General features: G+C 31.4%; 12 protein-coding genes, 1 long non-coding RNA gene and 3 other non-coding genes across 21 annotated transcripts; 13 read left to right on the top strand and 3 right to left on the bottom strand.

Annotated features, from left to right (window-relative positions):
* The first annotated feature begins 5,219 nt into the window (after nt 1–5,219).
* On the top strand, nt 5,220–10,410 carry LOC114756597 (probable disease resistance protein At4g27220). Its single transcript, XM_028945545.1, has 4 exons — nt 5,220–6,987; nt 7,345–8,330; nt 9,773–9,973; nt 10,402–10,410. Exons 1-4 carry the CDS (start codon nt 5,220–5,222, stop codon nt 10,408–10,410), a joined length of 2,964 nt encoding a protein of 987 aa, XP_028801378.1.
* Nucleotides 10,411–42,792: 32,382 nt separating this feature from the next.
* LOC114756598 (disease resistance protein At4g27190-like) lies at nt 42,793–45,220 on the top strand. Its single transcript, XM_028945546.1, has 2 exons — nt 42,793–45,069; nt 45,197–45,220. Exons 1-2 carry the CDS (start codon nt 42,793–42,795, stop codon nt 45,218–45,220), a joined length of 2,301 nt encoding a protein of 766 aa, XP_028801379.1.
* Nucleotides 45,221–53,105: 7,885 nt separating this feature from the next.
* LOC114756614 (uncharacterized) lies at nt 53,106–55,296 on the top strand. Of its 2 annotated transcripts, none has more exons than XM_028945560.1 (4): nt 53,106–53,293; nt 53,471–53,553; nt 54,857–54,970; nt 55,069–55,296. In XM_028945560.1, exons 1-4 carry the CDS (start codon nt 53,230–53,232, stop codon nt 55,207–55,209), a joined length of 402 nt encoding a protein of 133 aa, XP_028801393.1. In that variant the 5' UTR covers nt 53,106–53,229; the 3' UTR covers nt 55,210–55,296. The 2 variants fall into 2 exon arrangements, with proteins under 2 accessions (XP_028801393.1, XP_028801392.1); XM_028945559.1 differs by having other exon boundaries at nt 53,106–53,390; nt 55,069–55,292.
* Nucleotides 55,297–55,427: 131 nt separating this feature from the next.
* On the top strand, nt 55,428–57,909 carry LOC114756611 (uncharacterized). Of its 2 annotated transcripts, XM_028945554.1 has the most exons (7): nt 55,428–55,591; nt 55,680–55,739; nt 55,830–55,961; nt 56,493–56,645; nt 56,756–56,842; nt 56,957–57,035; nt 57,127–57,909. In XM_028945554.1, exons 1-7 carry the CDS (start codon nt 55,553–55,555, stop codon nt 57,630–57,632), a joined length of 1,056 nt encoding a protein of 351 aa, XP_028801387.1. In that variant the 5' UTR covers nt 55,428–55,552; the 3' UTR covers nt 57,633–57,909. The 2 variants fall into 2 exon arrangements, with proteins under 2 accessions (XP_028801387.1, XP_028801388.1); XM_028945555.1 differs by lacking the exon at nt 56,756–56,842.
* A 20,224-nt stretch (nt 57,910–78,133) lies between these two features.
* LOC114756615 (uncharacterized) lies at nt 78,134–81,695 on the top strand. The gene is made up of 3 exons (XR_003741483.1): nt 78,134–78,350; nt 80,002–80,051; nt 81,631–81,695. It is a non-coding gene; the product is annotated as an uncharacterized LOC114756615 (long non-coding RNA).
* Nucleotides 81,696–82,339: 644 nt separating this feature from the next.
* Nucleotides 82,340–89,058, top strand: LOC114756608 (probable disease resistance protein At4g27220). The gene is made up of 2 exons (XM_028945552.1): nt 82,340–82,361; nt 86,424–89,058. Exon 2 carries the CDS (start codon nt 86,424–86,426, stop codon nt 88,512–88,514), a length of 2,091 nt encoding a protein of 696 aa, XP_028801385.1. The 5' UTR covers nt 82,340–82,361; the 3' UTR covers nt 88,515–89,058.
* Nucleotides 89,059–96,435: 7,377 nt separating this feature from the next.
* Nucleotides 96,436–179,964, top strand: LOC114756600 (uncharacterized). Its single transcript, XM_028945547.1, has 11 exons — nt 96,436–96,653; nt 96,734–96,816; nt 177,218–177,331; nt 177,428–177,544; nt 177,629–177,700; nt 178,039–178,098; nt 178,189–178,320; nt 178,824–178,976; nt 179,087–179,173; nt 179,289–179,367; nt 179,459–179,964. Exons 1-11 carry the CDS (start codon nt 96,509–96,511, stop codon nt 179,962–179,964), a joined length of 1,548 nt encoding a protein of 515 aa, XP_028801380.1. The 5' UTR covers nt 96,436–96,508.
* Nucleotides 122,470–123,542, top strand: LOC114756612 (uncharacterized). Its single transcript, XM_028945557.1, has 3 exons — nt 122,470–122,555; nt 122,838–122,936; nt 123,011–123,542. Exons 2-3 carry the CDS (start codon nt 122,888–122,890, stop codon nt 123,505–123,507), a joined length of 546 nt encoding a protein of 181 aa, XP_028801390.1. The 5' UTR covers nt 122,470–122,555; nt 122,838–122,887; the 3' UTR covers nt 123,508–123,542.
* A 3,777-nt stretch (nt 179,965–183,741) lies between the features above and the next one.
* LOC114756610 (zinc finger CCCH domain-containing protein 4) lies at nt 183,742–188,130 on the top strand. Its single transcript, XM_028945553.1, has 4 exons — nt 183,742–184,006; nt 184,666–184,935; nt 186,137–186,360; nt 187,230–188,130. The coding sequence occupies exons 1-4, from the start codon at nt 183,902–183,904 to the stop codon at nt 188,113–188,115; spliced, it is 1,485 nt and encodes a 494-aa protein (XP_028801386.1). The 5' UTR covers nt 183,742–183,901; the 3' UTR covers nt 188,116–188,130.
* A 1,210-nt stretch (nt 188,131–189,340) lies between these two features.
* Nucleotides 189,341–192,079, top strand: LOC114756578 (60S ribosomal protein L30-like). The gene is made up of 4 exons (XM_028945524.1): nt 189,341–189,440; nt 190,296–190,397; nt 191,606–191,677; nt 192,042–192,079. Exons 1-4 carry the CDS (start codon nt 189,377–189,379, stop codon nt 192,077–192,079), a joined length of 276 nt encoding a protein of 91 aa, XP_028801357.1. The 5' UTR covers nt 189,341–189,376.
* Nucleotides 192,080–193,685: 1,606 nt separating this feature from the next.
* Nucleotides 193,686–205,428, top strand: LOC114756579 (superoxide dismutase [Fe] 3, chloroplastic-like). Of its 4 annotated transcripts, XM_028945526.1 has the most exons (10): nt 193,686–193,697; nt 194,129–194,189; nt 199,455–199,564; nt 200,278–200,358; nt 201,120–201,311; nt 203,035–203,206; nt 203,978–204,051; nt 204,129–204,155; nt 204,271–204,294; nt 204,976–205,428. In XM_028945526.1, exons 3-10 carry the CDS (start codon nt 199,469–199,471, stop codon nt 205,099–205,101), a joined length of 792 nt encoding a protein of 263 aa, XP_028801359.1. In that variant the 5' UTR covers nt 193,686–193,697; nt 194,129–194,189; nt 199,455–199,468; the 3' UTR covers nt 205,102–205,428. The 4 variants fall into 4 exon arrangements, with proteins under 4 accessions (XP_028801359.1, XP_028801358.1, XP_028801362.1 ...); XM_028945525.1 differs by lacking the exon at nt 193,686–193,697 and having other exon boundaries at nt 193,974–194,189; XM_028945529.1 differs by lacking the exons at nt 193,686–193,697; nt 194,129–194,189 and adding an exon at nt 198,757–198,826.
* LOC114756601 (pentatricopeptide repeat-containing protein At4g39530-like) lies at nt 196,345–198,759 on the top strand. Its single transcript, XM_028945548.1, has one exon. It carries the CDS (start codon nt 196,345–196,347, stop codon nt 198,757–198,759), a length of 2,415 nt encoding a protein of 804 aa, XP_028801381.1.
* Nucleotides 205,429–229,865: 24,437 nt separating the features above from the next.
* Nucleotides 229,866–232,936, top strand: LOC114756602 (uncharacterized). The gene is made up of 3 exons (XM_028945550.1): nt 229,866–230,130; nt 231,067–231,394; nt 232,140–232,936. The coding sequence occupies exons 1-3, from the start codon at nt 229,983–229,985 to the stop codon at nt 232,348–232,350; spliced, it is 687 nt and encodes a 228-aa protein (XP_028801383.1). The 5' UTR covers nt 229,866–229,982; the 3' UTR covers nt 232,351–232,936.
* A 6,022-nt stretch (nt 232,937–238,958) lies between these two features.
* LOC114756622 (small nucleolar RNA snoR27) lies at nt 238,959–239,047 on the bottom strand. The gene has a single exon (XR_003741487.1). It is a non-coding gene; the product is annotated as a small nucleolar RNA snoR27 (small nucleolar RNA).
* Nucleotides 239,048–239,229: 182 nt separating this feature from the next.
* LOC114756621 (small nucleolar RNA snoR26) lies at nt 239,230–239,320 on the bottom strand. The gene has a single exon (XR_003741486.1). It is a non-coding gene; the product is annotated as a small nucleolar RNA snoR26 (small nucleolar RNA).
* An 83-nt stretch (nt 239,321–239,403) lies between these two features.
* Nucleotides 239,404–239,555, bottom strand: LOC114756623 (small nucleolar RNA snoR145). Its single transcript, XR_003741488.1, has one exon. It is a non-coding gene; the product is annotated as a small nucleolar RNA snoR145 (small nucleolar RNA).
* Between the last annotated feature and the right edge of the window lie 12,471 nt (nt 239,556–252,026).

A 252,026-nucleotide genomic window follows, 5' to 3' on the forward strand; every position in this document is an offset into this window, starting at 1 on the left:
ATTGTAGCCAGCAATAACTCTTCATCATCAAAGTCACACAACTGGAAATTTCACAGTGTTTTGTGCTGTTTTCTTGGAAAGTACGAAGTACGATAAGTTGATCCATCCTCTAATTTTTAGTTTTGTATCATTTGACTTTAATTTCATTGAAATTAATATATTGGGGGTTCTTCTATTCTGACAGTTTTGCACTAGTAAATTGGCATTAAATATGATAATTTTTGGAAAAATCTAAATAAAATCCATCTGAAATACTTAAATTCAAATTAAAGCTTATATTTTTTTAACAAATTCTTAATCAGGCCATAAGGCCTACTTTAGGATTTTTTTAATCTTGTTAAATGACTAAAATGTTCTTCTTTTATTAAAAATAAAATTAATTATTTTATGATATAATTTAAAATGTTTAATTAAAATATTTTTAAAGATTTTAGTTATATAGACACATTTTAAACATGAAAAAATTATTTATGTGTTTTTTGGTTTTAAAAAATAATTATAAGAGATGAGAGAACGAACACTTGGGAGGGGTAAAATAATCAAGTTTTTTTTTAATTAAAGAGTACATTATAGTCATTTAATAACATTCATAAATCCCTAGAGGCCTTATGACCTAATTAGGAGTTTGTGAAAAGTGTAAACCTAAAGTTGGATTTAGGTATTTCAGTTGGATTTGATTAGAATTCTCCCATAATTTTATGGATTAATAATCTTTGATTCTTTACTTTTATTCTCAATTTGGTTTTAGTTTCTTAAATTTCAAGTCATAGGTTTTGGTTCTTCAAGAAGCAAAATAGTCATAGTTTTTATTGAATTACAAGGATGAATATTTTAAATCAAAAGAAATTTAAGAACTAAAGACTATGATTTAAAATTTGAAAGACCAAATATTATATTAATAGTAATTTTATTTATGATATCTAAACAAAATAGACTGTATGACACACATTTTAAATTTAAATATTATAATTATTTAAATATCATCACTAATAGTCTTCTTCTTCTTCTTCTTTTTTTCCAGTTCCCTTTTTGATTTGGTTGATCGCTTTTACTGCTTTTGGAAGTTTTTCTGTGGAAGGGATCAGTCAAAGAAGTGGTACGCATGTTTTTTGAAATTCACTTTTCTTTTCCTCATTATATGCCCTTTATTATTTTCCATGTATTTCATATTTAAGGGTTATTTAAGATATAAATTCAATAATTATATGTTTGGCGTTGTTAAACTAATCTTAATTAATATTACATATAAAAATTCGTAACAAATAAATTTGTATACATGAAAATTATACATGAAAATGATCCATTTTTATAGTATATATTGGCGTTTTCCTCTAAATAATTTAGTTGAAAGAAAAAGAAAATCATATGCTAATAATGTTTGTGTGTGTGATAAAGCCTTTTCCAATCACTTACTGCGGAAAGTAGTTAGCCAAAAATATAAACATGACATAAAGCAAAAAGAATATGAGGCTTTACAAGAATTATCCTACTTTAGTTTCTTAACTTATATTTTATACACAGCTTACTCAAAATTAGTGTCCTAAAATTTCATATTTTTACACACGCATCTCACCACCAAGCTATCACGAAATTTATGAATGGAGCTTGCTAGAGAAACTCTTAATTATTTGAATATTTATAGTAACATTTAGGGACTGTTTCATTTCCTGTTTTCAGAACAGTAATTTTTTTCTTTCTGAAAAGCAATTAAAAAAAATGTTTGAAAATGTGTGTTTGTTTATGTGCTTTGAAAAATAAGAAAAATATTAAAAATTGTTCAGGAGAAAAAAAAAATATGTTAGATGTCTTCTTATCTTCTTGTTCTGTAAAATTAGAAAATAAGTGGAGAAACATTATGGGCATGCTTGTTTTATTGTTTTGGAAACAATTTTTTATTTTTAAAAATAAAAAAACTTGTCTGTTTGTTAATTTTTAACTAGGTGTTCTGCAAAACAAAAAATAAAAATATATTTCAGAAAACAAAAAACTCAACAATTTTTACATTTTTTTTTTGAATTTTTTGTATCATGTAGTTGTTTTTTTTTTTAAACTAACCTTTTTACTTCTCTAGTCGTTTTTCAAGTTGATTTTAAATACAATTATCCTGAAAAAAAAAATTTTATTTTCAAATGCAAATTTTTGGAACAATTACCCAAACATGTTTTTTTAGTTTTATAAAACTTATTTTAAAAAATTTATAAAATTACTCTAAAAACGTAAAAATAAAATAGAAACAAACAAAGCCCATGTTTTTAATTAAGGACAATTATGCAAGTATAAAAATATTCTTTCATCTTTTATTTCACTGTTTTATACTCTCCCGGTCTTTAAAATAGGACTTAATTATTGAGTTAATTTTGATTCTAGATATAAGATTTATTTATCATATTTATCAGTTTTTTCTAAATTATTCTTATTAATACTCATTCAAGCATAATCAATTAAAAGAGGAAATGATGATGTTAAGAAAGATGATTATGATATTTTAAGAAAAACATATCATATTTCTTATAATTAATTAACTTATTTAACTTCTTTAATCTAATTAAATTAATTAAATAGGTCTTATATTAAGAACCAGAAAAGTATATGTTTTTCAAATTAATTATTCAAACAGATTTTTTTCCAAAGTTGTTTTGAAAGACTACTCTTCAAACTTGGTTTAAATAACATAAAAAAAAAAAAGAATCAGAAAGCTCTTAAGCACTCAATTAAGCCCACAAGAATTCCAGTATGTTATTTATTTCTCAATTCATTTCTTAATCTTTTTATACTCGAGAATTTGAACATTAACGAGGCCCCTTCCTAATTTTGCAAATTATGCTCAGCATTATACACTAACCTCCTTCACATTTTGTCTTAATTACATAGATCTCTTGTTTATTTTGAATACATACACTTACATCTAAATTATTAATATGCTAGTTTACCCTTCATCATAATGCTAATTTTCTACTTTTGCTGAAAATGTTTTGAAGAATTGATGGGTTTTCTTTCTCTTTTCCCTTTTTCTTTTCCTTTTGAAAATAGTTATTTGTTTGATATCTTTATCATATTGGACATAAACTTAAGTACTTTAGTAAATGCAGACATATAAAAGACTTGATGGAATATTTGGTTAATTCTTTTGATAAATATATACTCGACCAATTATATTTATAAATTTAAATAATTTGTCTAATTTCTCCATCTTATGGCATTTATATTATATAACGGACAAAATGCGTTTCAATTTTATCCAATTTTTTTAGACATCCTAATATTTTTCATAATTAATTTTAGTTAATTCTCCTTTAACTAACCAAAATTTTATAAATTAAATAAAATTCCTTTTTTGGACAACTTCCTTTATTTTCACCACAATTGCAACAAATATTGTCCAGGACATTTACTCCATTTGCCATGAATTTCTAAGAATTTTATGAATTTTTGGGCATATTTTTTAAAATGCTTATCCTCACGGACCCAGAACTTTTTAAAATTATGCTTTTGCCTCAATTAGAAATGAGACTGTGAACGATTCATACTAATTACCTGAAATCCATAATTTCTAGCCACACCTTTGGGCCAAATAATTTTTAGGATAATTAGACCTCCAGCCTCGCCCATCAGCAGATTTATTAGGCTTGGGAGCTGGGATTGATTTGTTTTAATTTTTGGAATTATGGTAGGAAATTTTGGACAATTTCCTAACGTGTACGTAATTAAATTTCATCATCAATTCCCAACCAATAAGTAACTCTTCCAAAATCTATTCTCCTCATAAAATAATTTCTGCAGTTTTGTCGTCTCAAAATTTAATCCCAAATTATTTATCCTTTTAATTTTTTCGAAATTACAATTTTAAAGCTAACAAATTATTTCAAAATAAAATATTCCATTTCCTTGGGTAAAATTCTCTTAGTAAATTTTATTAATTCTCACAATAATTATTTCGGACTTTTATGTAATTTTAGTTTATTATATAATTTGCGTAAATATTACCGAATCAGCCAAAAATAGCCCTTTTATTCCCACAAATTCCTTTTTGAGGTATTCTCTTTATTTGTGCCTCTCTAAAGCTTCCATTTTTGTTTTAAACCTCTTTACTATTTTTCTTGAGTTTATGATATTTTGTGAATTTCAGGAAAACTTTTCATGATTACTTTTTTTTTCGGCTGAAAACTTTTTAAAACTATACTTTTATCCCAACTTGACATTTCTATATGTTTCTCTATAATGTATTTGAAATAAATTAAAACCCAAAAACAGGTTAAAGATGGTATGGTAACTTTTATGACGTTTGGTAATAATTTTTTTAAATAATGTTAGAATTTGAATATGTAGGCAAAAGTACGTACGATTCTTAATTTTATGTCATTTCATTTAAGTCATGTGAGTCTACGCTCTACAAAATTTCTTATTTGATCAAGATTTTCCTCATTGTTCGCAATCTTAATTTAAAACAGTATATTTGTAAATTTTAAAGTCAATTAATTAACCAATTAAAAAATTTTGACCATAAAAAGTTTACTTATATGTAAAATGAATCTTTTTCATACACTGTGATAATTCATTTTAATATTTTGAGAAATATTCCAAAATTAAAATAAAATTAATAAGGGTTAATATAATTTTGAGTCCTTTAAATTTTTTATTATTTTAATTTTAGTCCTTCTAGTTTCAACTTTTAGTCGTTTAAATGTGAGTTGCATGGGAACAATTTTACCAAAAGAGATATAATCATAATCTATAGGTTGACATTAAAAATATAAAATCACAATTTGTAGATTGACATTAAAAATAAAAAACATATGTTTTTAAAAATTATATAGTCAGTTCGCTAACCCATTAGGAGAACACTAACCTGCTAGGTTTAACTCGCGGGTCTGCTTGTATCCTGAACTCTTTTAATTAGGAGGCATTTATTAAATATTGATATTGGAAATTAAGTTGGTCCAAAAAGATAGTATACATACAATTTAAATATAATACAATTTTATTTTATGACATTTTTGTGTTTGCAATACTGTAATTCGTTTATTACTTATCTATTTATATATTTAATTATTAATTAAAATTTGGATCCCAGAACACTAACAAAAGAGAATGCAAATGGTTGGGCATTGACTACACCAGAGATTTCGTTACATATTTGTAAAACATTATGTATCATCATAGCTTTTCACATTTTTAATTACTACTTTTGGAATCCTAATTTAATGTCCTGTCCATTTTAGATGGCATGCCCTGGGGAAGGTATTTTAACAGATCTTGCCAAGAGATTGGTAGATAAAACCATAAAGGAAGTTAATTACTGTCGTCATTTCGAGACTCATAATCACGAGTTTGATGAGGACAATCAACTTTTGCGTAGAAGATTAGAGAAAGTTCGAAAGGATATTGACGATGCCAACATTAATGAGCATGAGGTTGAAGGTGAATTTCAAGATTGGATAAAGAAAGCTGATAAACTAATTCAAATGAATGCTGAAGTTAGGCAAACAAGGTTTGATAGCTATTCTTTTCTTAGGAAATATCGACAAGGCAAGATATTGGCACGGAGGGCGCAAGTCATTAAAAGTCACATCCAAAATTATAAAAACTTTGAAGGAGTAGCTCGTCCAGGTAAACTTCCAGGTATGAAGTACCATGCTTCAAAAGACTTCATTGATTTTGAGAGCAGGAAGACAAAATTCAAGGAACTTTTGGATGCATTAGAAGATGGAAATCATTACATGATTGGATTGCAAGGGATGGCGGGAACGGGTAAAACCACATTGGCAACACAAGTGGGAAAGCAAGTTGAAGAATCCAAAGCATTTGAGAAAGTCATCTTTGTTGTTGTGTCCAGTTCTCCAAATGTCAACAAGATTCGAGGCGATATTGCAAGGCAATTAGGTTTGGATTTAGATCAAAGAATTGAAGCAGATCACTCAAAACATTTGTGGTCTAGAACTTCTGATAATGAAAAAAAGTTACTCATAATATTTGATGATGTGTGGGAGAAGCTGGATCTAACTGAACTTGGGATTCCATCTGGACCTGATCACAAGAATTGCTATGTTTTGATAACCACTCGTCATTCAAAAGTTTATCAGCAAATGATATGCCAAAAAGTAGTTCACCTACACACATTGGGTGACGAGGATGCAGTGCGTCTCTTTCTGTATCATGCTAGAAGTTGTGATGCTGATCATCCTTCAAGGAATGATTTAGAGGGCCTTGCACGAGCTTTTGTGAAGGAGTGTGGAGGATTACCAATTGCAATCGTGGCACTAGCTAGCACATTAAAAAATTGGCCTGTTGCTGAATGGACTGTGGCTTTGACAACTTTACGAGATAATAAGCCAATTGTTGATGTCGATGAAGAATTGGTGAATGTTTATAATTGCTTGAAATTAAGCTATGATAAATTAAATAATGAGAAGGCCCAAAAGCTTCTTTTATTGTGTTCTATATTCCCAGAAGATTATGAATTTCCCATAAATCTCATTATTAGAATTGGTATGGGGTCAGGAATTTTTGGGGAAGTTAACCAATATTGTGCAGCACGAAGCAAACCACTTGCAGTGAAAAATGAACTTATAGCTTCTTCTTTGCTACTGAAGGTTGAGAATAAAGAATGTGTAAAGATGCACGACTTGGTTCGTGAAGTAGCTCAATGGATAGCCAAGGATGATATTCAAGTGATTATGAATTCAAGAACAGCTTTTGAAGCAAGTAAGCGATTTGTGTTTTGGAGTATTGATGATTTTCCTGATCAATTTGATGGTACGAAGGTTGAGATTTTACTTCTTTGGATAAGTGAAAATGCTTTGAAAAAAGATGCAAATGCATTCTTTGCAAGGATGTCAAACCTCAAAATTCTGTTTTTGCTCGGTCAATATGACAGAAGAGTTCCCACTTCGTCATTTTCGCAATCACTTGCTTCATTAAAGAATATTCAAACTCTTATCTTGGATGGTTGCGAAATAGGAAACATTTCGGCTTTGAAGAATTTACAAGGTCATGTGACACTTGAGATGGAAAATTGTCTAATTATTGAATTATCCCAAGACATCATGGAACTAAAGATGTTGAGATTGTTGGGGTTTAAGAAGTGTGGAATTCAAAAGAACAATCCCCTTCAAGTTATTGAAAGATGTTCACAATTGGAAGAATTGCATTTTGTTGAGAATTACAATATTAAAGATTGGAAGCCAGAGGATGAAAAAGAAATTGAAGATGAAAATGCTCCCCATATATCTCCTTCTGCATTGCAAATGTTTTCAATTGCTTGCGATGGTTTTAAATGTTTTGCTGATGATGATAATGGCCTATTAAAATGCTTCAATTCGGAACATCTGAAAAATTTAATATCAGAAGCCATGTTTAAGTACCTTGTGCGAAGAGCAGAAGTTCTTGAGCTAGGGAACTTAGGACAAACAGGGTGGAAAAGTCTTATCCCTGACATTATTCCTGTGGAAGAGAGAGGCAAGGATAATTTAATCAAGCTTTACTTGTATGATTGGGCTGACATTGAGTGCCTTATTCATAGTAATAAGTGTCACTATTCTAATTTGTCATTCTTCTTCAACTTAGTTGAGTTACATCTGTGTAAAGTGGATGTGAAAGAATTATGTTGCGGTGCTATGCCTTCTAGGTTTCTTGAGAAGTTACAGATTTTAAGGTTAGAGGGTTGTAGGAAACTACAAAATATACTCTCAGATGAAAATCTCAAGCTACCTCATCTGAAGGTATTGAAATTGGAAGATTGTCCAATGTTCCAACCATCAATTTTCAAACCCTTTGTTGCTCGAAGTCTTGGGCAATTGGAAGAATTAATAGTTGAAGGTTTCACAGAGCTAAAAAATTTAATTGCAGACGAGAGTTTAGAAGAAGAAATGAGGATTGTTGATTATCAAAAACGTCATGGCTTATTGTTTCCCGCATTAGAGTCTCTTCAAATTGAAAGATGTGGCAAATTAGAAGTGGTATCATCATTTCTTCAAGCTGGAGACCTTCCCAAGTTGAAAGATTTAGGCATATATGATTGTGCGGAGCTAAAATACTTATTTGGTGAATATAACGATAATGTGGGCCAAGCTGGGCAACAGGAAATCATGCTCCCTTTACTAACACAAGTGAGACTTCAGAGAGTACCAAGTTTCATTAACATATTTAAAAAATGTAAGACATGTGTGCTAAGGCCGCCTCATATTTTGAAAGAAGATTCAAAGGAGAGACATAAGAACTCTAAGACAAGTGCTTTCTCATGGACTCATGGGTGTTGTTTTCTGGCTGCAACAAAAGACAGTAATATTGGAGTTTCTAATGCCCCCCTACTAGAAGACTGCACAATCTCACAGGTATGCTACTTTGGCCTTGCTCTTTTTATTCAACATTTATGTTTATTTTTTTAATGGAAAATGGTGATATTTGATTTATTAAACTTTCATTTTATTAGTATATGGTACATGGATGGTTTATAGATATTTTTCTCTTTTCAAGACATGTAGATCTAATCATGGAGGGGAGATATGGTAAGAAAAGCTGTAGAGAAACGGTGAGAAAAGAAATGATAGGTCGTGTTTGTTTTTATCTGTAGTTTCGTTTCTTTTAATATATTATAGTCATAAAATAGGTGCTATTTATAGTCGTTTTTATTTATTCATATTTTTTTATGTTATTATAATTTTATGTATGGGTTTCTTAGTATTAAGTTTGTATAAGGTGTACCTTTACAGTTATTTAATTAATGTTTTCTTTATCAAAAAAAATTAATTAATATTGTCCCTGTACATGAGATAAAGCTCAAAACGATTAAAAAAAGAACTCCTCTATGCATTATTAATTGAAAAAATAATTTTATATTTGTGTAATTAGTCAATTTTCCTACAATTTTAATATTGAAAAATAAAATAAGTCTTTATCAAAATTAATAAAACAGTTATATTATTTTCTTAAGTGCACTAACAAGTTAAGGAATATATATATACTATTAGAACACAAACACGTATGGCTTTCGTCTTGGGTTGGAATTACACAGAATTGATTTTTTTTTATTTCAGCAACAATTAAAGAGAAAAATAAATAGTCACACGAACACACAAATAGTGATAACAGGTATATCATTAACACGAGTATGAATCTTAGTTAATTCAATGCTTTATTATTTTTTTATTTTTTTTCATTTCCAATTATTTGACTAGTAGGATGGGGACGGATGTTACCAGTTGAATGCCTTATAAATCACATCTTAAAATACCCACAGTCATATGATACAAGATGCTTGACAAATTTCTCTGTACTTCATGTATTTTCCGATACATAAATTCTTGTTTGGTTCATCTATGTTTATAATGGGATTGTTATTGAGATATATGATTATATAATAGAAAGTAATCAGTTATATAATTAAGTTGAATCTAAGAGAAGTGATTGGTTGTAGGAATCATGTGCATTAAGTGAAAGGATTGAAACATTTCATTCAGCTGAATGTCTTATGAGACAACCATTGAGCCTACAAAGTATAAGGGAGATGACACTTAAGGGGTTTTCAAAATTAAAATCACTATTCAGTGTATCCATTGCCACCACCATCATGTTGGAGAATCTGTATATTGAGGACTGTGGAGAACTGAAGCACATTATAACGAATAAAGCAGAGGATGATGATGCCTCTCTCAACTGTACCTCTATCTTCCCAAAACTAGAGAGTCTCAATGTTTGGAATTGCAATAAATTGGAATTTATATTTCCATCCACTCTTTCCGGAGGTCTTCAAAAATTAAAATATATGCATATTCAGAAAGCTTATGAGCTGAAATATATTTTTGGAAAATACAATGATGGAGATTGTCAATCAAATGAGAATGAAAACAATGAGCCTCAGATTCATCTTCCAGCACTGGAAACACTATTCCTCGAAGGCGTACCAAATATGATGAGCATTGGTATCAAGAAACATCAGCTCGAACGCCCATCTCTACAGATTATAGAAGAGCCAAAGGTACGTAACTATTTTTAATTCATTATTTAATAGCGTCTCAATCTTGCTCTGTTTTTTTTTTTGGTAAGAAAACATATTTTTTTTCTATTTATTCTATTTTAAAATTTCAACTTTAAACTTTCATATATAACTATTATGGGTCTTGTGGTTTTCAATTTATGTGAAAATGCAATTCATCAATATTTTTATATATCTTGTATAAGGATTATTTTATACTCTTAGAAGACAAACACATATGACTTCCGTCTTAGTTGTACATAGTAATTATATTCATTTTCAATTAGTTTTTTTTAATTATTTTAACTGGTACCTAACAAGAATCGAACTAAAACAATTTGATCTTTAAAATGCTCATATTCCTAAGTATATTCATGATTTTGGAATATTTGTATTTGTTTAACGTCTCCTTTTATACCCCAAAATTACAGATAAACTGAAGTAGCGAATGGATTCCCTCCTCTACAATCTTCTTTCAAATTTGCCACCATTATATTAAAATTAACGTTTTATGCAAATATTATTATAATCTTACTTTAAAAATACGTAAAGAAATTTAAACTATTAAACTTGATTGGAATAGTTCATAAGTGTAGTTAAAAAAGTGAGAAAAATAATGCTTTATAATAATAGTTTACAATTAAAAAAATGATAAGATTAAATTGTAACAGTTTTAACTTATTTATATATTAAATCACACCTTAAAATGCCCAGTGTTACAATACCTGATGCTTGACGCATTTATTTTGTATTTCATGTACGTTATGGTCCATTTCATATAGGTTGTTTTATAATGGGACTGTTATTGAGGTATCTGATTATATGATAGAAAGTAATTAGTTATATAATTAAGTTGAATATAAGAGAAGTATATTTGCTGTAGGAATCATGTGCGTCAGGTGAAAAGATTGAAACATTTCATTCAACTGAGTGTTTTATGAGACAACTATTGAGCCTACAAAATATAAGGGAAATGAGGCTTTGGGGATGTTCAAAATTAAAGTCACTATTCAATGTATCCGTTGCCACAACCATCATGTTGGAGAAGCTATCTGTTGAGGAGTGTGGAGAACTCAAGCACATTATAACAAATGAAGCAGAGGATGATGATGTCCATCTCAACTGCACCTTCATCTTTCCAAAGCTACAGATTCTCAATGTTCGGAATTGCAATAAATTGAAATTTATATTTCCATCCACTCTTTCTGGAGGTCTTCAAAAATTATTTTATATATATATTTGGAAAGCTCATGAGCTGAAATATATATTTGGAAAATACGATGATAGAGATTGTCAATCAAATGAGAATGAGAATGATGAGCCTCACATTCATCTTCCAGCATTGGAAATACTATTCCTCTTAGAAGTACCAAATATGATCAGCATTGGTATCAAGAAACATCAACCAGAATGCCCATCTTTGCAGATTGTGGAAGCACCAAAGGTACGTAACCATTTTAATTCATTATTTAATAGGGTCTCAATTTTTCTCTGTTTTCTTGCATGAAAACATTTTTGTCCATTTATTCTCTTTTAAAATTTTAAATTTTAAACTTCTATATATAATTATCATGGGTTATGCGGATTTCATTTATGTCAACATGGGGATTATATATTCTCTCAGAAGACGAACACGTAGGCCTTTGTCTTGGGTTGGGGAACATATAAGTATATGGTAATACTATTCATTTTCAGTTAGTTTTCTGTTGAATTATTTTGGCTAACAATTTGATATTCACAATGCTAACGCTCCTAATTATTTTTTCTTTTTCTATTATTTGCCCAGTAGTATGGGCATGGATGTTAGTAGTTTAATACCTTATAAATCACATCTTAAAATGTCCACAGTCTTAGAATACATGATGCTTGACACATTTGATACATTAATTCTTTTTTGGATCATCTATGTTTATAATGGGTGTTATTGAGGTAACTGATTATATGATAGAAAGTAATTAGTTATATAATTAAGTTGAAACTAAGAGAAGTGATTGGTTGTAGGAATCATGTGCATCAAGTGAAAGGATTGAAACATTTCATTCAGCTAAGTGTCTTATGAGACAACCATTGAGCCTACAAAATATAATGCAAATGACACTTAGGGGATGTTCAAAATTAAAGTCACTATTCAGTGTATCTATTGCCACAAACATCACATTGAAGAAGCTGAATGTTGATGAGTGTGAAGAATTGAAGCACATTATAACAAATGAGGCAGATAATGATGATGATGTCCATCTCAACTGCACCTCCATCTTCCCAAAACTACAGAGCCTCACTGTTCAGAATTGCAATAAATTGGAATTTATATTTCCATCCACTCTTTCCGGAGGTCTTCAAAACTTAAAATCTATAGATATTTGGGAAGCTCATGAGCTGAAATATCTTTTTGGAAAATACGATGATGAAGTTTGTCAATCAAGTGAGAATGAAAATAATGAGCCTCATCTTCATCTTCCGGCATTGGAATCACTAGACCTCCGTTATGTACCAAGTATGATCGGCATTGGTATCAAGAAACATCAACTAGAGTGCCCATCTCTACAGATTGTGGAAGCACCAAAGGTTTGTAACTACTTTTAACTCATTATTTAATAGCGTCTCAATCTTACTCTTTTTTTTTTTAATGAAAACGTAAATTGTTTCTATTTATTCTCTTTTAAAATTTCAACTTTAAACTTTTATATATAATTATTATGGGTCATGCGGCTTTCAGTTTATGTCAAAATGCAGTTTATCAATATTTGTATATATCTTGTATAAGGATTATTTATACTCTCAGACGATAAACACGTATGACTTCCGGTTTGGTTGTATATAGTAATGATATTCATTTTCAATTAGTCTTTTTTAATTATTTTACCTGGTACCTGGCATGAATCGAACTAAAACAATTTGATCTTTAAAATGCTCATATTCCTAATTTAATATTCATTATTTTGAAATATTTGTATTTGTTTGATATCTACTTTTATGCCCTAAAGTTATGTATGGATTGCCTCCTCTACTCTTCTTTCAACTTTGTCACCATTATAATAAAATTGACATTTTATAAAAATACTATTATAATTTTACTTAAAAAGTACCTAAAGAAATTTAAACTACTAAATTTGATTTGAATAGTTCATAACTGTAGTAAAAAAATGAGAAAAATATGCTTTATAATCATAGTTTACAATTAAAAAATGATAAGATTAAATTTTAACAATTTTAACTTATTTATATATTTTTATATAAAATTGTAATAATATTTTTATAAAATGTTAAATCTATACCAATTCCTCAATTTTATATTCACGTAATTACTCGATTTTCCTACAACGCTAATATTGATTAATAAGATAAGCCTTTATCAAAATTAATAAAGCAGTTGTATTTTTTTTAAAGTACACTTGATTAAATATTATATACACTATCATATATTATATTGTGGGGTTGCAAGCACTCTATCTGTTTTGAAAGGCCAAAAAGAAATTCTGTTAGCTTAAAATTTGATGTCTATTTTGTACCTCAGAGTTTTCGATAAAATGGAGTAATATGGTAATTATTGCACTAAATTTAATGTCAACTTCATCTTTTTATTTCAGTTTAAATCAAAATGCAGTTTATTAATATTTTTATCTTGTATAAAGACTATATGTAATAAATTATATATTGTTAACAAAATATTTAAACATTCTCAAAATATGAAGACTTTCATATAATTTTCTTATGGAGGCATGTAGAATTAATTATGTTGAAGTGATTCGGCTTTGCTTCTATACAGATTTTAAATTTGAATTTGAAATATTTCCCAAAAATAATAGTGTGTTTGCGTTTTGTGGGTAAATGTGTATGTATTTCATAAGCACGAAGGATAGAAATAGAGAACATTATTTTAAATTGAAGGATCAAAATAGATAAAATTATTTTAAATTTTAAATTTTCTTTTTGTGAAAACATGTTGTAGGAAATTAAGAAGCACATGGAAGATGTGAGAAGTGAGGGAGGAAAGGAATCTGAAATACAAGAGATTGTTAACGTCGAAACACCACCACTCACTCCAAGTGTGGGCTTCCAACATGTTCTGAACTTTCACTATCTGAAACAAATAACAATTTGGGGAAACCAAAAGTTGACAACTTTGTTTTCTATCTCTACATTCAAAAACCTACCAGAGTTGTCTGAATTACTTATATTAGATTGTGAGGAATTAGTTAATGTGGTTGAAGATGATTCTAATAATCATCATCACGATATAAACTATAGCTCCTTTTTCCCAAAACTGGAGGATCTATTTATCAACAATTGCAACAAGCTGGAGTCTATATTTCCTCTCTCTCTTTTTGGTACTCTTCAAAAATTAAAATGTTTAAGCATAGGGAGAGCTGCTGAGTTGAAATATATTTTTGGAAAATATGATGATGGAGATCATTTATCAAATGAGAATGAAAGTGATGAGCTTCCTATTCATCTCCCTGCTTTGGAAACACTATCACTTAGAGATGTACCAAAGTTAATCGACAATATTGGTGTGAAAAAATATCACCTTAGCTTTCCGCCTCTACAAAGCATTAATTTCACTACAAAAAAACAGACTTTAGGCGACGACTTTCGGCGGCGACAAAAAAAGTCGCCGCTGAAGGTCCACTTTCGGCGGCGACACCAAAAAGTCGCCGCTGAAAGTGGACCTTCAGCGGCGACGAAAATGTCGCCGCTGAAAGTGGACCTTCAGCGGCGACTTTTTTTTGTCGCCGCCGAAAGTGGACTTTCAGCGGCGACTTTTTTTGTCGCCGCTGAAAGTTCGCCATTAAAACCAAGACTTTCAGCGGCGACAAAAGTGTCGCCGCTGAAAGTGGACCTTTAACGGCTACTTTTTTGTCGCCGCCGAAAGTGGACCTTCAGCGGCGACCCTTTTTGTCGCCGCTGAAAGTTCGCCATTGAAACCAAGACTTTCAGCGGCGACAAAAGTGTCGCCGCCGAAAGTGGACCTTTAGCGGCGACTTTTTTTGTCGCCGCCGAAAGTGGACTTTCAGTGGCGACTTTTTTTGTCGCCGCTGAAAGTATAATATAATAATATATATTTTATTTTACAATATTAATAAACAAATTCAATCTGGCTCAGCGGCAAGAAGGTTGGACACGAAAGGAGGCGGTCACGAGTTCGATCTTGGAAGAAGACACATTTAAGGTGGAAATATTTAGACGATGACGTGGCGATGAGGAGTGATGTGGCAATGACGTGGAGGTGGCTAGTGATGATGTGGCGGTCGGCGGTGATGACGTGGCCGCCAACGGCGATGACGTGGAGGTCGACGGTGCTGACGTGGCGGCCGGAGACGATGACGTGACACCGGCGGTGATGACGTGGCATTGGTAAAGGCAATTCTTCTTAGGCATTACTTTCAGCGGCGACAAAAAAGTCGCCGCAGAAAACACTTTCGGCGACGACATGTGTCGCTGCTGAAAAGTCTTTCAGCGGCGACAAGAGTGTCGCCGCCGAAAGTGTTTTCTACGGCGACTTTTTTGTCGCCGCTGAAAGTATCTTTTAGCGGCGACCTTTTTAGTCGCCACTAAAAGTTTTCAGCCACGGCTGCTACGGCAACGACTTTTCAACGGCAACTTGTCGCCGCAAAAAACTTTCGGCGGCGACTTTTGTCGCCGCTGAAAGTTAATTTTTTTTGTAGTGTTTGTGGGGTCTTCAAGAGTTCAATGGAAGATCTTTTCTGGATTTGGTGGCTTATTTACAAGGAATACAATTGAATGTGAAAGTTCCAAAGGTAACACATTTGACTTCTTGTTCTATGATCTGCATATTGCTCTGTTTATTTGGACTGCTTAGCATTTAAACTTGAACATCAAGAACATATTTTCATGCTTGAAAAATTTTCATGTCAAGACATGAAATAACTAAATTTTCACACATAGAAATTTATAATTTGGTTTTCATTTATTAAAATTTGCTTTTCCTCAATATATATGTGTGCACGTTCGCCTTTAATCAAAATCATACAAAAGATGCTAACTAAAAAAAGCAATGACCTTAAAAATTTAAAAATTTCTGCTAAATAGTTTAAACGAAAGCTGCACCATATATAAGTTTGTCTATAGGAGAAATTAAATACAGATTAATTAGCTTCTTATGCATATATACGTTTTATGATTTGAAGTCGATATAATTAGGCATAATCGATGTTTATGTGTCTTTAACTTGTAAGCATTATAGGCATCAATAGATAAAGTTTCTCTTCATATAACTCAATGCATATTGAGACACCTATACATTAATAATAGTATTGGGATTTTTCACAATTTGTGAATGTGGAAATTTGTATTTGTGCTGAAATTTTGAATTGATTTATTTTTATTAGGACCTGATGAAAATTATAAAGAATATGCAGAAGCTGACAACTCTTGAGGTAATAGACTCCAAAATAAAAGAGGTTCTTAATTTGGAGGGCGCGGAAATTGAAGGTCGAGTCATGACATTAAGTTTAAAAAGAATGTTGTTGAAAAATCTAAGTGAGTTGAGGCATATATGCAGGGGTCCCAAATATATTTTGAGCTTCCCAAACCTTTCCAGACTAGACATCATAGCATGTAAAATGCTAAGAGCAATTTTCTGTGACTCAATAGTGAAAAACCTCACACAATTATCCTATTTAAGTATCAAAGATTGTGATGAATTAGTTGACGTCATTGAAGAGAGTGATGCAGATCATTTGTATCAACTTTTTTTCCCAAAGTTAGAGAAAATTTACATCAAGTGTTGTAAAAGCTTGAAATGCCTCTTCTCTATCTCAACATGTTGGGTGTTCCCAAAGTTGGAGGTCTTGGAAATAGAAGAAGCCTTTGAGCTGGAGCAAGTGTTCATATACGAACAAGATGATATGCAGAAGATGGCAAAAATGGAAGAAGTATTTCCAAAGCTATCTAATGTAACACTTGAAAAACTCCCAAGGCTTATTTCTATTTGTGAGGGGATTGATTTTAAGGATCTGCAATATTGTAAAGTGGAAGATTGCCCAAAATATCAAGGTACAAATCCAGAAAAAGTCTTTTAATAATTGCTAGCTATTTTTATGAATATTAATGAGATTGAAAATCCTATTGCAGAAACCAGTCAAATCCACAAAGAGCCTAAAAATGGAAATTCAAAAAATCAAGCAACAACAAGAAGTGTTTTGCCTGAATTTGCAGAGGTATATATATCAGACTAATCATCAAAAGAACAAAAAAGTTTTTTTTTGGTATTTTCTTTTACTAGTCAATTTAACCTGTCCATAAATTTGATTACTACAACCAACTTACTTATTAATGATGGCGTTGGTTAGAGCTCAGAGGAAGCAATGAAGACAAGTGTTGAAGAAGTCGCGTCATTAATGGTACATCACCATCTCTTCCTACATTCACAAGAGCATAGTTTCTCCACACCAATATAAAACGCATAGCATGTTTAGGACGTCTTCTAGTCCAATGGAACAAATGTAAACCATATATAGAGTCTCAAGTTTAGTTTGATTATTTTATAAATTAATATATTTTTAGGAAAGGAATTGAATATTGAACCAAAAAAAATATCCATGAACTAATGAAGTTCCCCTAGGTGAAATACTAGGTTATATCTTTTGCTGTAATTCAGAATTATAAAGAAACAGAGAAGGAAGTTGGCAGAGTAGTTCCTGATCCTACTTCAAAGATAAGTTTAATAAATTGATGAAGTTGCTTTACTAAACAGATCTCATCGTTTGGTGTTATTCAGGTATCAGAAACAAGGGAAAAAGTTAGAGGAATGGCCTCAGAGTCATCAGTGACAACAACTTCATCTAGTTCAAGTTCAAAGGTGATCGAAATTCGAAATGACATCTCCAAGCTCTTCATCTATTATATTCACTTGAAAAAAGTTGCCATTTGCGTTCAGACCAATTCTTTTGTGCATATTACCAATATGGTAACGTTTTTATCTAATTTTGTTCAACAAAATTTGTCCTCTGATGTTTACTCAAAGTTCATAAACAGAGAAAAAGGCTGTTAGAAGTAGTGATATGCGGAGATGCAGGGCAAAAACCAGATAACAGAACTCTGTTATATATTATTGACAAGAACTTGGGTTATTGTGGATGAAGGGAGAAAATAACAGTCATTTTAGCAGCACATAATAATTTGAAACTTATAGCCTAGGAATCGTATGTATATTAAGCTCAGTGGAAAAAAGAACAAGGGTTTTAAATGAAATATTTAATTAATGCGCTGCTATATTATCTGATGAAGCTAAAGTAATAACTTCATCAACTCATTAAGAAGTTTAAAGTTAATTATTGAAGATGTGAAAAAAAATATATCACAAATATCTAATATATGTTGTTGAGTTGAAAGATCAGACTTATGTGCACATTATATATATATATATTTATAAAAGCAAAACTATTACAAGGATAAAATGTATCTTTTCTCTGTTGTAGATTACAGAAGAGACGTTACTTAAAATTCAAGTTAAAAATCCTAGGCTAGCTTCAGCGAAACAAGCATAAGGAAATTTAGCAGCTGAATCACAATCGAGAGGGACATCTTTACATGTCGGTTTATATATAGATTATTTAAGTAATTTTAACATGATAGGAATAGGAACTTGCAAGATGGTTTTCTGCTAATTATTTAATATTTTAAATAGGAACTGGAGGATGAACACCAAACAAGTGAATCAACTACGCAGCTCCACCAAGAGGGCCTTGCACAAACAATAACCACTAAAACTTCTCATAAAACCAATGTACCATTTGATGATAACGTAGGTTATAGCACAGAGGACTAAGTTATTTTCAAGTTTGATCATTGCAATATATGATAACATAGTTCTTTATTCATTTCTTGATTTGGGATTTGACGACATCAAAATCAAGAAGCAAAACAAGCATGGCACAACAGATTCTTTCATATCTTTTGGTATTTTTGCAGTGGCTTACTTCCTCAATTGTTTCACAAGTTGGCGGCTCGCAGTGTGGTCCATCTACATTGGTTAGTTCAGTAAGTTCATCATTTTAAACTCATAGCATGTTTTCATTTGTGGAGGAACACAATTGGAAGAGAAATTGCTTGTGTTTTCTAGGTTGCTAGCATGAAGGAAACACATGAGCAAGGCTCTCAAGAGGATGATGCAACAAAGGAAGTCACAATAGCAGTTCAATCAACTGATTCAGATTCAAGGAAGGAAACCGAAGTATCACCGATTACTGAACAAGTAAATACATTATAGTTACTAGAAAAAAATGCATTATCCTTATTCATATACCTATACCATATGAATTATGAAGTTGCTAGATGCTTTTTTCCTTTTAGTTTTTTGCCTAGTTATAGTTATGGGAATAATGTTAAAACAAACTTTATCTTGTGATGTTATTCAGAGCTCAGAAGAAACAAAGAAAGAAGGCATTAGAATATCAATGGCTCCAATTTTGACAAATTTAGAGTTGATCAGATTGACATTTCCAATCACTGTTTATTACTGATATAAAATGATTTTTAAGTGTGGTGATCAATACCTTTTTAATGTATGAAAAGGTTATAAATGTTAAGACTCACTTGTTTTCCTTTTTAATGATTAATCAACATCCAATGACTAACCAACGAGCTTTTGGACTCCTACACTTGTACATTTTTGAAGCGTCTATCACAACATTGCAAAAGCTGAGGGTAGTACTCCTACATTTGTATAACACGTGAAACTGAAACTTATTTCCTCTCACTTTTAGATTGCTGAAAGCATCAAAGATACCACTCAACAAAGTGTTGAAAAGAATTATGCAAAAGATGATGCCATGACCGTAGTTGGATCGACTAATTCAGATTCAAGGAAACGATCTACAGGACCAATTGATAATCGCTCTGGAAAAGATTCTGCACTAGTAAGTTTGTTACCTTCTTCTAATTATAGAAATTGAAGTTTTCTGTATGATGATTTTACTCTTACTCTGCATAAGTTAGTTTGCATGTTCACATGTCGACGTCTGTTAGAGTGCATAAGTCATTTTGTTGTATGCAGACTGTTACAAAAACAGGAGATCGCACAAGTATTCAAGAGGAATCTGAATCAGAGAAGCCTATAAAAGCGATCGCTTCCCAAGTCATTACTTCTCTTCATCACGGTAAGCTGAATCAGATTACACTTTTTTTTTTTTTGCTTATTCTTTTGAGCCCTTTGCTAGCTTTTTTGGCTGTGACAGAATCACAAATTGCTGATGATACTGGCACTTCATCTTATAAATTGGGATTTTGTGAAATTTTCCAACTTGCGGAGCTAAAAGATGGTGAAGCGGCTTTACTTGCTCAAGCACTCGAACGATATCCTCAACTATTGCTACCTCAGGAACATCGCTCACAACGCATGATAGCCTGGTCCTACCGAGTGCTGGTAGATATTTTGCTGGTGCTGGCTACCAAGACTCCTTGTAGCATCACAAGTTCAGAAAAGTCAACCTTGGAGGCTAGCTTATGTGATGCAACCTTGCTTGGGTTCGACAAAGAGTGGGTTGATTCGGTTCGGTCTAGAGTTTTTGGTGTTGACATGTGTGATGTGTTGGCAGCAGAAGAGGAAATTCAGGTGAAGGAGGCCGAGCTGGAGACGTGTGACATTGCCTTGGAACAAGCTCGAAAGCAAAGAGTAGAAGCCAGAGAGCGACTTGCAGTGATTGATTCTCAACTATCGGGTCTATTGGAAGAGCACAAGAAGTTGACTACTGGGATAACAGAGTTTAGGGAAATAATAAGTGCCAAGGATAGACCCTTTGGCATTTAAGTGTGTTTGATTTGTACTTTTTGTTATTTCGTTTCTGTGTCTAAGAACACTAGACTTCTGGGCAGACCATAATGCATATGATACAGACTAAGACGTGCCTATGTTCAAACCAATAACAGCAGGACAGCGTTTGAAGTCTCTGATGTATGCATAATTAAATTTGGCCTTTATATAAGCTGGATGATCCATATCTATTGTTGGTAATTATTTTAACTCAGAAAAGCTACCATATTTATAAGACAAGAACTGACATACCTATCTAATATTTATTATTCAAGCATCGCGCAAATTGAGCTGATATCGATTTTTCTTTTTAACTACAACTGTCCTTCGGTAGTTTGAAGAAAAAAAGAAAACTAAAAAGACAAGGAGTGCAAGTGAAATAAGATAAAATAAATCCTTTGCTCTTAATATCCTGTCTCCCTCAAACTCTCATATTCGAGTTAACTCCTTCCCTGTTGTACTGCTAAGTTTAGCCTCTGGTAAACCCGGAATCCATTTATCCTGCCAGACCCTTACTGAAGAATCCACACCCACTTTCCAACATATATTTTTCAACAAGAACTTTCTACACTGCAAGATACTGCTCCAACACCAAGAGGCCCTCCTACCCTTCTTAGCTTCCAAAAATTCTTGTTTTAGGAAAATAAATTCCTTTCAAAATCCTGTACCAAAGGTCATCAGGATTTAAAAGCAATGTCCAAGCCGTTTTAGCAAGGAGAGCATTGTTGAGATCTTGTAAATCTCTGAAGCCTAGTCCTCCTTCCTTCTTTGAAACTGTAAGATAGTCCCATCTTTTCCAATGAATTTTACCTCTCTCTTCTTTATTATTTCCCCACCAAAAATCTGTAATCAACATGTCCAGATCTTTGCAAACTTTCTTAGGAAATGAAGAACAATTCATTGGATATACTGGAATTGCATTTACTACAGCCTTAATCAAAACTTCACGTCCAGCAAAAGTAAGTAATTTTTGCTTCCATCCCTGTACCTTCAGCCCCACCTACGCAGCAGCTTTCGAACGTTCACGAACCATGGGCAGATCCAAATATTTTCCAGGTTGATCAGTATCCCTAATTTGCAAAATATGTGAGACCTCTTCCTTTTTTTTCTGATGTTGCATTCTCAGAGAAGAATAAACAAGATTTATACAGGTTCAACTCTTGCCGAGAAGCTTCACAATAAACCTGCAGAATCCTCCTCAACACTTTACAATTATTCTTCTCAGCATTAATAAAAAATAGAGCGCATCATACGCAAACAAACAATGCGATAAAACGGGACGCCCTTGTGCAAGTCTAATACCCTTCAATTCTCTGTTCTCCACATGGTACTGAATCATCTGTGACATACATCAGCCACAATAACAGAGATGAGGGGAAAGTGGATCACCTTGCCTTATGCCCCTACCCGGAATGAAATTTGAAACAGTCCTTCCTCCTATCATCAATTCAAATTCAGCTGAAGAAACATACTCCATTTTCCACTGCACCCCTGATACAAAATAACCCATTCTAAGTAGCACGTGTCTCGAAAAATTCCCCTCTACACGATCATAGGCTTTACTCATGTCAGCCTTAAGAGCTACCTCCACTCTATTTCCACTCTTTCGGCCTTTTAAGTAATGAAAAGCCCCATGTACAACTTTAATATCATCGTGAACCATTCTGTCCGAGATGAAGCCCCTTTGCTGGCGTGTAATACATTTCATAATCAACTCTCTCATTCTGTTCATCAAAATCTTTGAAATGATCTTATATATCATATTACACAACCCTATTGGTCTAAAATGATTCACATTTTCAGGCTTATCAATCTTAGGGACGAAAGCAATACTGGTTTTATTTATGCCCCCTTAAACCGCAGCCTTTCTCAAAGAACTCATATATCAGATTATAACCATCATTCTTAGTAACAGACCAAGATGATTTGTAAAACAAACCTGAAAATCCGTCAGGGCCAGGAGCTTTTGTAGCACCAAGCTGAAATACTGTATTTCGAATCTCTTCCTCATTAACTGGGGCTGTAAGCATTTGATTATCATCATCAGATATCACCCTTTTCACATCCTGCACTGCACTGTCCATATTGTGAGGCTCTGAAGCCGTGAATAGATCTGCATAGAACTTTGAGAATTCAGCATCTATATCTTCTGATTTCTCAAGCCAGTCCTCACTACTAGACTTCAATCTCAATAACTTATTCCTATTTCTTCTCTGAATAGTGGTATTGTGAAAAAACTTTCTATCTCCAAAGTTAATCCAATTTACACGTGCCCTTTGCAACCAATACATCTCCTCTCTATCCCATAACTCCTCAATCCTCATGATGATCTCTTCAATTTCACCTTTCTTTTCTACAGGTAGCCGCCCCTCTCTGCATATACCCAGTTTCTGCAGTAATACATCTATGGCTTTCTTACTGTTTGGAAACTCAGGTTTTACTCACTTCATTAATTCCTTTCTGCAAGCGTCTAACCTTCTCTTTACCTTCTGCACCCCCAGCCGCTCCAGATTATGCACAGCATTCCATCCCCGTCTCACTAACTCCTCATAATCTTCATGTTTCGTCCTCATGGCTTCAAATTTAAACCCTTTTTTGGCTTTAAAGTCACTGTAGCCAAAAAGGTTCAATATGAAATACCACAGCTCTATTAAACATTTCTCTAAGCTCAACATTTGACACACACCTATCCAGTCTTTCTTTAACATGATCTTCTCCCATCCTACCATTATTCCATGTGAATCTTGCACCTTTAAATTCCAGATCAATCAAGTTACAATCTGACAACAACTTTTGAAAATTTAAAACTTTTCGAGCTTACCTTGGCTAATCCCCTTCCTTTTCTGCTATAGACGTCAAGTCATTGAATAAATACAATGCGTATCAATTTTTCATTCATATTCTCTGTTAGTCTATTCTATCATTTCAATTCTATCTTTATATATGTAAGATCAAAATCCTTGAAATCTCCCTATACTGTAGATGATCGTTTCTCAAGAACAGATGTAAACTACAATTAATTAATAAAGTGGTAAGATTAGTTAATGAGTGACTATAAGTCATTTAAATTATTGGTCTTTAGAGGTAAGCATAATTTTTCTCTATTTGTGGAATGTGTATAGGATCAAAATTTAAACAGCAAAGAAGATCAAGTGCTCATCAAAACCAAAAAAAAAAACAAGAAGAAGAAGAAGCTCTGCTCTGTTTCTTGTTTTTTGATTAGTTGGCAATATATTAAAACTCTCACTGCTCAATTTAATAGTAATAATTATAAAAAACCATACAAGCAAATTTTGTCATTTATGCAAATTTATTTATGAATTTTTTTAAATTAAATTCGATTGAAATACCAAAATGTAAATACAATACGCATTTAACAAACGTTTAACTAAGCCGAGAGGTCTATTTGTGAATTTCTAAATGTTGTTAAAAAACGAAATACTCTTTACTGTTAAAAATTAAAATTGAGATCAGAGTAGGTGTAGACCTAATTTTAATTTTACTTATTTTAGTTGGCTTTAATTGAGCATACATAAACTTGTCATACGTCAATAATGGCAAGATAGACCAGAGGGTCACTAATCTGGCTGAACCTAATTTATCATATATATGTTATATCTATCTATCTCTGTGTGTCAGATTTTTATGAGATTAAATTTCCAATCTTGACAATAAAAAATCCTAATAACCAGAAAAACAATACAGATCTTAATTAAGTAGCATAAGATTTTTAAAAAATTTACAAAATTAAGTTGATATAATTTTTATTTATTCAGTAAAGTCCTATTTTTTAAAAACTTGAAGGAAAAGAAAGATGAGAAATAATATAACAAAACGTAGTCGTATAAATGTGAATTTAATTCTGCCTTGCGTCATCTGGAGCGCCAACAGAAATGTGGTAGCAGAAGGGGTCAAGTGCAGATAAGGGGAGAAAACGAAAAATAATAGGTGAAATAACCAAAACCGAAATTACGTTTATACTTACCTACCTCCAACGTTTCTTTTCAAGTATAGAAAGGCATACTCATCTTTGAAAAATATCCAGAACTTCTTAACTAGGCATTTTGGTCTGATTAGTAATTTGTTAAAAGTATAAATGAAAATTTAAATTTTAATATTTTAACTAGATTTAACCGAGATTTTTCTTTTATTTTTATTATCCTTTGGCTTTATATAATATATAAATAAAAATATAATTTAAATTAACTTTATTAATATACTTCAAAACTTTATTTTATGTTAAGTTAATTAGTTATTACTCCTCCCGGTCCTAAATATTGGATTTAATCGGGAAGTTGATATTGATCATATATGTAAAACCTATTTTATATATTTATTAATTTTTTTCAATAATTTTCTTAACAATAATCAAGTTGAAGAGGGAGTAAGGGAATTAAGAAAGATACTTAGGGTATTTTTTTAAACAAATATCATATTAATTAATTTAAATAATATCCTTAATAATATACTTAAATTAGCTAATTAGGTCTTATATTAAATACCAAAATAATACTTATTCTACTTCCTTGATATAAATATGAAGAAGAGACGAGAGAGAGCATATTATTATTTTTTCCCAGGCATAGGTATTTTTTATATAAGATAATTATGTTTAAATCACTATCAGGTACTTAATATGGCTGGACACCTCTCCTAACATAAATTTGAACCATGACACACAATGTTGTGAAAAACTATTCCTTTTATTGGACTTAAACCTCGTTGATCAAAAGGAAGTGTGATATTAATACTAATGTGAGACTGCGTCGCGGGCATGAAATTCCTTCGCGAAAAAAAAAATAAAAATTTATGACCACAAAATTTGCGACAGGTCAATCACAAGAGCATAAATCCACCGTAAAATCCACCTGAAATTTCAGACTTAGCTAACAACTGAAATTTAAATGTAGTAACGATAGAACTGGCTAGATGACTGGCTAGATGAGAGAAGTTTCCATTTCATTTCTTTCAAACTAGTATATTTGGTCAATTTTTCAACAATAATACATAAAATAAAAACCAAAACTGTAATGCAAGTACTTACGGAATTTATCTTAAACAACTCAAGGACACGCATACAAAATTTTATTAATGAGAAGGCCGGATAAATCTTTATGCTCAGAAAGTATCAGTACTTTGTAATTTGGACACACAAAATATCGGTACTTTGATTTAGGTCCTTTTCAGCAATAAAATTTTTTATAAGGGATTTTTTCCCCAAGTTACCCAAATTCATATATATCAAATTAAAATCGTTAATTATTCTTTTTTTGGACTGAAAATAGCTAATTATTAAGCTTTGCCACTTTTCATTACAAAAGGGTTTCTTCAATTTGATTGAAATTTAAATGATCAATTAAAGGATTATCTCCCCAAGGCTAAGATATTATAAACATATTACCGTGTGGTTAATGTAGACTGCTTTTCTGACAATTTGGGTGCGGAACAAAGATACCTTAACAACAAAACATTTAAGAACTTAAGGAAAACTTTTCTATTGAGCCAACACATTTGAAGATTGATAAATAAAGAAGCATATTCCATCAGCAAAAAACAAAAAAAAGTAGAGAGGAAGACAGATAGAAAAGCGGAGAACGCAATATTTTAGTAGTCTACATCTTAAATTTAATTTCATTCAAATTTTATTATATTTGTTTTCTTTTTTATAACACGTTTACATCATAATCTTATTTATGGTGCTTGACTATATTTTCTATGCATCAAAATTTGTTTATCAATTTCAATAATTTACCACTCAATATTTTCATATATTATATATGTGAGGGTCTTGATTCCGGAAGGATGGATAGAATATGTCCTTCTGCGTAAAGTTAATCAAAAAAATTATCATAATCAATAATATTGACTGAGATAGCAGAGATGCTGTTGTATGATTAAAATAGAATAATAATATGAAGAAGACTTGCAAAGTTGACTTGGTGACCGGATAGCTAAGAAGGCTCTTGAAATCTCATATGCTTTCAATAACTCTTCCAACATTGAAGTCTCATAAGTTAAAATTTCGCAGTGCTCTATTTTCCTGGTAATTAAGTGCGTTACTTTATTGATTCATCCTTTCGAAGCTTTATCTCATTTTGTTAAACTCTTTGTTATGATCTCCAATAATTTTTCTTCTCAAAGCCACTTGCTAAGGAGACTACTCGATCTCTTGTCCAAGAAATCGTCAAGAAATTTACTGCAAAACACAGGTAAGCTCATCACTTTCCCTTTATATTTCTCATTTACTTTTTCGTTCATCACTGGGTTTAGTTATATTGCAATTATGTGTCTCTCTTCTATTTCATTACTTAAACTTGAAAGGGAAACATTAATTCTGCTTTTTTCGATGATTGTGACTGTTTTGACTAGCTAGACAATGCTCTACTAGATAAACAATCTCTTCATGACTAGCTAAATAATATTCATTTGATAAAGCTACAATAATAAGTTAATAACTTCACCAACCCATTCGAAAATTTAAAGTTGGGGAAGATTTTTGGGAAGCATTAGAAATAACAGTGTTTTTTTAAATGAATCAAATTTATTATACGCACTTCAACAAAAGAGCAAAATAATTCATAAATAAATTGTATATCTTTTGATACTGTAGAGTAAGGAGAAAACGATAAAGGAAACTAAAGCCGAGGATCCTAATTCAGCACTAGAGAAACAGCCACTCAAAAGTTCAATAGCTAAACCACAGTTGAGAAGGACATCTCTACGTATAAATTTATTGATTATTTGACTATTTTCAGTATGATAGCAAGTTCATTTTAAACTTATAGTTTGTTAAGTTATTTGAAACAGATAAATTTTACCTTTCTTAAAATATTCTCATTAATTATGTATATTAGTTAGAACCACCTTTTGATGGATTATTACAACGATTATCTTGAGAAAAATGAATAAATATAAGAGAAAAAATAGATTGATACCTTATATTTAAAATCAAATTAAATATCAAACTAACTTTTATATTAAGAATCATATATAGTAGTTATTCAAGCTTGATTAAAAAGATTCGAAACAGAGTACGTGGACATAGAAGAAGAACATGCAAGCTTGGTAATAAAATCGAAGGAAGATTAAACAAATTAAAGCGAGGGAAATTATGGGAATAATTTGTCCCTCCTTGTGAAATGTGGATAGGATCGACATCTGGTGTTTTCTTGTTTAATAGAACTCAGCTGGAAAGTCCTTCTTTTTCCCTATATTTAATTAAATCACATATATACGCTTTAAAGAGATATTCAATGATGGGATCTGATGCTGATAATGATCTTCGGTGACATACAGACGTACAAATGGAGTAACTATTTCGAGAAAATATTTAACAAGTGGCTTTCACGCTCGTAGGATCAGCTTAGTTTTTAACTTTACATAATATTTTATTTTAGTCTCTTAGTTTTAGAAGGTATCTTTTCAATCCTTTAGCATTAATACTGTCCAACATTAAAATTTTAAATGTTAACAAAATATTTATGTATTAATTTTAATTTTTAAAAATAATAATAATTGACACATAAAATCATAATATGAGAGACTAACCTTGACACGACTAAAGAGGTAAAAATATGTTCTATAAAATTAAACAATCTCAGTAAAATATTAATAAAAGGGGTGTTGCGGAGGTCCCATAAGCACTTTTTTTTTTTTTTGAGTAGGATGGTATCGCTTCTCAGGGTATCCCAGCACAATGGCCAAACTAATCCCAGGTGCACTCGCAGGTATCGAGCCCATGACATGGTAGGGAAGGCACCTTGCGTTCCCGTTTGAGACCAGTCAGACCCGACCCTTGCAGGCAGGTCCCATAAGCACTTTAAAAAGCACTTTTACACAAACAGAGATAAACAGGATATTTGGATGGAATTAAAATCATGGTTTTAGAAATGATTTTATGGCATATGAAATAAATATGTAGAGAAGTTTATCCCGATTTGTGAAAAGGTATACTTGAAATTTTCTCTTACATACTTATCTTGAATTTCCTAAAATCACTTCTAAAATCAAAACTTGATTTTTATCCAAACACTCCTAAAGTTAGAAGAGCAAAGATGCACTTTTGTCCTTCTTTTTTTTTTTGTTAGAGCACTTTTGCCTATTACTTAATTACTATTATTAATTAACAATGATTATTTTTTAGTAAAAATTTTAGAAATTTTTTTTAAAATTATCATTTCCTAATTCAAGCACCAAAAAGTTGAAAATGACAAAGAAGAACGTGATGCTTGATCTGATATTTTATAACTGTAGTTAAATAACTAAAATATCTTGTATCAGATTTGGAAATAAAAAAGTATCAAACTTGTTATTAACAATATATTTTTTATTATTGGATGTGCAACACTTATTATTACCAGTTCACAACTTGTTAATAAATAATTTGTCATTATTAGTATATTTCTTATTATTTGTTATTTAATACTTGTTATTACCAGTTCACAATTTGTTAGTAAATTTTTGGGTAAATACAAACTTTGATTCTTCAAGTTTACTCTCATTTTGATTTTAATCTCCTAAGTTTTAAACAACAGATTTTGGTCTTTCAAGTTTCTTTTTATTTAAAATATTAATTTCTATAATCTAATAAAAACTTGGACCATTTTATCTTTTGAGAGACTAAAAATTATAGTTTGAAACTTGAAGGACTAAAACTAAAATTGAGAGACTAAACTAAAATTAAGACAAACTTGAAGAACTAAGAATTATATTACTCCTAAACTTTTTAATATAAGCACATTTTAATTATTTAACTATATTTAAAAAAATCAGATCAGGTACTACTGTCGCCCTTAAAATGCCTGATTGGCAATGCCACGTTTTCCAGGAATATTTATTAAAATGGAGTATCTGCTAATGCGTTGCAGCTGCAGGAGGGTGCGTGCGGATTGTGGATCAATGTGAGTGCTCTTCTTTTGGTGGTCCCCACCAAGTGACACGCTTGTGGAATAAATGGTATCCTACACGAGAGAGAGTATATTATTTTTTTCAAGGCACACGTATTTTTCTATTTAAGATAATTCTGTTTAAGTTACTCTCAGGAACTAAATATAGTTAGGCATTTTTACTAACATAAATTTGTACCATGACTCACAATGTTGCGGAAAACTATTCCTTTTATTACACTTGAACCTCGTTGATTAAAACGGAGTATGACATTCACACCTAAAGTCAGACTTGCAGTTGTAGGAATGAAATTCCTTCGCAAAAAAATAAAGTTATGACCATTTAATTTGCGATAGGTGTCACAATAGCATATAGAGCTGGATAGAAGAGAGAAATTTTCATTTCATTTCTTTCAAACTAGTGCATTTGATCAATTTTTTAAAATAATATATAAAATAAAGAACAAAACTATAATGCAAGTACTTACAGAATTCATCTTAAACAACTCAAGCACACGCACACAAAATTTTATTAATGAGAAGGCCTGATAAATTTTTGTGCACAGAAAGTATCAGTACTTTGTAATTTTTATACACAAAATAACGGTACTTTGATTTAGGTCCTTTTCAGCAACAAAATTTTTAATAGGGGACTTTTTCCCAATTTACCCAAATTCATATATATCAAATTAAAATCGTTAATTATTCTTTTTTTGGACTGAAAATCGCTAATTATTCAGCTTTACCACTTTTCATTACAAAAGGGTTTCTTCAATTTGATTGAAATTTAAATAATCAATTAAAGGACGATCTCCCAAGGCTAAGATATTATAACATATGTTGCGTGGCTAATGTAGAATGCTTTTTTGACAGTTTGGGTGCGGAAAAAAGATACTTTAACAACAAGAATACTTTAAGAACTTAAGGAAAAATTTTCTATTGGGACAACACACATGAAGATTGAGAAATAAAGAAGCATATTCCATCAGAAAAAGAAATAAAGAGGAAGACAGGTAGAAAAGCGGAGAAGGCAATATTTTATTAGTTTATAGCTATATTTTTCATCATTTAGATTTAATTTCATTCAAAGTTTGTTGTATTTGTTTTCTTTTTTATAACAGGTTTTTTTTTCATAATCTAATTTATGATACTTGACTCTATTTACTATGTATCAAAATCTGTTTATAAATTTCAATAATTGACCATTCAATATTTTCATATTATATATATATATATATATATATATATGAGGGTCTTGACTCTTGATTCCGGAAGGATAGATTGTAGTTGTGAAAAAAAAAGAATAATCATAATCGACAACATTGACTGAGATGGCAAACATGTTGTATGATTACTGGAGAACATAGCCTTTTTAATCCTTTGGGTGGGAAAAAAGATACTTTAAGACTAAAGTAAGGCATAAAGAAACCATTCCTATTGGGCCGACACATTTGAAGATTGAGAAAGAGAGAGGCGTCGGAAAGGCAAATATGATGGATGATAAATAATTTAAAATAGAATAATAATTTGAGGAAGACTTGCAAAATTGACTTGGTGACTGGACATCTAAGAAGACCCTTGAAATCTCATATGCTTATGCTTTCAATAACTCTTGCATAACTGAAGTCTCTTGAGTTAAAATTTCGCAGTGCTTTGTGTGTTATCTCAGTGCTCTATTTTTCCGGTGATTAAGTACGTTACGTTATTGATTTATTCTTTTAAAGTTTTATCTCATTTTGTTGAAGTCTTTGTTGTGATCTCTAATAAATTTTCTTCTCAAAACGATCTGATTTGGACAGAAAGCTAAGGAGACTACTCGATCTCTTGTTGAAGGCATTGTCAAGCAATTTACAGTCTGCAAAACACAGGTAAGTTCATCGCTTTCCCTTTATATCTCTCTTGTTTACTTTTCGTTTCTCACTGGGTTTAATTATATTACAAGTTTGTGTCTCTCTTCTACTTCATTACTTAGACTTGAAAGGGAAACATTAATTTCGCTTTTTTAGATAATGCTCTGCTACATAAGCAATCTCTTCGTGACTAGCTAAATAATTTTCAATTGATGTTGACAATAATATTCATTTGATAAAGCTATAATAACTTCAGCAACCCATTCCAAAATTTAAAGTTGGGGAAGATTTTTGGGGAAGCATTAGAAACAATAGTGAGCTTCAGGCTAAACAAACGAAACAACAGCGTGCTTTTGAAATGAATCAAATTTACTATATGCTCTTCAATAAAAAAAAAATTTCAATTTGGTCTTTTGATTCTGGAGTAATATTTCAGAATGTTTTGAGGATTGTCTGTTATAAATTCTCAACTGCGGTCCTTAAATGAAACTTTCTTTTAAATTTTTCAGTCAAACACAATCAAGTGTCATTACTTTAAAATTTATCATTAAATTATAAATTACAATTAAACAAATACCCTCGAGACGATTGGAAAATTCCACATAATAAATTTAAAAAAACTCGATGTAAGTACTCTTTTTTAATTGTTATACTCTATTTTCTTTTTATAAGTTAGACTTTGAACATATCTAAAAAATTACTATAAATTTTGATTCCTTACATTTTTATTTTGAATTTAGTGTCTCAAATTTTTTATTTAAAATATTAATTTTTATAATTTAATAAGTATTTAATTATTTATTTTTTGATTAGTTCAAATCTATTATTTAAAATTTGATAGAATAAAACGTTTATTTAGTGAAAAATTCCACATCAAAGTACAAAAATAGGGCGGTGGACTACGGGCTGTAATTGCCTGCAGATATAAATAAAAGTCATGCTCAGGGCCTCAGGCCCGTGACCCTCTGTACGGAAAACGCGTCTGTTTGTTCTGCTTTGTCCGTCTGATACTCTGATGTGACTAAATTGACGCGCATTAATCAGGAGCTAATATCTGATAACATGACTATAACTAAGCACAGTTTAGAATTTAAAGAGAATTATAATAAGGTTTTAAGTAAAAAAAATTAAAAAACAAATTTCAAAAGTTATCCTTCTTATTACAAGATTTATCGTTACAGACAGTTAAAATTGTTATTAAGATTTTTTAATAATTATTTTTTGTAAAACTTGATTATAATTTTCTGTAAAATTTATTGTGCTATATGCTGACGTTTAATGTTTAAAAAAAATTGCTCTTAATAAAAAATAAATTATGCATAACAAAAAAAATCAAGTAATAATTTCAACATAGCTGGTAATTAAATTTCACACGACCAACAAAAGTGACATAGAATCCAATACACAGGCCAGTGTATTTTTGTTTGTCTTCATTTGATGCTCGTTACAATAACGTGTGCCGGATAAAATGTCCTTTTAGGAAAAAAATTATCTAATTCTAATGCCAATCTAAAAATAACTTTTGGGTTTAAATTGATTTTTGGACTTTTAAATTGACTTTTGAGACTACAGAAGCCAATACAGTGCCTGTTAGTAAGGCGTTTGAGGAGTAACAAGTCACTTATAATATGATAAGCTAATATGTAATTACGAGCTTTTTGTCACAATTTTTTAGTTAATCTGATTTATAGGTCATAAACTATTTTTTTAAACAGGATTATAAAAGTATCTAAAACTTATTTATAACTTATAAAAAAGTAATATTTTTAAATTAAAAGACATTTTTGTTTTTATGTCTATGTTATTCTCATGTTTCTCTCTATGCATTTCTTGTACATTCAAATCAATTTTTAGTTATTCATTTTTGATATTATCTCAAAGAAAATAATTTTTAACAGTTTTTATAATATTCTTAAATTTTAATATTATTTTTTATTTCATGTTGGTTCAAAATTTTTCACATTAGTATAATTTCTAATTCAAATATATTTTATTTATTAAATATAATTTATATTATAATAATTTAAAATTATTATATTTTGTAATTTATATTTTTAATTATATTTTAGAAAAGGACATTTAGCTGTATGTGTTCAGTGAGGCAAGATAGGGTTTGAAAGGGTAAGGGTGATGTTCAAGCCTTAATAACAACCTTACCTAATGCAACACTAATTAATTTAACCAATTAAATTTCAAACTCAATATCCTAATAAACATATATCAACGTAACTCTTCAAAAGAGATCGCATAAAATCACAACAATGGTAGTAGAAGTCATCAGAATGCGAAGCTGGCAATGAGATAATTTCACTATTTGATGGGAAAGAAGAGATATGTGACAGGCTATATTGACGGCCAAGCTTAGGCCTGTGCCCTACATGACAGGACCTTACACACATTATTAGAGAGAGGAGAAGCACGAAACCATGCTTAATTAAACTATAAAGAGAAGGAAATTACATAAATCATCAATTAATTATAATAAATATGAGAGTGACAGGAACGCAATTTCGCCCAATATTTTTATATAACACTAAATTATAGGATAAAATTTTTTATTTTATTTCCTAACTTTGAAAAATTTTACTTAGGTCCTATATGAAAAAACAAAAAGAAATACATATGAGGGTCTAATCCAGGAAAAATAGAAAGAAAGGAGAAAGATGCTTTAATAGTAAAATATTTGAAAAGACATAAAAAAACATCCCTATTGGACCAACAAAAGGGATATAGAATTTGCTTTTACCACTCACAAATCGGTGGGAAATAATTTAAAATAGAATAACAATATGAGGACGACCGGTAAAATTGACTTGGAGGCCGGATACCTGAAAAGACTCTTAAAATCTCGTATGCTTGGGCCTTCAGTAACTCTTCCATCACTGAAGTCTCATAAGTTACAACTTCGCAGTGCTCTATGTGCTATCTCAGTGTTCTATTTTTCTGGTAATTAAGTGTGTTACGTTATTGATTCATCCTCTTAAAGTTTTATCTCATTTTGTTAACTCTTGTTACTATCTCCAGTAAGTTTTCTTCTCAAAGCGATCTTACTCTCCTGTGGAAGGCATAGTTGAGTAATTTGCAGTCTGCAGAACACAGGTAAGTTCATCACTTTCTCTTCATATCTCTTATTTACTTTTCATTCCTCGCTGGGTTTAACTCTATTACAAGTTTGTGTCTCTCTTCTACTTAAGACTTGAAAGGGAAATATTAATTCCTCTTCTTTTCTTTTAGATGATTGTGAGCGTTTTTCTCTTCATGAGTAGCTAAATAATTTTGAATTGATACCGACAATAATATTCATTTGATAAACCTACAATAACTACTTCACCATCCCATTCGAAAATTTAAAGTTAGGGAAGATGTTTGGGGAAGCATTAGAGTGTTTTTGAAATGAATCAAATTTATTATATGCACTTCAATAAAAGAGAAAATAATTCATAAATAAATTGTATATCTTTTGATGTTGTAGAGTAAGGAGGAAACAGTAGAAGAAATTGAAGCCGAGATCCTACTTCCGCACTACAGAAAGACGCACTCAAAGGTTCATAGGTAATCCCCATTTGAGAAGGACCTCTCTACATATAAATTTATTAATTGTTTGACTATTTTCAATATGACAGCAAGTTAATTTTAAATTTATAGTTTGTTAGGTTAGTTATTTATAATGAATAAGTGTTATTTTTTTTAAAATATTTTAATTAATCATGTGTATCAGCTAAAATAATGATTTGAGAGAACTTTTAATATGTATAATTACTACAAGGACTATTTTGAATAAAATGGATAAACATCATAGACAAACTAGATTTAGGTCTTATATTTAAGACAAAATTAAATGTCAAACTAGTTCTTATATTAAGGATAAGTTATTTTTTGGGGAAAATTTTAGAAAAAGAACCTTAAAATTATCACTTCCTAATTCAAACACCAAAAAGTTGAAAATAATAGAGAAGAAAATCGTACTTGATCTGGTATTTTGTAAATATAATTAGATGACTATAATCTCTTCGTATCAGATTTGGGAAAAAATCAAACTTGTCATTAGCAATATATTTTGTGTCATGGGATATGTAACACAGTTCATAACTTATTAATGAATAATTTATCATTGCTAATATATTTTCTATTATTTGTTGTTTAATATTTATTATTACTAGTTGACAATTTGTTGTCAAACTTTTTAGTATAAGTATATTTTAGTTATTTAACTATATTTACAAAATCAATCAACTATAATTTTGAAAACTTGTAATACCTGATTCGTTTAAAATGGGTCGGGTATGACATTATGAAATCTGAATATATTTAATTAATGAGATTTGAATAATATTTTGATTAGAATTTGGGTATATTGAATTAAATTAAGAATATCATTATCAAATGGAACTTCAATTGGAGGTTCAAATGAAGAAACTAATAATTAATTTTGAATTTGAATAATATCTTGATTGAGATTTGAATATATTAAATTAAATAGAAAGTATCATAATAAATAGTATTGGGGCCCGAATAGATAAATAAATAAATAAATTTAAATTTTCATATATTTTTTCTTAAATTCTGCGTATCTAATTCAAATTTCATTTAAATAAATAAAAAAAATCATACTCTTGTAAGAAGTGAACACTGATTAGAATTTTAATATAATTAAATATTCTAGTTCGTGCGATGCACGGGAAGAAATTTCTAGTTACTTCTAAAATAGTGTTTGGTTTTCATTTAAATACTTCTAAAGTTAGAAGTGCAATGATACACGTTTGCCTTCTTTTTATTCACCGGAGCACTTTTGCCTGTTACTAATAAAAAATGCTTATTTTTTCGGAAAAATTCAGAAAAAGAACTTTAAAATTTTCACTTCCTAATTCAAACACCAAAAGTTGAAAATAATAAAGAAAAAAATAGTATTTGATCTGATATTTTGTAAATATGGTTAAATAACTAAAATCCCTTTGTACAAGATTTGGAAGAAAAAAAATCAAATTTTGTCATTGACAATATATTTTTTGTTATGAAATATTTAACATTTATTATTGTCAGTTCATAACTTATTTATAAATAATTTATCATTGTCAATATATTTCTTATTATTTATTGTTCAACATTTATTATTATCAGTTTACAACTTATTACCGAACATTTTACTATAAAAATATGGGAAAATCCCAAAAAAAAACCTTGGAATATGGGAAATCCTAGATCGGGTCCTTAAATTTCGAAAATGACAGACCCAATCTGTCATTTGTGAAATTAAGGCGAATTGATAATTTTGCTCTCATTTGCATTTATTCACTACAATGATTTAAAGAATCACTATAAGGGTTTAGTTGTTACCTAGATTCGTGTAGCGAATAACTACTCACTTTTTCATAGTCAGGTGTCTTGCTATTAACTACAACTAATGTTGTAATCACTAGAACAACGTAAACATTACCTAGATTTGTGTAGAGTACTCATTTTGCATAGTCAGATATCTTATTATTGTCAAGTACCTTATTATTAACTACAACTAATCTTGTAATCACTAGAACAGTGTAAGCGTTACCTAAATTTGTTTAGAGAATAACTACTTATTTTGTTTAGTCAGGGGCAAAATTGTCAATTCGCTTTAATTTCACAAATGACAGATTGGGTCAATGACCCATTCTGTTATTTTCGAAATTTAAGGATCCAATTTGAGATTTTGTATATTCCAAGGGCTTTTTCTAGGATTTTTCCTAAAAATATTTTAGTTATTTAACTATATTTATAAAATTTGAGATCACACACCACTTCTTTTCTTAATATCTTGAAGCGTAAGGTGCGTGGTGTGTAGCAGTAGTGTCATATTTTTGAGGTTTTTTATTTGCCATTTTTTCTATTTTTTATAATTAAAAATGTACAATTTCACATGTGAAAGAATATTTATTAAAATATCTACTAATGTGCCCCAGCTGTGGAGGGCGCGTGTGGAATATGGTTCAATATAAGTGCTCCTCTTTTGGTGGTTCCCACCACGTGACATACTCGTCAAATAAACGATATCCTGCTCGTGATGATTATTGTAGCCAGCAATAACTCTTCATCATCAAAGTCACACAACTGGAAATTTCACAGTGCTCTGTGTTGTTTTTTTGGAAAGTACGATAAGTTGATCCATCCTCTAATTTTTAGTTTTGCATCATTTGATTTTAATTTCGTTGAAATTAATATATTGGGGGTTCTTCTATTCTGACAGTTTTGCACCAGTAAATTGGCATTAAATATGATAATTTATGGAAAAATCTAAATAAAATCCATCTGAAATACTTAAATTCAAATTAAAGCTTATATTTTTTTTAACAAATTCTTAATCAGGTCATAAGGCCTAATTTAGGATTTTTTTTAATCTTGTTAAATGACTAAAATGTTCTTCTTTTATTAAAAAGAAAATTAATTATTTTATAATATAATTTAAAATGTTTAATTAAAATAGTTTTAAAGATTTTAGTTATATATACACATTTTAAACATGATAAAATTATTTGTGTTTTTTGGTTTTAAAAAATAATTACAAGAGATGAGGTAACGAACACTTGGGACGGGGTAAAATAATCAAGTTTTTTTTTTAAAATTAAAGAGCGCATTATAGTCATTTAATAACATTCATAAATCCCTAGAGGCCTTATGACCTAATTAGAAATTTGTGAAACGTGCAAATCTAAAGTTGGATTTAGATATTTCAGTTGGATTTGATTAGAATTCTCCCATAATTTTATGGATTAATAATCTTTGATTCTTTATTTTTACTCTCAATTTGGTTTTAGTTTCTTAAATTTCAAACTATAGGTTTTGGTTTTTCAAAAAACAAAATAGTCGTAGTTTTTATTAAATTACAAGGACGAATATTTTAAATCAAAAGAAATTTAAGAACTAAAGACTATGATTTAAAACTTGAAAGACCAAATATTATATTAATAGTAATTTTATTTATGATATCTAAACAAAATAGACTGCATGACACACATTATAAATTTAAATATTATAATTATTTAAATATCATCACTAATATTCTTCTTTTTCTTTTTTTTTTTTCCAGTTCCCTTTTTGATTTGGCTGATTGTTTTTACTGCTCCTGGAAGTTTTCCTGTGTAAGGGATCAATCAAAGAAGTGGTACGCATGTTTCTTGAAATTCACTTTTCTTTTCCTCGTTATATACTTTGTTATTTTCCATCTATTTCATATTTAAGGGTTATTTAAGATATAAATTCAATAATTATATGTTTGGCGTTGTTAAACTAAACTTAGTTAATATTACATACAAAAATTCATAACAAATAAATTTGTATACACGAGAATGATCAATTTTTAGAATATATATTGGCGTTTTCCTCTAAATAATTTAATTGAAAGAAAAAAATTCATATGCTAATAATGTTTGTGTGTGTGATAAAGCCTTTTCCTTCCAATCACTTGCTGCGGAAAGTAGTTAGCCAAAAATATAAACATGACATAAAGGAAAAATAATATAAGGCTTTACAAGAATTATCCTACTTTAGTTTCTTAACTTATATTTTATACACAGCTTACTCAAAATTAACATTTAGGGACTGTTTCATTTGTTGTTTTCAGAACAGTTTTTTTCTCCTGAAAAGCAATAAAAAAATTGTTTGAAAATGTGTGTTTGTTTATGTGCTTTGAAAAATAAGAAAAATATTAAAAATTGTTGAGGAGAAAAAAACATATGTTAGATGTCTTCTTATCTTCTTGTTCTGTAAAATTAGAAAATAAGTGGAGAAACATTATGGGCATGTTTGTTTTATTGTTTTGGAAACAATTTTTTATTTTTAAAAATAAAAAACTTGTCTGTTTGTTAATTTTTAAGTAGGTGTTCTGCAAAACAAAAAATAAAAATATATTTCAGAAAACAAAAAACTCAACAATTTTTACTTTTTTTTTTTTGAATTTTCTGTATCATGTAGTTGTTGTTTTTTAAGCTAACCTTTTTAGACACTCTCCCATTCCCTCTCTTACGCTTATCTGCATTGTTTCTCAATCATCTATCTTTTTTGGTCTATCGTCAATGCACTTTCCGCTCTGCCCCTCACTTCTCTAGTCGTTTTTCAAGTTGATTTTAAATACAATTATCCTGAAAAAAAAAATTATTTTCAAATGCAAATTTTTGGAACAATTACCCAAACATGTTTTTTTAGTTTTATAAAACTTATTTTAAAAAATTTATAAAATTACTCTAAAAACGTAAAAATAAAATAGAAACAAACAAAGCCCATGTTTTTAATTAAGGACAATTATGCAAGTATAAAAATATTCTTTCATCTTTTATTTCACTGTTTTATACTCTCCCGATCCTTAAAATATGACTTAATTATTGAGTTAATTTTGATCCTAGATATAAGATCTATTTATCATATTTATCAGTTTTTTCTAATTATTCTTATTAATACTCCCTCAAGTATAATCAATTAAAAGAGGAAATGATGATATTAAGAAAGATGATTATGGTATTTTAAGAAAAACATGTCATATTTCTTATAATTAATTCACTTATTTAACTTCTTTAATTTAATTAAATTAATTAAATAGGTCTTATATTAAGAACCAGAGAAGTATATGTTTTTCAAATTAATTATTCAAACAGATTTTTTCCAAAGTTGTTTTGAAAGACTACTCTACAAACTTGGTTTAAATAACATAAAAAAAAAAGAATCAGAACGCTCTTAAGCACTCAATTAAGCCCACAAGAATTCCAGTATGTTATTTATTTCTCAATTCATTTCTTAATCTTTTTATACTCGAGAATTTGAACATTAACGAGGCCCCTTCCTAATTTTGCAAATTATGCTCAGCATTATACACTAACCTCCTTCGCATTTTGTCTTAATTACATAGATCTCTCGTTTATTTTGAATACATACACTTACATCTAAATTATTAATATGCTAGTTTACCCTTCATCATAATGCTAATTTTCTACTTTTGTTTTGAAGAATTGACGGGTTTTCCTTTTCTTTTCCTTTTGAAAATAGTTATTTGTTTGATATCTTTATCATATTGGACATAAACTTAAGTACTTTAGTAAATGCAGACATATAAAAGACTTGATGGAATATTTGGTTAATTCTTTTGATAAATATATACTCGACCAATTATATTTATAAATATTTATAAATTTAAATAATTTGTCTAATTTCTCCATCTTATGGCATTTATATTATATAACGGACAAAATGCGTTTCAATTTTATCCAATTTTTTTAGGCATCCTAATATTTTTCATAATTAATTTTAGTTAATTATCCTTTAACTAACCAAAATTTTATAAATTAAATAAAATTCCTTTTTTGGACAATTTCCTTTATTTTCACCACAATTGCAACAAATATTGTCCAGGACATTTATTCCATTTGCCATGAATTTCTAAGAATTTTCTGAATTTTTAGGCATATTTTTTAAAATGCTTATCCTCACGGACCCAGAACTTTTTAAAATTATGCTTTTGCCTCAATTAGAAATGAGACTATTAACTATTCATAATAATTACCTGAAATCCATAATTTCTAACCACACCTTTGGGCCAAATAATTTTTAGGATAATTAGACCTCCAGCCTCGCCCATCAGCAGATTTATAAGGCTTGGGAGCTGGGATTGATTTGTTTTAATTTTTGGAATTATGGTAGGAAATTTTGGACAATTTCCTAACATGTACGTAATTAAATTTCATCATTAATTCCCATCCAATAGGTAACTCTTCCAAAATCTATTCTCCTCATAAAATAATTTCTGCAGTTTTGTCATCTCAAAATTTAATCCCAAATTATTTATCCTTTATTTTTTTGAAATTACAATTTTAAAGCTAAAAAATTATTTCAAAATAAAATATTCCATTTCCTTGGGTAAAATTCTCTTAGTAAATTTTATTAATTCTCACAATAATTATTTCGGACTTTTATGTAATTTTAGTTTATTATATAATTTGCCTAAATATTACCGAATCAGCCAAAAATAGCCCCTTTATTCCCACAAATTCCTTTTTGAGGTATTCTCTTTATTTATGCCTCTCTAAAGCCTCCATTTTTTTTAAACCTCTTTACTATTTTTCTTGAGTTTATGATATTTTGTGAATTTCAGGAAAACTTTTCATGATTACTTTTTTTTTCGGCTGAAAACTTTTTAAAACTATACTTTTATCCCAACTTGACATTTCTATATGTTTCTCTATAATGTATTTGAAATAAATTAAAACCCAAAAAAAATTTCTTATTTGGTCAAGATTTTCCTCATTCTTCGCAATCTTAATTTAAAACAGTATATTTGTAAATTTTATAGTCAATTAATTAACCAATTAAAAAATTTTGACCATAAAAAGTTTACTTATATGTATTTTTTTTTTTGGCCTGAAAAAAAGTTTACTTATATGTAAAATGAAGCTTTTTCATACATTGTGATAATTCATTTTAATATTTTGAGAAATATTCCAAAATTAAAATAAAATTAATAAGGGTTAATATAATTTTGAGTCCTAAATTTGTTATTATTTTAATTTTAGTCCTTCTAGTTTCAACTTTTAGCCGTTTAAATGTGAGTTGCATGGGAACAAATTTACCAAAAGAGATATAATCATAATCTATAGGTTGACATTAAAAATATAAAATCACAATTTGTAGATTGACATTAAAAATAAAAAACATATGTTTTTAAAAATTATATAGTCAGCCCACTAACCCATCAGGAGAACACTAACCTGCCAGGTTTGACCCGCGGGTCTGCTTGTATCCTGAACTCTTTTAATTAGGAGGCATTTATTAAATATTGATACTGGAAATTAAGTTGGTCCAAAAAGATAGTATGCATACAATTTAAATATAATACAATTTTATTTTATGACATTTTTGTGTTTGCAATACTGTAATTCGTTTATTACTTATCTATTTATATAGCTAATTATTAATTAAAATTTGGATCCCAGAACACTAACAAAAGAGAATGCAAATGGTTAGGCATTGACTACACCAGAGATTTCATTACATATTTGTAAAACATTATATATCACCATAGCTTTTCACATTTTTAATTACTATTTTTGGAATCCTAATTTAATGTCTTGTCCATTTTAGATGGCATGCCCTGGGGAAGGTATTTTAACAGATCTTGCCAAGAGATTGGTAGATAAAACCATAAAAGAAGTTAGTTACTTTCGTCATTTCGAGACTCATGATCAGGAGTTTGTTGAGGACAATCAACTTTTGTGTAGAAGATTAGAGAAAGTTCGAAAGGATATTGACGGCGCCAACATTAATGAGCATGAAGTTGAAGGTGAAGTTCAAGATTGGATAATGAAAGCTGATAATCTAATTCAAATGAATGCTGAAATCAGGCAGAGAACGTCTGATAGCTGGTGTTTTCTTAGGAAACATCGACAAGGTAAGAGACTGGCACAGAGGGCGCAAGTCATTAAAGGTCACCTCCAAAAATATAAAAACTTTGAAAGAGAAGCTCGTCCAGGTAAACTTCCAGGTATGAAGTACCATGCTTCAAAAGACTTCATTGATTTTGAGAGCAGGAAAACAAAATTCAAGGAACTTGTGGAAGCTTTAAAAGATGGAAATCATTACATGATTGGATTGCAAGGGATGGGGGGAACGGGTAAAACCACATTGGCAACACAAGTGGGAAAGCAAGTTGAAGAATCCAAAGCATTTGAGAAAGTCATCTTTGTTGTTGTGTCTAATCCTCCAGATGTCAACAAGATTCGAGGCGACATTGCAAGGCAATTAGTTTTGGATTTAGATAAAAGAGTTGAAGCAGATCACTCAAAGCTTTTGTGGTCTGAAATTTACGATTACAAAAAAAAATTACTTATAATATTAGATGATGTGTGGGAGAAGTTAGACCTCACTGAAATTGGGATTCCATCTGGATCTGATCACAAGAATTGCTATGTTTTGATAACTACCCGCCATTCAAAAGTTTGTGAAGCAATGAGATGCCACCAAACAGTTCGCCTACACACGTTGGCTGATGAGGATGCATTGACACTTTTTCTATCTCATGCTAGAAGTAATGATTCTGAGGGTCTTGCGCACGAGTTTGTGAAGGAGTGTGGAGGATTGCCAGTTGCAATTGTAGCATTAGCTGGAGCATTAAGAAATTGGCCCGCAGGTGAATGGAATGTGGCTTTGACAACCTTACGAAATTCTAAGCAATTTGTTGATATTGATGAAGATTTGGTGACAATTTATAGATGCTTGAAATTAAGCTATGATCATTTAAATGATGAGAAGGCTCAAAGGCTATTTTTGTTGTGTTCTATTTTTCCAGAAGACTATGAAATTCCTATAAACCTTATAATTAGACTTGGTATAGGGTTAGGAATTTTTGGGGAAGCTGATGAATATTGTGCATCAAGAAGTCGAGCACTTGCAGTGAAAAATAAACTCATAGCTTCTTCGTTGCTATTGAATGTTGAGGGAAAAGAATGTGTAAAAATGCATGACTTGGTTCGTGAAGTAGCCCAGTGGACAGCAAAAGAAGATATTCAGGTGATTACAGATTCAATAATGACTTTAAAAGCCAACAAGCGATTTGTGTTTTGGAGTGCTGATGATTTTCCTGATCAACTTGATGGTACAAAACTTGAAATTGTACTTCTTTGGATAAGTGGAAATGCTCCAGTGAAAGAGCCAAATGCATTCTTTGCAAGAATGTCAAGGCTCAAAATTCTGTATTTACTTGCTGGATATGGTAGAAAATTTCCCACTCCTCCATCTTTGTCTCGGTCAATTCTTTCCACTCCATCACTGTCACCATCACTTCTTTCGTTAAAGAATATTCACACTATTATCTTGGATGGTTGGGAATTAGGTGACATCTCTATTTTGAAAAATCTTCAAAGTCTTGTGACGCTAGAATTGAAAAATTGTTTAATTATTGAATTGCCCAAAGATATCAAGGAGCTACAGAAGTTGAGATGGTTGGGATTAAGGAAGTGTGAAATTCAAAAGAACAATCCTTTTCAAGTGATTGAAAGATGCTCACAATTGGAAGAATTGTATTTTGTCAGGAATTACAATGTCAAAGACTGGGAACCAGAGGATGACAATGAAATTGCTCCTGATATATCTTCTTCTGCATTGCAAGTTTTTTTTATTGCTTGTGATGGTTTGAAAAGTTTGACTCATGATGATAATGGCCTACCAAAATGCTTCAATTCAGAACATATGAAACATTTAATATCAGAAGCCATGTTCAAGTACCTTGTGGGAAGAGCAGAAGTTCTTGAGTTGGGAAATTTAGGACAAACAAGATGGAAAAGTCTTGTCCCTGACATTATTCTTGTGGAAGATGAAGGCATGGATAATTTAATCAAGCTTTACTTGTATGAATGGGTTGACATAGAGTGCCTTATTGATAGTAGTAAGTGTCACTGTTGTAACATGACAGTCTTCTCGAACTTGATTGAGTTGCATCTGTATAGTGTGGATGTGAAAGAATTATGTGGGGGTGCTATGCCTTCAGGCTTTCTTGAGAAGTTACAGATTTTAAAGTTAGAGGGTTGTAGGAAACTGCAAAACATATTCTTAGATGAGACTCTCAAACTACCTCATTTGAAGGTATTGAAATTGAAAGATTGCCCAATGTTCCAACTATCAATTTTCAAACCCTCTATTGCTCAAAGTCTTGGGCGATTGGAAAAATTAGTAGTTGAACATTTTGCAGAATTGAAAAGTTTAATTGCAGATAAGAGGTCGGAAGAAGAAATGAGGGTTGTTGATGATCAAAAAAGTGATGGCTTATTGTTTCCGGCATTAGAGTCTCTTGAAATTAAAAAATGTGGCAAATTAGAAAAGGTATCTTCATTGCTTCTAGCTGGAGACCTTCCCAATTTGACAGATTTATATATAAATGATTGCGCAGAGCTACAATACATATTCAGTGAATATAGAGGTCAAGTTGTGCAACAGGAAATCAAAATGCTCCCTTCGCTAGCAGAAGTGAAACTGTTTGGAGTACCAAGTTTCATTAACATATTTCAAAAATGCAAGAGATATGTGCTAAGGCCACCACCTCAAGTTTCGAAAGAAGATTCAGAGGAGAGACCTAAGAACTTTAAGATGAGTTCATTCTCGTGGGCTCATAGGTGTTGTTTTTTGGGCCCAACTACAGATACTAATATTGGAGTTTCCAATGGCACGCTTCTAAAAGAGCCCACAATCTCACAGGTATGCTACTTTAGTCTTGCTCTTTTTGTCCAAAGGTGTTATTCTATTAATTAAACTTCCATTTTAGCATATCGTATATGAACGGTTTATATTCTCTCTTTTTTTCCCTTTTATTCACATATATTTTCATGTTTTTGTGTTATCATAATTTTATGTATGGTTTCCTTAGTGTTTAGTTTTGATAAAGTGCACCTTTACAGTAATATAAGTTAACTCATTTACTCTTGTTCCAGGTGATAACAACAATATATTTAGAAATAACAAGTTCTGATTGTAAAATAACATGTTTGGAATAAAAATTTAACAATATGTTTTTTTTATAACAACAAATTTTGTTGCAGGTGATAACCACAATACATTTGAAAATAACAAGTTCTGATTATAAAATAACAAGTTTGGGATTAAAATTTAACAACACATTTTTTTTTATAACAACACGCTCTGTTTCAGGTGATAACAACAATACATTTGGAAATAACAAGTTCTTATTATAAAATAACAAGTTCTGATTATAAAATAACTAGTTTGGAATTAAAATTTAACAGCACCCTTTTTTTTATATAACAACACATTTTATTCCAAGTGATAACAACAATACATTTGAAAATAACAAGTTCTGGTTATAAAATAAGAAATCTGGAATTAAAATTTAACAACACGCTTTTTTATAACAATTAATTATTTTATACTTTTAAAAAATAAATTATTTATAACTTATAAAAGTATTTTTAATCTATTTAATTTGCCAAAAAAATAATTTTTATCTCCAATTTATAATCAGAACTTGAAGTGTAATTTATTATAGATTAAAAATACTTTTTTATTGTTCAAATTTATAAATAAAATTTAGGGAAAATGACAACACACTTTTTTAATTTTTTTTAAAAATTTTTTAATCTATATATCTATACAACTCATTATAAATCAAACTACTTCTTATAAATTATAAATAGTACAATTTATTGTAGATTAAAAATACTTTTTGATTGCTTAAATTTATAAATGAAATTTATCTCTAATTTATAATTAATATTCTTTAAATATAAAAACTATTTTTAATATTTAAAGAATGAAATAATAAATTATACTATATTATTTAAATACTTAATAATAAATTTTAATATTTAAAGAATGAAATAATATAAAAATTTATACTATGATTTATAGATTAAAAATACTTAATTATAAATGCTTTATAATTTATAAGGAGTAGTTTGATTTATAATGAGTTGTATAGATATATAGATTAAAAAGTATTTTTTAGAAAAAATAAATATATTAAAAATATTTTTATAAGTTATAAATAATTTATTTTCCAAAATCATAATATAAATAATTTTCTAAAAAAACGTGTTGTTAAATTTTAATTCCAGACTTGTTATTTTATAATCAGAACTTGTTATTTCCAAATGTATTGTTGTTATCACCTGAAACAGAGTGTGTTGTTATTAAAAAAACGTGTTGTTAAATTTTAATCCCAGACTTGTTATTTTATAATCAGAACTTGTTATTTTCAAATGTATTGTTGTTATCACCTGCAACAAAATTTGTTGTTATAAAAAAAACATATTGTTAAATTTTCATTCCAGACGTGTTATTTTACAATCAGAACTTGTTATTTTTAAATGTATTGTTGTTATCACCTGAAACAGAATTTGTTGTTATTAAAAAAACGTGTTATTAAATTTTAATCCCAGATTTGTTATTTTATAATCAGAACTTGTTATTTTCAAATGTATTGTGTTATCACCTGCAACAAAATTTGTTGTTATAAAAAAAACATCCCCAACGTCACTTCCCCCCAATTAAAAAAAAAAAAAAACAGTTTCAAAAGAAAAACAAAGGAAGGCCGTCGGCAATAGCCAGAATCCGGCTGCTGGCATCGGAGCTCCGGCGGCTGGCAGCCGGGGTGGCGGAGCTCCAGCGGCCGGATTCCGGCGAGGCAGTGGTGTTCTTTTTTAAAAAAAAAAATTACAGAGGGGTATTTTGGTAATTTGGCCATGATTTCATAATTGCAAATTGGGACCGGGTCCTTATGAGCAATTTCTCAAATTCAGGGTCCCTGATTGCCATTTTATATATTAGGGGGTCTTTATTTGCAATTTCTCCTTTAATTAATATTTAACATTAATTTTTCTTAAAAAAGTAGTCTATATTTAACTCCTTGGATGTTGTGGGGCTACCTGCGTCCTTTCTAAATGGCGGAAAAGAAATTCCGCTTGTTTAAATCAGTTTTCTTTTGACATTTAAAATGCTCATAGTCTCAACTTAATATTCATTATTTTGGACTATTTATATTTGTTTGATGCATATTGGTATACCAATATTTCATATTCTCGATTTAAAATTTGAGATTTATTTTTGTATCTCAGAAATTTCAATAAACTGACGTGATATTTTAATTGCACTAAATTTAATGTCAATTTGTCTAACATTAATCTTTTTATTGCAGTAAAAATAAAGACAAAGGTAAAATACTCACACGCACGCACGAATAGTGATAATAGGTAGCATATGATTAACATGAGCAGGAATTTTGGTTAATTCAATGTTTTATTATTTTTTTATTTTTTTATTTTTTTATTTTTCTATTATTTGACTAGTATCAGGGGCATGGAAGTTATTAGTTGAATACCTTATAAATCACATTTTATTTTTTAAGGCATGTCGATCTAATCACTATTGCCAATTGATTGGCTTTATTGAAAGTAAGTGAATCTCATCAGAGAAACAGTGAGAGGAAAAAAAATGATAAGTCATGTTTGTTTTTACTTGTTGTTTCTTTTCTTTTAATTTATATGCGAGTCTAGGCCATATTTATAGTCTTTTTTTCTTTATACATATTTTTAATTTTTTATGTTATTATAATTTTATGCATCGGTTCATCAGTATTAAGTTTTGATAAAAACAGTCATTTAAATAATATTTTCTTTATAAAAATTTAATTAATATTTAATATTAATTTTTCTCAAAAAAATGAGTCTATATTTAAGTACAGATTTTGACCGAATAAATGATTTTTTTGAGGTTTGTGTACATGACAGAAAGCTCTTGGAAAGAAAATAAAATTATTTCTAGTGACGTAAATTTAAGAATCTTGAAAGAATACAAATCAAATATAGAATCTGATGCCACAAGCGAGTGAAAAAAAAAGAAGGAATTCTTCTATGCATTAAATTGAAAAAAGTCATTTTATATTGTGTAATTATTCAATTTTTCTACAACTGTAATATTTATCAATAAAATAAGTCTTCATCATAATTGCTAAAGCAGTTATATTAATTATTTTCTTAAGTGCACTAAATTAAGGAATATATATACTATCAAAACACAAACACGTACGGCTTTCGTCTTGGGTTGGAACTACACACACTCGATTTTTTCATTTCAGTATAAATTAAAGAGAAAAATAAAAATTCACAGGCGCACATGAAAAGTGATAACAGGCATATCATTAACATGAGTAGGGATCTTGGTTAATTCAACGCTTTTTTTTAATTTTTTTATTTTCTATTATTTGACTAGTAGTGTGGGCACGATGTTACCGGTTGAATGCATTGTAAATCACAGTCTTATGATACATGATGCTTGACGAACTTCTTTATATTTCACGTATTTTTTGATACATTAATTCTTTTTCGGTTCATCTCAGTTTATAATGGGATTGTTATTGAGATATATGATCATATGATAGAAAGCAATTAGTTATATAACTAGGTTGGCTCTAAGAGAAGTGATTGGTTGTAGGAATCACATGTATTGAGTGAAAGGGTTGAAACATTTGATTCAGCTGAATGTCTTATAAGACAACCATTGAGCCTACAAAATATAAGACAGATGACGCTTGATGGATGTTCAAAATTAAAGTCACTATTCAGTGTATCCATTGCCACAACCATCATGTTGGAGTAGCTGGAGATCAGGTATTGTGAAGAATTGAAGCACATTATAACAAATAAGGCAGAGGAGGATAATGTCCATCTCAACTGCACCTCCATCTTCCCAAAACTACAGAGACTTGATGTTCAGAATTGCAATAAATTGGAATTTATATTTCCATCCACTCTTTCCGGAGGTCTTCAACAATTAAAATCTATATTTATTTGGAGAGCTGATGAGCTGAAATATGTTTTTGGAAAATATGATGATGAAGAGTGTCTATCAAATGAGCATGAAAATAATGAGCCTCACATTCATCTTCCAGCATTGGAATCATTATCCCTCGGTGTTGTACCAAATATGATCAGCATTTGCATCAAAAAACATCAACCAGAGTGCCCATCTCTGCACATTGTGGAAGCACCAAAGGTACATAACTATTTTTAATTCATTATTTAATAGCGTCTCAATCTTGCTCTGTTTTTTTTTTTTTTGGTATAGAATTATATTTTATCTGTTTATTCTCTTTTAAAAGTTTAACTTTAAACTTTTATGTATAACTATTATGGGTCAGGTGGCTTTCAGTTTATGTCAAAATGCAATTTATCAATATTTTTATGTATCTTGTATAAGGATTATTTTATACTCGTAGAAGACAAACACGTATGACTTCCATCTTGGTTGTCTATAGTAATTCTGTTCATTTTCAATTAGTTTTTTTTAAAATTATTTTAGCTGGTACCTAACAGGAATTGAACTAAAACAATTTGATCATTACAATGCTCATACTCCTAATTTAATATTCATTATTTTGGAATATTTGTATTTGTTTGATGTCTCTTTTTATGCCTCAAAGTTACAGATAAACTGAGGCAGGGGAACCTCCTCTGCTCTTCTTTCAACTTTGTCATCATTATATAAAAACTAACGTCTTCTAAAATATTATTATAATCTTACTTAAAAAATACCTAAAGAAATTTAAACTATTAAATTTGATTTGAATAGTTCATAACTGTAGCGAAAAAAGTGAGAAAAATTATGCTTTATAACTATAATTTACAAATTACAACTGAAAAATGATAAGATTAAATTTTGACAGTCTTAACTTATTTATATATTTGTATACAAAATTGTAATAATATTTTTATAAAATGTTTTAGATAAAGTGAAGTAATATATTAATTATTACACTAAATTTAATGTCAACTTCTCTAACTCTGATCTTTTTATTTCAGTTTAAATCAAAGTGCAGTTTATCAATATTTTTATTTTGTATAAAGATTATATGTAATAAACTACATATTGCTAAGAAAATAGTTAAACATTCTCAAAACAATGAAGATTTTCATATAATTTTCCTATAGAGACATGTACAATTAATTATGTCAAAGTGATTCGGCTTTACTTCTATAAAGATTTCAAATTTGAATTTAAAATATTTCCCAAAAATAATATAATGCGTTTGTGTTTTGTAGGTGAAAGTGTATGTATTTCATAAGCACGTGGATCAAAATAGAGAACATTATTTTAAATTTTGAATTGCTTTTTTGTGAAAACGTGTTATAGGAAATTAAGAAGCACATGGAAGATGTGAGAAGTGAGGGAGCAAAGGAATCTGAAATACAAGAGATTGTTAACGTCGAATCACCAGTACTCACTCCAAGTGTGGGCTTCCAACATGTTCTCAACTTCCACCATCTAAAAGAAATAACAATCTTTAGAAATCAGAAGTTGAAGATTTTGTTCTCTGTCTCTGCTTGCAGAAAACTATCACAGTTGTCTCAATTATATGTACGAAATTGTGAGGAATTAGTTAATGTGGTTGAAGATGATTCTAATAATCATCATCATGACATGAACTATAGCTCCATTTTCCCAAAACTAGAGGATCTAAGTATTGGTGATTGCAACAAGCTGGAGTTTATATTTCCTCTGTCTCTTTTTGGTACTCTTCAAAAATTGAAATCTTTGAGGATCAAGAGAGTTGCTGAGTTGAAATACATTTTTGGGAAATGTGATGATGGAGATCATTTATCAAATGAGAATGAAAGCGATGAGCTTAATATTCATCTCCCTGCTTTGGAAAAACTATCACTTAGAGATGTACCAAAGTTAATCAACATTATTGGGGCAAAAAAATATCACCTCAGCTTTTCGTCACTACAAAGATTTAAATTGGGGGGTCTTCAAGAGTTCAACGGAAGATCTTTTTCAGATTTGGTGGCTTATTTACGAGGAATACAATTGAATGTGAAAGCTCCAAAGGTAACACATTTGACTTCTTGTTCTATGATGTGCATATTGCTTTGTTTATTTGGATTGCTTAGTATTTAAACTTGAACATATTTTCATGCTTAAAAAATTTTCATGTCAAGACATGAAACAACTAAATTTTCATGCATAAAAATTTATAATTTACTTTTCACTTATAAAAATTTTCTTTTCATCAATATATATGTGCGCGCACACACCTTTAATCAAAATCTTACAGAAGATGTTAACTTAAAAAACAATGAACTTAAAAATTTAAATATTTCTGCTAAATAGTATGAAGCAAAGCTGCTCCATATATATTACTTTGTTTATTTTACCTTTTCTTCTTGGAAATTTTCTTCTCATCACAGCAGAATCGTTTAGCATTTAAACTAGAACATCAATAACACATTTTTCATGCATAAAAACTTTTCATGTCAAGACATGAAATTAATGAATTTTTTTTTGGCCGAAAAAATTACTGAATTTTGATTCATAGAAATTAACAATTTAGTTTTCATTTATAAAAAAAATTGCTTTTTTTCATCAGACTTTTACAAAAGATGTTAACTGAAAAAAGCAATGACCTTAAAAATTTAAAAATTTTTGGTAAATAGTTTGAAAGAAACCTGCACCATATATAAGTTTATCTATAGAAGAAATTAACTACGGATTAATTAGCTTCTCATGTATATGTACATTTTATGATTTCAAGTCGATATAATTAGGTATAATCAATATGTATGTGTCTTTAACTTGTAAGCATTCCAGGCATCAATAAATAAAGTTTCTCTTTATATAACTCAATGCATATTGAGACATCTATACATTAATAACAGTATTGGGATTTTTCACAATTTGTTAATGTGGTAATTTGAATTCATGCTGAAATTTTGAATTGATTTATTTTTATTAGGACATGATGAAAATTATCAAGGATATGCAGAAGCTGACAAATCTTGGGGTAAGAGACTCCAAAATAGAAGAGGTTCTTAATTTGGAAGGAGTGGAAATTGAAGGTCCAACCATGATGCTAAGTTTAGAAGAGATGTGGCTAGAAAATCTCAGTGAGTTGAGGCATATATGCAGGGGTCCCAAATATATTTTGAGCCTCCCCAATCTTTGGAGACTAGACATCACAGCATGTAAAAAGCTAACAGCAATATTCTGTGTCTCAATAGTGAAAAACCTCCCACAATTATCCTATTTAAGTATAAAAGAATGTGACGAATTAGTTGATATCATTGAAGAGTGCGATAGGGATCATTTGCATCAACTTTGTTTCCCAGAGTTAGAGGGAATTAACATCAAGTGTTGTAATAGCTTGAAATTCCTCTTCTCTATCTCAACATGTGGGCTGTTTCCAAAGTTGAAGGTTTTGAAAATAGAAGAAGCCTCAGAGCTTGAGCAAATATTTATATGCAAACAAGCCAATATGCAGAAGATGGCAAAAATGGGAGAAGTATTTCCAAAACTGTCAAAGGTAACACTTGGAAAACTCCCAAAGCTTATTCCTATTTGTGAGGGGATTGATTTTAAGGATCTGCAATGTGAAGTGAAAGATTGCCCAAAATATCAAGGTATAAATCCAGGAAAAGTATTTTGATAATTGCTAGCTACTTTTATGAATATTAATATGATATTAAAAATTCTATTGCAGAAACTAATCAAATTCAAGAAGAGCCTAAAAGTGGGGATTCAGAAAATCAAGCAACAGCAAGTGTTTGGCAAGAATTTGCAGAGGTATATATATCAAACTAATCACCAGAAGAACAAAAAAAAATCATTACTTTTTTGGGTATTTTCTTTTAGTAGCGAATTTAACCTGTTCATAATTTTGATTGCTACAATTAATGCAAAGGTTTTTGGGAAAACATTAGAAATATCATAGTATTTTTTTTAGGATTCCTATTTATTATTTGCACATAAAAGAAAGAAGAGAAACTAATGCATAAATAAATATGCTTGAACATTACTCCCTCTGTTCTTTATTATAAATTTCAAATAACTAATTCACGAATAACAAACAATTAGTTAAAAACAATAAATAGGTTAGAAATAGATTTTTGTTTTCTTGTAATTAATAAATGAAAAAATGGATGAAAGAAATGTGTGGAGACATGTGATAGGAAAAAAATAATTAAGGACAACGCTAAGAAAAAACACATTAAATGTTTAGACAAACCCAAATTAAAGCTTACAAAAATAAACTATACCTCTTCTCAAATTTGAAACTTATAAATAGGACTAAAGGGTACATTAACTTAAAAGAAGTTGTCATTTGCGTTAAGATCAATTCTTTTGTGAATATCACCAGTGGCAACATTTTTATCTAATTTTGTGGAACAAAATTTGAAAGAAATGATAGTAAACTTAGTTTATGTTAGCTTATATAATTCCCAAACAAATGATAACAAATAATAGTAATGAAAGAAGCTCCCTCCTATGTGTGATATCAATGAAAGAAATTTGTATTTGTTTGCTACTGTTTTCAAATTTGTTTATATAATTTCTGTCATCTACGATACTGGTTTTTATCTAATTTCTTGAACAAAATTTGTCCTTTGATATTTACTCAAAGCTCAGAAACAGAGAAAAAGGCTGTTGGAATGCATCCAACTTCAGAGTAGTGGTATGTGGAGACGTAAAGCAAAAAACCACATAACTGAACTCTTATATATTATTGACAAGAACATGGATTCTTGTGGATCGAGGGGGAAAAAAAGAACAGTGATTTTAGTAGCACATATTAATTGGAAACTTATAGCTTAGGAATCATATGTATATTGAGCTTAGTAGAAAAAAGAACAGGAGTTTTAATTAACAGGCAGCAATATCTGATGAAGTTAAGATAATAACTTCATCAACTCATTTAAAAATATAAAGTTAATTATTGAGGATGTGAAAACAAAAATCATAAATATCTATTATATGTTGTTGAGTTGAAAGATCAGATTTACATGCACAATATATATATATATATATATATATATATTTATATAAAAGAAAAACTAATCTAAGGATATCTTTTTTTTTTCTGTTGTAGATCACAGAGGAAACATCACTTGAAATTCAAGTTAAAGACCCTACTCTACCTTTAGAGAAAAAAGCATCAGGAACTTTAGCAACAAAATCACAACTGAGAGGGACGTCTTTACATGTAAGTTTATATATATAGATTATTTAGGTGATTTCAACATGATAGGAATAGAAATGTGTCAAAATAGTTCTCTTCTAATTATTTAATATTTTAACTAGGAGTTGGAGGATGAACACAAAACAAGTGAATCAGCTATGCAGCTCCAACAAGAGGATCTTGCAGAAACAAAAACCATTAAAGCTTCTCAGAAAACCAATGTACCATTTGATGATAATGTAGGTTATAACATAGAGGACTAAGTTCTTTCAAAGTTCGATCATTACAATATTTGATACTTATTTCTATTTTGTGGTATTCAGAGTATTGATATCATATCAAAAGAAAAAGCTGAAGGTGGTCCCAACTTAGAGGATGTAGTGCCAGCAACTATGGTAGCTGATTTAGCACCAAGAAACTCATCAGAAACATTAATCATTCCTCACCAAAAAGAGTTCCCATTGGTTATTGATTGGTGTTTTATGACATTTTTTAAATAAAGAATTAGGAATGCATTCTAAATTAATGGCTTAAACATGTGCCTTTTTCCTTATTCATTGCTTGATTTAGGATTTGAAGCCATCACAATCAAGAAGTGAAATAAGCATGAAATGCCGAGAGGAGTTAGCAGATAGGATGATTATTGTATAGTTGAATCTTCACAAAATATTAAAGGATCTAAGGATTATAATTAAACAACATGATACTCACATATCTTCTGGTACTTTTGTAGGGTGTTACTTCCTCAGTTGTTTCACAAGTCGGACACTTGCAATTTGGTCCATCTAAATTGGCAAGTTTACCAAGTTCATTTCAAATTCATAGCATGCTTTCATTTATGGAGGAGCACAATTGAAAAGAGAAATTCCTTTGTGTTTTGTAGGTTGCCAGCACGGAAGAAACACATGAGCAAGGCTCTCAAAAGGATGATGCTGCAGAGGAAGTTCCAATAATAGTTCAATCAACTGATTCAGATTCAAGGAAGCAAACTAGAGTATCACCCATTTCTGCACAAGTAAATGCATTATAATTACCAGAAAAAAAGCATTATCCTTACTATTATATAAGATATCATGTGAATTATGAAGTTGCTAGATGCATTGTTTTCCTTTTTACTTTTGCCTAGTTATAATTATGGGAAATCTTATCTTGTGATGTTATCCAGAGATCCAAAGAAAGAGAGAAAGAAGCTGTTAAAAAACATGCTTCGCAGCTATCAATGGCTTCAATGCTGACAAATTTAGACGCAATTCGATTGACATTTCCAATGTCTATTTATTATCAATATAAATGATTTTAAGTGTGTTGATCAGGAACTTTTTAAAGTGTAAAAAGGTTATAAAAGTTAAGACCAACTTGCATTTCTTTTTAACAATTAATCAACATCTAATGACTAAACAAGAAACTTTTGGATTCTTGATTCTTGAACACTGAAAAATAGAACTACAAGATACAAAGTGTCTCTCACAACTTAGCAAAACCTAAGGGTAGTACTCTAGCACCTATAGGACATAGGTAAGTACAACTTATTTCTTCTCACTTTTAGATTACTCAGAGCATCAAAGATACAACAGAACGAGGTCTTGAAAAGAATTATGTAGAAGATGATGTCGTGACAGCAGTTGGATCAACTAATTCAGATTCAGGGAAGCAGTCTACAGGACCAATTGATGACCTCTCTGGAAAACATTCTGCACTAGTAATGTTACCGTTTTCTAATCATGGAAATCGAAGTACTCTGTATGATTTTTTCCCCTTATTCTGCACGAGTTAGTTTAGATGCTCACATGTTATCTTGATGTCTGTTAGAGTGCTAAGGAAAAAGAAAAAGGAATTGATGAAAAAGCTTCTGCTACAGACACATCACCAATGGCAGCTCCATTCATAAGAGCCCTTGTATGTGTTTTAAGCTATCTCTATCAGTACAGTCATAAACAACTACTCATTTTAAAAGAGAACCAATTAGATACTGCTGCATGTTTTTTCCCCTTTTAATTTCGTTCGATGCAGACTGTTAAAGAAGCAGGAGATCACTCAAATGTTCAAGAGGAATCAATCATTCCCCAAGTCATTCCTTCTCTCCATCATCGTAAGTGTCTTTCTTTACATGATCATTATAGTACTACATTTTTTTTTTTTTGGGTCTTTGATCCATCTGCTAACTTTTTCACCTTTGACAGAATCACAAATTGCTTATGCTGGCACTTCGTCTCCTAAACTGGGGATTTTTGAAATTTTCAAACTTGTGGAGCTGAAACAAGGAGAAACAGCTTTGCTTGCTGAAGCACTAGAGCGATATCCCCAACTATTGCTGCCTCGTGAACATCGAACCCATCGTATAATAGCCTGGTCCTACAGGGTACTGGTTGATATTCTGGTCATGCTCGCCACCAAGACTCCTTATACGATTACCACATCAGAAAAATCAACCTTGGAGGCAAACTTAAGTGAAGCAATTGTTCTTGGGTTCGACAAAGACTGGGTTGAATCAGCTCGTGCCAAAGTTTTTGGCTTTGACATATCTGATATCTCTGCAGCAAAAGAGGAGATTCAAGCCATGGGGGGCAAGCTTGGAGAAATTGATTCTCAGTTGTTGGATCTCTCCGAACATTGCAAGAAACTGTTTCAGAACATGACCATGATCAGAAACATAGCAAGTGCCAAAGGTAAACCCTTTGGCATTTAGGTGTGTTTTACATTATTGTGCTTTGTTATTGGTTTTCGATTCCAGTAAGACTCCAGAGGAGGGTACCATGATGCCTACGATCGAGATATATATATATATATATATATGTATGTATGTATGTATATCCAAACATTATTTATCACTCTCATGTATTCATAAATCAGACCTTATTTTTCATGGATGATCTGCAACTGATGTATTTGTGGAATACATATTTGATGGATGCATATTTTGTTGCAACTTTGAGTTTTAAATCGGAAACTGATTCTCATTATAAGTCTTCTCTTTATATTTTCATTGGGTGTGATTGCAATGGATAGAGAACTTCCCCCGGGGGAAGGCCGCTTGGTTCTCTTTGATTTGAACCATATAGTTGTATTTCCAATTATTACATAAATATAAATTTATTACGAAATTAAAAAGTTATTTTATAAATTAGAAAATAACATATTTTTAACATATGAAATATTTTAATATAATTAAAAATTATTTGAAAATTTATAATATTTGTATGAATAAAAAAATTATTTTTTTACATGACATTTTAATAGTTTGAATAAATATTAAATATATTTTTTTAAATATGCCCACATTTAAATATTTAATAAAGGTAGTGAGAGAAAGTAAAAATTAATAATGTTGAAGTTCATGGTATTTAATAAAAATAATATTAAAAAATCACTTGAATTTTAGAATATATTTAATACTTTTTAACTATTTTATTGATATATATATATATATATATATATGAATTATTTAGAAGCGGTGCATAACAGAGGAAGGGGTAAGTATCTTTTATTTATTAATAAAGCAGAGATCAAGAATTCCATCATACTCTGATTTCTCACAATAAAATATATCTTTATGTTATATATGTTAAAAAGAAAAACAGTTTGGATAGAACTTTTTTTTAATTGGCTAATGCTGTGCTAATTTTTTAAAAGAAAAATCTTAGAACTTGCTTTTGTTGATAGTCTGTTTCTTCGTGTTATATATTGCTTATCGAATTCTCAATTTCAGATTTTTAATCTTTCCTTCATCATCCTTCTTAGTTTTCTGTTCTCTCAGCCCTCTTTCCTCTTTCTCTATTTTTTTTTTTTTTGCTTTTTACTTATTTTGTCATTATTCCTTCTATAATCATAAGGGACAATTATAATGAGATCCTAAAAAAAAAATTACAAAATAAGTCATAAAGATTGTTATTCTTCACTCTAAAACTTGTCTGCTAGTGAGACCTTTTAAAAATTATTTTTTTTTCCCAGAATTTGATTATAATTCTCCCTGGTCATGATCTGAAGGGATGACATGCGGGTGACCCGAGCCCGTATAAGAAAACGGGCTCAAGCTTCCCTGGTCCTCTTCGAATTGGACTTCCCTCCTTTGCCCTTTTCCTCCGTTGCCTGTCGGCTCCCTAGACGACGTCGTGCGCAGTGCCATAAAGGGCCAAATGGATGAATGATTGAATGGTGGAGGAGGCGCTGAGTTGGAAGAAAGCTAGTTATTCCAATAATAAATTAATATCCTCCTCATATACATTTTATAAAGCCACAAAAATTGTCTTTCATTAAAAAAGTTAAAAAAAATTAAGTGAGTAAAATAACTTAGATGAGTAACATTCAGTACTCTAAAGTATTTTCAGTAAAATCCAGTATCATAAAGTAATTATTTATACATTCAACATCTTAAAATATTTTTCTAATAACAGTTTCTACTAAAATAAGTCTTTATGGCATCTAATACTCTAAAATATATTTTTAGAACCACCCACTATTCTAAGTTTAATGTGCTCATGTGCTTATTTGCTACTGACAATATACTTTAAGGACAACAGATTGTATAAAAAATTATTTTATGATATGGGTGCTATTGAAAAATACTCTAAAATGTTAGATACATCAAAAGTTATTTTAGTAAACTGAAAACAACTAAAAAAACTTCTAATATATTTTCTTGGTAGCAGTAAGAACACTAAATTTGAGATACTAGGTGCTTTTAGAAATATATTTTAGAGTTCCCGATGCCATAAAAATATATTTTAAGATACAGTGTCACTGACAAAATATTTTAAGGTGTTAAATGTACAAATAATTACTTTAAACTTATGGTTTTCAAGGAAACAAGAGACCTCTGAGTATACGTTTTTTCCCCTCTTTTTTGAACAACTACATTTGCTAACTTTTTTCGTTGTGACAGAAAACAAGTCACCGTCGCTGCCACTTCGTCTCCTAGATTGGGGATTTGTGAAACTTTCAAACTTGTGGAGCTGAAAGATGGTTAAACGGTTTTACCTGCTCAAACACCTGAGTGATATCCTTAAATATTGCTACCTCAGGAACATCGCTCACAACGTATGATAGCTTGGTCCTACCGAGTGCTAGGAACTTATTGAACTTTGACCTCTGTCCTATAACGTACGTTCTAGCATAGAGGACTAAGTTATTTTCAAGTTTGATCATTACAATACATGATAACGTAGTTCTTTATTCATTTTTTTGGTTTGGGATTTGACGCCATCAAAATCAAGAAGCAAAATAAGCATGACACACCAACAGATTCTTTCATATCTTTTGGTATTTTTGCAGTGGGTTACTTCCTCAATTGTTTCACAAGTTGGAGGCTCGCAATGTGGTCCATCTACATTGGTTAGTTCAGTAAGTTCATCATTTTAAACTCATAGCATGTTTTCATTTATGGAGGAACACAATTGGAAGAGAAATTTCTTTGTGTTTTCTAGGTTGCTAGTGAAGGAAACACATGAGCAAGGCTCTCAAGAGGATGATGCAACAGAGGAAGCCACAATAGCAGTTCAATCAACTGATTCAGATTCAAGGAAGAAAACCAAAGTATCACCCATTACTGAACAAGTAAATGCATTATAGTTACCAGAAAAAAATGCATTATCCTTATTAATATACCTATACCCCATGAATTATGAAGTTGCTAGACGCTTTTTTCCTTTTACTTTTTGCCTACTTATAATTATGGGAATAACGTTAAACAAATTTTATCTTGTGATGCTATTCAGAGCACAAAAGAAACAGAGAAAGAAGCCGTTCGAATATCAGTAGCTCCAATTTTGACAAATTTAGAGTCAATCAGATTGACATTTCCAATCACTGTTTGTTACTGATATAAAATGATTTTAAGTGTGGTGATCAATATCTTTTTAATGTATGAAAAGGTTATAAATGTTAAGACTCGCTTGTAATCCTTTTTAATGATTGATCAACATCCAATGACTAACCAACAAGCTTTTGGATTCTTGATTCTTGGACATTGAAAAATAGAACTCCTACACTTGTGCGTTTTTAACGTGTCTTTCACAACATTGCAAAAGCTGAGGGTGGTACTCCTACACTTATGTAACATGTGAAACCGAAATTTATTTCGTCTCACTTTTAGATTACTGAAAGCATCAAAGATACCACTCAACAAGGTCTTGAAAAGAATTATGCAAAAGATGATGCCATGACTGTAGTTGGATCGACTAATTCAGGTTCAAGGAAACGATCTACAGGACCAATTGATAATCTCTCTGGAAAAGATTCTGCACTAGTAAGTTTGTTACCTTCTTCTAATTATAGAAATTGAAGTTTTCCGTATGATGATTTTACTCTTTCTCCGCATAAGTTAGTTTGCATGTTCACATGCCGACGTCTGTTAGAGTGCAAAAGTCATTTTGTTGTATGCAGACTGTTACAAAAACAGGAGATCGCGCAAGTATTCAAGAGGAAGCTGAATCAGAGAAGCCTATAAAAGCGATCGCTTCCCAAGTCATTACTTCTCTTCATCACCGTAAGCTGAATCAGATTACACCTTTTTTTTTTTTTTGGCTTATTCTTTTGAACCCTTTGCTAGCTTTTTTGGCTGTGACAGAATCACAAATTGCTGATGATACTGGCACTTCATCTTATAAATTGGGAGCTTTTGAAATTTTCCAACTTGTGGAGCTAATAGATGGTGAAGCGGCCTTACTTGCTCAAGCACTGGAACGATATCCTCAACTATTGCTACCTCAGGAACATCGCTCACAACGCATGATAGCTCCTACCGAGTGCTGGTAGATATTTTGGTGGTGCTGGCTACCAAGACTCCTTGTAGCGTCACAAGTTCAGAAAAGTCAACCTTGGAGGCTAACTTATGTGATGCAACCTTGCTTGGGTTCGACAAAGAGTGGGTTGATTCGGTTCGGTCTAGAGTTTTTGGTGTTGACATGTGTGATGTGTTGGCAGCAGAAGAGGAAATTCAGGTGAAGGAGGCCGAGCTGGAAACGTGTGACATTGCCTTGGAACAAGCTCGAAAGCAAAGAGTAGAAGCCAGAGAGCGACTTGCAGTGATTGATTCTCAACTATCGGGTCTATTGGAAGATCATAAGAAGTTGACTACTGAGATAACAGAGTTTAGAGAAATAATAAGTGCCAAGGACAGACCCTTTGGCATTTAATTGTGTGTTTGATTTTTAGTTTTTGTTATTTCGTTTCTGTTTCTAAGGACACTAGAATTCTGAGCAGACCATAATGCATATGATACGGACAAAGACTTGCTTATGTTCAAACCAATAACAGCAGGACAGAGTTTGAAGTCTCTGTTGTATGCATAATTAAATTTGGCCTTTATATTTGCTGGATGATCCATATCTATTGTTGGTAATTATTTTCAGTTCAGAAAAGCTACCATATTTACAAGACAAGAACCCACATACCTATCTAATATTTATTATCCTCAAGCATACGCAAATTGAACAGATCAATTTTTCTTTTTAGCTAGAACTGTGTGCCAGTGAAATAAGATAAAATAAATACAATTTAGCCTTTGCTCTTAATATCCCGGGGAGGGACTTGATTTTATTGTCGATGAACTATATTCCTTTTCTTTTTTGTCCAAAAAGAATTCCATGCTATTATTAATCACCAATAACAATTCAAAGTACAAACACCAAAAGTCAAAGCCAAATTACAGAACTCTCAAAAATACTAACACTTCAATCCTAGCACAACAAACTCACCAAATATCTTTCCATAGTGTTTCTGGTATCTGCAATGAGCTTCTCTTGATATTTAATAACCAGACTTTACAGAATATTTGCCATCTTTTTTAGGCATCCAAATAGCACAATCATCAAGTCTGTTACTAGATAATGGAATTTTTAGAATTTGTTCCTTCTCTACTATAGAAATACAAGCTTCTATGGCGCTTAGATTCCACCTGTCTCCCTCAATCAGCTCCTGCACTCTCATATTGAGTTAACTCCTTCCCCTGTCGTACTCCTAAGTTTAGCCTCTGGTAAACCCGGAATCCATTTATCCTGCCAGACCCTTACTGAAGAATCCACACCCACTTTCCAACATATGTTTTTCAACAAGAACTTTCTACCTTGCAAGATACTGCTCCAACACCAAGAGGCTCTCCTACCCTTTTTAGCTTCAAAAAATTCTTGTTTTAGGAAAATATATTCCTTTCAAAATCCTGCACCAAAGGTCATCAGGATTTAAAAACAATCTCCAAGCCGTTTTAGCAAGGAGAGCCTTGTTGAGATCTAGAAAATCTCTGAAGTCTAGTTCTCGTTCCTTCTTTGAAACATAAGATAGTCCCATCTTTTCAAATGAATTTTACCTCTTTCTTCTTTATTATTTCCCCACCAAAAATCTGTAATCAACATGTCCAGATCTTTGCAAACTTTCTTAGGAAAAGAAGAACAATTCATTGGATATATTGGAATTGCATTTACTACAGCCTTAATCAAAACTTCACGTCCAGCAAAAGTAAGTAACTTTTGCTTCCATCCCTGTACCTTCAGCCCCACCTTATTCCGGACAAAAGCCAACGCAGCAGCTTTCGAACGTTCCCAAACCATGGGCAGACCCAAATATTTTCCAGGTTGATCAGTACCCCTAATTTGCAAAATATCTGACACCTCTTTGTTTTTTTTCTGATGTTGCTTTCTCAGAGAGGAATAAACAAGATTTATCCAGGTTCAACTCTTGCCCAGAAGCTTCACAATAAACCTGCAGAATCCTCCCCAACACTTTACAATTATTCTTCTGAGCATTAATAAAAAATAGAGCATCATCCGCAACAAACAATGCCATAAAACAGGACACCTTTGTTCTCCATGGTACTGAATCATCTGGGACAATACATCAGCCACAATAATAAAGAGATAAGGTGAAATAGGGTCACCTTGCCTTGTGCCCCTACCTGGAATGAAATTTGAAACGGACCTTCCTCCTATCATCAATTCAAATTCAACTGAAGAAACATACTCCATTATCCACTTCACCCATGATACACAATAACCCATTCTAAGTAGCACGTGTCTCAAAAAATTCCCCTCTACACGATCATAGGCTTTACTCATGTCTGCCTTAAGAGCTACCTCCACTCTATTTCCACTCTTTCGGCCTTTTAAGTAATGAAAAGCCTCACGTACAACTATAATCTTATCGTGAGCCATTCTGTCCGAGATGAAGGCTCTTTGCTGAGGTGTAATACATTTCATCATCAACTCTCTCATTCTGTTATCAAAATCTTTGAAATGATCTCATATGCCATATTACACAACCCTATTGGTCTAAAATGATTCACATTTTCAGGCTTATCAATCTTAGGGACTAAAACAATGTTGGTTTTATTTATGCCCCTTAAACTACAGCCTTTCTCAAAGAACTCATATATCAGATTACAAACATCATTCTTAATAACAGACCAAGATGATTGGTAAAACAAGCCTGAAAATCCATCAAGGCCAGGGGTCTTTGTAGCACCAAGCTGAAATCCTGTACTTCGGATCTCTTCCTCATTAACTGGGGCTGTAAGCGTTTGATTATCATCATCAGATATCACCCTTGTCACATACTGCAATGCACTGTCCATATTTTGAGGCTTTGTAGCCGTGAATAGATCTGCATAGAACTTTGAGAATTCAGCATCTATATCTTCTGATTTCTCAAGCCAGTCCCCACTGCTAGACTTCAATCTCAACAACCTATTCCTATTTCTTCTCTGAATAGTAGTATTGTGAAAAAACTGTGTTTCTATCTCCAAAGTTAATCCAATTTACACGTGCCCTTTGCAACCAATACATCTCCTCTCTATCCCATAACTCCTCCATCCTCATGATGATCTCTTCAATTTCACCTTTCTTTTCTGCAGTTAGCTGCCCCTCTCTGCATATACTCAGTTTCTGCAGTACTTCATCTATGGCTTTCTTACTGTTTGGAAACTCAGTTTTTAGTCACTTTATTAATTCCTTTCTGCGAGCGTTTAACCTTCTCTTCACCTTCTGCACCCCCAGCCGCTCCAGATTATGCACAGCATACCATCCCCTTCTCTCTGCCTCCTCATAATTTTCATGTTTCGTCCAGATGGCTTTAAATTTAAACCTTTTTTTGGCTTTATGTAGCAACAATCAAGTAGTAACATATGATGATCCGAGCCAAAAGGTTCAATATGAAATACCACAGCTCTATTAAACACTTACTCTAAGCTCAACATTTGCCACACACCTATCTAGTCTTTCTTTAACATGATCTTCTCCCATCCTACCATTATTCCATGTGAATCTTGCCCCTTTAAATTCCAGATCAATCAAATTACAATCTGACAACAACTTTTGAAAATTTAAAACTTTTCGAGCTGACATTGGCTGATCCCCTTCCTTTTCCGCCATAGACGCCAAGTCATTAAATGAATACAATGCATATCAATTTTTCATTCATATTCCCTGTTATTCTATTCTATCATTTCAATTCTATCTTTATATATGTAAGATCAAAATCGTTGAAATCTCCCTATACTGTAGGTGATCGTTTTTCAATAACAGATGTAAGCTACAATTAATTAATGAAGTGGTAAGATTAATTAATGAGTGACTATAAGTCATTTAAATTATTGGTCTTTGGAGGTAAGGATAATTTTTCTCTATTTGTGGAATGTGTATAGTGGTACAGAGGAAAGGAGCGAGAGAAGAAAAGAGAGAGAAGAATTCAAGTACTGTCTTATTCGCCTCTGCAAGTGTACACGAGTGGGTATTAATAAACAACCCTCCTCACATCTGTTAACTGACAGCTAAGCGTGAGCCTACGCGGCACGTGATTACTAACTGATTCTGTTCACGTGATTACTAACTAATTTCTGTTAGCTAATTTCCCTCCCACATATCAATATGTCCCCCCATTAAAAAACATCCTTGTCCGCAAGGATAGTGCGAGAAGGTGGTACTGTCGTCGGAAAAGAAGGAAATTGGGACTGAATAAAGGAAAGGTCCTCCCAGGTTGCGTCCTCGGGTCGGGAATGACGCCATTGAATCAGAACTTGTGTAATGGGGAGGTTTCCTCGCTTAACGATCCGCCTGTTCAAAATCGCAGTGGGTTCGACACGAAACTGACCATCATCATCGACTAATGGCAGAGTCGAGGAAACAGGGGTACCAGCGCGAGGTGAGCGTTTGAGCAGTGAGACATGGAAAACAGGGTGTATCCGAGAGCCCTCTGGTAACTTCAACTCATAAGCAACCTGCCCTACACGTTTCAGCACCTCGAAGGGACCAAAGTATCGTGCGGCGAGCTTGTGCAAGGAAGAATTATTGATCAGATTTTTCCGAAAAGGGTGAAGCTTGAGTAAGACCATGTCCCCGACTTCGAAGGTGCGTTCGGTCCTGTGCTTATTAGCCTGGTGAACCATACGATGCTGGGCCTTCATCAAATTCGCTTTGAGCAGTTGAATCGTAAGTTCACGGGATAAGCAAACCCGGTCAACCATGTCGTTGTTGGAGTCCCCAGGCAAATAAGGCAAATGAAGTGGAGGTTCAACACCGTAAACAGCTTGAAATGGGGTCATACCAATGGCCGAGTGATAGTTGGTGTTATACCAGAGCTCTGCTAGAGACAACCAACGGGCCCACTGCTTGGGAAAATCCCCTGTCATACACCGAAGGTAGCATTCAAGGCATCTGTTCAGGACTTCGGTTTGTCCATCGGATTGTGGATGGTAAGCAGAAGAGTACTGCAATTTGACGCCATAGAGCCTAAACAGCTCCTGCCAAAACTTGCCACAAAAAATGGGGTCCCGATCACTCACGATGGATTTCGGGAATCCGTGAAGCTTGACGACATTGTCCATGAAGAGTTGAGCAACATCAACGGCAGTAAATGGGTGCTTCAAGGCGATAAAATGGGCAGCCTTGCTCAAACGATCTACCACAACAAGAATGGTAGTTTTGCCGTATGACTTAGGTAACCCACCTATAAAGTCCATCGATAGCTCTGTCCAGATATGCTCCGGAATAGGCAACGGTTGAAGAAGACCCGGAGTAGCAACGGTTTCATACTTAAAACGCTGGCAGGTGTCACAATTTCGTACGAACTCGCGGACGTCTTTCTCTAAGCCACGCCAATAGAAAACAGAGGCAAGCCGTCGATACGTAGGTGTAACTCCTGAGTGACCTCCCACAGAATCACCATGAAAATAAGACAGGAGCTCGTCCCTGAGACGACGATCGGCTCCTACCACGAGACGGCCCTTATGTTTGAGCACGTTGTTGGACCACGAATAGTAGCGATGTAGAGTAGGGTCACGCTCCAATTCGAGAATAATGGTTTGGAGAGCAGAGTCAGTGGTCCACGATTGGTAAACTCTACCATAGAGATCCGTGAGGGGGGCAGTAATGGCCGACACAGATGCCTCATATTGTCGGGAAAGGGCATCGGCTGCAACGTTTTCCTTACCCTTTCGATATTCGATTTCGTATGAAAGCCCCCACAGCTTATTAAGCCATTTGAGTTGATCAGGGGAAACTGTTTTCTGCTCCAAGAGGTGCTTCAAGGGAAGATGATCGGTACGTATGGTAAATGTACGGCCAACTAGGTAGGATCTCCACTGCTTGACGGCGAAGATAATAGCCATTAGTTCACGTTCGTATGCCGACAGTGTGCGCTTCCTACTGCTGAGGGTCTTGCTCACAAAGGCTAGGGGATGTCCATTTTGAACTAAGACGGCGCCCATACCAAAACCGGATGCGTCAGCCTCCACGATAAATTTGTCATTGAAATTAGGCAATGCCAAAACCGAGGCCGAGGTAAGAGCTTGTTTAAGTACTGAGAAGGCATCGTCAGCCTCGGGAGTCCATTCAAATCTGGTGTCCTTGTGTAATAACGCTGTCAGGGGTTGGCAAATGGTGCCAAAATGTCGTACAAACCGTCGATAATACCCTGCCAACCCAAGGAATGCTCGTAAGGCCTTTAACGTAGTCGGAACCGGCCAAGAGGAAATGGCGTCAATTTTCTTGGGGTCAGCTTCAACCCCCCTTGCTGAAATAATATGGCCCAGATAATGCACTTGATTAGTTCCAAAGACACACTTACTGGCGTTTGCATACAGTTGATGGTGACGCAAAACAGAGAGAGTTTGAGTCAGATGTTGCATATGGTCATCCCATGATTTGCTGTATACCAATATATCGTCGAAAAAAACGAGGATGAACCTACGTAGATAGTCCTTAAAGACCGAATTCATTAGGCCTTGGAACGTTGCCGGGGCGTTACTGAGGCCGAAGGGCATAACTAAGAACTCGTATAAACCTTCGTGGGTACGGAAGGCTGTCTTATGAACATCGTTTGGGTGCATTCGAATTTGATGGTATCCTGCACGTAAATCCAGCTTTGAAAAATAAGAGGCCCCTTGCAGTTCATTCAACAAATCTTCAATGAGAGGGATTGGAAATTTGTCCTTGACAGTCTCTTCATTCAAGCGCCGGTAATCAACGCAAAAACGCCACGTGCCGTCCTTTTTGTGAACCAGTACTACCGGAGCAGCAAACGGGCTATGGCTCTGGCGAATAACTCCAGTGCGCAACATTTGCTGTACTTGTCGCTCAATCTCATCCTTTTGTACAGGGCCGTATCGATAAGGACGACAACTAATAGGACGCGACTGTTTGAGATGTATCTGGTGGTCAAAGGGGCGTGATGGTGGCAAGGTTTGGGGTTCAGCGAACACATCTGCAAAGGAGTCTAGCAACTGTGATAAACACTGCTGCTGATCAGCAGGAAGAGGCCCGGCGTTCAAACTGAAGGCACAAGGTTCAGACAGGGAAACCCAGAGAAGAAATACATGTTGGGCCTTGCGAATATCATTATCGGCAATAGTTACCTCAGACAATCCCACTTGAGATGACCCAATTCCGTGTAATTCGTGATATTGACCCTGGAGAGAGAAGGCCATAAACTGTTGGTCCATGTCCAGTATTATGCGGCCCAGCTTACGAAGCCACTGTGCTCCAAGAATTACATCGAATGCCCCGATATCCATCACCAAGAAGTCATCAGAGAATGTTGATCCCGCCATAATCCATTGAAGGTTTTTGCAGTATCGGTCAATAACCATGGTTCCGCCGCCAGCAACTCCTACCCTGAGGCCGTCACCATGCTGAACGGGTAATCGTAGTCGCTTCGCCAGTGATGAATGCACCACATTGTGAGTGCTTCCCGTATCAATCAAGATCAACAGTCTCTGCTTCTTAATGCCTCCCCTAATTTTTAACGTCGAGTAACCCGTCACCCCCTCCAGTGCATTAATCGTGGCCTGAGGTGTGGGTGAAAGGTCGAGCGAATCCAGCGTCTCTACTGCATCAACAAAATCATCATCATCAGTATTCTGAACAATAAGCATCATTACCCGAGACTCCTTGCATTTATGAGAACTGCTGTATTTATCGTTGCACCAGTAGCAGAGTCCCTTTCGACGTTTGTCTTCCATCTCCTTTTTTGAGAGGGACAGAGTAGGGCGCTTGTTGTTTTGCACTGATGAAGAGCCCACTATACTCTGGGCAGTAGACCCTGCGGCCTTCAAACCGTGAGACACAGAGTTTCGGCCTTGAGAAGCAGTGGATGAATAAGTCGATGAAGGCGAAGAACGATAATACGGTTGAGGTACATTCTCATAGAGAGCTCGTAAGGAACGCTCCTGTATGCGCGCCATCTTCATCATTCTTGCTAGGCTCGTTGGCTTAAAGGCATCTACGGACGATTGAATGTCCGGTCGTAACCCACCGAGGAAGCAATCCATCGCGACTTCTTCGGGAATATCAGTTTCAGTCAATAAATCATCGAAGGTTTCAATATATTCGTCAACAGTGGACGATAGTTGTTGCAGTTGCTTGATTTGCACCATCGGATTGATGTGCTTGATCTCAGAAAAACGAGCTTGCATCTCTTTAAAATATTGATCCCATGAGATCTCCTCCTCGCTGCGCTTCCTCATGAAATTAAGGTGCCATTTCAATGCCTTGCCCTCAAGGTTGATACTCAAGAGGCGAATTCGCTGTTCCACTGGTGTTTCATCGACAGAGAAAAATTGGTGGCAGCGGTAGGCCCAACCTCGAAAATCTTCACCATCGAAACGAGGAAATTCGACTCGCGTATGCCTCGTAGGTGCCGAGTAAGAGTGTGTCGTGTTGTTGAATGTACCGAACTGAACATTACGGTTCCGCTGGAAGTTACTGGTTGATCCACCAGCCTGTTCGCTCTGACCGTGATGTAATAAGCTAGAGATTGCATTGGTTAACTCTTGGAGGTTCGCATCAATTCGACCCACCACTTGTTTCAGTTCGCCGATATCAGATGAATGGGCCCCCAACAGGGCCGTTGTGACCTCCAAACGTTGCTCTAGTTCCCCAATCCGTTCGGACGATCGTGTCTCCGGCGGTGCCATGGCTGGAGAGAAGCTCTGATACCAGAATTGGTACAGAGGAAAGGAGCGAGAGAAGAAAAGAGAGAGAAGAATTCAAGTACTGTCTTATTCGCCTCTGCAAGTGTACACGAGTGGGTATTAATAAACAACCCTCCTCACATCTGTTAACTGACAGCTAAGCGTGAGCCTACGCGGCACGTGATTACTAACTGATTCTGTTCACGTGATTACTAACTAATTTCTGTTAGCTAATTTCCCTCCCACATATCATATAGGATCAAAATTTAAACAGAAAAAAGAAGATCAAGCGCTCATCAACACAAATGAAAAAAAAAGCTCTGCTCTGTTTCTTGTTCAATAGGACAGAGCTGGAAATTCCTTTTTTTTTTTTTTTTGCCTTTTTCTGTCTTTGTGTAATAGTAGTTGATTAGTTGGCAATATATTCAAACTCTCACTGCTCAATTTAATAGTAATAATTATTAAAAACCATACAGGCAAATTTTGTCATTTGTGCAAATTTATTTATGAAATTTTTTTAATTAAATTCCATTGAAATACCAAAATCTAAATGCAAACGTACACATCTAACAAACTTTTAACTAAGACGAGAGGTCTGTTTGCCAATTTCTAAATGTTATTAAAAGACGAAATACTCTTCTATTGTTAAAAATTAAAATTGACAGTAGGTGTAGACTTAATTTTAATTTTACTTATTTTAGTTGGCTTTAATTGAGCGTACATAAAATTGTCACACCTCAATAATGGCAAGATAGACCAGAGGGTCACTAATCTGGCTGAACCTAATTTATCATATATATGTTATACTCCTCGGGTTTTAAATATAAGACCTTTTTTTAGTATAAATTACACTATATTATAAAATGGGTGTTATATTTAGAACTAAAGAGAGTACCTATCTATACCTTTGTGTAATTGTGTCAGATTTTTATGAGATTAAACTTCCAATCATGACAATAAAAAATGCTAGTAACCAGAAAAACAATACAGATCTTAATTAAGTGGGGTACGCTTTTAAAAGAATTTAAAAAATTAAGTTCATATCATTTTTATTCAGTTAAATATTTTTTTTTAAACGAAGGAAAAGGAAGATGAGAAATAATATAACAAAACGTAGTCGTATAAATAGGAATTCAATTCTGCTTTGCGTTATCTAGAGCGCTAGCTGAAATTCGGTGGTAGAACTGTAGAAGGGGTCGAGTGCAGACAAGGGAAAAAAACGAAAAACAATAGGTGAAATAACCACAACCGAGATTACGTTTATACTTACCTACCTCCAACGTTTCTTTTGAAGTATAGAAAGGCATTCTCATCTTTGAAAAATATTCAGAAGTTCTTAATTAGGCATTTTGGTCTGATTAGTAATTTGTTAAAAGTATAAATGAAAATTTAAATTTTAATATTTTAACTGGATTTAAGTGAGATTTTTCTTTTATTTTTATTATCCTTTGTCTTTATATAATATATAAATAAAAATATAATTGAAATTAATTTTATTAATTTATTTTAAAACTTCATTTTATGTTAAGTTCATTAGTTATTACTCCTCCCAATCCTGAATATAGGATTTAATTAGAAAGTTGATATTGATCTTATATGTAAGACCTATTATACATATTTATCAATTTTTTTCAATTATTTCCTTAATAATAATTAAATAGAAGAGGGGTTGAGGAAATTAACAAAGATACTTAAGGTGTTTTAAAAAAACATATCATATTAATTAATTTAACTATCATCTTTAATAATACACTCAAATTAGTTAATTAGGTTTTACATTAAAGATCAAAAGAGTGCTTATTACTACTACTTCCTTGATATAAATATGAAGAAGAGACGACAGAGAGCATATGATTTTTTTTCCCTTGGCATATGTATTTTTCTATTTAGGACAATTATGTTTAAATTACTTTCAAGTACTAAATATGACTGGACGCCTCTCCTAATAGAAATTTGAACTGTACCTCACAATGTTTTAAAAAACTACTCCTTTTATTAGACTGAAACCTCGTTGCTCAAAAGGGAGAATGATATTTTTCTGGTAAAGAAAAAGGGAGAATGATATTCATACCTAAATGTGAGACTTGCAGTTGTAGGCATGAAATTCCCTCGCAAAAAAATTTGAGCCCAAAATTTGCGATAGGTCTTTCACAAAAGCATAAATCCACTGTAAAATCCATCTGAAATTTCAGACTTGGCTAACAAATGAAATTTAAATATAGCAACGGTAAAAATGGATAGATGAGAGAAATTTCCATTTCATTTCTTTCAAACTGGTGTATTTGGCCAATTTTCTAAAAATAATACATAAAATAAAAAAAAAACTATAATGCAAGTACTTACAGAATTTATCTTAAAGAACTCAAGAGTACGCGCACAAAATTTTATTAATGAGAAGGCCTGGTAAATTTTTATGCACAGAAAGTATCAGTACTTTGTAATTTGTACACACATAATATTGGCACTTTAATTTAGGTCCTTTTCAGCAATAAAATTGTTGATAGGGACCTTTTACCAATTCACGCAAATTCATATATATCAAATTAAAATCGTTAATTATTCTTTTTTTGGACTGAAAATCGCTAATTATTCAGCTTTATCACTTTTCATTACAAAACGGTTTCTTCAATTTGACTGAAATTTAAATTCGAAATTTAAATAATCAATTAAAGGACGATCTCCCCAAGGCTAAGATGTAATAAACATAGTTGTGTGGTTAATGCAGAAATAGAATGCTTTTTTTGACAATTTGGGTGCGGAAAAAAGATACTTTAACAACAAAAGCATTTTAAAAACTTGAGGAAAATATTTCTATTGGGCCAACCCACTTGAAGACTGAGAAATAAAGAAGCATACTCCATCAGAAAAAGAAATGAAGAGGGAGATAGATAGAAAAACACAGAAGGCAATAATTTTTTTTTTTATAATAAAAAGTTTAGATGAGTTGGGTCATGAGGTTCACCAAGGTCAAGGTATACTTTCAGAGTCAAAAAACACTTACAAAGATACTTATAAAAAAGACAATATTTTAGTAGTAATGATTGTCACTAATAATGTTCACGTGAAACGAATGTACATAACATACACCATAGGCAATATTTTATTTAATGTTTGAAAAAAGTACCATTCATGATAGTTTATAACTATATTTTGGGTTTTTTTAACAAATAACCTATAAACATTAAAAAAAATTCTCTAAATACTATAGTCAAACTTGTTCAAAACTTGAATAGCTTCTAAAATTCATCCAACTAAGAACAACTTTTTCAATAAGCTTTTGAAATTCATTTTGGTATCAACGACTTTTAAACTTCATCACCCAATCCCTCACCACGCATAGCTCTCTTGCAATAATTTTAACAATGATAAATCATTTGAATAATGAATTATGAGTAAAAAATTGGATGAGTGTTAATCATTACATGATAATGGGTTAATATAAGTGTTGGTCTCTCAAGTTTGTCCCAATTTTAATTTTAGTCCCTTAAATTTCAAACTATAGGTTTTGATTCCTCAAAAGAGGAAAATGGTCTAAGTTTTTATTAGATTATAAGGACCAATATTTTAAATGAAAAGAAAATTGAGGGATTAAAACCTATGATTTGAAAATTGAGGGATTGAAACCAAAATGATGATAAACTTAAAAGACTAAAGTTTGCATTAACTCTGTAATAATACTAATAATTAATACTATACTAATTAAAAAGTGATTAATGAAAATAAGTATTGATGGGGTTTTAAAAAAATTAATAATAACACGAACCAAAAATAAAAATTGATTTACCTTAAAATTAATGACATCCGGTACCACATTTTGTTCTCCTCTGTATATGTTGTGTTGTTGTTATATATTCACTTCTTCTTGAGCTTGGTCAAATATCTTATTTGTCTGCTTAGTTGGAGTATTTAAATCAAACTTGGGTGATTTAACTAAAGAAATTGATTTTCGATAGATGGCAAATCCACCTTACTCAAAAGTAGAAGTTTTATATTTAGTCATAAACATCAAATAAGGACATGAATGACTGAAATGGAGAAGGATTGGGGGGAGTCAGAATGAGATAATGTCGATGATCTTTATATCTTTTTCACTAAAATCAAATAACTGATCAACCATCCAAATATCTGCAATATTTACTGTGAATCAATATGTAAAATGAAATGAGTTAAATTTAGAGGCAGTTGTCAAATGAAGAGCTTATCTACAAATAAGTGTTGTAATTAAATATTCTAATAAATTTGAGAAATGAAATATATATTAATATTTAGAAAATTTTAAATATAAAATTCAACGCCTACAAGGCATCATATAAAAGTTAAAATAAACTCAACATATAAAATGATTAAATATAAAATTCTACTCATCATTTAACAAAATACATATAAAAATTATAAAAGAAGTTAATCAAGGGACTGTACCGTAGTCAGATGAAAAATTAAATTTCAAGTTGAAACAAAATTTATATAAGAAGGTAGCACACACCGCCAATTTTATTAGAAGAATGAAAGAACGCAGAAATTTAAAGAGAAGGAAAAATAATGGAAGGACAAAAGAGCTAAAGAAAAATACATATTTAAGAGTGGATACATCAAAAAACATAGCCAAAGTTGTTCAAGGTGTGAACAACTTCACTTTTTTCTATGTGAGGCCCACTAAACTCGTTTTTAATAAGAATGATTTTTTTGTAAATTTAAACTTGATCATTGCTTGAACGATTTTAAAATGTAGCATCTCGGTTAATATTTTTCATGTTATAGCATTTCGGTAAAATAAATTATTATTTATAGTATGCCAGTAAAAACCCTATATTTTTCATCGTTTAAATTTAATTTCATTCAAATTTTATTATATTTGGTTTTTTCATGGCAAGTTTTTTTCTAATCTTATTCATGATACTTGACTATATTTATTATGTATCAAAATTTGCTTATAAATTTCCATAATTTACCATTCAATATTTTCATATATTGTATACATGAGGGTCTTGACTCTTAATTCCGGAAGGATAGATAGAGTATGTTGTTCTGTGTAAAGTTGGTTAAAAGAATCATCATAATCAATGTAACATTGACTGAGATAGCAAACATGTTGTTGCATGATTAATGGAGAATATTGCCTTTTTGACAATTTGGGTGGGAAAAAAGACACTTTAATACTAAAATACTTAGAAGGCTTAAAGCAAACATTCCTATTGGGCCGACACATTTGAAGATTGAGAAAAAAGAAGCATAAAGTATGTAAAGAGGGGCCACAAGAAAACGAAGAAGACAATATTTTATTAATAAATGGTTATCGATGATAAATATTAGAATAATAATAATATGAGGAAGACTTGCAAAGTTGACTTGGTAACCCGATACCTAAGAAGACTGGAAATCTCGTCTACTTATGCGTTCATTAACTCTTCCATCACTGAAGTCTCATAAGTTACAATTTCACAGTGCTCTGTGTGCTATCTCAGTGTTTTATATTTCAGGTAATTAAGTGCATTACATTATTGATTCATTCTTTTAAAGTTTTATCTCATTTTGTTAAACTCTTTGTTGTGATCTTCAATGAGTTTTCTTCTCAAAGCAATCTGATTTAACAGAAAGCTAAGGAGACAACTCGATCTCTTGTTAAAGGCATCGTCAAGCAACTTGCAGTCTGCAAAACACAAGTAAGTTCATCACTTTCCCTTTATATCTCTTATTTACTTTTTGTTTGTCACTGGGTTTAGTTATATTACAAGTTTGTGTCTCTCTTCTGCTTCATTACTTAGACTTGAAAGGGAAACATTAATTTCGCTTTTTTAGATGATTGTGAGTGTTTTAACTAGCCAGATGATGCTCTACTGGATAAACAATCTCTTCATGACTAGCTAAATAATCTTCATATGGTAAAGCTATAATAATAACTTCACCAACCATTCGAAAATTTCAAGTTACGGAAGATTTTTGGGGAAGCACTAGAAATAACAGTGTGCTTTTGAAATGAATCAAATTTATTATATGCACTTCAATAAAAAGAGAAAATAATTCATAAATAAGTTGTATTATCTTTTGATGTTCTAGAGTAAGGAGGAAACAGTAAAAGAAATTAAAGCCGAGGATCCTAATTCAGGACTAGAGAAACAGGCACTCAAAAGTTTAGTAGCTAAACCACAGTTGAGAAGGACATCTCTACATATAAATTTATTGATTGTTTGACAATTTTCAATATGATCGCAAGTTCATTTTAAACTTCTAGTTTGTTAAGTTAGTTATTTATAATGCATAAGTGTTATTTTTTTAAAAGTAGTTTTGTTAATAATATATATTAGCTAGAATCGTGATTTGGTAGAACCTTTAACAGGTAAAATTACTACAAGAACTATTTTAAAAAAATAGATAAATATAAAAAACAAAATGAATTTAGGTCTTACATTTAGGACTAAATTGAATGTTAAACTAGTTCTTATGTTGAGAATCAGTTATTCAAACTTGATTAAAAAGGTACAAAGTAGAGTATATGGGTGTAGAAGAAGAATATGCAAGCTCAATAATAAAATCGAAGGAAGGTTCAACAAAGTGAGGGAAATTATAGGCATAATTTGTCCCTACTTGTGAAATGCGGATAGGATCAAAATCTGGTGTTTCTTGTTTAATAGAACTGAGCTGGAAAATCGTTCTTTTTCCCTGTACTTAAAGCACATATCTTTTCAGTCCTTCAACATTAATACTGTCTAACATTAAAAATTAAAATGTTAACAAAATATTTTAAAATACTTATAGATTAAGTTTAATTTTTAAGAATAATAATAATTGACACATAAAATCATAATACTAGAGATTAACTCTGACAAGGTTAAAGAACTAAAAAAATGTTTTTTAAAATTAAATGATCCGAGTAAAGTATTAAAAAACTAAAAAAGTGTCTGGGAGGTCCAAGAACACTTTAAAAAAATATTTTTACACAAATCAAAATAAAGTTTTTCTTATTTACTTATTTCAAACTCTATAAAATTTCTTCTAAAATAGGACTTAATTTTTATCGAAACACTTTGCCGGAAGTTAAAAGAGCAAAGATGCACTTTTGCCTTCTCTCTCTGTCTCTGTTTTTTTTTTCCCCAGAGCACTTTTGCCTATTACTTAATTACTATTATTGATAAAAAAAATGATTATTTCTTAGAAAAAATTTCAGAAAGAGAACCTTAAAATTATCACTTCCTAATTCAAGTACCAAAAAGTTGGAAATGACATAAAAGAAAGTGGTGCTTGATCTGGTATTTTATAAATGTGGTTAAATTACTAAAATCCTTTTGTATCATATTTGAAAGAAAAAATATATCAAACTTGACATTGGCAATGTATTTTTTGTCATGAGATGTTCAACATTTATTATTATCAGTTAATAACTTGTTAATAAACAATTTGTCATTGTTAGTATATTTCTTATCATTTGTTGTTGAACACTTGTTATTATTAATTCACAACTTGTTACCAAATTTTTTAATATAAAGATATTTTAATTATTTGATTATATTTATAAAATGTCATATCAGATATTCTTTTTTTTTTAGGATCTTGAAATATAAGGTGCGTGATGTGTAGTATCATATTTTTCAGCCTTTTTATTTGCCATTTTCTCTGTTTTGTTATAATTAAAAGTGTACAATTTCTCACATGTGAGGGAATATTTATTAAAATATCTACTAATGGGTTCCAGCCGTGGGAGGGCGCGCGTGGACTCTGGGTCAATATTAGCGCTCTTCTTTTGGTGGTCCCCACCACGGGACATGCTTGTCAAATAAATGGTATCCCACTCGCGATGATCATTGTAGCCAGCAACAACTCTTCATCATTGAAGTCACATAACTGGAAATTTCGCAGTGCTCTGTGCTCAGTTTTCCTGATAAGTACGCTAAGGGGATTCATCCTCTAATTTTGTTAAATTCTCTGTCCATCTCAAAGCCATCTGATGTGAACAGGAAGCTAAGGAGACTACTCTTTTGTGGAAGGCATCATCAAGCAATTTGTAATCTGCAAAAGCAGGTAAATTCATTAATTGCTTTCCCTTTTGATCTCTTATTTACTTTTCTCTCTTCTGCTTCACTACTCAGAAACATTTATTCTCCTTCCTCAGATGATTCTGAGTGTTTTCAACTAGCTAGATAATAATAATGCTCTACTAAACAACAATCTCTCATAACTCGCTAAATAATTTCGAGTTGATATTTAAAGCTCTCATGAATATCTTCCTATGAAATTTGTTCTTGACAAATTCTGTAATCCGAGTGATTCAGAGAAATCATTAATTTTTCTTTTCAGATTTCTGGATCAACTTAGAAAATTCATTTTTCTCCGGTGTTCCCATCCCAAAATTGTGTTCTGCGATTTTTTATCCAAGCAAATACACATGGCCATTGGCCATCACGCAAACTCAAACAAGAATATTATATGCTCAAATGCATGGTGACGACATACATGACAAATAAATATGCAATCAACTAAATACAAACTAGGTAATTAAGAGTTGATAAATTTTCAATTCTCAAAACTTAGATTTAAAGCTTTAAAGAAAATATTTCTATTGAGCCAACACATATAATTGAAGATTGAGAAATAAAGAAGCATATTCGATCAAAAAAGAATTAAAGAAGCTTAAAGACTGAGACGGATAGAAAAGCGAAGAAGGCAATATTTTAGGAAACTAGTTTCCGTGCTCATGGTTTTGATGAGTGTCATAAGTTTATTAAATCTGGGCTGTCTATGTCTGAACAGTTTAGATTTGAAATCTTTAATTAATTATTTTAAATAAAAAAATTATTTTTTAAAAAAATGATAATTAAGAGATTATCTTTATTTTAAATTTCATTCGTATTAAAATAATTATTTTAAATAAATAAACATAAAAAATAAATCAAATTTTAATAATCTAAATAAAATATAAACAATTCAGATTTAATGAGTTTAGGGTACTTATCAAAGTGATGAGCATTGAAACCTGTAATGATTATCATTAACGATACTCATGAATAATGAATGTACATAACATACATCACAGGCAATATTTTATTTAATGTTTAAAAAAAGTACTATTCATGATAGTTTAAAACTATATTTTTCATTTATTCGGATGTATCAAAAAATAACTATATTTTTCATCATTTAAATTTAATTTCGTTCAAATTTGGTTATATTTGTTTTCTTTTATAACACGTTTTTTCATAATCTTATTTATGATAATTCACTATATTTACTATGTATCAAAATCTGTTTATAAATTTCAATAATTTACCATTCATTATATTTATATCTTGTATATATGAGGGCCTTGATTCCGGAAGGATAGGTAGAATATGTTCTTCTGTGTAAAGTTAGTTGGGAAAAAAAGAATTATCATAATCAATCATATTGACTGAGATAGCAAAGATGTTGTTGGATGATGAATGGAGAATATTGCCTTTTGACAATTTGGGTGGGAAAGAAGATACTTTAATACTAAAATGTTTAGAAGGCATAAAGAAATTTCAATAACGTTTCCATCATTGAAGCCTCATAAGTTAAAATTTCTCAGTGCTCTATTGTCCTGATAAGTACGTTACTTTATTGATTCATCCTTTTAAAGTTTTATCTCATTTTGTTAAAATTTTTTTAATGATCTCCAATAATTTTTCTTCTCAAAGCAATCTCATCTGAACAGAAAGCTAAGGAGTCTACTCTTGTCAAGCAATTTGCAATCTGCGAAAACAGGTAAGTTCGTTGCTTTCCCTTTTTTTTCTCTTATTTATTTTTGGTTTATCGCTGTACATGGGTTTAATTATACTATAACTAACTGTATGTCTCTCCTCTGCTTCATAAGTTCTGTCTTCTGTTTCAGTATGTAATGCCATTTTTTGGATGATTGTGAGCGTTTTAATTAGATAATACTCCACTAGATGAACAATCTCTTCATAAATAATGTTTTATATTATAAGGAAAGCTAATAATTTGTTATATATCTCGCTTTGATGTTAACAATGATATTCCTTTTGATTAAGCTTGAAAGTTAGATCCGGCCACAAAACAAACTTGATAGCCAGATGCAAACTGTCCTCAGATTTGACAGTGAATATAAGACGCGGTAGTGACTGAAATTATCCTAATTAATATGTTAATTTATTAAACGATATAGTTTTTCAAAAAAATTAGATCCGGCAAGTTATATTAAACAAAGGACAATAACTATATTAAGTTCTTTATACTTATTATGTTAAGTTCTCTAAGTAAACATGACAATGTATTCTATTTTTGAAATATTAGTATTTAATAGCTTTCAACTACAAATCTACGTAAAATAAAAAAAGGCATATGGACATATATGATTGGAGGACTAGACATAACATATATAAATAAGTTGACATAAGTGTTTTCCTTAAACAAATACTACTCCAAATCTTAATATAAGAACTAGTTGAAAATTTTATCTCGTCCTAAATACAAGACTCTAACTCATTTTGCCTCAAATATTTATCTATTTTGTCCTTGAATAATCTCTATAGTGATTCTACATATTAAGAGGTTACTATCAAGGGTTAATTCAAATATACATAATTAATAAGAGTATTTTATAGAAGAGAACATTGATTTATTACAAATAGCTAACTTAATTAATTTTTTTAATATTCACAAATAATTTATCTAATTTTTATACTAAGAATTAGAGTTGGTATAATTTTTAGAATCAAATATTTTTCGCGATCATCTTAGAAGATGGAGAGATAACTGGTTATACTTATAACAAGGAAATTTCACAAAACCGAAGGTCAAAGAATAAAAAGACAAACACCATTAAAAATTGCCGTTAACTTCTTCCCAATTTTGAATGAGGCCCTCAAGAGTTTTTTTTTCCCTTTTTATTTGATCCTTTAATTTTATGTTGTTAAATTTGGAAGTGTTTTTTTTTTTTTTTGTGGAAAATGTCCATCAAAGAAGGGGTACGCATTCTTCTTGTTTTTTTTTTTTGGCCAAAGGGGTACGCATTCTTGAAATCGACTTTTCTTTTCTTCATTGTATGTGTACTTTGTTATTTGCCATCTATTTTATGTTTAGGGGTCATTTTTTTGGCCTGAATTTGGGAGTTATTTAAGATAAAGAAAGGGGGAAGCACCCCCTTCTAAAAAATTATACAAACACCCATATCTTATAAAGTCATTTATATTATGAGACACTTAAACCCAGACACTTATATTTTGACCAAATCGATTAATTATGAGACCCTCAACCAAACAATCATTTATTGTGACTCTGGTTTGCCCTATTTTATTGATAAGTTTATCCTTTTATTTTGCAGTTTGTTCGCACTTGGATTCTTCTGCTCATTTGATAGCATTGTGCTTCTAATTTTTTTTCCTACAAAAAAACAAAAGACAAAAAAAGACACTTCTCTGTTCAAGGCACGACTTTGAATTCTCCAGAGAGGGAAAGAGTAAGTATAGTTAAGTTTGGATATAACTGGATTGACATATTGCTCTGTGTGTCAGCTCGCAAATCGCAATGGATTCGACCGCAGTAAAGTTATAATTTTCCATCACCAAAAAAAAAAAAAGTTATAATTTTCCAACAACTTAATATTAAGAAGCAAAATTCCATTTCGTGAAAGTTTTATAGCTTTGCATCATTATTTTATGGATTGATATAATTTTTTGTTTTTTATGTTTGCTCTCATTTCAGTTTTGGTCTGTTAAGTTTCAAGTTATAAGTTATGGTTTCTCAGAAAACAAAATAGTCTTGATTTTTATTAAATTATATAGACAATATTTTAAATGAAAAAAAAATTTGAAAGACGAAAATCTATAGTTTAAAATTTAAAAAATCAAAAATTATATTAACTGTAATTTTATCTATGGTATCTGAACAAAATAGACTGCATGACGCACATTTTAAATTTAAATATTATAATTATTTAAATATCATACTAATAGTCTTCTTCTTCTTTCTTTTTTCCAGTTCCCTTTTTTATTTGGTTGATCGCTTTTACTGCTCCTGGAAGTCTTTCTGCAGAAGGGATCAGTTAAAGAGGTGGTACGCATGTTTCTTGAAATTCACTTGTCCTTTTCTCATTATATACACTTTATTATTTTCCATCTATTTCATATTTAAGGGTTATTTAAGATATAAATTCAATAATTATATGTTTGGCATTGTTAAACTAATCTTAGTTAATATTACATATAAAAATTATAACAAATAAATTTGTATACATGAGAATGATCAATTTTTATAATATACATTGGCGTTTTCCTCTAAATAATTTAGTTGAAAAAAAATATCATAGGCTAATAATGGTTGTGTGTGTGATAAAGTCTTTTCCAATCAGTTGCTGCGGAAAGCAGTTAGCCAAAAATATAAACATGACATAAGGGAAAAAGAATATTAATTATACACAGCTTACTCAAAATTAGTATCCTAAAATTTTATATTTTTACACACGCATCTCACCACCAAGCTATCACGAAGTATATGAATGGAGCTTGATAGAGAAACTCTTAATCATTTGAATATTTATAGTGATATTTAGGGACTGTTTCATTTCTTGTTTTCAGAACAGTTTTTTTTCCCCCTCTGAAAAGCAATAAAAAATTGTTTGAAAATGTGTGTTTGGTTATGTGCTTTGAAAAAAGAGAGAAATATTAAAAACTGTTCTAAGAAAAAATATATATTTTAGATGTCTTCTTATCTTCTTGTTCTGTAAAATTAGAAAATAAGTGGAGCAACATTATGGGCATGTTTGTTTTATTGTTTTGGAAACAATTTTTTATTTTTATTTTTTAAAAAAAACTTGTTTGTTTGTTAATTTTTAACTAGGTGTCTGTAAAACAAAAAATAAAAATATATTTCAGAAAACAAAAAACTCAACAATTTTTAACTGTTTTTTTTTTAATTTTTTGAATCATGTAGTTTTTTTTTTAAACTAACCTTTTTACTCGCAATGAAACTCTCCCATTCTATCTCTTAGGCTCATCTACATTCTTTCTCAATCATCTATCTTTTTGCCCATTGTCAATGCACTTTCAACTCTGTCTCTCACTTCTCTAGCCGTTCTTCAAGTTGATTTTAAATACAATTATCCTGAAAAAAATTTATTCTCAAATACAATTTTTAGAACAATTACCTGAACATGTTTTTTTTTTAATTTTTATAAAACTTATTTAAAAATTTTATAAAAGTACTCTAAAAACATAAAAATAAAATAGAAACAAAGAAAGTGCATGTTTTTAATTACGGACAATTATGCATGTATGAAAATATTCTTTCATCTTTTTTTCACTGTTTTATATATGTTTTTCAAATTAATTATTCAAACAGATTTTTTTTCCAAAGTTGTTTTGAAAGAGTACAAACTTGGTTTAAATAACATAAAAATAAAACAAATAGAATCAAAAAGCTCTTAAGCACTCAATTAAGCCCCTTCTTAATTTTGCAAATTATGTTCAGCATTATACACTAACCTCCTTCACATTTTGTCTTAATTACACAGATGTCTCCTTTATTTTGAACACATACACTTACATCTAAATTATTAATATACTAGTTTACCCTTCATCATAATACTAAATCTCTACTTTTGCTGAAAATGTTTTGAAGAATTGGTGGGTTTTCTTTTCTTTTCCCTATTTTTTTCTTTTTGAAAATGGTTATTTGTTTGATATCTTTATCATATTAGACATAAACTTAAGTACTCATCTGGTCCTTAATATAGGATTCAATTATTGAGTTGGTTTTAATCCTAACTATAAAACTCATTTTTCATATTTATCAATTTTCTCTAAATTACCCCTATAGATACTCCTTCAACCATAATCAAGTAGAAGAGGAAGAGGGAGTATTAAGAAAGATGATTATGGTATTTTAAAAAAAACCGTGTTACATTTCTTATAATTAACTAACTTAAACTTCCTTAGTCGAATCAAATTAATTAAATGAGTTTATATTAAGGATAGTAGGAGTACTTTAGTTAATGCAAACATATAAAAGACTTGATGGAATATTTGGTTAATTCTTTTGGTAAATATATGCTCGACCAATTATATTTATAAATTTAAATAATTTGTCTAATTTCTCCATCTTATAGCATTTATATTATATAACGGACAAAAACGCGTTTCAATTTTATCCAATTTTTTGAGACATCCTAATATTTTTCATAATTAATTTTAGTAAATTATCCTTTAACTAACCAAAATTTTAGAAATTAAATAAAATTCCTTTTTTGGAAAATTTCCTTTATTTTCACCACAATTGCAACAAATATTGTCCAGGACATTTATTCCACTTGCCAAGAATTTCTAAGAATTTTACGAATTTTTGGGCATATTTTTTAAAATGTCTAACCCCACGCACCTAGAACTTTTTAAAATTATGCTTTTGTCCCAATTAGGGATGAAACTAACATGATATTTTATTTACATTTCTACTACCTCTGACCCAAATAAGAAATCCATAATGTCTAACCACACACCTTCGGCCCAAATAATTTTTAGCATAATTAGACCTCCAGCGTCGCCCATCAGCAGATTTATTGGGCTTGGGAGCTGGGATTGATTTGTTTTAATTTTTGGAATTATGGCAGGAAATTTTGGACAATTTCCTAAAGTGTACGTAATTAAATTTCATCATCAATTCCCAACCAATAAGTAACTCTTCCAAAATCTATTCTCCTCATAAAATAATTTCTGCAGTTTTGTCATCTCAAAATTTAATTTTTGAGAAATTACAATTTTAAAGCTCAAAAATTATTTCAAAATAAAATATTCCATTTCCTTGGGTAAAATTCTCTTAGTAAATTTTATTAATTCTCACAATAATTATTTGGGCCTTTTATGTAATTTTAGTAAATTATATAATTTGCCTAAATATTACGGAATCAGCCAAAAATAGCCCTTTTATTCCTACAAATTGGTATTCTCTTTATTTATGCCTCTCTAAAGCCTCCATTTTTTTTTTGAAAACCTCTTTACTATTTTTCTTAGTTTATGATATTTTGTGAATTTCAGGAAAACTTTTCATGATTACTTTTTTTTTGGCCGAAAACTTTTTAAAACTACACTTTTATCCGAACTTGACATTTCTATATGTTTCTCTATAATGCATTTGAAATAAATTAATTCCCAAAAACAGGTTAAAGATGGTATGCTAAATCTTATGACGTTTGGTAATAATTTTTTTGTAATAATGTTAGAATTTGAATATGTAGGCAAAAGTACGTACGAATCTTAATTTTATGTCATTTTCGGTTAAGTCATGTGAGTCTACTCCCTACAAAATTTCTTATGTGATCAAGATTTTCCTCATTCTTCGTAATCTTAATTTAGAACAGTATATATGTAAATTTTAAAGTCAATTAATTAACCAATTAAAATTTTTTTACCATAAAAAGTTTACTTATATGTAAAACGAATCTTTTTTATACATTGTGATAATTGATTTTAATATTTTGAGAAATATTCCAAAATTAAAATAAAATTAATAAGGGTTAATATAATTTTTGGCTCTTTAAATTTGTTATTATTTTAATTTTAGTCCTTCTAATTTCAACTTTTAGTCCTTTAAATGTGAGTGGCACGGGAATAAATTTACTAAAAGAGATATAATCATAATCTATAGGTTGACATTAAAAATATCTAATCACAATTTGTAGGTTGACATTAAAAATAAAAAACATACATTTTTAAAAATTAGATAGTTAGTCTACTAAGCCATCGGGACAACACTAACCTGCTAGGTTTGACCCGCGGGTCTACTTGTATCCCCAACTCTGTTAATTAGGAGGCATTTATTAAATATTGATATTAGAAATTAAGTTGGTCCAAAAAGATAGTATACAATTTAAATATAATACAATTTTATTTTATGACATTTTTGTGTTTGCAATAATGTAATTCATTTATTACTTATCTGTTTATATAATTAATTATTAATTGAAATTTGGATCCCAGAACACTAACAAAAGAGAATGCAAATGGTTGGGCATTGACGGCACGAGAGATTTCATTACATATTTGTAAAACATTATATATCATCATAGCTTTTCACGTTTTTAATTACTATTTTTGGAACCCTAATTTGATGTCCTGTCCATTTTAGATGGCATGCTCTGGGGAAGGTATTTTAACAGACCTTGCCAAGAGATTGGTAGATAAAACCATAAAGGAAGTTAATTACTTTCGTCATTTCGAGACTCATGATCACGAGTTTGATGGGGACAATCAACTTTTGATTGGAAGATTAGAGAAAGTTCGAAAGGATATTGACGATGCCAAAAGTAATGGGCATCAAGTTGAAGGTGAAGTTCAAGGTTGGGTAACGGAAGCTGATAATCTAATTCAAATGAATGCTGAAATTAGACAGACAATGTTTGATAGCTGGTGTTTTCTTAGGAAATATCAACAAGGCAAGAGATTAGCACAGAGGGCGCAAGTCATTAAAGGTCACATCCAAAAATGTAACTTTGAAAGAGTAGCTCGTCCAGGTAAACTTCCAGGTATGAAGTACCATGCTTCAAAAGACTTCATTGATTTTGAGAGCAGGAAGACAAAATTTAAGGAACTTGTGGATGCTTTAGAAGATGGAAATCATTACATGATTGGATTGCAAGGGATGGGGGGAGCGGGCAAAACCACATTGGCAACACAAGTGGGAAAGCAAGTTGAAGAATCCAAAGCATTTGAGAAAGTCATTTTTGTTGTTGTGTCTAATCCTCCAGATCTCAACAAGATTCGAGGCAACATTGCAAGGGAACTAGGTTTGCATCTAGAGGAAAGAGTTGAAGAAGATCACTCAAAGCATTTGTGGTCTAGAATTTCTGATTATAAAAAAAAATTACTTATAATATTAGATGATGTGTGGGAGAAGCTAGACCTCACCGAAATTGGGATTCCATCTGGACCTGATCACAAGAATTGTTATGTTTTGATAACCACTCGTCATTCAAAAGTTTGTCAACAAATGAGATGCCAACAAGTGGTTCACCTACACACATTGGGTGATGAGGATGCAGTGCGTCTCTTTCTGTATCATGCTAGTGGTTGTGATGATGATGATCCTTCAAGAAATAATTTAGAGGGTCTTGCAGGAGATTTTGTAAAGGAGTGTGGACGATTACCAATTGCAATTGTGGCACTAGCTGGCACATTAAAAAATTGGCCTGTTGCTGAATGGACTGTAGCTTTGATGACCTTGCGAAATTATAAGCCGATTGTCGATGTTGATGAAGATTTGGTGAATGTTTACAAATGCTTGGAATTAAGCTATGATAGATTAAATAATGAGAAGGCCCAAAAGCTCCTTTTACTGTGTTCTATTTTCCCAGAAGATTACGAATTTCCATTAAATCTCATTATTAGACTTGGTATAGGGTCAGGAATTTTCGGGGAAGTTAATGACTATTGTGCAGCAAGAAGCCAACCGCTTGCTATGAAAAATGAACTCGTAGCTTCTTCTTTGCTACTGAAGGTTGAGAATAAAGAATGTGTAAAGATGCATGACTTAGTTCGTGAGGTAGTCCAGTGGAAAGCAAAGGATGATATTCAAGTGATTATAAATTCAAGAACCACTTTTGAAGCAAGCAAGCGATTTGTGTTTTGGAGTACTGATGATTTTCCTGATCATCAGTTTGATGGTACGAAAGTTGAGATTTTACTTCTTTGGATAAGTGGAAATGCTTTGAAGAAAGACCCAAATGTATTCTTCGCAAGGATGTCAAGGCTCAAAATTCTGTTTTTGTTTGCTCAATATGAGAGAAAAGTTCCCACTCCATCAATGTTGCAATCACTTCTTTCATTAAAGAATATTCAAACTCTTATCTTGGACGGTTGGAAAATAGGTGACATCTCAATTTTGAAGAATCTACAAAGTCTTGTGACACTTGAGATGGAAAATTGTCTAATTATTGAATTAGCCAAAGAGATTGTGGAACTAAAGATGTTGAGACTGTTGGGTTTCAAGAAGTGTGAAATTCAAAAGAACAATCCTTTTCAAGTGATTGAAAGATGTTCACAACTGGAAGAATTGCATTTTGTGGGGAATTACAATGTGAAGGATTGGAAGCTAGAGCATAGAACTGCTCCTGAAAGATCTCCTACTGCATTGCAAATGTTTTCTATTGCTTGTGATGGTTTTAACGTTTTGCTGGTAATGATAATGGCCTATTCAAATGCTTCAATCCAGAACACATGAAACATTTAATATCAGAAGCCATGTTTAAGTACCTTGTGGGAAGAGCGGAAGTTCTTGAGTTAGGGAATTTAGGACAAACAAGATGGAAAAGTCTTGTCCCTGACATTATTCCTATGAAAGATGTAGTCAAGGATAATTTAATGAAGCTTTACTTGTATGAATGGGCTGACATTGAGTGCCTTATTAATAGTAATAAGTGTCACTATTCTAATTTGACAGTCTTCTTGAACTTAGTTGAGTTACAGCTGCATAAAGTGGATGTGAAAGAATTATGTCGCGGTGCTATGCCTTCCGGCTTTCTTGAGAAGTTACAGATTTTAAAGTTAGAGGGTTGTAGGGAACTGCAAAATATATTCACAGATGAAAATCTCAAGCTACCTCATCTAAGGGTATTGAAATTGAAAGATTGTCCAATGTTCCAACTATCCATTTTCAAACCCTTTGTTGCTCGAAGTCTTGGGAAATTGGAAGAATTAGAAGTTGAAGGTTTCACAGAGCTAAAAAGTTTAATTGCAGACGAGAGTTTAGAAGAAGAAATGGGATTGTTGATTATCAAAAACGTCATGGCTTATTGTTTCCTGCATTAGAGTCTCTTCAAATCAAAAGATGTGGCAAATTAGAAGTGATATCATCATTTCTTCTAGCTGGAGACCTTCCCAAGTTGAAAGATTTAGACATACGTGATTGTGTGGAGCTAAAATACATATTTGGTGAATATAAACATAATGCGGGCCAAGTTGTGCAACAGGAAATCATGCTCCCTTTACTAACACAAGTGACACTTCGGAGCGTATCAGGTTTCGTTAACATATTTCAAAAATGCACGACATGTGTGCCAAGGCCGCCTCATGCTTCAAAAGAAGATTCGAAAGAGGGACATAAGAACTCTAAGACAAGTGCTTTCTCATGGGCTCATGGGTGTTGCTTTTTGGCCCCAACTAAAGACAGTAATATTGGAGTTTCTAATGCCCCCTGCTGGAAGACTGCACAATCTCACAGGTATGCTACCTTGGGCTTGCTCTTTTTATTCAACATTTATGTTTATGTTTTTTTTTAATGGAAAAAGGTGATATTTGATTTATTAAACTTTCATTTTATTAGCATATGGTCCATGGATGGTTTATAGATATTTTTCTCTTTTTTAAGACATGTAGATCTAATAATGGAGGGGAGGCGCAGTAAGAGAAGCTTTAGAGAAACGGGGAGGGAAAAAAATGATAGGTCGTGTTTGTTTTTATCTGTAGTTTCTTTTCTTTTAATATACTATAGTCATAGTAGGTCATGTTTATAGCCGTTTTTATTTATACATATTTTTATTTTTTTGTGTTGTTATAATTTTATCTATGGGTTCCTTAGTATTAAGTTTTGATAAAGTGTACCTTTACAGTAATTTAATTATTTTTTTCTTTATAAAAAATAAATTAATATTTAACATTAATTTTTGTCAAAAAATTAGTCTATATTTAAGTACTGATTGTAACTCCCTAAATGATTTCCTTGAGGTTTGTCCCTGTGCATGAGATAAAGCTCAAAACCATTAAAAAAAGAATTCTTCTATGCATTAATTGAAAAAGTAATTTTATATTTGTGTAATTACTCAATGTTCCTACAATTTTAATTTTGAAAAATAAAATAAGTCTTTATCAAAATTAATAAAACAGTTATATTATTTTCTTAGGTGCACTAATAAGTTAAGGAATATATATACTATCAGAACACAGACACGTATGGCTTTCGTCTTGGGTTGGAATTACATAGACTTGATCTTTTTATTTCAGTAGAAAAATAAATATTCATCATAACAGGTATATCATTAACACTTGTGCCCCGTTTGGTATGATGGAAGGGTTTTTTTTTTTTTATAGAAGTGGAGATAAAAATAGAAGTGGAATTGAAAGTGGAAGTGGTAGTAAAAGTGAGTCCTAAAACATGTTTGGCAGAATGATGGAATTGGGATATAATTTTTAATTAAAATATATATTTGTAATAAGAAAATACCAAAATACCTTCTGAAAAAATATCTCTTCGCCTCCCCTTCATCCAAGGCCAGTGTCCAGAGAAGGATTATTGGAAAATCTGCTATTTTCGGTAAAATCAAACTCAGGACCAATCAAATTGAAACAAGCTCATTCAAACAGAATCAATCTCAGTTTATCTCAGTCAAACCCAGATTTGTCAAGAACTACAAAAATATAATCCCATCACAGCATCGAAACAACACGGAGGGGGACATGACAGCTGGAAGTGGGTGCCAGAGGAGGACATCGAAGGGGGATTATGATGGGTAAGATTGTCAATTAACAAAATAATTGAGGATAGGATGGTCATAAATTTTCAGTTCCTGATAACTTATCCCGGTGCACCCAAGGAACCTAGTTACATCAAATTTGATGGAACCCACTTCCATCGGGAACCTACTTCACACCCACACACCCTAAACAAGTTAAATTTGGGTTCCACTTTCATTTCCACTTCCAATTTTTTGGGCCCAATTCCAGTGTACCAAACATAGCATTAAGTCCTCGAATGTTGGGGGCTGCCTGCGTACCCCGTCCAATTCAATTTTCTTTTGATATTTAAAATGCTGATAGTTTCAATTTAATATTCATTATTTTGGAATAGTTATGTTTATTTGATGCATATTCATATACCTACATTTGATATTCTCACTTTAAAATTTGACATCTATTTTTGTATATCAGAATTTCGGATAAACTGAAGTAATACGTTAATTACACTAAATTTAATGTCAATTTGTCTAACATTAGTCTTTTTATTGCAGTAAAAATCAAAGACAAAAATAAACATTCACACACGCACGAATACTGATAATAGGTAGTATATCATTGACATGAGCAGGAATTTTGGTTAATTCAATGTTTTGTTATTATTTTTTATTTTTCTATTATTTGACTAGTATCAAGGGCATGGAAGTTATTAGTTGAATAACTTATAAATCACATTTTATTTTTTAAGGCATGCAGATCTAGTAACATAGGGGAGATGTGGTAATATAACTATTGCGGTATTGCCAATTGATTGGTTTTATTGAAAGTGTGACATGGCACTTGTTTCTTTTCTTTTAATTTATGTGAGAGTCATGATAGGTCATATTTATAGTCTTTTTTTATCTATACATATTTTTAACTTTTTATGTTGTTATAATTTTATGCATCGGTTCGTCAGTATTAAGTTCTGATAAAAACAGTCATTTAAATAATATTTTCTTTATAAGAATTTAATTAATATTTAATATGAATTTTTCTCAAAAAATTGTTCTATATTTAAGGACAGATTTTGACCCAATAAATGATTTTTTTGAGGTTTGTGTACATGATAGAAAGCTCTTGGGAAAAAAAATAAAATTATTTCTAGTGACGTAAATTTAAGAATATTGAAAGAATAAAAATCAAATGTAAAATCGGATACCACAGGCGATTAAAAAAAAGAGAGGAATTATTCTATGCATTAAATTGAAAAAAGTAATCTTATCTTGTGTAATTACTCAATTTTTCTACAACTGTAATATTTATCAATAAAATAAGTCTTCATCAGAATTCATAAAGCACTTATATTAATTATTTTATTAAGTGCACTAAATTAAGGAATATATATGCTACCAAAACACAAAAACGTGTGGCTTTCGTCGTGGGTTGGAACTGCACACACTCAATTTTTTCATTTCAGTAAAAATTAAAGAGAAAAATAAAAATTCACACCCACACGTGAATAGTGATAGCAGGCATATCATTAACATGAGTAGGGATTTGATTGGTTAATTGAACGCTTTATCTTTTTTTATTTTTTATTTTCTATTATTTGAGTAGTGTGGGCAAGATGTTACAAGTTGAATGCGTTATAAATCAGAGTCTTATGATACATGATGCTTGACAAACTTCTTTATATTTCATGCATTTTCTGATACATTAATTCTTTTTCGGTTCATCTATTGTTATAATGCGATTATTATTGAGATATATGATCATATGATAGAAAGTAATTAGTTATATAACTAGGTTGGTTGTAGGAATCACATGTATTGAGTGAAAGGATTGAAACATTTCATTCAGCTGAGTGTCTTATGAGACAACCATTCAGCCTACAAAATATAAGACAGATGACGCTTGATGGATGTTCAAAATTAAAGTCACTATTCAGTGTATCCATTGCCACAACCATCATGTTGGAGAAGCTGTCTGTTTATGACTGTGAAGAATTGAGGCACATTATAACAAATGAGGCAGAGGATGATGATGTCCATCTCAACTGCACCTCCATCTTCCCAAAACTAGAGAGCCTCTATGTTGAGGGTTGCAATAAATTGGAATTTATATTTCCATCCACTCTTTCCGGAGGTCTTCAAAAATTAAAATCTATATTTATTTCTGAAGCTCATGGGCTGAAATATCTTTTTGGAAAGTACGGTGATGAAGAGTGTCTATCAAATGAGCATGAAAATAATGAGCCTCACATTCATCTTCCGGCATTGGAATCACTAGTCCTCTCAAGAGTACCAAACATGATGAGCATTAGTATCAAGAAACATCAACCGGAATGCCCATCTCTACAGATTATGGAAGCACCAAAGGTACTTACCTATTTTTAATTTATTATTTAATCAGGTCTCAATCTTGCTCTGTTTTTTTTTTTATGAAAATATATTTTATCTATTTATTCTCTTTTAAAAGTTTGACTCTAAACTTTTATATATAACTATTATGGGTCATGCCTCTTTCAGTTTATGTCAAAATGCAATTTATCAATATTTTTATGTATCTTGTATAAGGATTATTTTATACTCGTAGAAGACAAACACGTATGACTTCCGTCTTGGTTGTCTATAATAATTCTGTTCATTTTCAATTAGTTTTTTTTTTGAATTATTTTAGCTGGTACCTAACAGGAATCGAACTAAAACAATTTGATCTTTAAAATACTCACACTCCTAATTTAATATTCATTATTTTGGAATAGTTGTATTTGTTTGATGTCTCCTTTTATGTCCCAAAATTACGGATAAACTGAGGCAACAGAACCTCCTCTGCTCTTCTTTCAACTTTATCATCATTATATAAAAACTAACGTCTTCTTAAATATTATTATAATCTTACTTAAAAAATACCTACAGAAATTTGAACTATTAAATTTGATTTGAATAGTTCATAACTGTAGCGAAAAAAGTGAGAAAAATTATGCTTTATAACCATAGTTTACAAATTACAACTGAAAAATGATAAGATTAAATTTTAACCGTTTAAAATTATTTATATATTTTTATATAAAATTGTAATAATATTTTTATAAAATGTTAAATCAATGCCAATTCCTCAATTTTATACTCACGTAATTACTCGATTTTCCTACAGCTCTAATATTAATTAATAATCAGATATTATATATTGGGGGGTTACATGCACACTAACCATTTTTAAATGGCCAAAAAGAAATTCTATTGGTTTAAAATTTGATGTCTATTTTGTACCTCAGAGTTTTAGATAAAGTGAGGTAATATATTAATTATTACACTAAATTTAATGTCAACTTCTCTAACTTTGGTCTTTTTATTTCAGTTTAAATCAAAGTGCAGTTTATCAATATTTTTATTTTGTATAAAGATTATATGTAATAAATTACATATTGCTAACAAAATATTTAAACATTCTCAAAACAATGAAGACTTTCATATAATTTTCCTATGGAGACATGTATAATTAATTATGTCAAAGTGATTCAACTTTACTTCTATAAAGAGTTCAAATTTGAATTTAAAATATTTCCCAAAAATAATATAGTGTGTTTGTGTTTTGTGTGTGAATGTGTATGTATTTCATAAGCAAATGGATCAAAATAGAGAACATTATTTTAAATTTTGAATTGTCATTTTTGTGAAAACGTGTTATAGGAAATTAAGAAGCACATGGAAGATGTGAGAAGTGAGGGAGCAAAGGAATCTGAAATACAAGAGATTGTTAACGTCGAAACACCACTACTCACTCCAAGTGTGGGCTTTCAACATGTTCTCAACTTCCACAATCTAAAAGAAATAGCAATCTTGAGAAGCCAGAAGTTGAAGATTTTGTTCTCTGTCTCTACTTGCAGAAACCTATCACAGTTGTCTCAATTATATGTACAAAATTGTGAGGAATTAGTTAATGTGGTTGGAGATGATTCTAATAATCATCATCATGACATGAACTATAGCTCCATTTTCCCAAAACTGAAGGGTCTAAGTATCGGCCATTGCAACAAGCTAGAGTTTATATTTCCTCTGTCTCTTTTTGGTACTCTTCAAAAATTAAAATCTTTGAGAATCTGGCATGCTGCTGAGTTGAAATACATTTTTGGGAAATATGATGATGGAGATCAGTCATCAATTATAATTCATCTCCCTGCTTTGGAAACACTAGAACTTGTAGATGTACCAAAGTTAATCAACAATATTGGTGCCAAAAAATATCACCTCAGCTTTCCGCCTCTACAAAGCATTGCTTTGGGGGGTCTTCAAGAGTTCAACGGAGGATCTTTTCCAGATTTGGTGGCTTATTTACAAGGAATACAATTGAATGTGAAAGCTCCAAAGGTAACACATTTGACTTCTTTTTCTATGATCTGCATATTGCTCTGTTTATTTGGATTGCTTAGCATTTAAACTTGAACATCAAGAACATATTTTTATGCTTACAAAATTTTCATGTCAAGACATTTCATACATAAAAATTTATAATTTATTTTTCATTTATAAACATTTGCTTTTCATCAACATATATGTGCGCATGTGCGTCTTTAATCAAAATCTTGCAGAAGATGTTAACTGAAAAAAACAATGACCTTAAAAATTTAAATATTTCTGCTAAATAGTTTGAAAGATAACTGCTCCATATATATTACTTTGTTTATTTTGTTCCTCTTTTTGGAAATTTTCTTCTCATAACAATGGGATCGCTTAGCATTTAAACTCGAACATCAAGAACACATTTTTCATGCATAAAAACTTTGCATGTCAAGACATGAAATTACTGAATTTTTTGGCCTAAAAAATTATCGAATTTTCATTCATAGAAATTAACAATTTAGTTTTCATTTATAAAAAAAAACTTGTTTTTTTTTTCATCAGATTCTTACAGAAGATGTTAACTGAAAAAAGCAATGACCTTAAAAATTTAAAAAATTTTGCTAAATAGTTTAAAAGAAACTTGCACCATATATAAGTTTATCTATAGGAGAAATTAACTATGGATTAATTAGCTTCTCAAGCATATATACTTTTTATGATTTCAAGTCGCTATACTTAGGCATAATCGATGTGTATGCGTCTTTAATTTGTAAGCATTCTACGCATCAATAATAAAGTTTCTCTGTTTTCTAACTCAATGCACATTGAGACATCATTAATAATAGTATTGGAATTTTCTACAATTCGTGAATGTGATAATTTGATCTGGTGCTGAAATTTTGAATTGATTTATTTTTATCAGGACCTGATGAAAATTATCAAGGACGTGCAAAAGCTGACAAACCTTTGGGTAGGACACTCCAAAATAGAAGATGTTCTTAATTTGGAGGGAGTGGAAATTGAAGGTGGAGTCATGACATTAAGCTTAGAAAAAATGTGGTTGATTAATCTAAGTGAGTTGAGACATATATGTAAGGGTCCCAAATATATTTTGAGCCTCCCCAATCTCCAAGGACTATACATCATAGCATGTAAAATGCTAAGAGCAATCTTCCGTGGCTCAATAGTGAAAAGCCTTCCGCAATTATCCTATTTAAACATAGAAGATTGTGATGAATTAGTTGACATCATTGAACAAAGTGATGGGGATCATTTGCATCAACTTTGTTTCCCAGAGTTAGAGGAAATTGACATCAAGTGTTGTCATAGCTTAAAATTGCTCTTCTCTATCTCAACATGTGAGATGTTTCCAAAGCTGAAGGTCTTGAAAATAGAAGAAGCTTCTGAGCTTGAGCAAATATTTATATGCAAACAAGATAATATGGAGAAGATGGCAAAAATGGGAGAAGTATTTCCAAAACTGTCAGAGGTAACACTTGGAAAACTCCCAAAGCTTATTTCTATTTGTGAAGGGATTGATTTTAAGGATCTGCAATGTGAAGTGGAAGATTGCCCAAAATATCAAGGTATAAATCCAAGAAAAGTATTTTGATAATTGCTAGATACTTTTATGAATATTAATATGATATTAAAAATTCTATTGCAGAAACTAATCAAATCCAAGAAGAGCCTAAAAATGGGGATTCAGAAAATCAAGCAACAGCAAGTGTTTTGCCAAAACTTGTAGAGGTATATGTATTAGACTAGTCATCAAAATAACAACAAAAATAATTTTCTTTGTATTTTATTTCACAAGTGAGTTTAACTTGTTCATAAATTTGATTACTACAATTGACTAACTTATTAATTATGGTGTTGGTTAGAGCTCGGAGGAAGCAATGAAGACAAGTGTTGAAGAAGTTGCATCATCAATGGTACAAGCCATCTCATTCTACATTCACATAAGCTTAGTTTCTCCACACCAAGTCTAAGTTTTTTTTATAAACAAAATGCATCAAACAGAACATGGGAATATGCTTAGATGACTGCAGCTTTCTGTGTCTTTCCCACCCAAATTATTAGTCATTATTCATCACTAACAATTGATACATCTAATAAAGCTACAAAAGTAACTTCGCCAAATTCTTGAAAAGATCTAAAGTAAGCAAAGATTTTTGGGGAAACAGTAGAAATATCATAGTATTTTTCTTAAAAAAACAGATTCATGTTTGCACATAAAAAAAAAGAGAGAAACTGATGCATAAATAAATTGTATCTTTTGACATGATGTAGAGTAATAAGGAGGAAACAGTCAAGGAAATTGACACCAAGGATCCTACTCCAGCATTAGAGAAACAAGCACTAAAAGATTCAATATCAGAATTGAGAAGGACATCACCACAGGTAAGTTTATTGATTGTTTGACTATTTTCAATAAGACCATAATTTTTTTTTAAACTTATAACATGTTCAATGCGTCTTCTAATGCCAATACCGACACATGTAAACCATGTATATGGTCTCAACTTTAGTTTGATTATTTGTAAATTAACATGTTTCTAGAAAAAGAATTGAATATTGAACATACAAGATATCCACGAACTAATGAAGTTCCCTTAAGTGAAATACTTTGTTCTATCTCTTGCTGGAATTCAGTACTATAAAGAAAGAGAGGAGGAATTTGGTAGAGTAGTTCTTGATCCTAATTCAAAGTTACCAGCAACAACTTCATTTCCTTTTCAGACGAACAAAATTAATGGCCCATACATCTAAATGTGCTTCAAAACAGCAATTTCTTATTGAATGGAGAGATAAGTTCAACCAATTGATGAAGCTGCTTTAGTAAATTAGTGTCTTCATTTTGTTGTTATTCAGTGATTAGAAGCAACGAAAAAAGTCGTAGGGATAGCTTCAAAGTAATTGTGACTACAACTTCAGAGTTATCCTTTGATATTAGGGTAGAAACCACATAATTGAACTCTATATCTATTATTGCCGAGAACTTGGATTCTTGGAGATGTAAGGCAAAAAAAAAAAAAAAAAAAATCCTGAAACAACCATTTCTTTTTTATCTTTCATCATGTGGCTAAAGCAAATAATTATCTGCAGACGGAATAAATGAAACTGAAAATTATTTCTTTTTTTTTTTTTGGCCTTTCTTTTCAGATTACTCATAGTATCAAAGGGATAACAGAATCAAGTCTTCAAGAGAATTATTCAACGGAGGATGCCATGATAGCAATTCTATCAACTAATTCAAATTCAAGGAAGCAATCCACTAGACCATTTGTCAACTCTAGAAATGATTCTGCACAAGTAAGTCCATTGCCCTTTTCTAATGCAGCAACATCTGAACTACAATGGGTTTTTCGCAATTCAATTTCGTCATTAATAATGCCAACAAGTTGCATCTAAAGCTTCAATACTTCAAATAGAAGGTGGAGTATGAACAGTCAACACGTGAAGCAACGTTGCTGGCCCAACAGCAGGATGTTGAAGAAACAAAGAAATCCATGGAAGTTTCTCATAAAACCAAAATACCACTTGATGATGATGTGCGTTATAATTAATGTATCCCAATAGTTATTTTGAAGTTGCCTTATGATTACTAACCACTCTTTTGAACTGCACAGAGTATTAATGTCATAGCAAAGGAAAGAGCTCAGGAAAGGCCTACCTATAAGGATGTTATATTAGAAACTCTGTTTGCTGATTTAGCACCGAGGAATTTATCAGCAGCATCAATCACTACTTCACAAGAGGAGTTTCCATTGGTTATTGATTATTGTGTTATGCGTTTTTTTTTAATTTAGTATTAGGAATATGCTAGATGGCTAAAAGAAAATGTATCACCCCCCCCTCACTGCTTGTTTTAGGATCTGGCAAAGAAAAAGTCAAGTGGAACAATCATGACCAACCAGCAAGGACTCACAGAAAAGACATCTCTTGTATGCTTGAACTCTTCACAAAAGATAGAAACTAGAACCTAATGGTTATAATTAAATGACCTAACACATTTTTTGGTACTTTAGCAGGGCGTTGGAAATATTCAAGAGGACATCGCAAATATGAAAGCTAAAACAGATGCATCTTTCATTTATTCACAAGTAGAGGACTCACAATCTGGTCCATCTACAATGGTATGTCTTATTTCTATAAGTTTAAATGCCAAGTACCACTCATTTACATCTTTGTAAGTCAATATCAACAAGTTTACACCACATATATGGTCTCAACCAAATTTTCATTTTGTAATAAAGATAAAGCCAGATTATAATTAAAGGGCCTAACACTTGTATATCTATTGGTACTTTTGTAGAGCTTTGAAAGCATTCAAGAGAAGACTACAACAATGGAAGCTAAAATAGATACTTCCTCCTTTTATTCACATGGAGAGGCCTCACAATCAGGTCCATCTATGATGGTAAGTTCAATATATGATGATGCAGAACTCTGGAGTTTATATATTCGGAAATGCAAGACGAATGAAAATAACTTTATATTTTCTAGGTTGCTAGTGTGGAAGAATCTGTGAAACCAGACTTTCAAAAGCATGATTCATCAAATGAAGACAAAGTAGCAATTCAATCAACCAATCTAGAGCTAATGAAGCAACCAAGAGGATCATCGGATGTGCCTTTAGGAACAGAATTTACACAGGTAAGGGAATTGAAGTTTGTTAGATTGTTTTGGTTTTTGTCTTCATGACTGTTGGATAGAAGCTAAGGGAAGTAAACAATTATATCATTTATCTTGTCTCAACCTACTTTTTTGAACCAATGTAGATATATTGCTAGGAAAAAATAGTTAGTGAATAAATAGATAAATTAAGTGATATTGATGTCATTTTATAAATCAAATTTTATCTTTTACTTGGTTTTACTGAAAAACAGAGAAGAAAGTTGTTAGACTAATTTTTCCTTTTGTGCTTTGTAGACTACTAAAGAAACAAGATACGCAAATGTTCAAGATGGACCTAAATCAGAGAAGGCTGAAATGGCTAACTTTTTGACATACTCTTGTGATTTTAAACCCAATATTCCCATGGAGGACAACACAAGCTGTCATGATGTTATCACCTCTTCCCATCATCGTAAGTGTCTTTCTTTTTTGATGATTTTAGATTCTCTTCCAGTTTTGTACTAACTTTCTTGGCTATATGTGTGTGTGTGTCAAAATCACAAACTGCTGCTGCTGCTGCTTCTTCTTCTCAAATACTAGAGATTGGTGAGATTTTCCAACTTGTGGAGTTGAAGGGTGGAGAACCAGCCTTACTGGCCAAAGCACTTGAGCTATATCCTCAACTAAGGCTGCCTCGTGGACAACATACTCACCCAATAATCGCTTTTTCCTACAGAGTCCTTGTTGATATTTTAGTCTTGCTGGCTACCAGAACACCTTGGACCATTACAGCATCAGATAGAACTGCCCTAGAGGGGAACTTAGGTGCTGCAACTTTTCTTGGGTTTGACAAGGATTGGATTAAGCTGGTTCAGGCCAAAGTATTTGGCACAGACAAATCTGATGTCTTGGTAGCAGAAGAGAAAATCTCAGTCATGGAGGAAGAACTTGAGAAATGTGACATTGCATTGGAACGTGTGCAAAAGAAGAGGATAGAAGCTAAAGAGAAGTTAGCAACAGCGCAAACTGAGTTTGAAGCAGTTGACACTCAACTGTTTGATCTGTTGGAAGATCGCAGGAACTTAGTTACGAAGATGGCCGAGTTTAGGAAAATAATAAGTGCCAATGATAGGCCCTTTGGTATTTAAGTATACTCACTTTTTGTTTCTGATTGGTTGTGTTATGTTTTTCAAAAGAGTAAAAAATGAGTGAAACATAATGCCTAAGACAAACCAATATCGCCCCTACGTTCCATTAAATAATGCTTGTTCGTACAATTTAATCGCTGTGATCTATTAGCAAACAGCTTGTGCAATGCCTCTTGATGCCAATCTTGTTAGGGTGGTTGCTTAAACTATAATCTTCTTTTTCTTTTTCTTTTTTTGCTGATAAAAAACTATATTCTTCTAAATGATATTGTTTGTGCAAAGTATTCTTCTAATTAGTATTAATGGGTACAATAACTACATTGTAAATAGCAGAACTGAAAAAGTTATACTTCATTCCATAAACATCACAGGCACAGTCTCAAATAGTCCTATAGAGATGAGACGTTTCAATTAGAGAGGATTTTATTTGTCCACTGTCAAATATAAAGAATGAAACTTATGGCTTTGCGTTCAACTCTTGCATATACAGCTTCCATTGAGAATTGGTTTATTTTAAAAAAAAAAAAACCTTTATTGCCCTGATGGTCATATCGGCTCAATGGAAGTAATTAGTCAAAATTCAATATAACTTTCGGATATTAGGTGGTTTGAAGTGAAAAAAAAAAAAAACTAAGGATGTCATTGTGATCAGAGCAAAAATTGACAGATCAACTGACATTGGGAGAACCAAAACGTGAAATTAAAATTTGCAGTACTTTATAGTATAATTGGAAAGGCAAAATCAACAAAGAGCAAGATGGATCAAAAGAAGCCATAATACCAGTTGAGTGCAAAAATTATCAGGCCAAGGAAGCAATAAGGATGACCGCTGGATAATTCCCTATGTATGGAAAGAATTTGCATAATTCGGGGAATGACAGTAAATTATTCTTTTTAACTCATATTTAAATGTTCCTAGGAGTAAAGAATTGATAAAGTTAATTACTTTATAAAACAAACTTTATATGTTGGTTTTATTTAGGGCTTAGAAGCATGGAAAGGAAGCTTCATCAAAATTCAAAGGTGATTCCAAATGACATCCCCAGGCTCTTTATCTATCTTTCATTTATTACTTCGATATTATCATATTCTTTTTCACCAAATTGAATGATGACATATGAAGAATGAACATCACCGTAAAGGTTAGGTGTGGTTCTTTTCTGAACTTTCATTTTCATAATACTTAGCAGTGACAAATAGTTATTTTCAACGGATGTTTCACCAAAGACAAAATATTAGATCACTTATTAATCGTTTTACTATTCAAATTACATTTTTTTTCTTTAAACTGATACATCTAAATATTACTAAAAAGAGAATTGATTAGTGGATAAAGAAAAAAATTTATGATCTTTTGATGTTATTCAGAGTTCAGAAACAGGGGAACAGAGCTGTTAAAATTCATTCGTCGCAGCCACCAGAGGCTATAACTTCAATGAATTCAGAGGTGATCAAAATGACATTTCCAAAGTCTAATCTATTATAAAAAGACTAAATTAGATAGGAAGTCATGTGAAATGCCACCGTAGGATGCAAGGTGTTTTATGTTAATCTGATGTGATAAATTTTGTTAAAAAGATAACGGTGAGTTTACGGTAAAGAGCCAATAATTAAAAATAAAAAAAATCAGGGGGTTAAATTTAAACTTTGAAATTTTAAAGAGGTTATATATAACCGTCTTAAAGTTTAATGGGAGTTTTGTATAACTTAACCCTATTAAAATGAAGCAATTTCACTTATGTTGAATCCGAATTTATAAGAGCACCTATATTTGTTTTGAGCTCTCAGCATAAAAAAGCAACAATTCATTTAGAAAGACAGAAGCAAATAATAAAGATTCAATTGTTCAAGAGCCTCCGTTCAATTACTTCAAATATTTTCCGTGAAAGAAAAGGTCCAAATAACGTCCTTTAGCCTTCCATCTTTCTCTAGAGAAAGAGAAAAAAAGAGACCCTAACAAGCGGCGGCGGCGGAAATGCACTGTGTTTTTCAACCCTCGGCAAAAATCGCAGAGGTCATCGCTCATAGTCTCAACTCGCCGCCGTTGCCATCCCATATACTTGATGGCGAAACGGAAGAGAAAGGACAAAGAAGATTCCAGTGACGATTGCAAAATGGAAGAGGAAGGTTGAAGAAGATTCCATAATCAGAAAAAGGCGTGGCTGGCCCTTCTTCGCTTCGGGAGTTTCAGATGGAGTTTTTTCTTGGAGTCAGGGTATTTTTTATCCTTTCATAACCGTGTCCCACTATCAAAAAATAACGGTCGTTACTTTATTTGAAAGGTAGTGTTATTTTTGCATTCATTTTCAACTTACATAAATAGATTTCTACGTAAAAGAAAATATACGAGTATTTAGTGAAACATGAGAAGCTAATACCTCACGAAATAATGTTTGAATTTTTATTAGGAAAAGTATTCTTATTTAATGCCTGATATTTTTTTTGAATAAAATTGTCTCCAATTGGGACAGAACAAGAACGTCTCATTTCTCTTTTTTTTAAATTTTTTTATTTGAAAACTAACCATACAGAAAATATAAAAACTTATAATAAAAACTATGTGGAGAAAATAGATAAAAATGACAAAACAATAACACAGAAAAAATGTTTTTGTAATCATGAGAGACAAAAAATAAACAAACCTAAAATATTCACTACAAAGAATATCATGTAAGTCATTAAAAACAACTTTTTAACAAATAAAAAATAACAATGGATAAATATCATTACCAAAATACTATTACAGTGATAAATAAAATAAATATATAACAACTAAAAATAAAGATAATATATTGGGATGGGACCGGGACTGGGACCGGGACAAGACACTCCCGTCTTGTATCCCGTCCCGTCCCGAAACAATTTTATCTCATCCCGCTTTTGTCCCATCCTAAAAGCTTTCGGGATGAGATTGTCCCGTCTCAAAATAACTGGGATAGGAACAGGACACTGAAACGGGATACAGTTGAACACCTCTACTCTCCTTGGTAAGACAATAAATATTTCTATATATTATCATTCTTATTATTATTACTTTTTTTTCTTTTATAAAGTACTCATTATTCTTAGCTTTTTTCGATATCATGCTCTTCTTTTGATGCATCGAAAAATTCGCAAGTGGATGTATAATAAAGCAAAAAGAATATTATGTATGGGCACACACATAAAGCCAAAAGAAGTACGAATTTGGTTTAATTCACAAATTTGATAATAAATAAAAAAGGTTAAGAATTCATGAACAAAAGAATACTAATATAAGGAAGCTTTAGAAAAAGTGACTTCATTATTATATATATATTCCATTTGACACTTATTATAAATTTCAAATAACTAATTTACAGATAATAAACAAATAGTTAAAATTTGTTAAAAGCAATAAATATGTTAGAAATATAGTTTTGTTTCTAAATATGCCTTTATAATAAACAAGAAAAATGATGAAAGATAATGTACAAGAAAATGTGACAAGAGGGTATATTAAGAGAGAGAGAATAAATAATTAAGGGCATAAATGAAGAAAAAATGTATTAAATATTTTAGATACATCCCAAATTAAAACTTATAAAATGGACCATACTTTTTTCAAATTTAAAGCTTACAAATAGTGCCAGAGGGAGTATATCCTTAGCCAAAGGGTTTTCTTGATGTCCGAGAGTGCATATTATTATACTCAAACCACCTTCCATAATACTACCGGTTAGACTCCAAAAACCGATCTCATTACTGAAGATTTAATTTGCCTCTGCTCTTTGTGCCATCTCTCTGTGCTCTATTTTCCTGGTGAGAACGTACGTTGATTCATCCTTTAAAGTGTTCTCTCAATTTGTTAATTTTAATTTGCTTCTTTATTCTCCATTTTTTTTCTTTTTCTAAGCAATTTGATTTGGACAGAAAAACTGAAAAAAGAAGACTGCTCTGTTAGCTTGTTGAAGGCATTGTCAAGTAATTTGCAATCCGCAATCCGCAAAAACTTGGTAAGTTCATCATCACCTTCCCTTTTTATCTCTTAATTATCTACTTTTCCTTTATCATTGTTAGTGGCTTTATACTACCTCCGGTCCTACTCCTAATTATAAGACTTTATTTCTAAACTATAAACAGAGACTTACGGGGAAACATTAATTCCACTAGATTACTAATGAGATGCCCCGAAATTATTCTAGGCTTTATATCGTGATAAATGATCTCTTCATGAATAATATTCTTTAACACCGAAAGTTTTTGTATGCTAGTTTTGGCACTGTGGGCAAAGAAGGCAGATTAAAATTGTTGTCTTTATTTTCTGATTAACTGCTGCATTATTCACCTCATAATTATACTCCCTTTGTATGTATCTTTGCTTTGGTTTAGTTTCATTGATGCGTTTATGTCTTTCAGTTGCTTCTTAAGTTCTTGCACTCTTGTTTGGCCGTTTTCTTGACCTCTACCAATATACTCCTCAGGTCATAAATGTACCCGTTTTATAGTGTAAATTATACTATAAAATGAGTGTTATATTTAAGACTAAAAGAGTATATTGAGAGGGTTAGAAGGAAATAATATTGTAATATATAATTTATTGTATCTTCTATTATATTGTCAAAAATTAGCTGTGCAACTTATTTTTAAGTTTTGTTCTTTTATTTTTGCAGTTTGTGTGCCCTAACATCCGGTCATATTTAGATTCTTCATTGCAGCTGTAACTTGTTTGATTGCTTTGTCTTTCTATAAAATCTACAAAAAAAGGGGGAGAAAAAGGAAAAGCAAAAAAGAGACTTCTTAGATCGTCCAAGAATCATCAAACGGACGACGGTGGAGTCTCGAAAAAAGAGAGAAGGGTAATTATACATTTTGATTGTGTCCATCTTACTGTCAATGTCCCTATTTGTTATTTGCAATTTAATTATATTTAATTTGGAAGAATATTGAAGATTTATTGTTATTGCAATCCCATTGCATGGAATCCGCTGCTAGTTGAGATAACTTGATACGCATTTATTTCTTATCTGATTTCGGTCATATTCTTGGAAATACCTTATAAAAAAAGGATTTTTTTTGTTTTAAATTTTTAATATATTTTTGAAAAATCACGTTTCAACATTTCTTTTACCTAAACTTTCATTAGGATTATATCGAACTTGCTTCCCACTTGAAAAGTCAATTACTAGTGTCAGAAAAACGACAGGAGTATAATATATCACATGATAGGATGCAGGGTTGCATTAAATATTTGCAGTAGGTATAGTAATGTCAGAAAATGGAGGAATTTAAACTAACTGACAAATTAACTTTGATTAATAATTAACAAAAGCCTAGGAATTCATCTACAAAATAATAAAAAAAATACTCGTAAATTTGAGTTTGTCAGTCCAATAATTGAATTTGAGGGCACAAACAGTAAATAATTATAGATATTCTAGTTAATAAGTTTCGGAAAAAGGCAAGGAGAGGTTAGTAATATCATTCTCTTATATATGCTGATTTTCTTTTATCTGTTATTTGTCGCATGATGACTGAAATTCTTCCCCCCCCCCCCTTTTTTTTGGCAATTTGTATACCCTGATTGGTTCGTGTTTGCGTTCTTCATTTTAGTTTTCCATTCGATGTTTTCTTTTTTAATTTCTACAAATTAAAATAGAACTATCAAAGGGATCATTCGAAAGTATTGGAATCTTTGAAGAAAGGTGAGTGTATGTTTTGCCTGCTGTATTTCCTTTTTTTTTTTGTATGCATATATAGATGTTACATATTCCTCCTATTCTGTTTATAGATTTCTTTTTTTTTGGGCAAAACAAGTCAATTTTATTAATAACCAAAAGCAAGATACAAACACCAATAGTCCAAAGGCTGGAAAAGCAAACACTCAAAAGCCTATAATACAACCTAACACACAAACCTTACCAAAGAAAGAAGACCAAACAGAAAATAAACTGACTTACTAAGAAACTAATAACAGATGACACTTAGCCAATACCAGTATGGTCCCTACACCCCATACTACTAGAGCTCACATCATTAATCAAAACAGCCAACAAAGAGGATGGTGGCTTTGAAAGCCATCCCGAAAGTACCATGCCCCTCAATGCCTCAGCTGCAATTAGATCAGCAGCCTTGTTTCCTATTCTGTCAACCAGGGAAAGATTCCATGAAGACTTACCCGAAAGAACATCAATACATTTCTGCACCACCTCTGAACAGCACCATTCTCCTCCTTTCCCATCCTTCCTCTGCAGTAGACCGTACAACTCCTGACAATCCATCTCAAAGACCACATGATCCCAGTTTTTAATTTCTGCAACTTCTAAAGCAGACAGAAAGGCTAAACATTCAGTCATAAATGGTGAAATTGACTCCACCTTCTTCCCCAAACCTCCAATAAACTCTCCTTTCTCATTTCTGCATACCACGCCAACTGCTGCTTCCTTAGAGTCATGCTTGAATGCCCCATCCATGTTAATTTTGATCGTGTTAACTGCTGGTCTCAACCACTCCTGGTTTCTATCACAGCTCTTCCTGCCCCTTTCCTTTCTTCCCTCCCTTTCAGTTGCATTCTGGAAGTCTCTAACTAATCTCATTGCTTTTGTCACACAATTCAAGGCATCAACATCTTCACCTTCGAAAATTGCCTTGCATCTAGATTTCCAGATCCACCAGCAGATTCCTGCAAAAATTGCTAAATTCTGTTTATCCTTTCCCATTTTACTGTCCAACCATTCTTTATCATCAAACTTCAGTGACATAGGGGAGCCAAACCAGCAGACTCTTGCCCATGGACATTGAAATAGCATGTGCTCAACAGTTTCCACATGTGTTCTGCAGATCTCACATATCGGGTTCACTGAACACTTTTTCCTGTATAACGCTTCTTTAGTTGCCAAAGCCCCATTCACAGCCCTCCACATAAAATGCAGCACCCTAGGAGGTAATTTAATGTTCCAGATCCCGTTCCACAGGTTCTTAAAGGGTTTATAAGAAGAGCTAGGCTTATCAGTAGCATTATCCTTCATTACATTCAGAGCAACCTTATAGCCTAATTTTACCATGTATTCACCGCTTCTGCTTTTTAACCACACCATTTTGTCATTGCTGCTAATTGATGGAATTTTGACCTGCATAATGAGTTCTTTGTCTTCATCATCAAGAGCATCCTGGATCTCATCAAAGTACCACTTCCCTTCTTTAATCAAACTATTTACCTTGAGGTTTCTTGAATTATCATTCAACCTTCTACTTTTCAGTTTCAAAGAATCTGCAGTAGGAATCCACTGATCATTAAAAATAGAGATCTTCACACCATTCCCAACTTTCCAGTATAGGTCCTTCCTTATCAAGTCCCTTCCTTCTAAAACACTCGACCACCCCCAGGATGCTTTGTTTCCTTTCTTTGCTTCCAAAAAACATCCATTAGGGAAATATAAGCCCTTCAACATTTTTACCCAAAGAGCATCTGGTTGTTGCACCATTCTCCATGCTGTTTTTGCTAGCAGAGCTAAGTTAAAGGCTTCTAGCTCTCTGAATCCCATACCCCCTTCTCCTTTAGCTTTGCACAAACTTTTCCAAGACTTCCAGTGGATTCTCCCCTCCTGTTCCTTCTGTCCCCACCAGAACTTAGACACCATACTGTCAAGCTCAACACAACTTTTTCGAGGGAATTTGAAGCAAGACATTGAAAACACAGGTATTGCATTCGCCACTGACTTAACCAGCACTTCTCTTCCCGCAAAAGTTAATAGCTTTTGTTTCCAACCCTGCAATCTTAAACTCATTTTGCATTTCACAAAATTAAGAGCTTCAGCTTTAGATTTCCCCCAAATCAGTGGTAGTCCCAGATAGTTCCCTGGGTTCTCGCTTGCCTTTATTCCCAAAACATCATACACTTCCTTTTTCAAGCTGTCACTGGCGTTCTTTGAGAAAAAACACAGGATTTATCAAAATTCACCACCTGACCTGATGCTTCACTGTAACAATCCAGAATGCTCTTTAACAACTTACAGTTTCTTTTCTCTGCATTGATGAAGAAAAGGGCATCATCGGCAAAAAAGCAGTGAGATAGGATTGGGCAGCTTGCAGCTAGTTTAATACCTCTTAAACGACCCCTCTCCACAAACCATTGTGTCATCACCGAAAGAACTTCAGCAGCTAGGATAAAGAGATAAGGAGACAACGGGTCCCCTTGTCTAATTCCTCTCTCCATGTTTATATCAGCCACTTTCCTTCCTCCTACAAGCAGACTCAAACTAGCTGAAGTCACACATTCCATAACCCAGGTAATCCACTTCTCACCAAACCCAAGTCTTCTCATCACTTCTTCTACAAACTTCCATTCTAACCTGTCATAGGCTTTGTTCATATCTATTTTAATGGCCATATCCACCCTCTTCCCCTTCTTCTTATTCTTCAGATAGTGAAAGGCTTCATGAGCAATCAAGATGTTATCTTGGATCAGTCTGCCAGTTACAAATGCCCTTTGATGCTCAGATATGATTCTAGATAGCAACATTTTCATTCTGTTTGCTAGGACCTTGGATACAATCTTATAGGCAAAATTACAAAGCCCAATAGGCCTGAATTGCCCCACAGATTCAGCATTCTCCACCTTTGGAATCAGGACAATGTTGGTTTTATTTACCAAGTTCAAACTAGTATTATTCTAGAAGAAATCTCTTACCATCGAAATTACCTCCTCATTAACCACATTCCAAGCTGCATGGTAGAAAATACCAGAAAAACCATCAGGCCCAGGTGCTTTAAAGCCATTTAGTTGAAAAGCAGCTAATTTGATTTCCTCCATCGTAACTTATCTTTCCAGTAGCCTATTATCTTCCATAGTCACTTTCTTTTCTACAAACTGAAGGGCTACCTCCATATTTCTATTTCCTCCCGATGTGAACAAGCTCTTGTAAAAATCTGTGAAGGCCCCATTAATTTCGCTTTCTTCCTCTATCCATCTGCCACTGTCATTTTTTAATCTAACAACCTTGTTCCTGGCCCTTCTTCTCATAATACTTAAGTGGAAGAATTTAGTGTTTTTGTCACCACTTGATAACCAGTTTACTCTTGATCTCTGCCACCAATATTTTTCCTCCCTTTCCCACGCTTCTTCTATTTTCTTAATTAAAACTTCTGCTTCTCTTCTGCTATCCTCAGTTAAGGCCCCACTATTGCATACTTCCAACTGGCAGGTCAGATCATCCACTAATTTTCGTGCATTTGGGAAGTTCTCCTTGCTCCACCTTATTAAAGCCCTCCTACATTTCAGTAGCCTTTTGACTAGCTCTTGCACCTTATTTCTACTTTCATACTCTTCCTTCTTCCAGCTATTTTCCACTACCGAAATAAACTGCTCATGTTCGGCCCAAACAGCTTCAAATTTAAACATTCTTTGTACTTTTGAATGTTTAAATTCAAAGTCAACTACCAGCAAATGATGGTCTGATCCTAGGGGTTCTATATGAGAAATCACCACATTTCCAAATTCATCACAAAATTCAGTATTGGCCATGGCTCTGTCAATCCTTTCCTTCACATGATTTACCCCCAGCCTCCTATTACACCAAGTGAATTTAGGACCCTGAAATCCCAGATCAATCAACTGGCAATCGGCCATCATACTCTGAAAATTAAGCACCCTTCTCATATCAACTGGTAGTCTGCCCATCTTTTCATCATTAGACAAAACATCATTAAAATCACCCACGCAGAACCAAGCACCCTCAATTCCTGCTGCTATGCTTCTCATTTTGTTCCACACCAGCATCTTCCCTTCATCTGTGGGGGAACCATAGACAAAGGTAATATATTTAGGAACTTTTACAGTGTTTGAGACCACTGACACATGAATTATGTTTGGTGAATCGTGCCACACATTCACCACCAAATCTTTACTCCATAAAATTGCCATTCCTCCACTTCTACCTCTTGGCTCCACAAAAAAAGCCTCTTCCATCTGACATTGTTCTTGAATTCTTTTCATCTTTTCACTTTTTATTTTTGTTTCCATTAGGAAGATTAATGAGGGTCTACTCTTCTGAACTTCCTCCCTCAATTTTTTGACTGTCAAGGCTCTTCCCAAACCTTGATAGTTCCAGGAAATTAGCTTTATTGATCCTTGGTGGCTGTTTGAGGCCAGCCACCAAGGCCTTCAGCATCATTCGTACTAAGCTCCTCCATCACTATCCTGTCTTCTCCTTTTTTCTCTCTACTTCTTCCACCACCCTTTATCAGTGAACTTCTTCTACTTCCACTTCTTCGCATCTGTCTCTTAATAGCTCCAACACTCCTCCTTCCTTCTTTTACTATCCCCTCCTCTTGAGGCATCTGTATACATTCAAGAGGTTCCACAGGAAATGTTAGTTTCCTCCTTTTAATGGTTCCCTCTTCTTCTTCAAACTCCATTCCTCTCTTCAATCTTATTCTCTTTAAACCGTCCATGACATCAGAGATTGGAGACGCTGCTCCATAAACCACTATTGCTTTAGTGATGTCAAAATTATTTTCTTCAGTCTTCTGCCCTTCTTCTTCACCCTTCATGTTGTTTATTTTTTGTACTTCACTTCCTCCTTCATTTACTTCAGTCTCTTGATCCAGTCTTGCATCAATCTCAGAGATGCTTGGTTTAATCTGCTTTCCAATTTCCCTGCTAGTTTCAACATTAATTGGGACAGTGACCTCATTCTTCTTCACTTCTAAGTTTCTACTTTCGCTTTCCTGATTCTTCATCTTCGGACACTTCTCCTTTTCAACTATTATACTTCTCTCAGTTAGAGCAGGTCTATTAGCAGATATTTCAAACTCCTCCCACCCCTTTGTCTCACAAATAGTCTGCTCTGTAATCATTCTGGCAGCCGGACTGCTTAGCCAGGCGCCAAACCTTCTGGATACATCCTCCTCCTCATCAGAGTGGTAAGGACAGTTTTTTTGATCATGACCTATCCGACCACACCAGAAATAGAATTGTTGCAGTCTCTCATACTTAATCTTGATCCACACCGGATCCATGTCAGGTCTCGGTGTCCATATTCCAGTGATCAGTGGTTTTCTCAGGTCCACCACCACCCTTGCCCTTAGGAAGCTTCTAGTCAACAGATTACCTCTTCTCGGATCTTCGATCATCACCACCTTACCAACCATTGAACCGAGTATCCTCACATTCTCAATATCCATAGCCTCCTCTGGCAATTCATGAAATTGGATCCAAAACGGGCAACTATGGAAATCTACTTCACTAAAGGTCATATAATCCTTCCAGATTTGAATATTAAGCAGCTGACCTTGTATAGACCATGGTCTTCCTCGAAGAATCCTCATACGGTCCTCAGCTCGACGGAATTCGAATATGAAAGCATTTTGATCCACATCAGTAATCTCCAGATCTTCATTCTTCGTGAGATTCCATCCTTTGCGAATCATCTGTAAAACTGTCGTTTTATTCATATTCTTCATGGACATTAATTTTCCAACTAATGCTCCACCGAACAACTTCCTCTGATTCTTACTCTTCCAAACCAGCTTCGCCTCCAGGCCTTCATTCCGGTTCTCGTTTCGTCCTTCAAACATCTTCTTCTGCGCATCTTCCTCCATATTTTCTACCTCTGACACTCCAATCACCGATCCTCACTTCGTCGAGAAGTCGCAATGAACGAGCTACTCGACTCTCTCTTCTAACTCCGTCGCAGTGGGCGGCGGAGATCACACTGAAAAGCGGCAAGAAAAAACTGCCGTAACTAACTCTCACAGGGAGAGAGAGAAGCTCTCACGTGGAGAGAGAAGCAAAAATTCTGTTTATAGATTTCAAATTTGGTAAGAAGTGTGATCTATTTTATAAGTATTAATTCAGATTTGTCTTAATATTCAGTGTATTTTTTCCAATTTTTCTCTTAAATATTTATTCTCTCTCCTTTGTCATTCTCTCATATTTTTTACAAGGTCATATTTAAAAATAAAAGTATATTTTTAACCTATTTATTACTTTTAATTAATTTTAACTAATTATTTATTATTCACGAATTAATTATTTAAATTTTATAATAAGGATTAGAGGAAGCATTTGTCATTTGAAATATATTTATTTTATACTTCTCTTTCCTCGTTCTCGGCCTCTACCAATATTGAGGCGTTTGGACGTGCATGCCATATCTAAAATATTGTGTTGAATAATTTATATATAATCTCGAATTTTTGGATAATTATTGTAAATATTCAAACTATATATTATTATTTAATGTTTAAAAAAAATCATCTTTCATCACAATTTATAACTATGTTTTTCAACATTTAAATATCTTTTTAATTAAGCAGTGAGAGCTCAAAAGCCTGTTTGAACCTCAAATAAATAATTATGCAGTTGATTTATTCCATTTGACTATATTTTTTGGAATCCCCATGATCACACACTCAAGCATAAGTTGCTGGGAATAGCTTTTGCAATTGAAAAATGTCGACGAGAATTTCTCCTATTATTCAAATTTTGTGATCTTTGTTTTTTATAATATATTTTCACTATTAGTTTTATTTGATATATAACAATTTTATTGAATTTACAAATTTTATAATATAATCGAAATTATAAACTGTATTAAAATAATTTTTCGTTGTATAAAGAAGTAGTCTTTTAACAAATATAATATTTGGCATAAAAATAAATTTACATGTTTAAATAATTCTTATATGAAGGAATGGTATTTTGGTCAAAATAAAAGCTTAAAGTCAAATTTAACGGTTAACTAACAGTTGGATGAATAAAAATGGAAACCCAAATGTATGAGGAAGGTTTATGTGACGGATATTTTAATTTTAAGAAGGTTTATATACATTTTCAAAATAGAGGGATAAAATTTACCACAACATAATTTATTTAATTAACCTTCAATATTGATAGCTTAAAATTGCAAAAAAAAAAAATCAATTTATTTGAATAATAGGAGAAATTAAATAAATAAATTGTAAATTACCAGTATCGAAGCTTAATTAAATAAATTGATACAATAATGTGATAGAAAATAGTTTGAAAGAAAAATATTGATGATCTAAAACCTTTATATGCTGAATTTTCTTGCTTTTTATTGGGTCCAATTTGGGTCTCAAATAATCTCACATCAATCTGGAATAATTACAATTTTCTAAGCCCAAAATAAATGGAAATTTATGAATTTAATTTTTCATGAGGGTAATATTTTATATTAATTCACTAAAATCCTCAAATAATTATTTCAAATGATCATCCAAATATAATCATTTAAGGCATTTACATAATTTTTGAATCATGGAATTTGGCCGAGTGCAAAATAATTATCCAAAAATAGGCTTTTAAACTTAACGTATTTTCTTGAGGCATTTTAACATTTAGTGCATCCACTGGGTCTTAAAAATCACTTAGAAACCTTTTTCCTATTTTCCATGAAATTGCCTAATATGTTTTTTTTTTCCTGGGATCATTAGTGATCAGATACATATATATATATATATATATATATATGTTGCATTAATACGGATTTCAACAAGAGTTTTAGTGATATTTTTGTTTTATCAGTGACATTTATTTTAATTTCTTTTTCCTTCATCACGCTTCTGGGCGTTGCTCGAAAACTAGTGCGTTCCGTCTTTCTGGTAATAATCATTTTATTCTTTCTATAATATATACTCTTCTCTAATCTATGATTTTTATGAATATCATTGTTTGCATGCATGGATGTCTTCTTTATACATTATAGAAAGAATAACTGATTAGCAATAGGACCCAATTTATCTTTAATTGTAATTGTAAATATTGCTGCTTTTAATCATTTAAATCTTCTTTGGATGACTCACTTATTAACTGAATAACTGATTAACTGCATATTATAACTGTACAGCTAGCTGTTGTAGATGGCCATGACAATACCACAAATAAGGAATTTACAAGTTCCCATGTTTAACTATAAAAATAGTAGCACGAACAAACATGAAACCGATGCAAAATATATATATATATATATATATAATTAACTATTAAAGTTACCTTTCTCTGGCTCTCCCGCACTTGTAGCTCATCGTCGGTGTCTTCCTGATAGGCTTGGGGTGTGTTTGGATGAAACCAAATCGCGGTTTGGAAAAGTGATTCTGGAGAATAGATTCTGGGGAGAATAGATTCTGTGAAGAATAGATTTTGTAAAAAAGTGATTCTGAGAAGTGAGAGTGTTTGGATAGTTGTTATCAGAAGCACTTTTTATATATACAAATTACTAAAAAAAAGACATAAGTTAATATGATAATTACAAAAAAAATAGATTTTATGATATATTTTAATTTGAAGGAATAAAATTGTTAATAATATATTTTTTATCAACATAATTAATAATACATAAGATAATATAATTAATAATTAATTAATATGTATATATATTTATAAAATATAAGATTGAATATGTTTATAAAAAAATGTATTTATAAAAAAAGTAACAAGATACATATTATATAGGCTTTCACACTCTCCCTTTTTTCTCCAAAAGCAAAAAAAATTTGTTTTTTTCCAAAACCATGGTTTTGGAGTTAAAACCATGGTTTTGACCCAAAACCATGGTTTTGGTTTTTGGGGGAGGTGTTTGGGTGATCTATTCCCCAAACCATGGTTTAGGGTGTCACCCAAACACACCCTTGGACGCAAATCAGATCCTAAATCTAGAATTAGGGCTTTGCAGCGCCAAGCAGCTTCCCTCTTTTCTTCCTCTTCTCTAGTAGCTTCTTCTGGCTTGCCTTGGCGTCTATCCTTCTCAATCTGTCCCCCTCTGTCTTTAATCTTTCTTAGCTTCTCCAGTAAGTGTCATGTGAGAAGGAGAAGTGCTAAATTGGGGAAGGCAAGACATGTATAAGGTGGCTAGAAGACTAAGTTAACCTCCAATTATCTGTTTAATTCAAATTTTAACCTTTTATGGAATTTTCTATATCGTTAGAAAATTTCTACAAATAAATCCTTAGCACATGAGTATTTTCTTTCTCATTTAGCTTCTTGAAACCGTAAATTAATTTCCTTAAAATTTTCGAACTAAAAGTTAACTTGTAACTATTTTTCTTGAATTTCTCAAAAAAATAAGTTTTTGATCACAAAAATCTGCGTTAAAATTATTTATACTTCTTTTTGGGAAGTAAGCTCTTCTATAATATTATTCATTTCCCGAAATGATTATCTATAATATTTTTCTTAATTATTCAAGACCTTTATATAATTTTAATAATTATTTCTCCATTGATTTTCCTAAATTTATTTTCCAAAAATGAGTGTTTAGTGAATAAATTATTTTCTTGAGGCCTTAAATAATTTTGTTAAGCCTCCTAAAAATTTTATTAATTCATAGCTTTAAAATTTGAGATGTTGTATTCTGTAGGTAAAGTAAATTTAAAAAGCGGGAAAAGACAAATGAATGCCATTTTAAATTTCAAATTCTAAAAAGGTGACATGAATTTGTAAAAATCCTAAATTGATGCTCATGCTCAAAGTGTAATTTTGAAATGTTAGTGATTTTGCAACATCACCATTCCTTTTAAAGAAGCAAAGCCACCATCACTGGCAATCCTATCATTGGAACTCTGACGCTAATGGCTAGTCCCTGTAGATGGCAGCAAACAGCATTACGGAAGTTAGCAACCATTGAGCAAAATCATATATTCCTCCTATCCTTAATATAAGACTTAATTATTAAGTTAATTTTGATGTTAAATATAAGATCTATTTTTTATATTTATGAATTTTTTCTAAATTACTCCTATAGATTTCTTTCAACCATAATCAAGTAGAAGAGGAAGAGAGGATATTAAAAAAGATGATTATGATATTTTAGAAAAAACGTGTCATATTTTTTATAATTAACTAACTCTCTTAACTTTCTTAATCTAATCAAATTAATTAAATAAGCTTTATATTAAGGACAAGAAGAGTATAAGATAACTAAGTATATACTGTATCAAAGTAAAAAAGTCGTTTACTTTACAAATGGTGGTGTTGATAGTACTTTTGCCAAGTTTCACTATTACATCAATGGCATTGACAACCTTGTTACAATTTTAACAATGAAGAAAAATCAAAGTGAATGGCATATTAAAAATAATTTACTACACTACTAAAGGCATTTATAATACTTTTACCGAATTTCACTACATTATTAATGCCATTTACACCAATATTTTTTGCAATTTCAACACTTTAAAAAAAAATCAAAGTAAAGAGCCTTGCTAAAAATCATTTACTACACTACTAATGGCATTTATATCACTTTTTTCCAAGTTTCACTACTTCATCAATGCCGTTTACAATAACTTCTCTATAATTTCAGCACTTGAAAAAAAAAATTAAAGTAAAGAGCCCTGTTAAAAATCACTTACTACACTACTAATAGCATTTACAAAGACCTTTATCGAGTTTCACTATTTCATTAATGACATTTACAAATTTTTTTTTTTACAATTTCAACACTTGTGAAATAATTCATCTATGTAAATAATTAAAATGTAAAATATAATAAATTATCACCATTTAAAATAATTAATCAATGTAAATTATAAAATTTATGACAAAGTATGCTTTTCCAAACCTTATAAATGCGCTAAAAACTTCTTTAGGTAATTCTAACTCAAGTAAATCGATTTTTTTTTAAACACCTAATTAATAGTGAATAAATTTTATTATAGTCTATACCTTAATTATTTACATTGATTAATTATTTTACAAGTACATTTTAATTATTTGCATATATATTAAATATTTTAAAATTGCTGAAATCGTATTTAATTATTTACATTGATTAATCATTTTACAAATCCATTTTAACTATCTTTATTGATTAATTATTTTACTAGCATTGACATTGTATAAAAGTTTTTGAGTGTTTCCTGTCAATTAAGTTACTTCCAAAAAATAAAAATAAAAAATCTTTTTACTTGAGTTACAATTATTTAGAGACACTTTTAGTACATTTATAAAGTTTGGAAAAGCATAATTTATTATAAATTTTTTACTTTACATTGATTAATTATTTTCAATGGCGATAATCTGATTATATTTTACATTTTAGTTATTTATATTGATTAATTATTTTATAAGTGTTGAAATTGCACAAAAGGTGTTGTAAATGATGTTAATGAAGTAGTAAAACTTGGTATTTGACAAAAAGAAAAAAAGAAAAGAAGTAGTAAAACTTGATAAAAATGTTGTAAATGATTTTTAACATACCTTTTACTTTGATATTTCTTAGTGTTGAAGTTGTAAAACGATTATTGTTAATGGCATTAATAAAGTACTACCTCTGGTCCTTAATACAAGATCTTATTTAGTTTTTATTTTGATTCTAAGTATGAGGTCCCAATCTATCTTTTCTCTAATATTTATGTATTTTTTTTACCAAAGTAGTCCTATAATGGTAGCTCTCATAACCACACTTGATTAGTAATGATATTTTAGGAAAGACAATACCTATTTATTACAAATAACTAACTTAACTTGTTTCTTTAATCTCCTCAAATTAGTCAACAAGCTCTTATAATTAGAATTGAAGGTAGTAGTAGAACTCAATAAAAGTGTTCTTTATGCTATTAGTAGTGTCGTAAATGATTTTTAATAGGACACTTTACTTTGATTTTTTTCAAAGTGTTGATAGTTGAGAATGATGTGAATGAAGTAGTGAAACTCAGTTAATCGGACCCTTTATTTTGATAGTTTACCTTATGTATAATTTTGTATTATACCAACAGATCAGATAGGCTTGGTGGCTTAGCGGTCATTGGATCTTTTGGGATCCAAGGGATGATGTGATCAAATTTCACTTTGATAACCTTGGCCCAAAAAGAAGGCGCCGGAGCTCTGTGGCCGGTTGGCACCACGCTGCCGGTCATGATGGCTTTTTTTTTTTTTTTATAAGATAAAAGGCAATATTATAAAATCACCAATATTTTAAAATTTCAATTTAGTCATGAATATTAATGTGAAATTTTGTAAATTGGTGTCATGATTTTAGAATTTGAAATTTCAAATGTCATTTATTTGTCGTTTTCCTTTGAAAAATTGAACTTCATCAACCAACAAAACCTAAATTAACTATATATAGATAACAATTTGTGTAACAACCTGAAAAGTTTAAATGTAATTTCTTTTACCTGTATACAATGAATATGTCTTTTAATACATTGCCTTGATTTTAATGTTTTAAAAAAGATTTCAAAATAAAAATACAAATAAATTAATAATAATCATAATATTAGTAAGTTGGAGTTTTCTTTTTTTAAAACAAATTGTTTCAAAAAATTGCATATCAGAAGTCTTGTTAAGTTACAGTGTCAGATCTTACACAAATGAAATTGTGATATCATGTCCATTTTAGATGACAAGCATTGGAGATAGTGTTGCAACTAATATTGCACAGAAATTGGCGGAAAAGATTATCACGGAATTTAAATATTTTCATGATTTTGAGGACTACACACACAACTTTGTGATAGAAAACAGCATTTTGGATGCAAAACGAGAGAATGTGCTGACAGATATTGAAGATGCCAAGAAAAGAAACGAAAGTCAAATTAGAGATGATGTTCAAAATTGGATCGAGGAGACCAATATTCTAATTCAGAAGAACACTAGAATAAAGCACACATGGTCTTATTGTTGGCGTCCTTACTGGCAATACCGATAAGGGAAGAGGCTGGCAAAAAGAACGTTAATCATTAAAGATCACATCCAAAAATATAACCTTGATGAAAGAGGAGTTGCACGTCCAGCTGAACTTCCAGGTATGAAGTACCATGCTTCAAAAGACTTTATTGATTTTGAGAGCAGAAAGACAAAATTAAGCAACTTGTGGGAGCATTAGAAGATGGAAATCATTACATAATTGGATTACAAGGGGTGGGGGAACGGGTAAAACCACATTGGCAAAACAAATGGGCAAACAAGTTGAAGAATCCAAAGCATTTGACAAGGTCATCTTTATTAAGAAAATCAAGCAGCAGCAAGTGTTTTGCCAGAATTTGCAGGGGTATAAATATTAGACTAATCATCAAAAGAACCAAAAAAAAATCTGACTTATTAATGGTGTTGGTTAAATTTGCAGGGGTATTTTCTTTTACTAGCGAATTTAACCTGTCCATAAATTTGACTACTGCAAACTGACTGACTTATTAATTATGGTGTTGGTTAAGAGCTCCAAGGAAGCAATGAAGACAAGTGTTGAAGTTGCATCATCAATGGTACATCTCCATCTCATTCTACAATCACAAGAGCATAGTTTCTCCACATCAAGCCTAAGTTTTCTAAACAAAATGCACCAAATAGAACATAGGAACATGCTTAGAGATGACTAGCTTTCTGTTTTTCTAATAAGTCATTATTCATTACTATACAACTGATACATTTGATAAAGCCACAATGGCGACTTCACCAAACCCTTCAAACATCTAAAGTTAGCAAGGATTTTATGTGCACATAAAAAGAAGAAGAGAAATTAATGCATAAATAAATTCTATCTTTTGATGTGATAGAGTAAAAAGGAGGAAACAGTGAAAAAAATTGAAACTAAGGATCCTACTCTAGCATTAGAGAAACAAGCACCAAAAGGTTCAATACCACAATTGAGAAGGGCAACTTCACCTGTAAGTTTATTGATTGTTTGACTATTTTCAACATGACCGCAAGTCTATTTTAAACTTATAGCATGTTCAGTATGTCTTCTAATACCAATGCCAACAAATGTAAACCATATGTATAGTCTCAAATTTAGTTTGATTATTTATAAATTAACATGTTTCTAGGAAAAGAATTGAATATTGAACATAGAAGATATTCATGAACTAATGAAGTTCCCTTAAGTGAAATACTTAATTCTATCTCTCACTGTAATTCAGAATTACAAAGAAACGGAGGAGGAAGTTAGCAGTATCCTTCCTGATCCTGATTCAAAGTTACTAGCAACAACTTCAAGGTGAACAAAGTTAATAGCCCATATATTTAAATGTGCTTCAAAACAAGGATTTCTCATTGAATGGAAACATAACTTCAATCAATTTACGAAGTTGCTTTGTTAAACAAATGTCTATTCGGAGATTAGAAACAGGGAAAAAAGTTGTAGGAACGGCCTCAGAGTCATCGGTTACTACAACTTCAGAGTTATCCTTTGATATTAGAGGAGAAACCACATAATCAAACTCTATATCTATTATTGACAAGAACTTGTGTTCCTCGATGTAGGGGAAAAAACAAAAAAAACCATCCTGAAACAGCAATTTCTTGATATCTTTCATCATGCAGCCAAAGTAAAGAATTAACTGCACATGCAATAAATGAAACTGAAAAATATTTCCTTTCTTTTGCCTTTCTTTTTTTTTCAGATTACTCAGGGTATCAAAGAGATAACAGAATCAAGTCTTCAAGAGAATTATGCAACGGAGGATGCCATGATAGCAATTCTACCAACTGATTCAAATTCAAGGAAGCAATCCACTAGACCATTTGTCGACGCTAGAAATGATTTTGCGCAAGTAAGTCCACTGCCCTTTTCTAATACAGCAACATCTGAACTATACCGGATATTTCCCAATTCAATTTCATCATAAGCAACTTTGCTGGGCCAACAGCAAGATCTTGGAGAAGCAAAGATATCCATTGAAGTTTCTCATAAAACCAAAATACCATTTAATGATGATGTGCGTTATAATTAAGGTATCCCAACAGTTTTTGAAGTTGCATTATGATTGCTAGCCACTCTTTTGCGCTGCACAGAGTATTGATGTCATAGTAAAAGAAAAAGCTCAAGAAAGGCCTACCTCTAAGGATGCTATATTAGAAACTCTGTTCGCTGATTTAGCATCGAGGAATTTATCCGCAGCATCAATCACTACTCTACAAGAGGAGTTTCCATTGGTTATTGATTATTTTGTTATGCCTAGGAATATGCTAGATGGCTAAAAGAAAATGTATCTTTTTTTTTTCCACTGCTTGTTTTAGGATTTGACAAAGAAAAAGTCAAGTGGAACAATCATGATAAACCAGCAGGTACTCACAGAAAAGACGTCTGTCGTATGCTTGAACTCTTCACAAAAGATAGAAGCTAGAACCTAATGGTTATAATTAAATGACCTCACACGTTTTCGGTACTTATGCACAGCGTTGGAAATATTCAAGAGGACATCACCATTATGAAAGTTAAAACAGATGCATCTTTTTATTCACAAGTAGAGGAATCACAATCTAGTCCATCTACAATGGTAAGTTTTATTTATATAAGTTTAAATACCAAGTACCACTCATTTACATCTTTGTAAATCAGTATCAAAATATCGACAACACTTATATGGGCTCAACCAAATTTTCATTTTGCAATAAAGATAAAGCTAGATTATAATTAAAGGGCCTAGCACACTTGTACATGTATTGGTACTTTTACAGAGTGTTGAAAGCATTCAAGAGGAGACTACAACAATGGAAGCTAAAGGAGATACTTCCTCTTTTTATTCACATGTAGAGGCCTCACAGTCAGGTCCATCTGCGATGGTAAGTTCAGTATATAATGATGCAGAACTTTGGAGTTTATGTATTCGGAAATGCAAGACCAATGAATTTAAATAACTTGTGATTTCTAGGTTGCTAGTATGGAAGAAATCGTGAAACAACCCTTTCAAGAGCACAATTCAAATGAAAACGAAGTAGCAATTCAATCATCCAATCTAGAGTTAATGAACCAACCAAGAGGATCATCGCATTTGCTTTTTGAAAAAGAATTTGCACTGGTAACTACATTAATTATATAGAAATTGAAGTCTGGTAGATTGTTTTGCTTTTGTATATCCATAACTATAGGATTTAAGGGAGGAAAACAATTATATCATTGATCTTGTCTCCGACTACTTTTCTGAGCCAATATAGATATGATGCTGGGAAAAAATCGTTGGTGAGTAAATAGATAAATTATATGACATAAATGCAGCATTATAAATCAAATTTTATCTTTTCACCTGCTTATAAATAGGGAAGAAGGTCGTTAGACTAATTTTTCATTTTGTGCCACGCAGACCACTAAAGAAATAAGAGGCATAAATGTTAGGATGGACCAAATACTCCTATGAAGAACAACACAAGCCTTCCTGATGTTATTCCCTCTTCCCATCATCGTGAGTATCTTTCTGCGATGATTTCAGATTCTCCTTCAGTCATGTGGTAACTTTCTTGGCTGTACACATGTCAGAATCACAAACTGGTGTTGCTGCTTCTTCTTCTCCGACGCTGGAGATTGGTGAAATTTTAGAACTGGTGGAGTTAAAAGATGACGAACCAGCTTTACTATCCAAAGCACTTGAGCTATATCCCCAGTTAAGGCTCTCTCATGGGCAACGTACCCGCTCAGTAATAGCTTTCTCATACAGAGTGCTGACTGATATTTTGGTCATGTTGGCAACCAAGACACCTCATGCCATTACAACGTCAGAGAAGTCGACCTTAGAGAAAAACTTGGGTACTGCAACATTTTTAGGATTTGACAAAGGATGGATTGAATCAGTTCGAGACAAAGTTTCTGGCAATGACATGTTTGATGTCACGAAGGTGGAAGAAAAAATTCAGGAGATGAAGGAAGAACTAGAGACGCGACATTATGTTGGAGCGAGTTCGAAAGCAGAGGGTAGAGTGAGTCTGAAGCAATTGATTCTCAGTTGTGGGGTCTGTTGGAAGATCGCAAGAAAGTAATAGAGAAGATGATGGAGTTTAGGGGGATAATAAGTGCCCAGGACAGAGATTTTGGAATTTAGCTGTGTTTCATTTGTGCTTTGTTATTTCATGTTTGGCTCAAAAAGACTGAAAAGTAGTGAACCATAAGCTGTACTGTGACCACATTTTCCCAGGTTCAACTAAATAACGAGACTTCAGAATTTTAAACTCACATGATGTACGGGTAAATATGGCCTTATATTTAATTCGTTGGATGATTGGTGTCTAACTGCTATTATACTATGATTATTGTGTGACTTGCATTCCTATGTTTGTTTGACCCTTTTGATTGGAGCTTCTCCAGACAACAAATGAATTAGCATTCATACGTTCTTGTAAGATTTTGCCTGTGTCAATATACAATCCTTTGGTCAGTTTTTTATAGCAGATATCGAGAAAGTAATCGTTTTTAAAATCATAAAAAATCTTTTGTTAGATACGTGCAAAACTAAAGTGGCATCATATGTTTATCAACACAACAATCAACTACTGAACAACTTCTAATATACGCAGACATTTTAGATAATTAAGAAATGTAATTAAACGTCTTGAGCAATTGAATAAGATGAACGAAAGTGAAGCAGAGAGATGAATAGGATGAATGAAAGTGAAGGAGGCAGCTTGCTTACGTGAGGGGATTGCTTCTGTAATTTCTGTCCTCCGCCATTTGACTAATGCCGTCATGAAAAATGTAAAAGTGGCATTTAAACTTGATTGCTCATCAGCCTTTGTCTCTTTCTCTGTTCTTCCATGGATTGACACTTAAATGGTCGGCTGATAGAGTTTAGAGCTTCAACTTTGCCTTTGAACAATAGTGCATGTACGATGCAGAGGCTATTTCATTTTCAATAGGCCAGTTTATTTCACATTTATACTTTTATTAGTTTCAGGCTATTTTACCATTACCATTATTGTGGTTATGATCAGAAGGTGAGAAAGAGACGGAACCAAGTTTATTTTCTATCACAGATTGCTATAACGCCAACTTTAAGAGTGAGAAAAAATAAATCAGCCTACTTTGGTCAAAAGTCAAGTCTATTGACAGCTCTATCACAATGATTCAACGAAACTATTGATGTGCTTCTCAACAACCGTTTTCAAAGTCGTTTCATTGTTTGCATAAAACAGGCAAGCTTTGAAAAAGATACACATTGTATTTTGTTGTTGAAAACGGCAAAAAGGAAATGCAAATACTTTTGATCATGTTTTTTCTGTTAAAAACTAACCAGCCTTGTTCACCAAAGAGAGGGGCAAAAAAAGCAGCCAGGCTTGCCTCTTTCATGTCTCTGCCCTTTGATCAATCAATGGCCCTGCCAATGCTTGTAGAGTCTCCATGTGAATGGTTCACGTACAGAATTACAGAAAAGGGAAAATTATAATCATAATTCAAAGTATATATATGAATTAACTTAAGCTTCTAATGTAGGCTATAACGTCACATTTGTCCAGCAAAGCATGAGGTTACTATATTATGCGATCTTTCAAATTTTATGAGACAGAATTAAAAAAAAAACAAACAAACAAAAGGGGATGACTAAAACCTCATAACCAGAAACTGTAAGAAAAATGCCAATCTTGTGGATTATCTATTTCCCTGAAAATTCATACGACAGTATATATTTCACCCAACAATATAATTCTCTTTCTTATTTGTCATCTTCACTAACACTTCAACAATTCCACAGCTCATTCTCTCCAGTATCTTCCTCACTCCCCATCCCTTCCTTCTTAAGTCTCCTTCGTGTCCCTTCCTTCTTCTTCCTAAACTTCAACAACCACAGTGGGATCTGATCCTCATCCTCAGTTCTTACCTTCACCTTCTTCCTCCATCCACTTTCTCAACTCCATACAAAGGAACCTCAGTTCTTACGCTCTGTGATTGCTTTCAACTAGCTGTGAAAACAATCGAGTGCTTCCACGCAATGAAAAGAACTTTTGAAAGTTTAATAAGCTTTTCTTTGATCAAACTTGGGAGCATTCTATCTTTAAGGTCAACTTTTAAGTCGTCTGCACCTTGACTGCGTCTTTTTAAAGAAGTCTTTGTGCCGCTGGCAAAAAAAAAAAAAACAAAAGAAAAGTATTTGTGCCTTGAAAGTTTGAAAGACTCCAATTTCACATATTATTGTTTTTAAATTTTTTTATGCGGAATAATATAATTTTTAAATCTAAATTTTATTTTCAGCTATGCATTTAGCTGCTATATTTTGACCTTTTACAAATACCAGAGCTCTGCTGTTAAGATCAAGACCATCCCTTTTTGTAAAGACCACAAAAAAAAAAAGGTAAACTAAAGAGAATAAATAAGATAATTCTGTTTGTATTGATCCTGAAAACATAAAGAGAACAAAGTAATAACTAATGTGATGATCACAAAAATTTAATAAATAATCATTTCCTTTATAATTAATATTTTAATCAATTATTGTAGATATGCATCGAGTGAGGTGGTGGCCTAGTGGAGTTTGTGAAGGCTGCTTACAATTGAGCATCATATCTGATTTTCATTCAAAAGTAGCGATTCAGCAAAGTGCTGGCAAGTCTAAGTAGCAGGTAATACGAACGTGTTATAATTTGAATTGACACGCGTAAAAGAATAATGCATTTTAAATGCTTAATTATTTGTTTTCCATCATAATACTTAATATATAAATTTGGAGAGCTAAAATGCATTTTCTCACTTGTGATGATGACATACATATCGACATTGCATGAATCTGAGGTATGTCAATGCTTGATTAATATAGAAATATTATTTTGTGTATATCTGATATAACTGAGGTTAGCACCCACATGTAAGTAACCTTATCAATTTTTAGGAAAGCATCTGCATCTATTAGAAGTAATTAAAGTTAGTGTTTCGAAATATATTTTTGTTCCTCCAATTTTAAAAGTCTTGTCATCAATAGCTGAACCTAAAACCTTTTGTATAACTTGTGATTTTTTTTCCAAAGGTTTTTCTTCTGTACTTGTCAGCAATTCCTTTTTAATTTCTTGATTGTTTATATTCAGCATACTGTAATGAATATTTAAGAAGAATATTTTCAGATTTATTCACGAAAGTTTCTAAACTTAGTTCACAATTGTATTGGAGTATGAAACAGCACACGTCCTTTAATGATATGAATAAAAATACTTTTTCTGGGTTGTACTTAGACTTTGTTACTTTTAAATGATATGAATACAAATACTTCTGGCCAAAAAAAAAAAAAACAAACAAATAAACAAACAGTAACTTCACCAAACCCTTCAAAATTATTAGTCATTATTCATTACTATCAGAATTGAGAAGGGCATTGTCATGGGTAACTTCATTGATTGTTTGACTATTTTCAAGAAGACCACAAGTTTATTTTAAACTTATTCGAAACTATAAACTATATTAATAAAATTATATAAATCTTTTCAATATTTAAATAATTTAAATATTGAAATAAATAAATAAAGAATTTTATTTGAATTGAATTGTTCGAATTGTATAATCGTCAATTACTGACATTGGTAAACGGCTTCTAATACCAATACCAACATATGAAAACCACATATATGGTCTCAACTTTAGTTTGATTATTTGTAAATTAACATGTTTCTAGGAAAAGAATTGAATATTGAACATAGAAGATATCCATGAACTAATAAAGTTCTCTTAAGTGAAATACTTAGTTCTATCTCTTGCTGTAATTCAGAATTATAAAGAAACAGAGGAGGAAGTTAGCAGAATAGTCCCTGATCCTGATTCAAGGTTACTAGCAACAACTTCATCTGCTTTTCAAGTGAACAAAATTAATGGCCCATATATGTAAATGTGCTTCAAAACAGGGATTTCTCATTTAATGGAAAGATAAGTTCAATCAATTGATGAAGTTGCTTTATTAAATCAATCAATCATTTCTTGATTATTCAGAGAGTAGAAACAACGGGGAAAAAACAAAAGTTTGTAGGAATAGGTTCAGAGTCATCAGTGACTACAGCTTCAAAGTTATCCCTTGATATTAGGGCAAAAATCACATAATCAAACTCTATATCTATTATTGACAAGAACTTGGATTCCTGTAGAATTATCTTAATATCTTTCATCATGTGGTCAAAGTAAAGAATTATCTGCACATGCAATAAATGAAACTGAAAATTATTTCCTCTTTTTTTTTTTTTTGTCTGATTACTTAGAGTATTATAGAGATAATGAAATCAAGTCTTCAAGAGAATTATGCAATTGAGGATGTCATGATAGCAATTCTATCAACTAATTCAAATTCAAGGAAGCAATCCAGTAGGCCATTTGTCAACTCTAGAAATGATTCTGCACAAGTAAGTCTCTTGCCCTTTTTTAATACAGCAACATCTGAACTACAATGGATTTTTCCCAATTCAATTTCATCATTAATATTACCAACAAGTTGCATCTAAATCTTCAATGCTTCAAATAGGAGTTGGAGTTTGAACGCTCAACACGTGAAGGAACTTCGGCTGGCCAACAGCAGGATCTTGGAAAAACAAAGATATCCATGGAAGTTTCTCATAAAACCAAAATACCACTTGATGATGATGTGCGTTATACTTAGTGTATCCCAATAGCGATTTTGAAGTTGCCTTATGATTACTAACCGCTCTTTTGTGCATCACAGAGTATTAATGTCATAGTAAAAGAAAGAGCTCAAGAAAGGCCCACCTCTAATAGGGATGTTATATTAGAAACTCTGTTAGCTGATTTAGCACCGAGGAATTTATCAACAGCATCAATCACCACTCTTCAAGAGGAGTTTTTATTGGTTATTGATTACTGTTTTATGTCATTTTTTTCAATTTAAGAAAACTCTAGTTGGGTAAAAGAAACTGTATCTTTTTTCCCCGTCTCACTGCTTGTTTTAGGATTTGACAAACAAAGAGACTAGAAGAGGGACAGCACAACAAACCAGCAAGCACTCGCAGAAAAGACATCTGTTGTATGCTTGAACCCTTCATAAAAAAATAGAAGCTAGAACCTAATGGTTATAACTAAATGACCTCACATATTTACAGTACTCATGCAGAGCGTTAGAAATATTCAAGAGGACATTACAACTATGAAAGCTAAAATAGACACAGCTTTCATTTATTCACAAGTAGAGAATTCACAATCTGGTCCATCTGCAATGGTAAGTTTTATTTATGTCAATTTAAATACCAAGTACCAGTCATTTACATCTTTGTAAATCAGTATCAATGCATCTACACCACATATATGTCCTCAACCAAATTTTTATTTTGTAATAAAGGTAGATCATAATTAAAGGGCCTAACACTTGCATATCTATTGGTACTTTCGTAGAGCGTTGAAAGTATTCAAGAGGAGACTACAACAATGAAGGCTAAAATAGATTCTTCCCCTTTAATTCACACGGAGAGGCCTCACAATCAAGTCCATATATGATGGTAAGTTCAATATCTGATGATACCGAACTTTGGAGTTTATGTATTCGGAAATGCAAGACCAAGGAAAATAACCTTATATTTTCTAGGTTGATAGTGTGGAAGAATGTGTGAAACCAGATTTCCAAAAGCATGATTCATCAAATGAAGACGAAGTAGCAATTCAATCAACCAGTCTAGAGCTAATGAAGCAACCAAGAGAATCATCGGATATGCCTTTAGGAACAAAATTTGCGCAAGCAAGGGGATTGAATTTTGTTAGATAGTTTTGTTTTTTGTCTTCATGACTGTTTGATATAAGGGAAGTAAACAATTATAGCGTTCATCTTTTCTCAAACTAATTTTTTGAACCAATGTGGGTATATTGCTGGGAAAAAATAATTAGTGAATAAATAGATAAATTATATGATATTAATGTCACTTTATAAATCAAATTTTATCTTTTACCTGGTTTTACTGAAAGCTTAGAAACAGAGAAGAAAGTTGTCAGACTAATTTTTCCTTTTGTGCTTTGTGGACTACTAAAGAAACAAGATACGCAAAATTTAAAGATGGACCTAAATCAGAAAAGGCTGAAATGGCCAACTTTGTGACATACTCTTGTGATTTTAAACCCAATATTCCTATGGAGGACAACACAAGCTGTCATGATGTTATTCCCTCTTCCCATCATCGCAAGTGTCTTTCTTTTTTGATGATTTTGGATTCTCTTCCAGTTATGTGCTAACTTTCTTGGCTCTGTGTGTGTGTGTGTGTGTGTGGGAAGCGCAAATTGATGCTGCTGCTTCTTCTCCAATACTAGCGATTGGCGAGATTTTCCAAGTTGTGAAGGGTGGAGAACTAGCTTTACTAGCCAAAGCACTTGAGCTATATCCTCACCTAAGGCTGTCTCGTGGACAACATACTCAGCCAATAATAGCTTTTTCCTACGGAGTCCTTGCTGATATTTTAGTCTTACTGGCTACCAAAACACCTTATACCATTACAGCATCAGATAGAACTGCCCTAGAGGCGAACTTAGGTGCTGCAACTTCTCCTAGGTTTGGCAAGGATTGGATTGAGCTGGTTCGGGCCAAAGCATTCGGCATTGACAAATCTGATGTCTTGGTAGCAGAAAAGAAAATCTCAATCATGGAGGAAGAACTTAAGAAATGTGACATTGCATTGGAACGTATGCACAAGAAGAGGATGGAAGCTAAAGAGAAGTTAGCAATAGCGCAAACTGAGTTTGAAGCAGTTGACAATCAACTGTCTGATCTGTTGGAAGATCGCAGGAACTTAGTTATGAAGATGGCCGTGTTTAGGAAAATAACAAGTGCCAAAGATAGGCCCTTTGGTATTTAAGTATGCTCACCTTTTGTTTCTGGTTGTTTGTGTTATGTCTCTGGAAAGAGTTAAAAAAAAAAAGAAGAGTGAAACACAATGCCTAAGACAAACCAATATCGCCCCTATGTTCCATTAAATGATGGTTGTTAGTAGAATTTAATCGCTGTGATCTATAAGTAAATTTGGACCTGTGCTCAATGCATGATTTGAGTCGAAAAATTTTGTAGGATTGAGTGCTTCAGTGCTTCTTTGAACAGAAGATTTACCTAGTTGAAAGCTTAAGTATAGCAAGCCAACCAACTAGTTCAGTAGCAAACAGCTTGTGCAATGCCTCTTGATCCCAATTTTGTTAGGTTTCAATTAGTGAGGATTTTATTTGTCCATTGTCAAATATAAAGAATGAACCTTATGGCTTTGGGTTCAACTCTTGCACATAAAGCTTGCATTGAAAATTGGTAAAAAAGGGGGGGGGGAAGCTTTATTGCCCTTATGGTCATATTGGCTCAATGAAAACTGTAACATCTTACTCTATACACCAAGATGAAAGCAGATTTATAAACTCTGGTTGAGGGTTTATACTGAAAAGGTGGTATTTTTAAAACTTTTTATCTAACTTTGACTGAAAACTTCTAACTTTAAACTTTGAAAGTTTTGTATGATATAATAAGACCTGAATTCATACTACTTTGATCCAATAGTAGCAACTATTTATCAAAACTATAGAGATGTTACTTTTAAAAACTCTACTTTTCTGTTCCATCTCTATTAAATCATGTTTTGCAAGTCCTAAATCATTCTTGCCCCAGATATATCATTAATATATGTAGTTATGTATGCTAAGTCCCCAGTTATGCTAAGCAACCCCCCCAACACTCCTCCTTGGGGAGGTGCATGAATTTACATAACCTCACCAAAATGAAATATAAGCATCACAAAAGGAAGGCGGAAACAAACACATAAAACATTCAAGATTAATTAATTAACTAAACACTATGCTCTTCTCTCCTTCCACCTTAGCTAAGCTTCCACCAGCTTCTCTTTTCCTTTGATGAACTGGGCCCCATGGTTAAATAGAAAGGAGAGATGAGATTCAAAGAATCTCAATAACAGTAATCATATTTCATATATTATGTATGCTATAAAACTAAGCATGCAAAATAAGCCATGAAGAACAACACCTTACAAAATAACTGAACTGAACTAACTGAAGTATATTTGCTGTCATTTAATTGAATCTCATATAACTGTTGCGTGTAACTGAGTAACTGACTAGCTTCTATATGATTAACTACATAACTATACAACTGCTATCTGATTTACTGAATAACTATAAAGCTGCTATCTAATTAACTGAATAACTATTAAATACGCATATACTGGACAGCGAAATGCATGTACATGGCCATGGCAATAACTAGTAAGGCAATTTACATGTTCTCATGCTTAACTATAACATTATGGCACAAACAGACATGCAACCAAAACAAAACATATAAAATACTCCCTCCGTTCCTTATTATAAGAGACAAATAACCGAAGTACGTTGATCAAAAAAACAGTTAAAATTAGTTAAGAACAATTAATGTGTAAAAAGTATAATTTTTTTCCAAAAATGCCCTCATTAATAAGAAAAGAGAACATGAGAGAGAACAATTAAATTATTAAAAGAAAGAGAAGTGAGAGGGAGAGAGAGTGTGAGTTGGAGATAATAAATATGGGTAAAATAGTAAATCAACACAAAAAAGTAGAGACAACTTGTAAGTGTCTCTTATATATAGGAACATGCCATAAGTATCAAATGTCTCTTATAATAAGGAACGGAGGGAGTAATGATTAAAGCTACTTTCCGCTTGCTCTTCTGTGCAGGTACCTTGCTCTTGGTTTCTTCTTGGTAAGTTAAGATGCTAATTAAATCCTAACATTACAAGTACATATATCGAGTGAGTTAAAATTGGAATTTTAGTTAACCCATAACTAGCTAAATTTGTTTATAACCCCCGCTCAAGTGTACTCCCTTCTCTTAAGGTGGTTGGTCATCTTGGCCCAAAATTTACACTTCATCCACGTATTTCCAAAGGTTTCTAACACTTCCCTTTTCTTGTGTTTCTCTTAACTTCTTATTCTATTATGATTTAGTTAAGAGAATATGATTTAACTTAGTTATTAACTCACTTCCCCTTTCTCATGTTTCTCTTAACTTCTTATTCTATTATGATTTAGTTAAGAGAGTATGATTTAACTTAGTTATTAACTCTTCATGCTTCTTAAATAATTGCCTAGTATGTAGGAACACAAAACAACAAATTTAAATCATCATTCAAATACTCGATCATAAAAAGCTATATAGAACATTAACTTGACATTTAGAGATATTAAAAAGGAAATTCAAATTAGTTCCTCAGGTCTAGTTCACTCTTATACATTTCACAAGCATGGATGGTTCCATCAAGCATTTTGGTTTCCTTTATTATCTGTTTCGAACATTCAATCTCATTCACATAGCTAAGAATGACAGTTTCACATCTAAACATATGATTCAGCGACTATACTTGAGCATTTGTTTAACAATATATATCAGCAAGTTTATATTTGTAAATACCAAACAGCAACTTCTGTTGGATCTTTAGCTCTAAGCCTTTTATTCTATTCATTATATTAAGCCTTTAATAATTCACGCATTGTCATTCTTAATAAAACAGTGACTGTTGTATGTCCTTAATCTTTAAATTACAGAACATGAGGTTGTAGCAGTAACATAATCAATTCTCACACAGCAATCATGACTACTCTTAATAGAATTGAGAATTCCTAACTTTCAGTTGTCACTCTAACCATTATAAACAGTGGGTAGCAATTAACATTAGTAATATCTACAACAAGTTTATATCAATTTCCAACATTCAAATTTAATGAGCATGTATCGGCACATCCATTATATTACATTCATACAACTCTATAATCATCTCATTCAAGTACATCGCACATTTCTCATTCATGAACAGCACATTTTAATATCTTCAAACACACAAAGCTGTCATTACCATATACCAGCAGCGTATTTAACAATCTGAATACTCATCTAATATTTCAGGTATTATATAGAAATTTATTACCACTTTTCTTGCTTCAATTACAAACTCAAAACATTAGAATAGTTCAAATGTCTACAGATATAATAATCCAATTTGAAACATGAACCAGTAGAATTCACATCAATAGCATTCTCAACGTATTTCAGCTTCCAAAACAGCAATTAACAAGTTTAAATCAATTTTTAGCATCCATCTCATCCAGCAACAATAATATAACACCCATATACATATATATATATATATAGCTTAGTTATTCAAGCTTCAATAATTCAGTTTGGCCTCATGACAGCATCCTTCTTAAATCTGAATTATCATCCTCATTTACTAGCTATCATCACTTTTACTTAGCTTGATTATCATCCGACAATCTCACGGATTCCCTTAAGAAATCTAGCAGCATTTTAATAGTTTAAACCACTGTTATAATATGATTAGTAGTAGCATTTGAAAGTTATATAAAACATTCCAGCTTCAAGGGCCCAATTAATTAAGCCACAATGTCATACAATCATATACACAATGAAATATATATATATATATAGACACACACATATATATAGTTCTCATTCCTGCACTTCCTTGAATTGAAGGTGATGGCGCGCACACACAGACAGCAACAAAGACAGTACATTCTGCTTTATTTTCAACTTTCAAAATACTTATATAATATATATACACACACACATGTACGCACCAGCTTGGAAAGTGGCAAGTTGCAACACAGACACGTATATCAGTTTAGGTTCACATGCACTCTGAGAACACACATAAGCCCAGATTTCAATCATCCAAAATTTCATTCGGCATCAAGCATTATAGAATCCCGAGGCAATATAAATCAAAACAGGAAGCCTCATATTCGACCATCCTAAAACAGAGCAATTCTAAGCACATGCAGCACTGACTATTAAATCTAATGCACCCTCTAATTTCAATCTTGAACCCCTAATCATCATTCAACCTAAATAACTATTGATCAACACCCCCTGCCCCAAAAATCCCATCGACCACAAAAGAGATGGAAGATGGAAGAAGACGCAAGAGGCTTACCTAGATTAGGGATCAAAAGTGTGTGTGAATTTCTTAGTTTCCTCTTCCCTTCCGTTGAGCTCCCTGGTTCCTTCACTCCCAAGCTCTCACTTTCTCTCTCTCTCTCGTTCTTAGTCTCTCAATCGGCCTCCCACTATCTCTCAGACTCTCACTCTAATATACGCCATCAAGCTTACTGGATACGATTCTTGTCTAAGAAAGAGAAGGGAAGCGTGTTGAAGGAGATCTGACGAAACAGGTGGCTGAAGGCAGTGAAAAGGAGGCAGAGAACGTGACACGGAGGTAAAAATTTGGGAATGACCATTGAGGGGAAAGACACATGTAATTGCGCTAGCTCAATCTGTTCTTTCCTCAATTCTAATGTATGCTATGCAGACCACTAGAATCCCCCAAAGCACTTGCAGTAAGGTGCAGAACCTTATCCGTGATTTTATCTGGGGTACAACTAGAAACCATAAAGCTGTCCATCTCCTCAGGGGAAGCATTCTATTACAACCCAAGCAATGTGGTGGATGTGGCGTTAAACAGTTGTCAAATCAGAATCTGGCTTTTCTGATGAAAATAGCGTATAACTTAGTAACAAGGCCAGATCTTCTCTGGATACAAATTTTGAGAGCGAAATACGGATGGCATGAGAAGTTGGAACTCAACGGATCTAATAGTAATGCCTCACATCTCTGGAAGAATATGGCTAACGTTTGGCAAGATATAGAAACAGGCCTGAAGTGGAAAATTGGTAATGGTAATGATATACGATTCTGGTCAGATTTTTGGGTTGGAGAGTTAGGGCCTTGAAAAATCTTGCTTTTGCCCCAATTAACGAAGAAGACCTCCAAAAGAGCCTTTCGTGGTATGTTGAAGCTAACGGTCAATGGAAATGGAGTGAGTTTATAGATTTGCTGCCACCAAATATAACTCATCAGATTGCACAAAGAACCCCACCTTTCAATGCAGATGAATCAGACAAACAAATATGGCACCTAAGTGCGAACTCTGAATTCACAGTCCGATCTGCCTATCACCTAAGATCGTCAGATGAATGGGATGAAGACCGCCATCTATGGAACCTAGCATGGAGATGGCCAGGCCCGCAACGTATTCGTACCTTTCTTTGGCTTAGCCTTAAAGATAAGATCCTGACTAATAAAGAGCGTATGAAGAGGCATATGACTGATAGTGACATCTGTGAAATTTGCGCTAAAGATACAGAGGATATAGATCACATTTTCCGAAGATGCACGCTTGCATCTGAATGCTGGACACTCATCCTGCCTGCAAGAGACCTTCCCACTTTTTTAGCTCAGCCATTTGAAGCATGGTTTAGGACGAATTTGAAGCAGAAGCAGACTTGGAACACCCTCTTTGGAGTGGTCTGTTGGAAGCTTTGGAGTGCAAGGAACCGCCGCCTCTTCTGCCGTGAGCAAACGGAGGCTTACCGTCTGGTGAATGAAGCCTTTGCTTGGTCTACGCATATTAGGAATGCCCTTAATATCAATTAAGCTCTCCTTTCTTTATTGTACTTTTTTGTTATTTTCTTTCTCTGATCTTCCGGTGTAATTATTGTTTCCAATAAAATTCCCTTCTACTAAAAAAAAAAAAAAGACACATGCAATTGGGGTAAAAGGAAAAGTTATTTTTCCCTTCACAAATAACTCTTTTCCCAATTCTATTTTTTTTCTAAATTTTTACTTCAATCTTAAATAATTTTGAAATTGATCTTCAGTATTTTGTAGGAGTTTTCTTCTTTTTAGTTTCTTTAAACCACCAAATAACTTTCCTAAATTTCGTGGACTGAAAATTAACCTATAATTATTTTTCTTGAATTTCTCAAGAAAATAAGCCTTTTATTTAGGAAAATAGATTTTAAATTATCTCTATCTTTTTATTCATCCACAAACACGTTTATTTCCCAAAATAGTTATCTATAATTTTTCTTAATTATTTTAGGCCACTATATATTTTTAATGATTATTCCTTCTTTATTTTCTTATATTTCTTAGTCAATAATAGACTTTTACAGAATAATTGTTTTCCCAAGCCCTTAACTAAATATTTATGTCTCTCAAACATTTTATAAATTTCTAACTCCAAAATTTTGGTTGTTACAAAAACATTTAGGGCCTGTTTGGGTGCTCTCCTAAACCATGGTTTGGGAGGCAAAAGTCTAGAGCTGGTAAAACGGGCCAACTCGCAGGTTGCGGGTTGGCCCGTGGCGGGTTGTGGGTTGTCCAGTGCGGGTTCAAAAGGCCCGTTTTCTGGCGGGTTGGCATTTTGCCAACCCTAACCCGCCAACCCGCCAAAATTTTTATTTTTATTTTTTTTGTTCTTTTTAAAATTTTCTTATTTTTTTAAATGTTAGCAATTATATATAATACAAAATAAAAATACTAAAAATGATATAAAATATTAGAAACATCCAAATAAAAATTACAACACAATAAAATACAAATAGTATATGATTGTCCAATTTTCCAACATGATAATACACAAGTTCACACATTTTTTTTTTCAATGAAACCAATGAGCAATATTGAATAACCTTATTTATCTAATTATTTCTAATGACAATAAAGTTTGAAGTAAAAATTTGCTTTACTTTTGTCTTTGTTATCTATTTTTTTAAAAAAAAATAGGTGGGTTAACCCGCGGGTTGGCCCGCGGGTTGGCAGGCCAACCCGCCGCGGGTTAGGGTTATGGCGGTGCGGGCCCATATTTTTCAGGTAGTGGCGGGTTGGCCAAAAGCCAACCCTAACCCACCTCTTTTGGCGGGTTGGCGGGTTTGACCCGCGGGTCCAACCCATATTACCGGCTCTAGGCAAAACCATGATTTGGGTAGGATGTTACCCAAACAGTATCAATTTTGGGCCAATAATTTGAAACCATAGTTTTGGAGCCTAAAACCATAGTTTCAAGAGAAGTGAATCCATTCTGCTTCTGGCTCAAATCGGAGAGTATGATTATACCTATCAGAGTAGATCTCAACAATAATATGATTTTAACATCCCTTAATTATTTTTTTATAAACATATTTAATCTTATATCTTATAAATATATATACATATATTAATTATTTATTAATTACATTATCTTATGTATTATTAATTACATCGGTAAAAAATATATTATTAACAATTTTATTCCTTCAAATTAAAATATATCATAAAATATATTTTTATGTAATTATCGTATTAACTTATGTTTTTTTAGTAATTTGTATATATAAAAAGTGCTTCTGATAACAACTATCCAAACACTCTCACTTCTCAGAATCACTTTTTCACAAAAAAGAAATCTATTCTCTACAGAATCTATTATCCATAAGCTATTCTCCATACTATGGTTTGATTTCATCCAAACACCCCCTTAGTCAAAATTCAATATAACTTACGGATATTTGGCAGTTCAAAATTCAATATAACTTACGGATATTTGGCAGTTTGAAGTTAAAAAAAAAATAAAAAATAAGAATGTCATTGTGATTTTATAACAATTGGCCATTGGCAACCTAAGATCAGAACAAAAATTGATAGATCAACAGATGCTTGGAAAAGCAAAACGTAAAATTAAAATTTGGAGTGCTTTATAGTGTAATTGGAAATGCAAAATCAGCAAAGAGCATGCTGGATCAAAAGAAGCCATAACACCAATTGAATGCCAAAATTTTCATACTAAATACTATTTTCTCAATCTCAATCTCAATTCATATCGTTCGTTTTCATCACTTCATACCAAACAGTACCTCCGATAATGCTTTAACTATAGAAAGAATTTGCATAATTCGCGGAATGATAGCAAATTATTCTTAATTTTTAACTCATATTTAAATGTTGCTACGACTAAAGAATTGATAGAGTTAATTACTTTATAAAACAAAATTTATATTTTGGTTTTATTCAGGGCTTCGAAGCAGGGGAAAGAAGCTTCATCAAAATTCAAAGGTGATCCAAATGACAACTTCAGGCTCTTTATCTGTCGTTCATTTATTACTAAGATATAATCATATTCTTTTTAATCAAACTGAATGATAGAATATGAAGAACGAAAATCACTATAAGGTGAGGTCTGGTCCTTTTGTGAACTTTTCATAATACATAGTAGTGACAAATAACATTCTTTTCAATAGAAGTCTCAACAAAGACAAAATATTAGATCCCTCATTAATTTTTCTAATTGTTCAAATTTGGTTCAAATATTAGATTGTGGGAATCAAATCTGGTTTCCATCAAGACTCGTTATTTGGTCATAGTGTTAGAATGTAAAGAATGATTCGAAAGAATCTTATAGATGTAATGCTAGTTTATTATTGATACATGCAGATCCAATAATCAGGGTATCCTTTCTCTCTAAAAATTATTTTTTTACGTTGATGTATGTGCATTGCATCGTCTTCAATAATTTGATGCTATTTGCAATTTCATATTGATAGTGGTCTATTTTTTTTTTTCATTCTAGAAAATAAGTCCCAATTTAATTAGCAAATTGGTTTGGTCTAGAAGGACATGATAATTAAGTGGGTGCAATTATTTTTTTGCGGATACAACTCTTTTTTAGCTGTATGCAATACTTTTTTTTTTGGTTATGTGCAGAGCAAATGACTTTTGCATGGAAGACTTTTGCATATAGTTAAAAATATATTATACATAAATTTTTGTAATTTCAACAGAATTTTTCTTTTTTTTAATTAAATGTGTGAGTGATAAAGTACCATTATTATTACTACTATTATCAATATTATTAATTAATTATTATTACTATTATTTTCTTTCGATAATGAAAATTTCCATTATCAATATCATTATTGTTACTACTATTATTTTCTTTTGATAAAGTACTTATTATTCTTAACCTTTTTGAACATCGTGCTCTTCTTTTCTTAATTAAATGGATGGCAACTTTTTATTTTTCAATTGAGGAGCTATAATTACGTAAATTTACTATCCAGGTAATCAATATGAATTCTGGCAACAAAAAAAAGGTATTAATTAATCTCAGTTTTCTTTCCAACAATTCGTTTTTTTTTTTTACCAGATTCCAACAATTCGTATTTATGTATAACCAATAATGGAGAAGAGAATGACATTTTTTGTGTGTTTGATTAAAAGTGACTGCAATTATTTTTTTTTTCACAAAACCAAATATTGATGTGTTAACTAAAAGACCTTCCATAGAAAAGGGGATACTTACCCCCACGAGGTTTAATCTCAATAATTGTCGTTTGAACCAAAGGCTCAGTTTGACTTTTTAGAGATTTGAAATTTGAAAAGTTTTGTAGATACTAAAAAAGATATTGGTACTGGAAAAATTTGATAAAATAAATGGGATCCAACCTCTCGTCAAGAAGTTGAATTATCCATAATCAGTATTTTTCTTTAAGGAGAACTCTTCTTAAGAACTTCAATAGAAACTGCTCTAATGATCGTCATCAACCAACAGAAGGATCGTCATCAGCACCAAGCCCTTCACCAAAGGAATCTACTTTGACTTATCTTCCAAACGAAGATGACGAAGATGTAGCTTCCTGCATTATCAAACACTCTTCGCTCAATTTCATATTAAGCTTGGCTACTGCCTTTATATCCATATTATTAAATTATGATCTTTACAAATTATATTAATTATTATGTTCTTATAAGGAAAAATTACACACAGGTCCCACATAACAGAATTAATTCAGATAAGATCTTTGGAAATCTCCAAATTCTTCCTAAGTCCCCAGGGACCTCAGAGCAAATAATTGAATTTGTGAAATGACCGAGTTGCCCTCACTGATTGAAAAAGGAAAAAAACAAACGGAGAGAAGCTAATTGGCTTCAGTTAGTGCGTTGGGCTGTTATTAGCATGCACGAGGAAGAGAAGCTTTTGAAAGAAGAAACGGAGGTCTGCGCTAATGCTCCATTATTGCAGGCAAGCTATATTTTATTTCATCTTCTCCATCGGTCTCATCATTAACGGCATTTCGCTTCTTTCATTCACAACCAGTCTCAAGTTTAATGTTAGTTTGAAAAATTGATTGGTTGTGGTTGTATGGGTATTAAGAATGTGATTTAACTCACTACAACTATCAAGGGAGGCTCATTTTAGTCATATGTGGTTTTAATCATCTTAGGTGTGGTTTTGTTATGTGTGGCTAGGGTTATAAAGCAAAGCTTTGTTTTTCGGTGAATGATGCTCTGTTTTTTGGTAATTGATGCTGTGTCGGTGATGAAAATGAATGGAAAATAACATATTTTTGTTGTTGTAACTCCTGTAATGCGATGGGTAAATGTCTTGTTAATGGACACATTGAAGGTTATTAATATAACTGTATGACTTGTTATTAACGACTGATTGTGATATGTTGACATGAAGGATGGCAACTTTAAGTAGGAAGCATTTGTTTTGTTAGCTCCATATAGAAGGACAATTTATTAATGGTCTGGAAGGTGAAACGCAGTATGTTAGAGGTGGTGTGAGAACAAGAATGATAAAGGAAGGGACATCATATGAAGAATTTAGAACAATGGTAACATCAATTGTGGGAGAAAAAAGTAATGGAATGGTTATGAAATTCACAATAACCTTTGATGAGTATACATTTATGGACCTTGTAGATGATGAAGGAGTGGAACATTTGATTAACTTTAATGGTGACAGTGGTCATATATATATAGGAGAAAATGGAGATCAAAATTCACAACTAACAAGGGATGTTCCAATAGAAGAGCAACATGTGTAAGTTGTATTTTAAATTTCAAAGTAATGTTAGCTATTTTTAATTGTTGTGCATAAGTTGTTATTACAGCGATTGAAGGTTGTCATTAACGACCCCATGACCTGTCCTGTTATGTAGGATGGAAGACTTGTTCGGAGGTTCAGATGCATTCTCCATGTCTCCACCCAATGTGGTTAGTGAAGACCCACTATCATTGCCATGTGGTTCAGAACTGATGCCAACCCCAATTTCAGAAATGAATTCAACAAAGTGGAAGGGTTTGGTTATTGGAGAAGGACAAATATTTCCTATTACAGTGGCCCTTAGGCAAGCACTATATAGGTACAGCATTGCTGAGAACTTTTCATACAAATTTGTAAAGAACAATCAACAAAAGATCATTGTGAAGTGTATGGCAAAGGGATGCCCGTGGTGCATAGGTGCATACTTAATGAGACAAAGACAAGATTCTGAGTTCTTAATAATAAAAACATTAAGAAGTGAGCATATGCATTATGCATAGGACAGCTTGGTTGTATCTCACTATGAAAGATCAGACTTAACATCATCAATCATGATAGATTCTTTGAGGTGTAATATAGATAAGAATGCCACTGAAATTAGAAGAGATTTGTATGGAGAATATGGGGTGTGACTGAATTATAGTCAAGCATACAAGGGTAGAGAAAGAGCATTGAGGGAAATACATGGTCGTGTACAGGATTCATACATGGTGATTCCCTGGATTTGTGAAAGGTTTATTGAAACTGATCCAAACATAGTTGCTCGGTGGGAAGGGTTGGATAGTAACAGATTTGAGAGGGTATTCATTGCTTATGGATGCTCAATTAAGGGATTTTTAGAAGGGTGTCGAAATATACCTTATATAGACGAATGTCATCTAAGTGGTCCTTATAGGGGGACATTGATTTCAGCTAATGCATATGATGTGAACGATAAACTGTTTCCATTAGCATATGCTATAGTTAGTAGGGAGACATATGATGATTGGGTTGGGTTTCTCCAGAATGTGAAGGACATCACAAGATCAGTGGAGACAACGATAGTTTCAGATCAGAATAATACCATTATAGGTGCTGTGCGGACAGTATTTGGTGGTGAGAGATGTGCTTTTTGCTACAGGCATGTGAAAGAAAATTTTAGTGTACATTATTTAAAAATTAATCGAGGCAGGGCATGAGTTTCAGGTACTTCAAAGGAGGTCGCATTGAAAATGCTGGATGGAATCGCCTACACAAGGATTGAGGATGAATATGTTGCTGCAATGGGGAAACTTAGATCATTTTATCCACAATTAGCTGACTGGGTTGAGACTCAAAGAGATGTAGATCGATAGGCTTTAAGCAAATTTTTGTTTAAACGATAGGATAACATCACCACGAATGTTGTGGAGTCATTTAATGCCTAGATTTTGAAGGAGAGAAAGTACAATGTGTCAATTCTCATACATGAGCATATGGAGAAATTAGTGAAAAAGATGGTTGCAAGTAAAATGGCAATAGGAAATTGGACAAATGGCGTTGGGCCAAATATTGAGTTGAAGTTGCAAGAAAAAGTAGCAAGAGCGGAGAATATGCATTGTGTATATTATAGAGATAACCGAGTTCAAGTTTATATTACATCTCCTACTAGAATAATTTGTGTCACTGTTGATCTCACGACACACAAATGCACTTGCTTAGCATGGCAAACGAGCGGGGTACCTTGTGTTCATGTATGTGCAGCAATAAAGCTACTTCATGGTAGTGTCTATAAATTTGTAGATGATTGCTATAAACTGTCAGCCCAAGAAAAGATATATGCAAGTAGTATGAGTCCAGTTGCGACACATGATTGTCCACATCCTGAAGCTCTCACCGTTATGCAGATGATGACATGAATATTTTTACAGCCACCAATCACTAAAAGATCCTAAGGGAGGCCAAAGAAAAAAAGAATTAAATCTCAATTTCAAAACAAAAAACTTTACCACAATAGAAAATGCCATGAGCCAGGCCACACTGTGAAGATTTGCCAGAACCCCAATCCAAGTTGAGCTTTGTTGGTGACTTGTTTATATTTCTTTTTGTGAATGCTTGTGATAGAATTGTTTTGTAAATATCATAACCCACATCTCAAGTTGTTCATCATTATCTACACATGCAACTTGTATGCTTTTTTGAATGGGTTGTCAATTTGGTGTAGTTACATTGTACATATATATATCAAGTGGTAAATGACATCTGGCTATAATCTGATATAAGATCATATCTCTATTTTGATGTAGTTGTGAATATGTTGTAATGGACTTGTCATTGGACTCCATGGAGGTTGTCATTGCCAGTCTGAATTATGTTACTGATATAAAGTTGTCAGGGGCACTACCCAAGTTGTTAACCAGTTGTATTCGGGTTGTGAAAATCCCCCCTTGAGGTTGTAAATGAACTTATGTGGTAAAAATCTGGTGTAATCCTATTGCAGACAGTTAAAACTGTTAATGACTTCAAAATGCTCCCAGTTTTTGTTGTTAAGATTGTTATATGTGCTAACAATACAATCTATTTACAAGTTGTGGTACCCTACAGAGTGGGTTGTCAAGGACACTGGCCAAATTGTTTACCAGTTATGTTCGGGTTGTGAAAATCCCCCCTTGAGGTTGTAAATGAACTTATGCGGTAAAAATCTGGTGTAATCCTATTGCAGATAGTTAAAACTGTTAATGACTTCAAAATGCTCCCAGTTTTTGTTGTTAAGATCATTTTATGTGCGACAATACAATCTATTTACAAGCTGTGGTACCTCACGAAGTGGGTTATAAGGGACACTGACCAGGTTGTTCACCAGTTGTGTTCGGGTTGTGAAAATCCCCCTTTGAGGTTGTAAATGAACTTATACAGTAAAAATCTGGTGTAATCCTATTGCCGACAGTTAAAATTGTTAATGACTCCAAAATGCTCCTAGTTTTTGTTGTTAAGACCATTATATGTGCTAACAATACAATCTATTTACAAGCTGTGATACCCCACAGAGGGAGTTGTCAGAGGTTCTGCCCAGGTTGTTAACCTCTTGTGTTGGGGTTGTCAGCAACCCCCGTTGAGGTTGTAAATGGATGTGGCAGAGAGGAATTTTCTATCTTGTCAAAACACATGAATGCTATTACAAAGAAAACTTCATAACCAGTATCGGATGTCAATACACATTAATATATCTAAACATCAAGCTATCATTACAAAGTGAAATAACGAAATGAAATCTGAACTTTACATTCAGTAGCCATTATGTTGTCAATTAAAAAAGCACTAAATACAATCTATGCTTGTCCTTTATTTGTTTCTCTTGCTTTGGGGGTTTCCTCGTACCAAAGACAGTATTTGATCACCATATAGGTTGTTCCAATAAGTAACGAGCCACCACAAGCACCCAACCTCCAATTCATGGATTTCTTAAGGGGAGTACTTAGGCATTGTGTAACCATCATCACCATGCTCCATGCCATCCCGTGTTTGTAACTAGCTCAAAACATGAACCCCACAAGAATCCCTGCAAAGGAAAAACCAGTACTTTAGTCAATGAACATTAGCTCCCCAAAGCTCAAACATGCAAAATTGTAGTTCACAACCCACAACTTACATGTCAGATTGGACATGAACTTTTGCCCATATGACATCCTTGTCAATTTTGTCCTCTTCCTCAAATAGTGCTGGCTTGACTACACGGAGCACTCGGTAGAAACAATCTTTCTGCAAAATAGAAAGAAAAAAAAGAACAGGTTTGATAGTAGTGAATGACAAATTATGAAGAAGCATTAACAACCTTGATAGTTACCAATGACAAATAATCAGCAGGCATTAACAACCAGGACATTTACACAGACAAGCAACCATAACACATTAACAAGTAATAGAATGAATGAAAAATTGTGCATACAATCCCTCTTGCCATAAATTACTTAGGACCTATCTGCCCTTTCCTAACCCCTTGCTTCCTTTTTGGTTTCTTCCCCGTTTTGAGTACGTCTTCTTCCTCTCTTTGTATTCTCAACATGGTCAAATTATCGACCAATGAATCGAGGGTATAGAAACTCATGGTTCTAACATCTAGCACATAACAGAACCAATGGGGTGGGGCTAAATATGAAGTCACAGTCTCCAATGTTATATCATAAGTGCCCTAGCAAGATTTCACGTTCATGGTTCTCCACGCTCCACCTAAGAGGATTACTGGCCATTGTTTGCATGAACTCAAGTGAAAATATGTGCCTAGTGACACGACCGTAGTTCTCTTTCTCATCTCCCACCAAAGTTCTCACCACCATAGACATAAACTATATCACAAACACAAACTATTAGTCATAATCATAATGACATTACTACTTCTCTGTCTATGTGAATAATGTCTTACCCTGTCGTTCATCCATTTCCTGTCTTGTAGGCAGTAAAGCTCAACACGTGTCTGGTTATACCTATACATCTCAACAATGTACTTGCACCAACAGAAACAATCAGCAATTTAACATCCTGAATAATTCCTAATTAGAATCAGTCCCAATTAGAATCCCTACATTGTGTAAAATTATTGTCGGTCAGTTTTCCCAATTAGAATCAGTCCCAACACTTACTTGCCACCTTCATCTTCATCACATCTTATTGTCAACATCGAAATAATTTCTCTTTCTCAACAAGTTGTCTCTTGCCACGGGTTTTTTTCACCTCCTCTAACCAGGGAGATTTGATTGCACGACTTCTCACCCATGTTGACCTTCTTACTTCCATTTCCTCCTGTTCTTCCTTGTTCATTTCATCCTTTCCCTCCTCGTCATTTCCTTTCCTTTTATCCTCTTCTGCTACTGCATCACTAGACTTGTCTTCAGTTTGTTCTTCTCCATCATCCTCTGATCCAGGGTCACTCCCTTCTCCTTTCTCTTCATGTTGAGATTGACTCTCTTCTTCAAGGGGAGCACTTTTCTCCTCTTCTTTTTCATCTTTTTCTGGTTCACTCCCTTCTCCTTTCTCCTCATGTTGAGATTTACTTTCTTCTTCAAGCAGACCACTTTTGTCCTCTTTCTTATCATGTTTTTTAGGTTTACTCTGTTCTTCCTCATGTATTGAATCCCTTGGGCTTCCTTTACCATCTCTACTAGTTTCTTCATCTTCACTTGAATTCTCTTCATCATCTTCACTACTTACTGCTTCCACCACATCTTTCTTGTTACCCTCATCCGTTAACCTCAAATATAGGGAAGCCAACTCTTCTCCAATTGTCGACACCAACCCTTCAACCATGGTGACCAACCTTTCATAAGTTGTCTTTATTTCCTACAAAATAACAGTAATTAAAGTAATCTTTACCCTAAATTGTACACAGCACCAAAATCACCTAGGCATTATTTACTTACCGGGTGGATTAGCTTTATTTCTGTATTGGAAGCACTAGATGAAGCCCCACCAATGCTGGTAACACCATGTAGTAAGCCTCTGTCACTACTCTTTTCTAATTTCACTTTTGCCTTCACTTTTTCCTCATCCTAATAGATAATGGCATTCTCATTTTTTGAAGCATTTTCTTTTCCCAAAGAAAAGTGGTGTAAGCAATAAATATGCATATGAAGTAAATGATAACTTAGCCATGTGCTGACAATCACAACATGCAGAGACGCCATTGACAACATACACACTGGACACTCACAACCTACACAGGATCCAATCACGACCTACATTTGTGGCATTCACAACATGCACAGAACCCAATCACAACTCACACCTAACCGAACGACAGCATGCATAGCATACAGTCACAACTTGTACAACATCCAATCACGACCTACATTTGTGGCATTCACATCATGCACAGAAGCCAATTACAACCCATACTTAACCAAATGACAACATGCACAGCATATACTCACAACCTACCTAGCATCCAATCACAGCAGCCAATTACAACCTATACAAAGGTGACTGGTAAACTGACAGAGGCCAATGACATGCATAGCAGCTAATTACAACATATACATAAGCAAGTGACAGACCAACAAAGGCCACTGACAACATGCATAGCAGGCAATTACAACATATACATTAGCAAGTGACAAACCCACAGAGGCCAATGACAACCCATACACTGTTCAATAACAACCTTCACACCAGCCAATCACAACATACACATAACCCAATCACAACCCATACTCAACCGAATGACAGCATGCACAGCATACACAACCTACACAGCAGCCAATCACAACCTACGGTTGTGTCATTAACAGCAGCTAATTACAACCTATACATAAGTGACTGAGAAACCAACAGAGGCCAATGACATGCACAACAGCTGATTACAACACATACATAGGCAAGTGACAGACCAACGGAGGCCATTGACAACATGCACAACAGGCAATTACAACATATACATCAGCAAGTGACAAACCCATAGAGGCCAATGACAACCTTCACATGATCCAATCACAACATACACATAAGCATTTGACAACGTCCATACCACCGAATGACAACATATAGAGTAGTCAATGACAACATACAAAGCCACCAATTACAACATATATAGCACCTATTGATAACACCACATCGCATAATGACAACACAACTAACTAAAGTAAATGAATCATACCCACATTTATCATTAAAAAGTACAAGTAACCTCCCACATTTTTTGTCCTATCAGCTTTTACTTTTTTTTTTCCTTTCTTGAACTCTGTAATTGAGTTGCAAAATTCTCTGAAAATAAAGCTGCTCCAATCATGCTGTCGTAAACTATCATTGGTCGCCGCCATGACCTTCAATACTTTATCATTGACCCATACGCTAGAGCCAAGTCACAAGAGGACGCCTAATGCATACATAACCAAAAGGAATTCAAACTTTTCATCCTCTTTACCTTCAATCAACCATCTTCCTATTGTTTTGTAGGGCACTTTCCTATAGTTACTCCTTAATTCCTTAAATGTTTCATCTTCATTCTCTGCATTCATTTTAATTTCTTCCCCCTTAGATGGTAGGCTCATCAATTGATTAACATCTCCGGGCCCCATTTGATGCGTCTTCCCTCGAATTGAAATTTTCTTACTTACAGGGTCAAACACATGGATCAATTCACCTAAAAAATCTCTATAAATTTATGAGCAGCATATTTCAACCAATTTATCAAAACCAATTCTTTTCAGCTTTTCCATCTTATCTTCACTTTTCTTTAAGTGCTTACAAACTTCCATAAATTGTCCCAGAGCACACTGTGTGTAGAAAGGAACAATATAATTCTTCCCTTTTGATGGGATTCTCATTTCTTTAGCCCTTTGACTATATTATTCTCTCTCCTCTTCCGTTAACTTCCTCCAAGACTTTTTCACAGAGTTACTGTCCTCTTCAAAACATTTGAACTTCTTCTTGTTCTTCTCATAAAATTCCTCAGTAAATAAGATGCATCCCGAGAAGTTCCTATGTCTTTGTCCATCTTTGCTCTTACTCTTTTTAGCCATTTTGTTCAACTACAAAAAGGAAAATAAATACTGTCATGACATTATAAGTTTCCAACCACTTGTCACTATCTTAGCCAATTACGATGTTCATATTAGATTAGAGAAGTTCAGCCTTCACTTTCTTAATATATAAACTAAATGTTATCCTCAATATATATATATAAGGCATCGAAACTTCATTACAAGGAACCCAAAAGAATAATTTCTACAATAAATCCAAAAATTACCATCCATCAACACTTGAATATTGATAGCCAGATATAGAAGTAAAAATTACAAAGCATAGGCAAAAATCGTGGTTGCTAGATCTGACATTCTCACCTTGTGGTGTTCTTACAGCGCTAGAGCAGGCTTTTAAGGAAGGTTGGTCGCCCACGCCGGTGGGTTTAGGCAATGTGACCGTAGTGAAGATAATGGAGATGTACCTAGTTGTGCTCACCTGCGGTACTTCCTTTTGCCGAGAGGTTGATGTAATCACAAGTTGCGAGAGATGAAAAAATGAGAACGGTTAAAACAGATTTCCATGCAATTGTTCAGATGACAAAGAAGAAATTGAGAGTTGAACAAGGGCTTACCTAGAGAGAACCAACGATGAACCCATGATGCCAACCACAGATGCAACATGAACTCCCCAAGAATTGGTTTTTCAAACAGGTGACGGTTATCCGAATAAGAAATGGAGGAGGGGTCGAGGGTTTGACGTAGGCAAAACATTCAGACTCAAATTAATTGGGAGGGGGGTAACTCAGTCATTTCACAAATTCAATTATTTGCTCTGAGGTCCCTGGGGACTTAGGAAGAATTTAGGAATTTCCAAGGACCTTATCTGAATTAATTCTATTCTGTGAGACCTGTGTGTAATTTTCCCTTCTTGTAATGACATATTTTTTGATTCATATAGTCCCCCTTTACATTCCCTCGCTAAAAGATATTTTCTCCTTTTTCGTGAGCAAGAAATTCTTTTAACTTTAATTTTTTGACATTGAGAGACTAAAAGCCTTGTCTGGAATGGCAATTGAAGCCTTAAAAAAACAGCTTTTTAATTACGATTTACAAGGTATGAAATAAGAATATGAGAGAAGTTTTATTTTAATGCCAACTTATAATGAGCAGCCCCAAGCAAGTACTGAAGTGTTTGCACCTATGAGACTCGGGCAATGTTTGGTGTTGAAAGAAGAGTACAGAAACCAAAAAAGAAATATTTATAATAAATAAGTATTATTTTTTCTAAAATAACCTTGTAATCACGCACATTAAAATGAAAATCATCTAACATGTGTAATCATCACGAGCACTACTCTGTGAAAATGATGAATAAATATGAAAAATAAAATAGATTGAAGTCTTATATTTAAGACAAAATTAAATTTTTAACTAACTTTTATATTTAGAATCAAAGGTAGTATTTCTTAACTAATGTTTATTTACTTGAACATTTTAATGAGAATGATAATTACATAACTTTTTCATGTAATTATTAGTTAAGGATCTTTGTTTCTTTATTGAAATATTTAAAAAATTTTAATCCTAAATTGAAATCAAATTAAAATGTTGATTATAAAATATTGATGCTCATGAATATATTGAAGTAATAATCCTGAGCCCTGAGTATCCCAATGCCAATAACGAATATAATATTTTAGACTATGCATCAAAATGTGAGTGAGACCATATGTACATTTATTTATGGGTTAAGGTACGTTCAGCACCCCGAACTATATACCCAATTGCGTCCAGTGGCCTAAAGTAATTTTGGGTGCATCCAGTGTCTTAAACTAATTAAAATGGTGCGTCCATATCTCAGATTAACAGAAATGTTATGTTTAACCATTACTTTCCTAACTCAGCTTAAAGTTGACCCCATATATTCTATATGGTAGACACATGGGCACCCGATGTGTATTATTCTTACTCAAAAGTCAATTTATTTAGAAGAAGAGGAACGAAATAAATTAAATTTTGTGTAAGAATAATACACATCAAATGTCCATATGTCTACCATTTAGAATATTTGGGGTCAACTTTAAATTGAGTCAGGAAAGTAACGGTTAAACATAACATTTCTGTTAGCTTGGGATATGGACGCACCATTTTAATTAGTTTAGGACACTGGATGCACCCAAAATTACTTTAGGTCACTGGACGTACTTGGATAAATAATTCGGAATGTTGTGTGCACCTTAACCCTTTATTTATTGTAGGTTGCTTGTTGGCCGGTTGGAGGATCGTATAATAAAACCAAAACGAATCACGCCTAACATGGGGACAAAAAACTTTTCATTGTGTATGGCGCACACTTTAATTTGAAATATTATATCAAATTCGCAAGCGGATGCATAATAAAGCAAAAATAAGTACGAATTAGGTTTAACTACTAATTAATATATACTAAATAAAATAGCTAAATAGTTCATCAATAAAAGAATAATAATATCGGGAAGACTTGGAAAGTTGACTACATGACCGGATGTCTAAGACCTGAAATTCCGTCCACTTGACTTTTCAATGCCTCTTCCATCACTGATTTCTCAATATTAAGATTAATAATAAAATAACTTGAGATTTTCTCCATGTAACTTGCTTTCTCGTTTCACTTTTAATTATTAATATAAGATCTATTTAATCAATTTAGTTAGATTAAGAAAATAAATTAAATTAGTTATTTGTCATGTTAATTTTTTTAACATATCCTCTTAAATCGTTTGTATTGAAACTATATTAATACGAGTTTCCTTTAACATTGGGAACCAAAGGTACTGTTACAAAACTTCAGCGTTGTTAATACTTCAGTGCGGATTTTACCTATTGATCTTTCCATGTATGCACGCCGTACAGTGAACTTTGCATTTTAATATGATGGGGGGGGGGGAGAGAAGAAGGTGAATTTAAGGTGCTAAAACACAAATATCTTTCTGACAAGGTCTTTTTTAAGCATTTCTTCCTTTAAAGTAAAATTATTTTAGAATCAATTAGAGATATAGAGTAACACAATGCAATAATTTCTGATAAAGAGCGTTGTGATAATATTGGAGCAACTTACTAGACTGCCAATAATGTATTGCATTCTAGAAATAGCATATTCAAACATATTATCATTTTTATTAGGTAACACGTTTTTAAATACGACCATTCAAATGGGTCTAATTCGAAAATTGTCAAACCTAATTGAGAATGGCTCTCTTAAAGGCATTTTTATTTTATACTCACACATACTCAACTCGAAACGTCATATTTAATCAGCTAATGCTCCTTTTGCTAATTCCTATATTATCATTTATATAGAGCGTGTTGCTGCAAATACGTTGAATATCACTTTCTTCCTTCAAAAGCTCCATTAACTTTTATGATATAATGAGTTTATTCATCGTTTTTATATTCATCTAGGTTTATGCATCTCATTACCTCTAATTTTTATATTCACTTTTATCAATATAGTGAGAATCCTTTTAAACAACTCTCTCTTTAACATAAATTATTTCAAAATAAATTAGAGAGAAACACTATCTAACGATTTCCCATAAAGTAAATGACAAAAGTGAATAGAAACATTTTGTGTTTGAATACGGTGTCACTGCTGTAGAGGATGCTTTTTGACAATTTGGGTTTGGGGACTGCTTTAACGCTATGATCGAGATCTCCAATGAATCTTTTTCTAATAATTTCATTATTATATTATTTTTAACCGGAGGGTTTTCCTGAGACCCGAGAGTGCATATTGTAGTGTTCAGATCTTCTTCAACAATACTACCAGTTGTTCTGTGACTGTAAAAACCCCAAAGTTCCCTGTGCTCTGTTTGCTCTACGCACTTTGTTATTCTCCAATCTTTTCTTCTCAAAGCCATCTGATTTGAACAGAAAAAACTGGGAAAGCCAAGGAGACTACTATCTTGTTTTGAGGGCATCGTCACACGCAGTTTGCAATCTGCAAAATCAAGTTCCTCACTTTCCCTTTTTTGGGTGTTTGGGAAACCCAAAACCATGGTTTCAGAAGCACTTTTCCGCAAAACGAGATAATCTCCTCCACATATTTATTTCGTAATCCGTAAAAGCACTTCTGAAACTATGGTTTGGTTTCTATCCAAACACCCCCTTTATCTCGTGTTTACTTTTCGCTTTTGGAAGTGTTTAGATTATATATCTACTTCATAAGTTCTATCTTTTGCTTCAGTATACACTATGTCACTTACACATTTAAAGAGTAAACTAGCATCCAGAACCGTAATATTATTTTCTAATTATATCCAACAGCCTCATCTCATTTAATTTATAGTCATCTAGCATCTTGATCTTATTTATAATGCATTTGACATCTAGCATCCTGAACCATAAATAAGATTAGGGTGCTGAGTGTAACTGAAAATAATATTAGATGATGCTAAATGCACTAAGACAATAACATCAAGTCGTTAGATGGGATTATAGATAAGATTAGAATGCTACCCGTTACTGAAAATAATATTGGGCTCATAGATGTTATTTCATCCTCTATTTAATTCTATGCGTTATATTGTGATAAATAATTTGAATGTAAACCCCATTTTTTGAATGATTGTGACTGTTTTAACTAGATGATGCACTAAGATAAATAATCTCTTCGTAAAAAATATTCTGTAACACCCAAAGTTTAATTTTTAGCTAGTTTTTTACATCTTGAAGGTTGAATAATTTGTAACAAAATTTGATGTCATATTGAGAATTTGCTTTTGATTTGGGTTCCAGCTTGAAAGTTTGATCCACGCACCAAAAACTGAAAGAACTTGATAGCTAGACGGACAACGTCCTTCTATTTAATTGGGATATTTGTAGTTAAGGTGTAGGTCGTTGTGATTGAAGTCGTCTAAATTAATAGAAGAATTTATTAAAAGATAGGGTGGTTTTTATAAATAATTTGTTATTGTTAGTATATTTCTTATTATTTGTAGTTAAATACTTATTATTATCAATTCATAACTTATAAGTAAACTTTTAGGCAAATACAAACTTTGATCCTTCAAGTTTACTCTCATTTTTATTTTAGTCCATCAAATTTCAAACCGTGAGTTTCCCTCAAGTTCTTTTTATTTAAAACATTAATCCTTATAATTTAATAAAAACTTGGATCATTTTGCCCTTTGAGGGACTAAAACTTATAATTTGAAACTTAAAGGAATAAAACAAAAATGAGTACAAACTTGAGAGGTCAATAATTATATTATCCCTAAAATTTTTAATATAATGACATTTTAATCATTTAACTATATTTACATAACCCTTAAAATTTTGAAGTGTTGAATGGCTGATTGGTAGTGCCACGTTTTCCAGTTTCTTAATTTGTTATTTTCCCCAATTTTTATAATTAAAAAATATACAATTTCACATGTGAGAGAATATTTATTAAAATATCTCCTGATGCGTTCCAGCTGCGGGAGGGCGCTTGTGTGGATTATAGATCAATGTTGGTGCTCTACTTTTGGTGGTCCCCACCACTGACATGCTTGTCAAATAAATGGTATCCTACCTAAGAGAGATTATTACTTCCTCCCATCTTAAATATAAGAGCCAGTAGACTAATTTAAATAGATTAAAAAAATAAATTAAATTAGTTATTTATAATAAATAGGTGTTGTCTTTTCTAAAATATCATTACTAATCAAGTTTATTAGTTAGAATTACTATTATTAAAAAAATATCTTAAAAAGAAATTGATAAATGAGAGATAAAGTGAATTGAGATTTTATATTTAGAATCAAGATAAAAATTAAACAAAATTTTTTATTATGGGCATAGACATTTTTCTATTTAAAATAATTATGTTTTAAGTTGTTATCAGGCACTAGCCTCTCCTAACATAAATTTAAACCATGACTTACAATGCTGTGAGAAGCTATTCCTTTAAACCTCGTTGATCAAAGGGGAGTATGATATTCATACCTGAATGTGAGACTTGCAGTTGCAGGCATGAAATTCCTTCGCAAAAAAAAAAAATAAAAATTTATGACCATTTAATTTGCGATAGGTGTATCAGAATAGCATATAGAGCTGGATAGAAGAGAGAAATTTCCATTTCATTTCTTTCAAACTACCGTATTTGTTCAAGTTTCTAAAAATAATACATAAAATTAAAAAACGAAACTATAATGCAAGTACTTACAGAATTTATGTTAAACAACTCAAGAACACGCACACAAAATTTTATTAATGAGAAGGCCTGATAAATCTTTATGCACAAAAACTATCAGTACTTTGTAATTTGTATACACAAAATATCGGTAATTTGATTTAGGTCCTTTTCAGCATCAAAATTTTTGATAGGGGACTTTTTCCCAATTTACCCAAATTCATATATATCAAATTAAGATCGTTAATTATTCCTTTTTTGGACTGAAAATAGCTAATTATTCAGCTTTACCACTTTTCATTACAAAAGGGTTTCTTCAATTTGATTGAAATTTAAATTCGAAATTTAAATAATCAATTAAAGGACGATCCCTCCAAGGCTAAGATATTATAAACATATTGTTGTGGGGCTAATGTAGAATGCTTTTTTGACAATTTGGGTGCGGAAAAAAGATACCTTAACAGCAAAAATACTCTAAGAACTTAAGGAAAAATTTTCTACTGGGGCAACATACACGAAGATTGAGAAATAAAGAAGCATACCCCATCAGAAAAAGAAATAAAGAGGAAGACAGGTAGGAAAGCGGAGAAGGCAATATTTTATTAGTTTATAACTATATTTTTCATCATTTAAATTTAATTTCATTCAAATTTTATTATATTTGTTTTCTTTTTTATAACAGGTTTTTTTTTCATAATCTTATTTATGATACCTGACCATATTCACTATGTATCAAAATCTGTTTATAAATTTCAATAATTTACCATTCAATATACCTGACCATACACGAAGATCATAATCAACGACATTGACTGAGATGGCAAACATGTTGTGTGATTAATGGAGAATATAGCCTTTTTGACCATTTGGGTGGGGAAAAAGATACTTAAACACTAAAGTAAGGCATAAAGAAAACATTCCTATTGGGCCAACACATTTGAAGATTGAGAAAGAGAGGGGCATCGAAAAAGCAAATATTATCGATCATGAATAATTTAAAATAGAATAATAATATGAGGAAGACTTGCAAAGTTGACGTGGGGACCGGACATCTAAGAAGACTCTTGAAATCTCATATACTTACTTATGCTTTCAATAACTCTTCCATAACTGAAGTCTCTCATGAGTTAAGATTTCGCAGTGCTCTGTGTGCAATCTTAGTGCTCTATTTTTCTGGTGATTCATTCTTTTAAAGTTTTATCTCATTTTGTTAAAGTCTTTGTTGTGATCTCCAGTAAATTTTCTTCTCAAAACGATCTGATTTGGACAGAAAGCTAAGGAGACTACTCGATCTCTTGTTGAAGGCATTGTCAAGCAATTTACAGTCTGCAAAACACAGGTAACTTCATCGCTTTCCCTTTATATCTCTCAATTTACTTTTCGCTTATCACTGGGTTTAATTATATTACAAGTTTGTGTCTCTCTTCTACTTCATTACTTAGACTTGAAAGGGAAACATTAATTTCGCTTTTTTAGATAATGCTCTGCTACGTAAGCAATCTCTTCATGACTAGCTATATAATTTTCAATTGATATTGACAATAATATTCATTTGATAAAGCTATAATAACTTCAGCAACCCATTCGAAAATTTAAAGTTGGGGAAGATTTTTGGGGAAGCATTAGAAACAATAGTGAGCTTCAGGCCAAAAAAACGAAACAACAGTGTGCTTTTGAAATGAATCAAATTTACCATATGCACTTCAATAAAAAATTTTTTTTTTTCAATTTGGTCTTTTGATTCTGCAGTAATATTTCAGAATATTTTGAGGATTGTCTGATATAAGTTCTTAACTGCAGTTCTTAAATGAAATTTTTTCTTACATTTTTCAGTCAAACACAATCAAGTGTCATAACTTTAAAATTTATCATTAAATTATAAATTATAAATTAAAATTAAACAAATACCCCCAAAACGATTGGAAAATTCCATATAATAAATTTTAAAAAACTTAATGTAAGTACTCTATTTTCTTTTTATAAGTTAGACTTTGAACATATCTAAAAAATTACTATAAATTTTTATTCCTTACATTTTTATTTTGAATTTAGTGTCTCAAATTATTTATTTAAATTATTAATTTTTTTAATTTAATAAGTATTTAAATTATTTTTTTTATTAGTTAAAATCTATTATTTAAAATTTGTTAGAATAAAACGTTTATTTAGTGAAAAATTCCACATCAAAGTACAAAAATAGGGCGGTGGACTACAGGCTGTAATTGCCTGCAGATATAAATAAAAGTCATGCTCAGGGCCTTAGGTCCGCGAGCCTCTGTACGGAAAACGCGTCTGTTTGCTCTGCTTTGTCCTTCTGATGCGACTAAATTGACGCGCATTAATCAGGAGCTAATATTTGATAACATGACTGTTAACTAATCACAGTTTAGAATTTAGAACGAATTATAATAAGGTCTCAAATTAAAAAAACTGAAAACCAAATTTTAAAAGTTAGCCTTCTTATTATAAGACTTATTGTTATAGACAGTTAAAATTGTTATTAAGATTTTTTAGTAATTATTTTTTTTGTAAGACTTGATTGTAATTTTTTATAAAATTTATTGTGCGATATGCTTACGTTTAATGTTTAAAAAAAATTGCTCTTAATAAAAAAATAAATTATGCATAACAAAAAAAAATCAAGTAATAATTTCAACATAGCTGGTGATTAAATTTCACGCGACCAACAAAAATGACATAGAATCCAATGCACATGTCAATATATTTTTGTTTGTCTTCATTTGATGCTCGTTACAATAATGTGTGCCGGATAAAAATCAATGTCCTTTTAGGAAAAAATTATCTAATTCTAATGCCAATCTAAAAATAATTTTTGGGTTTAAATTGATTTTTGGACTTTTAAATTGGCTTTTGAGACTACGAAAGGCAATACAGTGCCTGTTTAGTAAGGCGTTTGAGGGGTAAAAAGTCACTTATAAATATGATAAGCTAATATGTAAATTTATGAACTATTTGTCATAGTTTTTGGGTCAATCTGATTTATAGGTCATAAACTGTTTTTTTAAAACAATTATAAAAGTATCCAAAACTTATTTATGACTTATGAAAAAATAATATTTTTGAATTAAAAGACATTTTTGTTTTTATGTCTATGTTATTCTCATGTTTCTCTCTATGCTTAAATATTTAGTAATATTTCTTGTACATCCAAATCAATTTTTAGTTATTTATTTTTGATATTATCTTAACGAAAATAATTTTTAACAGTTTTTATAATATTCTTAAATTTTAATATTATTTTTTATTTCATGTTGGTTCAAAATTTTTCACATTAGTATAATTTCTAATTCAAGTATATTTTATTTATTAAATATAATTTATTATTATAATAATAAGTTAAAATTATTATATTTTGTAAATTTATATTTTTAATTATTTTTTATTATTTAATAAAAATTATATCTATTTTGATTATCTTTTAGAAAATGACATTTAGCTGTATGTTTTCAGTGAGGCAAGATAGGATTTGAAAGGGGAAGGGCGCTGTTCAAGCCTTAATAACAACCTTACCTAATGCAACAGTAATTAATTTAACCAATTAAATTTCAAACTCAATAGCCTAATAAACATATATCAACGTAACTCTTCAAAAGAGATCGCAGAAAATCACAATAATGGTAATAGAAGTCATGAGAATGTGAAGCTGGTAACGAGACAATTTCACTATTTGATGGGAAAGAAGAGATGTCTGACAGGCTGTATTGAAGGCCACGCTTAGGCCTGTGCCCTACATGACAGGACCTTAACACACATTATTGGAGAGAGGAGAAGAACGAAACCATGTTTAATTAAACTACAAAGAGAAGGAAATTACATAAATCATCAATTAATTATAACAAATATGAGAGTTAGTTATAATGAATATGAGAGTGACAGGAACGCAATTTTGCCCAATATTTTTATATAACATTAAATTATAGAATAAAAATTTTTATTTTATTTCCTAACTTAAAAAAATTTTACTTAGGTCCTTCACGAAAAAACAAAGGGAAATACATGAGGGTCTAATCCAGGAAAAATAGGGAGAAAGATGCTTTAATACTAAAATATTTGAAAAGACAAAGAAAACATCCTTATTGGACCGACACAGGGAATACAGAATTTGCTTTTACCACCCACAAATCGGTGAGAAATAATTTAAAATAGAATAATAATATGAGGAAGGCTGGTAAAATTGACTTAGGTGGCCGGATACCTGAAAAGACTCTTGAAATCTCGTATGCTTGTGCCTCCCGTAACTCTTCCATCACTGAAGTCTCATGAGTTACAATTTGGCAGTGCTCTGTGTGCCATCTCAGTGTTCTATTTTTTTGGTAATTAAGTGTGTTACGTTGTTGATTCATCCTCTTAAGGTTTTATCTCATTTTGTTAAACTCTCTATTACTATCTCCAGTAAGTTTTCTTCTCAAAGCGGTCTTACTGTCTTGTAGAGGGCATAGTTGAGTAATTTGCAGTCTGCAAAACAAAGGTAAGTTCTTCACTTTCTCTTCATATCTCTTATTTACTTTTCGTTCCTCGCTGGGTTTAACTCCCTTACAAGTTTGTGTCTCTCTTCTGCTTAAGACTTGAAAGGGAAATATTAATTCCTCTTTCTTTTTAGATGATTGTGAGCGTTTTTCTCTTCATGACTAGCTAAATAATTTTGAATTGATACTGAAAATAATATTCACTTGATAAACCTACAATAATAACTTCACCATCCCATTCGAAAATTTAAAGTTAGGGAAGATTTTTGGGGAAGCATTAGAGTGTTTTTGAAATGAATCAAATTTATTATATGCACTTCAATAAAAGAGAAAATAATTCATAAATAAATTGTATATCTTTTGATGTTGTAGAGTAAGGAGGAAACAGTAGAAGAAATTGAAGCCGAGATCCTACTTCCGCACTACAGAAAGACGCACTCAAAGGTTCATGGGTAATCCCCATTTGAGAAGGACATCTCTACATATAAATTTATTAATTGTTTGACTATTTTCAATATGACAGCAAGTTGATTTTAAATTTATAATTTGTTAAGTTAGTTATTTATAATGAATAAGTGTTATTTTTTTAAAAATATTTTAATTAATCATGTGTATCAGCTAGAATAATAATTTGAGAGAACTTTTAATATGTATAATTACTACAAAGATTATTTTGAATAAAATGGATAAATATGATAGACAAAATAGATTTAGGTCTTATATTTAAGACAAAATCAAATGTCAAACTAGTTCTTATATTAAGGACAAGTTATTTTTTGGAAAAAATTTCAGAAAAAGAGCCTTAAAATTATCACTTCCTAATTCAAACACCAAAAAGTTGAAAATAACAGAGAAGAAAATCGTACTTGATCTGGTATTTTGTAAATATAGTTAGATGACTAAAATCCCTTCGTATTAGATTTGGGAAAAAAAAATCAAACTTGTCATTGACAATATATTTTGTGTCATGGGATATTTAACACTTATCATTGTTAGTTCATAACTTATTAATGAATGATTTGCCATTGCTAATATATTTCTTATTATTTGTTGTTTAATATTTATTATTATCAGTTCACAACTTGTTACCAAATTTTTTAGTATAAGTATATTTTAGTTATTTAACTATATTTACAAAATTACTTCTAAAATAGAGTTTGGTTTTCATCCAAACACTTCTAAAGTTAAAAGAGTAGCGATGCACGTTTGCCTTCTTCTTTTTATTCACCGGAACACTTTTGCCTATTACTAATAAAAAATGCTTATTTTTTAGGAAAAATTTCAGAAAAAAAACTTTAAAATTTTCACTTCCTAATTCAAACACCAAAAGTTGAAAATAATAAAGATAAAAATGGTATTTGATCTTATATTTTGTAAATATGATTAAATGACTAAAATCCCTTTGCATAAGATTTGGAAGGGAAAAAAATCAAACTTGTCATTGACAATCTATTTTTTGTCATGAGATGTTCAACACTTATCATTATCAGTTCATAATTTATTTATAAATAATTTATCATTGTTAATATATTTCTTATTATTTATTGTTCAACATTTATTATTATCAATTTACAACTTATTACTAAACATTTTAATATAAAAATATTTTAGTTATTTAACTCTATTTATAAAATATGAGATCACACACCACTTCTTTGAAGTTTTTTATTTGCCATTTTCTCTATTTTTTATAATTAAAAATGTACAATTTCACATGTGAAAGAATATTTATTAAAATATCTACTAATGTGCCCCAGTTGTGGAGGGCGCGTGTGGAATATGGTTCAATATTAGTGCTCCTCTTTTGGTGGTCCCCACCACGTGACATGCTTGTCAAAGAAATGGTATCCTGCTCGTGATGATTATTGTAGTCAGCAATAACTCTTCATCATCGAAGTCACACAGCTGGAAATTTCGCAGTGCTCTGTGCTGTTTTCCTGGAAAGTACGATAAGCTGATCCATCCTCTAAGTTTTAGTTTTGTATCATTTGACTTTAATTTCATTGAAATTAATATATTGGGGGTTCTTCTGTTCTGACAGTTTTGCACTAGTAAATTGGTACTCCTCCGGTCCTAATTATAAGACCCAATTGACTTATTTGAGGAGATTAAGGAAGTAAGTTAAGTTGGTTATTTATAATAAATAAGTGTTGTCATTCCTAAAATATCCTTACTAATTAAGTATATTGGCTAAAACTATCATTATTAGAAAGATTATCTTGGAAAAAAATGCATAAATATAGGAGACAAAATAGATTGGGGTCTTATAATTAGGACCAAATAAAAAGTCAAATGGGGTCTTATAATAAGGATCGGAGGAGTATTAAATATGATAATTTTTGGAAAAATCTAAATAAAATCCTGCTAAAATACTTAACTTCAAATTAAAGCTTATATTTCTTTTTAACAAATTCTTAATCAGGTTATAAGGCTTAATTTAGGATTTTTTTAATCTTGTTAAATGACTAAATGTTCTTCTTTTATTAAAAAGAAAATTAATTATTTTATAATATAATTTAAAATGTTTAATTAAAATATTTTTAAAGATTTTAGTTATATATACACATTTTAAACATGATAAAATTATTTGTGTTTTTTGGTTTTAAAAAATAATTATAAGAGATGAGGGAACGAACACTTGGGAGGGGGTAAAATAATCAAGTTTTTTTTTTTAATTAAAGAGTGCATTATAGTCATTTAATAACATTCATATATGACCTAATTAGGAATTTGTGAAAAGTGTAAACTTAAAGTTGGATTTAGGTATTTCAGTTGGATTTGATTAGAATTCTCCCATAATTTTATGGATTAATAATCTTTGATTCTTTACTTTTACTCTCAATTTGGTTTTAATTTCTTAAGTTTCAAGCCATAGGTTTTGGTTTTTCAAGAAACAAAATAGTCATAGTTTTTATTGAATTACAAGGATGAATATTTTAAATCAAAAGAAATTTAAGAACTAAAGACTATGATTTAAAATTTGAAAGAGCAAATATTATATTAGTAGTAATTTTATTTATGATATCTAAACAAAATAGACTGCATGACACACATTTTAAATTTAAATATTATAATTATTTAAATATCATCACTAATATTCTTCTTCTTCTTCTTTTTCAGTTCCCTTTTTGATTTGGCTGATTGTTTTTACTGCTCCTGGAAGTTTTTCTGTGCAAGGGATCAATCAAAGAAGTGGTACGCATGTTTCTTGAAATTCACTTTTCTTTTCCTCGTTATATACCTTGTTATTTTCCATCTATTTCATATTTAAGGGTTATTTAAGATATAAATTCAATAATTATATGTTTGGCGTTGTTAAACTAATCTTGGTTAATATTACATACACAAATTCATAGCAAATAAATTTGTATACACGAGAATGATCAATTTTTAGAATATATGTTGGCGTTTTCCTCTAAATAATTTAATTGAAAGAAAAAAAAATCATATGCTAATAATGTTTGTGTGTGTGATAAAGCCTTTTCCAATCACTTGCTGCGGGAAGTAGTTAGCCAAAAATATAAACATGATATAAAGGAAAAAGAATATTAGGCTTTACAAGAATTATCCTACTTTAGTTTCTTAACTTATATTTTATACACAGCTTACTCAAAATTAGTATCCTAAAATTTCATATTTTTACACACGCATCTCACCACCAAGCTATCACGAAATATATGAATGGAGCTTGCTAGAGAAACTCTTAATTATTTGAATATTTATAGTAACATTTAGGGACTGTTTCATTTGTTGTTTTCAGAACAGTTTTTTCTTCTTCTGAGAAAAGCAATAAAAAAATTGTTTGAAAATGTGTGTTTGTTTATGGGCTTTGAAAAATAAGAAAAATATTAAAAATTGTTCCGTAGAAAAAAACATATGTTAGATGTCTTCTTATCTTCTTGCTCTGTAAAATTAGAAATTAAGTGGAGAAACATTATGGGCATTTTGTTTTATTGTTTTGGGAACAATTTTTTATTTTTAAAAATAAAAAAACTTGTCTGTTTGTTAATTTTTAACTAGGTGTTCTGCAAAACAAAAAATAAAAACATATTTCAGAAAACAAAAAACTCAACAATTTTTTTTTTGAATTTTTTGTATCATGTAGTTTTTCTTTTTTAAACTAACCTTTTTAGACACTCTCCCATTCTATCTCTTACCCCTTATCTGCATTTTTTCTCAATCATCTATCTTTTTTTGTCCGTTGTCAATGCACTTTCTGCGCTGCCTCTCACTTCTCTAGCCGTTCTTCAAGTTGATTTTAAATACAATTGTCCTGAAAAAAAAGTTTTATTTTCAAATGCAAATTTCTGGAACAATTACCCAAACATGTTTTTTAACTTTTATAAAACTTATTTTAAAAATTTATAAAAGTACTCTAAAAACGTAAAAATAAAATAGAAACAAACAAAGCCCATGTTTTTAATTAAGGACAATTATGCAAGTATAAAAATATTCTTTCATCTTTTTTTTTTTTTGGTGTACATTCTTTCATCTTTTATTTCACTGTTTTATACTCCTTCATTCTTTAATATAGGACTTAATTGTTGAGTTAATTTAATCCTAAATATAAGACCTATTTCTCATATTTATCAGTTTTTTCTAAATTATCCTTATTAATACTCTCTCAAGCATAATCAATTAAAAGAGGAAATGAGGATGTTAAGAAAGATGATTATGGCATTTTAAGAAAAACATGTCATATTTCTTATAATTAATTAACTTATCTAATTTCATTAATCTAATCAAATTAATTAAATAGGTCTTGTATTAAGGACCAGATAAGTATATATTTTTCAGATTTTTTCCAAAGTTGTTTTGAAAGACTACTCTACAAACTTGGTTTAAATAACATTAAAAAAAAAAAAGAATCAGAAAGCTCTTAAGCGCTCAATTACGCCCACAAGAATTCCAGTATGTTATTTATTTCTCAATTCATTTCTTAATCTTTTTATACTTGAGAATTTGAACATTAACGAGGCCCCTTCTTAATTTTGCAAATTATGCTCAGCATTATGCACTAATCTCCTTCACATTTTGTCTTAATTACATAGATCTCTCGTTTATTTTGAACACATACACTTACATCTAAATTATTAATGTACTAGTTTACCCTTCATCATAATACTAATTCTCTACTTTTGCTGAAAATGTTTTGAAGAATTGATGGGTTTTCTTTTTCTTTTCCCTTTTAGACATCCTAATATTTTTCATAATTAATTTTGGTTAATTATCCTTTAACTAACCAAAATTTTATAAATTAAATAAAAATTCCTTTTTTGGACAATTTCCTTTATTTTCACCACAAATGCAACAAATATTGTCCAGGACATTTATTCCATTTTCCATGAATTTCTAAGAATTTTATGAATTTTTGGGCATTTTTTTAAAATGCTTACCCTCACGGACCCAGAACTTTTTAAAATTATGCTTTTGCCTCAATTAGAAATGAGACTATTAACGATTCATAATAATTACCTGAAATCCATAATTTCTAACCACACCTTTGGGCCAAATAATTTTTAGGATAATTGGACCTCCAGCCTCGCCCATCAGCAGATTTATTAGGCTTGGGAGCTGGGATTGATTTGTTTTAATTTTTGGAATTATGGTGGACAATTTCCTAACGTGTACGTAATTAAATTTCATCATTAATTCCCAACCAATAAGTAACTCTTCCAAAATCTATTCTCCTCATAAAATAATTTCTGCAGTTTTGTCATCTCAAAATTTAATCCCAAATTATTTATCCTTTAATTTTTTCGAAATTACAATTTTAAAGCTAAAAAATTATTTCAAAATAAAATATTCCATTTCCTTGGGTAAAATTCTCTTAGTAAATTTTATTAATTCTCACAATAATTATTTCGGACTTTTATGTAATTTTACTATATTATATAATTTGCCTAAATATTACCGAATCAGCCAAAAATAGCCCTTTTATTCCCACAAATTCGTTTTTGAGGTATTCTCTTTATTTATGCTTCTCTAAAGCCTCCATTTTTTTTAAAACCTCTTTACTATTTTTCTTGAGTTTATGATATTTTTTGAATTTCAGGAAAACTTTTCATGATTACTTTTTTTTTGTGGCTGAAAACTTTTTAAAACTATACTTTTATCCCCACTTGACATTTCTTTATGTTTCTCTATAATGTATGTGAAATAAATTAAAACCCAAAAACAGGTTAAAGGTGGTATGGTAACTTTTATGACGTTTGGTAATAATTTTTTTTTAAAATAATGTTAGAATTTGAATATGTAGGCAAAAGTACGTACGAATCTTAATTTTATGTCATTTTCATTTAAGTCATGTGAGTCTACACTCTACAAAATTTCTTATTTGATCAAGATTTTCCTCGTTCTTCGCAATCTTAATTTAAAACAGTATATTTGTAAATTTTAAAGTCAATTAATTAACCAATTAAAAAATTTTGACCATAAATGTAAAATGAATCTTTTTCATACATTGTGATAATTATTTTAATATTTTGAGAAATATTCCAAAATTAAAATAAATTAATAAGGGTTAATATAATTTTAGATCATTTAAATTTGTTATTATTTTAATTTTAGTCTTTCTAGTTTCAACTTTTAGTCGTTTAAATGTGAGTTGCATGAGAACAAATTTACCAAAAGAGATATAATCATAATCTATAGGTTGACATTAAAAATATATAATCACAATTTGTAGATTGACATTAAAAATAAAAAAACATATGTTTTTAAAAATTATATAGTCAATCCACTAACCCATCAGAAGAACACTAACCTGCTAGGTTTGACCCGCGGGTCTGCTTGTATCCTGAACTCTTTTAATTAGGAGGCATTTATTAAATATTGATATTGGAAATTAAGTTGGTCCAAAAAGATAGTATACATACAATTTAAATATAATGCAATTTTATTTTATGACATTTTTGTGTTTGCAATACTGTAATTCGTTTATTACTTATCTATTTATATAGTTAATTATTAATTAAAATTTGGATCCCAGAACATTAACAAAAGAGAATGCAAATGGTTGGGCATTGACTACACCAGAGATTTCATTACATATTTGTAAAACATTATATATCATCATAGCTTTTCACATTTTTAATTACTATTTTTGGAATCCTAATTTAATGTCCTGTCCATTTTAGATGGCATGCCCTGGGGAAGGTATTTTAACAGATCTTGCCAAGAGATTGGTAGATAAAACCATAAAGGAAGTTAATTACTTTCGTCATTTCGAGACTCATGATCACGAGTTTGATGAGGACAATCAACTTTTGCGTAGAAGATTAGAGAAAGTTCGAAAGGATATTGACGACGCCAACATTAATGAGCATGAAGTTGAAGGTGAAGTTCAAGATTGGATAAAGAAAGCTGATAAACTAATTCAAATGAATGCTGAAGTTAGGCAAACAAGGTGTGATAGCTGTTCTTTTCTTAGGAAATATCGACAAGGCAAGAGATTGGCACAGAGGGTGCAAGTCATTAAAGATCACATCCAAAAATATAAAAACTTTGAAAGAGTACCTTGCCCAGTTAAACTTCCAGGTATGAAGTACCATGCTTCAAAAGACTTCATTGATTTTGAGAGCAGGAAGACAAAATTCAAACAACTTGTGGAAGCTTTAAAAGATGGAAATCATTACATGATTGGATTGCAAGGGATGGGGGGAACGGGTAAAACCACATTGGCAACACAAGTAGGAAAGCAAGTTGAAGAATCCAAAGCATTTGAGAAAGTCATCTTTGTTGTTGTGTCTAATCCTCCAGATGTCAACAAGATTCGAGGCGACATTGCAAGGCAATTAGTTTTGGATTTAGATCCAAGAGTTGAAGCAGATCACTCAAAGCTTCTATGGTCTAAAATTTATGGTTATGAAAAAAAATTACTTATAATATTAGATGATGTGTGGGAGAAGTTAGACCTCACCGAAATTGGGATTCCATCTGGAACCGATCACAAGAATTGCTATGTTTTGATAACTACCCGCCATTCAAAAGTTTGTGAAGCAATGAGATGCCACCAAACAGTTCGCCTACACACGTTAGCTGATGAGGATGCATTGTCACTTTTTCTATCTCATGCTGGAAGTAATGATTCTGAGGGTCTTGCACACGATTTTGTGAAGGAGTGTGGAGGATTGCCAGTTGCAATTGTAGCACTAGCTGGAGCATTAAGAAATTGGCCCGCAGGTGAATGGAATGTAGCTTTGACAACCTTACGAAATTCCAAGCAATTTGTTGATATTGATGAAGATTTAGTGACTATTTATAGATGCTTAAAATTAAGCTATGATCATTTAAATGATGAGAAGGCTCAAAGGCTATTTTTATTGTGTTCTATTTTCCCAGAAGACTATGAAATTCCTATAAACCTTATTATTAGACTTGGTATAGGGTTAGGAATTTTTGGCGAACCTAACGAATACTGTGCATCAAGAAGTCGAGCAGTTGCAGTAAAAAATAAACTCATAGCTTCTTCTTTGCTATTGAAGGTTGAGGGAAAAGAATGTGTAAAAATGCATGACTTGGTTCGTGAGGTAGCCCAGTGGATAGCAAAAGAAGATATTCAGGTGATTACAGATTCAACAATGACTTTAAAAGCCAACAAGCGATTTGTGTTTTGGAGTGCTGATGATTTTCCTGATCAACTTGATGATGCAAAACTTGAAATTTTACTTCTTTGGATAAGTGGAAATGCTCTAGTGAAAGATCCAAATGCATTCTTTGCAGGAATGTCAAGGCTCAAAATTCTGTCTTTACTCGGTGGATATGGTAGAAAAGTTCCCACTCCATCATTGTCACAATCACTTCTTTCCACTCCATCACTGTCACAATCACTTCTTTCATTGAAGAATATTCACACTATTATCTTGGATGGTTGGGAATTAGGTGACATCTCTGTTTTGAAGAATCTTCAAAGTCTTGTGACGCTTGAATTGAAAAATTGTTTAATTATTGAATTGCCCAAAGATATCAAGGAGCTACAGAAGTTGAGATGGTTGGGATTAAAGAAGTGTGAAATTCAAAAGAACAACCCTTTTCGAGTGATTGAAAGATGCTCACAATTGAAAGAATTGTATTTTGTCAGCAATTACAATGTCAAAGACTGGAAGCCAGAGGATGACAAAGAAATTGAAGATGAAATTGCTTCTGATATATCTCCTTCTACATTGCAATTTTTTTTTATTGCTTGTGATGTCTTGAAAGGCTTGACTCATGATGATAATGGCTTACCAAAATGCTTCAATACAGATCATATGAAACATTTACTATCAAAAGCCATGTTTAAGTACCTTGTGGAAAGATCAGAAGTTCTTGAGCTGGGAAATTTAGGACAAACAGGATGGAAAAGTCTTGTCCCTGACATTATTCCTGTGGAAGATGAAGGCATGGATAATTTAATCAAGCTTTACTTGTATGAATGGACTGACATAGAGTGCCTTATTGATAGTAATCAGCGTCACAATCATAACATGACAGTCTTCTTGAACTTGATTGAGTTGCATCTGGATAATGTGGATGTGAAAGAATTATGTTGGGGTGCTACGCCTTCAGGCTTTCTTGAGAAGTTACAGATTTTAAAGTTAAAGGGTTGTAGGAAACTGCAAAACATATTCTTAGATGAAACTCTCAAACTTCCTCATTTGAGGGTATTGAAATTGAAAGATTGCACAATGTTCCAACTAGCAATTTTCAAACCCTCTATTGCTCAAAGTCTTGGGCAATTGGAAGAATTAGTAGTTGAAGGTTTTGCAGAATTGAAAAGCTTAATCGCAGATAAGAGTTCAGAAGAAGAAATGGGGGTTGTTAATGATAAAAAAGGTGATGGCTCATTGTTTCCGGCATTAAAGTCTCTTCAAATTAAAGAATGTGGCAAATTAGAAAAGGTATCTTCATTCCTTCTAGCTGGAGACCTTCCCAATTTGAAATATCTATATATATATGACTGTGCAAAGCTAGAATACATATTCGGTGAATATAGAGGTCAAGTTGTGCAAGAGGAAATCAAAATGCTCCATTCGCTAGCAGAAGTGAACTTTTTGAGTACCAAGTTTCATTAACATATTTCAAAAATGCAAGAGATATGTGCTAAGGCCATCTCAAGTTTCAAAGGAAGATTCAGAGGAGAGACCTAAGAACTTTAAGATGAGTGCTTTCTCTTGGGCTCATGGGTGTTGTTTTCTGGGCCCAAATACAGATACTAATATTGGAGTTTCCAATGCTACACTGCTAAAAGACCCCACAATCTCCCAGGTATGCTACTTTAGTCTTGCTCTTTTTGTCCAAAGGTGTTTATTCTATTAATTAATCTTCCATTTTAGCATATCGTATATGAATGGTTTATAGTCTTATTTTTTCCTTTTATTTACATATATTTTTTATATTTTTGTGTTATTATAATTTTATGTATGGGTTCCTTAGTATTTAGTCTTGATAAAGTGCACCTTTACAGTAATTTAATCAATATTGTCTTTATCACGAAATTTAGTTAATATTTAACATTAATTTTTCTTAAAAAATTAGTCTATATTTAACTCCTTGGATGTTGTGGGGCTACCTGCGTCCATTCTGAATGGCGGAAAAGAAATTCCGCTTGTTTAAATTAGTTTTCTTTTGATATTTAAAATGCTCATAATCTCAATTTAATATTCATTATTTTGGGCTATTCATATCTGTTCGATGCATATTGATATACTCCTCCGGTCCTTATTATAAGACCCAATTTGACTTTTTATTTGGTCCTAATTATAAGACCCAATCCATTTTCTCTCTTATATTTATGTATTTTTTTCTAAGATAATCCTTCTAATAATGATAGTTTTAACCAATATATTTAATTAGCAAGGATATTTTAGGAATAACAACACTTATTTATTATAAATAACCAACTTAACTTACTTCCTTAATCTCCTCAAATAAGTCAATTGGATCTTATAATTAGGACCGGAGGAGTACTAGCATTTCATATTCTCGATTTAAAATTTGAGATCTATTTTTGTATCTCAGAAATTTCAATAAACTGACGTGATATTTTAATTACACTAAATTTAATGTCAATTTGTCTAACATTAATCTTTTTATTGCAGTAAAAATTAAAGACAAAGATAAAATACTCACACGCACGCACGAATAGTGATAATAGGCAGCATATGATTAACATGAGCAGGAATTTTGGTTAATTCAATGTTTTATTTTTTTTTTATTTTTCTATTATTTGACTAGTATCAGGGGCATGGAAGTTATTAGTTGAATAACTTATAAATCACATTTTATTTTTTAAGGCATGTCGATCTAATAACACAGGGGAGATGTGGTAATATAACTATTGCCAATTGATTGGTTTTATTGAAAGTGTGACATGGCACTTCTAATGTGACGACGAAGTAAGTGAATCTGATCTTTGGAGAAACTGTGAGAGAAAAAAAATGATAAGTCATGTTTGTTTTTACTTGTTTGTTCTTTTCGTTTAATTTATATGCGACTCATGATAGGCCATATTTATAGTCTTTTTTTCTTTATACATATTTTTAATTTTTTATTTTGTTATAATTTTATGCATCTTTTCATCAGTATTAAGTTTTGATAAAAACGGTCATTTAAATAATATTTTCTTTATAAAAATTTAATTAATCTTTAATATTAATTTTTCTCAAAAAATTAGTCTATATTTAAGTACAGATTTTGACCCAATTAATGATTTTTTTTTTTAGGTTTGTGTACATGACAGAAAGCTCTTGGAAAAAAAATAAAATTATTTCTAGTGAAATAAATTTAAGAATCTTGAAAGAATACAAATCAAATGTAAAATCGGATACCACAAGCGATTAAAAAAAAAGGAATTCTTCTATGCATTAAATTGAAAAAAGTAATTTTATGTTTTGTAATTACTCAATTTTTCTACAGCTGTAATATTTATCTATAAAATAAGTCTTCATCAGGATTCATACAGCAGTTATATTAATTATTTTCTTAAGTGCACTAAATTAAGGAATATATATATGCTATCAAAACACAAACACGCACGGCTTTCGTCTTGGGTTGGAACTACACACACTCGATTTTTTTATTTCAGTAAAAATTAAAGAGAAAAATAAAAATTCACACGCACACGTGAATAGTGATAACATGCATGTCATTAACATGAGTAGGGATCTTGGTTCTGCACACACTCGATTTTTATTTTTATTTTATTTTCTATTATTTGACTAGTAGTGTGGGCATGATGTTACCAGTTGAATGAGTTAAAAATCAGAGTCCTATGATACATGATGCTTGACAAACTTCTTTATATTTAATGTATTTTCTGATACATTAATTCTTTTCCGGTTCATCTATGTTTATAATGGGATTGTTATTGAGATATATGATCATATGATAGAAAGTGATTAGTTATATAACTAGGTTGAATCTAAGAGAAGTGATTGGTTGTAGGAATCACATGTATTGAGTGAAAGGACTGAAACATTTCATTCAGCTGAGTGTCTTATGAGACAACCATTGAGCCTACAAAATATAAGGCATATGACGCTTGTTGATGTTCAAAATTAAAGTCACTATTCAGTGTATCCATTGCCACAACCATCATGTTGGAGGAGCTGTTTGTTGAAAACTGTGAAGAATTGAAGCACATTATTACAAATGAGGCAGAGGATGATGATGTCCATCTCAACTGCACCTCCATCTTCCCAAAACTACAGAGCCTCACTGTCTGCCGTTGCAATAAATTGGAATTTATATTTCCATCCACTCTTTCCGGAGGTCTTCAAGAATTAAAGCTTATAGATATTTGGGGAGCTGATGAGCTGAAATATATTTTTGGAAAGTACGATGATGAAGAGTGTCTATCAAATGAGCATGAAAATAATGAGCCTCACATTCATCTTCCAGCATTGGAATCACTATACCTCTCAGGAGTACCAAACATGATGAGCATTGGTATCAAGAAACATCAACCAGAGTGCCCATCTCTACAGATTGTGGAAGCACCAAAGGTACGTAACTATTTTTAATTCATTATTTAATAGTGTCTCAACCTTGCTCTGTTTTTTTTTTGTATGAAAATATATTTTGTCTATTTGTTCTCTTTTAAAATTTTAACTTTAAACTTTTGCATATAACTATTATGGGTCATGCCGCTTTTAGTTTATGTCAAAATGCAATTTATCAATATTTTTATGTATCTTGTATACGGATTATTTTATACTTGTGGAAGACAAACATGTATGACTCCCGTCTTGGTTGCATATAATAATTCTGTTCATTTTCAATTAGTTTTTTTTTTAATTATTTTAGCTGGTACCTAACAGGAATCGAACTAAAACAATTTGATCTTTAAAATACTCACACTCCTAATTTAATATTCATTATTCTGGAATAGTTGTATTTGTTTGATGTCTCCTTTTATGTCCCAACATTACGGATAAACTGAGGCAGGGGAACTTCCTCTACTCTTCTTTCAACTTTATCATCATTATATAAAAACTAACGTCTTCTTAAATATTATTATAATCTTACTTAAAAAATACCTAAAGAAATTTGAACTATTAAATTTGATTTGAATAGTTCATAACTGTAGCGAAAAAAGTGAGAAAAATTATGCTTTATAACCATAGTTTACAAATTACAACTGAAAAATGATAAGATTAAATTTTAACCGTTTTAACTTATTTATATATCTTTATATAAAATTGCAATAATATTTTTTATAAAATGTTAAATCTATACCAATTCCTCAATTTTATACTCACGTAATTACTCGATTTTCCTACAGCTCTGATATTGATTAATAAGATAAGCCTTTAGATTACATATATTATCAGATATTATATATTGGGGGATTACATGCACACTAACTGTTTTTGAATGGCCAAAAAGAAATTCTATTGGTTTAAAATGTGATGTCTATTTTGTACCTCAGAGTTTTAGATAAAGTGAGGTAATATATTAATTATTACACTAAATTTAATGTCAACTTCTCTAACTCTGATCTTTTTATTTCAGTTTAAATCAAAGTGCAGTTTATCAATATTTTTTAATTTGTATAAAGATTATATGTAATAAATTACATATTGCTAACAAAATATTTAAACATTCTCAAAACAATGAAGACTTTCATATAATTTTCCTATAGAGACGTGTACAATTAATTATGTCAAAGTGATTCGGCTTTTACTTCTATAAAGATTTCAAATTTGAATTTAAAATATTTCCAAAAAAAAATATAGTGTGTTTGTGTTTTGTGGGTGAATGTGTATGTATTTCATAAGCAAATGGATCAAAATAGAGAACATTATTTTAAATTTTGAATTGCCATTTTTGTGAAAACGTGTTGTAGGAAATTGAGAAGCACATGGAAGATGTGAGAAGTGAGGGAGCAAAGGAATCTGAAATACAAGAGATAGTTAACGTTGAAATACCACTACTCACTCCAAGTGTGGGCTTTCAACATGTTCTCAACTTCCACAATCTAAAAAGAATAACAATCTCGGGAAACCAGAAGTTGAAGATTTTGTTCTCTGTCTCTGCTTACAGAAAGCTATCACAGTTGTCTCATTTACGAGTACGGAATTGTGAGGAATTAGTTAATGTGGTTGGAGATGATTCTAATAATCATCATCATGACATGAACTATAGCTCCATTTTCCCAAAACTGGAGGATCTAAGTATCGGCAATTGCAACAAGCTGGAGTTTATATTTCCCCTGTCTCTTTTTGGTACTCTTCAAAAATTAAAATCTTTGAGTATCTGGAAAGCTACTGAGTTGAAATACATTTTTGGGAAATATGATGATGGAGATCATTTATCAAATACAATTCATCTCCCTGCTTTGGAAACACTAGAACTTGCAGATGTACCAAAGTTAATCAACAATATTGGTGCCAAAAAATATCGCCTCAGCTTTCCGCCTCTACAAAGGATTGGTCTGGGGGGTCTTCAAGAGTTCAACGGAAGATCTTTTCCAGATTTGGTGGCTTATTTACAAGGAATACAATTGAATGTGAAAGCTCCAAAGGTAACACATTTGACTTCTTTTTCTATGATCTGCATATTGCTCTGTTTATTTGGATTGCTTAGCATTTAAACTTGAACATCAAGAACATATTTTTATGCTTACAAAATTTTCATGTCAAGACATTTCATACATAAAAATTTATAATTTATTTTTCATTTATAAACATTTGCTTTTCATCAACATATATGTGCGCATGTGCGCCTTTAATCAAAATCTTGCAGAAGATGTTAACTGAAAAAAAAAATGACCTTAAAAAGTTAAATATTTCTGCTAAATAGTTTGAAAGATAACTGCTCCATATATATTACTTTGTTTATTTTGTTCATCTTTTTGGAAATTTTCTTCTCATAACAACGGGATCGCTTAGCATTTAAACTCGAACATCAAGAACACATTTTTCATGCATAAAAACTTTGCATGTCAAGACATGAAATTACTGAATTTTTTGGCCTAAAAAATTATCGAATTTTCATTCATAGAAATTAACAATTTAGTTTTCATTTATTAAAAAAAAACTTGTTTTTTTTCATCAGATTCTTACAGAAGATGTTAACTGAAAAAAGCAATGACCTTAAAAATTTTAAAAATTTTGCTAAATAGTTTAAAAGAAACTTGCACCATATATAAGTTTATCTATGGGAGAAATTAACTATGGATTAATTAGCTTCTCAAGCATATATACTTTTTATGATTTCAAGTCGCTATACTTAGGCATAATCGATGTGTATGCGTCTTTAATTTGTAAGCATTCTACGCGTCAATAATAAAGCTTCTCTGTTTTCTAACTCAATGCACATTGAGACATCATTAATAATAGTATTGGAATTTTCTACAATTCGTGAATGTGATAATTTGATCTGGTGCTGAAATTTTGAATTGATTTATTTTTATCAGGACCTGATGAAAATTACCAAGGATGTGCAAAAGCTGACAAAACTTTGGGTGAGACACTCCAAAATAGAAGATGTTCTTAATTTGGAGGGAATGGAGATTGAAGGTGGAGTCATGACGTTAAGCTTAGAAAGAATGTGGTTGGATAATCTAAGTGAGTTGAGACATATATGTAGGGGACCCAAATATATTTTGAGCCTCCCCAATCTCCAAGAACTAGACATCATAGCATGCAAAATGCTAAGAGCAATCTTCTGTGGCTCAATAGTGAAAAGCCTTCCCCAATTATCCTCTTTAAGCATAGAAGATTGTGATGAATTAGTTGATATCATTGAACAAAGTGATGGGGATCATTTGCATCAACTTTGTTTCCCAGAGTTAAAGAAAATTGACATCAAGTGTTGTCATAGCTTGAAATTCCTTTTCTCTATCTCAACATGTGAGATGTTTCCAAAGTTGAAGGTCTTGACAATAGAAGAAGCCTCTGAGCTTGAGCAAATATTTATATGCAAGCAAAATAATATGGAGAAGATGGCAAAAATGGGAGAAGTATTTCCAAACCTGTCAGAGGCAACACTTGTAAAACTCCCAAAGCTTATTTCTATTTGTGAAGGGATTGATTTTAAGGATCTGCAATGTGACGTGGAAGATTGCCCAAAATATCAAGGTATAAATCCAGGAAAAGTATTTTGATAATTGCTAGCTACTTTTATGAATATTAATATGATAATAAAAATTTTATTGCAGAAACTGATCAAATCCAAGAAGAGCCTAAAAATGGGGATTCAGAAAATCAAGCAACAACAAGTGTTTTGCAAGAATTTACAGAGGTATATATATCAGACTAATCATCAGAAGAACACAAGAATCATTATTTTTTTGGGTATTTTCTTTCTTTTTTTGTGTATTTTCTTTTAATAGTGAATTTAACCTGTTCATAATTTTGATTACTACAATTAATGCAAAGATTTTTGGGAAACATTAGAAATGTCGTAGTATTTTTTTAAAGACTCATTTATTATTTTCACATAAAAAAAAGAGAAACTAATGAATAAATAGATGTGCTTCAACATTACTCTCTGATCTTTATTATAAGTTTCAAATAACTAATTTATGAATAACAAATAATTAGTTAAAAACAATAAAAAGGTTAGAAATAGATTTTTTTCCAAATATGCTATTGTAATAAATGAGAAAATAGATGAAAGAGAATGTGTAGAGACATGTGATAGGAGAGAAATAATTAAGAACAATACTGAAAAAAAATACATTGGATATTTAGACAATTCCAAATTGAAGCTTATAATAATGGAGTATACTTCTTCTCAAACTTGAAGCTTATAAATAGGACTAGAGGGAGCATTAACTTTTTAAAAAAAAAAGTTGTCATTTGCGTTAAGACCAATTCTTTTGTGAATATCACCAATGGCAACATTTTTATCTAATTTTTTTGAACAAAATTTGAAAGAAATGATAATAAACTTAGTTTATGTTAGTTTATATAATTCACTGATAACAAATAATAGTAATGAAAGAAGCTACCTCCTATGTGTGATATCAATGAAAGAAACTTGTATTTGTTTGCTACTGTTTTCAAATTTGTTTATATAATTTCTGTCATCTATGACACTGGTTTTTATCTAATTTCTTGAACAAAATTTGTCCTTTGATATTTACTCAAAGCTTAGAAACAGAGAAAAAGGCTGTTGGAATACATCCAACTTCAGAGTAGTGATATGTGGAGACGTAGAGCAAAAACCACATAACCAAACTCTGTTATATATTATTGACAAGAGCATGGATTCTTGTGGATCAAGGGGGGAAAAAAGAACAGTGATTGTAGTAGTACATATTAATTGGAAACTTATAGCTTAGGAATCATATGTATATTGAGCTCAGTAGAAAAAAGAACAGGAGTTTTAAATGAAATATTTAATTAACAGGCAGCAATATTTGATAAAGTTAAGATAATAACTTCATCAACTCATTTAAAAATATAAAGTTAATTATTGAGGATGTGAAAAAAAAATCATAAATATCTATTATATGTTGTTGAGTTGAAAGATCAGACTTACAAGCACAATATATATATATATATATATAGATATAAAAGAAAAACTAATCTAAGGATATCTCTTTTTCTGTTGTAGATCACAGAGGAAACATCACTTGAAATTCAAGTTAAAGACCCTACTCTAGCTTTAGAGAAACAAGCATTAGGAACTTTAGCAACAAAATTACAACTGAGAGGGACATCTTTACATGTAAGTTTATATATAGATTATTTAGGTGATTTCAACATGATGGGAATAGAAATGTGTCAAAATAGTTCTCTTCTAATTATTTAATATTTTAACTAGGAGTTGGAGGATGACCGCAAAACAGGTGAATCGACTATGCAGCTCCAACAAGAGGATCTTGCAGAAACAAAAACCACTAAAGCTTCTCAGAAAACCAATGTACCATTTGATGATAATGTAGGTTATAACATAGACGACTAAGTTCTTTCAAAGTTCGATCATTACAATATTTGATACTTATTTCTATTTTTTGGTATTCAGAGTATTGATATCATATCAAAAGAAAGAGCTGAAGGTGGTCCCAACTCAGAGGATGTAGTGGCAGCAACTATGGTAGCTGATTTAGCACCAAGAAACTCATCCGAAGCATTGATCATTCCTCACCAAAAAGAGTTCCCATTGGTTATTGATTAGTGTTTTATGACATTTTTGAAATAAAGAATTAGGAATGCATTCTAAATTAATGGCTTAAACATGTGCCTTTTTCCTTATTCATTGCTTGATTTAGGATTTGAAGCCATCGCAATCAAGAAGTGAAATAAGCGTGAAACGCCAGGAGGAGGTAGCAGATAGGATGATTATTGTATAGTTGAATCTTCACCAAATATTAAAGGATCTAAGGATTATAATTAAACAACATGATACTTACATATCTTCTGGTACTTTTGCAGGGTGTTACTTCCTCAGTTGTTTCACATGTCGGACACTTGCAATTTGGTCCATCTAAATTGGTAAGTTTACCAAGTTCATTTCAAATTCATAGCATGCTTTCATTTATGGGGAAGAACAATTGAAAAGAGAAATTCATTTGTGTTTTGTAGGTTGCCAGCACGGAAGAAACACATGAGCAAGGCTCTCAAGAAGATGATGCAGCAGAGGAAGTTCCAATAATAGTTCAATCAACTAATTCAGATTCAAGGAAGCAAACCAGAGTATTACCCATTTCTGCACAAGTAAATGCATTATAATTACCAGAAAAAATGCATTATCCTTACTAATATATAAGATAGCATATGAATGAAGTTGCTAGATGCATTGTTTTCCTTTTACTTTTGCCTAGTTATAATTATGGGAAATTTTATCTTGTGATGTTATTCAAAGCTCCGAAGAAAGAGAGAAAGAAGCTGTTAAAAAACGTGCTTCGCAGCTATCAATGGCTTCAATTTGACATTTCCAATCTCTATTTATTATCAATATAAAATGATTTTAAGTGTGTTGATCAAGAACTTTTTAAAGTGTAAAAAGGTTATAAAAGTTAAGACCAACTTACATTTCTTTTTAACAATTAATCAACATCTAATGACTAAACAACAAACTTTTGGATTCTTAATTCTTGAACACTGAAAAATAGAATTACAATATACAAAGTGTCTCTCACAACTTAGCAAAACCTAAGGGTAGTACTCTAGCACCTATAGGACATATGAAACTGCAACTTATTTCTTCTTACTTTTAGATTACTCAGAGCATCAAAGATACAACAGAACGAGGTCTTGAAAAGAATTATGCAGAAGATGATGTCGTGACAGCAGTTGGATCAACTAATTCAGATTCAGGGAAGCAGTCTACAGGACCAATTGATGACCTCTCTGGAAAACATTCTGCACTAGTAATGTTACCGTTTTCTAATCATGGAAATCGAAGTACTCTGTATGATTTTTTCCCCTTATTCTCCACGAGTTAGTTTAGATGCTCACATGTTATCTTGATGTCTGTTAGAGTGCTAAGGAAAAAGAAAAAGGAATTGATGAAAAAGCTTCTGCTACAGACACATCACCAATGGCAACTCCATTCATGAGAGCCCTTGTATGTGTTTTAAGCTATCTCTATCAGCACAGTCATAATCAACTACTCATTTTAAAAGAGAACCAATTAAATACTACTGCATGTTTTTTTTTCCCTTTTAATTTCTTCGATGCAGACTGTTAAAGAAGCAGGAGATCACTCAAATGTTCAAGAGGAAGCAATCATTCCCCAAGTCATTCCTTCTCTCCGTAATCGTAAGTGTCTTTCTTTACATGATCATTATAGTACTCCCTTTTTTTTTTTTTGGGTCTTTGATCCATCTGCTAACTTGTTCACCTGTGACAGAATCACAAATTGCTTATGCTGGCACTTCGTCTCCTAAACTGGAAATTTTTGAAATTTTCAAACTTGTGGAGTTGAAACAAGAAGAAACAGCTTTACTTGCTGAAGCACTAGAGCGATATCCCCAACTATTGCTGCCTCGTGAACATCGAACCCATCGCATAATAGTTTGGTCCTACAGGGTACTGGTTGATATTCTGGTCATGCTCACCACCAAGAGTCCTTATACGATTACCACATCAGAAAAATCAACCTTGGAGGCAAACTTAAGTGAAGCAATTTTTCTTGGGTTCGACAAAGACTGGGTTGAGTCAGTTCGTGCCAAAGTTTATGACGTTGACGTGTCCGATATCTCAGCAGCAAAAGAGGAGATTCAAGCCATGGAGTTCAAGCTTGGAGAAATTGATTCTCAGTTGTTGGGTCTCTCTGAATATTGCAAGAAACTGATTCAGAACATGACCATGATCAGAAACATAGTAAGTGCCAAAGGTAAACCCTTTGGCATTTAGGTGTTTTACATTATTGTGCTTTGTTATTGGTTTTCAATTCTAGTAAGACTCCGAAAGAGGGTACCATGATGCCTACGATCGATATATATATATATATATATATATCCAAACATTATTTATCACTCTCATGTATTCATAAATCAGACCTTATTTTTCACGGATGATATGCAAAATACATATTTGATGGATTCATATTTTGTTGCAACTTTGTTTTTTCAATCGGAACTGGTTCTTATTAAGTCTTCTCTTTATATTTTCATTGGGTTTGGTTGCAATGGATAGACAACTTCCCCCGGGGGAAGGCCGCTTGATTCTCTTTGATTTGAACAATATAGTTGTATTTCCAATTATTACATAAATATAAATTTATTACTAAATTAAAAATTTATTTTATAAATTAGAAAATAACATATTTTTAACATATGAAATATTTTAATATAATTTAAAATGATTTGACAATTTTATAATATTTGTATGAATAAAAAATTATTTTTTACAAGACATTTTAATAGTTTGAATAAATATTAAATATATTTTTAAATATGCGCATATTTAAATATTTAATAAAGGTAGTGAGAGAAAGTAAAAATTAATAATGTTGAAGTTTATGGTATTTAATAAAAATAATATTAAAAAATCACTTGAATTTTAGAATAAATTTCATACTTTTTAACTATTTTTATTGATTTATATATGTGTGTGTTTGAATTATTTAGAAGCGGTTGGCTAATGCTGTGCTAATTTTTTAAAAGAAAAATCTTAGAACTTGCTTTTGTTGATAGTCTGTTTCTTCGTGTTGTATATTGCTTATCGAATTCTCAATTTCAGATCTTCAATTTTTCATCCATCACCCTTCTCAGTTTTCTGTTCTCTCAACCCTCTTTCTTCTTTTGGACCAAAAAAAAAAACACTCTTTCTTCTTTCTATACGTTTTTTTTTTTTATTTTGTCATCTTTCTTTTTATAATTATAAGGAAAAATTATAATAAGGTTCCAAAAAAATTATAAAATAAATTTTTAAAAATCACTTGAATTTTAGAATATATTTAATACTGTTTAACTATTTTTATTGATATATATATATACACACACACACATGAATTATTTAGAAGCGGTACCTAACAGAGGCGGGGGGAGTATCTTTTATTTATTAATAAAGTTCCACCATAGTCTGATTTCTCACCATAAAATATACCTTTACGTTGTATATGCAAAATAAAAAAAACAGTTTGGATGGAACCTTTTTTTAATTGGCTAATGCTGTGCTAATTTTTTAAAAGAAAAATCTTAGAACGGGCTTTTGTTGATAGTCTGTCTTTTCACGTTATATATTACTTATCGAATTCTCAATTTCAGATCTTCAATATTTCCTCCATCACCTTTCTCAGTTTTCTATTCTCTGAACCCTCTTTCTTCTTTTGGACCCAAAAAAAAAAAGACCCTCTTTCTTCTTTCTATAGTTTTGTCATCATTCCCTTTATTAGTATAAGGGAAAATTATAAAGGAAAATCATAAATAAAAACTTCCCAATATATAAAATTGTGATTTGGGACCCTGAATTTGAAAAATAACAAATAAAGACCGGATCCCACTTTTACAAATATGAAATGTGGATGAAATGTTTAAAATGCCTCCCAGTCAAATTGTGATTTGGTTTGCTGAAATTGTTATTCGCTAAAGTAAACTTGTCATTTTTCATAATCAACTTGTCATTTGATATACCCCCAGTCAAGTTGTGATTTGGTCTACTGAAATTGTCATTCGCTAAAGTGAACTTGTCATTTCTCATAGTCAACTTGTTATTTGGTTGAGGGGCATTTTAGACATTTCACCATGATTTCATATTTGCAAAAGTGGGATGTGGTCTTTTTGTGCTATTTTTCAAATTTAGGATCTCAAATCATAATTTTACATATTAGGAGTCTTTATTTGTAATTTTTTCAAATTATAATAAGGTTCCAAAGAAAAAAAATTACAAAATAAGTTTTAGAAATTGTCATTTTTTGCTCTCAAACTTATTATTATAGACTGTTAAAATTGTTATTGAGAATTTTTTTTAAAATTTTTTTTTAGACTTTCTCCCTAATCATAATCTGAAGAGATGACATGCAAGTGACCCGACCCTCTATAAGAAAATGGGAAGAGTCATTAGGTCAGAAATATCAAGCTTCCCTGGTCCTCTTCCGCCCTGATGGGCGTGATTTTTATCCACTACGGTTATGGTCCGCTGTCCTCCGCTGCCTTTATTTATTTATTTATTTTTTTGCCAACAATAATTCATTCCATAATAAATCAACAGTACAAAGTCCTCCGCTGCCTTTATACGGCACTGTCTGGCGCAAAATGACAAGGGAGCAAGAATAATAAAATAAAGGGCAGGGTGCTTCGGCAAAAGCATGATTGGATAAAGACAAAGGCATTGGGTGAGAAAGGAGGAAACGCCTTGTCCCGGTTTGTGGACCCACCCATCCCAATTTAGCTTCTTAAGTAAACAAATACAGAAAAAGAGACAAATTATGGGAGAAAAAAAACTACTCTTTCGATCTTTAACATAAGACTCATTTAACTAATTTGATTAGATTAAGAAAGTTAGGTAAGTTAGTTAATTATAAAAAAAGTGACACATTTTTCCTAAAATACCATAATCATCTTTCTTAATACTCCATCTCCCTATTCTACTTGATTATGATTGATGGAGTATCCATAAGGGTAACTTAGAGAAAATAGATAAATATGAGAAATGGGTCTTATATTTAGGACCAAAACCAATTTAAAAATTGAGTCCTATATTAAGGACCGGAAGAGTACATGTTTTGCCGGAAAACTCCAAACGATTTTGTTAATGAAAAATCACATCTGAAGACTTATTTTATTAATTAAACAAATATATAATTTTTGTTGCCAAAAATTAACCAAATATATAAGAAAAGGAGAAAAATTAACCCAGGAAAAAAAGAGAAAAAAATTAACCTTTATTTCACATCATTTTCTATTGTTAATATTACTTCTAATCCTTAACATGAGAACTACATAATTAATTTATAGATATTTAAAAATTTAGTTAAGTTAGTTATTAAAAATAAATAGGTGTTATCTTCTCTACAGTATCCTTACTAATATTATATATTGACTAGAAATACTATTTAATAAAAATTTTATGATGTGTAACTACTATAAGGACTATTTTAAAAAAAATAAATAACTATAAAATATAAAATAGATTAGGATATTATACTTAAAACAAAATTAAAAATTAAATTAGTTCTTATATTAAAACTAGGGATAGTATATATATTTATATTTCTAATTTATTTTCATTTTATGCCTTGACAATCGTTTAAAAATTTTTCGTTGCCATTTTATAAAGCAATGAATCGTTTGGTTAATATTTTTCAATAAAAATAAATCATTTTAAAAGAAAACGTTGGAAAAATATAATATTAAAAAGTTTAGTAATAATTTTTTAAATTAACAAACTTTAAGTCTTCAGATTTAATTTTTCATTAACAAAAACGTTTAAAGTTTTCAGATAAAAAAGATAGTTTATAGTTTTTTAAATAATTTTTCTCTTCTTCTTATGCATTTGTTTAATGAAGAGGCTAAAAAAGATTTTTAACTGAGATTTTTTTTTTAATAAAAAATTGTTTTGGGGCGGGTGGGTTCACAAACTGGGATTCACATTAGCTAGGCATTTCCTCCTCTCGCTCCCTTGTCATTTTGCTTCAAACGGTCCGCATTAAGGCAGCGGACTCTAACCGCAGCGGAGAGAAGCCAGACCCCTCCTTGGATAGCAAAGGGATTTCGAGACAATAATATTTGTTGTTCCTGGGGCCGAAGCCACTCTCTATTAGCGTCTGAGGTTTGCCGAGGGCTCGTCGAAGCAAAGTAGGTAAAGAACCTAAGAATTAGGGATCTTTCAACCAAGTTCAGATTTTAGCATGGCGCATAGGTTGCTGAGGGATCATGAAGCAGATGGGTGGGAACGATCTGACTTTCCTATTATCTGTGAATCTTGCCTCGGTGACAACCCATATGTTCGTATGGTATGTATTTTTCGCCGTCCCTCTTCGGTTTAACCCCTTTTAATGAGTATAAACGATGCTAAAAGTTCTTTTTGATTCTGTCGAGCGCTTTCGTATCCCGAAAAATTAAAATTTAGGATGTTCATGGGATTTTATAATGAGGGGCTTATAGAAGTATTGGGCTTTCCTGCGTGATAAGTTAGCTTTTGGAATATGGTTGTCCAGAAGAATTTATAACTCAGGCTTATGACATTGTAAACTTGTGAGTGGGTGCTAGTCTCTAGTGTAGAAGAAGCTATCGTAGTCCCCACAGTTTTGGGGGTTTTCCCCTCATAAATTAAGGTTACGGGAGCAACACATTCATATTGACTCATCTGGCACGCTCCGCGCTTAATTGAAGGCCTAACTATATTACCAAATAGTAACTGAAGAATCAATATTCCAGTACCTATAATTTGTAATGGGTGTTTGAATCTAGTTTTGTTCGTGAAAACCAAGCTTGCCCTTTGCAGAGTCATGAACTTGTAGTCTACCATTAAATTCTTTATTTCAGTTGCATTATAAGCTGTCAAGAGAGTTCGCAATAATCATTTTCAAACGTTAGCATGTTTCTCAGAGGAAGTTAAATTTGTTTAGCTAACTTATTTAATTCCTCTTTTTATGGGTATACCCGGATGCAGACGAGAGCTGACTATGATAAGGAGTGTAAAATTTGTACACGGCCATTTACTGTTTTTAGATGGAGACCTGGTCGAGATGCAAGATATAAGAAAACTGAAATCTGCCAAACCTGTAGTAAATTGAAAAACGTTTGTCAAGTCTGCCTTCTGGATCTTGAGTATGGGTTACCAGTACAAGTCCGCGATACGGCTCTCAGTATCAGTTCCCATGATGCTATTCCCAAGAGTGATGTTAATCGGGAGTATTTTGCTGAAGAGCACGATCGCAAGGTATGATTATTTTACTACCATATCTTGTAGTTGATGATAATTGCCCATAATTTTAAAGACTGCTACACTGGTGTTCTGCAAGATAGAAATTGTTTCATCCTATGTTCACTTTCAGAGTTTCGTTTTGTATAGAATGTCTTTTTTTCTTTTTTTGGCTATGAGGGTTTAAAATGAAGAAGCCTTTGCAATGTGCAGATAGCTTAACAAATGACCGGTTTCTACTTCTACTATTTTGACAAGTCTCACTCATGGATTACTTTTGCTTTTCATTGCTTGAATCACTTTTATTTGAGCTGTCTCATTTTATAAAATTTATTACAGTGATAGACCATCTTTAGTAAAATCGATGCATGCTAGCCATGAACATTTATAAATTTGCAGCATTGTGTAGCTCAGTTAATTATATCATCTGCTTATCCATATAAAGAAAAGGAAGAGGCCAAGGAGATGGCTTAACTTATTTCTGGTCTATAAATCATGTGGGTGAGTTATTAGGAAGTGTTGCAGGGGGAGTACAGAAGGGGATTAATAAGGCTATGCAACAGATAGGTAACTATAGAATCCAACGGAGAAAGCCATCTTCAATATATGATTCATATTCATATTTTTTTAAAAATTGAGGTGCATTGCTTTCTCTATGTAGGAGCCTTGTATGGCATTAATACAATTTGATTTACTAGGAAAAGTTCATACAGGATTATCTTATCCTGTCTTATTTACAGTAATTTGATTTAACTATAGTTACTCTGCTGCAAATAACTAATGAATTCCCCTATAGTGGTTACAACAAACTATCAAAGGTCATTGCTAATGTAATTATGGATCAACCTTCTCTTACATCTGGAAGTTTGATGATTTAATTTAACTATGTGCTTACTTAGAAGTTGTGTTTATGTGGCTGTATTCCAGCCACAGTTCCAAAAGCCTAGTGCGACCTATGATTATATGTCAATACAATGATTGTTGTTTCTGTCATAATGACGTCTCATCAAATGTTAGTCATTTTTATTAGTTCAATCTGAAGAATTAAATTCTATTGGATTTATATATTCATTGTTGCTTTTCTTTCTCAATTTTTCTCAGTTTCACCTGAATTTATATAATTTGGACTGTTGGATTTGATCTTATTCCTTTTGTTCGTTACTTCAAGAATTTCTCAACCATCAAATCAATTATGACTAACAAATGAATTATGGTTTAGACTCGAGCTGGCTTGGATTATGAATCCTCATATGGGAAAGTACGCCCGAATGATACTATTTTGAAGCTTCAAAGGACAACACCATACTACAAAAGAAACCGGGCTCATATTTGCAGTTTTTACATAAGGGGTGAGTGTACCAGAGGAGCTGAATGCCCTTATAGGCATGAGATGCCAGTAACTGGGGAGTTGTCACAACAAAATATCAAAGATCGTTATTATGGGTATGTGTAGTTGCAAATGACTTCCTACTTTGGTCATATATTTTTATAGTACCTGATTGCTCTCTCTCCCCTAGTTCTGCTCCCATTCTCTCCATAATTTTTTTGTAACTCAAGCTTTCTGTGCATGGGACTCTCTGAGAAAGTGGTCATCGTTGTGTCTTAGACAATCGTGTTAGCTGATCCGTTGTCATTCTGTGAGATACTTGCTGTGGAACTATGATGACAAGTTTGCTGTGATTTTTCTTGCCTCTTGCCATGTCTTGATATAGTTATGCTTCTAAGAGCCGCATATCATTAGAGCTTTTCTGCATTGAGTTCTTTTTTCCGTTTTAACTTTGGAGCTTGAGGTGGGCCTCACTATCCACAACGCGTATATAGTGTAGTTTCCAATAAAATTATATTATACATTTTATATATAGATTAGCATTTTAGGATCCTAGTTGAGGGAAATATTTTCATTACTGGAATATAACCATCTATATTTGCAAGCTGGTTAATTTTTTGTTTTCTATAGCATCTGGCTAGGTTCATGTTCTTTATTTAATCTAGACTGCTTGCTGGATATGATTCACTTAAATTTAGCTTGTTGCATGGTTCTTTTCTCGTACATTCTGTCTGCAGTAAGAGTGACAATCAATAAATCAGATTAACTTGATGCTTGGATAATTTCTTATTTCTTTTCGGATACTGGGTACAGTAATTACGCTTGAACTCACATTACTTTCCTTTTGTTTTCTAATTTTCTGTTAATTTCTTTTAACTGAATATTTTTGTTACGTCAACTTTGCCATTATTTGTTACTTAACATTTTTTATTTTGATTTTTTCTGTCATGGGATATTCTGTTTGTTGTGTATTTTAATCTTGTAGGGTGAACGATCCTGTGGCATTAAAGTTACTTGGCAAGGCAGGAGAGATGACCTCTCTGGAGCCTCCAGAGGATGAGACCATTAGAACTCTTTATGTTGGTGGGCTTGATGCTAGGGTCAGTGAGCAGGATCTTCGTGATCACTTTTATGCCCATGGTGAAATAGAATCCATCAAGATGGTGCTCCAACGGGCTTGTGCATTTGTAACCTACACAACCAGAGAGGGTGCAGAAAAAGCAGCAGAAGAGCTCTCCAACAAGCTAGTTATCAAGGGCCTAAGGTTGAAGCTGATGTGGGGCAGACCTCAGACTGCAAAACCCGACTCCGAAAGTTCTGATCAAGCAAGGCAGCAGGCATCTGTGGCGCATAGTGGGCTGTTGCCTCGAGCTGTCATATCACAGCAGCAGAGCCAGGATCAAACCCAGGGAGTGCATTACTATAACATTCCACCTCCTCCTCAGCAAGATAGAAGCTACTATCCATCAATGGATCCTCAGAGAATGGGTGCTGTTATTCCCTCTCAAGATGGTGGTCCTCCTGGTGGAGCTACTGGGACCGGAGAGAACAACAAGCCCAATTTGGAGAAGCAGCAAATGCAGCATTATGCCCATCCAATGATGCCTCCACCACCTGGGCAATATCACCATCATCAGTATTATCCCCCTCCTCCATACGGTTATATGCAACCTGTACCTGCTTATCAACAGTACCCACCACCATACAACCCTGGGATGGCTACATCTCAGCCACCGGCAGTAAGCCAGCCATATCAGCAATCCATGCAGCCGGGTTCGTCTGCTCCCTCAGGGTCAGCACCAACAGGATCAGGACCAGCTGGTGGTTCTGTACCTGTAGAAGCCGGAACATCAACCTTGGCCTCACAATAGCAGTGAAATCTTTCGTGTCCTGGTGTTTCATCTCTATGCTTTATTCTAGCTTTAAATGGCCATACTGACTGGGGGATTATGTTATAGCTCTGGCCTCTGGCAATCACTTTTGTAGCACATGTTCTCAGCTAGCATGGTACTGATATGCCATGTGGGCTTGTGGCTTAGACCAGATGTTTTGTGATTTGCTTTTGTGCATTGTTACTCTTGCTTTTCTTTCCAATAGCTCAATGTGTTTTTGGTGAGAACGATTCATTAAATTAGATAAAAACTGCTTATTGATTGGTATCATCAAGTAATTCTGAAAAGGATGTTATTGCGATTAAGTTATTTTTCCCTGACACGTGAAAAGTTTCAATCAACTTTCAGAACCACGCTGCTTTTGGAAACAAAGAAATTATGTTTTGATACAAATATGATGAAAGTTAATGCATGAAGCCCAATTGAGCATGAAGACCGTGGAGGGAAACTAAGGGCCTCTATGAGCTAATTTTTATCACAAAAGGGCCATAAAAATTATGCTATGTCTTGTACTTAATATAAGAGTTAGTTTAACTTTTAATTTAATTCTAAATATAACAGTTTAACTTTTAATTTAATTCTAAATATAACATCTTAATTTATTTTATATTTTATATTTATTTTTTAAAGATACTCTTTATATTGCACATGTTAAATGTTTCTTCAAATAACATTTAATTAGTAAGGGTATTTTAGGAAAGACACAATATATTTATTACAAATAACTAATTTAAATAATTATCTTAATTTACTTAAATTAGTTAGTTAGTTTTTATATTAATGGCAGGAGGTAGTAATTAGGTTGAAGGACCAAAAAATTAACTAAGTTTAATCATTAATGTCATTATCAAAACATTAAATAAATGTCTCCTTTTTAATTCTTTTGTAAAGCTTTGCAGCCAGGTTCTTTTATTTTGATAAGCAAGTGCTGCTTTTGTGATCCTTTTGTGCAGTGATATTCATTTTTACCCTCAAAATTGACTAACTCTGCCTTCATCACCACTGGAAAGAGCTGTACAAGAGAAGAATTATTAAAAATCATGACCTTTTTTTTTTATAAGTTTATAATAAATTAATAATCTCTTCAAAGTCCATAATAACTTTCAATTTTGAAAATAATTTCATTATTTAATGTGATTGTATTAAATTTAGCTGAATCCGTCTCCATACAATTCAGGTCGCCCTTGCCCTTTGGCCGAAGAAGACCCATGAGAGTATCAACAACAGAATCGCCCTGGCGATGAAGAGTGGGAAATATGCCTTGGGTTATAAAACGGTTCTGAATTCCCTTGGGAACTCAAAAGGTACTGTTTTATTACAGTGCCTTGGTTCCATCTCTGACTACCTTCCACTTCATGAGCTGCTTTAAAATCATGGGTTTGGTTAAGAAATATCTTGATTATTATTAGCTGTAATTTGGAAGTATGTAGCATTGGGTTTTTTGAATATTGTTCTGTATATAGACTAGAATGTTGTCTCTGGGAGGGATTTGGAGATCTTAAATTTGCTTAAACAGGTTAAAGGGAATTGCATGTTTCATTAGTCAAATTAGTTGTAATTAGGAAGTATGCAGCCTTGGGTTTTTTTTTTTTTTTAATATTGCCCTGTATATAAATCAGAGTACTGCCTTTTGGGAGGGATTTGGAGATCTAAATTTGCTCAAACAGGTTAACGGGAGTTGCATGTCGATGTAGTCAAATTTCTGCTGTTGCTGCTCAGTCCGTACTAGCTGGGACTTAGCAGTTGTCTGTGAATTTTATCTATATAGAAGCCAACTATTGTGCTAATTCTGTACTTGGGTTTACTCCTGAAATTAATTATGATTTTTGTACTTTTGAATCATCCCTACCTTGTTGTAAGGAAGTGGTGGATGATGAAAGGTTGCTAGGTAACTCACATAACCTCATATATTTCTTCTGATGAATAAAATTCTCTTTTACCTTTTTACTTTTTTAAAAAATTCTGATGCCACTGATTTTGAAGTTCTATAGAAGACTTTTTTTGGGTGCATTTGAATAGAATCAATTTCTTGGAAAGTTTTGAAAAGATAATTTAAATAAGACTGTAGTAGGTAAATCTTGTATATGCTAATATGGAATTTGCTAATGGTGTAGAACTACACATTAGAGATTCGATAATTTTTCTTCTTCTCTTTGCAGGGAAGCTAATTATAATTGCCAACAATTGCCCACCTTTAAGGAAACCAGAGATAGAATATTATGCAATGCTTGCCAAAGTGGGTGTGCATCACTACAATGGAAGTGAGTTCTCCATCAAAGAGCTTTTGTTTCATATCTGTAAATGTGTCGATGGTGTCTGATAGTTTGGAAATGTTTCATAGTTGACAAAACTTAGGTCCATTTGCTCAAACCTGTTATATCCCATTCTCCAATCAAATCTTTCCTAATGTGATTTTTATTATCGATGATGATCTAACTGAATTTTGAGTTTTTATCCTCGGAGTTTCTATTGTTGAAAAAAAAATCCATGTGCTGAGATTTGTTTGGAGAATTGGATCTAATATCTAGTAGATGTGAAGAAATGGACCTAAGTTTTGTCCATTAGATATTTCCTCTTTCTTCTTGATATTGTCTTCTCTTGATGAGAGGAAAGGCCCTCTACTCTACTCTACGGGGGTGTTTGGATGAAGCAAAATTATGGTTTGGAGAATAGCTTCTGGAGAATAGATTCTGAAGAGAATAGATTTTCTAAAAAAGTGATTCTGATAAAGTAAGAGTGTTTGGATAGTTATTGTCATAAATGCTTTTTTATATATAGAAATTACTAAAAAGGACATAAGTTTAAATGATAATTACGTATAAGATATATTTCATAATATATGTTTATTTGAAGTAATAAATTTGTTAATAATATATATTTTGGCAACATAATAAATAAGACATAAATAATATAAATAAAAAAATTAATATGAATATATATTAATAAAATAAGTAAATATGTTTTTTGTAAAATAATTTATTTTGCCAATAAAAAAATATGATTATTTCTTACCAGGAGCTCGGTGAAGAGTGAAGGAGGAAGCAAATAGTGTAATATTTCCTCAGCTTACCACCAACGTTAAATAATTTGAAGCAGAATGTCAGTATTCTATCGAAGACCCTGATAGCAAATATCTAAGAACCTGCACCTAAGTTCTATACTTCTATCCATAAAATTATTATTCTATCTGTCTCTTTTCCGGTATTAATCAACGGGCCTTTTAGTGGTGTGACACTGACGGGGACCTAGGAATAATAGACCACAGAAAAACAGGGTACTGATAGAATATTAGGAGCGCGTCCTGTTTCTTTTTTCTTTTTGAATGCATGAGCAACTCTAGCAATTTTTTTGTTATATCAAATGCGCAATATCAGATAGCATGTCAGCTGGTCATGCACATGATGGTCTTTTGTGATTCTTGTGTATTTCTCCTGTAGTAAACTTTAACAAAGGGCTTCTTGTTTACTAGACAACGTTGGTTTGGGCACAGCATGCGGCAAATATTTACTGGTTTGTTGCCTCAGCATTATCGATCCTGGTGTCTATACCAACTTCACACGGACATCTTTTGATTAGTGATACAATTTTTGGCTTGTCTTTCCCTAACTGTTTGATAATACTACCTCCTGTTCTTAATATAATAATTAGTTAACTAATTTGAGTAGATTAAAAAAATTAGTTAAGTTAGTTCATTGTACTAAGTATGTGCTGTCTTCTCTAAATTTTCTAAATATCCTTGTTAAAGTGTATTGGCTATAACTACTATTATTACAAGAACTACTTTGAGAAAAATAAATAAATAAATATGAGAGACAAAGTGTATTGGGGTTTTACATTTAGAACTAAAATAAAAGTTAAATAAACACTTATATTAAGGACCGGAGATAGTATCATGTTTTCAAATAATTCTGATACTATCAAGACAATGGCTGGTGAACAGTGAATACCAGCGTAGCATTAAGCTCCCTTTTTCCATCTTCTTTTGATGATTTGAACCTCTGAAGTTGTCTGAAGGAATCAAGACACTGACTTCTAGATGTAGTGGCTCTTGTTGCAGATTGGCTCCTGTTGATTAAGCCTTCAAGATTTTGTGGGGAAAAAAATGTTGAATATGTGGACTAGATTTTGTTATTCTGACCAGAGTTTACAAAAATGACTGCCTGATAGGTAAGAAATGAAGAGAAACAGTTCATTGTTTTATTTGGTACATTGCTGATGAAAGTGAAATCTACATTAATTAATTTTACATTTTTGTTTATTAAATTCAAGGTTGTACAATTTTTATGTTTTTATTATAATTGAATAAAGTTGCTGGTCAGGCAGCAGTTCTTGCCAATAATGAACAAATTATAAGAGCTACCATTCTGTTTATGTCTTATCCTCTTGGACAACAAGAAGTCCCAACTCTCAACAATATATTTGGCAAAAAAAATTTTGTTTTGTGCGGCTCTTAAATGTTGTTTATAGATTATTCACAAGGAACAAGATAATAAAACCTCCGATTTAAAACATGTCAAGCAGGGGCTTTTGGTTAATGGCAGCTCCCATTCTGAAATAGTTCTCTGCTATTACTCAGTTTGCTAAACAAATATTTGATGCATTTAATATCTTGAAGTACTTTTTCTTTAATACCTAATATTTTAAATAATTTTCTGTGTACTTAACATATTAAAACATTTTTTTGATAACACTTAATATCCTAAATTTATAGGGTTTATTACTAAAAACACTTGCCAAAATTGCACTAAAGTTACTCTAGGATATGCGGCCATAGATTGTTAAAAAATTATGTACTATTTATCATTAAATCTTTTAACATAATATATTATTTACCGTTATTTTGTTAGAAAGTGAATATACTCATCCGGTCCTTAATATATGACTTAATTTTTAAATTGGTTTTGGTCCTAAATATAAAACTCATTTATCATATTTATTAATTTTTTCTAAATTACCCTTATGGATATTCCCTCAATTATAACCAAGTAGAAGAGGGAGAGGGGATATTAAGAAAGATGATTATGGTGTTTTAGGAAAAATGTGTCACTTTTCTTATAATTAACTAACTTACCTAACTTTCTTAATCTAATCAAATTAGTTAAATGGGTCTTGTATTAAGGACTAAAGGACTATTAAATAAAGGTAAAGTATAAAACTATTAGAGATTGAATTTAAAGGATTTTTTCAATTTTGTATATATTTAGCTAATTTTAAATGAAGACATGATTTTTGTTTAAACTATAATCTAAACATGCCCGCTTATCTAGTTAATTACAGGAGTAGTGTTACTTCAAAACAATAAACATTTTCTTATGAAATAGAATCAAAATGAAACCACAAAAGTAGAAAGATGAAGACAAGAGAAGGAGAGAACTTTTTGTATTTCTTCACTTGCATTACAACACAAATGACATGTTCTATTTATAGGCATAATCTTACACATAGGTTACAATTATTCTTAAATGACAAATAGTGGATAATCAATCCCATGAATGTGAATGGAGGTGAGTTATAAGAGTGAATGGATAGTGGAGGAGTAATGGATGGTGGAGGTAGTGGAAGTTACTTGGAGAAGATGAAGAGGAAAGGATAAATGGACATCCACATAATATTGATAACACATTTATTATTTATTATTTTAATTAAACAATATAAATAATAATCATCTGGTCAAAAAAATATAAATAATAATCGAACTAAAGGATAATCATTTTTCAGTATTAAAATTATTTAATTAAAAACTATAAAAAAAGAGTTGTTTTATATAATAAAAAAAATAAAAATACAGTTATTATTTATCCTTTCTTCTTCAAACGCAACGCCATCTGCTTTCGTTCTGAACCAGAGCGCCAACTCGCGAAGCGCAAGAAGGACTCTAACGCCTCACTCATTTTCAAGATATTTTCTCCATTTCTGAATTTAAAGCATAATTCTCTCTCCACTACCTCTTGGCTTCAAGGGAACCTCTGAAAGCTTGTTCCAGCCTTTATAGATAGAATCATAGTTCCGTTGTTCATCGCCGAGAAGAGCTTGCCGTCGCCGTCTTCCTTCAGGTTTCGTCGTCGTCCCCCTCTGTTCTATTTTTTCTCCTTCACTGTTTCTGCGCTTATTCTTGCATTTTCGTTGTTCACTATGCGGTTTCTCTGGTTATGGTGGAATCACGGTGGTGCTGCTGAGCACTTGTTTTAGGCTCGAAGATTTTTTTTTTCCTTTCTTCTTTTCTGTTTTTACTTGGTGTTCGACTGGGTAATCTAGATAAGGAGGGAATTTGATTTTCTGATGAAATGTGTTGAATTATTTAAGTTCATATGTTTTTTTCTTTTCGTCCAGTTCATATGTTTATTCAACTTTTATCTTAAGTTTGATCCACATTGATTCTCTAAAGTCTAATCCATAGCATAAATATTATAAATTTCTAGTTCTGCTCGCCCCTGCTTATTTTTCCAAATTTCATGGAGGCAAAATAAATATCAGTCGCGGAAAAGCTATGAATCTGATTTGTGTAAATCTTATTGCAGATCATTTGATATTACTTGAAAAAAATTATCGTTATGTAGCCCTGTTCATTATGGCAATGTGGTTTACGGTTCTTCTTTCTAAGTCCAAGTTCCAAGTCCCATGTGATGTGTTTGGGATTATTTTGATAAAAATTAGAAGAATCTCACAAGGAGTCTATGATTCAATGTGCATGATGCCCACTTTTACCTCTGATTTTTTTTTTTTTTTTGGTCATTTTCTGTGATTTCACACCTGGGTCCTGGAGGTAAAAGTTAATATTAGTATGCGGCTGCATGGTTAGCGTGGTGTCCTCCTCACTCTTTTGTTGATATTTTGAGGACATAGCTTTTTGCTGATATTTTGTTGTATGCTCTTTGCTTGAGAGCTTGAACACTTAAATATCATCGTGTCCCTCTCACTCTTTTGAAAAGGTGACATAGATATCGGGCAAAGAAATTGTCCCTATAACAAGTGATGCATAGGCAGTTGTCATTATATAGCAATGTACCCATGAGCCATGGCCCTGCCATCTTTACATCTTTAATTTGAGATATAATGAATTGATTATGCATTGGCATAAACTTATCTTCAAGTTGTATGTAAGTTTTTATTTAATTCACATTGAAGAGGAAAAACAGGATAAAGGGATAAGGGCATTTTGTCCGAGTATTATTATTTTTTCCCCTCTCTCCTCATGAACCAAATAAGGTAAAATCTCTCCCCTCTCAGCTGTGTCTTATCTTAACTAGAGGTCTTCAGTTTGAGCCCTAGGTGCCACTGCATTAAATACTCATTGGAAGATCCTTCTACTTTTTTGGTCCCACCTGGCTTGGACTGGATTGATCAAAGTCCAAGGTGTCTCCAGATAGAGAGTGCAAATGCAACCAACACCCCCCCCCCCCAAAAAAAAACCTCATTTATCCCCCCCTCCTCCATTAAAATCTTATAATTTGAGATACGTAACAATTTTGGTCTTTGGTGCTTGCCTTTGACCTGTTGAAAATACATAGAGTAAATAGGTCCCTGAAAACACATACCTTATTAAATTTTGTTCTTAGATTTATTGTCTTATACAATTTAATGTTAACGCATCTCTGGACAATTGACAAGTTGGTGCATACGCAGAGTTACAAACTTTGAGGATTAACTTGTGTAGAATAATAAATCCAACGAATCAAATGATAGGAGTTATATTTTAGTAGACTAAATTGTGCATTTACTCAATTTCAAAATTTTATATTTTAGTAGACTAAATTGTGCATTTACTCAATTTCAAAATTCTTCCTTTGAATAATGTATGGCTTCATATTTCTATATGTTCATACATCACATCATTAGCTGTCCATGTTTGCACCAGGTTGAGTCTTGTGCTCAAAGTGGTGTCATTGTTTGTCAAATTTTGACTTCTTCTCTTGTTGGAATTAGCTTTAAACGTTTTAGACATAAGTTGGGTTAGATTCTTTTAGAGGATTCAAGTACTATGTTTCTTAACAATAGCACACAGTAGGATCCAAAGTTCAGTATGGAAGGTGGTTTTGTTATATGTTATCATTTTGCTTGATTGTTACTTTAATAGCTGATTGAAGATGAGATTTACATTGTGAGTGACGTTACACACGATATGGTTTTTAACAGAAATAATTTGGCACCATTTTCCTAGATGCTACAAAAGTTGTCTGCATGATTGGACAGAGCTTTGTGTTGAAATTAATGGGAAGGATAGGACATGCTCTTGTTACTGCAAAGCCAAGATGTTTGTTTTCCCTTGCTTATGGACCTTCCCAACTGAACCCATTCTTAAAAGGATTCCAAATTCACATGTGCAAATCCTTCTTGCCATTCTCTGATCTCCTAGAGAAAAGAGACCAAATTGCCATTGCAACTGCACTTTCGCTTTCTGCAGATTTGAAATCATTGTCTCTCGGTGATCAAATCCATTCTCATGTTATCAAGTTGGGATTTTCTAATGACATTTTCTCACAGAATAATTTGATTAAGACGTATTTCAAAGTTGGAGTTTTGTCATATGGCTGTAAGGTGTTTGAGGAGATGGCTAAAAAGAATCTGGTGTCATGGACTATAGTGATTTCAGGTGCAATTCAAAATAGTGATTTTGAATTTGGTTTAAACATATTTGTGGAAATGTTACAAGCTGGGTTGAGGCCAAACGAGTTTGCTCTTGGCAGTGTGATGAAGGCATGTGCTACTCTGGGAGTGCGCATGCTTGTTATAGCCGTTCACTGTTCTGCTTTAAAAATTGGGTTGGATCAGAACCCATTTGTAAGTACATCAATTCTTAACATGTATGTTGAGTTGAGAGATATTGAATCTGCTGAGTTGGTTTTTGATATCATGAAAGACCTAGATGCTGGTTGTTGGAATGCCATGATTGGAGGATATATCAAATGTAAATGTGACTTTAAAGCCTTGCAATTGTTGACATTGATGCCATATGTAGGTGTGAAAATGGACAAATATACCTTTATAAGTGCTCTCAAGGGATGTTCAACCATGGGAGCTTTGCAATGCGTAAAACAAATTCATGGATTTATTATTCAAAGTAAGGTGGAGTGTATTACTTCAGTAATGAATGCTCTTGTGGATGTGTATTTCAAAAGTGGTGACAAGGACTCTGCTTTGAGGGTTTTCAGTCGGATTCAGGACAAAGACATCATCTCGTGGAATACTGCATTTTCAGGCTTTTCTCAGAATGGAAATGCAAGAGACCTTGTTACATTATATCATAATCTAATGATACTAGGTGGCAAACCAAATAATGTCACTTTTTCTGGATTGCTTAGAAAATGTGGGTACTTACATAATCTTGGTCTTGGGCTTCAGTTCTATTGTGCTTCCCTGCATTTTGGACTATTTGATGAAGTCAGCATCATAAATTCAGCAATCAGTATGTTCTCTAGATGTGGGAAAATGGATATGGCATGCACTGCATTCTACACTGCACCTTGTTTGAACATAAATACTTGGAATGAGTTGATTTCTGGATATATTATAAACGGCTTCTATGAAGAAGGAATCAAAGACTTCAATAATCTGCGAGAATTGGGTTTTGAAGCAGATGAATACACCTACTCAAACACTCTAGAAGCTTGTTGTAGATCTGAAAGCCAAGAGATTGGCAGACAGCTTCACTGTGACCTCCTTAAATCTGGATTCCATTCGCATGAGTATATTTGTAGTTTATTAATTAAATGTTATAGTACCTTTGGGCTACTAGATGATTGCTACCTGTTCTTCAATGAACCTGAGAAGTTAGATTTGGTTTCTTGGGGAACCATGATTTCTTCACTGGTTCATCAAGGCCTTAATCATGAAGCATTCAAATTCTTGCAACTGCTTATGAAAGCTGGTGAAAGGCCTGATGATTTTATTTTGGCCAGTATTTTAAATAATTGTGCTAGTGTTGCAGCTTATCAACAGGCGAAATCTTTTCATGCTTTAGTTATAAAATTGGGATGCTGTGTGTATCCATTTGTTGCAAGTGCTCTTATTGATGCCTATGCAAAATGCTCAGACATAGAGAATGCAAGAGTGGCTTTTGACCAGTCTCTCAATTTGCTTGATGTTGTTATATATAATGCCATGATCATGGCTTATGCACACCAAGGTCTTGTTGTTGAAGCTATGGATATCTTTGAGAAGATGAAATCAGCTAACGTACATCCTAGCCAAGCCACATTCATCTCGTTGATATCAGCTTGCAGTCATAATGGTCTTATCCATGTAGGTTGTTCTCTCTTTCAATCAATGAGTTTAGATTATGGCTTGAGACCATCTCCTGAAATTTATGGTTGTTTGGTTGATATGCTTTCGAGAAATGGTTACCTTGAAGATGCTAAATTGGTAATAGAAGCAATGCCATTTCCTACTTGGCCAGCTATTTGGAGAACCTTACTCAGCGGTTGTAGGATATATGAAAATAGAGCATTGGGGGAGTGGGCTGCTGGGAGGTTACTTCAATTATTTCCTGAAAGTGAGGCAGGTTATGTACTGTTAGGAAAGGTTTACTCTGAAAGTGGTAGTTGGGAGGATGCTGCGAACTTGAGGAGGAAAATGACTGACAGAGGTGTTGCAAAAGGTCTAGCATATAGTTGGATCGAGACATAAACTGAGTTCACAGATTATGAAGAAGCTAGAGTTGTGTAGGTCCATGTCATTGTAGACTGTTGAGAAGGTGGAATCATCCTTCCTATTTTTTTTGTTATATGTTATTGTAACCATATAGGAAAAGGAGATGGCAAATAAGAATGACAGGACATCTATAACCTAGTTTCAGGTAAAAGTATTCCTATATTTGGAAAAATTAACTGAATAAGTTATAAGTCAATATATTGTTAACCTGTAAATTCAGTCTTGTTACATCTTGATTTAGATCACCAATCCTTTGACGTTTTGAATTTTAATATTTTTGTCCATTTTATTCGAGTTTAAGCCTCTTAGATCATGTGGGTTGGAATACAACACAAATATTTTGTTCAACCCATAAAAAAGGAAATAGCATATTTGTCAAAGTGACTCAACCGAGATGGAAGTTGGTGTATTTCTAATACATGATATATCTGTAGTAGTAGAGGTTTGTGCTTCTATTCTTTGGAGATGTCTGAATTTTTCAATGTTTATGTTACTGTTTTATCCATCCCCAGATATATATTCCTTTGCTCTGTATCCTGGTCTATTGAGATTTTGAAAATGACACCGGAGTGAATGTTTAAATCGCATTCACTGTTTGGGATTAAAGTGGTTGCTTTGTGTAGCACAAGTAATCATTAACCAATGATCTGATAAACTTGTGTTAATTCCAGGGAACAGAGTAGCAATGGCTTCTTATTGCTGTAATTCTTTTCCAGCTAGATCTCATTTCATTTCATCAGACTTCCTCAGGCAGTTAAAAACTCCACAGCTTCTCCACAGGGTAACATCCTACCACTGATATTCATTGTTTGATTATTTTATTGTTCTTTCATGTTATTTAACTTTCTTTACCTTAAAGCTATGGACAATTGTTGCACTAAAGGTAAGTTGTCAGTATTTCTTGCATATTGTTTTTCAAAGAGTATGATGCTAATTCCACCATTTTTAGATTGTGTTTTAAGATGTATAATGTGAAGTAATCTTTATGGCTTGTATGACAATCGTACAAAATTGTTTCATGTTATAAAAATTTAAGCTGTCATACAACTTTAGGAAATTAGGATTTAAAAATGAAAAATTTAATTTCATGGGCAGGATTTCAGTTACGGAATTTTCCATATTTTTGACAAAATTGTTGTTTTTTTAATCTTGAAGGAGAATAAGTTATTAACAAGAATTGCTTTGAGAACATTGCTTAATGTTGGTCGACTAATGCACATGGAAATATATATATATATTTGCATAACGGGTTCATGACAACATGAAGTGCTTATCGGGACACCACATTAATCTTTTGTTGAAAAAAAAAAAAAATTTTAGTCCTTGGGGATTTACTGCAATGGTAGTTGACCGGGCAAATTGTTTTTTCTGCATTTTCTATAGACTACTTTCATATCATTGACATTCTCTTTATGTCTTTTGTTATGAGAAATTCATCTTTGTGGCACGGCAACCCTATCTAGTATGTGCTTATTTTTTATGTCATCAACACAGGCCAAAAGAAGGTTTGATGTTTCTCCAAGATCTTCAAAAGTTACTGCATTTTATGGCTTGAAGACCCCTCCCTATAAACTTGTAAGTGAATATTCACAGAATTATAAACTTGTTTGTGCATGTGCAAGCGTAAAGATCGTTTTATTGTGCTGGCACATGCATCAACTACCACGGCAATGAGCATATAAAAAAGATAATTGTTGAAAGCGCTTTCATTTTACACGTGACTTGTTAGCTGAGTTATTAAACATCAATTAAATTCTTGTAGATTAAGTAAGGAGTTACTGGTAGTTTATCCACAGTAAAGAGTGTCTTTTTGTTAGAAAACTGCTATTTTAGATAACTATTCTCAAGTTTCTTTCTGCTTATCTTTTCTCACTCTTCTATGCATTGTCTCTCTCCTTCCTTTCCACTGTTTTCCCCCTCATTCTGAACGGCAAATCTTAATAAACTTGCGTGATATTTCTTTTTTAACTACCACGATAGTGATAACTTGAAATATGATTTGTTTAGGCTATATTTTTTACTTTGGTTCAGCTTGTTCGTGCTCACTTTTCTTTCTTTCTTTCTTTCTTTCTCTTCTATTTTCTTGCTTCCTTTTAGGTATTTGGATTATAATAAAAACTTAAATGTGACCTGACTCGCATATTAATCATTGTTAATTTGTTTGTTTTCAGGCAACAACTTTTTTCCCGACAAATGACTATTTCCTCTCACAATCATGCATGATCTAAAGTCTACATAATTAATCAACTATTTGCAAATATCAAGTTAAACCTTGTATATACAGTTGACCAACCAATTTTGACTTGTCCATTTATTTGTTGCTTCATTGTTCTTAGGATGCATTAGAGCCGTATATGAGCAAGAGGACAATTGACGTACATTGGGGGGAACTTCATCGGAACTTTGTGGAAGGTTTAAACAAGCAGTTGGAGAAGGATGACGTACTATATGGCTACACCATGGATGAGCTAGTCAAAGAAACATACAATAATGGGAATCCCTTACCAGAATTCAACAATGCAGCCGAGGTACTTATATTACATTCAGTAGATTGACTTCGATGATTTGTTTCATTTGTTTGAGACTTGGAATCTACTTGCATCTATATATAGTAAATTAAAGCATATGAGGTGCTTTTAACTTCATAATAAGGAAACTTCGTAACACATAATTCTCACAACCTCCTTCAATATCATGGAGTTGGCTGCAGGAGTTTGCTTTCATAAAAAGTATTTTATATAGAGAATAATGTAACGGGTAAGAAATTAATATTGCGGAGAATTTCTTTACAAAATGTAGCTGATCACCGTGCCAAATGACAAGGTACATGTTATTGCAGAGAATTTTCACAACCACATTTTTTTTTTTCCGGTGACATGTGCTGAATATAGGCTGTGTTGTAACTGTATATACATACCTATTAAAATATTGAGCCTTGATCTTTCAGCTGTAGGATTATATTTCCAATGTGTCCTTTTTTGGTGGTACATAATTGAGTGGAGGACTGAATATGATCTCTTGCTATAAACCCCTCATCAATAGACTGCATCTAGTAGCTTCGTTTCTACTGCATCTTTGCAATCATATCTCATCGTTATTGCTGGAATATGAATCACTCGCATATATACCATAACATTTATGTGGATGTAAAGTAAGACAGAACAATACTTAGAAAGGAAAAAATTGAAGATATCTGGAACTGGTTACGGATAACATGGCTTCACTTCTGTCACCAAAAAGAAATGTGGTTTCACTTCGGCATTGGAAAAGGGAGAGTATTCCACTGTTTCAGTATGTACAACATAGATATGCAAATGCTACAGCATGGAAGCAAGCGGCGTTGAATAGGATAAAAAGGAGCTTGAGAATGACATTGGTTAACTGCTCAAGCGGTACAACAGAATTGGCTGTAAACATACATATTATTTGTTAATTTACTTGGAGCAATATTAAAGGGTTTATTTATGCATGGATGCAACCTGGGGATGGGTATTGGGCCTTGCCCTTTATGTTTCTCAGAGAATCTCTATCCTTCATGTTAACCAAAAAATTTTGCACCGTAGCTATTTGTTCATGTTGCCAGGCTGTAAAAGTGCTTGGTCTACGAAGGCAATAACTTGATTTTGCTCAAATCTTCTAGAGCAAAATGGATGCACACGAGACATCCGTTCCACATATTATCCTCTCATCCAGATGCTTACCTTTTGATAAATATATATATATAGCTTTTTGAGCTTAATGAAATTTTATTTAATGTATTTTAGCCATACTTGGTTAGAATTTCCTCCGAACTGTACATGTCTAAAGAAGATATCTCCCTTTTGGTCTTATTTTAAAATTCCCTCAAATTACAAGGCTGTGCTTGTTATGGACTTGCAAGAGAGGACTTCCCCCTCACATCTTACAAAATGAATTTGTTTTAGCTCCATTTTGTGACATGTCTGTTGGCATATCCTGTCTTGTTCATCTCATTGACAATAACGGAAGTAAATCTCTTTTTATTTTCCAGAATATCTAGCAATAAAATTACAACTAAGACAGCTAAACAGTGTCTTTTGTTTTAGCTCCATTTTGTGACATGTCTGTTGGCATATCCTATCTTGTTCATCTCATTGACAATAACGGAAGTAAATCTCTTTTTATTTTCCAGAATATCTAGCAATAAAATTACAACTAAGACAGCTAAACAGTGTCTTATCTAGTATTAGTGTCGTTAAGACGCTATACCTACTTATGGCCCTCCATGTGCAGGTTTGGAATCATGACTTCTTTTGGGAATCTATGCAACCAGGAGGGGGTGAGATGCCCAAACTAGGTCTCCTTCAACAGATTGAAAAGGATTTTGGTTCGTTTACAAATTTTAGAGAGAAGTTTATTGAAGCTGCCCTCACATTGTTTGGCTCTGGCTGGGTTTGGCTTGTTTGTAAGTCCCCTCTGAATTGATTGCCTCTCATAGAGGTTGTGTGTGGGTGGTACATGTTTGTGGAAGAGAAAGAAGGAAAAGGCCGGAGAAAACATATATTATTGAAATGTTAATTGTTATTCTATTTAATATAGCCGCACAATAGTACTACATGTACCCTTTATTTTGGATGTACTACAAAAAACTATTTCTTAAACCTACTAGACTGCCCTAATTTCTTTATATCTCTTGGACAGTCTATTTTGCTTATCTAAATTTTCCTTAAGATGCTATTTGGCTGTCAGATAATTGATCTTCAGGATGTTTGAATATAACGAAGAGGAAGTTTAAATTTTTTGTTGTCTATAGTCTAAATAATATAGGAATAAATGCGATTTTTATGTCCCAAGCGCTATGAAGCACAAACACTTAAAAACGGTGTCACGTTCATGTTCAATACATGTACAAGAGTCATATTATACGCACATGATATTTTAAATTCTATTTAGATATTTCAGATATGTCTGCATGTCTTTGACAGTGCCATGTTCAGTGTCCATATCATTGTCTATGCTTCCTCAGAAGCAAGTGTTGAACCACAAAGACTTTCTAAGTCCTGCAAAATTAAGATATTCACCCACCAAATGCCTCCTACATCATTGGTGCCTCTTGAAACTTAGGAATGAATAGCAAATTGTGCCGAGAATTACATATGTTAAATGCATCTCTATTGTCAAGTATTTTGATTTATGCTGGGGACTTTTGCTAATCTTTATGGCTTGGTTGATTCAGTGACCAGAGAAGAGAGACGACTTCAAATACTAAAAACATCTAACGCCATTTGCCCAGTTGTGTGGGATGACATAGTAAGTCAGTTTCACTTCCCTCCATAACTTGAGTTGATATTATTAGCATTAGAGTTGATAATCTTTTTGTCATGCAGCCGATAATCAATTTGGATATGTGGGAGGTATGCTTATCTCTCTCTCTTCCCCCTCTCACATGCACACACACTCACACCACACACACGCTGTCATTTTGTGATTTGTAGCTATCACAAACTGACTTTGCTTCCTTTTCTGCAGCATGCGTATTATTTGGATTACAAGGTACGTAACAATATTCATGGCTGGTGGAGTAGCTAATCATGGGCTTGACCAGCCCATGGGCATATTAACCCCATATAATGGATCTACAATTCTAGCCCAACACGCTTATGGTCAGTTGGGCTTGGCCCAAGCCCAAACAACAAAATTCACCAATTTTTGTTACCTCTATTAAAGTTGCATTACTATTCATCATTTATTTTCATTCTTCATATCCTTTTTACCAAGCCTCAGTCTTCAATTTTCACCTAAGAAATTCTATATTTATTCCTAATAGATGTAGTGTCATAAAAGTTATCTGGACAAAAGTTCACTTAGTTATGAAACTGTGACTAAATTGACTATTAATTTATATTTTTGTCTTTTCTTAGATGAAAGGTGTTATTTGTTTGTAATGCATGTTAAATAGTTAAATTCAGGTGACCTCTTTTCCCCAAAGCTGAACAAAATTTATAAGCCATGGACAACACAGTTTATTTTTATGGTTATGTGCAATGCATGGAGGGTCCATATCTCGTTTTATTTGTATATACATAAACACGTCCAAGTTCAGGCTTTACTCGAGGGTTGTGGGTTTAATTGGGCTTTGCTTGAAGGACAGCTGAACCCACAAGCAAGTATAATTGTGCCTTACTTTCCTTTGAAGATGTCTTCCTTACAATCCTTGTGTGATCTGTTGGACAGAATGACAGAGCAAAGTATGTGAATGTCTTCATGGATCACCTCGTCTCTTGGGATGCTGCAATGGGGCGCTTAGCGCGAGCTGAGGCTTTTGTGAACTTGGGAGAACCTAAAATTCCCGTAGCTTGAAATGCTGTAGGTAGTGGTTGATTTGAGCATGTTCGGTAGGGTGTTGATTTTGAAATGAAGGGCTTATTAGAGTTTGGACAGGTTTTGGTCATTATTTCAGTAGAAAACATGCTTGTAGAGTTGTAGAGCCGCCCATATGCTTCTTTTGTTTGTCCATTTTTGCTATATTTAATGTAGGATTGCAGACAAGTAGGCACTGGGGAGATTTTGAGCATAGAAGCAGGAAGCAAGTAGTTCAGACCTTAACCGGGAGAGAGAAGGATTTTGTAAGTGTAATATATTGGATTGTATTTAACCTATGAAACTATGCCATTCTGTTTGTTGTTCGTTCGTTTGTCAAAACGTTAATAATTTGGTATGCAGAATGGAAAGAAAATCAGTGAAAGGAGAAACGAAAAGAAAAAACACAAAGGCATGATTTATAATGTAGGCCAAAATTTTTTTGATGTAAAGTGGATCGCTTGTAATTTGTATAGTTGTCACTTCTCACCCTATAGTCATAACTTTTTTTTTTTGGGTGAGTTGGATTCTGAAGTCATCAAAGTTGGACGTGTTTTTAAGTTCAAAGAGTTTTTATAAAGATATTTACAGATCGTCTATCAAGATGTTTACACCAATAATAGGATTCGGACTTACTTTAATTATAATATTTTACATTCAAATTTAAATGAAATGTTAAGAAAAACAAATATATATATATGTGAAAATAAAACATGGGACCATTGAGTTTTTAAAATGCTCATGTATTTTAACATATTAACTTTTTCTAAGCAATAATTTTATAAGTACAATTGCCAAAAGTAATTTTTTTTAAATCATCTAAAAATTAAATTTTAATAGAAATGTAATGGTTCAATGGAAAGTATTAAATTCTTCCCAATCAAGTTGTCAGGTTGCGCACTTCAGCATCTAGGAAGCCACATCTGCGTTTCCTTTGCTTTGTTATTTTTCTTTTAAAAAGTTAAGGAATTAATTACTTTGCATTTTTCTATCCTAATATAATCTTTTAGTTTTATTTTCAACAAACTATTTAAGGAATCATATTTCTCTTGTTATGTAGATTTTTCCGTTATTCTAAAATCTTCTGCATTAAATTCCATTATAAATATTTTCTGAATAAAAAAATTCATAAAATCCAAATCTTTATTCATAATTCACTAACCATATAATCATACCCCTCCACTACAAATATGTATAACTATAAGGAGCTGAACCAATATTGCAAGAAGCACAACCATTTCTCTTCATTTGACATAAATTCTTCATAAATTTTGAGAACAAAGAAATTATGGAAAAGGCTTCTCTCGTTTCAGCTCTCTTTGTTCTTCTTGCCACATAAATTTCGTTGTTAATATGACGTTCTTTTGGTGATGCTAGAAATGTTATTATGTAGAGTTTAGTTAAAGTTTGTACAATTTTTTATAAATTTTACATTTTATATTGATTAATATTGATATCAATGTTTTTTCTTTCTGTTCATTATACTATTTAATCACTCCATACCAAATATTTTTAAAACTAGAGAGAAACGAAGTTTAAGATAAATCATGCTGTTCATTGCCTAAGAATAATATGATTTTTGATATCTTTTTATATTTCATCCTGCCCTTCTAAGCCGCTTTTAAAAAAAAAAAAAAAGGATGTATGAGACTTTTTATTAGGCAGCATACGAAATATGTATTATATTTCTCTCATATTGTCTCTATTCAATATTGGTTTATGCGTTCTGAAATTGGGTTTTTAAAGGATGAGTTTAATTAAAAAAAAGAAGTTGGAAACTTTGCTAATTTTTAAACAGAATTAATCAAGTGTCAAGTCTCCCCTTGATTCAGGTAAAAAAAAAAATGAAACTAATGTATCAAAAGGAGTATTCTATTTATTGTCATTTTTAACCAAATCACATATATTACCAAAAAAAGAAAAGTTATAAAGAATCAGTTAGCGCTCTTGATTTTTCAAAAATTATCATAACATTTCAAAAGTACTGCCCAATAAAATCTATGACATAATCTATGTCCTCTCTCTAATTTTGTTTGTAAAATGACTATGCAGGCATTTCATCAATAGGGTAAGAAGATGTTCAATGCAGGAGACATGTTGATTGCGTTGGGAAGATTAAATGCAAAGCGGAACCTTTATGTCTTCTGGGAACATGCCAATGTGTTGGACAAAACACACAAAATTTAGTACCTAAATGCCTGTGATTGCCAACATTTATTATGTCCCCAGGAGCGTTGTTCTTTCCAAGCATGTAGCAGCCAAGGGCAATGTTATTGTGCCTGCCATGGCCAAAACTAATTCTAATTCCCCAGCTCTCTATAATTTATAGTATTCTCATTTTGATACCAGCAGAACCATGAGTTTAATAAAATCATATTGGTTTTTTACCTTTTTTCATCTAAGTATCACAGCTCAATTATTTCGGTTGTTTATGAATTGCTTCATTTTTTTAACAAAAGTTACCGTAGAATCATGTAATTACATACAAAAGGACTAAATTCATAATTCAAAAAAATCAGATATAACTAGTCAGTTTTGATCTAATCTAATTGAGTACATGAATCGGTGGAAAAGCAACCCAGCATGAACTAGAATGAAGTGATGCAAACCAGTTATACATAACCTAGTCAACCTGCTAAGCTAGGTGAGCTGGTTAAACTTTTTTAAGTCTATAAATGATGTTGTTTTGTAATATTTTTATTATTATCAATTAAATTATATTAGTTTAATATGACCAGCCTGACTCTAAGTTTATCCCAATCTGACTCACTGATCATTTAATTATTACCTTGATTGGTTAATTATCCAGTCCGATTTTAGTACCTCAACTAAATTAGAGAACGCGATGTACTTTATTTGTCCAAATTGATCAACCCAGTGCACAACACAAGACAAAAGTATATATTCCTGTAAGGTCTTAGTCTAATCCCTTAATTTGATCAAGTATCTTTTTATTTCTTTACCCTAAAACAATTAGTCTCAAATGATTTTTTTGTGTGTAAATAATTGTTACTTTTTAAAAATTAAATTTAATACATCAGCATCTAAAAACCTTTTGTTAATATTTAAAATGTCAATGCGAGCGGAAGCCTAAAAAGACCCTATAAAATTAAGAGACTAAAATAAAACTTTGTATGAATTTGAAAAACCGAAAATATAATTTTCACATAGTTACAGATGATTGATAAAGGGAGCAAAAAAGAAAACATCAGGCGTATAAGCTTCTCAAGCCAACCAATTATTGGCATATTGATTACCTTTGAACATATTTCAAATTAATGTGCCAATATCATTATTGTTATGAAGTCTTTAAAAGTGCACAAAAAATCATTATTTTTGGTAATTCGAAGACTTCATAAAAGTTAAGCAATTTGGAGGGACTCTCCCCCCCCCCCCTTAATTCATTGCTTATGCCTCATTGTACGTATTTCTCCCTAGGAAATGCTACATCAATGTTTTAGCATGTCTTCCTTTTTTCGTTTGGTTGATCATATCTACTATAACTTCCCAAAAAAAAAAAAGCCTTAAGCTTCCCAAAAAGGGGAAAATCAGAAAGGCATCAGTTAAAACTACCTGTAGTTGGATTTAAAATTGTTGGCCAAAAAATTTTTTGATGCAAAAAAAAAAAACCAATTTCCGATTGTATATTTTGACAATTGTGTAGTTGTTTTGTTACTCTATAATCCGAATACTTTACATTCAAGTTTAAATGAAGCGCGAAAGCCAAATACATGAAAGTGAAAAGGATAAACCAGGGACAACTGAGTTTCTAAATGGCTCTTCTTTTCTTTTGCTCATACAAAAGGTAAATTTTAATAGAAAAATAGTAGTTTAATAATAGAAAGTTCTAAACATATTTCAGAATCTAGAAACCACACACACGCACGCACAAATATATATGGGTTAATATATATTTATGTTTCCTTGCTTGGTAATTTGTCTTTTAAAAAGGTAATGATTAATTACTTAGGATTTTTCAATATATACTAAAATCTTAATCTTTAAATGCCATTATAATTATTTTCTAAATAAAAGACTTCATCAAATCCAACTCTTTGATTTCACTTGCCATATATTCAGTTTCCAAAAAAGAAAAACTTTACCATACGTACTTATATTATATCCCCTTAATTCACTATAAATAGGAATAAGTTGAGCTGAACGAATATTGCAAGAAGCACAACCATCTTCACTTGGTTTGGCATAAATTGTTCAGAAATTTTGAGATCAAAGAAATTATGGAAAAGGCTTCTTCTCTCATCTCAGCTCTCTTTCTTGTTCTCCTTGTCGCATCTACATGTCATGGTAATATCACTTTCTTTTGATAATATTAGATACTAGTATGTTACTGTATATGTTATGGTAAATTTATATTTTATATATTGATTGATATTGATATAGATTTTTTTTTCCTTTTTGTTGGTTATTCTATCCAATCACATCCATTTATTTTTAAAAAAAAAGAATTACAGGGAGAAGAAATTTAAGACAAGTCATGTTATTTATCTCTTGAGCGTAGTTTGACTTTTGATCCTTGTTATATTTTCTCCAACCCTTTTTATAAAGCACTTGGATCAAGGAGAGATGCTGGATTATGTTTATAAGACATCATGTATATATGAGATATTTGTTACATTTTTTTTATATCGTCTTTATTCAATATTGGTTTATGCTTTATAAAGTTGGGTCTTTAAAGGATGGATTTAACAAAGGCAAAGTTGGCAACTTTGTTAACCTTCGAGCAAAATTAATAAGTGTTAAACCTCTCCTTAGTTTTGATGAAAGTAGTATTGAAATTGATATATCAAATACTACCTCCAATCCTTAATATAAGACCTCATTTGATTTTTATTTTGATCCTAATTATAAGACCCTAATCCACTTTATCTCTTATATTTATGTATTTTTTTTTAAGATAGTCCCTCTAATAATGGTAGTTCTAGTCAGTAAAGATATTTTAAGAAAGATAACACCTATTTATTATAAATAACTAACTTAACTTATTTTCTTAATCTCCTCAAATTAGTCAATTAGCTCTTATAATTAGGACCAGAGGTAGTAGATCGGAGGGAGTATTCTATTTATTGTCATTTTTAATCAAATCATGTGTAATTATAAACTCCTCGTGATTTTCAAAAATTATAATAACATTTCAAAATTACCATTACACTTTCTTTCGAGTCACTTTTCTAACACCTCCTTTGTTCCTTATTATAAAATACCCTGTAGAGTGTGCTCTTGGAGCCTTTTACAAAGAATTTGATAGTTTCAAAGAGTATTAACTTTTTTCCCCAATATATACCCAGATTTAATGCAAACATATGAGAGAGTAGAAATCAATATAATATATTACTTCTGATTTTTAATATAAGAACTAATTGGCTAATTTAAATAAATTAAAAAAACTAGTTAAGTTAGCTATTTATAACAAACAGATATTATCTTTCCTAAAAATCCTTGCTTATTAAGTGTATCAACTAGAATTATCATCATTACAAAAACTACCTTTAAAAAAAATATATAGGAGACAAAATGAGCTGGGATCTTATATTTAAAATCAAAATAAAAGTCAAATTAGTTCTTATATTAAAATAGAAGATAATAGTTAATAAGAATAATATTAAAAATCACTTAAATTTTATAATAAATTTAATGTTTTTAACTGTTTTTATTACTACATGTGCGTAACCATTTGAGCAGGACAAGACAACATTGAATGCAGCAGTGGTGTTGAGTGTGGCAAGAGACTCGAATGCATAGGAACACCTGCTTGTGTTGAGGGAAAATGCCAATGCCTTGATCAAAAAATCACACAAAATTTAGTACAAAAGTGTACAAGTGCCCATGATTGCCAATATTTATTATGTCCCAAAGGACCTTGTTATTTCCAAGCATGTAACAGCAAAGGGCAATGTTATTGTGCCTGCCATGCCCAAAACTAAATCTATTCCCAACCCTATAATGTATTGTGTCCTCACTTTGGTTCCAAAACCATGAGTTTAATAAAATTATATTAGTTTTAAAAAAAAAAATTTTTATCTAAACATCAAAGCCAAGTCTGGATTGTTTATGAATTGCTTGAAGTTTTTTTTAGAGAAAATTACTTAACGGGTCCTTATAATTTTGTTGAACTTTTAAATTAAGTTCATGTAGTTTATTTTGCTTACATTGGATCCTTATAGTTTGATCCATTATAAGCATTCATTCTTAAATATAAAAGTCATTAATTTTTATTTGTAAAGTTTCATAGACTTTATGAAATCTGCTTCATTTCATTTCACCTTGTTTTAACATCTATGTATTTCTATAAATCAAATTTCATAAAAGTCTATAATTTAAAATTAATGAATAAAACAGTATGGACCCCATCTAAACAGATAAGCTACAAAGACTTAATTTAAAATTGAGATAAATTATAAGGACTTGTGGCCTAAATTTTTTCTCCCTAATAGTAAAGAGTTATATAACTACATACAAAAGGATCGAAATAGAGAACGTGATGCATTCTATTTGTCCAAATCGATCAAGTAATTCTTGCACCACAATAAAGGGGTTGATGAAATGAACAAAACCAACACTAGGTTTATAGGTTTTCCAAGCCAACCTACCTGCCCATTGACAAAGAAATGTACAAGTGATTATTAGCTCGATTCTTAATATAAAAGTTGGATAATTAATTTATAAAAATTAAGAAAACAAATTAAGTTAGTTAGTTGTAATAAAAGAGTGCTGTCTTTTCTAAAATATTATTGTGAATCATATGTATTGGAGTTACTCACTAATAAAATATTTTTAACATATATAATTATTATAGGGGTTGCTTAGAAAAACATAGATAAATATTGTAAATAGATTGAGTTCTTATAGTTAAAATTAAATTGAATTTCTACCTAACTTTTACATTACGAAACGAATATAATATATGTTATTTGAAAATAGGTATATAATCAATAAGGACAAAACTTACGTCAAGTTAATTAGGTATGTTAGGGTCTAATAAGCTGATAAAATTTGGCCATCATGATTAATTGTCCACGTCAGCATTGAAACTTCTGATGAACGACGTTAGCGAGGGGACGACAAAACTGCAACGCTCAAAGTCTCGTTGCATAATTTGGTTTGATAGAGATTGAATACTAATGTGTACTATTAATTCATATGGCAAAATTTCGTCAGATACTTGGACCTAATGGACCTAATTAATTTGACATACGTTTTATTCAATTAATTAATGATAAGGCTGGCGGCCTTCCTTTGTTTTTTTTTTTGCAACCGTGTTTTTTTTAAACAGGGGGAAGTGAGGTTGGGGGAATCAAATCCCCCCAACCTAATGCTTCCCAAAATTAGGAATGACCATCAAGCCAACAAAATTTTGCTAACATTATAATACCAAAAAAAATATAAGTTAACTTATTTACTCTTGTTCTAGGTGATAATAACAATATATTTAGAAATAACAAATTCTGATTGTAAAATAACACATCTGGAATGAAAATTTGACAATATGTTTTTTTTATAACGACAAATTTTGTTGCAGGTGATAACAACAATATATTTGAAAATAACAAGTTCTGATTATAAGATAACAAGTCTGGGATTAAAATTTAACAACAAGTTTTTTTATAACAACACACTTTGTTTCAGGTAATAACAACAATACATTTGGAAATAACAAGTTCTGATTATAAAATAACAAGTCTGGAATTAAAATTTAACAACACAGTTTTTTTAGAAAATTATTTATATTATGATTTTGGAAAATAAATTATTTATAACTTATCAAAATATTTTTAATATATTTATTTTTCTAAAAATACTTTTTAATCTATATATCTATACAACTCATTATAAATCAAACAACTTCTTATAAATTATAAAGCATTTATAATTAAGTATTTTTAATATATAAATCATAGTATAAATTTTTATATTATTTCATTCTTTAAATATTAAAATTTATTATTAAGTATTTAAATATTATAGTATAATTTATTATTTCATTCTTTAAATATTAAAAATAGTTTTTATATTTAAAGAATAAAATAGTATTTTTAATTATAAATTAGAGATAAATTTCATTTATAAATTTAAGCAATCAAAAAGTATTTTTAATCTACAATAAATTGTACTATTTATAATTTATAAGAAGTAGTTTGATTTATAATGAGTTGTATAAATATATAGATTAAAATTTTTTTAAAAAAAAATTAAAAAAGTGTGTTGTCATTTTCCCTAAATTTTATTTATAAATTTGAACAATAAAAAAGTATTTTTAATCTATAATAAATTACACTTCAAGTTATGATTATAAATTGGAGATAAAAATTATTTTTTTAGCAAATTAAATAGATTAAAAATACTTTTTATAAGTTATAAATAATTTACTTTTCAAAAGTATAAAATAATTAATTGTTATAAAAAAACGTGTTGTTAAATTTTAATTCCAAATTTCTTATTTTATAATCAGAATTTGTTATTTTCAAATGTATTGTTGTTATCACTTAGAATAAAATGTGTTGTTATATAAAAAAAAAGGTGCTGTTAAATTTTAATTCCAAATTAGTTATTTTATAATCAGAACTTGTTATTTCCAAATGTATTGTTGTTATCACCTGAAACAAAGTGTGTTGTTATAAAAAAAACGTGTCGTTAAATTTTAATCCCAGACTTCTTATTTTATAATCAGAACTTGTTATTTTCAAATGTATTGTTGTTATAAAAAAAACATATTGTTAAATTTTCATTCCAGACGTGTTATTTTACAATCAGAACTTGTTATTTCTAAATGTATTGTTGTTATCACCTGGAACAAGAGTAAATGAGTTAACTTATATTTTTTTTGTATTATAATGTTAGCAAAAATTTGTTGGCTCGATGGTCATTCCTAATTTTGGGAAGCATTAGGTTGGGGAATCAAATCCCCCCTTCCTCCTATTTAAAAAAAAAACAGTTGCAAAAAAAACAAAGGAAGGCCGCCCTCAATGGCCGGAACCGGCTGGAGCTCTGGTGCCAATGGCCGAATTCCGGAGAGGCAGTGGTGTTCTTTTAAAAAAAATAATAAAGAGGGGTATTTTGATAATTTGACCATGATTTCATAATTACAAATTGAGACCGGGTCCTTGTGAGTAATTTCTCAAATTCAGGGTCCCTGATTGTCATTTTATATATTGAGGGTCTTTATTTGTAATTTTCCTTAAATACTTGGGACAATCGGATTTTTAACTTGAATGGCTCTTTTATTTTTAACAGATTGACTTTTTATAAGCAATAATTTTATAAGCAAAATTGCAAAAAGTGTTTTTTGGGAATCATGCAAAAAGAAAATTTTAATAGAAAGATATAGTAGATTAATAGGAAGTTCTAAACATCATTCAGAATCTAGCTAGAAACCACATATACATATTTACATTCAAATTTAAATGAAAATGTAATTAAAAACACAAATACATGGGAAGTGAAAACATGGGGGCAATTGAGTTTTTAAATGACTCTTTTATTTTAATATATTATTCTGAGAAATAAAATAAAATTGCAAAAAAAAAATTTTTTGGGGGAACCATGCAAAAAATAAATTTTAATAAGAAGATGGTAGTTTAATAAAAAGTTCTAAACATCATTCAGAATCAAGAAATCAAATACATACACACACAACATGTCAAACTTGCAACTTGACTCTTTGAGTTTAACGTTTTTATATTTTCAGCTAATAAAATCGTATCGACTTGCTCTTAAACTCGTGATAACTGTAAATTTGGTTAAACTTGTGAGTTTATTTACTGAGTTTACTGTTTTTACGTTTTTAGTTTACAAAATGGTATCAATTCGTTTTTAAACTCATGCTAAATTTTTGAATTTGAATATATTTAGTGACTTTATATATAAATTTTATAGAAATGTATTTATTGAATGTGATAAATTATGAATATTGATGAATATAATTTTAATTATTTAAATTAGAAATATATTTAAACAAAATTGTTCTAATTTTTTATTTATTAATTATTTGATTATATACTTTTAATATCAATTTATTAATAAAAGTAAACTCTCATGAGTTTATGATTTGAGTATACGATATAAGTTTATATCATTATTACGAGTTTGTTTAAATTTATGAGTTTGACAGCTTTGCAAAACAACACACAATTATATGTTTTTTTTTTTTTTTTGCTTTGTTATTTTTCTTTTAAAAAGTCAAGGAATTAATCATGTAGGATTTTTCTTTCCAAATATATAAACTTTCTCGGTTTTTCTTGCGACAAACCTTTCAAGGAATCGTTTCTCTAGTTATGTAGATTTTCAATTATACTATAATCTTCTGCTTTAAATACCACTTCAATTATTTTCTATAAAAATATTTCATCAAATCCAAATCTTAATTGATAATCCACTTACCATATATTCTGTTCCCCCCCCCCCCCAAAAAAAAAACTGACTTACTTACCCCTACACTATAAATATGTACAAGACCTGAACTAATATTGCAAGAAGCACAAACAACCACTTCTTTTGGTTTGGCATAAATTTTGAGAACAAAGAAATTATGGGAAAGGCTTCTCTCATCTCAGCTCTCTTTCTTATTCTTCTTGCTATATCCGCATGTCATGGTAAATATCACTTTCTCTTCTTTCTTTTTTTTGGTAAAGGATATCACTTTGTTTTATTAGTGATACTAGATATTATTTTTTTGAGTAAAATACTCTGACTCCCCTTCTAGTTTGCATCAATTACATAGACCTCCCTTCTATTTTAAAAACATACACTTTAGTCCAATTAGTTAACACCGTTAGGAATATTCTAAAAATATTCTAAAAATTTTATTTTTAACTGAAATTTATATTAAAATAAAAGTTATTTACTATTTTACTCCTCATTATAATAAATTCTTAAATTTTAACTTTATAGTTACATCAATTTCATTTAGTTAAGGTAAACATAAAAAGATTTGATTAAAAATTTAACTAATTTTTTAGTAAATTTATATATACTTAACTAAATATGTTTATGATTTTAGTAACAAAGATGTGTTTAAAATTTTTGAATTAAAAATTTAAATAATTTATAAAATCTTTTAAACTTATATTATTTTAATTTTATGATAATAAAAAAAACTATGTATTTGAAATATGTTTTTACAATTTAAAAGAAATCAAAGTAAATAATTTCTAATAAATATGATAAAATATTAAAATTAGAAAATTTTATGGTTTAGATAAAAATTAATAAATTTCATAACATATTACAGATTTTAAAGATAATTATTTTTTGATTTTATAAAAAGTTTTTTGGAAACTATAAATGTCTAAATAATTATTAATTTAAAAAGGGCTATTTTCGTCAAAAAAATAATTTAAAGTCAAACTTAACAGTCAATTAACAGTTTGGATGGATGGAAATAAAATCTTAAATATAATAGGGAGGTTTGTATAACATATATTTTAACTGTAAGAGAGGTTTATATACGTTTTCAAAATAAAAGGGGGGTTTGTGTAATTGATATAAAATCAAAGGGTGGTCAATGTATTTTACTCTATTTTTTTTTCTTGATTATATTATTTAACCACACCATAACACATATTTTAAAAATTAAAAGGATATGAAATTTAAGATAAACTCTGTTGTTTATCACTAAAGAATAGTATGATCTTCATCACCAATGTCGATCTTCACGTCAAACAGCCAGTAAAAGTTATGAGCGTGCTAGTAGCATCTTAGTGCCAATGAGTTATCCATGCTTGAGTAACCGGGCCTTTGTATCACCAATATAAAGGTTCGCATCAAAAGAGCATATATATAACGGCCTAAGAAAGGAGCTCAAAAAAAAAAAGGAGCTGAAAAAAAAAGAGGAGAAGAGAAAAGCAGAAAAAGAAGAAGAAGAATGACCTAATTCAAGTTTAATTTAGTTTCTTGCATTCCATTATTTTTTTTTTGTTGGTTCTCTTCATTTCCTAAGATGTTCACCTTTGTTTTTCCAAACACTCTATCCGTTCTTTATTTACCTTAGCCCCATTACAACCTAATAAAAGTCCTTTTAATTTATGCTTGTAATTGCTTTATGATTGGTGAAAAATTTAGATTTTTGTCAAGCCTATGGAAAGAGGATTGAGTAGGATGATTTTGAGTGTAAACACAAGCCAATACACTTTTGAGTGATGAGTGACATACACATTAACCTTGGTGAGGGATTTCTGACTTAGATTCCCTTTTGTCAAGTAAATTGTCATGATATTTGTTTTCTTGATTCATGAGAAGATTACTTGGATAAGAGAGATGTTGGATGCTTTGACTTGTTTTTTTGCTTGTGATTGGAACATTCTCTTTTATTTGATTTTCTTTTGTTTTTCTTATTGCTCTTTGGTCTTTATTTGCTTTGCCCAGGAGTACAAAGGCTAAGTGTGGGGGAATTAATAAAGCCCAATTTTTATATATTTTATCCCACATTAATTCAGGATTTAAACGATAATTTTGAGCTTAATTGGATTTTTATGCATTATTGGATAAATTAGTTGATTTTTGGATTTTGCATAAAAATTGAGATTTTGGAGTAAAAATATAATTATTTTGGGATTTTCTATTTTTGATTTGGAATTAATTTTTCTTATTTCTTTAGAAACAAGTATCATATTTTTAGAAAGATTATTTTTAGAAAGTTTTGCAATTTCTTGCCTAATTTTTGTGCATATCTAATATTTAATTTTGATAGAGATTATATTATATTTGGATATAATCTACATTAATGGATGCACTTAAATTCTTGTAGGTCAAGAAAGAGCATATAGGAGATCCAATGGTGTAAGATTGTTTCTTGGGATTTAAACACAATCCAATGGCTAATATCAAGTGAGCCAATTAATTACTGATGGGCTTGAGCTTTAGATTCATAAAAATTTCTTTTTCTCCTATCAAAATATTTTTCTTATTTGAGAGGACAATTCAACGCCATATATCCGATATATATCCCCTCATATATTGGATTCATTGGACGGTCACAAGGGAACAACACGTCTCTGACTTCCGAGCTACTATTATCCCATGTATTCATCATCAATCCATCCGCTCTCATCATCATCAATTCACACCCTTTTCTTTCTTACTCCACGTACAACTCCTCACCATCACCTTCAATCAATTCATGGTTATGGCATCTAACAACCCTGGAAGAGGAGACAATTTGATGGAAGCTTAAGCTTATTTAGGAGGCAACTTGAGAGGAGCATGGAAAAGACTAGAGCCTTGGGCTAGCACTTGAAGACCACAAGGGAGTAATGTTCCATTTATCTTTGTAATTTAAGGACTTGACATTATTTAGTTTTAAATAATTTTAACTTGTAATTTTGTGAGACAATTTAGTTCTTGATTGTCATCTTTATGCTTGGATTAGATTGATATTTGGATTTTATTTGTGTGAAGACACTTGTTGGAATTTATGTTTAGAACCTTTGTATTGTTAATTGAATTTATAATTGAGTTTTCATTATGAGTTTAATTATCAATGTAGTTTGAATTACAAAATTTGGGTTCTTTTGCCTCTTAATTGTTTAATTAAGTTGGGTAATTGTCTAATTGTTTAATTGGATAATTTCAAACATAATTTCCAGAATTAATTAGGTTATTTGTCATTGGTTTTAATAAGCTTAATTAACCAACCTTATACTATTATGAGTTCTCTAATAGTTTAAGGGCTTTTGAAATTGAGGGTTCCCTTTGTTTTAAGTAGGTAATTAAGTTTATTAATTCCACTCTCTTATCACTTCCCTTTGGTCTAATTAACTAATTAAGGTTATGAAGGTTAAATCGATGCAAATCCTAAGTTGTCCCCTCTACCTTACCTGAAGAGAACTTCTCAATTCTCACTTCTTAATTTTCTTTGCTTTCTGATTAATTTTCTTTATTCATTATTTTTATTTTCCTTCAAAAAACCCCCCAAAAATTGCATTGCATTCATTTAGTTTAATTTAATTTTCATATATATTTTAGGACATTTGCATCTTACATTTAGAGTTAGAATTTTGCATTTTAGTTTAGGTCCAATTTATTGCTTTTTTTTTATCACCTAAATTTTTACCTAAAGAAACCTATAATTTGCTCCTTAGAAGTAATGACCTAGGTTGGCCCTAAACTACAAATTAATTGAGATCTAGTTTAATTGAGTGCTTTGACGACAAAAGGCATTATCAGGGGGTAGAAGAAAAATTTTAATTAAAAAGAAGAGAAGTAGGATTATAAAATTTTAAGAAAAAAGAATATGTACAATAAAAGAGTAAGAAAAATTAATCAAAAACTTTCAAACCACTTCTTCAATCTTTTTTTTTTTTTTAAATGGAACCCATTAAAATTTTCATCTTTCACCTCCCTTTGCCTCATAACAAATAGACTATTAAAATCTATTCCCTTCACTTTTCTGGATTTGCAATGTCTAAGTGTTTATAAGTACTCTCACATAAACTGAGACAAAATTCTTTTTATGTATTTACCTCGGATTTCGTAAATTATGAATGAAAAACTATTTATAAGCCATTCTAAACAGGCCCATAATTTACGTCTTCTCTCTGATGTTGTGTAAAATGACTATGCACGCATTTCAACTAGGCAAGAAGATGCTCAATGCACTAGAAATGTTGATTGTGTTGGGAAGGTTGAATGCAGAAGAGAAACTTGGTGTCTTGCAGGAAAATGCAAATGTGCTGAACTTACAATAAACACACAATTTAATGAAAAAGTGCTCAAGTGACTATGATTGCAAGGATTTACAATGTCAAGGACCTTGTTCTGTGCCAGTATGTAACGGGCAAGGCGAGTGTTATCGTGCCTGCCATCCTCCAAACTAAATCTTACTCCCCACCTCTATAATGTAATGTGCTCTCATTCTAGTACCAAAACCATGAGTTTAATAAAATTATATTGGTTTGTAATCTTTTTTCTTAAATCTAAATATATCGCAGCTCAATCTAAGTATATGAATTGCTTTCATTTTTATATAAGTAAACTAAGCCAATTTACGTGAGTTTTTCATTCCAGCCAATCTCCATATTGACAAATGAGTAGTTTCTGCCATGTGAAAGTTGGTATATAATTAATAATAATGCAAACGTAAGAGTAGATCAAAGTAAAAATTATAAATATACTCATTTGATTCTTAATAGAAGATCTAATTAACTAATTTAAATAGATTAGGGATGTTAACTAAATTAGTTAATCTGATGTTTTTTTCCCTAAAACCTCCTAAGTATCTTCTTTAATTCCTTTGCTATCTCTCATGGTTAATTATTGTTTGGGAAATATTATTAATATGGTCAATTTGGGGGGGGGGGATAACAAACATGTGAAATATGTCTTGCATATAGGATCAACATCAACTTTCCAATCATGTCTTATATTGAGGACTCAAGGAGTATCTCACAAGGAAATATTTAGAGAAGAATTGGCAGGTTGGGTCTTGGAGGTGGAGAAACCTGCTAGAAAAAATGTCACAATGTCACAAAAATACTAATTTCTATACGAGGTGCTGCAAAAATGTCACAAAAATAAGCAACTAGGTTAAAAGTAACGAGTAATTTTATGAAATCATGTGAAGTGTACGGAAGGAGTAAAAGTTGACATGAGCTATTCCAAACAGGTTCAAAATCAATGATCTGAGAAAAATAAGTCAGTTTTAAGAAAATTAACACCACTTCCAACCCTAAATATAAGAATTCGTAGAAGATTATATTTAATTTTAAATATAAGATATCAATCCACTTTATTTTTCAAATTTATAATTTTTTTTTCAAAATATCCCTATTCATCAGCTTAGAGGTAGTTCTAATATAAATTATTAAATAAAAATATTTTAAAAAATTAATACATGTTTGTCATAAATAAAATAATTATCTAACTTTTATATTAAATGTGGAAGCTACTAGTGTTCATAACTACAATGAAATGTCTCTAAGCCTAGTACTGTTCATCGGCTCCACTTACGGAGACTTGGAGTAGGCACCAATAGGCCAAGTTGACTAGTCTCAGCCAACACCTTTTTAACATATAAATAGATTTCTAATTAAAACATATTAAAAGAGAATAGTTATGACCTACATCAGCATGTTTAATTAGAAGCTAATCATAGCCTAATTTGCAAATCTTAGAAAAAGATAATAAAATAAAACTATTACTTATTAGATTTTCAGTTTTGCACTATCTTCAGATGGAGGTTTTGACCAGCTTTATTGAAATTGATCGCAATCTAACATTAAGTCCCTAGTTACATTCAATTCACTCACAATTCACACACACACAATATATAAATTTAATGCTACATAAATTCAAATTTATCTCCATAATTGCTTTTGCCAATCATGTCCATTATTACTACTAATTCTAAAATTTTAATATAAGATCTATTTATCTAATTTGAATAAATTAAAAAATCAAATAAATCAATTAATTATATCAATATAACATGATCTCAATATAATATTATCTATATTTGTTTTTAAATTGAGTAAATTAGTTTAAAAAAATGATAAATAAGATGAATTAAAAAATCAAATCTAATTTCCTAATTAACTTTTATATTAAAAACTATAAAAAAATATTATGTAACTTTTATTTTCAAAGCGGTTTTTTTTTGGAGAAAACTTACGGCATTTTATTAAATCCCTATAAACAGTAAAAAATTTTACCTGAATACTATACGGCAGAAATTATTTATCAAAATGCTATATTAAAAATTGTTTACGTTAAGAATGATTGGTGATTTTAATTTTAAAAAGAAATCATTCTTGTCAAGAATCACTTTACTTTCAATTTAATCTTTCTTCCCATTATGACACTTTATCACTCTGACAATTGTTTTTTAATGAAAAAGATGAAATCGTTTAGCTAAAAAAGATTTCACTTTTTCTCTCACTTCTCCTGTTTGCCATCTCGTAAATGAGTTGAAAAATAATTTGGTCCTAGTCCTATTAATAATGTAATATCCTTAATTTTGACCATTTGGTTTGGCTTATGAAGTGATATATAATCTAATGATACATATGAATATTTTTAAAAGATCATGTAACATATATTATGATTAAGTATTTTTTTTATCCTCCTTAATTTTTTCAAATTATTTAACTAAATCTATCATTTTAATTAATATAACTTAACTAAAGATTAATTTATCCTCATTTTGGTAATATAAATTAATGGGTTAATATATTTTTTGGTCCTTCAAGTTTATTCTCATTTTGGTTTTAATCTTTTAAGTTTCAAATCATAGGTTTTGAACTCTTAAATTTCTTTCCATCTAAAATATTTGTTCCTATAATTTGATAAAAACCTAGACCATTTTGCCCCTTGAAAGACCATAATTTGTGATTTGAAACTTAAAGGGCTAAAATTAAAATGAGAGCAAATTTGATGAACTAAAGATTATATTAATTTTAATTAAGCTTAAAATTGATTTTTTTGTACAAAAATATTCTTATTTAACTGTACATTGCCTGAAATTTTCTGATAGTATGTAATTCAATTTGATCTTGCAAAAATGATAGAAAAATGTTACCATCACTCTTCCTTAATATAGAAGCTAAGAAACTGACTTGTAAACAATTCTCGCACTATTCATTGATTGGGAAATTGAGAGGAAAGTGATTCTTAGTATGAACTATTTTACTTTTTTAAAAAATATATATATATAATTGTCAGAGTAATAGGGTGATATGATGCGGAAAGAGATCAAAGTAAAAGCTGCTATGAATATAATAATATCTTTGTGGATGTCCATATATCTCCCTTTATCTTCTATATCTCCTATAATCTCTAATATCTCTCATTATCTCTATATCATACAATTATCTCATATTATCATGTAATCTGTAGATTCTATCAAAGATGTAAAGCTGTGCCTATAAATAGAGGCCATGTATAATGTATTGTATACTCTTGAATGGAATGAGAAAAACTCTCTCTTATCAATCCTATCTTCCTTTGTATGATTCTTCTCTATTCTTCTTTATTCATAACACGTTATCAGCACGAAACTCTAATCAAGGTGCGTATGATATACTTTTCTATTCCAGCATAATTTTAAAGCATCATCTATATTATTTTTCTGGAGTACCTCGTGCTTTGTTCAAATAAAAATATCTTGAGCATCACATATATGGTGTTTCAAAGTATTCGTATTCCTATTCAATTTATCTAGGATAATCTAAGCCATTATATGGAATTAAAAAAAAATTATCTACCGTTGTTTTAAACATCGGGTTCCATGGCTATAATTGGAGTTTTTTTTCCCCTTCTATTTCTTATTGACCTGATGTCACTATTTCGATGGAACCCGAAGTTCCAATGGATACTAGCAGTATCTTAAAAGAGTTACTATCTAAAGTTAAATGGCCAAAAGCCATATAACTCTAATTTTACATTCTTTTCAAATTAAATGGCTAAAAGCCATATAATTTTGATTTTCTATATTATAACCAGAAGCTATACAACTTTGAGTTTTTATCTTATGGCTAGAAGCCATATATATATGGTTAATTCTTTATTTTTTTTAAATGACTTGAAGTCATATATATTTGATATTTTATCTTATTAAATAACTAGAAGTATTTACGTATAAATTTTCTATCTTATGGCTAGAAGCCATATATATTTGATTGCTGTTGTCTTATTAAATGGCTAGAAGCCATGTAATTTGAATTTTCTATTTTATGGGTAGAAGCCATATATATATAATTTTGTTTTATCTTATTAAATGGTTAGTTGTCACATAAATTTGATTTTCTATCTTACGGCCAACAGCCATAGATAGTTGAGTTTTTTTTTTTTTACCTCATTAAAAGGCTAGAAGCCATATAATTTGTATTTTCTATTTTATGGCCAGAAGCCATATATATTTAATTTTTTTATTATTTATATATATCGTATTGAATTTTCTATTTTATAACCAGAAGTCATTTATATATATTTAATTTTTCTATATCTTCTTAAATGGTTCGTATTCATATAATTTTGATTTTCTATCTTATGACAAGAATTCATAAATATTTAATTTTGTTATTAATTGGCTTGAAGCCATATAATATCAAAGTTTTATCTTATGGTCAGAAACCATATATCTTTAATTTTTTTTTATTTTGAAATTAAATAGCTAGATATCATGTATCTTTATTTTCTTTATTAAATGGCTTGAAGCCATATAGTTTTGATTATGAGAAGGATCATTATATGGTTTGTTTATAAAAGAAAAATTATGATAATTAGAATTATAAATAATATAGCCCCAGAAAACTAATGACTATATAGTGAAGGATGTATTGATAAAAGAGTTTATCTTTTTTTTTTTATGTTACATTTAATTAATTTGAAATTCAAGTTTTATTTTTATTTTATTCTCATATATTTTTGACATTCAATTTGATATTTATTAATATTATAATTTTGTTATTACTAAATGGCCAGCAACCATTACACTCATATTATTGAATGACATGAAAATAATAACTTATGATGTTTTTAAAACCCTGAAGGCTTATGGTTTAAATATTAAGTGACACAAATGATCTTTAAAAATATATATAATTTTCAATATAGAGTCTTGAAGACTAATGACTTATAAATAGTTCTGAAGGCTTATGGTTCAAATCTTCCTTTTAGTTCAAATCTTCCTTTTGGTTCAAGTCTTGAAGACTAATGACACAAATGATCCTTATAGATTTTTTTTGTTGAATTTATAAATTTATGAATAAGTTTTGAAGCATCACATAATATATACAAAGAAATAAAGTTTTTGAATAACTAAATATCGAGAAAATATATATTTTGTTAAAAAAAAATACTTCATATTTTGAGGGAAAAAAAAGTATAACAAAAGTGAAATATACCATATAGTGATATAATAATATATTTTAGTTCCTGAAGAACTATATATAGCATTTTTTTTTGAAGAACTATATGTAATCAAAAAATTGATATAGTTCCAGAAGGACTAATAACAAAAGATTGATATAGTTTCAGAAGAACTAATAGCAAAATGTTGATATAGTTCATGAAGAACTAGTAACAAAATTGATATAGTTCTTGAATAACTAATTTAGTTCCCCTCATTATTTTTGTGGGCAGAAAAGAAATTGATAATGAAAAATTATGACCCACAAACATTTATATTAGAATATTTGCTTATTAAAGGGTTTTAAAGTGATAGCTCAATTAGATTTAAATCTATTATTATATATGAATCAGGAAGCATTTGGATTTTCAAGTTAAAGATATGTTATTAGCTTACTATATATTATTCATTGTATTTGAAATACAGAAATAAGAAAAATATATTTATATGACTCATACTTAAGGGGGAGATTGTTGAAATTGTTGAAATACAAGTGTGAATCATGTTAGATGGAATTTGTTATTATTAATATTAATTTCATTCCTTATATCTCATGTTCCTTTTGAAAAAAGCTCCAGAAGAGCCAATAGCGCTCAACCTTCCATGAGTACACAGGTTTCTACCATTTGGGTATAAGATAAAAACTAATGCTCTAGAAGAGTTATATCATTATTTATTATCCTGAAGATAAAATCTATAATTGATAACATATTCCTTATGGAATATTAAGGAAAAAAAATAAATAATATAACATGGTAATAAGAAGTTTACCAATAATTGAGAATAATTTTACAATAAACCAGAAGTTTATGCATTCATAGTTTGGCATGACCGGTCAGATCATCCCGGATCATAATGATGCAAAATATCATAAAAAAATGTGCATTGTCATTTATTAAAGAACTAGAAGATTCTTTAAAATGATATGTGATTCAAGAATTTTTATGTGTTGTTTGTTCTCATAGAGAACATCACTAGCTATGCTCAAAATCGGATCCGTACAAATTTATAATGTATCAGATTTATATATGGGCCCATTTAGACACCATGTAGACCAAAGTAATACTCTATAAGTGAAAGATGCATCTATAAAATGGTCACAGGTGTTTATGATCAACTTGCAACCTGAAGTTTGCAAATATGTTCAGATAATTACATTAAGTACATAAGTTCTTGATTATGAAATCAATACGATTCTTGTTGAGATTGCTAGTAATTGTTCCTCACGTTGCTGATAATTATATGCCTAGTAAAAGCCTCCATAAGTAGTTAGATCAGAGTTTATGAGAACATAATTCCTACTTGAGTGTTGGGATGATTGATTTTATATATTTTTGCACATAAATGCATCAAGCCAACAATGTATTGTGAATTCTCCCATTATATTTGGCTTTTGGTCAGGAGTCAGACATTTTTCATCTTAGAATATGCAATATTTATTATTCCATCGTAATAATGGACATAGGGGGATATTAAAAGTAAGTTGGGATCAATGTTGGATAAGAACCTCCTTATTTTTGTTTGTCTCTAAATGAAACAAAATAATGTTTCTAAAAGAAATTTATGGATTTGGGAGACCTACATTGTATATTCCCAATATGAGGGGGAGAAAATGTATAGCTGGAAAAGAGAAAACATAGAATGTACTTTCATTATCAAATGTAGATCTTCAAATATAGTAGTATGAACTAGAAGTTCATGAAGTATTGCATTTGTAAAACATTACTAATGTCTGCTAGATGCAATTATTGACCCAAATGAGAATTTTTAATTCTTATATTCCGGCTAAAAATGCTCCTATTCTTGAAGACATGTTAAAAGCATGATATTATGATCGATTCCAAAAGAAAAGAAAAAGGAGCAAATGATAATGATGATCATACTAAGGAGGCATGAATTGCAAAAGAGATTAAGACATAACTCTTTGACCCCTGAAGAGGTTTAAGTGTCTGAAAGCAATAAAGAGATCTCGATATATTATGTCATAAAAGAAAACGGGACCGACAAAGGAATAAAATTGTCAACAATAATTTGATTGATGATATCACATGATCAAGTGAGGATCTTATATATAAATTTGTTATGAGATATAGATAGAAAAATGATTGGCCAACAGAAAAGAAAAGACGCAACATTATAAGAGGAGATTTGTGTATCTCTAACCCAAACACCTGAAATGTAAGGGGTATTTGTACAAGAAAAGAGAAAAAGAATCTTGGGGTGAATTAAAATTTTTATGTATATTATCAATCTGGCAGTTTGATAAAATCTCATATGCGTCTAGAAATATAGTGACCCACTATGTAGTGAAATTATATGTGAATCCCAGAAGGATTCAAATTCTTGTATAAATATAAACGATCCAATACATGAATAGATATGAATCATAATGTATAAAAATTCTTGAAGGATTTAAGTTTCTAGAAGCATACAATTATGTTCTCAAGAACATCATTGAAATAAGTCTCTATATGAGACACATGTAGTTAATATCAACTGAAGGAATGTTGTAAACTTATTCCAACTTGTCTGTTTATGAAAAGATTCAAAATGAGTCTGTTATCAATACTATTTATAATGATAGTATCACAACTCCTGATGAGTTTTCAAAAACTGCAAATTACTTAAAGAAAAAGTTTGAAATAAAAGCTTTAAGAAGAATACATATGGATAAATTACATCCATTATGCAGATAAGTAACATCCATTATGTGTTTTGGTAGTTGCAAGATCTTTAGATATGGATTAAAGATCGATTTAGATCTCTAGAAGGTAATGAACAAATACTTGGTCCAGAAGTACCATGCTTTAGTGTCACTAGAGCACATATGTATCTATCTAGCCACACATAACTCAATATATCATTTGCTAGTTAGCATGATATAGTTTGTCGCTAATATAAAGACGATGGAGCGAAATTAAGAATATTTTTCATTTAAAGGATACTGTGGATATCTGAAAGTACCCACAACTAATTTTACTGGCTATGTAGATAAAGTATTTCTGTTTGATTTTCATGTTAAGAGATCACAGCATGATCCACATGTGGGTAAACTATAAAAGGACTATTCACCTCATAATGTTTAGAAGATTATGAAATTCATATTTGACGTTTTTATCTAATTACAATATTTGGAAGGGTTGTTCGTTATATTAGACTTTGCAGGCTCCAAGATGTCAACTGATGTTGTCACGAGGGGGAGTTGATACACGCTGTACTCTTTTTTCCTTATCTATGGTTTTGTTCTACTGGGTTTTCCTAGCAAAGTTTTTAATGAGGCAGCATTGTATAGTGTATCAATGAATGATGTACTCTTTTTCTTTCGCTAGATTTTTATCCCATAGGGTTTTTCCTAGTTGAAGTTTTTTAACGAGGCACATTCATATATATTGGACATCCAAGGGGGAGTGTTATGAATATAATAATATCTTTGTGGATGTCCATATATCTCCTTTTATCTTCTATATCTCCTATAATCTCTAATATCTCCCATTATCTCTATATCATACAATTATCTCATATTATCATGTAATCTGTAGATTCTATCAAAGATGTAAAGCTGTGCCTATAAATAGAGGCCATGTATAATGTATTGTATACTCTTGAATGGAATGAGAAAAACTCTCTCTTATCTCCTTTGTATGATTCTTCTCTATTCTTCTTTATTCATAACAAAAGCAACATTTTTTTGTAAAATTAAAATCATTCTTCATGTAAATGATTTTCAATATAATATTTTAGTAGATAATTTCCACCGGATAGAATTTAGGTAAAATCTTGTATTGATTATAGGTTTTCGACAAAAATTCCGAAAACGTACCTCCAGGTGCTTATGTCCAATACAACCAGTTATCCTATCATTAAGGCCCATATGTACAATACTTACACATCATCGTTAACGACGCTCATCCCACAAGTTCTCACATTCAAAATGACCACTGCTACTTTTGCTGTTGACCCATGCTTGTCGTCTGAATCAGAATCATCGTATGGTGGAAATTTTAGCTTATCCTCCTTGTCTCCCACAAGCCTCTCACGTTTATTTTGAGTTTTGTCCTTTGACTGGTGAAAATAACGAAGGGAGATGATAGAGGGGACAAACGCCGTGTACGATTATGGGTAAATATTGTACAGATGGTTCTTATTGATAGGATAACGGGATATAATGGGCCAAAAGCACCCGGAGGTAAGTTTACTCCGTTTTCTTAATATACATATTCCTCTGACTTATTTGTAGATTATTTTTAACATATTTTAGTTGAACTAAGGAAAACATTTAATCTTATTAACATCTTCTATTTTAAATATAAGAATTAGTTAACTAATTTAAGAAAATTAAAAAAATAAGTTAAATTAGTTATTTATAATAAATAATTATTATTTTTTTAAAATATCCTTACTAATAAAGTGTATTGACTAGAATTACTGTTATTAGATAGATTATCTTAAAAAATATATACAAATATGAAAGACAAAGTAGAGTGAGATTATATATTTAGAATCAAAATAAAAGTTAAACAAAGTCTTATATTAAAGAGTGGAGGTAATACTTTTCAAATTTATTCATATTAATATATAAACTTTAACAATAATTTATGGAACAATAAATTGAGAGTAAAATAAGATATTTATATTATTGAATGGTGTCACTTATAGAAGGATTAAAAAAATCTTTTCTCTTGCTATAAGAACAGAGGGGGGTACGTACATTTGTCAGTGACTTTTATTTTTTTATTCAAAAATTCTCTTATAAATAATTTTATGGAGTTAATAAAAAATATGAAATACTCGTACCTGAGTAATGATATTTTAAAATTGATAAATAAAATAGATGAGTAATATGCAATACTATTGCTCTGAGCCCCAAAAAAAAAAAAAAGTGGAAAACCATATAATATTGATTCCTTCCAGCTTCCCGGTGATGGAAAGGCGTCGAAGCTGCAAAAGTTCCCCTGGAGATCTCAGGAGGTAGAAAATTTCCGCTTTATAATTTCGCTTCTTCTGCGAAAATTATCGGTTTGTTATGGATAGTTTCACCGCCGAAGATCTCTCAACTATTGGTGGAATCGCCACTGTTTCGATCCTACATTCCTTCATTCCCACCCACTGGCTTCCTTTCTCCATCGTTGGTCGCGCCCAGAAATGGACTCTCTCTCGCACTGTGCTCGTCAGTACGTCTCTACACTCCTGATCTCGGACCTGCTTGAATTTCGTGTTTAGATCTCATTTTGTAAAGAAGTTATCGTTCCTGCTTTCCTGTTGCCCGAAAAATCGTGGGAAATTGGGGTCTTAATATGAAGTTGTGTTGAATACATTTGGACTGGTCTGTGTTCTGTTTTCGGCAATGTTCAATCAGTGTATTTCCTTTTTTTTTTTTCAAAAATTTTGTACGTTATATGTGCTAGTCTTTATGAGGATCTCGGAATTACGATTTTCTTCGACCGACCTCTACAAGCATTATTTTTTTTATTGAGGAGGGAAACTGGATTGAATAAAAGCAACATCGATGAGTTAATGTCCTCTTCAAGTGGCTTGATTTCTGTAATTATAGTCAAATTTGGTGATGGGTTTCTGATGAACCTCCATATCTTTATTCTTAGTATTATTATTTTTTTATTTTGACCCGATATAATTGGGTGCCCTATGTTTGATTTAATTCGGTAAATATTTTACTTCTAATATCCCATAGCTTATGACCGACAATTTTAGAATCTAACATAGTGAATACTGTTAAATATTGCTATTCTATCTTGCTAAAAGACAGTACTCAACTGAGGTCCTACTATCAAGTGTACTAATATTTTACTCTTGTGCTTTTGTTCTGTAATTTTTTTCCTTTGATTTTATATGGTTGCTGCACAGCTGCAATCTCTCACTTTATCAGGTTTCTTATTATGTAAAAATGAAAGGAAACATATTATATCGAAGGTTCTTATTTTTTCTTGTTATAGCTAACATCATGGAGAAAAATGCCCATGCTGAAGGGCCTTAAATGGATTGTATCAACTGATTGTTGCCTGGCGTCATCTGACAAGTGCAAACATGATTTCGAAGATTATTTACAGATTGCTTCTCAATATCCTTACTTTGTCATTTTATTCTTTCAGCTGCACTTGGAGCAATTTTGCATGTAATATCCACTTCACTTCTTGGGATTACGGCAATCACCATGGCAAATACTATTGCTGGTGAAGAAACAGTGCATAAGCTTGCTTCAGTTTTGCTCATATTTCTTGGTGGTGGTTATGTTCTGTTGTTTTTGTCTGGAAAGGGTGGCCATAGTCATTCTCACAACCAACCCATGGAGAAAATGGCTGTTGCTGGACTCATTCTTGTTCCTGCATTATCTCCTTGTGCAACAACACTTCCAGTATTTCTTGCTGTTGGAAATTCATCTTCCATGATGGTTCTTGCCATTATAGTGCTGCTTCTCAGGTTTCCTTTTTCTTTACTCATTAAGATTTTGCTTCTGTTATTTATGCGTATATAATTGGAGGATGCTTCTATCTCTTCTGTCAATATGTGATTAATTAATGTGTTTATTTGAAAATCTGACTTTGATTAAGTGATCATTTATGATATTGGCCCTACCATAGACTTGTGGAAAGAAAATTGAACTGCCTTCTATTTCATGAAAATTTGTGTTTTGATGTCCATACAACGGATACATGAATGACATTGATCAAATATCATGGAGCCCCTTGTAATTCTTGTATTATTTATACAAGCCAAGCTGAGGTCTCCTCTAATCAGCAGAAGTCATGGAGTAAAGAACTGAGAGATTAAAGCTATAGAGTATAAACATAAGCAGCATAGACGAAAATGATTGACTGCCCTTCTCTAGCATTCAAGAGGCTAGAGAACCCTTCCATTGACACGCTGATAGCATGCCTCCTTCTAATCTCAACCCCCCCCCCCCAACACACACACACACATCTTATTCCCTATTTCACTCTGACATTTCAGAGACCATAAATCGGTGACGCACTTGATCCATTAGTATGTCATTTATTGCTTTAACACTTGCCTATTGTTTCAAGGAAAGCCTCAAAGTTTCATTTACACTAGCAAGCTCTATAGAGCATATTGTGCTAAATTCTAAAATGTCTATTCAGTGTGCAAGTCATGTTTGGATACGTTCCCCTGTTATCAAGCTTCACTCATGATGTGGCTTTTACAGCACTATAACTGTGATGACGTCACTTGTGGCGTTGTCATTCTATGGGGCCAGTCAGCTAAAGTTTCATTGGGTGGAGCGGTATGACAAACTTCTTGTTGGCTCAGTGCTGTGTTTGGTAGGAGTTCTGACCCTAATTTTCCATGATCATGATCATGATGGAGACCTAAGCTCTTTTGGAGGGCACTCCCACAGGAAAATCATTTCCCCATGAGAATCATTCATGGCCTGCTATTTTGAAGCTTCTGGGCTTTGCCACTGTTGCTACTTGCAATACAGAGATTTGATCAGCTTAGTCTAGTTAATAGTGGGTGGAAACTTGATTTCCAAATCTAAAGGGGCAGTTGGTGGATGAATTGCTTTGTTTCTTTCTATAGTTTACCCTCATGTGCTTGTCTGAAATTAGTTTTTCCCCATTTTTGATTGAAGTGTGTCATTCAACCCCCCGTGGAGTGTCCAGTTTCCACTTGGCCACCCTGAGTCAAAAGTATATTCCCCTAATATTTTGAGCAATTTCATGTTCTCATGATTTGTTTTGTCAAAATTTGGATGGAAAATACTATTTCCTCATGCAATACACAAGCAGGTTGGGTGACCCACCGTGAACCAGAGCGAACTAATTTCAAGGTCAATCACATCTGTAATTACTCCTTTCTTTCTTGTTTAAATAGTAAGTTCATATACAGCTACTGACCTCTCTGTAATTTGACAGATCACTATGGTATGCAATTTTTATCATTCAAAAGCAAAGTAGTGTGCCGTTTCATTGATATCAGTATGACTTGCGTTATTTGCTGTAATATTTGCATTTTCTCATTACGTGTGTTATTCAATTGGATAATCAAATGATACGTATGAAACTTGAGAGCAATGAAGGGCTTCATGATTTTTTTTTCTCCCAAACAAATCCTCTCTTTAATATGGCCAAAAAGTTCGGACTTTGTCCTTAACTTGATAAGAGTGATATAAATGTTTGAAATGCCTAGACACAAGAGTTTGGAACGTAGGAAATTCTCATGTCTTATGATTTTATTAAGATTAAGTTTAGACTTGTGGAGGACTCATTAAGGTTCCTTTATGAAGGGTTACTACGTAATTAAATTGATGTGCAGGAATCCATTTGGCAGCAGTCAGTTGGTAATTTAATATGCTGTGGAGGTTTAATTTCTCCACTGTCAAGGGCTTATATATCTTTTCATTGATACAATTGCCAATTGAGAAAATATCAAAAGTATAGAAAGCATAGAAAGAATTATAAGTCATGAAGAAATGAATAGCACCACTCATCTTATTGAGCCATTTATTATGCTCTCTTTCATTTGGTTAAACCTTCACTTTTGATTTTTTCCCCCCTCATTGCAACTGTATATATGATGATAGAGAGAGTAATAAAGAAATCATTTTTTCTAAATGATTATTTCTTCTATTTTGCATATGTTTTTATTTTAGAAATATCTTTGTAAATTTTTCGTTTTAAAGAATCTAAATTCCAAACTCAATCTTCTGCCAAAAATAAAGGACTTTTATTTATTATGTGAAAGTGTAAGCCTTTTTGTTTCTCTAACTAGACTTTACTTCCCCATGTATCCAATAAATATTAGTTCACTACTGATAAAAAAATAACTAAAATAAACTTTTGTATATATCAATATAAAAATGTTTACTGTATTCTTTTTGGGCATCAAAAAATATTTGCCGTATGTAGCTTAAAGGAAACATAAAAATAAATTTCACATTGAAAACCACCCAAAACAAGAAACTGAAATATAAGGTAATATAGTACACTTAGTTCACTCCCAAAATGCAGGACTACCACATAAGAAAATTTGTTATCTTGCCTATACTCCAAACATAAGACTTCTGCACTGTAAGGTCTAAAAATGGACAACTTCAAAGGCCACACAGGGTGTACTACTCATGATATCATTGAACCTTACATTTGAAAGCCATGGAGAAGAATCAAGCAAACGCCACAAATTTTTTTTCAAATGACTAATTTTAAATTTTAAAGAAATTCAATTCGAAATCAATCTTCATAAAAAAAAAACAGAGACTCTTATTTTATAATAATTTGAATTTATTTTTTTTTTATTTTTTAATTCTGAATTAGTGAGTGTGATAATTTGTTGTGATTAATAAAAATCAATTTCTTTCGTCCAACCAAAAAAAAACTCCATCTTGGACATAAACTCATCAAAACATTGAGCCTTATAAGTAGATGGGCTAGAATACCTTTGTGGCCCAAAATCCCAACAGCCCAAATCGTAATGCGCGCCGCAAAAGCTTAGGTTATACTCCTCTCATCCTATTTATCCACATTTAATATTTATTATACCCTGTTAAAACAAAATTAATATAATATTAAATGAATGATAAAATTATATATTCCTATAAAAATTGCTTACGTTGTACTCGTCTCATCCTATTTATCCATATTTATTATATCCTATTAGAACAAAATCAACATAATAGTAAATAAATGATAAAATTGTATATTCCTATAAAAATTTTCTCTCTATATCTTATAAATAGAGTACCAGAGAAACATATGACTAATTAGTATTTTGAGAAAACCATCTTGCAGGTACTTATAGTTTCTCTCAATTTTTAATTTGTTACCCGTATTTTTCTCTCAATTTTTAAAATTTTTACCCGAAGATCTATAGGCCAACTCTTAAGGTGAAAATATAAACTTCTATTATAACCAGGTCAGCAATATTATTCAAATAACAAAGTATTCTTCGACCATCATCATCATCTGTCTAAAACAAATTTTTGAACAATGGATCCTTGGTATCCCACTATGGACTTCTCTCGACCCTAATAAGTTCGCGCCACTCGTTATTATGATCATTAAAAGTCTTTATATTTTTTTTCTTTTTAGCATAAAAAGTCACTAGCCACGCATAAAAGTCTTAGTGCTTTTTCAGGAATCTAAAATAAGGAATGTAATATGTTTTCATTCATTGTAATCCCAAAAACCATTAAAACACAATTTATTTTGTCAGTCAAATTCTATACAAATCAAACAAATTCAAAACCAAATCACGTATACACCTAGTATCAGTATTTAATTTTATCATCTCCTCAATCACGCTTCTAAACTCATCGTTGTTTGAAGTCCAATCTAATATTCCCTTTGACCTTCTAGGATATTTTTTTGAAGCAACTTCCCTTCCCAATCAAGTGTTTCTGAATAAAAACTTATGAAAGCAAACAACCTAAGTTGAACATATCAAAATTAGAATCTTGTGCTGTTAAATCCGGCTCTTATTGAGCAAGGTCACGCCATGTAAAAGGCAGCGTTAGTTCCCTAAATTGCTTAGGAGCTTGTCACATATAGCCTAGCCCATCACCCCTTCATATAACTGTTTGTATCATAAAAGTATCTTAATTATTAGTTAATGCAATTAAATGTATAAAAAGAAATTTATTGTTGTACTACTTACAAATATAGTTAGTTCTACTAGACTCATCTGGCTTGGGTTGTCATATCGATTTGCAAAAAACAACAACAAGCTCATCTTCAAATATCAATATAACAGTATTTTATGGATTTAGAATTCAAAATAAATAAAATAAATTTCTCAAATAGTTAAAAAAAAAAACTTTGCAGGGTAAGTAAAAGGGAATTGATTTTAAAATGTTTGTGCAAGTAGAGGTAAAGTAGAAATTTAGCTCTAATGCCAATTAATACAGGATGGGTAGGTCAAAACAAGTTTTTGAAAGGCTTATATGAGAGTTAAAAAAGAAGGAAATGTGGCTTTAATACCAATTGATGTATATTGGAAATATTAAAGTGATTGATTTTGAAAGGTTTTAACTTTTAACGAGAGTGGAAGAGAAGCAAAAATCAAACTTTAATACCAGTTGATACAATACGAAAGAGGTACCCAAAAAAAATACATGTGTAACATTCTTTAAAATATACTAAAATTTTTTCTTAAATAGAAAGATATTAAAAAAAATTCAAATCTTTTCATTTTTGCCAACTCAATTAATTTATATTATAAAATAAGAAAATAATAAACCAATTAAGTATAAAATTAAAATGCCTAAAAAATATTAACTTAATATATCCTTAAGAAATTCTCTTCATTATAATTCTTAATAAAATTTTAACGCAAAATATATGTTCAAAAGTGCCTAATTAATTTCAATTCATATTATAAATCACATTTATGAAAACTTCTCTTTATTGCAAATAATATACGTAATCAGAATAAAGATTCTCTTATATTATTTCAATAATTGTTTTGTGGTGTGGACTTATAAAGAGAATATCGAATTACTTTTGATACATTATCTCTGATCCTAATTATAAGATTTTGTTTATAGTTTACAAATGAAATTTTATAATTAGAATCGAATATATTATTAAAGAAGTAGGAAGATGACAACTCATTAAAAGAACATTAAAGCTTTGTTAAACAACTGAAGTTAAGGAATTTAAAAAAAGATTATGTGCATTTAGAAATTCATTGTAGCATTTTGATATTTAGTAGTCTAACAATTAAAGTTAGAAAATTTACAAGAAAAATTAGTACATTTACAAATTGATGAATATAGAAATTTGATCTCATAAAAAAAAAGAAATTTGATATTTAAGAGTGTTACAATTTAAGTTAGACAATTTATAAGAAGAATTAATACATTTACAACTTAATTGTAACAATTTCATATTTTGCCCTCTAACAAGTGAAGTTAGGAAATTTACAATAGCGTATTTATAAGTTTAGGGTTTATGTGAAAAAATGAAATTGAATGCTATGGATTTTAATGTGTTGTTTAGTATACTTACTAATGACATAATAATTATTGTTTGAAGATTTAAGAAGATAGTAAAAAAGGATGTAGAAGTTATTGGATGCATACAAGATATTTAAGACTAAATTTGGATAATATCACAAATAATAAACATGTGAGATGAAAACAACTACGAGGGTTACCTTGTAAGAGTGGGACAAAATAACAAATGTTGATAAGGAGTTAACATAAAGGGGGGAAAAAAGAGGACGAGTCCACTCAAGAGAGTGATAGAATTGAATTTAGAGAAAATTAGGGAGAAGGACCTAAAAAAATTAGTATTTATTAAGAGGGATCTTAAAAATTATAATTAATTTGAAAGACCAAAAATTAAAATAAAATTTTACAATTACCAAATTATCCCTTATTAAATCCCTATATTATTTCCAACACCCTCCCATCTCAATTTGACAGTTAATTATCAATTGAACTTGATTTCTCTATTTCTCTCTCTCTCTATCTCTTTTTGATGAACCCAAAGTTTTTATCAATAGCAATTGTCTTCTTGTGAATCCAAAACAAAGAAGACAAATTAAAAAGAATCAACTAGCAGACTATTTATTGGACGGTATGTATATTCTAAACATTATTTTCCCTCTTTTAATTTATTTGTACCGAATGTTTTTTAATTTTCTCATCGCCTCTATATAAAGACTTTTTGGATGAATATAAAAGTATATAGTTGTGCCTTCATTCAATCCCAACTATACATACATATGAATACAATCACACTACATATACAAAGCTTCTTAGATAAATATAAATATAGTTCCTTGTGTTAACCAAAATATGAAAATAAGTAAATAGTACCTCTTCGTAACCTAAGCTTTACTAATAATTTTTCCAACCACATCGGAATGAGGGGCAAAATCGCAGTTGTGCAAGCTGAAAAATTTTCCAGCTATATTAGAATAAAAGGCTAGTAGATGCAAATATGAATGACTAAAAAATAAGACTATTTTTTGTTAATTGCTGTATTTAGTTTTTAATTTTAATAAGGGGCAATTTAGTAATTATAAATTTATATTTCAATTGATGACTGATAGTCAAATATTGAGATTGATCTTAGAAATAATGTAGGGATTTAACTAGGGATAATTTCATAATTGTAAATTCATATTTAAATTTTTAGTCCTTCAAATTAATTACAATTTTTAAAATCTCTCTCCAAAAATATTAATTTTTTTAGGTCCTTCTCAATTTTTCCTTGAATTTACCATATGACAGGAGTTGAATTTTAATAGATGGTCGTGCAACTTGGCTGTCGTTTTTAATTTTTCATGTACATATATACTCAGATATGTGCTCTTATTTCAGCTGTGATGAAGATATGTACTTTTTTTTATGTTAGTTTAATATAATTAAATATTTAAATTACTTTTGTAGTTTTGTATTTTGTTGACTAATTATCATTTATGAATATTATTTTATTTTTTTATTATAAATGACCAAACTCTTGTGTTACCGTCCCACTATCTGCACTGATTCAATATCCAATCAACTTTTTTAACTGATTAAGTTTTCAATAGTAGGACCATGTCATATCATATCTAACAGGAGTTGTCACGTCAATTCCTCTCTAGAACTCAGATAGATAGATATAAAACCTTAGCATGAGAACTACTATAAAACCATAGAAAATCTCAAGTACCTTGAAAAAAAGATCAACAATGCAAAATGAGTTGAGCCTTAATTAAAATTGACTATTTACAAAAGGACTTTGCAATCACTTTTGCCTTAATTAAAATTGACTATTTACAAAAGGACTTTGCAATCACTTTTGCCTCAAGTTTTCCATAATGCATCTCCATGATGCCTATATGATCTTCATACGAAATGCATCTTCAACATCACACTCAAGAACAGTTGTCTTCCTCTTGTGAAGATATTAAAAACAAAAAAAAAAGAAATCCTTAACACTAAAAATGTGGAGATCAATAATACCCACAATGCGTTCATATATGCGGAGAAACCAAGTATAGCATTTTGTTTAGCCAAAGTAACTCAAATCCTAACAGTAGATCTCAGCATATCATCATTATCTTCAATCCCTTTTCGGAACTCAGATAGATAACGCAGTTTCATTGTAGCATCACGGATCCATAGTAAATGAAAGCCGAGTACATTTAAGCATAAACCGAAACAGAGAAAGATCGATAAATAGACGGTAGTAGTCCGTATAACTATATATGTTAATAGAGATAGAAACACTGGGAAAATTCAAATAATCTTATGACAGATAATCTGCAAAAGCTTAGCTTTTTAGAGTAATGTTTTACAAATGAAATGGCATCTCAGAATGATCATTCCCCATAAGATTCTTCACTGGCAATCAAAGTGCAAGGATAACAATTTAGAGTATTCATCACTGATGCTGGTAAAACAAAATTCCAAAGTTCATACGCCAATAAAATGTGGAGAGATGGCCAGAAAACATTTGAGAGAGACATTAAAACGAGGTTGACATTTAGCCGAGGGTTCCAGATGCACCAAAAATCAAAACATTCTGGGCATCCTACGATTCGGCTATTAAATCTGCGAAGGGCTTTGAAATAAATAGTTAGAGGAGCCTCACTGTAAGAGTAATTCGCTCCCCTGCTGGGACCTTCGCATCAAGGAAAATAGAGAGTTGCATAAAAATGTGCGAAAATCAGACACGAACATTAACCCCACCAACGAATCAGGGAATTGGTGAGCGATCAGATTTCGGTGCTATTTCCGAAGGCAAACTTGGATAAAAGCACACTGAATCATAGCGCCTCCTCCATAGGTCCTTCGTTGATAAAAATGAGAAAAAGGTAATACTAAACAGATCGATGCTCAGTGAATACGAACCATATGTAAAGAATCATCTTCATCTTGCCTCATCGCCACGAAAACGACCAAGTAATCAATGGTTTACTTCTTCATCACATCTAAAACTTTTTCCGGAATTGAAATTGAACCAAGACAACTAAATCAAAGAGAAAGCCGCAAGGGCGGAGACGAATGATTCGAAACCCTAACTACCAGAACGCTAGGAGTCGGCCAGTGGACTCCTTATATAAAGGTGGATTTTTGGGCCTGATCCGTCTCCCCACTTGTTTCCTTTCTTTCTCCTGGTTTTCTGTTTTCTTTTTTAAGTATTTTATAAAATTATTATTTTATATAAAATATATAAAAACAAATTTAAATCACTAAAATTTAATATGAATAATTCAAACTGCAGTGAAAAAATAGAAAAAATATTACTTTCTAAAATATCTTAATAACAGTCTACATTCAATTACTAAATTCTTAACTCGACCAGCCACATGACTAGTTCATTAATCTGATAAGTGATAACATAATTCATGTTGAATTTTGAGTAAAATACATCGAACATCTTTTTATTTTATCTCAAGTATAAATTTTTTTTTATTTTGAAAACGTATATAAACCTCCTTTACAATTAAAATATATGTTACACAAATCTCACTCTTATATTTAGTATTTAATTTCTATCCACTCAAACCATTAGTTGACCGTTAAGTTTAATGTTAAATTATTTTTCCATCAAAATACTCCTTTTTAACTTAATAATTATTTAGACATTTATATTTTCTAAAAAATATTTTTTATAAAATCAAAAATAATTCTAATATGTATATTTTTAAAATTTCTAATATGGTATAAAATCTATTACTTTTAATCTAAATCATAAAATTTTATAATTTTAATATTTTATGGCATTCATTAGAAATTATTTACTTTGATTTCTTTTAAATTGTAAAAACATATCTCAAATACATACTTTTTGTTATGTTTAAATAATGTAAGTTTAAAAAATTTTATAAATTATTTAAATTTATAATTCAAAATTTTTAAAGACATCTTTGTTATAAAAATTTATAAACATGTTTAGTCAAATTATATATATGTTTATTGAAAAAATTAGTTAAATTTTTAATCAAGTCTTTTATGTTTGTCTTAAATGAATGAAATTTATGTGACTATAAAAATATAATTTAGAAACTTATTAGAATGAAGGATAAAATAGTAGGTAAAATTTATTTTAATATAAATTTCAGATAAAAATAATATTTTTAGAATAACATTATTTCACTTAAAAATAATGTTAACCTATTACATTAAACTGTATATTTTTAAAATAGAAGGAAGATATATGTAATTGATACAAATTGAAAGAATAGTCAGAGTATTTTACTCTATAATATAAAATAATCATGTTTTTGGAAAAAAATAATAACAGCTCCACTTTTTATTTTTATTCAGTTTTTCTAATAACAAAAGATGAATTGTGGAACGAGTTAATCTAATATGATAAACTAATATTTGAATCCTCATTAAAAAATGTATTCATACCGATAATACCTCAAATAAAAAAAATACATATATTGGGGAATGAAAGATCAGACGTCAACTTGAAAGCTTCCTTGGCGACAATGTCTGTCAACAAATCCAGCGTTCTTATTATGCATCCTTATAATCATTTTTTCCAACAAAATTCCATCATTTTTTCTAACGTATTATAATATTCGTCAAAACCTTAACTGCCTACCAAAATGGTTTTGTAAACAGAATTTAATGAGAAAAATAATTATCCAAAGGAGACTCTATTTAACCGAAACATTTGCAAGTGAATATGTTGGGGACTAGAAAAATCTATTCCTTTATCATTTGGCCGGGAGATTGACGCAGAAGAACTTGTGCTTTTTTTTAGATTGATAAAATTGTTTTGGAGATAGAATTTCAATTGACTCAATAATTTATCAAATAATTTAAGAAAAATAATTTTTCTCTTAAACTAAACTTGATAAATATTGAGTCAGTCAAAACTCATCCCCAGTTCAACCATGCTGTGGATGGCAAAACAATTCAACTATGGTGGGATTTGTGATTTCACAAAGTGACCTTGCCTATTTATATACAAAAACACATTAATCAGAATTAATGTTTTGGATTTTCAGAATCCATTTCATTTAATATATTTTATAATAAATAGGCAACCTTACTTTGTAGAATCACAAGTCCCAACATAAGTGAATTTTTTTTTTGGGCCATCCACAGTATAGTTGAATTGGAGATAAATTTTGAGTGACTCAATATTTTCCAAGTTTAGTTTAAGAACAATTGTTTTTCTTAAGTTGTTTGATAAATTATTAAGCATATTGAAATTTTATCTCTAAAAAGAAAGTATCAAAGCCTTTTTCAATATATAAGATATTAACAATCTCAAAAGAAAGCACCAAATTTATCCTCCCTTGTGTGGCCGAAAAAGTTTCCCATACCTTAATATATAAATGTTTGTTAATAGTATTGTATAGTTTAATATTCTTATTTTTAATGAATTTGGGATTTAAAATTTTCCAAAAAAGAAAAAGAAAAAAATATAGGATGCCCAATAACTAGGACAAGAAATTTTTCCAATCATATTAAGTTATAAGACTTAGAAAATTCAATTTAGAATATAACGCTTTAATGTTGTTAAAAAAGAATATAGAACTTTAATTGACTCCATAGCTTATCAAATATGACTCTATTTTTATATATAAGTTAATTGTAATTCATTCTCACATATCAAAAAATACATTCAATTAATAAAATTATCCATACTTGCCTCTATTAAAGCAAGAGTCATTGGTTATCTTACGAGTGTTTTATATTTAAGATTTTTTTTCGAAAAAAGTAAAAAAACATAGTGACTCATCAACTTAACTTCATAAATACTGAGTCAACTAAAATTAATTTCCGATCTAACTTCTTTTATCACAAGTCACAAGTAACATTGGCTACCCAGACAAATACATAATAAAGGTAATCAATGCACTTAAGTAAATAAATTAAGTCTTATATAACCATTATAGATCTCGTGAGCTTATAATACATCTTTTTTTTTCACTAGTCAAAGTTTTTCCCCCCTAAATTATACAAAATCTCCTGAATTTTGAATCAATTATGCAAAAGCTTCTTGAGTCTCTATAGCTAATTGGGTCAGGGCAAGTTTTAAGCTAGATAGATTTTATAAAGCTATTTATAAAATATTATTTCTGATTCTAATTATAAGATCTCATTTATAGATTATAATTGAGGTTTTATAATTAGGACCGTAAGTAATACCTATCAATAAGTCCTCATGTTGATAGCTAAGTCTAAACTTACACTCATACTTATGAGAGTCACATCATTAGCCATAATTTTCATTGGCTGGTCAAATTAAAATAATATTCATTATAATCTTAATATAAATCATTAATTAATTATGAGACTTAGTTTCTTTCCTTAATCAGATTTAGTATTAAAGGAAAAGGATTCTGAAAATCCAAAATATTACTTATCATTGTTGTGTATTTATAAATAAGCAATAATGTTACTTTTGAAATCACAACATAATTGAATTGAAAATAAATTTTGATTGACTCAATATTTATCAAGTTTAGTTTAAGAATAACTATTTTTCTTAAATTATTGAGTCAATTGAAATTTTATCTCTGTTTAATTAGTCTGAAATTATTTCCAAACGGTTTGAAACATCTTTTAAATGTTTCTAGTACAATTTAATTAACTAAGATTATTACTTAGGATAAAGAACCATCAAAACAATTGTGGCTTTTCATTTTTTTTTTACCTCTAATTTTTAGTTTCATAAGCAAGTCGTAACTCTTGAATTTTACGATGAATTATGATGGAAGAAAGTTTTTAAGGATATATTTGGTTAATATTTTTTTTCAGTTTTTTAATTTTATATTTAACTAGTTCATTACTTTCACATTTTATAACATAAATTAATTAAATTGGCAAAAAATAAAAGGTTTGAATCTTTTTTTAATATCTTTCTATTTAAGAAAAAAAATTTTAGTATATCCTTAAGAATATTACAGATTTATTTTTTTGGGAGAATTAAGCCAGAGGACCTGTAGAGAAAAATATTTAGTAAGAAGAACCATAAAATTAGAATTATTTAAAAGGACCAACGATTCAAAGATAGATTTTAAAATACCAAATTAACTTTTCCACTTTATTTGTTGCCTTTGTGATTCTTCTGATTTTGTTTACATTTAAGAATAAAAAAAGAGTAAAATATATCAATATCTTTCCTATTTAAATTACAGAGATCTCATTTTTGTTTTGAAAATCTATATGAATATTCTTAAAATCAAAATATATATTACACAAGCTTTCTTTCTAATTTTGATATTTAACTTTTATTCATAACCATTACATTATAGTGTTGACTTATTAAATCATAGGGTTGACTTTTTGTTTAATTTCATTTATTTATTAAAACTTCTTGTGAAAATCTTTTAAATATATATATGTTGGCTAAAAATATTTTACAATTGTATATATGTATTTTTAATTAAATTATAAAATTATAAAAATTCATTGACTAAAATAATATTTAAAGGAACTTACTAACTATCAATTTTTGAAATATCATATGAGAAAATATAAGAAAATTAGTTGTAGACAATTTTGTCTTTCTAAAATTATATTTTAATATATGGCGCTTTAAAATAATCCTAATTTTTACGATCCTCTACACTAAATATTTTTCTCTATAGGTCTTTTGTTCTAATTTTTTTTATTTTTTTACATTTTGTCTTGGATAAATTAATATCAGAAGTTAATTTTTGTTTCTTTTTTACTTTTGTTGAAATCTTTCAAAATTAATTTTTTTAATATCCCAACATACCTTAATTAGTCTTTAAACTATATTTTCTTGTTTTTTTTACTTCGTATAAGTTTTTCAAAAACTGTTTTGACTTCCTCCATCCTAGATTAACTGGTATCAGAGTCAAATTTCTATCAATCTTCTACTTGTATAAATTCATGTATTTTTATTATATAAAATTTCACTGATAAAATAAATTGTATTTTAATGATTTTTAACATTACAATGAATGAAAGCATATCACATCCCTTATTCAGGATTCCTGAAAGAATATTGAGATTATCATGTATGACTAACGACTTCTTGAGTGAAGGCTTTTAATGATCTTAATGAGCTCAGAAGTCTATGATGGAATATCATGGATCCATTGTTCAAAAATACGTTTGGATAGATTATAATAATGGTTAAAGAAGATTTTGTTATTTAAACAATATTGCTGATTTAGTTCGTTATAATAAAAATTTATATTTCCATCTTAAGAGTTGGTGTATAGATTTTTCAAGTAAAAATTTTAAATCTTTTTTAAAGTAATTAATAATATATATTAATATACACCCACACACACATATATCCACATTTAATATTCTTTTACTTTCTTAATTTTTCAGAAAAAATATGACAAGTTTCAATCATGTGTAGAATATTTGAAAGATACATATCTGAAACTGTTCACTATACTTATAGCAACTCTAAGAGGGTATGTATGAAATGCCAAATAGTTTTATGACTATTTTTATATTAATCCTCATATAGACCTCTCATTTTGAGGTGATGTTGTTTTTTTTTAATAGAAGACATGGAAGGAAGTATTGACACTCTTTAAAACATCATATATTATATTTAGAATGAGATATGAAATTGAGATAGTGTACTACTCTAGAATTGAAAAGAGAAGTTAGGAAATATGTATCATAAATGTGATTTATAATGCAAATTGAAATTAATTAGACTCTATTTAAATTCTATTAAGGTAGTGATCTCTTTAAGACATAAAGTTTAGAATTCTAAAAAATACAAAAGATTGCTTACTGTCTTTTTAAGTTTTGTTTGATACTAGCTCAGAAATTGTTAATGATTATATACCATTTTGATTTTTTATTTTACATAAACTGGTATCAGAACCTAATTTTTGCTTATTTTCTACTCTTGTTGAAACTTTTCAAAATCAATCTCTTTAATATTCCTAACATATATCAATTGGCACTAAAATTATATTTTCTATTTTTTTTATTTTCGCATAAACTTTTCAAAAACTGTTTTGACCTCTCTTATCCTATTTTAACTGGTATCAAAGCCAAGTTTTTATCCATTCTTTACTTACATAAATCTATGTATTTTTATTATATAGAATTTTACTGATAAAATAAATTGTGTTTTAATGATTTTTAGGATTACAATGAATGAAGATATATTGTATTTCTTATTCTAAATTCCTGAAAAAGCACTGAGATTTTCATACATAGTTAGTGACTTTTTGAGCCAAATAGAAAGAAATATAAAGGCTTTTAATGATCTTAATAACGAATGACATGAACTTATTGGAGCCAAGAGAAGTCTATGATGGGATACTATAAATCTATTGTTCAAAAATTCGTTTTGGATAGATGACGATGATGATGGAGGAAGACTTTGTTATTTGAACAATATTGCTGGCCTAGTTTATTATAATAAACATTTATATTTTCATCTAGAAAGAAAGCAATCGATTCTCTGAGACGGGTTCTTTCTCAAATCCGAATCAAGCAACTGGTATCTTCAATTATTTGAAATGGGTTTCTTCTTGAATTCGAACCAAACCTAGCAGTAGCTCTGATACCATGTGAAATATAGGCTAGATGATTAAACTAGACCCATCATTATACCACAGTGAGAGAGAAACTCAAAAATCTTTATTGGATCATCACTGTCAAAATTACACCGTCTCATCAGGCTTGAGTTGGGCCCATAATTTATACACAAATCAATGTAACCAAAACGACAAACGTCCTGATTAAACTCAAGATTTATAAAAAGAAAACACCCCATATCAAATATACAAAACGATAATTTATATTCTGTTTTCTATTTCTTTAAACTACAAGACAAAGACAATGAAGTTTCGAGCAATATATAGAAATATACGTCTAGTGTTTACCAGCACTGGACAAAGCGTGTATTAAATGTTCGGGATGATGTGACTTCCTTGAATAAAAAATATGAAGAAGTGAGGAGAAAGAAGCTACAATTTTGGAGAAGTCGACATCTCAAAGAGAAGATCAAAATGGCACTGAAAGAAGTAATCGAAATTCTTGAAAAATATCCGAAGGAGATTATAGTTAAGCTGCCAAAGCGGGTCATTGAGGAGCTTAGCATTCCATCAATTACGGAGTATCCGACTCTTCAGAATGCCTTTCAAGACATTCTGACTCTGCTACAAGATAATAGAGTAAGATGTGTGGCACTTACTCTATAGAAAGATACGTCTAGTGTTTACCAGCACTGGACAAAGCGTGTATCAGATGTTTGGGATGATGTGACTTCCTTGAATAAAGAATATGAAGAAGTGAGGAGAAAGAAGTTACAATTTTGGATAAGTCGACATCTCAAGGAGAAGATCAAAATGGCACTCAAAGAAGTAATCAAAATTCTTGAAAAATGTCCGAAGGAGATTATAGTTAAGCTGCCAGAGCGAGTCATTGAGGAGCCTAGCGTTCCATCAATTACGAAGTATCCGGCTCTTCATAATGCCTTTTAAGACATTCTGACTCTGCTACAAGATAATAGAGTAAGATGTGTGGCACTTTATGGAAAAAAAGGGGTGGGGAAAACAACAATCATGTGTGGCACTTTATGGAAAAAAAGGGGTGGGGAAAACAACAATCATGCAAAACTTAAATAACACTTTTATAACAGCATTGACTAGTTGTTTGGTATGATGATTTTCATCAAATTGCTAGTTGATGAGCAGACTGAAGACATTCGCATTCTATAGAAAATTGCAGATCGAACAAAGTTGGATAGAGAAGGTGATGATGCATGTGAAGTTGCTTGGAAGATACAGCAAGTGCTTGTGGACAAAAAATATTTGCTGATTTTAAATCTAGAATATTCAAATCAGATATAAACAGTCCAGATATGATGAGCTTAAGGTGCTCATCAAAGAGATGAGTACTGAAACTATTAGTATTTGAGAATGCTTTATCAATATTAAAAATCTCAGTATCATTAATTTTTGTTAACGGTTTTAGGGTTAAAGTATTAAAAATATATTTTTTAAAGTTAAGGAATTATATTGAAACCTCATATAAAATTTAATAATTAAAAGTATACTTTAACTCAGAAAAAATAATAACCATAAACTGCACTTATCATTAAAAAAAACAGCAAATTAGTAATGGAATTTAATTTAATGATGGAACTAGGTGAAAATGTTATCTATGAAAGTTTTCATAAACTGCACTGATCATTGGAAAAAAAAAACAGTAAATTAGAATTTAATGATAAAATTGGGTGAAATTGTTATTTACAAAAGTTTTTGATAAATGTATCTTTCTAAAATAAGTTCAAATTTTGTGTTAGAAGGAGCACATCGGCTGTAGTGATTCATTTGGAGCGGCCAGACCCTGAGACTTGGAGACAACCTGTGCTCAACCATATCAGGTCAGATTACTCAGACTTCCTCTATCCCCTTCTCGTCCATCAAGTCTAATAAGGTAATAATTCCATCCAACAAATCATAATATAAATGTTATTATTTTATTCTATACTACCTCCGATCCTTAATATAAGATCTTGTTTGACTTTTGTTTTGGTCCTAAATATAAGGCCCTGATCCACTTTGTCTCTCATATTTATACATTTTTTTCCAAAGTAGCCCTTCTAGCAATGATAGTTCTAATCAATACACTTGATTAGCAAGAATATTTTAGGAAAGGCAACACCTATTTGGAACAAATAACTAATTCAACTTACTTCCTTAATCTCCTCAAATTAGTCAACTGGCTCTTATAATTAGGATTGGAGGTAGTACTATAATTATAATTATTTCATACAAACATGTTTTTTAAATTAAGAAAAATATGAACTGAAATCTTTTGATATTGTAATAGGACAACACTTTAGATACATGTAGTTGTGGCTTCATCTGTTTTCATCATACTCCTGTGTTATTATTATTTTTTTTATATGTTTGAATAATTTTAGATCATATCTTTTATGTATCCGTCAATTGTTATGAGCTTGTTCTGTTCTCATTATACTAAAGCTCAATTTATCTAATCTTTTAGCAGTGTGCTAGTTGACTGAAGACGCAGAAACCATTTTTAGTTCCTCTCTTCTTGCTTAACCAAAATTTGAACATAAAGCTTATCTGGCCCAGTGGTTCCTCTTTATTTTGATCTTACGAGTTCTCCCATTTGAAATCTGAGCTCCAATAACTGTGATTGGATGTTGTGCTAATTTTTTATAATCTCCATAGATGGATGAATTGTTGATTGCTTAATGCTACCCCTCCCACTTCTTAGTTTGGAAGTTCTCTCCTTTTGCTTAATGTTCCCGGATGCATCTGATTAGATTATTTACTTGCAGCTATTATATTATTTTGGTAGGAAATAATTCAAAGAGAAGACGATAAAATTCTTTTCTTTTCTTTCTTTTTTTTTTGGCACGTGTGTCTATTTGACTGGAGGTTGAGTTCCCCTCCTCCTTTTTTTTTTTTTCCCGCATATTCATTTTTCTTGTGGAGTTATTAGAAGACTTGATTTATTTTTTATACTCATTTGATGTAAATTTAGGGATCAGGGACATCGAGGTTGGTTATGAGTGTATTGCTGCTCTCCTTCTGAGCAGGTTCGTTCTTGAACCTAGCGTTCATCTTATTCCAGTAATTATGTAAAAACTTGATATTCTCCTTTTTATTTTGACCTTTTATCTAATTGTTTTAGGGCATTTTGTGACTTTGAGTTTGAAGATGTTCGGAAGCTTGCTGCTGAGCTTTGTGGACGCATTCACCCCCAAGTAATCAGAAATGACCTTTTTCATAAAATAGATTATAAGATTCAAAATAGTTGGCTTATATTTTCATCCGGACGCATTCTACCCACGTTTTCAGCAATTGTTTACTATTGGAGAGAATTTTCTGGTTAGCATGCAATAATTTTTTCTAGGATATACACGATTATTCAAATTATTCTGAATTATCTTAAGACACTTAATAATTAAAAATTATATGAAAAGGCATATTCCCAAAATATGGAGACGTGTGGCAATTTTTCATTATATATTTATTAGATAGTTAGTTTATTTTAAATGTTGGGTATAATCATAAGATCTGGATTTTGCGTGGCAATTTTTATCATTATTTAAATGCAATATGCCACTTAAAATTTAAATTTTAAATTGACCACTTAATAATTAAATTGATTTATAACTGAAAAAATTATATGAAGAAGTATATTCCCAAAATATGGAAACGTGTGGCAATTTTTAATTATATATTTATCGGATAGTTAGTTTATTTTAAACGTTGGGCATAATCACAAAATTCGGATTTTGCGTGGCAGTTTTTATCATTATATATTTAAATGCAATATGCCACTTAAAATTTAAATTTTAAATTGACCACTTAATAATTAAACTGATTTATAACTGAAAAAATTATATGAAGAAGTATATTCCCAAAATATGGAAACGTGTGGCAATTTTTAGTTATATATTTATCGGATAGTTAGTTTATTTTAAACGTTGGGCATAATCACAAAATCCAGATTTTGCGTGGCAGTTTTTATCATTATATATTTAAATGCAATCTTCCACAAGAATTCCCTCATAAAATCATGTAAATGTTCCCTTTAAAGGAAAAAAAAAAATCCCACCTTTGTTAACTATTTTTCAAAACTATTTCCTGCCCATATTTCTAATAGTCCTATATATCCGCGTTGGTGATCGTTTTAGTTTAAACTTACAAACCTAGAATTTCTTCTTCTTTCAAATTATTTTATATTATCTGATTTATAAATTGATAAATTATAGGAAGAGTTATATTCCCAATATCTGGAAACATGGGGCAGTTTTTTTATTATATATTTATTAGCAGTTTCGTGACTAAAATTGGTTATGAGGATATTTGGGTGAATTTATCTGATCATGATTTATATGATCGTGGCAGTTTTTTATTATATATTTAAATATATTTAAATGCAATTTTCCTACAAGAAATCCCTAATAAAATCATATAATTGTAGCCAACGTTCAAAATAAACTAACTATCTGGTAAGTATATAATGAAAAATTGCCACACGTCTCCATATTTTGGGAATATACTTCTTCATATAATTTTTAATTATTAAGTGTCATTTTTAAATTTTAAGTGGCATAATCATATTTTACATTCCAAATATAAAATTTCAAAGTGTCTTTAGATAATTCATAAAGTCGGGATTTTAGATATCTTTTATTAATTATTAATAAACCAAACATAAATCCGGAAACATGTGGGTATAATCACAAGGTCGGGATTTTGCATGGCAATTTTTATCATTATATATTTAAATGCAATCTTCTACAAGAAATCTATCGTAAAATCATATAATTATATCTTTTATTTATAGCTAATTATTAATAGACCAAAAATTCGAGAAATCCCTTGGGCATCATCACGTATTGTACAGTTTCATTTGACAGCATGTTTCTGAAACCCACGTTCGTGATGTGGTCTCGTGTGCAGATCATGGCCACGTTGTATGATGCTTGCCTTGACAGTTATCTGATGTAGTATTTGCTCATAAAAGTGTGAGCACCATTCCAATGTTCCTTTGTGTTCTTCTCCCATTGTTGATAGTGTCAGTCAGGATTTTGTGATTATAGGTGTTATGGCTCCCATTTTGATGCAATTCGTTCCCTTAATCCTAGCAGGCAGAATTGGCGGATTAGAGTTCGTGTAGTTCGTCTGTGGACCATGCCTGGCCGCTATTCCCATGAAGAACTGTCCTCTATTTAGATGCTCCTTCGAGATGAGGATGTGAGTAATGCTTTAGTATCATTCCCTTTCTCAACATGTAGTATAAATCAATGCTTCTTGTGCGTGCAGGGTGATAACATACATGCTCAGGTTAAGAGTCCCTTCATTACTCGTCATCTGAATAACTTCACAGAAGGGAAACTTTGTGTTATTTCCTACTTCATGGTTACACCGAATTATGGGTCGTATAGGACAACTGATCACCCATATCGAATGAACTTTATGTATTCCACGGCAATCCGTCCCCTTCCAGAAGATGATCGTATTCATCAGTTTGGATTTGCCTTCCGTTCGTTTGCACATATCTTGTCAAATCAATTTGATGATCGCTACTTGACTGGTCTGTTTGGTGTTTGGTGTGTGTTGTTTGCTTATTCTAATCTCATTTATGGGTTATGTTAGGTGAATTAATGCGTTTCCTGTTGTGTAGATG

Source organism: Neltuma alba, unplaced genomic scaffold (genome assembly GCF_004799145.2).
Source record: "Neltuma alba isolate B1F8T4 unplaced genomic scaffold, ASM479914v2 tig00010438_pilon, whole genome shotgun sequence".
NCBI classification, from domain to species: domain Eukaryota; kingdom Viridiplantae; phylum Streptophyta; class Magnoliopsida; order Fabales; family Fabaceae; genus Neltuma; species Neltuma alba.

Coding starts and splice junctions, on each gene's coding strand:
- LOC114756597 (XM_028945545.1), top strand. CDS start 5,220: ATGGCATGCCCTGGGGAAGGTATTTTAACAGATCTTGCCAAGAGATTG. Junction 6,988..7,344: donor GGCTTTGAAGAATTTACAAG/GTCATGTGACAC, acceptor ATTTAATATCAG/AAGCCATGTTTAAGTACCTT. Junction 8,331..9,772: donor AAGACTGCACAATCTCACAG/GTATGCTACTTT, acceptor ATGCATATTCAG/AAAGCTTATGAGCTGAAATA.
- LOC114756598 (XM_028945546.1), top strand. CDS start 42,793: ATGAAAGCTGATAATCTAATTCAAATGAATGCTGAAATCAGGCAGAGA. Junction 45,070..45,196: donor TCAAACTACCTCATTTGAAG/GTATTGAAATTG, acceptor GTTTAATTGCAG/ATAAGAGGTCGGAAGAAGAA.
- LOC114756614 (XM_028945559.1), top strand. CDS start 53,246: ATGCAGAAGATGGCAAAAATGGGAGAAGTATTTCCAAAACTGTCAAAG. Junction 53,391..53,470: donor AGATTGCCCAAAATATCAAG/GTATAAATCCAG, acceptor ATTCTATTGCAG/AAACTAATCAAATTCAAGAA. Junction 54,971..55,068: donor TGAGAGGGACGTCTTTACAT/GTAAGTTTATAT, acceptor TATTTTAACTAG/GAGTTGGAGGATGAACACAA.
- LOC114756611 (XM_028945554.1), top strand. CDS start 55,553: ATGAAATGCCGAGAGGAGTTAGCAGATAGGATGATTATT. Junction 55,592..55,679: donor TAGCAGATAGGATGATTATT/GTATAGTTGAAT, acceptor GTACTTTTGTAG/GGTGTTACTTCCTCAGTTGT. Junction 55,740..55,829: donor AATTTGGTCCATCTAAATTG/GCAAGTTTACCA, acceptor TGTGTTTTGTAG/GTTGCCAGCACGGAAGAAAC.
- LOC114756608 (XM_028945552.1), top strand. CDS start 86,424: ATGGCATGCTCTGGGGAAGGTATTTTAACAGACCTTGCCAAGAGATTG.
- LOC114756600 (XM_028945547.1), top strand. CDS start 96,509: ATGGAGAAGATGGCAAAAATGGGAGAAGTATTTCCAAAACTGTCAGAG. Junction 96,654..96,733: donor AGATTGCCCAAAATATCAAG/GTATAAATCCAA, acceptor ATTCTATTGCAG/AAACTAATCAAATCCAAGAA. Junction 177,545..177,628: donor ATGTACCATTTGATGATAAT/GTAGGTTATAAC, acceptor TTTGGTATTCAG/AGTATTGATATCATATCAAA.
- LOC114756612 (XM_028945557.1), top strand. CDS start 122,888: ATGAAGAACAACACAAGCCTTCCTGATGTTATTCCCTCTTCCCATCAT. Junction 122,937..123,010: donor TATTCCCTCTTCCCATCATC/GTGAGTATCTTT, acceptor TACACATGTCAG/AATCACAAACTGGTGTTGCT.
- LOC114756610 (XM_028945553.1), top strand. CDS start 183,902: ATGGCGCATAGGTTGCTGAGGGATCATGAAGCAGATGGGTGGGAACGA. Junction 184,007..184,665: donor ACAACCCATATGTTCGTATG/GTATGTATTTTT, acceptor ACCCGGATGCAG/ACGAGAGCTGACTATGATAA. Junction 186,361..187,229: donor ATCAAAGATCGTTATTATGG/GTATGTGTAGTT, acceptor TTAATCTTGTAG/GGTGAACGATCCTGTGGCAT.
- LOC114756578 (XM_028945524.1), top strand. CDS start 189,377: ATGAAGAGTGGGAAATATGCCTTGGGTTATAAAACGGTTCTGAATTCC. Junction 189,441..190,295: donor TTCCCTTGGGAACTCAAAAG/GTACTGTTTTAT, acceptor TTCTCTTTGCAG/GGAAGCTAATTATAATTGCC. Junction 190,398..191,605: donor TGTGCATCACTACAATGGAA/GTGAGTTCTCCA, acceptor CTTGTTTACTAG/ACAACGTTGGTTTGGGCACA.
- LOC114756601 (XM_028945548.1), top strand. CDS start 196,345: ATGGGAAGGATAGGACATGCTCTTGTTACTGCAAAGCCAAGATGTTTG.
- LOC114756579 (XM_028945526.1), top strand. CDS start 199,469: ATGGCTTCTTATTGCTGTAATTCTTTTCCAGCTAGATCTCATTTCATT. Junction 199,565..200,277: donor CTCCACAGCTTCTCCACAGG/GTAACATCCTAC, acceptor TCATCAACACAG/GCCAAAAGAAGGTTTGATGT. Junction 204,295..204,975: donor CGTATTATTTGGATTACAAG/GTACGTAACAAT, acceptor TCTGTTGGACAG/AATGACAGAGCAAAGTATGT.
- LOC114756602 (XM_028945550.1), top strand. CDS start 229,983: ATGGATAGTTTCACCGCCGAAGATCTCTCAACTATTGGTGGAATCGCC. Junction 230,131..231,066: donor CTCTCGCACTGTGCTCGTCA/GTACGTCTCTAC, acceptor TTATTCTTTCAG/CTGCACTTGGAGCAATTTTG. Junction 231,395..232,139: donor ATTATAGTGCTGCTTCTCAG/GTTTCCTTTTTC, acceptor TGGCTTTTACAG/CACTATAACTGTGATGACGT.